Source organism: Anastrepha ludens, chromosome 3, assembly GCF_028408465.1.
Source record: "Anastrepha ludens isolate Willacy chromosome 3, idAnaLude1.1, whole genome shotgun sequence".
Classification (NCBI taxonomy): Eukaryota; Metazoa; Arthropoda; class Insecta; order Diptera; family Tephritidae; genus Anastrepha; species Anastrepha ludens.
Window position 1 is genome coordinate 24,930,027 of NC_071499.1, and position 288,358 is coordinate 25,218,384.

Genomic DNA, 288,358 nt, shown 5'->3' on the forward strand with positions numbered 1-288,358 from the left:
AAATGGGTTCCGCATAGACTTTCCGTTGCCAACCTTCAGCAGAGAGTGAATGTGTGTTCTCAGCTGCTGCAACGGCTTAAAAATGAAAGTTTTTTGAACCATATCGTTACTGGTGATGAAAAATGGGTCCTTTATAATAATCCTGTTTGCAAACGCCAATGGCTAGATTAAGATGAAACACCAGAACCGACCCCTAGAGATGGCCTTCACCCCAAGAAGATTCTCCTGTCTATTTGGTGGGATATGGCCGGTATTGTTTATTAAGAACTTCTGGAACCAAACCAGACGATAACTGCTGATTTGCTGATTATTATTCCCATCAGCTATCAAACCTGAATGAGGCACTTAAAAAAAATCAACCGTCTTTAGTGAATAGACGCAAAGTTTTGTTTAACCACGCAAGACCTCATTCCGCAAGGCAAACATTAGGAAAGCTGAACGAGCTCGGATGGAAGCTAATGCCGCATCCACCATACTCTCCAGATATTTCACCCTGTGATTATCACCTTTTCCGTGGACTTCAATCCCATATGAGTAACAAGAAGTACTCCTCAAAAGAAGCTATAAAAAGGGATATCGAAGCTTATTTTGGCTCCAAGAACAAACAATTTTTTGAGCAGGGAATTAAAAATTTGCCTAAACGTTGGGAAGACATAGTAAATAATGAAGGAAAATATATTATTGATTAATAAATACTTGAAACATCTTTCTTATTAATTTTAAAACCACCTTTAAAAAACGCGCGAACTTATGGACTGACCTGATATAAACTCATTAAATTGAATTCCAAACGCTAGATAAGCTCCACTCTGTTCTTATGTAATAATTATTTTCTGGGAGCGCGAAAAAACCAGCCAACTAATTTATAATTTTTTCTGCGCTTAGTAACAATCGCAGTTCATATTAAAGCGGCTCAAAGCGAAGCCCAAAACCTTGCAAAACGTTCATACTTGTACGTATATATGTATGTATGAGCTTTTAACAGAAAATAATTTATTTATCAGTACTAGAAAATTATTAAAAGCCATAAATTTCGTAAGCTAAAAACACACACACACACGCATACACACATACACGGTGTAAAATGAAGACTCTGTGAGGCGTTGATCAAGAGCTGCGGTGTCCGAGTGGTTAAGGAGATGGACTTGAAATCCATTGGGTTCTACCCGCACAGGTTCGAATCCTGTCCGCAGCGGAGTTTTTTTTATTCAAAATATATAAGCAAATTTTCAATACAGAAAGGTAAGCAGATTAATTCAGTAAAAAAAAAAACTTCAGTAGTGAAGTTTAAAGTTAAAGAATTATTTTAAAGAGAAATGCCTTCTAATTATAGAAGCAAGCGAACAATTCTAGTGCAGCTGAAGTAATTACGTTACTGTTTCGCCGTCGCTCTACTTTACTGTTGAATATCTGTGTGTATTTATATGTGCGTATGTATGTATGTGTGTATTTTACTAAATTTTGAGTGGCTCCTGTATTAGCTGGAGTTATCAATATAAAATTCATTATCTGTGTACCTACAATTATGCAAAAAAAAATTAAGAAGTAATATTATCAGTATAAATTAATAGAAGTAAGTGTTGCACCAGCTGCGCAATCAAATGTTAGTAACTTACCCACAATCCACATTCCGCTCTCAACATATAAAATGATCATTTATCGAGAATTTCACAGCATTGCTGATCGGAGGTGGCGAGTGGAAACTCTTGCGTTACGACCAGACCATCTGAAACAGACAGAAACCCTTATACGTCTTTCGAAACACGAACGAAGGCATATAATATCTCTTATCACCGGCTACTGCCTTTTGGGCACTCATGCACGTCGGCTCGGGCTTCCTCAAAACGACCTGTGCAGATACTGCGAGGAAGAAGATGTGGAAGTATCGAGCAGACATTTGCTGTGCAGTTGTCCCGGCCTAGCCAGAAGTCGACTCGCTCTTCTAGGCTCTCCAACAAATGACAATCTTTCAGTACTCTCGGACCTGAAAATCGAATCTCTCATAAAATTCTCGAAACGAATTAATATCTTTGACCAAAATCTATAATAAAAATCTCGGTTAGGTGGAGAAATCATATAAAATAATGAGCTCTAGGGCAACACAACGGACCCAACTTGCGGTCCATGTGGCACTCGGATGTGGGGTCACCCTTAAACCAACCAACCAAGTATTGCACCTGATTTTTCGGAATATTTTAAAAGTGAATTTCGGAATCCCGAATTCGATCCCGAAATAATTGTCTTAAAATTAGTAAAAATTGAAATACTATGTATAAGCACATTCATAATACGACGTGGGGTCCCGAGCTCGTTTCGGGATCGGAATCCCGGAATTGCTTACAGATACAACTGCCCTAAAATTAGTAAAAATTCAAACAATAGTGGGGATTTATAACTGGATACCTGGATACCGAACTTGTCTCGGGATCGAAATCCCGAAATCAATCACGAAACTCGAAATTACCCAGTAAAAATTCAAACAATATTGCATATTTAGGTATAATACGACGCCAGGGTCTCAAACACGTCTCGGGATCGGGACCTAAAATTTGTAAAAATTCAACCAATAATGCATATTAATAATATAATGCCTCGATCACCAACCTGTCCAGAGACATATAACTTTCTGAAATTCGGTAAAAATTCAAATTAACTCCTTGCCGTGCTTTAACGAGTCTTGCTCGTGATGAAAATTTTGGCCCAAACATGAATATGACGAGCCAAGCTCTTGAACGGGCCAAACGTAAATATCACGAGCCGAGGTCGTGTACAGATAGTCGGAGCAATCATAAACATCTCGACCATGGGTCGTGATTGAATGTTAGTTTCTATCTGTACGCTACCAGAGTTAGTCACGAGTAGTTTATAGTTTATATAGGGTTTTCCAATAACAGGTGTTACAGGTGAATGGATTGCGCTATCGAAAATCATTAACGATTTTTTATAGCCGGAATTGTATGGTATTAATCTGTACAACGTTTATTTTCAACAAGACGGCGCTACGTGCCACCCAAGCAACAAAACCATTGATCTTTTACGGGAAAAGTTTCCGGACCGTGTTATCTCTCGAAGAGGTGATCGCAATTGGCCAACGAGATCTTGTGATTTAACACCCTGTGACTCTTTTCTTTGGGGTTACGTGAAAGAGATGGTTTACCCCAACAGCCCAGGGTCGATTCACGACCCCAAAGATGGAATTCGTGAGGCTATCGAGAGAATAGGGCAGCCACTTTGCAATTCGGCTATGGAAAATTTCATGAAAAGAATATTGTCCTGTAAGCGGGGTCGTGGTGGTCACTTGCCTGATGTTATTTTTCACTATTACCGGCATACCTTCCCCTTTATAATGAAATAAACATCCGGTCATTTATATTAAAAAATATCATTTTTCGTTGAATAACAAAATAACCTCTCCATAAGTAATGCTTAGAAGTTGACCAACTTTTCGTTCTTCTTACTGATGACTTGCCAATTGTTATCCACTGTAGCAAACTGAAACTTCTTTACAGGGGAAATTTTTCTGGCAGTCTTCTTGTTGACCGTGGCATTATTTTCGATCATTTCCCATTGAGCCATGACCTCTCAGTCCAAACACATATCATGATGTTCTTTGGATCTGATCTTCTCGGCTTTGGCCTCCGAGTATCTCCTGGAACCATCCACTCCTTTCTTTGCTTCATATTGACGTACGAGTATAGGTACCATTTCACGTGAGTATTCGGTACAAAAAGCTCAGTCATAAGTATTGCTCCATGACCGGTGAGGTGCTGAGAAGCAATTTGAAGACGGCTTTCTTTACTTTTTTCGTTGAGTTCGTGAGGCAGCCCGGCTCCCAATTTTCCAGTAAATCCTATTGAATGAATTTGATTGAGAATTGTTTTATGAATCGCTAATTTTTTCGCCAATTCATGATTGGTTTAGGGACGCTCTTCATCGAATTCAGAAGGCCTTCCGCTGCGGGACGTATCATTGACGTCAAAGCTGCAATTTTTGAACTTTGCAAACCATTTGCGTGCTGTAGACTCGCCTGTGACACCTTCTTCATACACGTCGCAAATGTCACGGGCTGCTTCTGAAGATTTTTTGATCACGATGAAAAGCTCAAAAGATCAGGTGTCGAAAATATTGATTTTTGCCTTCTCGATATTCTAATATATTTCTAATCCTCAAAACTAATAATAAATTAAATCGCTCAAAAATACAATTGACATACATAGATTTCAAGAGGAGAAAGAGTTCTATCGAAGGAATTCTTACCCTTTGCAAAACAGCAAAAGAATCGTTGTAAAATTAAATAAAATACAAAAACGCTATGAACTTATTCCACAACCTAATATAAGAGATTTTTGAGTTATCTAAAATGCGGCATCCTGAAATTTTACTTTTTCGTAAAGAAGTGTGATCATTTATCTTTTTAGGTCATAGAAAACCATAAGGTAAAGGAGAGACAGGCCACCATTGTCACACTTTATTCTCACGTCACCAAGTAATCCTTACATAGCCGTAGAGCAGGTGTGCTTAAGTCTATGCTGGTGTAAACCCTGACTACAGTTCGGAAAATAAATCAATTGCCTGAGCAAATGATGCCCTGCCATTCACATACCTTTGAAAAGACTGGTAAAATGCATTAAATAAAACTTGCACTTTTTATTAAAAACTCTGTGTATGCATCGATATATCTATTCTACGCATATAAATATAAAGTTGCTTGCAGTGATGCCACCAATTCACCAACAATATTAATTCTCAACCTAACCAACCAACCGCCATTTCCTATTCAGCGAATGCCAACTTAGTTATTCGCAGAGTAAACACTCATACGCCCTGTCGTACGCCACTTAGCACACTTTTGCAGTAAGACAATTAATGCTGCTTGTGTAGGCACACATGTTTGCATATCTACGCATATGTATGCATGCGTGTGTGTAAATTAGGTCGTTAGTGACTGCATTAGAAATTGAATTTATAGCGTTGCTATGCGGAAAGCGTGAAAAAATTCCAAATGAAGTCCCTTACGCCAATCTATGCAATCGAATGGGCATAAATGCACTCACACATATGCATTTACATACATACATAGCTTTGCTAAATGTGTATACAAACACGCGTAGCGACTTTTGTTTTAACACTCACTTACCAATTGAACTGAAAGCGCCGACCGATGCCAGTAATTTGTCAATGGCGGGATAATTGATTTTGCGTAGCAATTGCGTGTCATGTAAATTTGCAAATGTGCATAACTGCTGTTACAAGTACAAAGTACGTAATGTGCGCGCTTATTACACACATTGTTGACTTTCATCCGTGCATGTGTGTTCCGGGTATATGTAGAAACATCAACTCAACTCCTATGGACCCAGCAGCAAAAGTTGCTAGTGATGGATTGCTCTACTATCAGTTTGCTTTGCAGCAGAGGCAGTGCGTTTTTAAAAACCTTTTTTCAATCTTGGTAATGTCCTACGAAATGTCTATTATCAGCCTATGTATCAGCATCATGCCATTTCATGAACTAGTCATTGTCTGCATCAGTCTTAGTCTATTACTGAAGTAGCTCTTAATGGGCAAAAAAAGATTGATGGCGTAAGGGCTCCAGTTCCAAACGCAATACATCTAACTTTTATACGGACGGCTCTAGAATGACTAGTGAAGTAAGCGCTCGGATAAACTGACCAGAATTCGACCTAAGGAAGTCGTATGCACTTCCTGATCACTGCGAGTATTCCAGCAAGAAAAGCTCTAATAATCTGCAAACGTCTAAAAACTTGTTACTTTAGCCCAAGAATCCAAAGATGGATGGTACATCATAATAATAAGTCCAATAATAACAGATGAAACAGTCGCTTGGGTATCGAGAGCCGCTCTCTCGACAGTGCGCACAGCGCTTAGCATGCGTGTGCATCACGGTAAGGTAATACTTGAGCTGACACCACTTCATATAGTTCTCCTCCAATCGGCCAAGCGTAGCCTGTTGAACATTACCACGGAAGGCTTTGGGAGAGAAAAAGTTATGCCATATACTAATATGCAATTGCTGAGATTGCAACTTCCACTCACCCAGCTACCCAGAGATGATATCATTCAAGTCATCAAATTCGAAAAGAAGTTCAGAGTTGAACTCGAGGATAAGTTAAACTGGAGTATCTCCGCATTTGAAAAGAAACTCCAAGAGTGTGTCCATCACTGGTACACAGATGGCTCGAAAACTCCAGAAGGCTTAGGCGCTGGAATGTATGGCTCCAAAAACAAGCGTTCTGTGCCGTGGGAAATTTACCAAGCATCTTCCAAGCGGAGATGTATTTGTTTTATTTGTTATTGTGGTGAGGGGATTTAAAATGCCTAATGCATCATCAAAGCAGTCGTCGCAGGAATGGTATGTCCAAATAGTACTAAACAAACTCTCCCTTGTTTGGTACTGTCGCCCGCTCTGGAATCACTTTCGCATTAGAGTGGTGTTCCATCTTCCTCATTACAAAGTCAATGCGTGTGCGCCTGCGTCCAGGTCCCATTTTTTCACATGGAGACTTTTCTGCGCAACTACTGGTAGTTTCTCACATTTTCTCGCTGTTTAACATCTTGTCGATTACATTTTCAGTGATTATGTATCCGACTGAGCTGTGTTCAGCGTCATCTTTGGCTGCATCATCGTATTTGCATGTGGGATGTTCGCATTTCCCTATTTTGAACAGGTATATCTGGAAATACTCGTGCTTCGAAAGCATTTTTTCTTCTCTTAATTGGCAGGTCAACCGCTTATAAGATTTTGGCTTAGTTTAACAAAGCGCGCCAGTCGTTTCTTTCTCGTGATAACTGGCGCCAGTTGGGCACACCAAATGAAGCTAAGTCCATCTCCACCTGATCTTTTCAAGGCAGAGAAGAGGCCTTCCTCTTCCTCTACTACCACCACCTGGTATATCATCGAATACTTTCAGAACCGGACCGTTTGTATCCACTCGGACGACATGACCCAGCCAACGTAGCCGCTGAATCTTTATTCGCTGCGCTATGTCTACGGCCAGCTCATCGTTTCATGCGATGTTCGCGATATTCGTCGTCGCCAATGTGCAAAGGTCCAAAAATCTTCCACAGAATCTTTCTCTCAAACACTCCGAAAGCATTTGGGTTGTATAAAAATTGTCTTCACCAAAGTTCCTGTTGTACCATGTAGCGATGTCTTTTATTAGCCTAGCTATCCATCTGCCGCGTGTTTTGTTTCTCCAGGGGCCTTGCCATTCCTTTACTGTTTTGTCATTTATTACGCGCGATGTAGGTTTGCTTTCTCCTTCTTCCATCCTCTCATTTTTTAATGCCCCCAACTTTTTCCTCTTAAAGGCTAGTAAATCTATCGGTATTTAACCGCTTATCATTTGCACAGCTTGCACTGATACTGTGGGATAGGCAGACGCAACTCTCAGAGCTGCCATTCGTTGTACTGCTGTTAAGAGCTTACACCGGTGAATTGCCTTTAGTGAATTTGCCCACAGCTCAGCTCCGTATAAGGGATCGGGGACCATGGAAACCAGCATTATTTCCTCTTTCTTTGGGCTAGTCCCCCTATGTTTGTCATCAGTCTGCCGAATACAAATACCATCTTGGCATCCGCTGCGAGCATTATTTGGGTCCAAAAAGTTAGTCTTGAGTCCAGTCTTATGCCTAGGTATCTTGGAACATTTTTCGTGGCTAGCGTATTTGAGTAATTCTGCATGTTAACTTTTAATGGGATGTGCTTCTTCTTTGCGCCCGTCTCATCACTTGTTTAAGTTTTCTAGGAGTTTCTTTAAGGTTTTGTGCTGTTATGACTGAAGCAATATCATCTGCGTATCCGTTTAGAAAGGCACTATTAGGCATTTCTTTATTAAATATCTCGACGTAGCTGATGTTCCACAAGTCTGGACTGAGCACTGATACGTTTGCCATTCCAGATGTTAGGTCTAGAGGTCATCGAGAAGCCTCTGAGGTTGGTTAGACGAGTTTGCGGTCGCGCACGTAGTTCCTCATTACGCGCTGTAGGTATGCCGAAGCTTTGAACCTTAGCTCTAAGACGGCTAATATGTCCAGCCATCTTACGCTGTTGAAAGCGTTCCTTACATCAAAGGTGGCAAGGAGGATTATGTTTCTGGCTTCAATACTTCCCTGTTGCGCTGCTCCTACGCTGTTTATGACTGTTTCGATTGCTCCTATTGTAGACTTTCCGCACCTATCTTTCTGAGAGTCTTTCGACCTTACTTACGACTGCGGCCAGTCGGCCCTTTATATTCATCTAATTCACTGATAATAATAATAATAATGTTTACCTAAGGTATCCTCAACATTTGGAGCATTCATATTTGCAGCAATAGAAGAATCGAAGATGGTGTCAACTAAACCCAGTTAGGAGTTCCAGGCAATGCCTTTTGATTAAGTTCAAAATATCCACAAATAAATAAAAGCAAGAATCCGATTTATTAAACCGGCCTAGAGCTCACAAAATTGTTGTTGCTGTTCAAATGGTTCAGTATTGCTATTGAAATAATCCTAATTAGCGACTAGCGCCGTTTCTACACCACTGTTCTCGCGCGATGTCTGGTTATTTGGCCCATTTCCTGAGATCCAAGTATGGCAGCAAGGTTTTCATATCTATGTCTGAGATTTAATTTATTTGCTCTAAGAAGGGCTTACCGAAAGAGCGAAGACCTGAACATTCGCATAAATAGTGGAAAGTACTTTCTTTCACCCCCTCCGCCTGGCATCTTCTGCTGATAGAAGATTCAAGAAAAGTTTAAGTCTGGCTGCACGTTCCCCCACCTGCCAATCACCTGTAAGGGTTGCAATGATACCTGAGTTGCGACACTATTTAACCTGCTTCTCAATTGGTACAATTCTGGTCCCTATCGGACTAGTAAGAATTCTACCATTTAAATGCCAGTTCAAGAACTAGAAAATTTGCTGAGTAGTTTGTTGTTTCTCTGCAGCGCAGATACGTAAACTCGGATGTAGTTACTCGTGCATAAGTATGTGTGTATGTAAGGGCAACATCATCATCAGGCACGCTTATTACCACTGTGAATTGTATTCCCATGAGCTTTGGAGCATCACATAAAGTCACCAACAACCATAACCATCGCCATTATCGTCATCAGCATTATTGCCAATGAAAATATCATCATCGAAGCCATTATCGCCAAGCGGCAGACATGAAGTGAATATGACAATACGTTGATTGTGGATTTTGCAATTAATCATTTTTAAATGAGGGCACGAGTTGCTGTGGTACATCGCAAATGGGAGCATTTTTTTCAACTTTATGAGCGGATGCGTTTGTGAGTTATGGCCAGTTATTAAGTTGATGATTGATTTTATTATTTCGAATTGACTAATTTGGCTAAAGAATTTGGTAATCCATCATAGTTTAATTGAAAAATTTTATAAATACGTAGGATATCAGATCTATGTCTATGAAAGCGGAATTATTTTAATGCGCCAGATAGTGCAGACTGGTGTAGCTATGGGTTTGATGTACTAGACACTAATTTTCTAAAAATGTTGTGAATTTCTCTCAAAGAAGGGAAAATTAGTTTGTTTTCGGTATTGAAGTTAAGGTCTGCATTTTTAGTTTTCCATTAGAGCGTCAGTAAGTTTTTCAGAGGTTATACCACAGCAGAATACTTGTATGGTGGCCATCTACTCTTTTTGGCGAGTTACGCTAAAATCATGAGTAAGGTCCAAATCTTTTATGCATCTCTGGTGCTTTAAGGACTACCCCAAACAAAGCGCTAGAAGTTCTAATCAATTTACCTGCACTGAATCTCGTAGGGAAAAACGTGGCCGTCGCCTCGGCGCTTAGACTCAAAAGTATGGCGCTATGGAAAGAACGGCGGTTTGGCCACGCCTGTATTTTGCACACTCTGAATAGTCACAAACAAGAAATAGACTACTTTATCCCTAGACACACCTTTTGAAAGGCTCTTTAGGACGAGTATACCGTCAAGAAGGGAGTGGCAGACACCAAAGCCATGAAGAAGGGGGAATTAAATTTGTATACAGATGGCTCCAAGCTAGACGATAAAGTTGGCTATGGAGTATTTTTGAAAGAATTAGGACTGGAACTATCCGTTCGACTACCAGACTACTGCAGCGTCTATCAGGCAGAGGTGGCTTACATACCTAAATATGCATGCCGTTACAAAAACGACTATAAATATATTCTCAGATAGCTAGGCGGCCATTAAATCAATGAATGCGGCTATACTAAGATCGAAGGTTGCACAGGAATGCCGGGCAGCCATAAAAGATATTAGCGTCGTATTCAAGGTCAGCCTTATTTGGGTTCCGGGACACAGAGATATTAAGGGAAACTGTAGAGCTGATGAGCTGACTAGAAAAGGTACTGCTCTTCAACTGTTCCGTGATAAAAGTACCATTGGAATACCCATGGCCACGACTAATTAATAATAAAAAACAACATTACCCAAGAGGCCAATAGGTCATGGGAAGATGAAGATACATGCGTAACAGCCAGGCTACTATGGCCGGAAATAAACAGGAAAAGGACAAAGGAATTGCTTAGCCTCTCAAGAGAAGATATCTCGAAGGTCGGGGCTTGTGTCACCGGCCCCCGGCCACCGGCTATTTGGCAGGCATACCTTGAGACTAGGATTATTCTCCCATGAATTATGTAGAAGCTGTAGAGATGAGGAGGAGGAAGAAACAGTAAAGCCCTTCCTTTGCAATTGTCCAGCCTTAGCTAAAATCAGAGCAGGTTGTCTAGGTAAACACTTTTTCATTTCTCTTACAGAACTATCTGGCGCGGGTATTAGACCAATACTGCGCTTCATAAGAGCCTCAAAATGGTTTCATGAAAGTAAATAAACAAGGTTCCCGTAAGGGAGTTGGCCATACGGACCGACTACCAAAATAACCTAACCTATACCACAGCAGTGGCGGAAAAAAATAATATTTCGGGAACTATTATCAGCGCGAGAAATAAAAAAAATCTGAAAAATGCCCTTTGTTGTATAAGTAAATTTACTTATTTTTTCTCCTGATTACTCCTTTAAGGAGCACAGGTCCTCTACAAGGCAAATAAGTCATGCAGGATGGATCTTTTACAGGTGTTCCTTGGCCGGCTACGCCTTCTACTTACCTGAGGATTCCAATATCGGCACATTCTTTTGATGCTGCGACACGGTTTTTTAAGAGCGCGGCCTATCCAACTGCATTTGCTGCGTTTTAGCTCTGGCGTAAGATTAGCTCCTCATTAATTTGCCTCCAGAGTTCTCCTTTACTCATTATGTGGACCCTGAATATTCTGCACATTATCCACAAGCATTTGTTGGTGAAGCATTGAAGTTTCTGCGTGATCGTTTTCGAAACAGGCCATTTTTCACTTCCATCTTCAGTGTCGACTTGACACATGTGTTGAATATCCTGACCTTTGTATTACTAGAAACTTGTGAGTTTGCCCAAATTTTCCATTACTTTGCTCAATCTGTTGTTGACAGCTTCCTCTGCCCCACCGTCCGCTTTTATAGTAGAGCCCAGGTAGCAGAAGCTATCAACGAACTCCACCTCTTTGTCATTTATCATTACTTGGCTATTGTTGTTGTGGTTGATTCCCAATGCCTTGGTTTTAGTGACGTTTACTTCGAGTCCGACTTTGCGTGTCAGCATTACTAGTTCGGCCGCCTTCGCTTGCATATCGGTCAATTTGTGCGACAGCAGTCAAATATCGTCAGAAAAGTCTAAAACCTCCAGTTGCCTGGTGAGAAACCATGTAATGTCTCTGAGGCGCGTAGAGAATTGACACATGACCTCATTCAGAACGATGGTGAAAAGGAGCGGTGAGAGCTGGTCGCCTTGTTTAACTTCAGCGCTGGTTAAGAACGCATCACTTATGGTACCATTGTGCAGGACTGCTAGTTCAGAACCCTCATACAACGCGTTGATCAAGCGAACTCTTTTCTATAGGACTCCTCGTCTACTCAATGCTACCCAAATTGCGCTGCGTGTAATGATGTCGAATGCCTTCGTGGAGTCAATGAACAGGAAGTATAGCGGCGAGCGGCATTCCACCGATGGCTCGACGCAGCTACGTTGGTAGCGGAGTCCGACTTGCTCATCTCTGAAAGAGCTTTCGATGTGCTTCAGCCTTTCTTGAAGAATTGTTACTAGTATTTTGTAGACGGTGTTGAGTAGGGTTATGCCTGTCCAGTTACCACAGTCAGAAGCTTGACGATAATCCCTTTGGTCCACGAAAGTAACAGCTGCTCGTTGATCCCCACTGCGAAAATATGCAGATGTAGTATTTCAGCTATTGTCTGCACGTCTCTCCGGTTGGATTTCATCTTCAGCCGGTGTTTTATTTGTTTTTAACTTGGCGACTACATCATTAATTTCTTCTATGCTTGAGGTTGTTGTTGGGATCTTCTTGCTCGTGTTGCTGCTGCTGGCTTCGCAGTCTCGCTTCCGTTGATCACATTGTCTGCTAGCTGGAAGTGCTTTCTCCATCCGCGGGCTGGCTTGGTCGGTAGAACTAGTGAGTAGATTGCAGCTCAGATCCGTGATTGGCTGGCTCCTATTGCCTTTATGGCTGGTTAAGTTGTTCACTATGCGGAATAGTTTACGCATGTTGTTAATTCCAGCGGACACTTCGGCATCGTTAGCAAGTTTTCCAGAGAAGCGTCTCTTGTCATTTCTGGCAGCTTTTTTCACCTTTTTGGCTCCGTCCCTGTATGCAGGTCGCAAGCTGCCATCGTTAATGAGTTTCATCTGCATCTGGTTTCGTTGCTGAATGATGCCCCAAATAGCATCCGAGATCCACGGATTACTAGTAACATCTTTCTTTATACCGACTTAAACCTGTTCAACTTGTCTTAAAGTAGAGGTTATCACATGCCACAAAGGAACTTCAGATTTTTCAAGCATTTTTTTTGCAAAATAGTTGCAAAGCTCTTTTGTGGCGCTGGTGTTGTTCAATACTTGGACCTTAAAGGGTTTGTATCTGATTCTTAATTATCCTTGACTCTTGGAGAAATTAAACTCGGGAAACCATAGGCAAAATCGACGATGGTTACTATCGTTTAAAGTCTACCAAATTTTAATTATGCAAGAAGGCTGATAAGGGCGACCACAAACGCAACACTCATGAATGGCAGCGAAATATGAAGAGATGCGCTAAACTGAAATACAAACAAGCGCAAAGCATTAGAGGCTACACAACGAACTCAGACTTGCTTCAGCCCACCGCACTGTGTCAGACGCAGCCGTTTTTGTGATCAGAGGTGAGATACCTATCGACCTTTTGACCCGGGAACGAGTAGATGCGTGGGATTCTAGGAAAAATTACGCCACCACAGACACCACGGAACGGAGATAGCAAGCCATGCAACGGTGGCAAAGCCGATGGGACACTGAATCAAGTCGTAGACGGACGGAGAAGCTGACTCTTCCTACAATATGCAAATGGGTTCAAAGGAACTGCGGATGTGTAAGATAAGTGACACTAGGGGCATATACTGCGAAGCCCCGAGCGATGACGTCGAACACTCGTTCTTTAATTGCGACAGATGGCTCGTGGAAAGAGATACTGTGAGGTAGCAGATTGGTGACATCGCGCCGACCAATGTGATCGGCAAAAAGCTTGAACGTAAGGATATCTGGAATGCGGTTAAGATATACGTTGAAGGCCTCTTACGGAGATTAAAGATGGACCTCGACGCAGTCCAGCTACACAGGCGCAGCGAAGCTACACAGGCGTAGTCATAAGAATTCGAGCCTATGCATGAAGCTGGCTATATTCATGGATGTCGTTCTGACAGTCCCGAAGTAATGCAGAAAGTAGTCCCAATAAGTGAGTCTCGCCCGAAGAGAATCAGGAATTGTTATACCACACGCAGTAGACGACGGTCCCTATAAGTGCGAAGGCATTTTGAACCCAACCTCACCCAACAAACAAGCAAAAAAACACAGCACGCTCCAACCGAAGATGAATGCAGGCATTCGTCGGCTCGCCATCGGATGTATTTACTTTCTTGAAGTCACACAAGAACTCCGTTAAGCCGTGAGGCTTATAAGGCCTTTAACTAACAATAGGGAACTGCATATGAAAAGTAGACATAAGGAAAATAGTTGGTTTTCCGACAAGTCACTATCACTTAAATTACCAGCTCTCAAAAATTCATATTGGCAATGAGACAGAGACTCAGGCTGGAGGTTCATGAAGCAACAGAGGATATCTTCTGCAACTCTACTGTCTTGGCAAAGACAAGACTATACATCTATCATCGATATCAAATGGATCCGAATGAAATCAAGAATGCTCTTGTTGCAGATATTCTGAAATCTTATATTTACTGAAAGAATTCGGTTTATGACCGATTCCCAACCTAAGGCAGGGAATGTCTACGTTAAATAGAACCTGATGTAAAATATTTAAGGTGGTAGATCCAACCAGTAAGAATAGTATTATTATTTTTTTTTTGTTTTTGTCGCGACAACTAGCAAATACAGCACAACATTAAGTCCATTGCACTGCACTGGGATTTTCTTTTATTTTTTTATTTCTACCCGACCTCCGAAGAAATCTGAGTAGATCTTATGGTGCTAATGACTCAAGGTGGTCGCTTCTTAACTCCTCAGTGCCAAAGACCTCAAGCCTGATTCGAGCGAAGGCGGGGCAGACCAACAGAAAGTGGTCCGCCGTCTTATCCTCGTCTTCATAAGCTGGGCAGAGTACACTGTCTGAGATGCCTACCTTTTCCATTACTTCGCCCACAGAAAGTGGCCCGTCATCAGTCCAACCAACTCCCGTCAGTCACTTTTGCTTAATGACAGAAGGATCTGCGACAGTCGGTCGGACATGGCAGATAACATCAATTTTGTCCATATCTGGCCTATCTCGGCCTGCCAAGCTCGCTTCTGGGTTAAAGTAACCCGTTTGCTAACCGTGGCTTTGATGGCTGCAGGAGAGAGTGGCAAAACGGACCCTGGGTCAAAGAATTTGGCATCAGAGCTCATCCTACCTATGGAGTCAGAGGTCTCATTACCCACGATATCCAAGTGTCCGGGGACCCATGCTAGCATCAGCCTATTATGTCTATCGACATAGTTCAGCCTGGATTTACAGGACTCGACTACCCTTGAAGTGGTTGGGGGGCTGTCTAAGGCCATGAGCGCAGCTTGGCTGTCGCTACAGATACATACAGATCTGCCTCTCCATGTGTTTTCCACAACAAAGTTCATCGCTCCTTCAACAGCATACACCTCCGCTTGAAACACAGATGCATGCATTCCAAGAGCAAAGTGCAATTTTGTGTCGCTGAATTCCACGTAGACAACAGAGCCGGAACTACGCTCGGTCCTAGAGCCATACGTGAAAATGCGAGAACAGTGTTTGCCGGGCTTATTTTCTGAGTTTGGCCACAGTTGAGCTTCTGGCAGCACCACACTGTATCTCTTGCCAAGCACGACTCTGGTTGGCATGGAGTCAAAGAGCATGGCGAGGATCATTGGATCGAAGTCCATGCCTTCTCTGTTTTTCGATGCCGGACAGGGGTCGTACGAGTTCCCATTGCGTTTCAGCCTGCAGATGACCTTCAAGGTCTCTCCTTGGATGAAAACATCAAGTGGTGGTAGACCAAACAGAGCATCTAATACCGGGCCTGAAGTAGTCAGGACTAGTATTAACTACTTCTAAAACATGTAGTAAGACACAAAAGATCTTTTAGGTCGAAATATCGGCCATTCGGCATACTCTCTCTCACTATCTCTCTTTGTTTTATCTCTAATTGGGGTCGGTTCTCCTTGTTGTCATGCGCCAGGTTCCTTTGTCCTGCGTCGTCACGTCATCAAGGTGCTATTCTCTTATGTCACTTAGCCAAGTCGAGGCCAGTGGTCTTCCTCTAGTTCTTATTAGCCCAGTTATGTTTATGACGAAGTTGACGATGTGGTCTTCGGCCACTTCCGCTTTCAATTCATTACAAACGTCATGTGGCCTAAAGTTGAGCTTGATGGGGCGCTACCCGCAGAAGACGGCTCCACTAACAACTAGCAACTTTACTACGCTACTCAGAGTCATTCATGAAAAGATTCACTGAATTCTACCCCAAAATATTGCATTCAATGCTTCAGAGGAGGCCGATAGAGAAAGTAGTCCAACTATTTAGAGTTCATGAAAAAAAAACCCCAACTATGCAGGTATCGCCACAAAAACTTTTAGCATGCGCGACTTCCTTCTTCGCTTGCAAGCACTTCCTTTTCCCTAAACGAAAAGTTGCAGTAAACTGAGCAATTCACAAACATTTTGCTTCTCGTTAACACCTCGCAAGTATCACATTTCCGCCATTTTTAGTACGTTACCGTTATGTGGTGTGAAAACATTTGCACTTTCGTGCACCTTTCCCTCATTCCTTTTATGGTTTCTAGGGTGTGCGAAATGGACGAAAAAGGAAATTTTCACCTGATCCAAATGAAATTGCGAAAAATACGTACAAACACACAAACACACACACACACACCCATGTAAACGTAGATAAATTTGCGCACAGTTTGTGTATCAAAGCTTTTATGCGAAAATGAATGCAAACACACAAGCAGCGGGAGTGTAATCCAATAGCAATAACAATTTCTTATGTCAATGTTTTACCAAGCATCGCAATGGAATTAAAGCCAAATGTGTGTATGTATTAAGGGTGAGAGACCTGCATTTGTATGTGCGTATGGCCTCACTCCCCGCAGAAAAGTGGAGTCGGTACTGCTTTTTCAACGGAATTAAAAAATTTTGTATATTTTAAAACTTGTGCCAGAGTATTTGAAAAAAATATTAAGACTTGCGTGGACCGATTGGAAAGTATTTACTTCCAAAAATCTCATTTTCTTGATTTGGTTAATAAAACTTTTTAAAACACTTTTATGCAAATCTTTTAAGTTTAAACTCTTCTATCATCTGAAGTAATTTAAAAAAAAAAAATACTTTTTAAAAACTATTTTTATTAAAAAAAAATATTTTTTTAAACTAATTTTCCTAAACAAAACTTTTTGTGATAAAAATTTCTAAATATTTTAAAATTAACTTTATTAAAAAAAAAAGATTTAAAAAAAATTCAAATATTTTCATGGAAAACATTTTCAGTTTAAACTCTTCTATCATCTGAAGTAATTTTTAGGAAAAAAAATTTCAAGTATTTTTATGAAAAACCTTTTAAGTTTGAACTCTTCCATCACCTGAAATGATTTTTGGAAAAAATATTTTTTAAAACTAATTTGAAAAAAAAATTTCGAAAAAATTTTTTTTAAAACTAAATTTTATAAAAAAAACACAAAACTTAAATTTTCAAAAATCTTTATGCAAACCTTCTAAGTTTATGCTCTTTATAATCTCAAGTAATTTTTAGAAACTATTTTTATTAGAAAAGAAAATTTTTGATAAAAATGTCTAATCATTGTAAAACTAGCTTTATTAAAAAAAAATAGATTTTTGAAACAAAAAAATTTCAAATATTTTTATGCAAACCTTTTAAGTTTAAACTCTTCTATCATCTGAAGTAATTTTTAGGAAAAATATTTTTTTAAACTGTTTTTATTAAAAAAAAATACTTTATTTAAACTAACTTTATTAAAAAAGTTTTTTTTTATTAAAATGGCGAAGCATTTTAAAATTAATTTTATTAAAAAAAACCATGGATTTTTGAAAAAAAATGTTGAACATTTTTATGTGAAACTTTTAAGTTTTAACTCTTCAATCATCTGAATTAATTATTTTTGGAAACAATTTTTTTTAACTATTTTTTTGAAAAAACCACATATTTTTTAAACTATTTTATTAAAAAAAAATATTTTTTTAAACTAATTTTATTAAAAAAAATTTTGTTGATAAAAAATGTCTAAACATTTTAAAATTAACTTTATTAAAAAAAATAGATTTTTGAAAAAAAATTTCAACATTTTTATGGAACACCTTTTAAGTTTAAACTCTTCAATCATATGAAATGATTTTCTGAAAAAATATTTTTTAAAACTAATTTGAAAAAAAAAAAATTTGGAAAAAATATTTTTTAAAACTATTTTATTAAAAAAACATATTTTTTTAAACTAATATAATTTTATTAAAAAAAAATTTTTTTGATGAAAGATGTCTAAACATTTTAAAATTAATTTTATTAAAAGAAAACCATGGATTTTTGAAAAAAAAATTTTAACATTTTTATGTGAAACTTTTAAGTTTAAACTCTTCAACCATCTGAAATGATTTTCGGAAAAAATATTTTTTTAAACTAATTTGAAAAAAAATAAAAATTTGGAAAAAATATTTTTTAAAACTAAATTTTATAAAAAACACAAAAGTAAAATTTTCAAACATATTTATGCAAACCTTTTAAGTTTAAACTCTTCTATAATCTGAAGTAACTTTTAGAAAAAAAATAATTTTTAAAAACTATTTTTATTAGAAAAGAAAATGTTTGATAAAAACGTCTAAACATTGTAAAATTAGCTTCATTAAAAAAATAAATTTTAAAAAAAAAATTTAAATATTTTTTTGGAAAACCTTTTTAGTTTAAACTCTTCTATCACTGAAGTAATTTTTGGATAATTTGGAAAAAATATTTTTTAAATCTAATTTTATCAAACTCACTATATTTACATTTTTAAACAATTTTATGTAAACCTTTTAAAATAAATATTTTTTAAAACTATATTTTATAAAAAAAACACAAAATTAACATTTTCAAACATTTTTATTCAAACCTTTTAAGTTTAAGTTATTCTATCATCAAAAATGATTTTTGGAAAAAATATTTTTAATAACTAATTTAAAAAAAAAATTGGAAACAATTTTTAAGCATATAATACTGTTTTAAAGATTCAACTCTTCAATCATCTGGCGTTTTGTTACGGTAAGAAAAACTGATAAATATTTTAATAAATACTCTAATAAGCAGTGGAACCGCCTTTGGAAGCAATAACTACTTGGAACCGGGCAGGTATAAACCAACGAGGTTTTCAATAAAATAAATAAAATACAGAAACTTACCGATTTAGTCTGATGAAATGGTGCGGTATCGTCCCGAAAGATGGCCTCAGAAGTATGCGCCTATTGTTCTTCTACGACGGTAACGATGCAAATGGCTACAACTTCCCCACACTTCTGGGCGTTCATCATTCCATCAAAAAAGAGTAAAGGACCCCGTATATGTATAGAAAGAAAAACATATCCATACCGTTTGGCTTTCAGGATGCGTAACCGTTCTCGTCACACAATTTTCCTTAAAGCGCTCTCCCGGAAATCGACGGGCATACGGTAAATAGTCGTTGCAGTGCGAATTAAATCTGCTATCATCCGACAATATTACCATTTCCCACTGCCCTAAGGACCAGTTTTTTCCTATTCCAAGCTAGCAAGTTTAATTTTTTAGTCAAAACAAGGTTTTTGCGCGAGTTTCCTTGCATTCAAGCCGTACTTCTATGGCCTCCTGCGTACAGTTCTTGAACTCGTGGCTACATTATGTTGTTCCTCCACGTCATTTTTAATTCCTATAGAGTTTTTAATGCGGTCCTTTAAACAAATCCTACGATTAACACCATCTATTCGGGGATATGTCTTTCTCCTTGTTCCAAATCTACTCTGACGCTCCAAACGACGCTCCTGGCTCTTTTTTTGAGTCAATTTATTGCTGTTGGTTTACTACATCAAAATTTTCCCGCTAAATATCCACTCGTTCTTTTTCTAAATTAAATTTCTTCAAACATTTTATTTTTAGGAGGATACACTTCTCCCAACACTCCGGCTATTTTTCTAAACCCTCCAAAAATAGGATTTGTCGAACTCTCTCTTCTCTGACTCGGCGATGAGTTCCTCGCTCGAACAAATTTTTCTCCGCAAGGCATCTCTTCATGTTAGGGAACAAAAAAAAAAGGCGCAGTTTGGCGGCAACAACTCCGTATGAAAGTGCTGGTACCTTATCGTGGTGAAACAGCATCGACTTTTTCGTCGAATATGGCCTTGTCTCCCTCAAATTTTTGTGAAAGTGGTCCAATAGCTCACCGTAGTATTGCCCAGTGATCCCTCTTCCTTTTTCTAAAAAATCCTTGAGGATGACGCCGATCGCATTTCAAAACTTTATCGCGCTTCATGACCTTCTCAGCCGATAGGACTGGCTTCGCGCTTTTTGGAGCAGATTCACCAGGAAAAGTCCATTGTTTTGATTGCTACTGTTGTTGCTTAGTCTCTGGTGTGTAATGATGAGTCCAGATTTCATCAACGGTGACAACTCGACGCAAAAATTCCTTCGGATCTCGCTTAAATTGCTCCAAATGCAGCTTCGAAGTTAACAGCCGCATCCGCTTGTTGTTGCTTGTGAGCAATCGTGGCTCGACACATCAGCTCAACAATTTTTTCATCGCCAACTTATCATGTGAGAAACTTATGAATTGCGTTCCAGTTGGCATACCTATAGCTTCTCTTACTTCGCGCACTTTCGTTCGTCGATCTGCGGGAATCACATCGTAGACTTTTTGAATGACTTCCTCGGTATAATCCAGCTCCAGTTACATGTCGACTCTTCAACGTAGTTCGTTCTCTTCTTTTCTACACGGTCGACTGTTCAACGATAAAGTCCCAATCAAATGGCAAAAGAACTGAAAATATCTCACCGTAGTTTCCGCCACATACTAAAAAATGATCTCAAAGTCAAGCCTTAGAAGATATCCAAAACGATAGGGTTTATTTGGTCGGATTTGACCAACCGTTCATACGAGAATTTGAGTCATCGATTGGCCACCAGGAGGCAGCACCAGCCACAAGTAATGGTTTGCGCCGCTGTAACCGCCGATGGACGCTCACCAATCGCTTTCATCGAACCTGGCGTCAAAGTAAATGGGAAATATTAAATCGGGAAAGGTTGCTTTGAAGCCGTGGGCAGGCAAATATTTCAGTGGCAGACGACTGACATTTCAATAGAACTCGGCACCGTCTCACAAAGCTCGAGTGAACCAAGAATGGCTAAAAAACAACGCTCCGAACTTCATAACGTCCACACTCTCTCAAATGGCTCTCAAACTCACCAGACGCGAAACCGATGGATTATTCTCTTTGGGCCATTTTGGAGAGTCAGGTCTGAACTAAAACATTCACCAGTCTCAAGACGCTGAAAAATGCCATTGTGCGTGAGTGGGCCAAAATACCTGCAAGTCACATTTGGGCGGCTTGCGATTCGATTCTGCAGCGTCGCAAGGCCATAGTCAAGGCAAAAGGTTGTCACATCGAGCAGAAGTAAGTTGGTTCTTAATTTTGTATTATTTTCACACATTTTTTACTTTGATTTGAATAAAAGTAATTTTGCAAACTAAATTGATGGTCTTTATAATTGGTCACACTTCGAGTGCGGGACTCTGTTTTATCCCTTGTCATGGCATTCTAATGTACAAAATGTTTTTGTTGGCCTAGTGCCCCCACCACGTTTAATGAACTCGCCTTGGAATATGATTTAATTATAAAATTTCGTTAAATTTAAAACAACTTTTCTCTTTCTATTCACTTTTCCCTAATCTTCCTTGTTTACATTAACCAAACTTAACTTTTCCTTTTAGAGTAGGTATCATATTTAGGTTTTATTGCTGGTTATTTGGACGCTCGCAAAGCTATACCACGACAAGGTTACGCTCCTTTTTCCACTTTGGATTGCGTAATTTCTTAGTTAAGGGTTGAGCCTGCTTTAGAGTCTTTAAAAAATCGTTTTTTTTTTTTTGATAAATGTCTTTCCAAGCTATCCCAGAATGTGTCCTCAAAATTTCAGAAGCAAATTCAAAATATTTTGAAAGAAATTGTGAGCAAGCGTCGGGCAGGTATACGAGCGGCCGAATCGCTCGAAGTGCGATTTCTCGGTTTTTTATTTTTACGATTTTTCCTAATTGGCGGGAAAAATAGGGGAAAAGTTAAACGCCCTATCGAAACGTGATAAAATGGATTGTATTCGGAATTAAATTATCTTCTAGTTTAACCTAAAAAACCTTAAGAAAGTTATGATTAACCCACTTTTTAAACAATCTAAAGTGAATTTGTTAATTAGCGAAAAATTGTTGAATTTCTCACTTTTTGTTTAATTTTCTTGGTTTAACTAGAAGCTATACTATACTTAAATAATTTTTTTTTTGGGTTTTTGGTATCAGATGAAAATTGCGACCTGCATCTTTCCCGCCGCACGACACATGCACACTCGAGGCGCCTCGGCAAAATGCTTGTACCAGGCATAATATGACATATATTTTAATGAAAAAAATTGAGAAGACTGTTGAAATATATAGCAATAAAACCTGAAAGTTTTGTTTCAATCGAATATTTATTTCCTTCCCAAAAAAATCCACGAAAAAATCGAAGCCTCTAAAGTAGGCTCCCCCTTAATCATTCCTTACTTACCTATAAAAATCTGCTGGCAAGCGTAGAATCCGCCGTGGGCAAATAAAACTCACAAATTTCATAGTTTACTGTAACTTTACTGATTTTTTTCCTTTATTCATTTTCACTTATTTAAGTATATATACATACGTATAGGTTTTTTTTTGTTTTTTTTGTAAGTATGTTTATAGTTTGTAGTGTTTCATAATATTGTTAGTTTTCGAGTGTTATTAGTTTACTGTTAGTTTTTAGTTGTTGTAGTAGACTGCATACAAATTATTGCTGCTTTAACAAGTTGCATAGTTCAAATGTTTATTTACGTATTTTTGTTTTTGCTTTTTATATTCTTCAATAAGATTCTCAATGGTAATTCAACAGCTTGAAGCTACTCGATTCCTGTAACATGATTTTGTGTCGATATTTCAATGCAAGTGGCTATGTGTGCGTATGTACGTATGTACGTATGTAGTAAAGTATGTTTGTGTGGGTATTCATATATGTGTGTGTGTAGTATTTCTTTAGTAAATTTCAACTATTTAGAAGTCAAGTGGCAAACGCCATTGCTATTTATTATGCATTTCTTTGTTTTTGTATTTGTTTAGGGAATTAAAAAGTTTTAGTTGCAGTTGAATGTGAATAAATATTTTATTTCGCTCCATTAGTTGCATATTTAGTTCATCTAATAGATTTGGTTTTTTGGTTGCAAAAACTTTTGCTTTAATTTTGTTATTTCATTATTTGCTTCTTTGCTTTTTGGATTTGGAAAATGCATGGCTGTTGCCGCAATTTCAGTATTTCCTCAGGAATGTCCAATTTACTTCTATTGTAATAAATTGAACAAAGCCACACAATTTGGGTGAACAATTTTTTTGATTTCTATTACTGTTTGTAATTTAGTTTGCTATTATTTTATTAAATATTTTGGCTAAAATTGGCATTGCGAAATTTGTTTCAAACAGAGCACCGAAATCAAGCAAAGGCAGGCTAACATCAAATTAGAGGAGATGCTCGAGCACTTCATTTTTAAACTTACCTTTAACTCAAACTAGAGATTTTTGGGGAAATCTAATATACATACAAAAGAGATATGCAAATCACAAACCATTGCTGATAGAGACTCGGCACAGGCAACACCCAAGGACGATAAATTACAAGGCTCGGCCAATACCCAATAAAATTATGAGGGGAACTTCGACTGCCCCGTTACGGTAGTGATACACCAGCTGAATTCTGCATGATAATTTCACACACACGTCTAATCAGTCATCGTTATCCGTCGGCAACGAAGTGTTATTTTTTCATATATCACTAACACCATCTCAATTTTTTCCTAAACATTCCGATTCGTTGCCCAGACTACGTGAGCCCATCCGCATTATTTGTATGTGTAATGTAAGAGTACTTCAATAGCAGCACGCGCTCGCTCAAATCCTAACTACTACTCGTATAAAAACCTCTCACAGGTATGTATATGTAACTAATTCGTATCAGCAGAGATCATTGTGGTGTGTGTCTATGCTTGAGAGCATACAGAAACTGGTGAATATATGGAGCTGTTATAGTAGTGAATTTGGTACAATCAATTGAGAGCTAAGGTGAGTAATTGCAGAGTTTTGTTTACATTTTTCGCTTGCTAACATAGAAATTGTCTTTCCTTTCTCTCTTCTGTTAACTTCCTTGTTTACCTTAAATTAGCAGGATAACTTTACATATTTGTTTAACATGCTGACTATATCGAGACTCTGCTGATCCTGTCAAATTCGCTGAGAGTCGGCTAACGGTGTGATATTGACAACACCATTAAACAACTTTTTTCCTTAGGGTAGACAGTTAGCAAGTGTGTTTGTGTTTGTGTAAAGAGAGACTCACGAAAAGAATTTCATATTCTTGGTTTGCCTATTTTCCAGTTAATTTTGAAATAATGGAAGCACTTTTTTAGCCTATTCCAGAATGTGATTCCAGAGCCCATTCCATTAGTGTTCAACTTGTTAAAAATAAAAATAAAAGCAAAAAACACAAAACTTAATTATTATACCTTCAGTTGTTTGTAAATCTACGGCTCCGTTTGCGCCTGAAAGCACATCTAAAGAAATGTAACATTTATATTACGATTAGCTGTTAACATATCACTGTTAAAATAACATTTTATGTTAATTTTACTACGCCACTCCACTGTGGGCCAGAAGACCAAAAAATTTGGCCAAAAGTCATTGAAAGATTTTTCAAAATGCAATATAGTATCATCATTTAGATAATTGAAAGTAGTTATTTTGTAAATGTTATAAGTTTTAATGAAATATTTAAGCTTGTATAATAAGTTAATATAAGTGTAAGGCTTAAATGATCACCATATAGCTATTGTTCTAAACTGTCACTGTTTTACTGAAATGTAGTATTTGTCATTAGTTATATTGCATTTTCTCATTAGTTGCAATCATGTACTACGTGAAAATAGTCAATAGCTGAAAAAATAAATCTAAAGAAATATTGAGAATAATTGTGAAAAATTTTGTTTTTTTTTACTACTTGTTAATACGCCGATTGAGCCTTGCGCAAAACTCCAGAAGCTATGAACAATTTCTTTACATTAACGTCTTCAGTAGTTCATGTGTAACAAGCTAAAGGTGCGGTTTGCTGCGGTTTTTCATTTTCTTTTAAAAAAAAATGAAGTTTTACTGATCTATGCGCGAGTTGACTGTATATGAATCATTTGCCAATAGGGTGTAAAAAGTTAACCAAGTATTAAGAGTCACACAATTTTAACTTATTTAATTCATAATGACTTCATTGAAGAAAAAAGAGGTTCTTCAAATTATGTTAGGTAATAATGGCATGAATATAACCGTTGATTCAATTTTAACTAAAATTGGTATCAATAAATCAGATGTAGGTTGTAAAGGATTGGAACGCTTGAAAAATGCTTTAAATAGTTTAAAGTCAAAAAGAAATGCAAAATATCAGCATTGCAGTAGGAAAATAGCTGTCTTTGAGTCACAAAATTCAGAGTGGTTAGATTCTGAATTTACTATTCCTGACTTAGACCTCACAGCTAAAATAAGTAAGACTGAAATACTTAAAAGAGGTCGTCCATCGCTCGATTTTGCAGAAAAATCTACTAGATCGAAAAGACGAGAAGTGTCTAAAATCAGTGAAGAACATGATAATGATCGTCAGAAACTATTAATGGCTACTAGTCATGCGGCACGAGTTTCAGGGGAAGCAGATTTGCGATCGGTACTTAACGAACTTTCAAAAAGCGAGGAACAGGCTAAGAAAATTAGAAAAGCCCAGAAAAGGCTTTAGCATTTCTTATGTAGGCTAACTGCAGGCGTGTCTTTTTATCTGACATATTGGATCCACCATTTTCAATTGTTTAAATCTAATTGCAGATTGCTCAACAGCGATACAAAAAAGCCCGAGTAACAAGTTTCAAATTAATCAGATAAAATAAAAAAAAAGGTCCGCATAAGGGATTCGACATTTTTAATTTCTAAAATCTGGCAGCAGATTCGTAATTAGCGCCCCCAAAAACCCCTAAATACTAAGTTTGGTAAAAAATAATTAATTTTAAAAAATTTATGTCCGCCATATTGGATCCGCCATTTTGAATTGTTGAAATCTGACTTCATATTCGTAATCAGAGACCATCAAAACCCCTAAATACCAAATTTGGTGAAAAAATCCAGTTTTTTAAATTTCATGTCCGCCATTTTGAATTGTTGAAATCTGACTTCATATTCGTAATCAGAGACCCCAAAACCTGTACATAGCGGTATTAAAAGTTATAAATTGTTGGTGTTTTGGGAATTATGAATTTTGGCCACTTATAAGGGTATCCTGGCCCACTGTGCACTCTTGAAAGTGAGTTAACACTCTTCGATACAACAAAAAATTCCAGCAGATTTGTTCATTTAACCGCTAAATGATTTTGAACGAACAGCGAACATTGAATATAGTAAGTATGTAAAAAGAACAAAGTTAATGTTAAATCAATACTCATATAATTGAAATATGTATGGTATGGAACTAAGTTAAACGGTTTAACTAACAGTAAATAAGTATTCTGCTTTAAAGTATTGTTGGGTAGCGGAACGCCAATGGAACTGTGCTGTTAGGTGGCGTGATATTCTCAAACAGTAAAAAAGCGAAAGTAATATTTTTACGTAATAATCGCTTAGTTTTTATATTCAGAGTTTAGTGCTTAAGTTGATAAAATTGCATAAAGACTTGGGTTGTATTAAACTACCCGCTGTTTTAATATATTTATTTAATTTAATCCGTAATGGTTTGGTGGGGAGAGTCTTGTTATCGCCTTACATCTCTTCATTTCTGCGACAAAAGTGTTAAGACCGAGGCAAAAGTGTACCAGGAGGATGTGTTAGAAGGTGTGGTGAAGAGTTATAGCCTCCACTGTATTCGAAATATAAACAAAAAAACTAAGAATATGAATAAACATACATACATAAGTATTTTTTCACACTTCCTTTATTTAAACTTTACTGCTTAATAAGCAATTGCAATAAAGCAATTAAATACTAAAAACACCAATGAACCATTTTTCTAAGAATTGTAAATTGAAATAATTAAATTAAATATTGTAATCAAATCAAGTAATCAAATATTTATTGTAAACAAAATAAATTATTGTAAGTATAAATAAGAAAGTTTAAAGAAATAAAGTTTAGTTATCAGTTATGAACTCAAGCAAACTAAAACCCAATTTTTTTTTTTTTATAAACAATAAGGTAAAAACCTGTTTTTGTGAAGCAAATGAGCAGTACTCTCTTCAATGGAGAGCATCGGTTCTTCCAGCAAGATTTCGAACCAGCCCATAAGGCAAAAACCACCCAGCAGTGGCTAAAAAACAATATTCCTGGATTCATAGCCGAAAAAGATTGGCCGTCTGGAAGTCCAGATCTGAATCCATTGGACTACAGTTTGAAGTCAGAATTGGCGGCCATGCCCTGTGAAGGACTCACACAAAAATTTGGAGAGCCTCAAACAATCTTCAGTTCGAGCAGAGACGTCAATATCCAAAGAAACCGTGCGTGTTGCAATAGCTGAATGGCCTAATCGTTTGAAGGCTTGTGTAAAAACAAATGGTAACCAACTGAATGAAAGTTATTTTTTTTTTTAATATTTACATGATCAAATAAACTCTCTTCATTATACAGGGGTGGGCCAAATAAGACCTACTAATATTAAGCACAAATAATTTTTTTTATTTTTTGACATATACATATATTTTTCTCTTTTTGTAGGTTATAATTGAATTGTTGGGAATTTATTATGGAACTCTACCGCAAGACCCCCACCAACAACGACTACAATACGCTATTCGTTTTACACAATTAGCCACACAAATTGATTTTTTAAATGTTAATGTTTTGATGGCGGATGAAGTGCATTTCCATTTAAATGGTTATGTCAACAAACGAAAGTGTAGATTTTGGGGTTCTCTGAAAATCCAAGGCGAACACACCAACACCAGTTGCACCCATCTAAATGTACTGTTTGGTGCGGTGTTATGGCCACTAGAGTTATCGGTCCATATTTCTTCGAAAATGAGGATGAAAACCGGAATCGATGTCAGGAGCTTCTTACAGAACATTGATTGAAAACTTTTTGCGGCCAATAGCGGAGCAGTATCCTAATTTGTGGTTTCAACAAGATGGAGCAACTGCTAGGCAGTAGTCTTTAGTCATTAGTAGGTCTTATTTGGTCCACGCTGTATAAATGAAAAGAAATATATTAAAAATATTTGTAATTGCAAATTTTCCAAGTCAACGCTATTACTTTGTATCTTTTTTGGTACTATTGACCAATATTTTTAATGTTACCATACAAATTCTAATTCGGCATAGCAGCCCCAATATCCTGACCAACTATTCACACCATCACACACTTGACTGCCTGTCAAACTCACACCTAGGTGCCTGTCAAAAAAAAAATAGGAAGATGTAGAGTGTTTTTATTTGCAATTTTGAACAATTCGTAAAGGTCAACTCCCATCTTCTCCTACTCAATATTTCCTTAGAGCTGCTAAAATATTATTTTGATTGAAGTTTTGCAGAATTTCATATGTTTAGGGTTACTTTTTTACTTGCTAAGTCAATTTTAGCCAAAATACTTATAACAGATATTTGTAATTTCAAAATGTACCGTTATAAGCCGGGTTAAGTCAGTTTCATTTATGTATGGATTTTTATATTTATTTAAAGCTAGCATTTATAGTCATTAGTGAGTCGTGAAGTAGTCACAGCTCAGAGCACTTACCCTCATTATAAACTCTTTCCAAAGTCTTGTTGCTTTTAACTTCTTGCAAGTGACCACCTCTATGAGCCTCAATCCATGTACCAAATTAATCTCAATATAAGTCACTTGCTCTAATTTACCTCAAATGCGACACTTCGTGGTGAGTTTCTCAAAATCGGTTTCATTCGAAAATTCCTGCAATTTAATAATGCTATGTTTACACTGGTCATCACTCATGCACATTTTGTATGTCAAAGCGGATTATATTTTTTGTCTTTAATGCCATTAAAGTTTTATTCATTAAAGTTTTAATGTAGCACACGTCCCACACTGTGCATCGCATTTGAATCTCCCGTTTTTTGGGAATTTCTTCATTTCTTGAGGCTCATGTTTCTCACTTGCGTAGAACTCGTTTTGGACTTATAAATGCGATGCGCTGCGAATACACATATTTGCTAGGTGTCGGCATTTTTTTTTTTTTGTTTGTGTGTCTATGTATTTGTGTTTATGTGTACAAATTTAACATCCATTCAGTTTTATTTGTGAAATTAGTATTATTTATAGTAAGTCACAATAATTGCATAGTAAATTCAAACGAATTATTAAAAACTACCAGTGTTAATGTACATTTGTAAATTTTTACATAAATTTGAATAAATTTATTACCATCAACTGTTACGTTTTTATTTTATATTATAGTTTATTTTATTTTTTTATTTTCTTTAAGTATCGAAAAATTTAGCAGCTAAAAGCTTGGCACATACTTATTGATATTCAACGACCCGCCCATTTTTTTAAGCGCACACACGTCTAAGTTACGTATGTGTGAACTGTTCTTTATGTTTTTTGGATTTTTTAAATGCTATTGAATGCCATGGCTATTTATTTTTTTCTTTAAATTAACTATTCAATTATTTTAATTACTTTTCAACATACAAAATATTGTTTTTGTTTTTTTTTTGTGTTCACAAGAAATATTGTATAAATACGTTTGGTAATTATTATTAATATTTTCTTCTTTTTGTTTTTGTTTTTTGAAATTAATGCTAGACATTTTCAAATATTTATGTAGTTTGTGCTTTCACATTAACATTGACCAAAACGCAACAATTATTTATATTTTATTACTATTTAACAACTTGCATTTAATTAATTAGTTACTTGAATTTGATTTCACATTTCACATAGAGGTTTCGTTTTGTATACAAACATACATACATAAATAGTACAATATAATAAAATTTATTGGTAAAAAATCGCTTACAAAAATTTTCAATCCATATCGTTTGCTTTGATAAAGAATTTCTTTTCAATAATGGTGAACCAACACATAGAAAAAAGAGTAAGTTTCAATAGACAATTTTGTATTGTACCTTACAAAATTTCCTAAATCGTTACACACTTTTCGCGCGTGCCCTAATACAGCTGGCACACCCTAATATGCAACCTTGCGCTACCTTGTTTCGGTTTCAAAATTTCACCTCAGCTGTGCATGCAGCCTGCGCTCAGCTTGCACTCAATCGTACAAAAATATGCTAAATATTTTTCTTTAATTTTGTTTTTTTTTTTTCACACCAATTTCTTAGTCTAACAAATGCTTATGCAAAGTACAAAAGTGATTTTCTCACGCATTACTTGTATGTGTACACTAATGTAAGAGTACTTCAATAGCAGCACGCGCTCGCTCAAATCCTAACTACTACTCGTATAAAAACCTCTCACAGGTATGTATATGTAACTAATTCGTATCAGCAGAGATCATTGTGGTGTGTGTCTATGCTTGAGAGCATACAGAAACTGATGAATATATGGAGCTGTTATAGTAGTGAATTTGATACAAGCAACTGATGAGCTAACGCGAGTAATTGCAGAGTTTTGTTTACCTAGAAAATTTCTTTCTATACTCTCTTCTGTTCACTTCCTTGTTTCACTTACATTAGCAAGGTAACTCATTCATATTTGTTTGCTATGCTGGCTATCTGAACACTCTGCACGTATGTAGTTCTCTCACGCTCACGTATTCCATACGCACGCTCACTTTTCTCTCTCTTCAATCTGCGTAATTTTGTATTCTAACATTCCTGCATCTTGTGTTATTGTATGTTGCCTTGTATTCTAACACCTTCCACTCACCAAAGTTCGCATCGAGTTCTGCATTTTCGCTCTATATCGCAAAGAGTAGTGCAAATCTGACACATTTTTATCCTCAACAAATTACTTCTCTTTGCGTTTTAAAGTGTTCACTGACTGGCCACAAAGGTATTCCACTGCAACTTTCTCACTTTATTAGAAGGACATACTTAAATATTTCTTCCTAAAATGGGAATTCGAATGCCCGGTTAACTATCAATTTTCTGTTTCTCAGTGGGGAGTTAACTTCTGGTTTACTACTCAATAACAGTGAGTTGACTTCTTGTTAAGCGAATATAAAGGGTGGTTAAATTTCAAGGCCGATGTTGAATGTGAACCACACCCAAACATCAAGTTCTTTTCTGCATTTCATTTGATATTTTTCAATTCTAGACTAACTCAATTTGAACCATGGAAAGATACACAATCGAGCAACGCATTAAAGTTATTCAGGCTTATTATAAAAACGGGCGTTCAAATCAAAATGCATATCAAAGAAAATCGTCTTCAGTGATGAGGCACATTTTCACCTCAGTGGATTCGCAATAAGCAGAATTGCCGCATTTGGACGAATGATAATCCAAGAGTGGTTGCCGAAAAACCAATGCACCCACGAAGAGTGACTGTTTGGTGCGGTTTATGCGCCGGCGGCATAATTGGGCCGTATTTTTTCCAAAATGAGGCCAATCAGACAGTTACTGTGAACAGTGTTCGCTATCGTGAGATGATAACGAACTTTTTATGGCCCGAATTGGAAGATATGGATGTGGACGATATGTGGTTTCAAGAGGACGGTGCCACTTGACACACAGCTAACGAAACAATGGCTCTTTTGCGCGAAAAATTTGATGGCCGAATAATCTCACGACGTGGCGATGTCAATTGGCCGCCAAGATCATGTGATTTGACCCCGTTGGACTGCTTTCTTTTTGGTTATTTGAAAGAAAAGGTGTACGCCGATAAGCCAGCAACAATTCAAGAGCTAAAGGATGAGATAATTCGGCGCATTAAGGGCATAGAACCTCAATTATGCCTCGGCGTCATCGAAAATTTGGGCCATCGGATGGAGGTGTGCCGCCGAGGCCGCGGAGGCCATTTGACCGATATTTTATTCCATGCGTAATTGAGCTATACCAATATTATCGTAATAATGAGAAATGACAATAATTTCCAAACAAAATTGTACTTTATTCAAAATCAACACCGGCCCTTCAAACTTAACCATCCTTTAGAAATCAGCTGATTTAGGATGCGAATTGAAATAAAAACACCAGCTTTTAAATCAAATTACTCGTTACGCTGATTTTGAATAAAGGCAAACGGAATAATTCAGATTTTGAAAAGTTTTTAGTATATGGGTAAAAAAGAACTGCCTAGGGTAGTTCATGGAATAATAAAATTTTACATTTCTAACTAAAGGAAAATTAGTGGCCTACTTTTTATAAATTTTGAATATTTTTTGATTATTTCGCTTTTTAATTACAATTTTTTAAGGGTGAGACAAAGATTTTTGTTTACAATTTTTAAAGGCTGGGAAGAAGATTTGACTTTTTATTAGAGCAGAAAACTCGGCTGATTAGTGTTTGACTAGAAGTTTAACTAATCATAGAGAAATCGAAACTTACTGAACAAAAGGTTGATCAAAAATTTTAAACGTTCCCCTTAGAGTTAACTGCTGGTTAACTTTTCATGTGAAAATAGGCCTAAAACTTCTTAGAAATCACTTTCCAAATGAGATACAGGGTTTGATTGAAAAGTAATGAGCCTTATTTTTTTTAAACAGTTTTATTAAACCTTTTGGCTTTTACAACTAATATTCTTCAAAATAGGACCCTTGACCGTCGGATGACCGGAGGGACGGAAGCACCGGAACCCCCATCTTGGCCAATGCAGAGGTGCAGAGGAAGGCGGTGTGCGCCGGCGCATTGTCGTGATGAAGGGTCCAATTGTTGACGAGGTCGGGCCGAACATTTTCGGCTGTTTGCGTCGTCGAAGGCCTTCCAGATCGCTGTTCGTCTTCGACGTCCTCCTGGCCTTCCTTGAACGACTTGTGCCACCGTTTTACCTGGGCACTGGACAGAGATTGATCCCCGTAAGCCTTCTTGAGTAGCCCAATGGTTTCGGTACTCGTTTTGTTTAGCTTTACGCAAAATTTGATCTGAGTAACGTTGCTCCAACGATCGCTGCATTTTCGCCACTGCAAAATCCTAACATATTTTTAAAACAGCTTTCACGCGCGGAGCGATGTTGACTGCACCGCTGTTGCCAGCGAACTGGAACCGGTTTCTAGTGGAAGGGGAAGGTCCAACGATCATTTTCCCCCACCAGCCGATTCGGTTGATCGCTTGGCAGACGCTCCGCGCGGGAAGGCTCATTACTTTTCAATTAAACCCTGTATGTTACAAAGTACCAAAATGTTCTTCATGTGAAGACGCGAATGCTAGCTTTCTAAAAGATGAGACGGTATTGGCTCATGAGTCGCTCCGTGCCATATTTTTAACGATAACTTTCTATAAAAAACTACAAAAACAAAAATGTAACTAATAAAGTACACTCAGCTTCGCTGGTTTTTCAAAAACCTAACTCTCAAAAATCACTTCCTAAAGGTACTGTAGTTACGTTTGAGCGCCCTTGAACTTCTCTCCTCAACGAAAAATTCCACAAAAAAAACCGGAGATTATCGAATGGACAAGCGGCACGAATCTATATTCAATACCCTACAATATCTCTCATCAAGCCTTTGCTTTTGCTTACCTCACCACTACAGCGACATAGAGATTCCGTAAGTATTTTCTCTCTCTCTTATGCTTTGCCGCTCCCGACTCAGCAAGTATTCACTGCTTAATGCGCTTAATAGATCACAATCAATGGTTAAGTGTTAAGTGAGAGTAAGAGAGAGAAGAGCGCTGCCTTCATAGCTGCCTAACTAAGTTATTTGCGCGCCTCACATCGCACAAGCCACCTTTCTTGCAAAATCTGACACAAATTTTTAAACTCTGTCTTCCAAAAAGGTTGGTCTCAAGTTATTTTGGAACCAACTCCGAACAGAAACTTACAGAGCCTGTTGCTCGAATGCTAGATATTTTTTCTTATTTGCTGCTCCACACGCACCACCAAATGGAGTTCAATTCGTCTCATAATCGGCTCAAACTTTTTTACGCTTTTCGTTAAAATGTGACCTACATCGTATGAAGGACTAAATATAATTCATTGCATCAGTCGAAAATGCCCCTTTCTATAGCTTTCGCATATAAAGTCCTAAATAATCGCTTCAAAACTAAACAGATCTCGGTTTCATAGCTGTCTCTAGATCTCTTTCCAAACTTGAGATTCAAGTAGTGCCCAAACATAAGAGTTTTCCCCATTTCAGGTATTTCTCCCTCCCAAGGCTGTTTTATCCAACAAATCCTATTTAAAAGTTACACTTACCTATCCTACTAAAACTGCTCGATCAGGACTTCCATTGTAGTTTACTCGTATATAAAAGGATTTCATCTGCCACTGTTCATACTAAAAAGCTAAAGCTTAATTCAAACCTTCGTTCGTTGCTCGTGTTACACTAATTAGACTGCTCGACCTTAGTGTCTAAACTATCCACCACTTCGCACACTCACCTCTTCACAGTTCGGCGAATATATTTTCCCTAAAGTCCAACTCTGGATGCGCCGAATGCGATGAACCGTGACTGTAGTCACGCGATTTCATTGAACTGCGTGCCGAAGAAGAGAAACTAGCCGTGCGACCACTACTACGCCGCATACGCCCTTCCACCACCGACATTTTGGATAACGGTTGTGTTGGATCGAGCTCGCCAAAAGCGCCCGCAATCAGATCGCTACCGTTAAGCGAATTAAAGCTGTCTCGCTTCGAGTTGCGATGCGAATTAGAGCTTTGGCTGTGATGTGACGATTTGCGGCTCAGTCGACGCGAGTACTGATACTGGTAGGCGGAAGTGGGCGTGATGGATGCTGCGCCGCCGCCGCCGCTGCTCGCATAAGGCACAGCATTGGCGGCACCCGGTGTATATTTGTCGAAGAAATCGGAGGGTACTTCCTCGTCCACATCGATGCCACTCTCACCCTCGTCGTCGCGTGGCAGCCGATGTGCTGCACTCTCTTCATTGAGCGTGGATGCGGCACTATAGCCATCATTCGTGCTACTAACACTGCCACCAGCACCGCTCGACTGCAGCGGGTCGCTACAGATCAACGAGTTTGGTGTGCTATCTTTGGCTGTTGCCGTTGATGGTGTCGGCGTCGCTTGTGCGGATACATCATAATTGTACGGATCGAGTTTGGGTTTCGGCGAACGCTGATAGATCTTATCAATGTCGGGCAATTTACGCCGCTCGCCCACCGTCATGCGCACTGTCTCGCCATGTTGCTCACGCTCGATCATCTCCTGTATGTCCATGCTGCGTTCGCGCTCCAACATGTCGATTATCTCCAGATCGCGCTCTAATGTGCTAGCCGTGTCCATATGTGAGAAACTACTGCAATCGCTAAATGATAAATCTTTGTTGGACAATAAGGGCTGGCCACTGAGACTCCACTTTTTGTGTTGCGTATAGTTCACCGCATTTTGACCGCCGCCCGACACAATCATGCCACTCACTATGGAGGAATCTTCACCATCGCCAAAGTTGCTTGCGCCACCGTCATCCTCCAGCAAACTACTGGCGCCATTGCAGTAGGTCGAGGAGGTCATGTTCGAGCAGGAATTATCCAATGAGCCAAGCGTCAATTTACGCTCACCAACATTGCCGACACCGCCACCGCCACCGGCCACACTCTCGCGTCGACTGCCGCTGCTCACACTGCCACTCTTTTGCGCTTGGCGCGCCTGCAGCTGACCAACATTGCCGACGCCTGCCAACGCTGACTTATTGCCTTTTCCACCATCCGATATTATCTTAATCTTCACATCATTCTTCTTCACACGCACATCCTTCGTCAATGTTTGCTTAACGTAGGCTTGTTGACCTGTCGCAACACCATTCGAAGTGTCTCTGCCAGCTAGCCGGCAGTTGTTGTGATGCTGCTGCTGCTGCTGTTGAAACTTGGCTGCCCTGTTGAGTTCGTGACGCGTCACCAGTGCTGTGCCGGTAATGCTGCCGCCGCCGTTCAAATACTCCTCGCCATTCACCAGTATCGAAGTGCCTTGGGTGGTATTTGTGTTGTCATCCTTCTCAATGGAACCCTCCCTGGAGCTGGGCGTGTTGGCACTGCCCGCTTGGCTGCCACAGCTGCGCGACTTGTGGAAACGTTTCGTTGTAAGACGAAAATAGCCGCGAATACGTTTCTGCTCATCTCTGTTGGATTCAAAAGCATAGAAAAGAAAGAGAAGAACGGAGATAAGTTAGTGTGTATGTGGGTATGAGGATAGCAATGCTGTATTTTTATAGCGAGACATGGCGCGCGCGAAGAAAATAGACGAACACAAATAGCAGAATTTAATTAAAATAAACATTCAACCAGGATCAGTGCAAATCGCCATGGCTCACTACTGATTACATAATTTCAGCCACGCAGGTCGTAGTTAGTGATTCAATGTCCTTGTTTGCTTAATTGTCATGCGAAGGGATGAAGTTTTGGAAGAAATAAACATTGAGAATTAAATCGCAGAGAGATTGAGGGTAGATAAATTGAGAGCAAAGTGAAATAAATGAAAAAACTTAAGTGGTCCCGGTGGTCTAGAATTAAAAAAAAATCGATTTTTTGTTTTGATATTTCGAAAGTATAAGTTTTTAAGAATATACTGTAAAATTTTTGGAAGGATACTCCCAGTATTTTCGATTCTACAGTCGTTTTAGCAGGTAGATTCAGATTCGTCACGCGGCCACTCTCAAAAATTTAAGCCCAAATATCTCCGCCCGGTATTGTCAAAAAAAAACCTATTACACCGAATCGTCTGAAATTTTAGTATTTTGTTCACAACATCAATGGCTATCGCCCGTATTGGAATCATATTATTATTTTTATTATTTCGTATTTTTTTATTAAAAAACTGAAAAAAACTCTAAAAGAGTCAAATTCAAAACCGCGCCATCTTGTAATTTTTTTTTATTCTAGTACGGGGCATAGCTACAGTCATGCTGATTAATAATTTTTTTGGTTTTTGTGTTTCAGTTAAAAAGAAGAACCACCACTTCTCACACACACCACCGTCCAGGCCCAATTTTTCTGGAGGGTCACTTAAGCGCCATTTTTAAAATTATTAAAATTAAAAACATTTTGTTTTTGCAGTTTTGTATGGAAAAGAGGTTAAATAAAAAGTCTAAAAGTCTAAACAGTCTTGGCTTAAAACCGTAAGTCCCTCCATATGTGGCACAAAATCAAGACGCACTCCACAAACATGGGGAGGAGCTCGGCCAAACACCTCAAAGAAGTGTACGCGCAAACCATTTATGATCAAACAAACCCTGTGATCATAAAGTACCAGGAATGTTTAAATAAAACAAAACAGTGTTAAATTTCAGGCCAATTTATTTTATCTCCTTCAAAATATGACCCGTCTGAAGCAATACATGTGCCGACGATTAATGATTTCAAGGTTGTAAGAGACTTGGTTTATCTCGGAACCAGCATCAAAACCGAAAACAATGTGAGTCAGGAAAAACAACGTAGAGTTTCTCTTGCGAACGAGTACTACTTTGGATCAAGTAAGCAATTGAGTAGTAAAGTCCTCTCTCGACGAACAAAAGTAACACTCAACAAGACCCTCATCAAGCCCGTCCGCATGGCGCAGAAGCGTGCACGATGACAACATCCGATGAGGCGTCACTTGGAGTGTTTGAGAGAAAGTTTCTGCACAGGAATTTTTGACCTTTGCACGTTGGTGATGGCGATTATCGCGAGCGCTGGAACCATGAGCTGTATAAGCCTTTCGGCAGCATAGACACAGCGCAGTGAATAAAAATCCAGCGGCTACGTTCGCCAGGTCATGTCGTCCGAGTGGAAACAAACGCTCTGGCTCTGAAAGTATTCGATGCGGTAACAGCTGGTAGTAGCAGAGGAAGAGAAAGCCCTTCTCTGCGTTGAAAAGATCAGGCGGAGATGGATTTGGATACTCGGGTGCTGCCGACTACCATGTTTCGGGCCCCAGCGAATTCGCTCAGCCTCTGTCAGTTAACGGATGTTTCGTTGTGCAGGCTGAATTTTCCGACTGTGGGACCAAAAATTCCCTCCTTGCCCACCCTAGTGTTGAAGTCGCCAAGCACGATTTTTATGTCTAGGCGGGGGCGCCGCTCACAGGAAAGTTCCAAGCGCTCATAGAAGGAATCTTTGGTCGCATCGTCCTTCTCTTCCGTCAGAGCGGCGCCAATTAGTGAGATATGAAAAAATCGCGCTTTAATAAGGATTATTGCGAGACGCTCGTTCACCGGAGTGAGCGACAGTACTTGGCGACGAAGTCTCTCTCCTACAACAAATCCGAGATCGAATTTGCGCTCCTTTATATGGCAGCTGTAGTAGACGTCGCAATGTCCTATGATTTTCTTGCCTTGCCCCGTCCATCGCATCTCTTGAATGGCAGTGATGTCAGCCTTTACTCTTTCGACGACATCAACCAGCCTGGCAAAGGCATGTTCCCCATTAATGGACCGGACAGGTGCATGCCCTCAAATCGTAGTCCTTAGTTCGTTTGCTGGGGTCGTCATCAGCATAGGGAGGTCTCATCCGAGGCTTTGTGTATGTTTTCATTGGGGGGGATTTTTATGTGGCGGGTTCCAAACTCAGCGCACAACCAGCTACCCTGGAATGTTTCGCCTTCTCACGTTAGCTCACTCCCGAACGGGTGTTCGGAAGTTACCCAGAGGATACGTGTGCTAATCCCGGGAGTTGTGAGCTGCTTGAACCATATGCAGAAGAATCGTCCTGGCCACTCCCAAGCTAATGGCGATCAGTAACTTTCCCCAACTGCGTGGACTTCTACATATGAAACCATCCTCCTGGTTCGATCAGGCACAATATTATTTTATCAATAAAACTAATTTATTTATTAATGTTACGTTTTTATTTCTGTAAAATAAAGCTAATGACTAGAAAAAAAAAATTATTGAAAATCATCACTTTTTCGGGCCTCTTACTACCCCTAACCCCTTAATAAAAGCACCTTTCAAATTTTGGTAAAAAAATTATCTTACATCACATTCATGCATCTCTTTTCGCTGTACACTATTTTAGTAGCTCCACTCATATTTTTCTAAGATCAAATATTATTTTTGGGTATTGTGTACTTTTATTAGTCAGGCATTTCGCTTTAAAACTGCTGTTTGCACCAGCTGTTTGCACCAGCTGTTTGCAAGTCAGTAGTCCGAAAATTTGCTATGATGCGTGGCGCTTCACATTTACTCGTTTTGTCGAAAGAGAAAATGTTTAGAAGTTAGGCAGCTGTTGAAAGTTCAGAAAAATTCTTGCTACATATCATTCACTGTCACCCAAAGTAGCAGCAATGATCATTACTCGGACCTGAGCTTTGGAATATAAGCTACGATGAAGTCCTTCGGATAGAGATGCCTGAGGATGTGCATTTAGTGGGTAACGCAGATGTCATTGCAGCTGTAATAATCGCCCTAAACACTGACGAAGCCAAAAGGAAGTTAAATCAGGTGATGATCCGAGTTCAAACATGGCTAAAGAACTATGTATTAAAGCTGGCCGCAGAGAAAACAGAGTTATTCCTTCTGACCAACAGACGTATCCCATTAGAAGTGGATATACAAGTACTCGATGCCGCTTTATTGACAAAAAGAGTGGTCAAATACCTAGGAGTGCAATTAGACACAAAGCTAACTTACTGGGCGCACATAAATCGAGCTGCCACAAGAGCTGCCAAAGTAAGCGGCATGTTAAGTAAGCTCATGGTAAGCCGTGGAGGTTCAACGCAGAACAAGCGAAAACTTTTAATGGACACGACGAACTCGATTCTTTTATACGGATACGAAATATGGGCAGATTCGCTAAGAGTGCTACGCCGGCGGAAAACTCTGCAATCTGTGGAACGCACCTGCGCACTCAAAGTGGCTTCTTCATACAGAACAGTATCTGAAGCAGCGGTTTTAGTTATTAGCAGAACCACCCCTACAGATCTTCTAACACAAGAGCACAAACGGAGATGGAGGGCGAAAATCTTAGGAATCCCAGTTCCACGCTTCTCCGATATTAGTGTTCAAACGCTCACACTTTGGCAGGCAAGATAGAACTCTGAACGGTACGGCAGATGGACAACCAGACTAATACTCGAGCTAAAAAAGTGGGTAGAAAGAAAGCACGGTGAAGTTAACTATTACCTCACATAGTTTTTGACCTGATATGCGTCCTTTTGCAAGTGTTTGTGGTGAATGGGAAAAGTGAGCCTAACAAACTGCATATATGGAGATACTGAGTTTGATGATGCGGAGCACACCTTCTTTAAATGCAAGGAGAGAATAGCTCTGCAACGAGCTATTAATTTATTTACAGCAAAAGAAATAATCGAGAAAATGATGATAAACGAAGAAAAATGGAATGCCGTCCCAAGTTTCGTGGAGGATATTATCCGAAAAAAGAAGCGTGAAATGGAAAGTTATGCTGAAGGGCATTGAGCGTAGGTTTCTCAAGACTGGACGCAAGGTGAGTAAGTAAGTGTCCTTCTTGGGACGCCGTCTTGGCCCTCTACCTCGAAGCAATGCGGAAGCAGTCCCGGGGTGGAGGGAAAAATCTAATAGAAGAGGAGGGATATTTTTAGTGGAATCACCACACACGACCACCACAAAAAAAAACAAAAACCAAAAAAAAAAAAATAGCAGCAAGTGATTAATAGGATTCCTAAGTAAAGAATTCTATCACTGCGCGATATTCGGCGCTTTCAACTGTAAAAAATATGCTGTCACGTCAGCTTTATATGGCTGGTAAACGAAAAATAATTTAAAAAGATATATAAAATCCCTTGCACGCCTCCAAATTTAGCGTTGTCATAACAGTGTCGGTGAATTGTTCACTAGACCAAAGCCTGATTACAAAAGTGGTAAGAGTGGTCACTTCACTGTATGTGAAGAAAAATGCTTCGGTCCCATCTCCTTTCGTATAACTTTCGTTAAAGTCCAGTTGAGCACTTAAATAATATTTGGCATATGAATTTGTGCGAAAGCCCTGGCCATATTGACTTCTGCATTATTAAATTAGCTAAAGTGGTATCGAATATTCAACAGGCTGTTGTTTGCCTCTTATTCGGTTTACGCTTCCAAGCTTTCCTTGAATTTTATTTTTGTAATATTTCATAGGGTGCGGAGTGGAATTTAGCTTTGGCTTTTGTTTGCTTTTACTTCGAAATATTTTATCTTGTTTTTTTTTTTTTTTGGTTTCGGTAAACACAGCACCGTTCCTAATAACAGCGGCGAATTCGCTCTAAAACGGAAGGAAGAGTAAATGAAATAAAGCCGAGCATTATGAAATTGTGTTAAAATGATGTGTAAAGTGTGAGGCAGCGAGAAGGGAAAGAATGAAGAAATTCAATAAATATTGAGAGCACAGCTTGCGGCTGCCAAAAAATGCCTATTTGAAAGAATATTTGGCGCTTTGATACAACAACAATCGCATGCGAACATCTGCGTTTATGGAGGTAATTTGAAAAATATTAAAAGCGAGACTTATGAACCAGCGAGACAATCGCGATTGAAACGCCATTTTAATATTTCATCCTTCATTTGAACACATAAATATTTTTTTTCTATGAGTCAATTTATTTTTGGTTTACAAACCAGTTGGCGTTGACATGACAGCGTGTTTTTCTATAGTTCAAGGAAGCGAATTTCGCGCAGTGATAAAATTCTTTATTTTGGAAGCATTATCAGCAAGAGAAATCCGCGAAGGAATGGTTAAGGTTAGGTCAGGTTCGGTTAGCCAGGTTAGTTGTTTAAGGGGTTATATACAGTTATTTAGAATTTTCAAAAAATCGATTTTTTTAAATTTTTTTTTCTTATTGTAAAGGGTTTTCTAATAAGAGGTGTTATTTTGATATTCAAAGAAAAATGCTATTTTTTTAATGTAAATGATCGGATGTTTATTTCATTACAAAGAGGAAGGTATGCCATTAATAGTGGAAAATAACAAGGCAAATGACCACCATGACCCCGTTTACAGGACAATATCCTTTGGGATGTTGGCGTAGATCTTCTCTCTCACGTGGCCCCAAAGAAAAAAGTCAACAGGTGTTTAACCACAAGATCTCGGTGGCCAGTTGTGATCACCTCTTCGAGAGATAGCATGGTCCGGAAACTTTTCCCGTAAAAGATCACTGGTTTCGTTGCTTTTGTGGCACGTAGCGCCGTCTTGTCCGGATCAATCCCATTATATAATTATTAATCATCTCTCGATAGAGCAACCATTCACCAATAACACCTGTTATTGGAAAACCCGTTATTTAAGAATACACACAGAAAATTTAGTATCGTTTCGGTGAATATCTTCAAAGTTACGCGCAAATTTGAAAAGGCGTTTCAGAGTGTTTGAGAGTACAAGGCCGGAGCGGCAGCGCTTACCTAGAACGCTGTCCCTTTTATGCACCTGCCTATTGTAAATGCTCCCTTGAAATGCTCCCAAAATTGTTCCGGCCGGTTCGAAAACTGTTGGAAATCGCTGCATACATAGCTGCCGGCATATATAATGAAGGAATTGTGTCACTATTGTATTATATGAAGGCAATAGGGACTACACTTGGGCCCAATGCGCATTCATATGCCGAAAAAGAAATTGAGCAGCGCGTGTGAGAGCACCCGAGATGGAAGAATGGCCCGCAGACAACATCAGCTCGAGTTATTAGAGTCTTGGGAGTCTTGGAATAGATGTAAGTTAAAAAACATTTGTTTCCTATGCAAAATGCTTTTCAAACTTTAAACGAGTTTTTCTCAAAATGGTGTTTTCAAAGACGGTGGCCAACATTACTCGAAATCGGCTAAGCCAATCAGTCTCAAATTTTGACGCGAGCTTCTTAAATATAGTTTTTAGTAATTAATCGAAGATTTTTTCTCACCGATAAATATTTTTTTTTTATAAACCATTTCCATTTCCACGCGATTGCATGCTTCGGGAATGATTCAAAAACAGGGTGATTGGGTTCCTTGTGTTGAACGTCGTTTTTTCATTACAGCAATCCAAAGAAAAGAAAGTCATGGGGACTGCCCGGTCATTCTTCTACGCCGTCGCCTTGGACGAATATTCACGCTGCGTATGTATTTGGATAGCCTCAAAAGGTGAACAGTTTTACGGCGACGGTATACGAGATCTACCAGAGAGATGGGAAAAGGTAGTAGCCAGCGATGGGCAATACTTTCAATGGTTCACTTGTAACCAGTTTTTCAGAATAAAGTTGTATTTTCAAAAAAACAAAACAGCGAGAACTTAGTTGCTCACGTAATATTTTTAAATCAATAAATTTAAAAGTTTTCTCAGAAAAAGTTCTGGAAAATTCGGTGTTTTTCGGGATTCTAACTGTATGTAACCCCTTAAGACAAGACACTTGGTGGCCCCATTGTGACGCCTGCATTTGATTTCCGTCCCGGAACTTAGTTGCTTAAACAACTTATATCTTTTTAAGGAGGTAACCAGTCCCTCCATTGAGAGATTTAGCAAATTTCCCAGGTATTCAATGAAATAATTGACAAGATATTTCACATGGCTTCTTTGATGTTCAGGACATACACAGAGCAGGTGAAGGTGTTGTACCGACTAAATTTCTTCTTCCTCTCCACACTTCTTGTAGAAATCATTGTGAGGTACACTCATTCTACTGCCAAGGGTGCCAATAGTGCAGTGACTTGTTATCACACCTGGACGCTGGTAGTTGATCTGTTGAATCCAAGCAGACATTTTGTTCTTTTAAGATTCAGTTTTGGCCAGAGCGCTTTGGAGGCCTTGTAGTTAGTATTCAAAGACCAGCTTCTGTTGGTTTCACTGATTACACTCCAGTAAATCGCAGTATACAGTTCGCTTAGAGGAATGTTTATGTGCTCTACTACGCTGTTTTGTTCTTGTTTAATATTCGAATTGTAACAATAAACTAACAACAACAAAAAAACGTAACGGGAAAATTTAAGGCATCAAGAACAAAGAGTCAAAATAAGCTTTAGGTTTCATCTCTTAGAGTTCGAGTTCATTACAATATAATTCTCTCCAAATTGATTTGAACTCTCCAACTTCAATTTGCACCTCAATCTCTCTCTTTTATTTATGCATAAGACCCAAGGTGTACTATCTAGCACACCGTTATTCGGCTCTGAGCGAATTTGACAGATATGCCGACCTCATTCGTTTTGTGTTTCACAAAATTTAGCTTTAACTTAGTGAAACACAAATCGAATGACATAGAATCTAACATTCCCCTCAAACATTTTTTTCACCATATCTAACCAGCAAACCTGGTACCTATCATTCTTGCATAAGACCCATACAGTAATTGAACAATCAGCTATCAAATCAAAGTTTTCCCACTGGACTTTCCCTCTTTGCAGCCATTTAACTAATTATTTTGGTCATTAGTCGAATGTTTGCACAACAAAAAGCCCTCAGTACACTTTGCGCACTTTCGCAAATGGCTTTAAAGTCTCCTCCCGTCCTGTTATTTAACACACCTTCCCCCACACTTCTCCTTACCTGGGCAATATCTGCGAGGCGTAAATGCATGGAAAAATTACGGTGGGTAGAAATGCAATCCACACAAACATCAAGTAGGTGAAGTCAAAGTGTTTCTGATTCTCGTAGGTTTCCACCATCGATAGACGCGCGAAGCGTAAAATCATCAAAGGACACAAGCACACCACTTGTGCTGCGGCCATGCTGCCAAAGTTACGTTGTTTTCGTTTCTCGCGATAGACATCCAACTCGGCGCTGTACAGGTCGTACGAGCGCGTCTTCGTGGCAGAGCAAGTGGCCGACAACACAGACGAGGTATGACCAACACCACTGCCGCTGCCACTGCCGCCATTGGTGTGAGTGGTGAGCGCCGAGCCGATGCCTGAGGTGGTAGTAATGGTAGCGCCGACGCTGCCACCCGCCGAAGAGGCCGATAAATTGCTGTGAATGAGAGTAGAAATGGAAAATAAGGAACATTTTTTATTTATTTTTATTATTACATAGCTGAATGCTTAGTACGTTGCTGTGTATGTATGTGTATATGTATGTATTTATGTGAGTATCAGCTGAAATGAAATATCACCTTATGTGGCATTTATCACCACCTGGCTTCATAAAAATGTTATTAAATTTATTTAGTGAGCAAAGTTTAAATAACAATAACATTATCAGATGAGGAAGGCGCTCTTGGCGTTTATTGTAGTGCAATTGTGTGGGTAAATAAAAGCCTCTGTTGATTGGAAGATGAATAGTCCAGCTGAGAGTAGCTAGCAAATTGTGCAAGCCTTGTGAGTGGATGATTTAAAGTGTTACTCGTAGAATGTGGGGGGAAGCTTCATAAAAGTAGAAGTCGTTTGCTGAGGCGTTAAATCTTTGGTGGTGTGCGTCAGGTAATGAAGTCAAGCGTATACATTTTTACGTAAATATAATTAGTAATTAATGTGGCAAAGTTAGATTGTGGGCGAGAAAATACTGAAGAAAATGTGTAAGAGAAAAGATGAGGGCGAAAATATTCGAGTTATAAATAAATTTAATTAATGATTCATTAAAAAGTGAATTACTGAATTAAGTTTTGTAAACCATTTAAAAGCTGGGAGATGATTTATTATATTTAGCAGGTGATTTTTTTCACAACCTTTTTTACTTTTATTTTATTTTTTTACTACGAAGTGATTTATTAAATTTAGCAGCTGTTTTGCTGAGGGTTTTTTTACTTTTAAATATTTATTTTGATACAATGAAGTGATTTATTATATTTAGCAGGTGCTCTCTTTCAAAATTTTTTTTGTTATTGTTTTTTTAATTAATGTTAGATATTTTTATGATAATTAAGAACGCACTTAATGTAGAAATTACAGCTTTCCAATTTTTTGTTCTCAACAAAAGTAATTAAAAATAAATTTGGGGAGCATTTCTTTAGAGTACTAAATGATTTCAAAAAATAACACCAAGAATAATGATTAAGTATAAGTATAAGTATAAGTATAAGTATAACACCAATAATAATGATTAAGTATAAGTATAAGTATAAGTATAAGTATAAGTATAAGTATAAGTATAAGTATAAGTATAAGTATAAGTATAAGTATAAGTATAAGTATAAGTATAAGTATAAGTATAAGTATAAGTATAAGTATAAGTATAAGTATAAGTATAAGTATAAGTATAACACCAATAATAATGATTAAGTATAAGTATAAGTATAAGTATAAGTATAAGTATAAGTATAAGTATAAGTATAAGTATAAGTATAAGTATAAGTATAAGTATAAGTATAAGTATAAGTATAAGTATAAGTATAAGTATAAGTATGAACCCGACTTAGACTTCGATTCTAGTTTGCCCTCTAACAGTTTTTCACCTCTCAATTTTGGGACCTTGTGCCTATCTGTTACCGATGTCGTCAAGGGTATTATGAAGCTCAAGTCTACAACGAAAACTGATTCGGATGGCCTTTCGGGCATTTTGCTGAAAAACTGCTTGTGTCTCGCTGAGCCTCTTACAATTATATTTAATAAATCGTTATCCTCCGGTATCTTTGTTGACGATTGGAAATTTACTTCCGTTACGCCTATATTTAAGAGTGGAAATAAAAACGATGTTAGCAATTACAGACCGATTTCGAAGCTTTCGTCTGTCTCAAAACTTTTTGAGATAACAGTAAATGATAAGTTATATTTTGCTGTCAAAGGCCTAATATCTACCAACCAGCATGGTTTCGTTGCAAGTCGCTCCACTGTCACTAATTTATCTATTTTCAATGGTTACTGCATTTCAGCCTTCCAGAACAGATCCCAAGTTGATACAATTTATACAGACTTCTCTAAAGCGTTTGACAAAGTATCGCACCGAATACTCTTGTCGAAGCTTGCATCATTGGGTATACACTCCACGTTTTTGTCGTGGATCAAATCATATTTGTCCAACAGGCACTGCGTTGTAGCCGTTGATAATACGACATCTCGTGCATTTATTGCGTCCTCTGGTGTCCCACAGGGAAGTATTCTAGGACCCCTTCTCTTCATACTTTTTATTAACGATATTGGTTCTTGCTTTTCGTTTGCAGAACACTTGTTGTATGCTGATGATCTAAAAATATTTGCGGTGATTAACAGTCTTAGTGACTCTGAAAAGTTGCAAGCTGACTTGCACAATGTTCGGAATTGGTGCTATTTAAACCGTTTGTCACTAAATATTAGCAAATGCTTTCACGTAAAATATGCTAAATCAAACAATACTTTGCATACTTCGTATAGTATTGCTGGCTTCCCTTTGCAATCCGTTGAGGAAATTAAAGACTTAGGCGTTATTTTCGACTCTAAGCTGATTTTCACCAGCCATGTTAACCACGTCATAAGACGATCATATGCGATGCTAGCATTCGTACGCCGAAATTGTTCTGCATTTACTAACCCATACACTCTCAAAACATTGTATTGTGCTTTTGTTAGATCAAGATTAGAGTATGCCGCTATTATTTGGAGACCGTACCAAATAGGTCTGTCTAATCGGATTGAGAGAGTTCAGAAAGTATTTCTTCGTTTTGCGCTCCGATCTTTAAACTTTTCTGAACCTGTACCATCGTACCGCTCTCGATGTTTATTGATTGACTTAAAACCTCTTGATAGCAGACGATCTATTCTATCGTGCTCATTTATTATTCGTATCATTTCTGGATCTATTGATTGTCCTTCTCTTTTAAGTAAAATTCAATTTAATATACCCAATATGAGGCTCCGACAGTACGAAACCTTTAAAATTGGCTTTCTCGAGAACCAACTATGGGGTGAATGCTCCGATTCCTAGGGCATGTGCAGATTTAAATATGTTTTTCAATTCTTCCGATGCTGATTTTACGTGGCCGTATGGGATCTTAGTCAATCATCTTAAATCGTTCTTTTCTTAGTAACTACTAAACTATTGTACATTAGCTTAATATAGTCTGTAAGAATGTATCCATTTAAAGACAATAAATAAATAAATAAATAAGTATAAGTATAAGTATAAGTATAAGTATAAGTATAAGTATAAGTATAAGTATAAGTATAAGTATAAGTATAAGTATAAGTATAAGTATAAGTATAAGTATAAGTATAAGTATAAGTATAAGTATAAGTATAAGTATAAGTATAAGTATAAGTATAAGTATAAGTATAAGTATAAGTATAAGTATAAGTATAAGTATAAGTATAAGTATAAGTATAAGTATAAGTATAAGTATAAGTATAAGTATAAGTATAAGTATAAGTATAAGTATAAGTATAAGTATAAGTATAAGTATAAGTATAAGTATAAGTATAAGTATAAGTATAAATGTAAGTATAAGTATAAGTATAAGTATAAGCAGAAAAAGTAAAATTTAAAGTTACAGCTAAAAAAGAAAATAAATGTGTCTTAACACTAAACAATAATGATAAATTAATCCTAAATAATAAAAAATAGTACATAAAATATTACATATTTATATTAAAGCTATTAAAATCTGATGTAGCATATTAAAAAAAAAAAACAACTACCGCTTAGCGTAACACTAATATTTCTTTTGAAAAACTTTGCCTTTCTCTCCTTTTGCGCCATTTAAAAAACTTTGTATTCAAGGCTGAAGCCAAGTAAAATCCTCATTCGCTTCACAATCTTCTTTACTATTTTTAGTTTGCAATTGGAAGATGCCAAAAGGAAGCAAATTGCAGCAAATAACCACAGAAGTCTTTATTTCACCATTTATCTTTCATTATCGTTAAATTTGTTGCGCATGAAATAAAAATAAATAAAAGCGCAATAAGCAGCCAGCAGCAACTGAAGCAAACCTTCAGTAAATCGTACACGAGCCTCTGCATTTGCCAAGATTATCCCTCGTTTGCTAAAACACTGCACATCATTAACCGTTATTACAGTTTTTCCTGCCTCTATTTTTATATTTACGTGCACAAGTAACGGTGCTCTTACACACACATCAACATGCGGCTGTTTTTGTATAGTGGAATGTGCCGTTTGGGAGCCGACAAGAAATATCCCTACAAGACAGCTGACTATCATATGAGCACTCATATTATCATCATCACTATCCTCATCCAACTACACATTTTTGTTCTAGCCATGGGAAAGTTCTGATAGTTTCCCCTTGTCGGTGTGACATTCTGTCTCTCTTTTCTTCTTCTTCTCTTCTTAATTGGCGCTATAACCGCTTACGCGATTTTGGCCGAGTTTAACAAAGCGCGCCAGTCGTTTCTTTCTCGTGCTAACCGGCGCCAGTTGGACACACCAAGTGAAGCCAAGTCCTTCTCCACCTGATCTTTCCAACGCAGAGGAGGCCGCCCCCTTCCTGTGCTACCACCAGCTGGTACCGCATCGAATACTTTCAAAGACGGAGCGTTTGTATCCATTCGGACGACATGACCCAGCCAACGTAGCCGCTGGATCTTTATTCGCTGCGCTATGTCTATGTCGTCGTAAAGCTCATACAGCTCATCGTTCCATCGTCTGCGATATTCGCCGTTGCCAACGTGCAAAGGTCCAAAAATCTTACGCAGAATCTTTCTCTCGAACACTCCAAGCGTCGCTTCATCGGATGTTGTCATCGTCCAAGCTTCTGCGCCATACGTTAGGACGGGCATGATGAGAGTCTTGTAGAGTGTTAGTTTTGTTCGTCGAGAGAGGACTTTACTGCTCAGTTGCCTACTTAGTCCAAAGTAGCACTTGTTGGCAAGAGAGATTCTACGTTGGATTTCAAGGCTGACATTGTTATCGGTGTTAATGCTGGTTCCTAAATAGACGAAGTCTTTTACAACCTCAAAATTATAACTGTCAACAGTGACGTGAGTGCCGATACGCGAGTGCGCCGACTGTTTGTTTGAAGACAGGAGGTACTTCGTTTTGTCCTCGTTCACCACCAGACCCATTCGCTTTGCCTCTTTATCCAGTTTGGAGAAGGCAGAACTAACAGCGCGGTTGTTAAGGCCGATGATGTCAATATCATCGGCATACGCCAGCAATTGTACGCTCTTATAAAAAATTGTGCCTGAGCGATTAAGTTCTGCGGCTCGCACGATGCTCTCCAACATCAGGTTAAAGAAGTCACACGACAGGGAGTCACCCTGTCTGAAACCTCGTTTGGTATCAAACGGCTCGGAGAGGTCCTTTCCAATTCTGACAGCGCTGTTGGTGTTGAGCAACGTCATCTTACATAGCCGTATTAGTTTTGCGGGGATACCAAATTCAGACATCGCGACATACAGGTAACTCCTTTCCGTACTGTCGAATGCAGCTTTGAAGTCGACGAAAAGATGGTGTGTGTCGATTCTCCTTTCATGGGTCTTTTCCAAGATTTGGCGTATTGAGAATATTTGGTCGATGGTAGACTTTCCAGGTCTGAAGCCACACTGATAAGGTCCAATCAGTTGGTTGACGGTGGGCTTCAGCCTTTCACACAATACGCTCGCTAGAACCTTATAGGCGATATTTAGAAGACTAATCCCGCGGTAATTGGCACAAATTGCAGGATCGCCCTTCTTATGGATTGGGCAGAGCACACTTAAATTCCAATCGGCAGGCATGCTTTCATCCGACCATATTTTGCATAGGAGCTGATGCATGCACCTTACCAGCTCCTCGCCGCCATGTTTGAATAGCTCAGCCGGCAGTCCGTCGGCGCCCGCGGCTTTGTTGCTCTTTAGCCGCGTTATCGCTATTCTCACCTCGTCATGATCGGGTAGCGGAACGACAATTCCGTCGTCAACGATTGGGGTATCGGGATCTTCACTTTCTCGGTGACATGCGCAGCTGTCACTGTTTAATAGGTTCGAGAAGTGTTCCCTCCATAATTTAAGATTGCTCTGTACGTCGGTCACCAGTTCGCCGTCTTTGTTCTTACAGGAAAACGCCCCTGTCTCTCTTTTACCAATATTAATTTTTTATTACTGAAAAATATGTTTACTATGCTCTAAAGGCAAGGCAACTTCTCATTTTCGTCATCAAAAAGTAATCAGCACAATCTCCTCAGTAACTCCTCACTTTCGTAAAAAGTAATCAGACTGAGGAGTTTCGTTAAAATGTGTTATTTAGAAATTATAAAATTTATATTTTACGGAGGTCCGAGCTCACGAATTTTCAACTTTTAGCTAAGCATCAACTCATTCGGCTATGGCAATCTTACAACAACAACAGGCAAATTTCACACTAGGACTTTTTTCAGAGCAGCCACATTATAAGCATACAAGAAAGTTGCCTTGGCGTTTTCACTTACATATATGAAATTGCTATTGATAAAAGAGAGCTAGAATTCACACCGAACAGGGGAAAAGAATATCAAATGAAATATTTGATTTCCCCATTAAAAAATGTTGTATATACTATTCTGATAATGCACATATGTATATTAAAGACTTATAAAATACTTGTAAATGTGTTGGAATTTTTGTTGAAAGTGCTCAGCACTGTCTTGTAGGAATATTGATAACTTTTGACGGTATCTGTTTTTTCCAATTTTTATTTTTTCATACACTAAAGCAGTATTTTGCGCTGATTTTTCACTGGTTCGCTGTACGAATTTGAATATGACTCGAAAATTACTATACAACTTTCAGAGATTACTGAAAATAGTCTCCGCTATTGATGAATAAAAATTAATATAAAAAAACTCTAACAAAATGTTTGTCCATTTTTGATAAACAAGCAAAACTATTTTCCAAAAATTTTGAAAAGAAGCTTAAAAAAACGTTTGCTAACACTTTTGATTAAAAAAATAATCAAATAATTTTCCGAAGAATTTTGAATTAAAAAATAAAAAAAGTTCTTTCCCCAAAAATTTTGAGTGAAAAAATTATTTTAAAACAAACGAGGTTGAGGCTTTTTATTTAAATTTTTCCGAAAATTTTACATTTTTTTTAAATATCATATTTTATTTTAAAATTTTTTATTTTAAATTTAAAAAAGAAACAGTTTTTAATATTAAAAAGAATCCAAGATATTTCAACAAAAAATTTTCCCAACAATTTTGAATTAAAAGATAAAAAGTTGTTTCCAACAATTTTTTTGAAATTTTTTTTTTATTAGCATCTTTCATTTTAAGATTTAAAAACGAAACATTTTTAAATATAAAACTTTCAGAGATTACTGAAAATAGTCTCATCTATTTATGAAAAAAAAAAAAATTAAAAAACTCTTTGTGAAAAATGACAAACGAAATTATTTTCCAAAAATTTTGAATAAAAACATGAGACATAAGACTTTTGCTAAAAATTTCGAATAAGGATATAATCAAACATTTTTTCGAAGAATTTTGGATTAAAAATAAAAAAATTCTTTCCCAAAAATATTGAACGAAACGAAGTCATCCAAAAAAATGTTTTTACTTAAATGTTTCCGAAAATTTTATATATTTATGAATATCATATTTTATTTCAAAAATTTTTATTTTGAATTTCAAAAGTAATCGAAAATATTTCAACAGAAATTTTAGCCCAAAAGGTTTTAAAAATTTTGCCAAAAAAACTTTTCAAAAAATTTTTACAAAATATTTTTCCCCAAACTTTGTTTTCTTAAAAATGTTATTCAAATTTTCTATCGCAACATTTTTTTTTTTTTTTCAAAAATTCATTTTTGATTTGAAATTTTCAAAACTTCATTTATCAAAAACTTTTTTCCCCAACAATTTGTTTCCAACAATTTTAACCAAAAAAGTTAAAAAAAAATTTTTTTTCAAAATAATTTTTTTTTTCAAAAATTTTTTCCCAACATTGTTTCTTGTTTTATTCAAAACTTAAAATTGAAACATTTCTGAAAAATAGCATATTTTATTTAAAATTTTTTATTTCGAATTTAAAAAATAGCCGAAGATATTTCCACAAAAATTTTAGCCCAAAAATCTTGCAGTAAAAATATAGAAAACTCTTACAAAATTTTTTCCCAAAAAATTCTTTTCTCCAAACAATTTTTTCCCTCAAAAATTTTTTCAAAAATTTGAGAAAAATAACTTTTCAAAAATAAAAGAAAATTTTGCAAAAAACTTTTTCCAACAAATTTTTCCAAAAAAAATTTTATAAAATTGTTTCCCCAAAATTGCTTTCCCAAAAGAAATTTTACCCCAACAATTTTTTCCCCCAAAAATTTTTTTTTCAAAAATTTGAGAAATATAACTTTTTTTTTTAAATAAAAAACAAATTTCTCATACAAATTTTTATAAATTTCTTTCCCAAAATTTCTCCAAACAATTATAAAATTGTTTTTTTCAAATTTTTATAAATTTTTGTTTTAATGTTTATACATTTTTTTTTTTTTTTATTTTTATAAAATTTTTTTTCAAAAATTTGCGAAAAATAACTGTTTTTTTAATAAAAAACAAAATGCTCCAAAAAAGTTTTTCCACAAAATTTTTATAAAATTTTTTTCCCAAAATTTCTCCAAATAATTTTTATAAAATTTTTTTCCGAAAATTTCTCCAAATAATTTTTATAAAATTTTTTTCCCCAAATTTTTTTTACCAAAAAAATTTTTTCCCAAAAACTCTTTTGAAAAATTTGAGAAAAATTAAGCCAAACTTAGAAATGAAACATTTCTGAATGTTAATAGAACCGAAGATATTTCACTTTGAAAAACATTCCCAAATTATTACATTTTTCGCAATTCTTTCAGATTACTTCTTATTACTTGAATCACTTGACATAGAATTGCTCTGATGAGCCCAATAAACTACTTAATTCGTCTGTGATAAATGAAAGTATAAACCCCATAAAATAAAATCTGTTACAGTCACATTTGTTTTTAAGGGAAAAGTACATACATATACACTTATACACAGTTATACACACACATATAAATATTCTGAGTTATACGTACCGCTGGCGGTTCCTTATATCCGCGCGATGCTCGAACATCATTACAGCTAATGGGCCGTCAGGTGGCCGCAACTCCTGCGAAGTTCTTATATAGAGATAAGCCAGTAGAACTGTGGGCGCACAATACCTGCAAAATTGTAATAAATTAGTAAAAAAGGACAGTCGTTAAAAAATAAAATAAAATCTAAAAAAACATAAGAAACAAAGACAAGACTTGCAGCTAAGGGAAAATAGAAGCAACGCAGTTAGAATAATTTATTCACACACAAAGTCCATGAAGACCTTGGCAAGTATTACAAATCAAAGCGCCTTTGACACAAGGCATTCAAATACACATAAATATACAGTTAGTAGCAAGGGGAGATTAAGCGATAGACAGTGACTACTGTTTTGCATTTTGAACACTTGTCCAAAGATTGGCGTCAGCAAGCCATGAGTTGCGTTGTGTTGCCAGTTTGCTTATGACTTGGCTTAGTGCGTGTGTAGTTGAGGATGTGGGAGCTTTCAAATGCGAGTCCATGCTATGCTAGCGCTCTTGCTTGGCATTTGAGTATTAAGTAAGAATTATGGTTATTTCTGGTGGCGACTCAATTTGAATTTTATTTACTTACGAGGCAAATTTCGATTGACTTAATGGTTTTGATTTGCTACTTGCAGGACATACTCGTATACAGATAATGGAATAGTGGAAGTAAATAAATTTCAAATTTATGACTACGGGTGTTTATAATGCCTCTAGAAATTATCGAAGAAATATGACAATTGTTTTTGGTTCTTGAACAACTAAGAGTTCAAAATTTTACTTTGAAATGGAAGAAGCAGCTGCTTGCCTTTGGTTTCATGCACAAGGCTATTTTTTGAGGCTGTACTTTTCCATTTTTTGTTTTCTATCAACTATTAAATTGACTCTTGACTGTTAAAATAAACCTAGTCAGGCGCATAGTCCTGGTCAAGTTAAGGCTCACTCTACATAAATAAGTTGCTGTAACTTTAATGAAAAATATATTTTATTCTTAGCTACAGTCGAGTTGAGTTGGTTTTTTTGCATAGCGCCAAAACTCCAATGTTAGAGTGACGAAAAGCTGCTAGTAACTAAATCCTTCATATTAAACGAAATTTTAATTTCTGTTAGTTTTCATTTAAGTTGTGATTTTGATTAGAAAAATATTGATTATGTCCTTTTTTGAAAAAATTGATAGGTATTTAAACATTATAAATGATTCATGATTATGCTAAAACTGTATGTACAACGATTCGATTCGTTCGATTGAGAGGACTAAGACTTTTATAACAGCTGTAGGTACTGGGTTTATGGAAGGAACATTTCTCTAAATTGTTGGCTGCCGATGAAGCTATGAATACCGTCGCTAGGGAAATGAACCCGGTACCACCAATTGAAGACGACGGGATGGATGTTGCTCCACCTACATAGTTATGATGAAATCACTGTCGCTATCCAGCGACTGAAGAGCAACAAGGCAGCTCGAGCAGATGGACTGACAGCAGAACTGTTCAAAGTCGGCGGCAATGAGCTGATTGTGTGCGTGCATCAGCGTATGAGTAAAGTATGCCAAGGCGAAAGCATGCCAGACGATTGTAAGCTCCTTTGCCCTGTATTGAAGAAAGGCGATCCTACTAAATGCGCCAACTACCGGGGTATCAGTCTTATCGTCATCTCATATAAGGTGCTGTCGAGCGAATTGTGTGAAAGACTAAAATCATGTGCCAGCTCACTGATTGGACCTTATCAGTTTGGTTTTTCACCTAGAAAGTCCACCATGGACCAGATCTTCATACTAGTCCAAATCCTGGAAAAATTCTATAAAAAAGATAAAGACTGATAACAAATGCTTTTGTTAGCAAGATATGGGATCGCGTATATGCCACAATGTTCAAGTTCGCCGTGAAGTACAAAACTTATTCGGCTTTGCAAAATGACATTAAGTAACACGGCAAGAAAGAACAATACCTCTCTGAACCTCTCCGGTGCTTTGTATGCAACATTTCAGCGGACCACTACTACACCTTTGAAATTGTCAAGGAATTCATATAATTTGGCACCGTTATCACAACAGCAAACGATGTCAGCATGGTGATAAGCCGACGAATCACTCATGCAAATAAGTGTTACTATGGTCACAGTAAGCAAATGTGTAGCATAGACCTCTCTCGCCCGACATAACTAACACTCTACAAGACGCTCATCTCACCCGTGCTACTCTATGGCGCTGGAGTATGGATTATGTCGCAGACTGATGCAACCGCTCTTGGGGTATTCGAGAGAAAAATACTTTGGAAAATCTTTGGTCCTTTTCATTTTGGCGGTAACTACCATCGCCGAATGAACCACGAGCTGTATGAGCTCTACCAAGATGTGAACATAATTAAGCGCAGCAATATTCAGCCAAGCCAGCTGGGGTCATATCGAGTGTATGGACGTAGAAACGCCAGCAAAGAAGATGTTCGGCTGGCAAGTCAGAGGACAAGAACGTAAGAAAAGACCATGCCACCGATAGATGGCATGTCGATGGAAGGACCAAGTCGACGGAACCACATCATTGCTTGATGTAATAAATTGGAGAAAAGCGCGCGCAAAGTAGAGACACCTGGCGAGACAGCAGTTGCAGTTTGCCTTAGTCCGGTAAGAGATTGTGATCCTTGATCAGGCTATATAAGAAAGAAGAAGAAGAATAGGCTAGATAAAGCCAGGCAACAAAAATAATTTAGTCTTGTTAAAAGCTAAGATGAAAAATTAAATTCAGCGAGTAACTTCGGCTGCCACGTCACCAGGTATGCGGCAGCAGAATTCTGCCCGCTCTTTTCATACGTATTCACACACTCGTCCAATCAGTCGATGTTCAGAAGGCAATGAAGCAACTTGAGAAGAGAGTTGTGTTGATTGTTTTTTTGCATATCAACACAACCTCAGTTTTTTCGTAAGCAAAGCGCTCTCGTTAGCTATGTTATCAGCTGATTATTTCAACGGCTCGCTGAGATCCTTTTAATGGTCTGATATTGGCCTCACTTTGGAATGGGATTTTTATTTGTACCTACAGTGAATTCCACATTTTTGTTAATAACAAAACCACCTACAGAGAAACCTTTTGCAGGCCTATGACCTTAGTCGGAATATCACTAATTCTGGCTTTGAGATGCCAGCATGGCGTCATTTGCTTCTAGTCTAATCGTAGTTACGTCACGCTCTTGATCCATCTGTTGATCTTCCAGATATTAGTAAGTTCGCCAAATACTGGTTCTCTTTGTCTTATACCAAACAACACATCTGATGAGGTTTTAGCTGAGGAGAGTTGTTAAGAGCGAACTCGACTGCACTTAGTTTTGGAACCCAATCATTATGTTGGGGAGTGGCTAACTTAATTCTATCAACATGGGGGTTACTACTCGATTTACTCTTTCACGCTGTACATTTGCTTGTGGGGACCCAATAGCAACTTTTTTATGACTTAATCAGCCTTCCTGGCAGTGCAAGAGTGTCTTTGGGAAAACGTGGGGCCTTTTTCCTAGCAAGGTCCTATGGATCTACACGGCTATGATAAGACCTATTATCACCTATGCATCAGTGGTCTATATGAGTAGACTCTGTCTAGTGGGAGTCAGGAGGACCTTATTGAGACTACAACGCACTGTGGCCATCTGTTGCGCCGGAGCTTTACCGACTACTTCAGGACCGGCACTAGATGCTCTAATTAGTCTACCACCACTTGATGTTTTTATCCAAGGAGAGGTCTTGAAGGTCATCTGCAGGCTGAAACACAATGGGAATTGGTGAAGCCCTTCTACGGCATTGGACAACAGAGTAGGCATGGACGTCGCTCTAACAATTCTCCCCATGCCCTTGACTCCAAGCCATCAAGAGTCGTACTTGAAAATAGATGGAGTGTGGTGCTGTCAGAGCCTCAACTGTGGTCAAACTCAGAAAATGAGCCCGGTAAACACTGTTTTCGCATTTTTACGGATGGCTCCAGGACAGCGCACAACTCCGGCTCTGGTGCCTATGTGGAATTAAGCGGGACAAAATTGCACTTTCCTCTTGGAATGCATCTGTGTTTCAAGCGGAGGTGTATGCTGTTCAAGAAGTGAAGAACTTTGTTGTGGAAAACAGATGGAGAGGCAGATCTATATGTGTCTGCAGCGACAGCCAAGCTGCGCTCATGGCCTTAGACAGCCCTTCGACCGCTTCAAGGGTAGTCGAGTCCTGTAAATCCAGGCTGAATTATGTCGGTAGACATAACAGCCTGATGCTAATATAGGTCCCAGAACTCGTGGGAAACGAGAACGAACGCCACATTATATCAATCCAATACTTTTTAAGCTAATCCAAAAGTGAGTGCACGATGTCTACTCCCCTATTAGAGGATATTTGGAACTCAGAAAAGATACCCAGTGAGCTAAAGGAAGGCGTTGTTACTCTGTTACCGAAAAAGGGCAATCTATCAGTGTACAAAAATTGGAAAGGCATTACATTCCTGAGTATGGCGAATAAAATCATAGGTCATAAATCAACAAAAGACTATCCGACTATGCGGGCACGCAAACCTTTCAGATAAACGGCACTAAACTCGAAGTAATAGATGAGTTCTGCTATCACAGAAGCGTAATCAACAAAAATGGTGGTTCAGCAGCCGACATTCAATGTCGAATATCAAAGAGTCGCGTTCTATTTGGTCTTATGGACAAAGTGTGAAGATCTTCACATATATCCAGGCGCACGAAATTGAGGATCTTTGAATGTAAAATATGTTTGTTCTTTATGGGTGTGAGACATGGAATACAACATTGCGTGATACACAAGCACACTATTCATCACTCGCTGTCTGTTTTCTGGCCTGATGCCATCATGAGCACCGACCGCTGGGCATTATTTAAACTGATACACGATCAGTGTAAAAAGATCGGTCATACACTGTGAAAACGACTTGGAGATATCACAAAAGCAGCCCTACACAGGAACCCGCAAGGCGGTTGGAGATGCTGTAGGCCATCTAACGCCGTAGAGTTGACTAATGGAAGTAGAAACGCTACAAGCAGGTCGCACTTGGCCCCAAATCAAATTCTTAGCTTTAAATAAATCTAATTTTAACCACTTTGTTCCACCTAGGAACTATGGGAAAATACTTACATTAGCAGAAAAAGGCCGCGCATGTATTCGTGCATATCATCCATTAAGTTGACAACGCATAGGCCAATTCCATCCAGTTTTGCCGCGTAATCCTGAAAGTAAATAAAAATCGTATATAGAAGAAGAAGATTAGCAAATGATTAGCAACAAATTGCTGGAAATATAAGAATGAAATAATGTCTAAAAGACTCATTAATCAAGCAGTGCGCACTTCTGCTCATTATCCGCACGGTTCTCAGAATTTTTAGCTCTGGAGGTTACTTAGCATAAGGAAATAATAATAAAATAACTACTTAGTAATAATTTCAGATACGTATCGAATCGCTAAAAATTTAATTACATCTTAATTTCTCTTCTATCTCATATCATTTGTTTTTTTTTTTTAGGAAATGTGCAAATTAAGTGAATGAATGAACGAATTAATGAAAATATGGATTGCACTTCGACTTAGTTTGGGAAGATGGACACATTAGGGCTCATACAATTTGTTCTCTAATCATTTTGGAAATAGAGCTCTTCTGTGCGTATGGTAATGGTTGAACGGATTAGGCTGCGGCCTTTATGCACTGCGACCAGATCGATCTATTCTGCGCCCCTAATTACTTAATCATAATTATTTAGTATACCGAGGAATCGAACCAGCTCCTTAGCAGGGAGCATTTGTAGGTCTTCCTCCTCTAGTAGGTATGAGTCCAGGATTCTGTGTCTCCTGTGGCCTCACAGTCGGCGATTAAGTGTTCCTCCTCTTCATCACAGCAGAACGTGCATGATCTTGTACTAGATAACTCTATTTTGTTCAAGTGCTTATTGCAGGCAAAGTGACCTGTAAGTGCTCCACAGACTAATCTGAGTAAGTTGTGTCATTCGCGTTTAATAAGAGTCCGGGGGATGACGATGACAGGGTAGGGGGTCTCTGAGGCCAATTCAGTGCCCTTCCGGGCAAGCTCATCAGCAATGTCGTTTCCCTCTATGTTCTTATGTCCTGGAACCCAGATCAGAGAAATGTTACCTGCACACCCGAGAGATATGAGCTCCTCTTTACAGGAGTTTACTAGTTTCGTTCTGCACCAGGGCGTCGCTAGAGCCTTAATCGCGGCTTGACTATCGGAGAAAATATTAATATCTTCCTCGGTCCCACATCCCCTAAGCATTTTACATGCCTGCAGGATCGCAAAGACTTCTGCCTGAAAAACACTAGCAGTATTCGGCAGTTTAAAGGAGATAGATAAATTGGCTGATTTGGAGAAAACCCCTGCTCCGACTCCCGATTCCATCTAGAAACCGTCAGTGAAGATAGAGGTACAAGCTGTGATTTTCCCCTCGATTTAATCCTGCCTATTTGGAAAGATTGCCCCAGCACCACCCTCAAACTCTAGTTTTCGGATGGAGAAATCTGAGAGACTGCCTCCTTTAACCTGATTGCACTTTCAGCTGCGATGGTTGTGAGTGCAAAATTTTTCATGAAACAGTGCGCCAAAGTTTTGCAAAATCACAATTAAACTTCACGAGTTGCTCTAAAGAAGCCTTTGCTCTCAGCACAATACGGCAACGGCAAATTTGGGTATACTTTCAGTAATGGTGTGGTGAAGCAAACCTCACAAGATGTTGAGTGATTCGTTGAAATTCATGGAATCGGAGTTGAATATCTCCAACAATCGAAACACCTTATTAATGGAATGGCGCCCGATTTGCCAGGACTATAATGTTCAAAAATCTATTAATTTAATGAGAACCAGAAGCTAAATCTGCCACTCAACGATGCTTGCCCGCAATTTAATGAACCGGGTACAAAAGCAACGCTGGAGCATCATCTCTGATTCTCTCGAAAACTAGACTATGCCAGCCGGGTGCACCCAGCTTTGATAGACTAGAATCTATTCCTGAGCTGGAGCTCGAGCGAACCGTACACGCATCTGGAGTGATACATATTTTCGCTAAATTATGACTCTGATATGGTATCGCTATGGACCAAAATTGTCTAGCCAATTGTCCAATCTAGCCTATGAGCAGTCTGCTTCTGGTGCCTACTCTGTCTCTGGTGCTTCTAGTAGTCTTCAAGGTGTTATACGAGTATGTATTAGGTGCGCAACTAAGTCATCTCTGTTTGTCAATAGATGCCGCGAGCAGTGTGTGCTAGTCGATTCTAACATAACCTAAACGTCATAAAACAAGCTTAGACATATGGTAAACAAACTGCTTCGACACATTAGTGATTTTGTCGTGGTATCATATACTTTTGGTTTTGTGAAAATGTCTGACTTTGTCCCGAAAAATCGTCATTTGCGGGAAGTGTTGATTTTACTCTTTCATTCGAAAAAACGGCGGCTGAAGCGCATTGAGAGCTACAAAAAGTTTATTGAGATGCTGCTTTGAGTAAAACAGCGTGCCGAGTTGGTTTCGTCGCATCAAAGACGGTGATTTTAATGTTGACGACCGTCCGCGTGAAAGAAAGCCACAAACCTTCGAATACGCTGAATTGGAGGCATTGCTCAATAAAGATCCGCGTCAAGCGCAAGAAGAGCTTGCTTCAGTATTAGGAGTTACCCGCCAATTCATTTCCAAACGCTTGCATGCTTTGTGAATGATTCAGAAAGATGGGACTTGAGTTCCTTATGAGTTAAAACCAAGGGATGTTGAACGTCGTTTTCTCGCCGGTGAACAACTGCTCCAGCAGCAAAAAAGGAAGGGGTTTCTTCAAACGCATTCTGGCGGGTAATGGAAAATGGAAAGAAGGTGCTGGGGACAGCCCGGTCATGCTTCTACGTCGTCGCCTCGGCCAAATATTAACGCTGCGAAGATTATGCTATGTATTATTATGTGTTTGGTGGGACCAAGTTGGTGTTATTTATTATGAACTGTTAAAACCAAGCGAAACCATCTCTGGGGATCGGCATTGACTTCAATTGATCCGATGGAGCCGAGCACTGCGCGAGAAGCGGCCGCAATACGCGGAGAGGCATGAAAAGGTGATTCTACAGCATGACAATGCTTGGCCTCACGTTGTCAAAGCCTACCTGGAATCACTGAAATGGGAAATCCTCCCCTACCCGCCATATTATCCAGATATGGCGCCGTCCGATTATCACCTGTTCCGCTCGTTGGCACCGGGTCTAGCTGACCAGCAGTTCCATTCATATGAAGACATCAAAAAATGGCTTGATCCGTGGATAGCCTAAAAAGATGAACTGTTTTACCGCGACGGTATGCGAGATCTACCAGAAAAATGGGGAAAAGTAGAAGCCAGCTTGTAACCAGTTTTTCAGAATAAAGTTGTATTTTCATCAAAAAAAAAAAAAACAACGAGAACTGAGTTGCGCACCTAATAGATGCGCGGGTAGTCATACAAAGTTCTGATTCACATTTCATTTTGTAAAATGACTTTCTTGATAGCCAAGCTTGAAGTATGAATATTATTTTCGCTTTTTATTTTTGTGTTATTTTTAAACGGAAGAACTATATTTCCTACAACTGGCTTTTCAGTTATCTTTGTTACTCAAATAGAACCAAAAATTGAAATGAAACCCTGAAAAAATACTTATTTTCATAAGCCTGCCCGAATTTCGCTAGATTAGTAGATGTCAAAACACTTCCTTGACAAACTGTATATATTTTAAACCGATAACTGGTATCCTTAATTATATGAACGTGCGCTCTGGATAAAGCGAATAAAGCGAAAAAGCGCAACAATTTTATCTCGCTTTAAAAAAACACGAAAAACATGCCATTAAGTGCACATGGGCACACACACACATATACCTACCTATGTAGTTCTGAAGTTCAGCCTGGGCGTATTAATCGACCATAGGCTGAACTTCAGAGATCACCTATCATACGCAAGCAGCAAAGCGGCAGAGGCAGTAACAGCACTGACGCGCATAATGATGAACACTAGAGGCCCTAGGCAAAACCGTAGGAGACTACTTAATACCGTGGTCTCATCGATTTTGCTGTATGCAGCTCCAGCATGGGCGGAAGCAACTAATTGCAGCTCATATGTGAGTTGTATGAAATCAGTGTATCGACTGAGTGCCCTCAGAGTGTGCTGCGCGTTTCGAACGGTATCAGAAGACACCATTATGGTTATTGCAGGACTACTCCCAATAAATTTAATGGCAAAAGAGTACGCTGAAGTTTACCAAAACAAAGCTACTTCAGAACGACAGACGATACGCAAGGAAGCAAGAGAGCGTAGCATGCGTTCATGGCAGGGAAGTTGGAGTTCGTCCCTGAACGGACGCTGGACGTACCGTCTGATTCCCTTAATAGCCAAATGGGTTAGCCGTAAGCATGGACAGTTAGACTATCATCTGACCCAAATACTGACGGGACATGGGTGTTTTAAATCCTATCTATATAGGTTTAAGCACGAAGACGACCCGTACTGTTCTCATTGTGTACCAGCTGTAGAAGACGCAGAACATGTTTTGTTTGTCTGTCCGCGATTTGCGTTAGAAAGGGAGGAACTAAGCACTAGGGTGGGGAAGCCAATTACGGCTGATAACCTAGTCGATATTATGTTAGAGTCCGAAGAATATTGGTCCGCTGTATGTAATATGGCAAAAATAATAATCTCCAAACTGCGTCGGGCTGAACAACAGCGCAGATCTTCATGAAGAGGCAATAGGCCGCTCCCCCTTCCGTGAAGTACTACTTAACGGTTGTCCCGCGGGAGGGAAACGGAGCTGGGGTGGGTTTTTAGTGGGTGAGCCGAAAGGCAAGTCTCACACTTTTCGGCTTTCAATGCTTTGTGCCACCTCCATAAAAAAAAAAAAAAAAAAAAAAAAAAAAAAAAAAAAAAAAAAAAAAAAAAAAAAAAAAACCTATGTAGGTATACGAGTATAAGTGAATGTGCTTTGCATGTAGAAAATTCCTTTTTCTAGAACATATGACTCGCGTACACATATATGTATGTATGTATGTATGTGTGTACACTATGTTTGTGTACCCGCTTAATGGCCTCGCAAAGTATCTAATCAAATATTTACTCCCGCTGTAATTTTGTTCCAATTTTCTTAACCGCGATATTAGAAGTTAAAGCGCAGACTTTGGGACTGAGGGCGTAAACAAGTGGAGTGTTGAAATAGAGTTGAGTTGAGCTGCTGACATCGAAAGTGACACGTATAGACAAGTTGTTGATGCGTTGGTATAGGCAAAATACCCATCGAGTGCAATGTTTGGTATGTATTCATCTGTGCCAATAGCTGGCAAATAGCGTCCAGTAGGAAAGCTTTTGAAAAAAAAACATCGAAAAAGTTAGAAACACAGCGAAGTGGTGCCAATTACCGAAATTAGGTGTATAGTTTCATATTATTCCCAGGCATAGTTTCATATTCTTTCCTCACTTTCTTTGCCTTTGCATGGGAGTGAAATGAAGTATCCGGTTCATTCTCTCCCGTACGCTTGGAAAGGCCTAACAAATATTTATGTTCAGTATTCATTTTAGGCTCAAAGCCCATAGTAGAGTGTTTCCAATTACTTTTATTTACAGTTACTAAAATTTACAAAATAAATATCGTAATGTTTTTATTTGTTCTTGTTTTGGTAAGGAGGTTGAAATGAAAATGTCAGAAATATTATCAATAGTGCCGTCATGTGACATGCTTCCACTGAATCCGATGCTGGGACTACACAAGAGGTTCCTGTGTCCTGGTTCTGCCCCTGTTACAAGTTCTTTTGCCTTACAGCTTCGCATTTCGTTTCTTTGATCAGGCGTCCAAGTAAGATTGGGTTTATTAGCTAATTGGCTCTTTTCTTCAGTGATCGGCATTGTTGAAAATATAAAATTTCGCACTCGTCGGCCCAGATTTCTTATTATCTATAATCCAGATATGACTAAAAATGAAGAGAACTTTTTTCTCGTTCTCACGCCGTCCGTTCTACGTAATCGAAGCGACCCTGATTTTTATCCGGCCATGGACTGTGACTTCAGCAACATCCCAGTCAAATTTAAAGGAAATAAGCAGCTGTTACAAAATTTTGTTCTCAACTTAAGAGAAGATCCGCTACAAAGAAACTTAACTACCGCTTAAGCAGTAAAAACTCAAAATTAAATGAAAAATTTATTGAATACCAAACTGAAATTGGCATAGAATATACTTTCTTCTTCTTCTTGATTGTCGCGATAACCGCTTAAGTGATTTTGTTCGAGTTTAACAAAGCGCGCCAGTCGTTTCTTTCTCGTGCTAACCGGCGCCAATTGGACTCACCAAGTGAAGCCAAGTCTTTCTCCACCTCATCTTTCCAACGCAGAGGAGGACGACATGAGCCAGCAAACGTAGCGGCTGGATCTTTATTCGCTGCGCAATGTCTTCATCTTGGCATTACAGTCCGGGGTGAACCATTGCCTCTTCTGCAATACGCCTCCATGCTTCTCGACAGCTCACATAGCTCAGTGTTCCATCGCCTGCGGTATTCGCCGTCGCCAACGTGCAAAGGTCCACAAATCTTACGCAGAATCTTTCTCTCAAACACTCCAAGCGACGCCTCATCGGATGTTGTCATAGTACAAGCTTCTGCGCCATTAGGACGGGCATGATGAGAACCTTGGGGAGTATTAGTTTTCTTCGTCGAGAGAGGGCTTTACTTCTCAATTGCCTACTTAGTCCAAAGTACACCAAAGTAGTAGTCCAAGATAGAACCCACCTTCCCAGTACGAATTCCGTAGATCAGAAACATTCAAAGTAGCTCATCTTTCTACAGGGTAGCTTAAAAATATATGTATTTACTTGTGTCGCATGTTTGCTTGTGTATGACAGACAGCTCCAAATGGCTATTGGAAGCAGTCGCAGTTTTGGTTTGGCTGCCACCTACGTTGACATGTGGGTGACTCTTGAATCGCGTAAATTATTTGAAATTGTTGTGCCAGAAAAGTTTGCCACTTATTCATTGAGCACAAGCGCTTTTCTTAGACTAACACATATGTACATATAAAAACATTAGGGCAGGTCAAATTCTTCTGAAGAGAATAATAAATTTCATTTCGTCGTAATAAATGGCTTGTTCAACTTAGAAATCATTACTTTATGATATTTTTTGATGTTAAGCAAAAACCGATTCATTACACCCCAGTTATAAGGCTTATTAAGTTATGGGTAGAAAACAACGGAGTCATTGAGACAACTAACTTTAGAGTAAATTTTAAAGTCATCGGTATAAAGAAGAAATCTCGTTGAAGAGAAACACGAGGAAATTTCGGAGCATAAAACATAATGGACCAATGACACTACCCTGTAGAACGCCAGAGAGGCAAAAAATGGTTACGTTGAAATACCATCATTACCAACGTTAGAGCTCCTGTACCCCAAATACGATTTAATCTGTTCTAAAAAGATAGAACGCAAGGCAAAATTTGCCATTTTTGAACTAAGATTTTGTTGGAAATCATATCAAGAGCTTTAGAGAAATCAGTGCAAATTATATCCATTTGAACACCACCCCGAAAACACGCAAACCAATCGAGCCACCACAAACCCGTGCTGATACTAATCAGTTGTTTTATAATAAAATAAAGATTATCTTTAACGCCGCATTCAAAGCGTTTAGAGACAAAGGGTAGTTGCGAAATTGGTCTGTAATTCGCCTCTTAAAATACAGGAGGGATATTGGTACACTTAAAACCATTAATGAACATACTTGTCGATAAAAACTTTTTACTATATATACTAATGTAAGTGGAGTCACCAAAGCCGCAGAAGCAAAATTACCGAAGGACTATCCGCATCAGTCAGAGAAGCGTTTTTAATTATTCTTAACTCCGCCATATAGTTATCGTCTGTAAGAATGAGGGGCTCAAAAACGAAGACTGATAATAAATTAATGATTTCCACAAATGTCAATCAATTCATCCTCTTCAGTCACAAAATTAGAAGGAAATCCGCATATGGTTTGGAAGCTTTACGCACAGAGGAGGCAGTACCGCCGCTATAAAAACACATTATTCGGAATACTGGACGTATTTTTTACAAATTGATTATAATGCCAAAGGTTTTTTGGATTCTCTTTGAGGTTTAGTTCACAGTTTCATATTTGTTATACAATTATACAATACAATTAATAAAAGTGATGGCTATTATATGACCCTGAATTTTTTGGATTCATGAGATTATTCACGGGCCATAGGAGCTGATACCATTCCTCTCTCCCTCTCCTCATAGTCTCTCCCTTTTTATAACTCCCGGTGTTTAATCGTAAGCTTAGAATCACTTCAGAACAGAATTAAATATCTTGGCTGTTCATTTATTCTAGAAGTCTTAACTATGAATTGTCCTAATGTTTTAAGGAACTTCTGAAGGATATTCTAAGGATACCTATCAATATTCCTACTGGGAGCTAACGTCACCCTGACTATTCTATTTGTACAAAGCTAACTCCTATTATTAGACAAGGCTGTCTAATCTCACCGCTACTTTTCGCCATCGTTCTGAATGAGGTCATGTGCCAACTCACCACGCGCCCCAGAAACATTACGTGGTTTCTCATCAGACAACTGGAGGATTGGGACTTTTCTGACGATATTTGTCTGCTGTCGCACAAGTTGCCCGATATGCAACAGAAGACGAATGAACTAGTAACAATGGCACGCAAAGTCGGGCTGGAAGTAAGCGTCGCAAAAACCAACACATTGAGAATCGCACCAACAATAGCCAAGTAGTGACGGATGGCAAAGAAGTGGAGTTCGTTGATAGCTTCTGCTACCTGGATCGACCTATAGCAGCGAATGAGGACCTGAACAAAAGATAGGCAAAGGCTGCATTCGGGCGCTTATGGAATATTTGAGCAAGCTCGCAAACTTCCGGAACCACCAAGCTTAGGATATTCAACGCATTTGTCAATTCGACGCTGCTATATGGAAGTGAAACGTGGCTTGCTTCGAAAACGATCACGTAGGAACTTGAATGCTTCACCAACAAATGCTTGAGGATAATATGCAAAATATTCTGGCCTAACATATGTAGTAACGGGAACACGCAAAGTCGCGCAGGAAGTAAACGTCGCAAAAACAATGTAATTTAGAATCAACCACACTAACAATAACCACGTAAGGATTGAAAAACAATTAAGGGGGGAGCCTGCTTAGAGGCTTCAAAAAATCGATGTTTTCGTGGATTTTTTTGGGAAGGAAAGAAATATTCGATTGAAACGAAACTTTCAGGTTTTATTGTTATATATTTCAACAGTCTTCTCAAATTTCTTCATTAAAATATATTATGCCTGGTACAAGCATTTTGCCGAGGCGCCACGAGTGTACATGTGTCGTGCGGCGGGAAAGATGCAGGTCGCAATTTTCATCTGAAACCAAAAACCCAAGAAAAATTTATTTTAGTATAGTAAAGCTTCTAGCTAAACCAAGAAAATCAAACAAAAGTGAGAAATTGAACCATTTTTCGCTAAGTAAAAAAAAAATAATTTTTTTTGGAAAAACAAATTCACTTTAGATTGTTTAAAAAGTGGGTTAATCATAACTTTCTTAAGATTTTTTAGGTTAAACTAGAAGATAATTTAATTCCGAATACAATCCATTTTATCACGTTTCGATAGGACGTTTAACATTTTCCCTATCTTTCCCGCCAATTAGGAAAAATCGTAAAAATAAAAAACCGAGAAATCGCGCTTCGAGCGATCCGGCCGCTCGTATACCTGCCCGACGCTTGCTCACAATTTCTTCTGTAATTGCGAAAATATTTTGAATTTGCTTCTGAAATTTTGAGGACACATTCTTGGATAGTTTGGGAAGACACTTATGCAAAAAAAAAAATCGATTTGTTGAAGCCTCTAAAGCAGGCTCCCCCTTAAAGTTTTGGCGAAAGTAGCATTAAAACATTTACTGATAATTAGAGAGATGCCAGAGCTACAGAACCAGCGAACGAGCGCATTAATTTCGGATTGCAACACAGGAATATCCTCAGTTTTTCTAATGCCCAAAAATATTTTCAAATCATCAGCATGCAAAAGAAAGTTGGCAAAGGAAAATCGGATAATAATAAATAGCATTAATAAATAGAACGAAGAGAAGAGGCCCTAAAATTCTGCCTTGAGGCACCCCTGAAGATGCAGTGAAAGGTTCCGAACATTCACCCTCAATCATTACCACCCATCGTCTATCGGATAAATCAGATTTCAACCATTGAAAGAAAATCAAGAAACCAAACGAAACTAATTTACGTAAAATCATTGTATGAGAAACTCTGGCAAATGCTTTAGAGAAGTCCAAATTGAAAACCTTCAGGAACAGTTCCAAAGCAGTATTCACCAAAAGCAGCCAGGTTTCTAAACTGTAGATCTACCCGTGACAAATCCATGCTGATGGAGCGAAATTAAGCTCTTAATTGTAAAGTACATCTTATCTTTTACAACGCATTCAAAAATTTTAGATATAATAGGAAGCTTCGATATCGGCCTGTAATTGCACGCATCACTCTTTTGGTCCACTTTTGAAAATTGTTGATATTTTCCAATCGTTGGAAGAACTTCAGATGATAAAGTTTTAGTAAAAATTAGTTCCAGAGGAAAAACAACATTCGGAGAGCTTTTAAGAAACTACGTAGAGCCCAACCTTATCAGTCTGCATAAAAGGTGTTAAGCCCAAAATCCCATTCTCAATGTCCAGAAAAACAAAGTTTAGGTAGCCAATTTGAAAGATGGAAGTGGATTAACATAACAAGAAGAAAACGAATCTGCATCATCTCGAGTGAAAGTAGATTTGAAAAAATCGGCAAATAAATTGGCTCCATCCGCAGGTAAAGTAGCAGATTTCACATTAAAACGAACCACAGAAGGGACTCCATCGTTTGACTTTTTAGACTTAAAAAAAATCGACAAAAAGCCTTGACATATGATTTATTATTTAAACAGTTGAATTCAGACATTGCTGGTAATTTATAAAGAAAGTTTCATTCTTAGATTCTAAAAATTATTTATGAAGTTTATTGCGCTTGTTTTTGGGGTTTTTAAGTTGATTAGCGTGCCATGAAATTTTAAAATGTTGCTATTTAATTTGTAGTGCATATTTAAACAAATTTCCGAGCAACTGAGCTTTAAAGGCAGAATAGCACTCAACCACCTTAGTTGGCTTTGCCTTTCCTTTGCTTCACATTCGATGGCTACGTGAAGTAAATTTGTGTATTAGTGGCACTAAATTTGGCTCACCCTAATCCACAAGAGTACAAACAAATGGAATTTTGTAAAGCAGTTATTTGTGTGCCCGTTTGATTGCCCCCCACAGGCAATTGACATAAAAATCATGAAATCGTAAATTGACTTGGAAATTGCATTTTTATAAGCTAATTGTGGCAATAAGTAGGTTAGGCAGCAAATCAAATAAAAATTACACAATTAAATTGTTAAGCACAATTCGTAAGGATACATGGAGAAGGAATGTGAGAGGCTTGCTCTCGTCCGTATCGGCCACAATTCCACTTCCTTTTTGATTGATTGGCATGTTGACGTTGCTTAATCAAAAGTCGAGTATTGCCGTAATTCAAGTTATTTGTTGGCACACAAATGTACGTATGCACTCACACAAACACACATAAGTATAGAGCAAGTGGATAAGGACATTTGGAGCAGTTCTATTGTTACTTAAAAATTGTCTGTCTGCTCCAAAAATGTCGAATTGCATGGCTCCACAGAGGTTTTGCTTTTGTGTGCAGGTAAGTGCGCATGTAAGAGGCCGCCGGTGTTGTCTGGCAAGTACAGACGTGGCGCCATTGGCTTCAATGTGACACATAAAGATATGTCATTGTACCAAACGACAGAGGCGTCAAATATCGGTGGTGCACAAGGTGCAAGAAGATGCCTCCTGTCAAAGGTGGTGAACAAGAACAACAGATCTCTATGCCGCTCCCATTAAGGCGAGAGCTAAAACAGCTAACGTACGACACGTAGCGCAGGTGTTACGACGGAATGATCAAACATGATTTGATTTGCATTATCGCCGGAAAACTCTGTATGGATATAAATGCCCGAGAAATAATAGATTTCTATGACAGGCGAGGAGCAAACCCATTAAAGGAGAAAAATGTTAGAGAATATAAGAAGACGAACCTATAGCATGAAGCTGACTACAAATAAAGTGGACCCAGACGTGGGTAAATAGAACTGGTCCACTTCACAGACGCCATTTTGAGCCCTCCCGAAGTAATGCAGGAAGTAGTTCCGTTTAGTAGTTCATTGTTTTAGTGGCAGTAGACGACGGTCACTGTAAGTGCGAAGGAATTTTGAACCCTAGGGTAAGCGAACTATAATGAGCCAGCCCACCTCAAAATTGACATGCTTTGTAGGCAGTGAGGCTGAAATCAAGGCCCTTGGGTGTGTACTAGGCCGGGTCGATTTGTGGGGAGGCAAAAAAATCGCCTACTGCTCTGTGAAAATCGTATTCTAGGGATCAAAATAAGAAACTTTGCCGAAGGAACCATACCTCTAAAACGAATTCTGATGTGCCCCAATTTGGGTCGAACTTTTTAGTTCTTTTCGTAGTCAAAGATCTTTACACAACCTTCGGAAGCACATCGCCCATTTGTATTGTGCCTCAAGTCATACTCTCGGCACTCGTCGTGTAACAAACTTCAGACCGCTCGCGTAGTTGATGTACGGGCATCAGCTGTCTTGTCTGCTAGTTGGCTAAATGACAGTTCAGAGTATTGTTTATAAGCGCGCGGAAGCCTTTTGCCGAAAAACGCGAAAAAACAAAATCAGTAATGGATTTCAAACGTAATTGAATGTGATTGCATTATATTTGGGTAGAAAATCACAAACAACGATTGTTCGTCAGCTTGGGTACCTTAAGTTTTTGTTTATCGCACCATTTCTCGTTACAATAATACTGGTAGCATCGCAAAACGTCATGGAGGTGGTCATCACGCCTCCAAAAGACGCATAATTTCACACCAAAGCAGCAACAAGTCAGACTTGAGAGATCGAAGGAGATGCTTCCCTTGGCCGAAAGCGATTAATTTCCGTAGCTTGTGTTTTCTGATGAGAAAAGTTTTCAAATTGAGCAATTCGTAAACTCCCAAAACGATATGGTTTGACCGACTGTTCATACGAGAATTTGAGTCATCGATTGGCCACCAGGAGGCAGCATCTGCCACAGGTAATGGTTTGGGCCGCTGTAACCTCAGAGGGGCGCAATCGTTTTCATCGAACCTGGCGTCAAGGTAAATGCGAAATATTATCGGGGAAGTGTTCCGGAGGTTGCTTTGAAACCGTGCACAGACAAACATTTCGGTGACAGACCATGGACGTTTCAACAGGACTCGGCACCGCTTCAACACGACAGCATGAGTGAACCAAGAATGGCTAAAAAACAACGTTCCGAACTTCATAACGCCTACACAATGGCTCGCAATTTCACCAGACGCGAGTCCGCTGGATTATTCTTTTTGGGCCACTTTGTAGGGCAAAGTGCGAACTAAAAGATTCAACAGTCGCGAGGCCATGAAATAGCCATTGTCCGCGCGTGGGTAGAAATACCTGCAAATCACATTCGGGCCCCTTGCGATTCGTTTCTACGCCGTCTCAAGACCATAGTCAAGGCAAAAGGTCGTCATAGCGAGCAAAAGTAAATTGATTCTTAATTTTGTATTATTTTCACATTTTTTTTACTTTAATGGGATAGAATAGGATCATGAATAAAATATGGAGCTGAGTGTAAACTATTCTCCTACAGAATATTATCAACCCAATCGCGCACGTTTTATTCCTTGATGATAAAATACTGACTTTTAGATGACAGGCAATGCGCTCAAATCTCTAATTAGTTGATGTTATTTATTTAAAAATAACCAATACCTCACGCAAACCACAATCGCTGAATAATAAATCAGACTGAGGAGGATTTCTCGTTCACATAGCACCTGCTCGCCCTATTGTTTTTGTTATTGTTACTTGATAGAGCAGTACTTAAATGGCATCCACTGATTTAATGATTTAGTGGCATTTGCTGTCGAGCAGCTAAGCAGTTAAGCAAACACGAAGACACAACTCGTTATGCCCCTGTCAAACTCAGCAGAATGTAATAAAAAATGCAATACTTCGCTTAATTTTTAAATAAAATAACACTAATCATTACTGCACACACAAACTCACGCACACATCTAAAGATATTTTACATTTCTACGCATCTACTACTTTTGCCCACAATCGCTGGTTTTTTCCTATTAATCGATAAGCTAAAGGGTAACAATCGCCTGCTACTCAAGCAACAGCTTTTTTTTGCGCTTTATTTATTATTATAAATTAGATATTGACCACTTCAACAGATATTGACCACTACTACATACACATATACTCGTACACACGTATTTATATACAAGACACAAATGGCCTAACTGCTGGAAAAGAAATTCCTGGAAACTTCTCGCACTAATGAATGTCAATAGATTTCAAAAAAAAGAGGGTGGTTAAATTTTAAAGGCCGATGTTGAATGTGAACCACACCTAACCGTCAAGTTTTTTTCTGCATTTCATTTGACATTTTTCAATTTCAGACTAACTCAATTTGAACCATGGAAAGATACACAATCGAGCAACGCGTTAAAGTTATTCAGGCTTATTATGAAAACGGGCATTCAAATCAAAATGCAGAAAAAAGAAAATCATCTTCAGTGATGAGGCACATTTTCACCTCAATGGATTCGTCAATGAGCAGAATGCCGCATTTGGGCGAATGATAATCCAAGAGTGATTGCTGAAAAACCAATGCACCCACAAAGAGTGACTGTTTGGTGCGGTTTATGGCCCGGCATTATTGGGCCGCATTTTTTCGAAAATGAGGCCAGTCAGGCAGTTACTGTGAATAGTGTTCCCTATCGTGAGATGATAACGATCTTTTTATAGCCCGAGTTGGAAGATATGGATGTGGACGATATGTGGTTTCAACAGGACGGTGCCATTTGTCACACAGCTGACGAAACGATGGCTCCTTTGCGCGAAAAATTTGATGGCCGAATAGTCTCACGTCGCGGCGATGTCAATTGGCCGCCAAGATCATGTGATTCGACACCGTTGGACTTCTTTCTTTTTGGTTATTTGAAAGAAAAAGTGCACATCGATAATCCAGCAACAATTCAAGAGCTAAAGGATGTGATAATTCGGCGCATTAAGGGCATAGAACCTCAATTATGCCTCAGCGTCATCGGAAATTTGGACCATCGGATGGAAGTGTGCCGCGGCGGCTATTTGGCCAATATTTTGTTCCATACGTAATTGAACTATACCAATATTATCATAATAAAGAGAAATGACAATAATTTCTTAAAGAAATTGCACTTTATTCAAAATCAACACCGGCCCTTGAAACTTAACCACTTGGTGGTTTTTGGAGGTGTACCGCCGAGGGCACAGCAGCTATGTGGCCGATGTTTTGCTTAATACGTAATTGAGCTATACCAATATTGTCATAATATAGATAAATGACAACAATTTTTTAAAAATATTGCATTTTATTCAAAATCAATATCGGCCCTTGAAACTTAACCACTATTCTATTTACTTTTCATCATCATCATTATTCCTTCGTCTCCATTGCGGAGCATAAGACCAAAGTAAAATTTTCCATTTTGTGCGATTCCCGGATATATTTTTCACTTGCTGCCAGGTCATTGTGTTTTGCTCACGGCTTTGATTTCCTATTCGATGCAGCGTCGCTAAGAGCCCCTAGGTCTGTCTCTTCTGCGCTGTCGTTGGGCTTTCCAGTCCAGCGCTTGTCTGCTGATTTCAGAGCCACCGTTCCGTAGGGTATGACCAAGCCATCTACATTTACGTTCTCTTTCTTCAGTTGCGATTGGCTTTTGATGGCAGCGTCGATGCAATTCGGTGTTAGAAATCCAGTTGTCTGACCACCAGATACGTAGAATGCGTCTCAAGCAAAGGTTCACGAACACTTGAAGCTTCTGTACAATTTCCGCAGTCAGACGCTATGTTTCACAGGCGTAGAACAGAACTGATTTAACATTGGAGTTGAAAATCCGTATTTTTGTTTGTTGTAACGCGCATTTTCTTGGACTGCCACACCGGGTGAAGATTTGGAAATACACCTCTTGTTTTTTGCAATCTTATAGGTATATCCGTTTTGCATCCACTTTTTTTTTGTTATTTCCTTTTACACTCTTGAAAATTATTAAATTTTTACAATAAAAAGCTGAATTACATCCTTTAAAATGCTTTATAAATTACATTTGTTTTCCCCCCTTAGGCCGAAAGGTGATTTTTTTATTACAAAAAAAAACATTTTTTGTTCAGTGTCCCACATAGCTCTGTCGCTCATTGTACACATCCACACACAGGAAGATGACCTAGGGCAAAAGCCAAATATGTATTGAAAATAAAAAAAGATACTTTTGTATATGGCGAGCTTGGCTCTGTAAATCTTCCATTCGCCTTATCGCCAACCCCCCACTCTTAACACCCATTTCCCATTCACAAGCTGCCACACGTTTACGCGAAGTTTATGCGTTGCGGTTACTCCAGTGGAAGTCAGCGAATTTTAATTTGTTATTTATGAATGTTTATCTCTTTTCCGGCTAAGAAGATGTACACGTGTAAATGTGTATATGGAAGGCGAGCTGCAAATGCGCAAGTATTCCAACGGCCATTTATCAAGCGACCGACCGACCTACTGCGGTGCCCAACTTTTTCAAAAGAAATTCAAGACTTTACGAATTTTTATTTTTCTGCTTTTGTTTTCACGCAACAAAGAAGGGTGTTGCAAAGTGAAAGTTGGCGAAATTATATGAGCCATTTAACAAGCACGACTTCGCAAGTTAGATGTGTAATTACTTCAATTATTTATTTCTTGCTCCACAAAGGGGGGTCAGTATCCTAGTTCTGTAGTTACTATTTTGGTATAGTGACTGGGCCTAAACTAGTGAAAAACGATTGGATTATTGGATTTGTCTGATTAATTGGTCCTACTGTGAAATCGGAAATCGAGTTAAATTGCAATGAAATTAGAAAAACATTTTCAAATGGAAGTCAGTTTAAAAAATGTTATATTTGTAGTTTGAAGTACATGCAGAAGATGACACAAAATTAGTCACCCTATAGAATTATATATAATTTTTGTAAATGGCGTCGTACCTGAAACAATGTTTTTGTATCTGTAATTTTTTTATCCAGCAAAATCTAGAGAACGAGGAATCCAAAAAGATATGCCAAGCAGCTAAAAACCAGGCAAAAGCTGAGGCAGCTAAGCCATAGAGAAAGCATTTCAAGATGTATACGAGACTTGTTACAGTCGGCCTTAATCCGGTAACGGCCATTGATCAGGTCATATAAGTAAGTAAAGAAAGTAATCAACAAAATGAGAAACAACAGAAGCTGTGGACCCGACCAGATACCGGCAGAAGTGTGGAAGTAATGTGGTATGGAAGGAGTAAAGCGGCTAAAGGTTCTGTTTACCAAAATATACGAGAAAAGCCATATTTCGAATGCATGGAAAAATAGCTACTAGAAACCAAAATATACAAACTTACAACTCATGGACCTTAAGATATGGGAAAGGGTTAAAAAACCCGCATTGAAAACATGGCAGAAATAACACCAAACCAATGCGGACTCGTAGCCGGAAAGTCGACAACAGATGCGATACAGGCAATTAGAGAACTTACGGAGAAATACCGCAGTGGGATAAAAAATCTGCATATGGCTTTTGTAGATCTAGAGAAGGCCTTCGATAGAGTATCTAGGCAATTACTACGGCTGTGCTTAAATTCAAAGGATTACCCGAACAATATGTACATCAACCTGATTCAAGGCATGTAATACCTAGTGGTTTGGCAAGTATGCACGCCTGGCGAATCAACGTAAAAGCTCTCAGTAATGGACGGTGTGCACCAAAGTTTAGCACTTAGCCCGTTGATTTTTATGGATTATCTAACAGCTAAAGTTAAAGTCGAACTGCCATGGAATATCCTTCACGCGGACAATATAGTCTTAATTAATGTGAACCTCGCTTGCCTGGAGAGAAAACTGAACACTTAGAATGAAATATTGACAAACAACGGAATGCGCATAAATGTAAAGAAACCCGAATAGCTGCACCCACCATTTGGCGAAGAGGAAACAGACCAACGAAGGATCCTTGTATCAATGGGCTGCCAATAACAGTAAGAAAAAGTTTCAAGTATCGTGGACTGATACTGAGCGAAAATGGAAACACAGACGAAGATGTGACACACAGGGTTAATTCGACGTGGTTAAAAGGGTGCGTTTAATGTGAGAGCAAAATGCCATTAACGTTTGAGGGAAAGGTCCACAAAACCTGCGTGAGACCAGCAGTGCTGTATGGATCGGAATGTTAGGCAACGCAAGCCAAGCACAACCAGAAGATGGGCGTGGCGGAAATGAAAATGCAGCGCTGGGCAACAGGAATAACGCGACAAAGTGAAAAACACCAAAGTACGAGAAGATATGAAAATTGCATCAATCTCGGAGAAAATGAGAGAAGGCAAGCTAAGAAGGTACGGACACGTAATGCGTAGAGAGGAAGGCCACATCGTCAAACTCGCCATGAACATAACTGAACCAACAAGAACTAGAGGAAGATCTCAATCGACCTGGCTAAATAGTATATAAAGGGGCATACAAGAGTAACACTTTAATGATGTGACCACTCAGGGCAGACGAACCTGGCGCATGAAGGCAAAAAGAGATAGAGAGAGAGAGAGAGAGAGAGAGAGATAAACAAGTTCTTCAAAAGCAAAATTGTATTAAGCAGTACACAAAAAAGTTATAATTTATAATTATACAATAAATAATTTTCGAATTCATTAAAATTAAAAAATAATTGGAATAAATGTTCCATTTACCAGGAAAAGGGTTTTAAATACAGCCACCCTGAATGGGAATAGACATACCCCTACAGGAAGAGGTTAAATATCTAGGAATTATCTTAGATAAAAAGTTCACTTGGGAGGCCCACCTCAATTCAGTAATAAAAAGGGCAACGAAACACCTTTGGACAACGAAACAACTCCTGCTTAAATCCTGGGGTATGAACCCTAAAACGACCTTTTGGATCTACACCCAAATGGCAAGACCTATTGTAAAGGGCCGTTAAATTTCAAGGGCCGATGTTGAATGTGAAGCACACCTAAACGTCAACGACACCGTTGGTCTCCTTTATTTGGGGCTTTGGCTTTCGATAAGCCAGCAACAATTCAAGAGCTAAAGGATGAGATAATTCGGCACATTAACAGCATAGAACCTCAATTATGCTTCAGCGTCATCGAAAATTTGGACCATCGGATGGAGGTGTGCCGCCCAGGCCGCGGTGTCCATTTGGCGGATATTTTGTTCTATACGTAATTGAACTATACCAGTATTATCATAATAAAGAGAAATGATAATAATTTCTTAAAAAAATTGAATTTTATTTAAAATCAATACCGGCCTTTGAAACTTAACCACCCTTTACATCTGTCTATCGCGCCTGCCTCGTATTTTGAAGAATTTAATTTTGAAGTACTTTTAAAAAATTTTAAATTTGATTTGACGTAATCCGATATCGACATCCTAACTAATGACGAATTTTTTAAATTTGTTTGTGTTAGATAACTACAAGGGTTGGAATCATGCCAAGCATGAGCACCGTTTTTTATGTAGCCCCCACGCCGCCGGCCTGTAATTTCACGATTTTTTTTATTTATTTTTTATTAATTCTTTTTTATATTGGGAGGTTGAATTAGTTTTAAAGGTTTTTTTCGAAGATTTGGGGCTTTATTGTGAAAAAACGGTACAAAATATTTTTTGCGTTTTGGGTTATCGTAGTGGATCCATTTTTCGTCGCCAGTCACCACCCGATGCAAAAAACCCTTCCGATTTTGTCGCTCGATCAGCAATTCGCACGTAAAAAATCGCCGTTCGACGTCGCGCAGCTTCAACTCGTACGGGACCCAATGTCATTGCTTTTGGATCATTCCCATCGCTTTTAGACGCTTGCAAACGGTTGATTTATCAACGCCCAATGATTCAGCAAGCTCTTCTTGGGTTTGGCACGAGTCCTCGTTTACCAATTCCCCCAATTCCGCGTCCTCGAACTTTTTGGGCTGGCCAAGACGCTTCTTGCCTTCGGTGTGAAAATCACCACTTTTGAATCGTCGAAACCAGTACTCACATGTTGAAGTATGGTCTGGGTAGGCCTCCTGCAGCAATTCACGGGCTTGGGCTGCATTTTTTTTTCAAATTGAAGCAGAAAAGCAAAGCTTCCCGCAAATTGCGTTTCGACGGCACGAAAGTTGACATACTCGGAGCACGAAAACACTGCGTTGTTTATACTTCAGCGAAATGACAGATACTGATAAACAAAGCCTAGGGATGAGGCTTTGTCATGAATATATATTCACTATTGCCAACGCGATAAAGTGATAAATAGCGCCATCTGTGTGTCACCTTTAAAATTAATTCAACCTCCCAATACTTTTCCGATATTAATAAAAACCATAACAAAAAATGGATAGTAAAAATGGTTTTCATATTTTTTTTCTCTTAGTTTTAAAAATACCTAAAAATAAAAGTGTCTAGACCAGAATACCCCCTAATTTGTTGTTTTCTGGTCGCACTATACAAATATGAAAATCGAAGTATTTTCAGACTGTCAAAACAGTTTATATAAATCATGTTTTTCATCATTTTTTTTTTCTGACTTCGCTCCATACCAACTTTTGGTAATACTAGAGACCCCCACTAGAGAGTAGAGACCAGCTCTGGGTTGCATGAGATCAGTGCCAAATTAACCAAAGCTAAAAAGCTTTTCATGGACTAGGTTATGTCGCCCGAATTGATACAAAGGCTCCGGCTCTGAGAGTATTCGATGCGGTACCAGCTGGTGATAGCAGAGGAAGAGTAAGTCCTCCTCTGCGTTGGAAATATCAGGTTTAGAAGGACGTGACTTCACTTGCTGTGTCCAACCGGTTAGCACGAGAAAAGAACGACTGGCGCGCTTAGGAGTTATCGCGCCAATCAAGAAGAAGAAGCACCTTTTAAAATCACAGTTCTAAGCGCATTGCGTGGAGCTGAAGTGGGAACTACTACCTTCTCTGTATGCGTTGCTTACCGTTCTGCGCTCTTTCTCAACCACTTCGTTTTCCTACGTGGTTTTTAATGTTCGCGGATGCCAAAGCGCGTACGCTATCCATGTATGTAACTTGGTAATTAAATGTAAAAGCTTTTCACTCCTCAAACAAGTTTTATTGCGGTAAGTCCTTGTGAATTTTATTGTAAAACATTTACTTTGTTTGTAAGCATTTAAGTACAGACACACACACAAGCGCACGCAAATACATGAGTATGTTTTTTTTGTGAATTCCAGTAAGCCTTAGGCTAATAGAGCTGTTTACTCTTAGATACCGAGGAACATTTTAATTTTTTTGTTTTAAACCACTTTCTTCATAAAGCGGTGTGCCCTTCAAAGCGGTTTGCCCAACCTTGCGCGGGTTAGAGAATTTAGAGAATTTTGGGTGCACGAAAGGATAACAAAGAGAGATAAGATACACCGTTAAATGGCCAAAAAGGGAAACAAGTGAGGAGCTGCTTATGGTCGGAATCGCGCTTCAAAAGTATTTACGAAAAAATGTAAGAAATTAGTCATACAATTTTGTTTTTGAAAAACTTTTTTGCTAAAGAAAAATAAGAAATTATTTTGTAAGATGGAAATCTTTATTTTGGTCTTTACGCGCTTCGTTGTTTGGCTGTTTGTGTATTTTCTTACTTCTGTCTGCACCTGAATGCCACCGCACAGGATTGTCTCAAGTCTCACTCTGCAAGTGGCAAAACTGCGTACAATCCATTTAAGGCCAATTAAAAGGTCAAAAAAATCAATTTTTTTTTTCCTGAAATCAATAGCTTAGATATTCAAGAACATGAGACACAAATTTTCAGAGTTAAATTCCAAGTATTTGCAGAGCTACAGAGCCGAGCGTAGTGCGGCGTCGAGCAACCGTGCGCTTATTGTTGTAGTGCTCCGCCCATTGACCATTGACTTTGAAGCGTGTTTTCTCGGCTTTTCATTTTCACGATTTTACCTAATTTATGTACACGATTGCAAAAAGCTAAACGAGCTATCCATTTCATTTAAAATGCGTTATCTTCAGTATTGTTTTCTCTTCTATGTGAACTAAAAAAAACATCCAAAAACTTTTTTTAAGCGACTTTTTTACCCAGTTGAAGAGTTTTTTTTCCTTGAAAAACCACTTTTTTTCTAATATACCTTCCCCAAAAATTCGAATTTTACGTGTTTCTCCCAATTTTCTTAGTTCACATCGAAGATAATTACATCAAAATTAATAATCTTTTTTTTTTTTTTGTTTTCAGATGAAAATTGCAAGTTGTATCTTGTACAGAAGTTGGATACTTCAGTGGCAAGGCGCTCTGGGAATCTATTGATAACTCGGCTTACAATATATTGTTGGAGATTGTACAAATTTTTTTTTTTAGTTCAAATATATATTAAACTATCCCCAGAACTTCATTTGGCTAATTGTTTTTTTTTCTCATCCTACGACGCTTCGCGAAAACTACTGAATTTAGGACATCTAATTGGCCCGCCGGCCTTAAGAGGCTGATGAGGCCTTCAGGTACTCTCTTACAGGCGAGTACAAATACATCAATTACATTTTTTTTACAAAATAAAATAATAAATCAATAAATCTGAAAGATAAACAAATAAATGCATTTAACTTCTTTTTTTACATTAACAAATACACAAATAAAAAACTAATATATTAGGTGCGCAACTAAGTTCCCGCTGTTTTTTTTTTGTTTTTTGACGAAAATACAACTTTATTCTGGAAAAATGATTACAAGGAAATCATTGAAAGTATTGCCCTTCGCTGGCGTCTACCTTTTCCCATCTTTCTGGTAGATCTCGCATACCGTCGCCGTAAAACTGTTCATCTTTTGAGGCTATCCACGGATCAAGCCGTTTTTTGATGTCTTCATATGAATGGAACTGCTGGTCAGCTAGACCATGTGCCATCGATCGGAACAGGTTATAACCGGACGGCGCAATATATATATAATTTCCCATTTCAGTGTCTCCAGGTAGGTTTTAACGGGTTTGGCAACGTGAGGCCGAGCGTTGTCACGCTGTAGAATCACTTTTTCATGCCTCTCCGTGTATTGCGGCCGCTTCTCGCACAGTGCTCGGCTCAATCGCATCAATTGAAGTCGATACCGATCCACAGTGATGGTTTCGCTTGGTTTTAACAGTTCATAATAAATAGCACCAACTTGGTCCCACCAAATACATGGCACAACCTTCGCAGCGTGAATATTCGGCCGAGGGAACGACGTAGAAGCATGACCGGGCAGTCCCCATGACTTTCTTTTCTCTGGATGGATGTAATGAATCCATTTTTCATCACCCGTCACAATGCGATGCGAGAAAACCCTTCCTTTTTTGCCGCTGGAGCAGTTGCTCACAGGTGAAACGTCGAAAAAACGACGTTCAACATCCCTTGGTTTTAACTCATAAGGAAGTCCGACGTCCCCAGTTTCTCAATCATTCCCAAAGCATGCAATCGCTTGGAAATGGATTGGTAGGTAGCTCCTAATATTAAAGTAAGCTCTGTTTGCATTTGACGTGGCTCCACGAGTCTCATCTAAAACGTGCTTTTTCTTAATTGCTAGCCTTTTTTATCGTTAATGAACCTCGAAAACAACAAAAAACCTTTGGAATACTGATAATACTTGAAAACACCAAAAACACTTTTGAAAAACATTTTTTTTTGCTTATAAAAGCGGAAAATCGTTTTTGGGAGGTAATTTTCGCGATATTCTATCAATAATATCAGTCCAAGCAGTTAGTTTCTACTATTTTTGGAGGTTCACATAGAATGGTACCTAAAAAGCTACAAAAAAAGCCATGAATCCCGTCGGTAGGTTGAATATTGCTTTTTTTGATCCTGCCCGCCAGTTTCAAAAACGTGGTTTTGAGATAAAGCTCCTTGAAGTTTTCGGAAGACGATAAGTTATGTAAGCTACTCCTGGACCATAAAGACATCCTTCCGCCTTCTCGAGAAGCTCATTCTATTGAGTTTTTTCTACCCTTCGAGCAATTCGAGCTTCGTTAGTGCAATCGCTGTAACGTTGCTCTGCGGCTTTCGTCCGTTTTGTCGGCAAAAATGTTGCACTGTTGTCCGATTTTCAAGTCTAGAAGTCTCATCAACGCCAAAACAGCCGTGTAACCTTCGTTAAAAATGCCTGCAGCAATAAACGCAGCAATTTGGCCAACTTTTGGGCCGGAATTCAAATGTTTTGGAGCTATACGCCACATCGTGGCGTTAAAAGATTCATTGGCATTTTGACTGTGTCCGCCCATACACCGCACCAGGAGATCGTCTTTCGAAAGATTGTCATAGACCGGAAGAATGTGCTTTTCCACATCTGGTCTTATAACACACGGCGGGTGGATGAAAGTTGCTACCTTTCGCATAGCTTTAGCTCTTTGCCATTCACACCAGCTTTCAGCGCCCGCAGGACAACGTCCATGTTTTGGATACTTGTCTGTCGAAGTGAAATGGTACAGAGTTGCCATAATTGCCCTTTTCAAATCTCTGACAGAGTTGGCATTCCTCCTAATGGCTAACCCGTAATATATTGTCAGTTTTTTGATGAGCACATCTGTGAGTCTTCCTTTACCGCCGAGTTTTTCTTTCTTCTTAATGTTGTTTAGGATACAATGTATGTAATGTAGGGCGGGTCGATTTAAAAATCGCTCATTGCTCTGTGAAAATCGAATTCTAGGGAGCAAAATAAGAAACTTTGCCGAAGGAACCATGCCTCTAAAACGAATTCTGATGTCCCCCAATTTGGGTCGAACGAAAAATCCCATTTTGACCCATTTAGAGTGCTCCAATCGAGTCCAAATGTATGACCGACTCCCACTAACTTTGGACGGCCGATCCGCCCATGCCAGTGGCACACCCCCTGGAACTCCCCTGGGGGGTTCCCCATACAATCATTTCAAAATATCACCATTTTTGGCCTTTACATGAGAAAAGAAACTAAAAAGTTCGACCCAAATTGGGGGACATCACCTCGTTTTAGAGGTATGGTTCCTTCGGCAAAGTTTCTTATTTTGATCCCTAGAATATGATTTTTACAGAGCAATGGGCGATTTTTTTGCCTCCCTACAAATCGACCCGGCCTAGGATACATGCTTCCGTACGAGGTATACTACAGCAATAAATGTCAAATTTTTATCAACCGACTTAATATGCTTGCTTCAAAAGCTTGAAAAATGAATCGCGAAACAACAACATTCGAAAAAGCATCGTAATGTTCTTTTCTTTTTTTTTCGAAAAAGTAACACGCCTATCCATTACACCTGCGGCAGAACTCGCTACCACTCAACTAGAGCGAATTCGAAACGCTATAAGTTCTACAATTTTGGAGCTACGTTGCTAAAATTTTGTACACATCTTCTACAATAGTTAACTGATTAAATAAAGTAATAAAAAAAAAATCGATTTTTTTATCGCTCCAGTTGGCCGACCGCCTTAAGGCGACATTTGCAAACAAGAAAATTTTTCAGTCATTACATCGGGAAGTGTCATCGCCAATGTATTTAGACTGCAAATGTCATCAGGCCTGAAATAAACTGGATGGTCTCACTGAGGCATTCAACATATCAGCCTTTATATCAGCTGTGGTAATGGTGGTGTGAGGCGGAGTGGAAGAAGATCCTCTTTTAGCTCTCCATATGGAATTAAAATCTCTTTGCTATAAACGCCATGCACCACATAGTCCTTTATATAGTGAATTAAGCGAAAGAATAATTGCTTTTAAGCCTCTAATTTTATTCTGCAATTTATATCTTTCAACAATAAATGGAATGATTAATGACTGCTTCCGCTGAGCGATACCTCAATTACTCATTTCTGAGAAATATTTGTACAAATATAATTCAAAATATTTTACTAAAATCACACGCACACACATACGCATACATTCGCTTGTATGTGTGCCCTCCATTACACTTGGCTGCTGGTTAATGCATGCCAGCACTTTCACGCATTTTTGAGTACGAAGCACTTCCACCAAAATATGTTGGCTTCAAAAAAGAGCTAAAAGAAACGCATAAATTACCATTTTGCTACATTCTTCATGGCCCATGCATAGCAGACGTCTAGGAGCAGCTGACAAAGCATACATGGAAAGATAAAATACATAGCGTCAACCCAGCTGAGAAAATGTAATCGTTTCAAGAAAAGCAATTCCCTGCAGGGAAATTCACTGACTCCTAATCAGTACTTCTTCCAAGCATATCCAGAATGTATTAAAAGAAATTATTTTTATTTCTTACATTTTCTAAGAGAATGAACTATGAAAAATATGCGCGCCAATTTTCAAGTTGATCCGGCCAATATTCAACGAAATATGCGACTTTGAAGAGAGGACTGAAATGGATCATACGGAATTTGCTCATTTCACAAAATGCCACCTCACAAATCGGTGACCACGATCACTCGAAATACGTCTTTTTGGAAGGAATCTTCTTGAGGCATTGTGATTTTTTTTTTAATTTTTTTTAACACAAAAAAACAAAAAATCCGTATTATTTACTGAAAATAGGAATTTTGATTTCGACTAGCCACCATTTTTGTAAATATTTTTGTAAGCCTTCAGTTAAAGACTACTTGTATTGTAGATTATGCTAAATCTGAAAAAACGAACCGGTTTTTTTCTTGTAACTTCAAGATATATTTCGATCTGCTTTTTGCTGTGTAATAGTCCCACTCAAGGGCTACCACCCCAGTGCTATCTCAGGTTAGCGTCGCCCGAAACTTTCCCGTAAACTCAACCAAACAAAAATGAGTGAGAAGTACTCGAAGTGTTTAGAGGCGGTATTTTTATGCGCGCATTCGAAAGGGCCGAAATTATCTTACGCCGCGGCTGCAAAAGTGATTAAAAAATCAAAAAAGTTTGTTGTGATGTGGAATCAGGGGTATAAGATGCACAAAAATGTTGATGACTTTTCCGAGCGCGGCTTGAAGCGACCTACAGCAAAAAAGCTAAAAAGGCAAAATTGATCGTCCAACTTTTTAAGCGAGACCCTTCTTTGTGACTACGCCAAGCACGATCAGTTCTTCCTAAAAAGGGAATAGTTGTGAGTATCAACACCATCGAACGACGACTGATGGAGGCGAACATATCCTACCGCTCCACATTATCAGAACCACTAATCTCAGAAAAACACTTTGAGAAACAACAAAACAAGAAAATGGCATTCCATTATTGGACTGGTCTTCTCAGTCCAAAGACGCCGACCCCATTGAAAATGTGTGGGGCACTATGAAAACGCAACTTGCCGGAAGGCCAGTCCATGATTTAAAGCAACTCGTGCGTCAAGTTCGCAAAATCTAGTCCTCTTTGTGACGAGCTATGCAGAAAAGCTGGTTTAAAGCATAAACAAGAAACCAGGCTTTACACGATAACGATGACATGAAGACAACACGGCTTATTGAGTAATTGCGACTCGTAGTTTTGTACATACTTTCACGTAAAAATTTTTTAAATATTGGGTAGTCGAAAAAGTCTTTTCGTATTTTGTCAATAGATGTCGTCCACGACAGTGGACCAGTGCTACCTATCACATTGTGTCATATCATATGGTGTTAGAAAAGTGACATTTTGAGCTTCATTTAGGCAAAAAAAAATTAAATTCGGAGAAGTTGAAAAAAAGTTATTGCTGTTCAAAAATGAGTGAAAACAATGAAGAAATTCGCTTCATTTTGAAATTTTTGTATAAAAAAGGGAAGAATGCCAGGCCATCCACCAATGAAATTTCCGATGATGGCAATATAGATCAACGAAGTGACAGTGATAGCGAAAATATTCCAAACATACGTACGAGAGGTTGAATGCGATTCCCTTCTAGTTCCGAAGAGAAAAGTGGAAGTATCGTACCAAATCAGCAAATGGAAATTGCATCAGATGAAACTATTTATTGACAAGAATGGAAGAAGGAGGTGTTGCTGGTATGTTAGTGTTGCAGAGTGCTTTGAAAAATGTACACTTATATCTTATCTTATACTTATACTTATACTTATACTTATACTCATACTTATACTTATACTTATACTTATACTTATACTTATACTTATACTTATACTTATACTTATACTTATACTTATACTTATACTTATACTTATACTTATACTTATACTTATACTTATACTTATACTTATACTTATACTTATACTTATACTTATACTTATACTCATACTTATACTTATACTCATACTTATACTTATACTTATACTTATACTTATACTTATACTTATACTTATACTTATACTTATACTTATACTTATACTTATACTTATACTTATACTTATACTTATACTTATACTTATACTTATACTTATACTTATACTTATACTTATACTTATACTTATACTTATACTTATACTTATACTTATACTTATACTTATACTTATACTTATACTTATACTTATACTTATACTTATACTTATACTTATACTTATACTTATACTTATACTTATACTTATACTTATACTTATACTTATACTTATACTTATACTTATACTTATACTTATACTTATACTTATACTTATACTTATACTTATACTTATACTTATACTTATACTTATACTTATACTTATACTTATACTTATACTTATACTTATACTTATACTTATACTTATACTTATACTTATACTTATACTTATACTTATACTTATACTTATACTTATACTTATACTTATACTTATACTTATACTTATACTTATACTTATACTTATACTTATACTTATACTTATACTTATACTTATACTTATACTTATACTTATACTTATACTTATACTTATACTTATACTTATACTTATACTTATACTTATACTTATACTTATACTTATACTTATACTTATACTTATACTTATACTTATACTTATACTTATACTTATACTTATACTTATACTTATACTCATACTCATACTTATACTTATACTTATACTTATACTCATACTTATATATATAAATACGAGTCATAAAAATGTTTAACAAGAAATAGGCGCCACTGCTTTAGAATTTCCTTACCAGGAATCCTTTTTTTCTACACAAGTAACTGAATTGACTTCAGTACTTTTCCACAAGTTTATGTAGTTGCGTTAGCTTTGTGACATCAGATGCCTGGAGAAGCCAGCTAAAACGTACACGTACACGCTTTAAAACGTGAAGTAATCATCGCACCAGTGCGCACAGTGTGAGATTTTGCTAATCTAAAGGGACTGAAAGTAAACATTCCAAGTTTAAATTTACATGCATGAAACTGAATAAGGAATCTTCAAGATTTATTGTGTCCCCTTCTCTTATTCAGACAATTTCACTGAGCCCAACTTCTTTATTTTTGGAAATTCGGCTAACTTTCCAAGTCTGAAAGCACTTAATTTTCTTCCTTCCTCGGTGTGGAGCGGTCTACCTCCTATCGGACGCGTTCGCAGGCGTCGTATCGGGATAGGCTCGGCATCATGCAGGGTAAGTGGGAAATAAAGTACCACTCGTGGACTAAAAACGACAAGCATCGTTTTTTTTTTTGTCATCATCAAAGCTGCCGTCACAGCAATGTTATGTCCGCGGAGACTAAAAAACTTCCCCTCGTTTGGAACCGTCGGTCACTCTGGAATCGCTTCCGCATTACTTCAGAGTGGCGTTTCATCGTCCTCATTTCAAAGTTCTATACCTATGTGCCTGCGTCCAGGTCCCGCTTTTTTATCCGGAAAATTTTTTCCGTGAAACTACTGCTTATCTCCCACGTTTCCTCGCTACTTAGCACCTTGTCGATTACGTTTTCAGCGGTTATGTGACTAACTGCATTCTCCAGGTTTCGACGTTCTTGTTCCCAACGCATGCATTGGAAGAATGTGCGTTCAGCGTTATCTTCGGCGGCATCTCCGCATATGCATGTAGAGTGGTCGCGTTTCCTATTTTGAACAAACACCTGCTTGGAGGTGCATATCGTTCAGATATCACCAAGCTAGGGTACGAAGACTAGCAAACGAATCGTCTGACACCCTATGCTCCAACAAGGAGTTAGAGGAGTCTTCATTCCCTTACATTATAAATTCTCGGTAGTGTGACAAATCAACTGAAACTCGCTGATATTTAAGTAGGTGCTTTCAAATTCCATAAACATCCTCCATTACTGATATGGAGACAAATGCGCTCGTTCTGAGCTAGTATTCAATGCGGTTACCTGCTGATGGTAGCAGAGGAAATCCTCCCTTTGTCTCATAAGCTATGACTGCAATTCTATTCAGTCCCAATAGATTGACAAATTTTTACACTGTTCCTTCTCGACATCCTTTGACTTTGGTGGATTGTTACATATAAATACATAAGACGTTATCTGACTCCGGAGGTTATGTTGCTCGTTTTTCCTGTGAGTTGGTAGCTGCTCGCCGTTCGGTAAATGATAATTTTTGCCACTTTGTCACTGGTTGTACAATCACACACACACACCCAAACACGCGACCAGAGGTGAGACTTATCAGCAGCCAGCAAAGATTGTCGGCAGCTTCGCGGAAATAAAGGGTGATTAATTTGGATATAGTAAAAAGCATGGATCACAGGTCGCTAATAAGTACACGAAAAACTCTATTGACTGAACGCTGAGTTTCCTGGTACAGCTGCAGAATTTGTGCAAAGATTCGCCAAATAATAATAAATAAAAATTACGTGACAATTTGACACGAGTCAGAGAAAATCTAATCTAAAAAAGATCCAAATAAATCACGCGTTACTAAGGAGATTTGTTTTTGTTTTTCTAACGAACGTGCGTAAGCGGACTCAAGTAGCAGACGGGGGATGTACGCACGTAAATAAACAGCAGCTAAAAGGAAGTGCATTAATTCCACTTCATAATGGCGTTTTAACATTTTAAAAGCGTTCGTTGTAAAAATATTCGAAGTAGTGGTGGGGTGAGTATGGCAACTCTGTACAAGGAGAGGCAGCTGCTGGCAGCTGAAAGGAGTAGCAAAATGTGGCTGTGTGCGATTATTAGATGCGCTGCTTAACACTACGAAAAGCAGCTTTTGATGAGCTTAAGGCTACAATAAGTGGAGAAAGAGTTTGCTTACAAATAAAGCCGGCCAGCACAACCACACGCACGTGGATACGAGTTTACAAGTATATAATGACTTTGCATGCAACACAGCGTGGAATTAAATTAAGCTGCTATTAAAATTTTCGTTTCACTTTGCCTTAGTAATACAAAGAAATTTACACCATAAAAAGAGAGAGCGAGAAGTTTTTAAATTATAGCGCAGGGACTTATTGACAAGTTGTGGCAATTTATTTGCTTTGTATTTAGCTATAAATTAATTATTTAAATTTTGGTTATGAAAGTGTAATTCCTTCCTCTGCATGAACCATCTATGAACATAAATTCAACTTTCAAACATTGTGTAGCGTACATTTTTTTTTTATTTTAAAATTTAAACATTTTTTTTATTTGTCCAAAAATTTTTTTTTTTAATTTTAAAATTTAAAATTAATTTTTTCAAAAAAATTTTTTTTTTAATTTGCAAAATGTTGAAATTTTGATAAAAACTAAACAAAAAAAATTAAACACAAATTAAAAAAAAAATTCTTTCTAATAATTTTAAAATATTTTTAATCTTTTCAAAAACTTTTTTTTTATTGATTAAAAAAAAAAATCTTTTTAATTTTACAATTTTAAATGATTTTTTAATTCTTTCGAAACCATTTTTCATCAAAATTCCAAATCTTTTTTCAGAATTCGTAAAAAAATTTCTGTTGTGCAGTTTGTAGCCCAATGACTTTTGGTATAATAAAGTCGGCTGAAGTGGCTGAAAACTACCGTTAAGATATTGCATAAAAAAATATATTATCAAAATTTAAAAATTTTTTTAATTTGTTCAAAAAATTGTTTTTTTATTTGCAAAATTTTTGAAATTTTAATGAAAACTAAACGAAAAAAAAATTAAAAACAAATTTGAAAAAATTCTTTTTAATTTTAAAATTTTAAAATATTTATTAATTTTTTCAAAAACTTTTTTTTATTGAATTAAAAAAAAATTATTTTTAATTTTAAAATATTTATTAATTCTTTCAAACATCTTTTTTTTTTTTGCTTAATTAAAAAAAAATCGTTTTTATTTAAAAACTTTAAAATATTTTTTAATTTAAAAAAAAAAACCTTTTTTTCATAATTTCAAATTTTGTTTTCAGAAAATTTTTGGTTATGCAGTTTGCAGCCCAATGACTTTTGGTATAATAAAGACGAGGCTTGAAGTGGCTTAAAAATACCGTTAATATTTCACATAATTTTTTTTTTACCGTTAATATTTGGCGTAAAAAAAATTTTTTAACTTTTTTTAACTCTTCCAAAAAAGAATTTTTTTCACTTTTCATTAAACAAACACAGTTAAACAGTAATTAAAAAATTCATTGAAATTTTTTTTTTATTAATTTCGAATTCGTAGAAAAATTTGGGTTATGCATTTTATACCCCAATGACTTTTGAGTCGAAGCTTGAAGTGGCTCAAAAATGCCTTTACTATATGACATACATTTTTTTTTAGTTTTAAAATTTTAAGTTTTTTAATTCTTTCAAGAAATTTTTTTTTTTATTTTCCATCAAAATTACAAACTTTTGTTTCCAGAATTCGTAGAACATTTTCGGATATGCAGTTTTTAGCCCAATGGCTTTTGGTATAATAAAGTGGTGGCTTGAAGTGACTCAAAAATACCGTTAATATTTGGCATAAAACGAACTTTTTTCTAATTTTAAAATTTTTTAATTCTTTCAAAAAGATTTTTTTTTTGTAATATAATTTTCATCAATATTTCAAACATTTTTTCAGAATTCGTTGGGATACAAATAAAATTTTTAATTTTTAGTTTTTTTAATTCTTTTAATTTTTTTTTTTACTTTCATTAAAATTTAAAATTTTTTTTCAGAATTCGTTGAGTATTTTGCGTTATGCCGTTTATAGCCCAATGACTTTTGCGACTTCGAAGCTCGAAGTGGCTCAAAAATACCGTTAATATTTGACATGAAAAAAAAAAAATTTAAATTTTTAATGTTTTAACTCTACCAAAAAAGATTTTTTTTTTCATTAAATAAAAAAGTCGAGGCTTGAATTTGCTCAAAAATGCCGTTAATATTTGATATACATTTTTTTCAATTTTAAAATTTTAACAGTTAAACAGTAATTAAAAAATTCATTGAAAAATTTTTTTTTATTAATTTCGAATTCGTAGAAAATTTTGGGTTATGCAGTTTATAGCCCAATGAATTTTGGGTCGAATCTTGAAGTGTTTCAAAAATCCCGTTACTATATGATATACATTTTTTTTAATTACAATATAAAATTTTAAAAGTTTTTAAATTCTTCAAGAGAATTTTTTTTTTTTTTAATTTCATCACAATTTTAAACTTTTTTTTCAGAATTCCTAGAAAATTTTCGGTTATGCCTTTTATAGCCCAATGAGTTTTTGCATAATAAAGTCGAAGCTTAAAGTGGCTCAAAAATTCCGTTAATATATGACATAAAAAATAGTATTATCAAAATATAAATTTTTTTTTAATTTTTTAAATATTTTTAATTAAAAAAATTTTAATTTAAAAAAAAATTTTAATTTTTAAAAAAATTGTTAAATACTTTTAATTTAAACAAAAAAATTTTTAAATTTTTTTTATTTAAAAAAAACACTCTTTTTAATTTTCATCAAAATTTCAAGCTTTTTTTCAGAAATCGTAAAAAAATTTTATTTCCAAGTTTCCGCTAACTTTCCAATTGATATGGCCTGGCTTTATAAATAGTGAAGGGTAATTGAGACATTCCATCGTTCACCTGTGCTGTGCTAAAGCCAAATTATTCGCGCATTGTATAACATTTTTGGGCAAGAACTCGGAGGGTTTTGCTATACCTGATTGCAAGAATTTTTTCCTGTTCTTGCAAGAACGAGTCATTTAAATTCCGCATAAAAAATTTGAATTTCGTATGGCTGCGTTACTATGGTGCCCTTGGACGGAGTGATAATTTGCGCCCATTCAGTTTTAATTACTTGTAAATGGTAAAAATGGTATTGATATTGAAGTAAAACCAAGAGACTATGGCAGTAATAAGGCTTTAAGATCTACTGGTATTTCATAAGACTTCGGCTTTTTAATATATTTTGTGCACCAAAAAGGCAGAGATATTAAAAAAAAAAATGGTGCTCCAAAATCTTTTCTTTTATTTAAATAAAATGAAATAATCCATCCATAAAATTAACGCGCAACAATATTACGACCAAAGTGCAACAAATAAAATAACCTTATGCTGGTGGTCAACCTATACAACAACACTACCGCAAATGATACTACCTGAAGCTGACATCCTCGCTGCCATTCAGCTACATAAAGGCCAATTATAAGCTTTACCACTGTAATTAAAAATGAAACCCATAAAAATACTCGTCCGTGCAGACACAAGTGGTTATGTGAATGTGTGTGTGTGTGTGTGTATGTGTATTTATATATTATATATATATACGGTTGCACAGCTCAAATGCATATAAAAACATCAGTCAAATATTGACTGTCGTGATAAAACTGAAACAGTTGTTCGGTTAATAACGGTTACATATACGACAGCCGACGTCAAGAGTATAATGAAGCAGTGCTCGTAGGTCGTATAAACTGTAATTAAAGACATAAATTAGTAGCAATAGCAACAAAATCACACTCTCAGTGTGCCTTAGTCTCTTCGCACACTCACTCTCACTCCCGACTCGAATCTGTTCACTTTCCTTTTTTTGACGAACTCTGACACTTGGCATCAATTATTTTTTGCTCTTACTTTGGGCTGAAACAAAGGTTTGGGATTTTCATTTTTTCATATTTTTCTTTTTCGTTTAATGTTTTTCGTTTCGTTTTTGCCCTTTTTTCTTTGCGGTTTCGTTTTTTGCGTTGTCTGTCTTTCATGTTGAATGGCGTTTTTGCTGCCTCTCTTTTGCTTTTGATTAATACAAAAACGCAAAGCTGGGAGTTTTTCAGCTTGGGATCTTTTCTTTTTGTTTTTGCTTCATTTCTTATCCATTTCCAGGTTTTCCTGTGAGAAACAATACAAGTGGTCGTTGGTAGCAACAGTAAAAACTATGCTAATAATAATGACAATGTGGAAACCCTCAAAGGCTGCAAAAACCACAACAAGCAGCCTGTGAAATGGTGGAGCTGCCGAAACGCAGAGGAAGTCGCAAAAAGGTTCGGTAAAGCGAATATCGCCATTTGCATTCATATAAGTACATACAGGGTGGTTCATATACAGAATAACTTGATATATCTTTGAAAACTTTAGTTTGCTGGCCCATTCGTATTAAGACTTTTCTTGCACCTTAACAATTTTGCATACTTTTTTTAAAACTTTGATATGCTTCGTTTTGAATAATTTATTTTGACACTAGCAGATATTCCGCTTTCCAAGTTTGGACAATAATTTAGTACCATACCTCAGATTTAAAAATACTTTCAAAATACTACAAACACCTGTGTGTACAATAATAACAGCGTGACACATAATGAAAAGAATTCAGAAAGAGCCCGTTAACCGGCTCTCAGCGAATTTTAAAGCATCTGCTGATTGGCTGACGCCGCAGGGGTAATAACAGCCGTTTATTTACAAAAAAACCGAGATTTTGTTGGTGATATACGCAAAAAATCAACACCACCCTCCTCTCAAGTTGCTTCATTGCCATCTGAACAACGACTGATTGGACGAGTGTGTGAATACGTGGAACCCCTTGCACAAAATTGCAGTGTACAGCCTTTACGTACAACATTCGAACACATTTAATAGCATGACATTGCACAGAATTGCGACGGGGACGGATTTCTTGACGCCGGTAACTAACTAACTAATATTTTCTCCAACGGGTTGAAGACTCAGTGTTGCTTTTCTGATGATGACTTGATGACAATTTGTTTGTTCGTAAGCAACAGCAGGCAAATAACAAGCAAATAATATTCGATTTGACAGAATAATTTAGAATTTAAAAGGTAGAATTTAGGAAGATGTTTTTTTTTTTTTTGACAATCAACTTAACTTTCAAGTTGCTTCACAAATATAGCAAGCGAGAAGAATTCACTACAAAATTATTTTTATTATAACCAAAATGTCGCTCTAAATACGTTGTTCCCTATCGAGCGACACGCATGAATGCTATATCGAAATGGAATAAATATCTTGGTCATTCGGTCATTCTGAACAGGAATACTGTTATCTCTTCCGACATAGACTATCATGTAAGTCTTCCATCACCACCCTTGCTATTCTCCTGCTCACACCCAACTAGGGAAGAATGGAAGGCAAATCTTACCGAAATCAATGGCCCTCTGAATATATATACAGATGGTTCAAAACAAGACGGCAAAGTGGGATTTGGAATCTCTTCCAATTCCCCTCACATCAATCTATCATTTAGATTACCCGAATACTGTAGTGTATTCCAAGCGGAACTATGCGCTATCTGGTATGCTGCGAAAACTATCTTAGAAAAGAGAATATCACTAGAGGAGATCCGCTTTTTCACTGACAGTCAAGCGGCCGTTCGAGCACTCAGCTCCTCTTATACCCACTCAGATGTGGTTTGATCCTGTCTCCTATCTCTTAACGAGATAAGTGTTCAGAATTCTGTCCAAGTTATCTGGATACCGGGTCACAGTGGATTCGAAGGTAACTGCAAAGCTGATGAGCTCGCGAGAGCTGGAGCTGCGCAATCAAATGTTAGTAACGTACACCCAATCCACATTCCGCTCTCAAGATGTAAAATGATCATTGAGCGAGAACTTCACAGCATTGCTGATCGGAGGTGGTGAGTGGAAACTATTTGCGTTACGACCAGACAATCTGAAACAGACAAAAACCCTTATAAGTCTATCGAAACACGAACGAAGGCATATAATATCTCTTGTCACCGGCCACTGCCTTTTGGGCACTCACGCACGTCGGCTCGGGGTTCCTCAAAACGACCTGTGCAGATACTGCGCGGACGAAGATGAGGAAGTATCGAGCAGGCATTTGCTGTGCAGTTGTCCCGGCCTAGCCAGAAGTCGACTCGCTCTTCTAGGCTCTCCAACAATTGACAATTTTTCAGTACTCTCGGACCTGAAAATCGAATCTCTCAGAAAATTCTCGAAACGAATTAATATCTTTGATCAAAATCTATAATAAAAATCTCGGTTAGGTTGGGAAATCATATAATATAATGAGCTCTAGGCCAACACAACAGACCCACAAATTTGTGAATTTATATACATATGCGCATATACATACATATATATGCTCACTCAAGTAGGAGAGAGCCAGATGTCGAACGTTGCCGAACGCGGGGGCCGATTGTACCTCTTTGTCGTTCGTTCCGCGCTCTCGCTTGCAGTTCAAGCAAGGTAACGACGCATGAGCAAGTCCTATTAGAAGGCTTGAATGGGTCTAGAAAGAATTTGTCCCTTATGCTTTATGTTCTTTGCATTTCATTGGTCCTATAAAAGTCGGTGCTTGCGCATTAGTCTAAAAACACTAGATATTAGAAGGACTATTCTCTTTCTCACTTTCGTTTTCGATTTGATAAGTGGTGCGAGTGACTCTCCATCGCTACTCGAGAAAATTAATTTCAATAATCCTCAGGAAAGCTTACAAAATCATGGCTTTTTCTGGTTAGCGAGGGTTAGAACTAATTATGCTTCTAATGATACGACTTCTAGAACTGTAAGAGAATTTTAAATGCTTTCAAATCATTGGCCTAGATTTTTCTTCGGAATTCTAGAACTCTGAGGGAATTCAATTTGTTTTCAAATCATATTGTCCTAGATTTTTATTCCACAAAGAACTACTTCAAAGTTTATTAAATTAATTGTTTTACTAGTTTCTAAGAAATTTTCCTTTAAATTTTTATTTCTCTGAAAATATTTCGTTGTAAACATTAAGAAATGTTACATTGCCTACATTGAAACGAATTATATTCTTAATAGAAGTTCAATTTATTCCTGATTCAATTATTTAGCATTACTTTGTTTTCCATAGTCCATAAGAAATACTGCATTTTTAGATTATTAAATAATTAAATAAATAAATAAATAATGCAAAAATATTTACTAATAAAATTCATTTTACTTTTCAAAATTAATTTGTAGCTGAAACACCCTTTTCATTGCATCCCTAAAGCCCCACCACAATCTGGCAACTTATGCCCATTTAAGATGCTTTCAAGTAAGCCGAACAACCTTTCCTCTAAAAAATGCATACCTTTTCATTGGTTCCTACACTTACATAAATACATACATACATACATACATACATACATACATACATACATACATACATACATACATACATACATACATACATACTTAGGTAGCACACAGTTTTTTCATCATTCCTATTTCCCCGATTTCAATTATTTCTTGTTTTAATTTTGTTTTTTTTTCTCTCTTTTTTTGCGGTTAAGTGCTTGAATAAATATTATTTTAGCATTATAGGCTCAGTTAGAGAGGAGGGGCAATGCTGTGTTGCCTCGGAAGAAACATGCAAGGTGCATATAAATACATTCATACTCATTTTTTAACATGCTTGGCTACATAACGCCAGATAATAGCAATAACACAACCGTATTTTGATATGAGAGGAGAAGAACAAATACTATCAAGAGCCTGTTTATTCTGCAAGTTGTGTCGTCTACGCGCTTGATTTCATATTTAGTTGTCTCCATTGCTCTACTTAAAATTGTTGTTGTTCTTCTTTGTTTTATTATGAGACATGAGACGGTGACTTTTGGATGAGCATCGAACTGAGTTTGCCAAAAATTGTAAATATTTATATTCGGGCACAATGATGGACAATTTTAGGCTAGTGATGTACCTTGCAGGCTCCAGTGAACGGTGGACAGCCGAAATTATCAAGTCTACAAACGAACTACCTCCCTAACCGACAAGAAGTTGCTGACAGAATTACTAATGCACTCACACTCATTAAAGCAGTACTGACTCTCATCATTATAAAGTCTACTGACTCTCATATTGTTAAGTCTATTGACTCTCATATCAGTAAAATAACAGTCATTGTGTTTGCCAAAAAGAGGCATTCATGATTAGTTGCCGAAAACTGGGCCATCACCACTTCTTATGAAAGAAAATTTTTATATGTGCAAGAAAGAGATAACCGAGAATGCCGCTGGAATTATTAGTGTGTTTTTAATGGAATACAACAAATTTGCATATTTTTGTTGAAACTGAATAGTAAACATACAATCCTGAAAGAGCATCAGGAGTAGACCATTTTTGTAGAACAAAGTTATAGTCCAGCGCGTATCAGTTTTTACTTTTGATTTGTGGATCAAATAGTCTGGGAGCCAGGGGTCGATTTTGGACTGTGTTTTTGTACCGCTAAATTCTTGACTATACTTGTGACTTAGCTTTCATGAATAACGAAAGTGAACGTCAGCAAGCGCACCCGCGGTGGGTGTGATTGTGGGAGGGTACGAAACGTGCCAAAAAAAATGTCTCATTTAATACCGGCTGAAATTTTTTTTGTGTATTGCTGACATTTACTAGAATAAAAAAAAAAGTCAGTTGCGACGTAGAGGGGGGAACACACGTCAGCTGAACAGGCGAACTTGTAAAATAAATTAAAAAGTAAAACTTCTTTATGCCAATTGAAATTTTTTTACATAATTTTGGACACATATGATGGTCAGCTGCGTTTATAGCGGTGGGAAGACCGTCAGCTGAAGCAAGAATGTGTCATTGCGTTCAGCTGACGTATTTTCCCCCCTCTACGGCGCAGCTAACTATTTTTTTTTATTCTACTAAATGTCAACATTACATGAAATACCGTTCACTTTCGATATTAATGAAAGCTAAATCACAAGTATAGGCAAAAATTTAATGGTATAAAAACGCAGTCCAAAATCGACCCCTGGCTCCCGGACTAATAGCGAAGACGAAAATTTGATCTGAAAACTGTCGGACTCCATGTCGGTTTCCATAAAACAAACAAATTAAGGAAAATTCGTTATAAGCGAGAATCGGGAGAAGGGGGAATTGTTACACGAGAGTTGGTTTGTTTATTATTTTTTATATGACTCTGACATACGAATTTATAATTAAAAAATCGAACAAGGCATCCATACTCGCACAAATGTTTTGAATTACGAGATGCACCTGTTTGCGAATTCTGAGAGTGAACGCGAATTATTATCAAAATTTTGGTGGCAAAAGTTGGCTAACGAAGGAAAACTTTTAGAAGTAATTTTAGAAGCTGTTGCATTTCACTTTTGAGAAGAAAGCGAAAATACACCCACAAACACCTGTTTACCTATTAGTATGCATATATAAAAATATATATATATTTAAAATACACTGCTGGAAAATATAATAGAAAGAAAAAATGTCATGTAATTTTTCACAATTTTTGGTTTTATTTTAGAAAACTCCGGTGCAAAATTCAAATATTTAATGCAAGTTAAGAAACGTTTTTTAAATCTTTTTCGTAATATTTTACATCATAATAAAATTTCATCGAGTTTAAGAAACTTTCGCTGGAAAAAAATAATAGAAATATTAAGGTTTACGACAAAAAAATTATTGCTAAAAAAATATTTGCTGACATATGGAGAATTAATGTAGCATTTCGTGACCACTACAGCATCTACGTAGTAACTTCTAACACGGCTAACACAGCCGTGGTAGACTGAGGCAAAATAGAAGATGAAATGTAATACAGAACAAAAAGCCGTTAACCATTGATCACATATTGTAAATAATTTTAACAAAAACAATTTGCATATGAGTGATACAGTTGATTGGAAAACTTTTCGTACACAGTTAGGTTAGCTTAAGTTTGGCAGCCTCATCATATAAATAGCACAATTAGACTTTGAAAGCAAAGAGTTGAATATGTTTCTAAATATTTATTTCTAATTGGAAAAAAGCAACATAAAAAATAAAAAAATTATTTACTTCCACTTTAAAACAAAAAAATGGTGAAAAAGAATTTCAGTTCTGATTTAATTTACGAGAACGTTGAAATATCCCGGACACATAAATAGCACATCTTAAAAAATTCCAAAACAAAAATAGCAAACAAATGAGATAGTTAAGTGATTACATTGTTTTACCAGATTCGTTTTTTGTACTATATCCACCGTTTTTGATTACTTCTTCAAGCCGTCGCTCCATGCTTTGTGACATCTTTCCTTTGGAATCGAGTACCAAGCCTCCTCAACTGCGGCCCACAAATCATCAACATTTTTAAAATTTTCGTTAGCGATTTTGACCTTAACGTCATTCCACAAATTTTCTATTATCCAGTACATAAATTTTTTCTCTTCTCAGCCATTGCTTTACTCTCTTTGCAGTATGCGTGGGATCATTGTCCTGCATAAATGTCCAATTTAATGGCATAAACTGAAACACAAATGGCTCCATTTTAATCTGGAGTATATTCAGATACTAAAATCTATCCATGATGCTTCCGCCGCCGTGTTTAATCGTTTTTTTGTGAACCTATGATTTAGCGCTTGATTTTTTGGACGACCTACAATAGTTTTTTCCATCTGGTCCCATCTTATTTATTTTGGTTTCGTCGGCCCAAAGTATGATTTTCCAAAACTGAAAAGATTTGTCTTTGTGGATTTTGCAAAGCCAAGTCGGTGTTTGATATGTCTTTGTGAGAGGAGTGGTTTTTTTCTGCTTATGCAGCCAAACAGCTGGGCTTCGTTAAGTCGCCTTCCTACAAGCTTTCTGGACACTTGTAGACCTGATTCTTGGTTTATTTCAAGTATTATTTGCCGTACGGACTTAAAAGGATCTGCTTTGCTCTTGCGTATTATAGCTCCATCCACATTAACATCAGTTTTTCGCGGGTTTCTTTCCGTTTTTTTGCATAGATAGGATGAATCTTTCTTAACTAAATTAAGAGCATTATAAGCCATTTTCCGAGAGATCATCATCATTTCAGCTATTTCTACATAATATAGCTTTTTCCGTCTTGACTCATACGGTTTATAAGAGCTCTTTTCTCCGGCGTGCAATGTTTTCCACGTTCTATTTTTAGTAATTCCTTTAAAATTTTATTTAAGAAACAAAAAATTGTACTAAAAATCGCTGAAACAATATTAAAGTTTTACTCTCCGCTGCACAAGTAAAAATGTGCCCTTATTGTGTCCACTTCAAAACAGTAAAAAAGCATAAATAAAATAGAACGCAAAAAATTCCATCGAAAAAAACCGTCAATTCCTCGCATAAATGTAAGCTTAATAACGGTAATAAATGTAAACAAACAAATTTATTTGATCACAGCAGAGTTCGTACTAAAAACTTAACTTAACATACCTGTATAAGGATCACATTTGTGCTATTTATCTGTCCATTGCTGTATTTATCTGTCTGCATCCCGCAGGGGTTGGGCTACATTTCCCTCTCCATATTAAACAATCCAGAGCTTTTGACAAAGCGTAAAAGGTTGTTGATACCTAAAGTGTATAGATTATCTATATTCATTGCGAAGCAGGATCTTAAATATCGGCTCCTGCTTCTGGCTAGAGCCAGACATGTGGGAAAAGGGTGTTGAATTGTTTCCAACTCCTCCTCATTCCTGCAGCTACGACAGAAATCATGCATGTAAATGCCTAATCTTCTTGCATGATTTCCTATGATACAATGTTCTGTGAGAGACCCTACTAAGGTCATAATTTCATCATATTCTTGGACGGACGTACATTTAGCCTTGGCATTATTTGCCTAGCAATTCCACAGGTATTGACGCTAATCCATCTTTGATTTACAGAACTGATTAGCTGTTTTTATTGCCTATCGAGGGACAGAGAGTTTTTAAAAGCGGTTCTAAGGGCCGTTCAAATATTACGTAAGCACTATGCGGGGGTGGGGGGTCTTTGTTTTGCTTATTTTGGATGACATGGGGGGTAGGGGAGTCTAGATGATGATTACGTCCGGTACCTTCTCTTGCACGTTGGCCAGTTGTTGTTGTTGTTGTAGCAGCATAAACATTCCCCATACTTACATACGGGGAATGCTGCTGAAGTGACAGTCCTTGACCGGATATAAATCTGGGTCGTTCCGGTAACGTAGAACCGGCTGTCGTGGAAACGGCAAGTTGGTCAGTCCTACAGTTCGCTAGTATATCTATGTGGCCTGGAACCCAGCATAAAATGATATGATATTTGGAATGCATCCAGGGCCCGTTTTTGAGGTCAATTTTAAGGCAAAAGACAAATCGTACTACAAAAGTGGTATTGAAATGTTAGAGCGGCGCTGGAATGATTGCGTTATTGTTGATGGAAATTACATACGTTGATAAGTAAAGCTTATTTTGAAAAACAAAAATCGCCTTTTCTTTGTTAGGCCGTGAGATATGGTTCGCCAAAGACGTGTAGCAGATAGCATTCAGAACTTTCTACGTCACTTAATATATATGGGTTTTGCAATAACACAAGAAACAAGCAGCCAGGGTTTGGCGAAGAAATATTTCTTGAAGAACAAAGTTTCGTTTAATCAAAAAATCTGTTCACTTAATTTCCGCTTGAAAAACACTACTGTGATCCGGGAGTTTAAAGGATTCACTGATAAAAAGCTCTTCGCAATATAATCCTGATCCTACACCGGTATTCATTTTAGATCCGTCCGTGTAGATCTTAACGGATGTGTTGGGTGTTGGATCTTCTTCAAGCCATACCAGTCCAGAATGGATTTTCATTAGGAAATTCCTTTCGAAGCAAAGAATGCGAGGGTGATAGTCACAATCACTGGGTATATCCGTGCAGGAGTCTGGCAATCCGTATTGGAGTCTAAGATGGTTTAATGCCCATGTGTGAAAGTCGTCCATTGTGAGCTCGCTCTGAGTCATAAAATGGAACAGGCCGCTGGGTATTTGCAGAAGAGATCTAGGCGTGGCAGATGTAATATGATATCCAAAGCCATGGATGTCGTGGTTGCCATGACGCCATATATTGCTAATTCCTAGTACACAGTTGCTAATATATTTTTCAACAGTGTAAAAAACTGCATGCGTTCGTTCATACAAAGGCACACACTTAATATATATTTATATTTGTATTTATATTTAAATATGTATTAAATGAAATAACTTAACTTGCGGAGTTTTTTTTTTCAAAAAATTGTCTTCATGCCTGCCTGGCTACGTACGCAGCTACGTGCGAGCATTTGTATCCGGCTTTTATAAGCACGAAAACTTCCCGCCAACTTTTTAATTCGTTTATTCATTAGTGAACAGATTTTTTGATTAAACGAAACTTTGTTCTTCAAGAAATATTTCTTCACCAAACCCTGGCTGCTTGTTTCTGGTGTTATTGCAAAATCCATACATTTGTATTAAGTGATGTAGAAAGTTGTGAATGCTTTTTGCTAGATGGCTTTGGTGAGCCATATCTCACGGCGTTCATAACACATGGACTGAAAAGTCCCGGACCTAACAAATAAAACACGTACTTTGCTGTTGTTTAAAATTAACTTTATTCATCAACGTAATTTCCATCAACAACAACACAATCATTCCACGCCGGTCTAACATTTCAATACCACTTTTGTAGTACGATTTGTCTTTTGCGTTAAAATTGGCCTCACTTTCAGTGATAACCTCTTCATTCGAGCGAAATTTCTTGCCGGCGAGCATTTCTTTCAGGTTTGCGAACAGCTGGGAGCCAAATCTGGCGAATACGGGAATCTGGTGGATATGGAAGCCATTCGAAGTTCAATTCATGTAGTTTCGCCATTGTTTTGATTAACTTTTGACACGCAGCGTTGACTTGATGAAACAACTTTTTTCTCTTTGCCATATGCGGACGCTTCTTTGCGATTTCGGCCTTCAAACGCTTCAATATCGCTACATAGGGTTATCCAATGAGAGGTGTTTTTTTTTTTATATTCAAAGAAAAATGATATTTTTTATTATAAATAATCGGATGCCTATTTCATTATAAAAAGGATGGTATACCGTTAATAGTGGAAAATAACATGAGGCAAATTACCACCACAACCACGCTTACAGGACAATATCCTTTTCATGAAATTTTCCATAACCGAATCGCAAAGTGGCTGCCCTATGTCCTCGATAGCCTTACGAATTTCATCTTTGAGGTCTTGAATCGACCCTGGGCTGTTGGCATGGATCTTCTCTTTCACGTGGCCCCAAAGAAAAAAGTCACAAGGTGTTAAATCACAAGATCTCGATGGCCAATTGTGATCACCTCTTCGAGAGATAACACGGTCCGGAAAGTTTTCCCGTAAAAGATCAATGGTTTCGCTGCTTCTGTCGCACGTAGAGCCGTCTTGTTGAAAATAAACGTTGTCCAAATCAATACCCTCCAACTCCGGCCATAAAAAATCGTTAATCATCTCTCGTTAGCGATAGATAACACCTGTTATTGGAAAACACTTTATAATATTGACTCTTGATGATATTCCCCTTCTAAAAATAGTCGAGGAATATTACACTACGCGCATCCCAAAATACCGATGCCATAACCTTTCCAGCCGATTGTTGTGCTTTCGGGCGCTTTGGACAAGATCCACCAGTTGCTTTCCACTCGGATGACGATCGTTTTGGTTTAGGAGTGAATTGATGGATGCACGTTTCATCTATTCTATCATATCGACGCAAAAATTCCTGTATATTATATTTCAACATAGCCAAACACTGCTCTGAATTATCAACACGTTATTGTTTTTGGTCAACAGTGAGCAAACGCGGCATCTACTTAGAACAGAGCTTTTTCAAAGTCAAAGTCAAATGCTCATGCAATGTAAAACCAATTCGTGCTTTTGATACCTTTACGATGTCAGCTAACTTATGCAACTTCACTTTCGATTATTCGATTATTTGTTTCGAAAACAAGAAAAGTAGCCTCACTTTTAGCAGAATAACTCACGAACGAATGAATAGAAAATCATGAAATTTCAACAGCTGTCTTTTTAAGGTTATTATTAACTGAGAAAGAGGAGAATGCAATAAAACTAGTGCCATCTACGTGGATGGGAGGATGGTTCCATGTGTAGAAGTCCACGCAAGTGGGGAAAGTTACTGATCGCCATTCACTTGGGAATGGCCAGGACGATTCTTCTGCATATGGTTCAAGCAGCTCACAACGGCCGGGATTAGCCCACGTATCCTCTGGGTAGCTTCCGAACACCCGTTCGGGAGTGAGCTAACGTGAGAAGGCGAAACATTCCAGGATAGCTGGTTGTGCGTTGGGTTTGGGACCCGCCACTTAAAAATCCCCCCCCAATGAAAAGTTTTAAAAAGCCTCGGATGAGACCTCCCTATGCTGATGACGACCCCTGCAAACGAAATAAGGAATATGATTTGAGGGCATGCACCTGGAATGTCCGGTCCCTTAATGGGGAAGGTGCCTCTGCCCGGCTGGTTGATGTCCTCGTGAGAGTAAAGGCTGACATCACTGCCATCCAAGAGATGCGATGGACGGGGCAAGGTAAGAAAACCATAGGACCTTGCGACGTCTACTACAGCTGCCATGTAAAGGAGCGCAAATTCGGTGTCGGATTTGTTGTGGGAGAGAGACTTCGTCGCCAAGTACTGTCGTTCACTCCGGTGGACGAGCGTCTCGCAACAATCCGCATCAAAGCCCGTTTTTTTAACATATCGCTAATTTGCGCCCACGCCCCGACGGAAGAGAAGGACGATGCGACCAAAGATTCTTTCTATGAGCGCCTGGAACGCTCCTATGAGCGCTGCCCCCGCCACGACATAAAAATCGTGCTTGGCGACTTCAACGCCAGGGTGGGCAAGGAGGGAATTTTTGGTCCCACAGTCGGAAAATTCAGCCTGCACAACGAAACATCCGGTAACGGACAGAGGCTGATCGACTTCGCAGGGGCCCGAAACATGGTAGTCTGCAGCATCAGATTCCAGCATAAAAAGATTCACCAAGCCACCTGGCTGTCTCCTGATCGAAAAACACGAAACCAGATCGATCATGTTGTGATAGATGGAAGACACGCTTCTAGTGTATTAGATGTACGTACGATCCGAGGACCCAACATCGACTCGGATCACTACCTTGTTGCAGCCAAACTGCGCACACGCCTCTGTGCAGCAAAAAACGTGCATCTACCTACGCAAAGAATGTTCGACATCGAAAAGCTGCAATCACAACAGACAGCCAGAAGATTCGCCACTCGACTCTCACTCCTGCTCTCAGAGAGTACTGCCCAACAAACCGGCATCCACGAACAATGGAGCAACATTTCTCGTTCTCTACGTACCGCCGCCGAAGAAGAAATCGGATTCCGGCGAGCCCGAAAAAACAATTGGTGCGACGAGGAATGTCTTGCTGCCGCAGAAAGAAAGGATGCCGCCTATAGAGCCACGCTGCGATCGGGCGCAACGCGAGCCATGTGGGATCGCTACAGAGAGCTGAAAAAGGAAGAGAGACGTATTATCCGAAAGAAGAAACGAGAGGCCGAAATACGTGAGTGCGAAGAGCTTGAGATGCTGGCCAACAGGAACAACGCCCGAAAATTCTACCAGAAAGTTCGGCGGCTTACAGAAGGTTTTAAGACCGGGGCGTTTTCCTGTAAGAACAAAGACGGCGAACTGGTGACTGACGTACAGAACAATCTTAAATTATGGAGGGAACACTTCTCGAACTTATTAAACAGTGACAGCTGCGCATGTCACCGAGAAAGTGAAGATCCCGATACCCCAATCGTTGACGACGGAATTGTCGTTCCGCTGCCCGATCATGACGAGGTGAGAATAGCGATAACGCGGCTAAAGAACAACAAAGCCGCGGGCGCCGACGGACTGCCGGCTGAGCTATTCAAACATGGCGGCGAGGAGCTGGTAAGGTGCATGCATCAGCTTCTATGCAAAATATGGTCGGATGAAAGCATGCCTGCCGATTGGAATTTAAGTGTACTCTGCCCAATCCATAAGAAGGGCGATCCTGCAATTTGTGCCAATTACCGCGGGATTAGTCTTCTAAATATCGCCTATAAGGTTCTAGCGAGCGTATTGTGTGAAAGGCTGAAGCCCACCGTCAACCAACTGATTGGACCTTATCAGTGTGGCTTCAGACCTGGAAGGTCTACCATCGACCAAATATTCTCAACACGCCAAATTTTGGAAAAGACCCATGAAAGGAGAATCGACACACACCATCTTTTCGTCGACTTCAAAGCTGCATTCGACAGTACGGAAAGGAGTTACCTGTATGCCGCGATGTCTGAATTTGGTATCCCCGCAAAACTAATACGGCTATGTAAGATGACGTTGCTCAACACCAGCAGCGCCGTCAGAATTGGGAAGGACCTCTCCGAGCCGTTTGATACCAAACGAGGTTTCAGACAGGGTGACTCGCTGTCGTGTGACTTCTTTAACCTGATGTTGGAGAGAATCGTACGAGCCGCAGAACTTAATCGCTCAGGCACAATTTTCTATAAGAGCGTACAATTGTTGGCGTATGCCGATGATATTGACATCATCGGCCTTAACAACCGCGCTGTTAGTTCTGCCTTCTCCAAACTGGATAAAGAGGCAAAGCGAATGGGGTTGGTGGTGAACGAGGACAAAACGAAGTACCTCCTGTCTTCAAACAAACAGTCGGCGCACTCGCGTATCGGCACCCACGTCACTGTAGACAGTTATAATTTCGAGGTTGTAAAAGACTTCGTCTATTTAGGAACCAGCATTAACACCGATAACAATGTCAGCCTTGAAATCCAACGTAGAATCTCTCTTGCCAACAAGTGCTACTTTGGACTAAGTAGGCAACTGAGCAGTAAAGTCCTCTCTCGACGAACAAAACTAACACTCTACAAGACTCTCATCATGCCCGTCCTAACGTATGGCGCAGAAGCGTGGACGATGACAACATCCGATGAAGCGACGCTTGGAGTGTTCGAGAGAAAGATTCTGCGCAAGATTTTTGGACCTTTGCACGTTGGCAATGGCGAATATCGCAGACGATGGAACGATGAGCTGTATGAGCTTTACGACGACATAGACATAGCGCAGCGAATAAAGATCCAGCGGCTACGTTGGCTGGGTCATGTCGTCCGAATGGATACAAACGCTCCGGCTTTGAAAGTATTCGATGCGGTACCAGCTGGTGGTAGCAGAGGAAGGGGGCGGCCTCCTCTGCGTTGGAAAGATCAGGTGGAGAAGGACTTGGCTTCACTTGGTGTGTCCAACTGGCGCCGGTTAGCACGAGAAAGAAACGACTGGCGCGCTTTGCTAAACTCGGCAAAAATCGCGTAAGCGGTTATAGCGCCAATTAAGAAGAAGATCTACGTGTTAGGCCCGGGACTTTTCAGCCCATATGTTATTCTATTCGCGCCTACGCTACGTTAATTTAAGGCTGGCATAACGCTTCAAAAAAAGTTCTGTGACAGCTTTGTGGTTGGTGAAGTTGGTTGCGTCTGGTAGCGCAAAACAATAGAAATTCCGATACATTCACCAGTGCCACCACAGTCAAGGTGAAAAGTTGGAACAGACGGCTAAAAAAAATGTTTACTTTTTATGGGCCCCATACAATTTCACATGTTGCAGCGTATTGGTGGTTCCAACGATTCCTTTCCGGTAGTATGGACGTGAACAACGAAGTTTGTCCTAAATCCTTAAAAGGTGACGTTATTTTATGTATTTTATAGGTAATCTTCGTCGTATCTGCTCTGCACTCTGCAATCATAATAAACCTTAACCAGAAAGAAAAGAGTGTCCAATGTGACAAGGGAAGGGAGAGAAGAATGTAAAAGGAGCAACAATTCGAAACGAATAAAATTGCCTTTTAAGGGTGTAGCTATTCAACACAAAGGTTTTCACAAAATTAATGAGCAACGTGAGGCCGAGCGTTTTGCTTGGTTTCAACAGTTCATAATAAATAACACCAACTTGGTGCCACCAAATACATAGCATAACCTTCGCAGTGTAAATATTCGGCCGAGGTGACGACGTAGAAGCATGATCGGGCAGTCCCCATGACTTTCTTTTCTTTGAATTGCTGTAATGAATCCATTTTTCATCACCGATCCCCATGCGATGAAGAAAACCTTTCCTTTTTACCGCTGAGCAATAGTTCACAGGCGAAAAAACACAGGCGACGTTCAACATCCCTTCGTTTTAATTCATAAAGAACCCAAGTCCCCTGTTTCTGAAGCATCCCTAAAGCAAGCAATCGCTTGGATATGGATTGACGGGTAACTCCTAATACTGAAGTAAGCTCTTCTTGCGCTTGACACGAATCCTCATTGAGCAATGCCTCCAGCCTCCAATTCAGCGCCTTCGAAGGTTTTTGGACTTCCTTCACGCGGACGATCATCAACATTAAAATTGCCGTCTTTGAAGTGACAGAAGAGCTTTACGACGACATAGACATAGCGCAGCGAATAAAGATCCAGCGGCTACGTTGGCTGGGTCATGTCGTCCGAATGGATACAAACGCTCCGGCTTTGAAAGTATTCGATGCGGTACCAGCTGGTGGTAGCAGAGGAAGGGGGCGGCCTCCTCTGCGTTGGAAAGATCAGGTGGAGAAGGACTTGGCTTCACTTGGTGTGTCCAACTGGCGCCGGTTAGCACGAGAAAGAAACGACTGGTGCGCTTTGCTACACTCGGCCAAAATCGCATAAGCGGTTATAGCGCCAATTAAGAAGAAGAAGAAGTGACAGAACCAATATCGGTACGTTGTTTCACTTAAAGCAGCATCTTGATAAACTTTTTTAGCTCTCGATGCGCCTCAGCCGCCGTTTTTTCCGAATGAAAGAGGAACATCAACACTTCCCGCAAATGACGATTCTTCGGCACAAAATCAGACATTTTCACAAAACCAAAAGTATTTGATACCAAAACAACATCACTGATGTGTCGAAGCAGCTTGTTTACCACATGTCTAAGCTTGGCTTGTGACGTTTATGTTATGTTAGAATCGACCAGCACACACAGCTGGCGGCATCTATTGACAAACAGCGGGAACTTAGTTGGGCACCTAATGATTTTCTCGATATCACAAATGCAGGAATTTTTTTTGTATGCAAAAATGCAGAAGATGCGTCAGAGAAAGAGATTATAAAAAATCAACAAAATTTTCTAATAACTTCACACTTGCGCTTTGCTAGAATTTAATAAGCAAAACTGCATACCGAAAATTTCTCAAGAAATTCTGATAAGCCGCGGAATTCAGATGAATGAAAGTTGTGGAATTTTTTTAGATTTTTTTTCATAAAATTTTAAAATTGGGTTTACACGTTTTTTGTCAGACAATGAACTTTGATACTTTTTTACAAAACTAATGAATATTAAAATTTAAAAAAAAATGTTTTAATTCTCCTTTCAGTCAAAATTTTAACATTTTGTTGTGAGGGGAATTAAGCAAAGCTTAACAAGTGGCCAGCGCATTGTTTGTTTTTATCGATTTTTGTGATATAATAAATTGGTTTTCCTAGTGAAAAAACTACTTAAGCGCATAACAAACGACTTTACAAAAGAATTGTGTATTCTAGTTCTTGGGTTTTTTGTTTGTTTTTTTTTTTTGTTTTTTTGTTTTTTGCTGTAAACGAAGCACTTTTGGCTGTTTGGCCTCTCAAAATTCCCACGCCTCATTACTGCACAGAGTGTCAGAGTGTTTTGAAGCAAAACCGGAATTGCACCTAAGTACGTACATTAGGGTGTCCCAAAAAAATTAAGGTGTTTTTTTTTAACGCATACCCTCTTATTTTGTTTGAATGGTCTCAAAACATCTAAAAATAAAGTTTCGTCTATTTAGAATCACGGTAACCCGTGCCGAGTTGCGCGGAAACCTAACGGTACTTGTATAGTACGGCGCGCACGAAGTGTCGGATTGATTGCGTATAATTACTTGTTTGTTTTATTAGTAATCGCGGGTTTTTCGTGTAGTCAACATGTCAGTGGAGTTACGAAGTTTCAAAAAGAAGATATTTTTAATAGGGGACGTAAAACATCAAATTACCGGTTCTAAACTTCCCTCTAACGGGCAAGTACTGGCAGTTTTGTTCTATAATATTCGTGAAGTGAACTTAAGTGTCAATGAAAGTGCAAATTTCACAATTCGTGAGTGTATTATTTATTGGGAAAAGGCACGTATACCGACCAGATCAATATCTAACTGTGTTAAGAAACTAGTTAACTTATACCAAGTTTGGAGAGAATTGCAAAAAACTGCGAAAACAACTCAAGAAGTTTGTTTCAAACTTAAACAATTTGTTTGACATCGCACATGCCAATGCTCTTCAATCGATTAAAATAAATGAAGGTAAGATCTTCTTGCAGCGCCAAAGAGAACCAGGTCGGCCCGGTCACTTAGCCGGAGTGGACAAAAAACTAACAAAAAAAGGGGAAAGGACACGCCTTAGAATCATCGAGGAGGAAAAGCGACGTGCTAAAAATGTTGCATCCTTAGCACCATCAACATCATCTTGCGAACCACAACTACAAAAGTCATCTTCTGATTCTGAAATAATTGAATTAGAAGAAAATAGGCCCAGCGCAAGAAAAGCCTCCTCTCAGCCCGATAAAACTTCTATGCGGAAAAATATAATAACTCCCAAGTTAGTTGCCGCATTAGACAGGTGTCAGTTAAGTGTGAGGGATTCTGTCTTTACAATTGAAGCTTCTATTGAGGCTCTTGGGCACAATACGGATGAATTCCCTATAAGCAAGTCCTCTATCCATAGAGTTCGTACGGAAATGCGAAAAGAACGGGCTGAAGCTATAAAAATTGATTTTCAAAACAAGGTCCCGGACACGGTAACTGTCCACTGGGACGGAAAACTGTTGCCAGCTGTAGATTCACGTAAAAGTAAAGAAGAACGCCTACCGGTAGTTATTACGTACGATAATAAAGAACAAATTATTGCTGTTCCTAAATAGGATAGCTCGACAGGAAGGGAACAGGCAGACGCAGTTTGGGATGCTATTACGAACTGGAACCTTGAAGACAAAGTGTAGATTCTCTGTCGTGATACTACTGCTTCTAACACAGGCCGCATAAATGGAGCATGTGTGCTTCTCGAACAAAAACTGGGTAGAGAAGTGCTTATTTTTGCTTGCCGTCATCACGTTTACGAATTAGTACTTAAAGGCGTGTTAGAGGCGAAAATCAGGCAAGTAACTACAAGCCCAGACATCCCATTATTCAAGAAATTCCGAGAAAACTGGAAAAATATCGATCCCGAGAAAAAACAAAGCTGTACAGAAAAGCTATCTTATTTTAATGTTTCGGAAATTGACAAGCTCCTAGAATTCTACAAAACTGAATTAACCAAAGAAATCGTTAGCGATGACTATCGCGAATTAATTGAGCTTTCAATTATATTTCTTGGCGGAGATTCAGAGAAGAAATATAAGATTCGGCCTCCAGGTGCTATGCACCAGGCTCGATGGATGGCGAGAGCCATTTATTCATTAAAAATATCGTTACTTAGCTCTCAATTCAGAATTTCAAACAAGGATAAGGCAGCTCTGTTGGACGTATGTCTGTTCATCGTGATATCCTACGTAAAACCCTGGCTCCAATGTATTTTAGCAGTAAAGGCGCCGTATCAGGATTTGTGTTTCCTGAAGGCCATAAAAATTACGAAACAATAGACAAAAGCATTTCAAAAGCAGCTTTGCAGAAGTTTTGCCAGCATTTGTGGTATTTGACAGATGAAGTATCTATTCTGGCTTTATGTTATGATGATGTCGATCTAGAAACTAAAGTAAAAATGATTGCTAACTTAACTAGAGAACACCCAACAGCCCACAATAAACGTTACATTGCATCCAAAGAAGAACTCTGTGGCCCACTTTTTGGTACGTTAATTAAGCTTGGATTTTGTTCTATGACTAAGTTTGCTAGTAGGTATAATTGATAACTGATCTATCTGTTTTAATTTCAGAGAGAAACATTGATGACTTCGTCTCTGTCAAAAGCAAGTTCCTGTTTAATCGACTCCAAATTGCCGACAGTTTTCTCAACAAGTGCCCCTCTTCGTGGTCAAATGATGATTCTTTTCTACAGGCTAAAAAGAAGCTGCTAGGACTGAAAGCAGTTAATGATACGGCAGAAAGAGCGGTTAAGTTAATGCAAGACTTCCATGGTTTGATCACTGTTCAAGAGGAGCAAAAACAATTTTTATTACGTTGCGTAGAAGAACACAGACAGGTATATCCCGACTGTAAAAAGCAAACTTTGAAAAGAAAATTCGATGATTGATGTCCCATTTATAATATTGTAAAAAGAAAATAAATACGAAATATGTGTTTTATTTTTATTTATTTAATTAATCTAAAAATTCAATTAAACTTTTCTCTATTGTGAGCCTATAGCTTTCATACTAACTTTTAAACTTAAAGTTTGACATCAAGTCGGCACGGGTTAATGACATCCGATCTCAATAATATTTTATATTTAAGTTTTTAGAGTCAAATGGAAAAAAATAAAGGGTATGCGTATTGAAATTCCGAAAAAACGTACATACACCAAAAACACATTCGATAAGGAAAAGCACTAATATTATGACAGTCATCTTGCGTGGGCTACAACATAACATAACAATCGCTCTAGGAAATCGCTCGTGTCAAATGAAGCAAGGAAACTTTGAAACACTTACAAAAGCGCATTTTTCTTCATGGATGATAGGTATTTTGAAAGGAAAAGAAAAGAAGAAGAAACAGAATTTGGAACTAATTATTCTTGCTTGACCAACGGACAAAGGGAATTCTAGTTCTGGCCGTCATGAGTTGCTTATTATTTTTGCTTACTCACAAAGCCATTCAGCCGGAAGTAAGCCTCATCAGTGGGCATTCATCATTGGGCAAACACTGATTTTTGGCTGAAATTTCTACAACATAAAATATTTGTAATTAATGTATGACGCATTATGACTTGTCAAAGCATACGGAATGATTTGGCCATAAAGTTACCTCATTAGTGAACTCTGCCATGAAAGGAACCAATTTTCAATTACTTCGAGAGAACAGAAGCCAGCATGGATCTCCCACATGCAGGTACTTTTGCATGGCGTGAAACAATCAATAATCGGATAATACAATGACTGGTGAATTCAGCGGCGGGTGACGTGGAACCAATTATGCGGTCAAGGCATATCGAATTATGTATTTATTTTATTTTGTAGTTAATTCAACAGTTCAATTCTTGCAGATTAAAGATAAATGATTAACTAGAAATTTTAAAAAAGATTTAGTTTGAATTTTGATTTAGTTTGAAATTATAATATAATTTAATAATACTATTAAAATTTATGGAAGAGGATTATTCTCTTACCCAACCGGATACATCCCGATATCGATTCATTAAAACCAAAATTTACAACTTGTGTAGATTCTTTAAGCAGTCGAATATTTCTCAAATAATGCGAAGGAATGTGAGCCTTAAAAAAGTCTGCTGTACTCTCGCAGTTTTTTTAAAGGTTTTTCAAATTATAAATTCGAACTATAAAGCATAATTCTGAATGCTGACTAAATAAGAAGGATCTCACACTAAATAGCTTTTCTCTAAGCTGCCTACTACCGCAGACAGAATATCTAGCAAAATGCCATCTACTAGGTTGTTCAATAAGTTTTGCATTTCGATATGAAAAACACAATTTTATGAGTTGAAATCAAGAATGATAGAAACAAGATTGCGCCCCTCAGAGAGTGCGTGACCTCACGTTTGCCAAGTCGTGCAGTGTTGCCAAGCATTTGCTCTTCACAATAAATTTAGTGCTTTTTTATACCCAAAATGCGAAAATTTTTAAGTTTCATGTTTGTTTCTTTTTTTTAATTTAAAGCTACCGAAACTTTAAGCTAAAAAACAAACTATATTATTAAACAAAAAAAGGTCACTCTGAGAAGATTTTAGGGTTAATGAAAATTTGTTGGTTCTTATAAAATTTGATATTTTGAAAGGGAAAATTTGATTTTTTGCTTCTTTTAAGTTAATGCAAGAATATTAAATGTTCTTCCCTCAACTCTTCTTAACACTGAAAACCTTGTTAAAAAAAAAAAAATAAATAATTGGCGCGTACACTTCTGTTAGGTGTTTGGCCGAGCTCCTCCTCCTATTTGTGGTGTGCGTCTTGATGTTGTTCCACAAATGGAGGGACCTACAGTTTCAAGCCGACTCCGAACGGCAGATATTTTTATGAGGAGCTTTTTCATGGCAGAAATACACTCGGAGGTTTGCCATTGCCTGCCGAGGGGCGACCGCTATTAGAAAAATGTTTTTATTAATTTTGCCTTCACCGAGATTCGAACTAACGACCTCTCGGTGAATTCCGAATGGTAATCACGCACCAACCCATTCGGCTACGGCGGCCGCCTTGTTACACATTTTAAAAGGCGTTTGAATTTACTGAATGCGAATTAAAACCATAGAGGTGTAATCGCTTCGTCCTATACTCAATCCTTAGTGGGGCATAGGGCATGAAGAGATGTATTCACAGTAAAGATAAGCAAAAAAAATATCAGAAAATACTGAAAAATGACACTTTTAAAGAAAGAGTACCTTTTCTAGCTACATAACCTCAAATTTTACTACTATCTCATCATAAAAAACTATCTAACCGACCGAAGCTTCTATATTAAATATGACAATCAATGTTCAGGTATTCAACAAATAACTGATGGAGTTCCGTAAGGAAGCGTTCTTGGCCCTCTACAATATGTTTTATTCACCACAGATATACCACCTCCTGACGAAACTAATTTTTCAATTGCTACGTTTGCAGACGATACAATACTATTAGCATCAGACAAAAGCTTAATTATCGCTACTGAAAAACTGCAGCGATACACAAACGCAGTTAAGGAATGGTTCGATAATTGGTGCCTAAAAATAAATGAAGACAAAACCATACAGGTTATACAGGGTGGCGCACGAATCGTGCTACAAAAACAAAACGTAATAACTTTTTTTCTGTGTGAGTAATCGGCTTTTTTTTTTTTATTTTGCAGATTAGTATTTAGATTTACAAAAAATGGAGGCTTGGGATACCGAAAAGAGGATTTGGATAGTGCAGCGGTACCATGCTTTGCAGTCCATCATTTCCGTCCAAAGGGAATTTAGGCGGGAGTTTGGCGGCACTCCCCCGAGCAGATGGACCATTATGAGGCTGGTGAACATGTTTGCTGAATCTGAAAGCATCGCACGCAGACCGTACCATCGAGATCCCCATGTTCGGGTCGAAGCCACAATCGCGGCTGTAGCATCGTCAATTCAGGCAAATCCAAGAGTTTCGACTCGTAACTTGTCGGCGCAAATTGGAGTTAGCAGACGGTCATTGCAGCGAACAGTTCATGATGACTTAAACTTGTTTCCGTACAAAGTTCAAATCACAAGCAAATTAAACCCTCTAGATTTGCCTATTCGCCTGGAATTTTGCCAAAAAATTATTGAAATGGCCGAAGAAGACAACAACTTCATAAATTGCTTGTTTATGTCTGATGAGGCCCATTTTGATCTAAACGGCAATGTAAACAAGCAAAATTGCCGTATATGGAGTCAATCAAATCCGCAAATACTCCATGAGATGGAACTGCACCCAGAACGAGTCACAGTGTGGTGCGCAGTTTCATCAAGGTGCATTTTCGGGCCATACTTCTTCGAAGAAAACGGTGTAACAGCGACTGTAAATGGGGATCGTTATTTAAACATGTTGAAGGAGTTTTTTTATCCAGAACTGCGGCGAAGACGTATCCCTTTTAACAGCATTTGGTTCCAGCAAGATGGAGCAACTGCACATATAGCCAGACCGGTTATGGAGGAGCTCCAACGAAAATTTAGAAATAAATTGATATCCAGAAATTCCACTTTCCGCTGGCCCCCAAGGTCACCTGACCTCACTGCACCAGATTTCTTTTTATGGGGTTATCTCAAACAAGAGGTGTGTAAAACAAAACCAAGTAATTTGACTGAATTGAAGCAGTCCATCACAACAATAATTGAGGCGATCCCGACTTCAACCCTTCAGTGCGCTATGAACAATTTTCTCATCAGGTGTCGCATATGCGTGAATGAGCATGGAGGTCATTTACGTTCTATTATTTTCAAAACTAATTAGTTACATAAAATAAAATTGAATTATCTATACAATAAAAAAACAAAAAATTATATACATTGATTAGAAAAAAAGTTATTACGTTTTGTTTTTGTAGCACGATTCGTGCGCCACCCTGTATTTACTAACAAAACAAAATTTACCGCAGTTCCAAATAAATGATAAAGCAATTAAAATATAATCAACTACTAAATATCTGGGAATTCACTTGGACTCCAAACTAAATTGGAATCACCCCATAAAGCAAAAGGTCAAACAAATAAAAGAAAAACTTCGACAACTTCATTGGTTAGTCTGCTCCAAATCCAGACTCACTATACAGAACAAGCTGTTAGTGTACAAAACTATGATTAAACCAATCTGGCTATATGGATTACAGGTGTGGGGAACGGCTAAAAAAACTCATATAGAAAAAATCCAACGACAGCAATCAAAGATTCTTCGAATTTTGACCATGTCTGACAGGTACACGAAAAATAATGACATCCACAGGACTTTTAATATAGCAAGAGTAGACGAAGAAATCAAAAAGATAACAACAAGGCACTTTGAAAAAATACATACACACAGTAATGCAGAAATCAACAAACTTCTTGAAAGGGAAAGAAACGGGAAAAGACGTTTAAAGAGAACCCGACCAAGCGACCTAGTATGATAAATGCTAAAAAACCATAAATATGTAAAAAATAATAATTAAAAATAGTTGTAAAATGTAATCATGTAAAGTGAAACTTGTATTGCATTATTGTATATTATTTAATTGCTATTACTTCGTTTATTTTAATTTTATCGCTTTTGACACTGGCCATTAAGCGATGTTATTAAATCCTGACCAAATTGTTCAAGAACATACTTAATGTCAAAGGACAGATGTATAAAATAAATGGGGGAAAAAAAAACCTCAAATATAGCAAATAAGTCGTTCCCTTAAGGGGGGAAGCTGGTCTAGAATTTTGAAAAAATCGAAAAAATTTTTTTTGTCTTATATTAAAAGGTGCTTTAGGGTCTTAGAAATAATATACCAAATGAGGGATGCCAGCAAAAATGTCTAAATGCCCAAATTTTTCATTCGACGGCAGTGCCTCGCAGGTATGCCCCGAACGCTACTTACAACTTTAAACGCGTTTTTCTCGAAATCACTTTTTTTAAACTGGCCGAAGACATAACTCGAACAAATCTTTACCGATTCTTACGAAATTTTGGCAATACATTCGAAATACCTTTCTCCGGAGACGTACGTAGGATTTTTTATTTATATTACATAGTTTTTTTTTTAATCAACAATTTTATGTCGTTCTTTATAGTGAAAATTGTAACTTTTTGTTCAAACGTGCACCATTTCGCGAAAAAACAAAATATCAAAAAAATCCTACGTAGGTCTCTTTCTGTTGTTATATAGAAACTAAAAAAATTTTATTTTTTGATCCAGGACAAAAATTAAGGAGTTTACGTCTTCGGCAATGGACCCACTAGAAAAAAAGGCGCCTTAGGAGTACTGCTGGACAGCGGCCATTTTGAAATTTATTCAGACGAAAAATTTTGTATTTGTACCATGAAAGCTATATTATTAAACCTATTTCACAGATTTTCGATTGATTCCTTTGTTGAGTCAAAATAAATTCATAAAATATGCCCATTTTTTACGCTCTAGACCAGCTTCCCCCCTTAACAAAAGAGTTTCTTTTAACAAAAAACTTATAAATTAAATTTTACATAACCATAACACATTTAGTTAAAAAAGCGTACATTTTAAAAACAATTTGTAACGCATACAAAGTTCTTTAAGTAATTCAACAAAAAAATTGGTATTTTATTTTCCTTAAATGGGCATTTTAGTGCGTTATTTTATCCAAAGCTAGGCAACGCTGCAGTTGCGAGAGAGAGAGATTTGAGTGCTGAAAGCAGAAGAACACCAACAACAACTGCAATCGCGGGCAATGCGACCAGATGTTAAAAAAGTAAAGCTTATTAAAACTGAGTGAATTATTAACCTAATTTTTAAAAATCTATATTTTACAAAATTATAAGCATTACTTTTAATTAGAAGAGGCTAGAAAAATGTCCTGAAGAAAGAACTAAAACTCCGAGACTAAATAACAAAAAAAAAATGCTAAATCAAGTTATGAAAATGGTAATCTAGCCATACTGATGCTAAAATGACGTCACTCATTGTCAAATTCGCTGAGAGCAAAGTAACGGTACCACGATAGGCGCCATCTCATTGTTCTTTCCATCATGAGTTGAAATGCACCTCATTATTCATTATAGTCTCCCTGAGCATCAATACACTTTTTCCAAAAAGATTCCATCCCTGAAGTGAGAATCTGGAAGAGCTGGAAAATACGCCTCCTCAGCTGTTTTGCCCTCAGAAATTGATGAAAAATACTTTCCATGCATGAATTTTTTTAGGTCTGGAAACGGGACGGAAGTCGCTAGAGGCCAAATCTGGTGAATGCGGTGGATGCTGCAACAATTCGAACTTTATTTCATCGATTTTGGTCTAGTCCTGATGAAAAATAATGTTTTTCTTTTGCAAACTTTGTCTCTTTTCACGAATTTTTTCCTTCAACTAGCTTAAAAGGTTACAATAATATTCAGAATTTATTGTTATCATTTTTTTGGGCAATAAATGAAATGAAATGAAATTGTTATCATTCAAGAACGATTAGCCAAAGTATCTAAGCCTACTCGCATGCCGCGCAGCGTAGCTATAAAGAAGATGTCTGACAGACTCTTTCAACTCCTCATTCTTGCAACTTCTGCATTGGCCGGAATGAGGTAGGAATACTTTCCTTTTTATTACTTGTTTTAGTTGTTATTGTAACAGTATAAAACATGTGTCATGAATTTGTGAAGATTTCTGCTGAAGTGGCAGTCCTTGGTTGGATGTTAGTCCGGGTTGTTGCGGAAACGTAGAATACTTCACTTTCCATTCGATGCAGTCGATTTTGAAGTTTTTAATAAATATTATTTTTATCTACGTAATTGAATGGATAGATATTACGTCTGTGTCAAAAGGAAGGTCATTGGTCAATGTAGAGCAAAACCTTTTGATTGATCTATCAGTTGGAGCATACAGAGTAAAGCCTCCATTAGCATTCGATGGCATTAAACCCATTTTCATTAATAAACATAAATATAAATAGTGAAGAAAAACGTCACTGCGAATTCTAATTTGTTGACAGGGAAGCCGAAATTTTCAAGTCACCCGTAAGACTATGCCACTTCAACCAAAAACTACTGCCCAATGCTAAGGATTTTCTATAAGTACGAAAGAATATATGAAATACGAATAAATATGACTCAAATTTACACATGTGGAAACAAAAAGTAACTTCATTTTATCACTAAAAAATGTGACCTCTTTACGAAGCTTGCGTAGAAATTTTATTCCGACTACTATTTATTATTCCCCCAACTAAAAGCATTAAAAATACATTTTTGGGCGTTTAAAGTTTTAAAAGCAGGTTTCACATGAATGATTGAATGTGCAAAAGCTTGCACTTCGACCTTTGGGTATTTCGAGCCCAACAGATTTCACCTACTCCGAAGTATGTTTTTATGAGCGATGCGTCTAACTTTGAGCATATTTTTCGGATTTAAATGAAGTTAAGTGCCTGGGTATGCAGGTATGTTAGGCCAGGTCGATTTATGGGGAGGCAAAAAAATCGCTCATTGCTCTGTGAAAATCATATTCTAGGGATACATAGTATGTGTAATTTATGGCTTAATAGTTTAATGTATTTTACAAAAATAAAAATTGAGAAAAAAACCAATTTACAACTCTAACTGTTTTTAAACTCTTAATAGCTTAATGGGGTATATTTTGGGTTTTACTACGTGTTTAAGGTTTTGGTTGAGTACTGGCTACTCGTTCCATCAGCATCACCTCATTTCCTTGCCAAAAGTTATTTATGTGTTACTCAATGTGCATATGTATGCGTGTCTGTCCATTTGTGTAGTGTAACAAACTCAAGGCGCCCATCATTGGAGGAGGAGCTTAGCAAACATCTAATAAAGGCTGTATGCGCCAATTATGTATGTTTGTATATATAAGTGTCTGTGTCGATTTAGGCATTTGCACTCAAATTAATGCCGTAGCAGGTCTGCATTTTGTACATTTGAGCTGTTTTCTCTAAAAGTGGTGTAAGTGTAGTTTAGTTTTTATGGAGATATTAAGGCCGGCGGGCCAATTAGATGTCCTAAATTCAGTAGTTTTCGCGAAGCGTTGTAGGATGAGAAAAAAAACAATTAGCCAAATGAAGTTTTGGGGATAGTTTAATATATATTTGAACTAAAAAAAAAAAATGTGTACAATCTCCAACAATATATTGTAAGCCGAGTTATCAATAGATTCCCAGAGCGCCTGTATCCAACTTCTGTACAAGATACAACTTGCAATTTTCATCTGAAAACAAAAAAAAAAAAAGATTATTAATTTTGATGTAATTATCTTCTATGTGAACTAAAAAAAACATCCAAAAACTTTTTTAAGCGACTTTTTTACCCAGTTGAAGATTTTTTTTTTTCCTTGAAAAACCACTTTTTTTTCTACCTTCCCCAAAAATTCGAATTTTACGTGTTTCAAATTTGATAATATAAATTTTGTCAGAAATATATAATCACAGTAATTTGTATTCTTTTTGAATCATCATTTTCAATGCCGCGACCAAGACGATCGAATCCTTCCCGACAAAGCCGTAATGCAAGAAGGATACGAAACATTGCGAATGCAACGACTGAAGAAGCACCAGGAATTGCCCGTGAAGAGCGCCGCGTTAGTATGGCTCCACTTCGTGCTTCTCAATCAGAAGAGCAAAGCGAGGCAGCCCGTGAAACGGCTCGGTTGGTAATGCGAAATCGTCGAGCGAATAACAGAGATCAACATGTAGATCATTTTCGACGCACAAGAAGAGAATTATCAAGTGCTGATTTGAATCGAGCAGCGTTTCGATATGATTGCAACACTGATTACTGCTTTCATCCTAGCGCTTGCATTGGGCCAATGAACGTTGTTTGCAAGTATTGTGGCGCATTGAAGTTTCCAGTAGAAACGCCCGGATTGTGCTGCCCTAGTGGACGAGTGAAATTGCCATTATTACACTTGGAATGCTTCATCGAAGAATTTTCAACGACGGAAGCAAGGTGATACGGTTCCTGGTTATCCGGATGTGCGTTCTATTGATGCTCTTGGTCGTAAGTATGCAGTTCATCCAAAGAATGATGAATACTTCTATTTGCGGTTGTTGCTGGTAAATGTGCGTGGGCCAACGTCATTTGAGCCACTACGGACTGTTAATGGTACAATATTCCCAACATATCGTGCCACATGTAAAGAACTCAATTTACTAGAAAACGATACCCATTGGGATACGACAATCGTTGAAGCCATTATCTCTGCATCTCCAAGTGAGATACGCACATTATTTGCTATCATCATTTCGACATGCTTTCCATCGAACCCATCTAACCTATGGCATAAATACAAGGATAATATGTCAGAAGATATTTTACATCAAATTCGTGTCAGTTCCAGAAATCCGGATCTTGAGATGAATGAGGAGATACATAATCAGGCTTTACTCTTGATCGAAGACATGTGTTACCTTATGTGCAATAGTTTATTAGTCAGGTTAGGAATGCCAGCGCTAAATCGTGAAATGAATGACGCATTTAATCGAGATTTGGAACGGGAACGTGAATATGATCACCAGGAATTACATTTAGTAGTTCAAACGAATGTACCACTGTTGAATCGCCAACAAAAAGAAGTTTATGATACATTAGTGAAGGCAATTGATGATGGAAATGGCGGTTTATATTCCCTTGATGCCCCTGGTGGAACTGGTAAGACATTCCTCATGTCAGTAATTTTAGCCACCGTTCGTGCGAGATCCAACATTGCGCTTGCAGTTGCTTCTTCTGGAATAGCAGCCACATTGTTAGAAGGATGCCGTACGGCTCATTCAGCATTAAAATTGCCGTTAAATCTTCAAAAAATTGAAGATCCAGCATGTAATATTTCAAAAAACTCCGCAATGGCCAAAGTTTTATCAGCATGGAAAATCATCATCTTCTTTTAGCAACCACAAAGCAAATAATGCGCTGAGTATGCGGCGTGAGGTAACTTTGGAAAAGTGCGAGGACCGTGCCTTACTTGGGACTTGAACCCACGACCTCTGGGATGGCAGGCTAGTTCACTTACGCTAGACTACCAAAGCCGCCTTCAAGGTCCAGACTCATAAGAGGGAAAATGTTGTGTGGTTCATCAAACCCCAAAGCCTAAAATGGCTCAAAAATGGTTAGGCCACCATGAGAATGGACCACTCGACAGTTCAACGGAAAATAATTGACGCTAAGGCATTTGCAACGAAGGCAAGAGGCAGAGCAACATCATGATGGATTGATGAACTAGACGATGACGTGGGGTAGCTCAAGGCCAACAACTGAAAGGAATCAACCAAGAATTGTGGCGAATGGAGACATTTTGCGCTGCCGATGCGATTTTACTTGTGAAAATCAGCGTGGTTGCAAAAAATGTGAAACTTTTTTTCGGTCAGTAAGTTTTTGCGCTTAAATTTTCTGCTCATTTATCTGTCATATTGTTCTCTTCCGTAGAATCTGATGCGTGGTTATCTGAAGAAGTATTGTCACCTGAATTTAAGGGGGGAGCCTCAAAATCGATTTTTTTAAACATATTTTTAAAGGTGATAAAATAATATAATTATATTATTTTGAAGCTTTAACACATCTTTACTTAACCTTTCGAGGGTATACAAAAATTTTTTTCATTTTTTTTTTCTAAATGGCGGCTCAGGATTATTTCTTGTCAGCTGCCTACGGCGCGAGGTCCCAAACTGCTCTGTATATAACTCTTAATCTATCAATCTTAAACAAAAAATTTAATTTATTTTTTTTATAACACATTAACGGAAAAGATGAACATATAAAATTAAAAAACACGCATAAATTAATTATAAAATAAGCCTTTGAAAAAAATGTCAGAATTTAGGGCTATTTTATTGACATTTTTAACCCCCAAAAAGTAATTTATCAACGCGAAAGGTCTGAAATTTTAGGTTTATCCTACCGATAGTAATGTTCAGAAAGGTTTCACCAAACTTCAAATAAATCGGTCGATAACTTTTTGAGTTACAATACGAGAAGTTTTCAAAAAAGTCGTTTTGAGATAAATGAGTTTAAAGTTTGAGGTACAGGAGCGCACGGACCGCTCTCTACCTAGTTAATGGGCTGTAGAAGCTATAATATTGGAAATTTTGGCATGAAGATTTCACAGTATGTTCTTAAGATACTATATTTTCAGATTATCGAAAAACAACCGATTTTTTGAGGCCACTACATGAGGCTCCTCCTTTAACATGTGTTGTATGATTCCTTATCTTTTAAATATTTATTTAAATAATAATTATTTTCATCAGAATTGCTTTCAGTATCTGATTTTAAGATTCATTCAATTCATCCGCTTCATTAACAAATTTTTTGTGAAAATGAACTTACGCCACTTTCAAAGAAAACGGCTCATATATCTACGCAGTACATAAATTTCTCATAAAATGTAGTTACTGCAATAATAGTGACCACATTTTGTATAGAGAGTTCCGAAGTTGGCTACACATATATAAAATTTAAATGAATAGGCATTTGCATATGTATTAGTGTGCATTTGTATGTGCACAGGTTGCAATTAGTACTTTGATGATGCCCAGCTACACTAGCAATCATATCTTCACACACATAGACTTCCATGTACAAACATATACTCACGTATACATACACACCAATAAGGCTTTAGTAGTTTCATATTATCTGCTGATTATACCGAACCGCCAGACAAATGAATTAAATAACTTGCATTGCGATGTGATGTGATTTGTTCCTACCAACAGAGAGTATTTAGGTTTTGTGACATTAATCACAGCAGCAGAATTTAGTAGTCAGTTTGTCGTATAAAATTCAGCACTGCCGTAAATTTTAGGAGGTCCCGCACCATGTAATAGAATATCTGCACCCTTACCTAGTATTTATGTGACGCTGCTTTAGAAGACTAAACCCGTTGCATTGAACACAATATTCACTTGTTTTTGGATAATTCTATGAAAGTGTAGCCAGAGTTTTCATAGAATTATCCAAAAACCAGTAAAGATTTGGTTCAACGCAACGGGTTTAGTCTTCTACACCAGCATCACATAAATATTAGGTGGCACAAAATTAATCACCCTAGCGGAATATTTATAATTTTTGCAGATGACGACATACGTTGATCATATTTCACACTTGTGAAATATACAGTTGAAATATACAAAGCGACCATCTTGAACGTGGCGTAATGGATAATTGAGAAAAAGTGGCGGGGTAGCAGTATTGGAATTTGTAGTGACAGTTAAGGTGCACTGAAATCCCTTGCTAACCCACGCTGCTCTTCGAAGATATTCGGTGAATGTAACATAAAGTTGAACAGTGTTGCAAAACACTGTGGTATTACAGGGAACGGGTTAGCTGATGAACTGGCTAATGAAGGCTCTGCAAGTACGCCACTAGGCCCTGAACCCTTTCTAGGTGTCAATTCGTTCATTGATTCAACTATGGATTGACGACTTCAGGAGGTCTACCCATAGAAGACGTTGGCCTGGGTTGAACTCGTGTAGCGTAGCCAAGTGCTTTGTGAAAGAAGCAAACAGGAAAACTTCCAGCGTGCCACAAATATAATCTAATCGAATCTAATACAAACCGACAATCAAAGGAACTCGTAAAAGGTAAAATAAAGATCAAAGATCATCAAAATCATTTTTTATTTTTTTTTTATTTAGTAAAAAGTTATTCAAACACAAAATGGGATGATCAATTTTGCGCCACCTCCTATTTTAGTCATCCGACATAATACATGAACATCAATCTAATCTGGGTACCTGACCAGAGGAAGAGATGGAAATGAGAAAAGTAATGAACTGGCAAGATGGGGACATCGAATAACGAGTCCGAAGCGGTAGCAATAGGCTGTCCCCAAGGCGTGCGCAGAAGGGAGATCTTCTCGCCATTCCAGAAGCAGGCCATTGACAGGTTAACTAACACGGAAACCTGCAAAATAACGAAATATAGGTACGAGGGGCCAATTTCAACAAATCCACAACTGATGAGTTGTAAAGAAATCCACGAGCGAGCATATTCAGAATTACGTCACAAAAAACCGGCCACTGGCCTTTAGGTGACCATGCCTGGAAGATGGGTTGGCTGTACAACGCTAGATGTAGAAGCTGAAGAAACAATCAAGAAGAATCGAAGAAAACAGTGTTTCACTATCTGTGTGGGTGCCGAAGTCTGGGTCCTCTACGACAAAGAATATTGAGGGAATTCGTGATGGTCAACTTGAAAGAAATTGCAGAAAAGAAAATAGACAACATAGCCAGATTAATAGTCAAATCAAGATATTACTTTTTATTTATGGTTCTACTTTGTGGTGTATCAAAATGGCATATTGTTGTTATTGTAGTAGCAGGGCAATGTAAATAAGCGGTCGTCTTTGCCTAGCTCATCTAACGGTAGGCCCAGGAAACTTGCTGTTTCGACAAGTTGGGTCCAGAGCAGGAGAGTGGTGTCAGATGAGTGGGTTTGATGGGGCATTTGAAAAGGTGGTTAGTATCGTGCGGGGTGTCTTCATGCTGGACATATAATGGGTATATCGGGGTCAATTCTGGATAGGTAGGAGTTTAACCTGTTACAATATCCAAAATGTAATTGTGCCAAGGTTACGTGGGTTCTCGGGGTAGCTGGAGCTTTTCATCTGCTGTGGGTGGTGTTTGGACTCCGATTATGGCAAGAGTCCACCGATGAATGTCATTTATTGTCTGCCTTATCCGGTCCAGTAGTTGCCGATTTGTTTTGTCCTGGATCTCGTCGAAGTAACTGAAGAGGTGCCTGCTGACGTGCCTAGGAGGCGGCTCTCGTTCAAGCAGGTGTCTACATGGATCAAACCATGCTGCAGCACCGTAGTGGAAACTATTTGCCGAGCAGTTTGTTGTCCGCCTTCTCAGGGAGCATCTGTGCCATATTATGTAGGTGTTGTAGAGGGGACATCAGGAGGCATCCCGTCGTGGTCCGAATAGCAGTGTTTTGGCATGTCTGAAGCTTTGTCCACTAATTCCAGATGACTAGACAGGCGCAGCCTAATTTACATCCGGCCGGCCAATTGCTTTGAATGTCGATAGCAACATTTGCAACGTAGGCAACTTTGCCTTTACCCCAAGTACTACCGACTAGCGATTTGAGTACCTTGTTGCGCTTTTGGACTTTAGTGGCAATTACGGTTGTGTGCGCAGAGAAGGAGAGCAAAATGTCGAATATGAGTCCTAAAATTTTGGGGTTGTTTACAGTCGGAAAAGGTGTGTGGACTTTGTGGGGGAAATTGGAGATTCCTCGCAATGGAAAAACGAGAAAGATTGGTGTCTAAAAATAAAGGTAAGATTATGGCGTGTATCGCTAGGGACCAAAAGGTCTATGCGTGGCTTACTGCCAACCAGGCTAACCTAACCTAACCTATGGCGTAAGAAAGCCTACGAAAGGCAATACAAAAATAACTGACCGCCAAACAAACCAAAGGTAACCACGAAAATTTGTTTAAATTCGACTCAAATAAAAGAAAAGCTGGGTCCTCCAGGAGAACCAGGTACATGGCACACATTCTACGCAACACGGATTATGTAAAATGGAAAAATGTGCTGTTGAAGTCTGCGTTGAAAATGCATCACAGACAAGCGCGTTTAGACTTCGCTCAAAAACGCATGCAGTGTGAAACTGAGTGGGACAATACTGTCCTCTTCGATGAAAACAGAATTCAACCTGGCCTTGGTACGATTTGCATAACAACCACGTACGTTTGTATGCCCAACTTTGGTGGTGGCATCGTTATGATGTTGGCGGAATTTTCATCAAGAGTAAAAGCAAATATTTGTTTTGTGGCGAACAAAATGAATTCTAAAACATTCATGGAATTGCTGGACGATGCTCTCACCTCATTTTTGGATAACGAAATGGATTAAGCCAGCATTTTCCAAGAAAATAACGCTGCCATTTACGTTTCCAAAGAATCATTGAAATGGCTTGAAGAGCACAACAAACTGCTTATGCAGTGGCCTGCGTGCAGTTGCGATTTGAATCCGGGGGAGAACATCTGGTGCTGGACAAAAGGAGGAAAGGCACCAGTAAAAGACTGTATTAGAGCTCAAATTGGCCATTGAGGAAGCTCGGGAAGATTTGGACCGTACGTTGTTTCATGATTTTGTAAAAACAAAGCCAAAACGTATTTTTGAAGATATTAATAAAAATGGAGGACCGATTAATTATTTTCCTAAAATAAAATGCGTATATTAGTTTGGAGAAAACGAAACCGCAACCTGAGTACTTTCTTTGATTTCATGTAGGCTGGGTTAGATGACCTGTCTCTTAGCGATTGCGCGACTGCGCTTAAATTGTACAAATTCCCGCAGAATTTATTGCCGAGGAATCTGCAGCTATACAAAAATCTTTTTGCGGTGCTTTGCCATAGGTTCAATGCCTCGTTAGTCTTTCAATAACAAATCGTATATTTGGCATTTCGAACCGCAGTAATTTCAATGTGTTTTGTTCACCTAGTGTTGGGTGACGGGAGCTCAGTAGTATGAAGACCTTAAGATTATTTAAAGCCAATCAATGTTTACCTTCTGGGCTTAACAATGGGCTTAATATTACTAGTTTTTAGGACTCCTACCGCTGACATTTTTCTCGGCCCTTTTACTAAACAAGCCCTTTGCTTATGAACGTCTGTAAAGGGCAGACGACTCTGGAGATGATTGGCAGTTGGTGTTGTACGAATGCGTTATCAGCAAACCCTAATATGATTATCTTCATCAGAAGGAGGAAGTTTGATGGACTCGTCCTGCCTAAGCTCAAAGGAGTCACAATCCAGCTATCCAATGAAATCAAAGCACTGACAGCCTTCTGGCAGTGCAAAGGTGTCTTGAAAGATACGCATCTGTGTTTCCTCCGGTGTAAGCTGTTCAGGAAGCGATGAACGTTGTTGTGGAAAACAGATGGAGAGACAGATATGTATGTGTTTGCAGCGACGGCAAAGCTGCGCTCATAGCCTTAGAGAACCGTCCCACCTCATGGCCTTAGATAGCCCTCAACAACCTCAAGGGTAGTTGGGTCCTGCAATTCCAGACTGAACTATGTTGGTAGACATAATACCCAGATATTAACATGGGACACGGGACACGTGGGTATCACGGACAACGAGACCTCTGACTCTTTAGCCAGGATGGGCTCTGAGGCTTTTGCTCTGAAGCTCATTATCCCGGAGCCCGTTTTGCCACTCCCTTCTGCAGCCATCAAAGTCGCGGTTAGAAAAAGGGTTACACCAACCCACAAAAGCTAGGCAGGCTGAGAAAGGTTTTTGTTTTTTTGTTTTTTAAGAGGGTTAAAATAAAAATGTCAGAAACATCATCAAAGGTGCCATCGCACCAGTGGTATGTGGGGCATGCTCCCACTAACACTATAACAACCCTACTTATCGGCTGAGTTCCACCCTGGGACCGTGGTAACATTTCGTCTCTGGATGAAGCCGCGTTTATGTCTATTGACACAACAGGTACCTGCGTCCAAGTTCCTCTTACATGCTCGTATGGAGGTTATACGCTATCGAAAATATCCATATCCACTTCATAAGTCGGAAAAGGTGTCGTAAGGATTACCGACATGCTGCAGTCTGACACCGTCTTGAGCACTAATCTCAGGCGTCTGTTATTTGTTGTCAGTTCGTAGGCAGTCTACCTACCAGTCAATAGCTGCTGTAAGAAAGGCTTCAGATAGACAAAACTGAAGTCACCTGACATGTTCGACCGACTGTCGCAGTCTGTCTGTAATTAAGCAAAAGGGAGTTTAGGCATCTGGATGGACTGATGACGGGTCTCTTTCTGTGGGCAAAGCACATGGAAAATGCAGACATCTCAGACAGTGCACTCTGCCCAGCATGTGGAGAGGAGGATGAGACGGCGGACCACTTTCTGTGCGTCTGCTCGGGCTTCACTCGAATCATCAGGTCTTTGGCACTGATGTGTTAAGAAGTGAAGGTGGCTCGTTGCACCACAAGATCTACTCAGATTTCTTCGGAGGTTGGGTAGATTTACAAAAAACTAAAAAGGGAACCCGAGTGCATTACAATGAACTAAATGCTGTCAGAGTGCTGTACTTTGTAGACTACCCCGACAAAAAAAGGAAAAAAACACGCAGTTGAATAACAGGTATACGACCATCATAGTTTGATCATTCTGCTTGACCTATAAGCAGCAAATCCCAGGTTACTTATCACTGCGAATATTTAAAACCAGAAAATATTTACCAATTCCGGCTGCAACGCGGCAAACAATGGAAAGCCTTCGAGTGCATTTCTGCCATGAATAGTCTTCACAGAAAAAATATCTGCCTTCCGTGGATGGCATAAAATTGTAGGCCCCTACTTTACTTATGAATTGAAACTTACTTTAAAATTAAAACATTTATTTTTACAGCAGATTGTCATTGGTAACTTGAGCAGCTGCTGAAACACAAAAACTTGAAAAACTTTCATTGCTATCTGGTTACCCTCTATAAGCTTATAAAAGCAAATTACTATTATTCATTCATTCATATAGCACCCCGCATTCATATTCATATATGTCTGTATGTATGTAAATTACTCGCAATTAGTTGCACGCTCAAGCACAAATACGTGAATAATTGCTGGTAGCACAAAAAACAAAGAAGAAAACAAATTTCTATATGCAGAGAAATATTCATTCCTCAAATGAAGGTTATGATTAAATTCTAACAATAATACTAAATTTTGAAAGTTTCATGAGAGTTTTTTAATGAATTTAATTGTACGCACTCAGTTATTTATATACCCAAAATAAATACGTACGCATGAATGACAAGAAAACACAAAGAACTGGAATATGAATTCACTAACTGCAATGAAGGTCACTTGAAAAAAATGAATTTTTCGAACGAAATTTGACTCGGAAATTTAGGTAAATACATTTGTTCATGCTTCTGTATAAATATGAAGCTTTATAAGCCAATTCATAGAATTTTCGGCGTAGCCAAACGTGCGCGCATTTATAAAATTTAATACAACCAACTAAAACACGCTGAATGCAGTAGCAATTGGGCTTACATATGAACGCATTTATAGATATAAACCTTTCTACACACATAGCTGCTTATTATGACGACAAGGCAGCGCAATTTCCAAAAACCACAGCAAGCCACCAGTACAATACAAATGCATCCATATGCTCGTAGTTGAATGTCAAGTGTGCACCGGAGCGTATGAGTGATGTGAATGCTTGAAATGTGCGATTGGGATTTTCGTAATCCTACATTGGTGTTAGTGCACACAAATCTAGACAATGTTCGGACACATTTCATTCTGACATTCATTAATTTTGTCTCTACAAATTTGGACTATGCGATTTTTGTGATTTCTTCATGCGTAAATGTGATTCTTATGACTTATGTAGTTAGTCAGATTTATTTGAAAAGTTTGATTGAAGAACATGAAGTAGGCTGTATTTTTATGGAAGTATACTCGTGTATTTATTTAGATATTTGTATATGTATATGAGTAGATTCCAAGCAAGTACTGGATAGTGTTGAACAGAGGAAATGTTAGTTAATAAAATGAAAGACATGGAAATAGAAAGTTTGCTGCCATACTTGGATCGCACGAAATGGATGTGACTGAAAAAAAAATACCAAAAAACAAGACATCACACGAGCATAGTGACAGTAAACCGGTGCTAGTCACTAATTACGATTTCAATAGAAATACTCAACAACAACAACATCTCCTCTGTCACTAGCACAAGGGAATGATACAAGGTGACCCACTTGCCTCAACTTTATGCGTGTTAGCTCGGAAGAAAAGTAAACGTATAGCTGGTATATGCCTGAATGGCACTACTCTAGCTTTCACTGGTCACATCGTTGTAATATAAAGGAGCACATCTGCTTATAGGTATAAACGATGAGTTAAAAAACGTTTCATGCCTTGAAAAGCTGCAGGAGAGTGCTTGGTAGACATGCAGTTTATTCGCCCGATGCTTTCATTGAATGATAAATAAATGTGTACCAAAAAGGTAAAGGATGTTTCCAGGCTAGCATGCGTTGAAAAAATTCAGGCTCTCTTAGTGATTATAAATTATGACATTCTACTGTTTTTTTTTTTTTAATATATTTTAACATATTTTAGATAAAACGCCTTTAACAATGGCGATATGAATGAAAATTCCAAACCTTGTATAAAATTATGAAAAAGGCATCTACATACTTTTCATCTTTTCCAATTTTTCAAATAAAAATGTTTATAAAACTTCGAAGTTTTCAGTTCTATAGCCTGTTTAATTTGTACAATAAAGTGAAGTCTTGATGTGCCTCAAAAATCGCGTTAATTTTTAGCAATTTTTTAATTGCTTATTGATGGTATTGTCCAATTTCTTCGATATCAAATACATTTTTTAGATGAAGAAAAAGTTTCAAAGCTTTCTAAAAGTTCTTAGCTTTATTTAAACTGGAAATGCTCACGGGGATTCTCGCAGGTCACTGCAGATTGCGTAGACACAGGGTTGGGATATGATTCACTAACTCCTGTCCTTTCTGCGATCAGTCTCCGGGGACTCCAACACAACTTCTTCTCGAATGTGATGCTATGCCGCAAAGAAGATTGAGACATTTCGCCTAGAGAAAGGCTTATACGCTCAGCCTAACCCAGCTCCACCTTCAATATATTACAGGACATGGGTTTGGATGGATTACTTATAGGCGTAGAGGGCACAGAACATCATGATTTCGAAGTGAAAACCTCATTTTCATTCTCTCATTCAAACAATTTAGGGACGCACTTTGTCCGTTATCGCTAACAGTTTTCGTCTGAAAAGATTCACTACTGAAATTTTTGGGGAATATTTTTATGGAACTCTTTAACCAGCCAAAACAAGGCAAAAGTTACAAACCTAAGAAATGTTAATTTAAAATGTGCCACAAAAATAAGGACATTAACTTTTATTGTAGACTCTTAAAGATAATATTAATAACAAATGTGGTAAGGTCAACTTGAGACCAATATGAAAAGGTTCAATACACTACAAAAAACATTGAGAGGATTAGTGACAAAATGACGGGTGGTCCAATATTCTAAAAAACTTTAGTCCTGTTTTTACATCCCATTTAGTCGCACCGTATAATGAGTCTGCTGTGTAGGTTCATAGAGTCAGTCTATCTCACAGTTTTCGTATTTGACAAGGACTTTTTTAGCAAGTGTTTTTTGGTCGACCGCGACCTCTACTCCCTTGTGGGTTCCAGTCCAGTGCCATTCTTGTGATGCTATCTGATGCATCTCAATGTGTGACCTATCTATCGCCACTTTCTGTGTTTGATATGCCTAAGGATGGGTTCCTCGTTCGTTAATCTCCACAGTGCTGCGTCGTTACTTATAGTGTTTGGCCAGAATGTTCTGCAGATGATGCGGAGGCTTTTGTTGATAAAGGATTGTAGCCACTGTGTGATGGTGTTAGAAACCAGCTATGTTTCGCTTTCGTACAACAGTACTGCCTTTACGAATACTGCAAGCTTGCGCCCGAATGCCGCCCTTGCTTTGTTTAGCCTACTGTTGACATCTTCATCTGCTCCACCATCTGCCGTGAGGATGCAGCCGGACATCCCTCAACCAATATCTGCCTTGCGTTATTGTGGTTAACTCTCATGGCCTTGAACTTGACGATTTTGACCTCCAGTGCAACAGTTCGTGCCAGCGCGACTAGTTTGACCGCCTTCGCTTGCATGTCAGAGAGTTTATGAGAGAGCAGGCAGATGTCATTGGCGAAGTTCCGGTCCTCAAGATGTCTGGTGAAGCTCCATACAATGCCCTTTTTGTGCAGGGTCAGTGAGCTCATGACGTCATCAAGGACGATGGCGAAAAGAGGGGGCGACAGGGGACAGTCTTGCCTTACGCCTGCGTTGATAGTGAATGGACCGCTGATACCGCCTTTGCGAAGCACTACCTGTTCGGAGTTCTCGTAGAGGACTTTGATGAGGCGGGTTATCTTGGTGCCTCTGCTCTCTTACGGGTTCCAATCCATTCCATTCTCACCCTTTATTTCTCTGAAATTGTGTCTTGCAAAAAATTCAAGAGTTGATGCCAAATCGAAAGAAAGACGCAACAAACTCTTCGTCCTTTGTGTGAATGTGTGTGGAAATTGGCAGCCAATGATAGCCCAAGTATATGGCAATAATCAAAAAAACACGTAAACATTCATATAAAAATATCCATTCACTTGCGTCATTCGTTTCGAATATAACCTGTCATAAAAATAAACATTAAAACGCAGAGTTCAACACGTCCGAGCTGAAGCTCAAGGAAAAGAGGATGGAAAAAAGGCGTCAAAACTGCTTAACTGGGACAACAGCAGCAAAATAACGGAAGTTGAAGGGGCAGAAATAACAAAAATAACTACATATTACAAGTATAAAAAAGCAACAGAAAAAACAAAAAAAAACAAAAACACGAACACAATTTTAGAAATTCCTTCAGCAACTTTGCTGCGCCACCAAGCAATCAAGCGAGAGTAAAAGCGTTGTTAACAAATAATGCCAATCGCTTTATGATTTAAAGTTGGGGATGCGGCGCTTGTTTTGTGACTATGAGTTATACACAAATACATACTCGTACATAAGTGTGTGGGTAAATGTCAGCATGCGACGGTTAATACGCAGCGGAAGCTGAAGTTCAACGGAAGTGCGTGTCTCCTTAACTCTGACTCTCGCACAAGGAAAGGGAAATTGAAAATTTTCAAAATAGAAAAAAATGCATGCAGCTTAAAAGAAACTGGTATGGTAAGAAAGTAAGTTGGAATTGATGTTCAAGTCCCTTTACCGTACGTGTCCTCTAGGAGCTGATGAGCAGACTCACTAGCAGATTTACTGACGGAGGTGGGAAAAGTATAAAGGCGCCTTTTTCGCTTTGATATACAAGAGACGCAAACCTAATCACCCAATTTTGTTGTTAAAGAACTTTTTTACAAAATATTTCTATTGCTTGAGTGATGGAAATCTGTATTTTGATCTTTACTCGCCCCATTTGCTTTTCTGTTTATATTTTTCGCCCAGATCTCTCCATCCGCAAACCAGGTTTTGAGGGTTGTGCAAGGGATACCTTTCCAAGCAGACTGGATTTGAAGAAGGGGAGATTCGGTACGGATATAGGTACCTCTGTTCTCACCGACGTAACCAAGATGGAATCTGGAGTTGAGGCGGAGCTTTTCTCCAAATAAACCAATATTTCAGTATCCTTTAAACTGCCGAAAACTAGTAGTATTTTTCAAACAGAGGGCTACGCGATCCGGCGGGAATGCAAAATGCTTAGGGATCGCTGTTGGGAGAGAGACATAAATATTCTTGCCGATAGTCAAGCTGCAGCAGTAAAGTCCTCTCTCAATGAACAAAACTAACACTCTACAAGGCTCTCATCATTTCCGTCCTAACGTATGGCGCAGAAGCTTTGACGATAACAACATCCGATGAAGCGACACTTGGAGTATTTGAGAGAAAGATTCTGCGCAAGGTTTTTGGACCTTTGCCCGTTGGCACCGCCGAATATCGCAGGCGATGGAACGATGAGCTGTATGAGCTTTACGATGACATAGACATTGCGCAGCAAATACAGATCCAGCTGCTACGTTGGCTGGGTCATGTCGTCCGAATGGATACAAACGCACCGGTTCTGAAAGTATTTGATGCGGTACCAGCTGGTGGTAGCAGAGGAAGAGGAAGGCCTCCTCTGCGTTGGAAAGATCAGGTGGTGAAGGACTTGGATTCACTTGGTGTGTCCAGCTGGCGCTGGTTAGCACGAGAAAGAAACGACTGGCACGCTTTTTTAAACTCGGCGAAAATCGCGTAAGTAGTTATAGCGCCAATTAAGAAGAAGAGAAGTCAAGCTGTGATTAAGGTTCAGTCGTCGCTGTTCTATTTAACTCCTGAAGGTGGAAATCAAACCTCTTTGAAGTGGAGGTAACATTTATATGGTTTATTTAAGTTTCTATCATTCCGCGAGGCAAAGGAATATTCCGGTGAGCTTGCCAGGAAGGGTCCACACAATCGGCTTCAGTTGTCGTCATCTCAGACATCGGTGTCAACTTGACCGTTGTTAAAGGGAAACTGCATAATTTCTTCTTAAAAAATCTGAAGACAGATGGACCTCTATTTAATCGTGTGCTGTCTCAAAAATAGTTTGATCTTAGTACGACAAAAGCAGGATGCCCAAAGTGCTGGGAACTCCCCGCCGTACAATTTTCACTATATTAGCAGTGTACACCGGTGTTCACTGGGTGATCCGAAGTCATGTAGAGAAGCTTGGGTATTTCAATCTTAGCCCGATGAGAATAAGTCAGCTGAGGAGAAGGTGCTGAGGTGATTCCACCTCCAACCACCAAATGCAAATAGTTCCTTATCTAAAGGGTGGTTAAGTTTTAAGGGCCGGTGTTGATTTCGAATAAAATACAAGTTTTTTATGAAATTATTGTCATTTATCTTTATTGTGATAATACTGGCATGGCTGAATTACGTATAGAACAAAATATCGGCCAAATGGCCGCCGCGGTCTCGGCTGCACACCTCCATGCGATGGTCGAATTTTTTGATGACGCTGAGGTATAATTGAGGTTCTATGCCGTTAATGTGCCGAATTATCACATCCTTTAGCTCTTGAATTGTTGCTGGCTTATCGACGTACACCTTTTCTTTCAAATAACCCCACAGAAAGAAGTCCAACGGTGCCGTTGACGTTTAGGTGTGGTTCACATTCAACATCGGCCCTTGAAATTTAACCACGCTTTAGAATTTATCAGACGGTTTTGGGTAAGCCCAAAGAGCGACCGCCGTAAGCGAATTGGTTGGTGCATGACTACCATTCGGAAGTGCACAGGTTCGAGACTCCAGAGAAGAAACACCAAATGACAGAAAAAGTTTTACTTTTTTCTAACAGCGCTCGCCCCTCGGCAAGCAAAGGCAAACCTCCGCGTACATTTCTGCCATGAAAAAACTACTCATAGAAAACCATCTGACGTTCGAAGGCGAAAAATTGATGGAATTCCATTCTTGGGCATCCCTATTTCTCTTTCATTCATAAATTCTAACCTCCCTAATTCCACTTTTCTCTCTTATTTTTGTCTGCCTTCAAACTCTAACTGGCATATGCTACTAATCAGCTCACCCCTTTTCATCTTTATTTATAAGCAATTCATTAATTCAATTTTATTGGTGCCATTCAAACTGTCAACTTTAGTTTTCATAATTCCCCTTCAATGAATTCGCTTAAATCAAATTCAAAGTGATAGGCTGTTTAACCATACATGTTTTGTGGATGTGTGTGTGTGTATGTATGCATGTATGCATGTATGGAATACACAGAAGTCGAGTGGCAGACGTGGCAAACGGACTGATAGGCCGGAAACTATGCAGGGACGAATGGAAAAACATGGCAGGCGAGCAGCTGTTGCGCATAAGAGCAAAACAAACAACAACAACAGCACTGAGTACACAACTTCTCAAGTGGGCAATGCACATAAATAAAAACAAAGAACGACGAAAACAAACTAAAACTAAACAAATAAATAAAAAAAACAAAAACAAAACGCAAAAATGAATCACAAAAACAAAAACAAAGCACAAAAACATTATCCACTTGTGGGTGTCACAAATAGAAGCCCCTGAGCCGCCGAGCTCAAATCGCAACACGTAGGCTTGACAACTTGCCAAAGATAAGTGGACGGAGGTGCACGTAGCGGGTGTGGGGGGTCCAGTCTTCTTTAATGAGCTCGATATAATTCATCTTGTCTTTCGGCTTTGTGCGGTTCAATGGCGTTCAATGGAAATGAATGAATTGAATGCAAAACAAAAGGAAAACGAATTCAAAGAAATCTCCTGGATGCTCACTTGACTGCCTGAATGGCTGTCTGTCAGACTGTGAACATGTAACTAAATATATTACTTTTTTTTTCTTTTTTTTATTTGTTTTTGTTTTTATATCCATGTGTGTGTGTACGTCTGGTTGTCGCAGAATTCGTATAATTCTGTCTTACAGATTTTTCTTATTTATAACAGCCACACATGCAGACAAATACCTTTGACGGTCTGGATACTACAAGTATGAAAAGAGGGTGGTCCAAATATAAGTATTTGTTTAAATATTTAACTAAGGGTACATACTTATGTGCCTCTAAATTTGAAAGTGGTTTTAGTCACAAAATTTCTTGTTACGAGATTCTTACTCCATTTAGGTAGGTAGGTGAAATGGTTGAAGTGCCAGTCTGGCACTCCTCAAGTAGCACTGAAGCGCCGTTTTGATACCATTATGAGATCTCTAACAGGCAGATATCTACAGCCAGCCGGAGCTCTTGATATAATGAAGAAGATGGATGGGATTTAAGCAGGCGCACTGCCCCAGGCTGTCGTATAATGAAGCACCCAGTGAACTCAGTCATCTAGCTGCCAAACCCGGACATTTACAGGGAAAGTGCTCAACCGAAAGATCTCCACAACTTCTACAAGGGGGGGTTAAATGCTAACTCTAGCTTTTCCGCGTGTATGCCAATTGTCTGTGACCGGTAAACACAGATAAGAGTTTGGAAATTGAATGACGAGAAGTCCAAATGACTTTCTGAGTCTGAGAGTACAATATACGAACTCGGGCCCAAGGGTTTTCGAAATAGCACATGAAGAAATCGATCTCCATCTGGTCTATACTTTCCTGAGAAATAAGTTGTGCAGTTCCCCTTTAACAACTATCACGGGGATGCCTATGCCCGGCTAGGAGGTCTGTGAGGCCAATTCAACCCCCTTCCTGGCAAGTTCACCAGCAATTTCATTTCCCTCGACGTTCCTATCTCCTCGAACCCGGATCATAGAAATGATACCTGCACACCCAAGCGATTTGATATCCTCTTTACAGGAGTTTACTAGTTTCGTACTGCACCATGGCGTAGTCAGAGCCTTAATCGCAGCTTGACTATCGGAGAAAATGTTAATATCTCCCTTGCTCCCGCATTCCCTAAGCATTTTACATGCCTGCAAGATCGCAAAGACTTCTGCTGAAAAACACTAGCAGTATTCGACAGTTTAAAGTAGATTGGTAAATTGTCTGATTTAGTGAAAACTCCTGCTCCGACTCCCGATTCCATCTTGGAGCCATCAGTGAAGACAGAAGTGCAAGCTTCAGTACAGATTTTCCCCTCGATCCAATCCTGCCTATTTGGAAAGATTGCCCTAGCACGACCCTGCAACTCTAGTTTGCGGAAGTTCGGAGAAATACGGTGTTAACTGCCCGAAAATGCTACCCTGTCACCTGAGGTTACTCCATTTGAGTAAATAAAAAATATTTTTCTATTGTGTTATACTGTGGCGCATAGCTTATTTCATGCAGTTTCCTTTTTAGAATTAGATTTTTATAACATGAAAAACTGTCGGAATTTAAAAAAAAAGTGCTAATATTTAGTCAAATGCCTTATATCAGAACAGAATTCATGGAAGGGGTTGGCTGAAATGACGTTTCCAACTGCATTTAGAAAAAATTATGATCTCAGGAATATTGCTTTTTAGCCACTGCTGGGTGAATTTTTTCTTATGGGCTTTTGTCTTTTGCCCCGCCCTTTCGCATAAATGACCGCGTGCCACCGAAGAAGCTGCTTGCATCTGGGAGAAAGCAACGACTGGTGCGCTTCGTTAAACTCGGCCAAAATCGCGTAAAAAAATGTATAAAAAATTATAAAAAACGGGCCAAACAGTCGATTCTTGAATGCTTCATTATTGAAAGCGTCGTGATATCGTTGATGAAGTTTGTTCAGCCACACTTTGCGTTACAGCAACAAGGTTAGGTTAAATGGCTGCCCTAGCTAAGGGCACACTTGGACAAATATTGAAAGTTCGTCCGTTGAGATGCCATAGATGGGAGAGGAGAAAGGAGAAGGGAAGGAAGAAGGAGCCTTGGGATTAGAGACGATGATGGCCATGCATTTTACGACGATGCCGACGGTGGCTGATTTGCGTTCGTAGTTAATCGCAACAAGCTACTGATGAACTTCACCAAATTTATGATATTTACACCGGCTATATCCGCAGGCGTAGCGAAAAAGTGAGAGCCCAGATGTCTAAGTCTTTGCCAGATGGGAGCAGGGCAGCTGAGAAGAAGGTGTTGAGATGATTCCACCTCGTCCTTCAGACAGTTTCTGCAGAACGGACTTGAGGCAATCCCAAGTCTCACGACATGAACAGCTAACGGACAATATCCGGTAAGGATACCCACCAAATTCGAGACCTGGGGCTTTGTTAGCCGTAGGAGTTCACTCAAGTGTCCCCGATCTACCCGTGGCCAGGAGGATCTCGCGACCTTGCACGTTTGCGCACTCGCCCAGCGCTCGCTGAGTTGATTCGAGGCCCATTTTTCCAGGAGCAGACCACAGGTTCTTAGGGGAGCCCCAATTCTCTCATTTCGCGGCAAAACCGTCTCCAAAGTTCCCTGTCTAGCCAGCTCATTAGCTCAGCAGTTTCCCTCTGTGTCGCTGTTACCGGGAACCCAAATGAGACTGATGATGAAGTATTCGGATGCAATCGAGAGAGAAGCCAGACATTCCCCAACCAATCTCGAACGCACAAACAGCGAGCCCAAGGCCCTAATTGCCGATTGGCTATCGGAGTAAATATTTACTCCCTTAACGGTAAATACCGAAGTAAGCAAACAGTCCACCACCTCCCTAATTTCGGATACCTCCGCTTGGAAAACACTACAGTGGTCCGGGAGCCTAAATTTAAGTTTGATGGGAGGCTCCTTACAGAGTACCCCCCACCAACCCTTCCGTCCAACTTCGAGCCAACCGTGAACATGTTTGCCATGCCTTGCCGCCAAATGTTGCACCCCGCCCACTCATCCCTTGAGGGAATGTGAGTAGAAAAAGGTCCGCTCGGACCTAGCGTGGGTGTCCAGTGATCCAGCAGTATGGAGATGAACTCAAAGTTTTTAAGAATGCTAGAGTGTCCGTAACTTAAGTCTAGCCTACAGCTAGTTCAGTCTAGCCGGCCTAGTTACAGCAACAAGAACGTCCAACTTTTGGTTGTCCGCTAGTCCTTTTTCTATGCTCGACAAAACCAGTTTCTTGAAATTCTTTCAACAATCTTTGAGTTTTAACTCATTTGGATGATTATTTCCACCAAAGAAATCACGAATTTTGCGATATATTTCCCTTAAAAATGGACAATTTTCATATCACACCCGTTGACCTCCGTTCGTAACTGAAAACACATTTTGAGGTAAAAGAAAACTGTCAGTACCACAATATAATAGTCACCAATATTTGGACCTCCCTGTGTTTATATGCGCATATGTATGTATTAAAATTGCTTTCTTATAATCTTCAACTCTTATTTTTCTTTACAAATCTCTTCAATGTGTTTGTTTTTTCGTGTGTGTTTGTGTGTGCGTCCATTGATGCTTGACATGGCATTAAGTCAGATTATTTACAGCTGATCGGGCAAGAAGCTGTTGTTCCTATTCATTGAAATTAATTTCATTTAGGACTAATTCATCGCGCTAAGAACATAAATAGATTCCTGTATATGCGGAAAATGTCTGCCTTTTTCTCCCCAACTAATGGCTGCTCTTTATTGTTGATGGGGATAATTGCACAGCAAAATATTTAATTAGCGACTTTTTCTGTGATTGTTTAATTGAATTAAGAGTCAAAGAAGTGACATCGCATGGAAAAATTCCACAGATTGTAATCCGAGTTTGCTCTTGTTTCCATTTCATTTAATGTTATTATTAAATATTAATCAGAAGCACGCTTTGCGCCGCCTCATAAATAAAGAGAATTTTCTGTTTTCTTTGATTTTTTTTTGTTTTTTGTCAGTGGCGGAAAGGCTTAGTGTAAATAAAATAAATTATATTAATATGCAATGGCTTTATTTTGACAATTTTAATGTTCGATCGTTAAATATTGTGGCGACTGGCAATAGACGTTAAATTTTCACGTCGACTGCTGGTTTCCAAGTGTTCAATAGCATCCTGCTTATCAGTGTTGGCACGCGTGCCCATATAAAATACTCCATTGGAGTACATAGAATCACACGAGCGAAATAGCCAGTGATTTCACCACCCTATAAAACACACCAAGCGGTGACCTTTTTCTGCATGTAATGGTGCTTCAGCAATACCATCTGAATGATCATAGCAGCTTTTACCATATTTTTTGCAAAATAAATTTTAATAGTGAAACGTTACTCCGCCGTGAATCTATTCAAGGTGCATTTCCAAGTCACACTTAGCTCGAAACAACCGAGAACTATCAAATCGGCACCCACAGAAAACAGTATTACCAATTTATAGCTTGCCGCTCAAAAAAAGACACATAAACCCCCTTTACTTGAAAGATTTGCGTTCATATCCTAATATGAGTATGGAAATTCCATATGGCGGAGTATGGAAACTGAAAAATTTTAGCCAGGGTCATCGAATTGAACCCTCTGAGACTTTTGAAATCGCTGTTCACCGCCATTTTGAATTTTGAAAATTTGGCATCGGATTATTCATTTTATTTAAGCTAAGACTATCGAGTAGCCTGTAGATACTATTTTACTCAGTAAAAGCCCTCGTAATAGGAGTAAAGATTTAGTAGTTCGATTTGACTGTTTTGACATTAAATGGATAGCAAAGGCGTAAAGTTTAAAGCCAATCTGTTCAAGAACTTCGAGAAAATCAACAGACCCACAAAAAATATCAGAGACAAGCTTCAAGGAATGAAGTATATGACTATTGGTAAGGGACCCAAGATTTATTACCATGCACCGGACACTGTAGGGTGGTAGTGCACCAGAGCGAGTCGAATAAAATTTCGTCGTACCCTTTCAGTTAGATGTTAAGGGACTGTAGAACTTTTGTTGGTGTACAAACAGGCACCGCCTAGTTGCAGCGCATGCATACGAGTACAAGCTAAATCTACCACATAAGGATTCTCGCAGGAAATGTTATGTAATGACATGTATCCCTGAGCTAGAGCTTGAGAGCGACTCCTGAAATTCGCGAACAGTACGCGCTCCTTGAGTGATGCATATTTACGCTAAGACAAAAAAAACAACAAGGACTCTGGTCTGGTATCGCAATGGACCAAAATGGTCTCTGCGGGGCTTCGGCGAGCCAGTACAACCTAACCTAACCTATAATATGATAAAACAAAATAAATTTTGTCGAAAGCATTTTTTTTCTAGTTTAAGATAAAATAAAAAAAAAAATCGAAACATTGTTTTTTTTGGTAATAAGAATGTTTTTTCTAATTTTTCAAATTTCGACAATTTTGATTTTTTTTAATGTGCTTATATGAAACTTTGGGCTTTTTCTTTAAAATTATGCCTAACTTTTAATGACAGACAAAATTTCACGACTGAATTTCGACCTTGAACACACTCTTCCACCCCGGTGCGGTGCAATCGACCAACTTATGTATAATTGTTTACAGATAGATGCCTGTAAAATTTCGAAAAAAAAAATTTTTTTCATAAAATGTTAATATAATTTTTTTCCCCCCAATTGTTTTGTAATTCATATAGAAATTATGACATTAATAAAAAAAAAATTATTGGTTTTTTGTATTCAGGTCAGTGACGCCGATGCTACAATGCCCGCCGATTGAGAAGCCCCGCTGCGACCTTCCTGGAAGAATTGAGTGTACATCCGCCATTTTAAATGATTAAAAAAAAAAAATTTTAATATATTATTTTAATGTAAAAATAAACAGTGTGCCAATTTTGAAAGAATATATTGACTTCTTCATTTTAAATAATTTTAATGAAAATCAGGGAAAATATTACCGTTTACAGGTATCTGTCCCCTTAATGAGATTCCAAATCCACAATGCATAGTCGAGCTTAGAACGAACTAGGGAGTTATTCAAAATTTGTCTAGTATAGGGGTTTTTAAAATCACTCGATAGCGCCTCAGAAATGCTAAATTAGCATAAGCTTTCGGCAATATCTGACTAGTATGATTTACGAATGTAAAACCATAGCCAAATACCACGCCGAGATCAGAAAATGCTTTGACTTAACAACGAACAAAATTTCATAAAGTATAAGAGGAATGAATAACATTCAGAGCTTTTGAAAAGGTGATTTGCAATCTAAAACCGCCGAGTAGTCAATCGTATGAGCTTGACTATTTTTTTTTTTACATTTAGCTATTATTTATATATTTTTGCGAGACAATTTCGGAAAAGACATTTTTTATGCCCGAACGCTGTGGTCGATTTTTCCACTTTTCGTCTGGTATATCGAAGTTTTTACCTCAAGCAGACAATTTTGTTTTTATATTCCAAAGTTGATTGACCTCGAGTAGCTGGGTACTAGTACTAAGCTGTCAGTTTCTACCACCCTCAGTTTCTTTATCCTAGTGGCAGTAAATTAAAGCTCGCCAAATATCATTAAATATTTGCTGAGAAATAATTTCAATTCGAAGACGATTTCCAAATTAAATTTGTTTAGGGAGAACATTTTTTTTATTCTTGTTCTTACCCACCATATCTCAGTTCGTAGCAGGAAAAACATCGGTATATGACATTTTAGGATCCGATTGCAAATACCGAAGATACGACAAAAAATGTAAAAATATGACCCCAACGTGCAGCCAAAAAAGCAGTGAAAATTACAATTGCTTTCCAAAAAGAATCCAAAACATTTGAATTCGGGCCCAAAAGTTGTCCAAATTGCTGCGTTTATTGCTGCAGGTATTTTTAACGAAGGTTACACGGCTGTTTTGACGTTGGTGAGACTACTTGACTTGAAAATCGGACAACAGTGCAAAATTTTTGCCGACAAAACGGACGAAAGCCGAATCGAACGCGCAGAGCAACGTCAGAGCGATTGCACTAAAGAAGCGCGAATTGCTCGAAGGGCAGAAAAAACTCAACAGAATGAGCTTCTCGAGAAGGCGGAAGGATGTCTTTATGGTCCAGGAGTAGCTGATTAGCCATTCATTGTTGTAAGTGGTCTGTACATAACTTATCGTCTTCCGAAAACTTCAACTTCAAGGAGCTTTATTTCAAAACCACGTTTTTGAAACTGGCGGGCAGGATTAAAAAAGCAATATTCAACCTATCGACGGCATTCATGGCTTTTTTTGTAGCTTTTTAGGTACCATTCTATGTGAACCTCCATAGTAGAAACTAACTGTTTGGACTGATATTATTGATAGAATATCGCGAAAATTACCTCCAAAAATCGATTTTCAGCTTTTACAAGCAAATAAACAAATATTTTTCAAAAGTTTTTTTGTTGTTTTCGAGGTTCATTGACGACAAAAAAGGCTAACAATTAAGAAAAAGCATGTTTAAGACGAGACTCGTGGACGCTATCATGCCCGCCAACTGGATACTCCCGTCAGAGCGCGCTACGTGGCACCCTCGATAACTTCGTCATTTAGCTAGTTTTTGAAGTAAAAAAATACGAAATACAGCTGAAATGTTTGTCCAAATATACGCAAAATATTAATGAGCTGAGTTGTTTTTCTTTCTTAAAAGAAAAATACCACAAAAAACACCTTTTTTTGGCGTTTCAGATGGCCTGACCCTCTTAAGTTATTCACTGACGTGAATCCATGAAACCAAAATATCCCAGAAAAGGCGACTTCGCCCTATGTTCCGATTACGAACGAGACTAAATTGTTTTAAATTTATTGTCAAAGAATTAAAAAAAAAAGTATACAAAAAAATTGGTTGTTTATTTAGCGCCACCCTGTAGCATGAAATATATTTATATAAGAAAAAAAAATTATTAAAATTTATAGGTGACTTACCGATTTATCACACACGATCGGACTTTCATATTTCTTTGATCCAAATAGTAAATAAATCAAGCAGCAACCCCACTTACCTACCATTTAGAAAAAATTTAGAACTCGCCCACCTACACACAAATGCGTCCATTCCTCTGTATAAATAGACATAGGCATGGATTCATTTGAGCTTTGCACTTCAACCTTTTGAACTTTTGTGCCTCCTACTCCTCACAGTACATCATTCAGACCCAGTTCCCTTATTAAACTCAAGTCCGTGTGCATTATTTTCTCCCCAGTTTTAGCGTTGGGGAGGGTTATGAGTTTTCTACACTTCTTCTTGTTGTACTCTCATCTGCGTTTCTTAAAAAAAGTTGCGAAATTATAGACCATAAAGCATTTGAAGCGTAAGTTTATGAGTGCAATTGCTTCAAACAATCTGTAAGCTATAAATATGAGATTTATATGGCTGTGAAATTTTACTTTTCCATTGATCTTTATAAAGGTCGGTTCTACCCAAGCTTTGGCACATCTTTACGGCTTTTAATATCTACCAATCCATTCATCTAATCAAGCACCGATCCTTAGCTATCGAATGACATTGAAATAAATGGCAAATGTCTACACTTCCCGTCACTAAAGCGCTGATATATGTATGTAAGTGTGTGCATACATGTGAGTCCATCTGTATGTGTGCTTAAGTAATTTACTCCAACTCTTGATGTTTTATTTTTACGATACCTCTAACACTCACATAAATTAACAGATAAAGTTGCTAACGCCGTTAAATACAAATACAAATACACTTACACCAGGGTACATATGAGTGGAAAAATACATGTATGTGTGTGCTTGCATACAAGTACCCCATTGTAAATAATAAAGACAGTCTCCTAAGGATCTAGTTCCATACTATATATATCTCTAAGTATATACTTTGCGACCGCATCCGAACTAGTGCAAAGTGGCTGCTGAGTAGTTTATTTTTAAAGGGTGATCAGATTGGAGGTATTTTTTTAATAGGGCTTTTCTAAAAGACCACCGGTGACTACTGTCAAACTAAATACATAACTTTTTTCAGTATTCAGAGATATTTCAATAATGGGTGTTTGGCCTCCTTCTCCTATTTGTGGTGTGCGTCTTGATGTTGTTCCGCAAATGGAGTGACTTACAGTTTCAAGACGACTCAGAATGGCAGATATTTTATATGAGGAGCTTTTTTCATGGCCGAAATACTCCCGGAGGTTCGCCATTGCCTGCCGAGGGGCGACCGTTATTAGAAAAAACTTTCTCTTGATGCTCTGTGAAAAGTGTTCAACGCGCGCTCCGGCCAACTTATGGTGTAAATAACCGACCGACCGAACGGACTATTCGGCAAACCATTGGCAAAATTGAGAATAATTTTACATTATTAGATGACATTCGACCGATCAGATCACATACAGCCCGAAGTGTAGAGAATATTGAGACTGTAAATGAGAGTTTTGCCGAAGACCTGGAAGTATCGATGCGACGTGCCGATCTCAACAACTTGGCCTATCTTATGACACTACTTGAGCAATTTTATGCTAATATCTTGGTTTGAAAGCATATGAAATACAGCTTGTCTAAGATTTGAAGCCGCTCGATCTTCCAAAGTGTCAAAATTTCAGTCATTGGGCTCTAGAAAAAATCGCCGATAATCCACATTTTGGGACCCAAATTCCATTCAACCATGAGGCCCATTTTTGACTTAATGGCTAAGTCAATAAGCAAAATTACCATATTTGGGCTGAATAGCAACCCAAAACCATTCATGAAAAGCCATTATACTCGTATCCATTGAAAAGAACCGTTCGGTGCGACCTATGGACCGGAGGAATGATCGGCCCATATTTCTTTAATGACGAGGCTGCCACCAATGTAACAGTGAATGGCGAACGTTATTGCGCCATGATAAACGAGGTTTTTGTTGCCGGAAATCGAAGTCCGTGATCTCCATAACATTTAGTTCCAACAAGACGGCGACACTTGCCATATAGCCCATGAAAGACTGGATTTATAATTTATCTCTCGTATCCCGATCGTGACTTTTTTTGTAGGAGTATGTAGACTTTCATTTGTGGGGGTATGTACTTATGGATAAAAAAGTTTCAATTGGAGGCATTGGAGCTCAACATTACTAAAGTTATTTGTGAGATACCGACCGAAGTCCGCCGGCGAGTCATTCAAAATTGATGTTTACGGATAGCCGAATTACGGCGCAGTTGCGAGTTGCGGCCAACATTTGAAAGGAATTATTTTTAAGCAATAAATGTCTTGAATGGTTCTACACAAAAATAATAAAAATTGCCCAATCAATTATAATTTTCGTTGTTTTATTTCAATTTATAATCCGATACCTCTAAATTCATAACCCTTTGCAAAATTTACCCAGACATACTCAACCTATGGCCGGTATGTGAAGGTTCCTTACTTGACACAAACCACCTATTCACTTGCCAACTTAAGCATAACACAATTGCCCCTCTGTTCCCACCCCGTCTAGGCAACCATTAGCTGAGAAAAACAACGACTAGCGATGTACTGAACCGAGTTTTGTGAGCTGCTACTGCAACAACAAGCTTGCTTGAGAAAAATATATAAAAATATATAAAATGTTAAAAATAATCAGCCTTTCTGAAGAATCAAGCTTAGAATCGGCCGAGTATCACTTCAATTTTCTACCCCATCGACGGCCATGACTGCTGCCACTGGCAAGCGCTAAGTTACAATTTAATTTTTTGTTCCTACAGAAATCTTTATAATAAATTAATTCCAAGTAAGTAAAATCACAAAGCAACCCTCGCTCTACTTGGTAGGTTATCACCTTGCCTACGCAGTTTGTCATAAGTATTGCAAAAAGTGTTGTGCGGGCGAAATCCGGCACCCTACCCCACTGCTTTGGTACTACGCTAGTTGCAAACTAATTTATTTTACTGCAGGGTATTTACACTTCATTTCTGCACCAGTATAGGCATGCGGATGAGCTGTTATGTATGCGTCGCGCTTGTTTATCTGTCAGATCACATCGGCATACAAGAAAATCGCACTAAATCAAACAAACTTCCAATGTTATTTATTTATTTTTATATTTGTGTATGTGTGTGTATTTTCGCACAAGCTCACAAGATTCAAAAATGCCGCATGTATCGGGCAGAGCCGGCATTGACAGCAATAAGTGTCAAATTTCAGACATGGAAAAGGAATACCAAACTAACCAACCAGGAGGAACAAGAAAAAGTGTAAACAGTTACGTTCATAGGAATCTATAGATATTTTAAACAGAAAGTAATAACAACAAAACTCGAAAATTCGAAAATTATATACAATAAATTACGATGCAATAATGAGATTTTGTACTTGAGAACACGGAAAGCTTTGCTTTTTATTCTTCGCCAACAGTCAGCTTAAGGCAATAGCAATTTGCTGTAGCACACTTTTGGGGGCAAATCGACATGAAGTGTATGAGTAGCAGTCCCTGTCGGGGAAAAAGCGAAACAAATTGGCAGTGAATCGATTTCGCCAATATATTTGTATGTAACTGTATATGTAAGTACGGTCATATTTGCTGAGTTTTCTAAAATTGTTTGGGGATATTCGTGCGTGCTGAAATGGGTATTAGTTTGGGTAATCACCTGAGCAAAAAATTGGGATTTACAAGTAAATCCACATACAAACTACTATCTGATGTAAACTGTTTACTGTGGCAATAATTCAGTTTCCCGTTTTGTTATTAAGCTTATCATATCCCCTGTGTTATTACGACATAGTTGTTATTATTTTGTATATAAATGTAATAGAAACTCGATTCTTGCACGTAATGAAAACAGGGATCGGTGCAAAGTTCGAGGCTGTCACAAGTTGGCAACCATGTAACCTAACCAGTCCATTTCCGTTCATCTGGTGGCGTTGGTGGTGGAGGTGTTTTATGAGTGACACAGCCCATCGCCAATTAGCACAAAAGATGCCATTTGCTGTGGTTTATGCAGTAGAGCCATAAATAAAAAGTAGTAGAATCATCTTGATTTGACTATTCATCTGGCTATGTTGTATATTTCCTTCACTGCAATTTCTTTCAAGTTAACCATCAAGAATTCCCTCAGCATCCCATATCGTAGAGCAGCCAGACTTGGGCACTCAAAAAGAAAGTAAAATACAGCCTTCTTAAACTCTTTTTGGTTGTTTCTTCAGCTTCTACATCTACCGTTGTACCGCCAACCCATCTTCTTGGCATGACCTCCCAAAGGCCAGTGGCCGCTTATTGTTGAATTAATTCTGAATATGACTGATCGTAGTTCACTCCAAGACGAATTTCGTGAAGGTCGTCCAAAATCAGTTGTTGTTCCGAAAACCATTGATGCTGTGATGCGAACTGATATTGTAAGATCGTCATGTGACCTATCGTGAGATTGAGACAATCTTAGGCATTAGTGGGACCAGAATACATTCAATATTGCATAAACATTTGACTGTCAAAAAAATTTGTTCGCGTTGGATCCCACACAATTTGTCAATCGCTCAAAAAAAGGCTCGTGTCTATGACATCGTGACAGGTGATGAATCATGGATTTACGCGTATGAGCCCGAAAGTAAACAGCAGTCGACTGTATGGGTGTTTCAAGATGAGCCAAATCCAACAAAAGTTGTTCGTGCACGAAGCACTTCCAAGCTTCAAATGGTCGCCTGTTTTTTTTCGGAAAAACTGGGCATGTCGCAACCGTGCCACTAGAACAACGCAGAACAGTAAATTCTGAGTGGTACACAATCATTTGTTTGCCAGTTGTCTTCCAAGAAATTAGGAAAACCAATTGCCAAAGACGGATCACTCTTCACCAGGACAATGCGAGCTCTCACACATCGGCTCAAACAACTGCATTTTTGAGCACCCAAAACATCAAATTAATGGGTTATCCGCCGTAGAGTCCTGACTTGGCACCGAATGACTTCTTTTTATTCCCGTACGTAAAAAACAAACTGAGAGGTCAACGTTTTTCGACACCTGAAGAAGCGGTTGCGGCATTCAGAATGCATGTTTTGGAGGTACCGCATTCAGAGTGGCAAAAGTGCTTCGATAATTGGTTCAAACGCATGCAAAAGTGTATAGATCTTCATGGAGAATATTTTGAAAAACAATAAAGTGATTTTCGATGATTAAAATTTGTTTTTGTTCTCTAATCCCGACATATAAAAAGCACCCCTCGTAGCGAGCAGATTTCCCTTTTGCACACGCCTTGGGGACATCCTATTTCTACCGCTTCGGATTCATTTTATGATGCCCCGTCTTGCCAGTTCCTCAGTTTTCCTTCGGTTTGTATTAGATAAGACTCAGTTAGATTTGTGGGGGGTTGGATAAGTCCAAGACCTCAGTCCGGAGACCACACCCGGAGAGAATTCAGTAGAAAGAATAAAGATAGGAAAGATAAAATCTGGGTGGTAAGACGAAAAGATTAGTTTGAGGTCACTCTTTCACAAATCTCTTGGATTCATTGATGAATCTTAAGAGATCCGGAAGAGGAAGAGTATGAACTTTAGCCATACTCAGTGTATCGCAACCCAATAAGTCTTAAGTCTGATTCTGGAAAACGCTGAACAGCTACAGAGCAAATGCTCTGCAGTGTCGTCATCCTCAAGACTGGATAGGCATATCGGGCTGTCGACAACCCCCATGGCAGCTATATGCTGACCACAGGCGTTGTGCCGCCAGTACTCTCATTTCCCTGTTAGGTTTTTTTACAAAGCACTTGGCTACTGTGCAAGAGTTCAACCCAGGCCAACATCCTCTATGGGTAGGCCTCATGAAGTCGTCAATCCATAGCTGAATCGATGCAGAATTGACACCTAGAAAGGGTTCAGGGCCTAGTGGCGTACATGCAGAGCCTTCATTAGCCAGTTCATCAGCTAACTCGTTCCCTGTAATACCACAGTGGCCAGGCACCCAAATAAGACTAACTTTGTTGTGTTTTCAGCTTTGTGTTACATTCACCGACTAACTTCGAAGAGCAGCGTGGGTTAGCAAGGGCTTTCAGTGCCACTTGACTGTCACTACAAATTCCAATACTGCTACCCCGCCACTTTTTCTTAATTATCCAGTATGCCACGTTCAAGATGGTCGGTTTGTACATATATTTCAACTGTCTATCGTGTGAGATGCTTCTTGAACGGCAGAAAAGAAAAGATTTTCTGCATGATCATATGATCACATCATGTGATCTCATCAAAAGATCACGTCATATGATCTCATTACGTGATCACGTCATGCGATCACATCATGTGATCTTTATATTCAGAATCAAACAGTCACATTTCTAAAATGAATTATGAATGCATTAAATCTCAATTGATTCAATCGTTGTTGTAATTGTTGTAGGTAAGTAGGCAGGTAGATAAATGGAAGTGGCGATCGGTCTTTAAAGCAACTCACTTAGACCGTTACCGATGCATTGTAATACCACTCTGATATATATAGTATACTTTTTTTTAATGATAGAGATGTGAATCAAGAGATTAAAGTATTATAACTCAGGGCGACACTAATTTTGAACCAGTATTCAACCCAATCCACATTTTCGACGGTTCTTGGCATGTTAAATCCACATTTTGACTCAGAATAGGCACCAAAATGTCGAATTTTTCAGATATTCTGGCTCAAAGTTGCCGAAATTAAGACTTTTGGCTGTATTTGAGGTTAGGTAGGTAGGTATAGTGGTTGTCGGTTGACATACCTAGGTCTGCTGTAGGCTCATTGTGATACCACCAGGGCTGTCCCTTCTCCACTCTATGGACGTTGTCCTCATTGAACCAACCTATGGCTTTAATATATCTAACAAGGCTTGTTATTTTTACATTAGCTACTTCTGCCAAGTTATTCAGGGAGCCTTTTCCTAAAATATTGAACCTTCTTCTAGCCAGAGCCATGCACCCGCATAGAAAGTGTTCTCTTCTTCTTCAATGTTGCTATAGCTTCTGCAGTAGACGCTATAGGGCGCTCCCAGTCTACTGGCATGCCTGCCAATCAGACAATGCCCTGTTAGGACCCCGAGAAGTTTTCTTATGTTTTTCCTATTTAGTTTCAACAGTCGGTTTGTACCGCTCATGTTCCATTCCGGCCACGTCATTCTACTAGTTGCAAAGGTCAGGGACTGAGAATATAGCTTCTATAAGTATCTTAAAATTATTTTGCATGTATAGAGTGCTGTGGCTGCTTTTTTTACTCTATCATTAATCGTTTGTTTCTACGAGAGCTTCCTATCTAATACTAGTCCGAGATAGCTCGCTTCTTCCCCAATTGACAGTGTGATTCCCTCAAGGGTAGGGAGGTTTAGAACAGGTATCCTGTATTTTCTGGTGAACATGATTAGTTCTGTTTCGTTGGGAGTGACCCCAAGATCACTCGATGCAGCCCACCGACTTACATCGTTCAAAGCATTTTGCATTATATTGCAGAGGGTATCTGGGAATTTCCCTCTTATTAATATTGCAACATCGTCTGCGTAGGCCACTACGTGTATCCTCCTTTCCTCTAGATTCTTCAACAATTGATTCATTGCCAGAATCCACAGCAGACGAGAAAGTACACTGCCCTCTTGACGGATCTGCGTAACGTCGAAATTACGAAGCTGCCTAGTAGGAACTATTACGGAAATTTCACAAGGCTCTCGGTGATACCCAAATCAGTCATTGCGCTTGGTGTGGCCTCCGGTAGGATGTTGTTGAAAGCGCCTTCTATGTCTAGGGAGGCTACCAGAGAATACTCTCTATTCTCTATTGGTTGCTCTATCTCTGAAACTAACTAGTGAATTTAATGCTGTCTCGGTGGATCTACCTTTAGAGTATGCATGTTGTGATCTTGCGAGTAGCGACGGTGTCAAGTTTTCCCTTATAAAGGCGTCTATTAATCGCTCTATCGCCTTTAATAGAAATGAGGAAAGGCTAATAGGTCGGAAGTCTTTAGGTTTCGTATGCGAGCCCTTACCAGCCTTTGGTATGAAAACGACCCTGACTTCCCTCCCCCTTAGGGGGACGTAATTTAGTTTAGTGTTGCTCTGAATATGGTTATCAGCCATTTCATAATGTTGCCCTATGTTTGTTGTAGTTGCGCAGGGATTATCCCATCTGGTCCCGGTGTTTTATATGGTTGGAAGTTTTCTACAGCCCAAGTTATTTTGGCTTCTGTGACAATGTTTAGGTTATGTAGCATCAAAAATATAATTTTCTTGTTTTTAGATCTGGTGTCAATACGTCAAACTTGTCACCTTTTGATTTTTAAAAAACTCGTATCTGCTTCTGATTTATTAAAAATTCAGCACTTAGGAACCTTTGGAACATTGTGCTCTACTTCTTGGTTCTGAATGTTAATTAAATTCTAACGGCCTGCCTAAACTTTCACACTTTCTTCTTTAAAATAAATCAAAATTTGTTTAAACGCTTTCGCGTGTGTTCCATAAGCTTTAAAAGCAACTGCAGCAAACGACTGATTGACGGAGTAGGCTTCATATTCTACATTTTACTTTGCCATAGTCGTTTTCCCTTTTTTCTTAATTTGTGTTTTTAGTACTACATAGAAGCACAAATACTTGCAAGAGAATAAAAATGTGCAAATTAATAAAATATTAAATTTTCACTTACGCCCAATTCCACATAAATCGTGTAGATGGGATATGGCAGCGCAATCACCATGCCAGTCAGCCAAGTCGCGCAGCAACAAACAAACGCCGGCAAACGGCCCTGCAAGGGATCACTCAGCCAGCGCATGCGGTCCCAAGCAATGAGAATATGCGATATCATGGCAACGTGCAGCGGGATGTCCTATGGAAGGAATAGAAAAATGAAATTGTGTTATTGATTGTATGCGCTGAAAAATAGGGAGCTAACACTGGACAAGGGAAAAAAATGGCAAAAAATTGACAAAATAATCAAGTTATGACAAAGGCTCGCGATAAAATGGGCTATTTAATAAAAAAAACTGTCACTCCGGTTTTTAAGCTCGCAGTTTAAAGTTTTTATGAGGAATCAGCGCGCGCTCTTTTTTAGGATGAAACGGCATACGAAATCGCAACATCCCCTCATCAGGTGGCGCAAAGTACATTTTGTTTTTCAATAATTTTTTTCCAAAGAAAAAAAATCAATCATAGAAAATCAAATAAATTTAAAAAAATTATTTTGAATTGTAGAAATTTTTATTTAACCTTTACGCGCTCCATTCCTTGTCTGTTGGTATACCTCAGCCATTCAGCGGTTCACAAGTGTCAAATATGATTGAGGTACGCGCCGTTTTCAAAAATTATAAACTTCAAATGGGGTGATTAATTTTGCGCCACATTGTATTAGTAGTAGTGAATGATAAAAATTATTGCATTGACTAAAATTTGTGTTAGCAAACACAAAGACTACAGGAAGAAGCAGGTACAGATGCATATCTTTGCTCTCCTCTCCAGATGACAAAATTTAATTTCCTTTTGTGCGTTAAAGTTTTATTTGTAATTGCAAATTGAAAATGTGTAGGCGGAGGGGAAGTAAGAAATTTGGGGCCAATTATGAAAGTTGTATATACGAGGTGTGTTCAAAAAGTATTGCGAATTTTGTGTTTTTTCAAAAATTATTTATTTATTCATTAATATCTATTTTGCTCCCTTCAAAGTAATCCCCATGAGATATTATGCACTTGTGCCAACGTTTTTTCCAATTTTCGAAGCACTTCAAAATATCCCTTTTTTTGCCTTGTTCAACTGCTCCTTCGATGCCGTCTTTATCTCGTCAATCGTAGCGTAGCGTCCCACATAGGAGTATTTGTATGGAAAAGCCGGTCATAAGTCAAAATATTTATCTAATCTCATCACAGAAACTATCTTCATGAAGGTAGATAATGGGTTTATCAAATAACAACAGATGCCAGAATTTTCACAACGTTTGGTGCCTAATCATTGTTCATTGGAACCTAGTCATTGTTTTAACCATACATCTTTGTTCTCGTCAATCTTATATTTCCATAATATGTAATGGTTAACTGCGCTTTTGTTTTGTGAAGTGAACGAAAATATCTTTTTTGGCATGGAAGGACAAGGTATGTACTTTATGATAGCAATATATGATTTTAGTTTCATGACAAGATTGCACTCCAAGTGAGGATTTTTAAGCCCTAGTAAAAAGTATTTCTTTTTTACTAAAATTTAGCAAACTATAGTGTTTTTAAATAGGTGTTAGACCTTCTCAAGTAAAGTTGTTAGTGTGATCATAATATTTGGACCCTTGTCAAATATAAACGGTAATAAAATTGTCCCCGGATGTCCACAATTTTTGTTTCTTAGTTCTAAAAGTATGTACTGCAAAAACAGGTTTCTCGGCGAAAATCACTTGTTCTCTCTTCTATGACAATTTTTTTTTATTTCGCCTATAAAGACAGAAAAAACGTCTTTGCCCAAGTTCCTTAAAGTGTCTTCACAGCCGACACATATGTTTTTGCAATGTGGATAAACATTTTTATTGATTTTTCAATTGTCTTGCTTTTACTTTGTTTTTTAACAGGGACCCCAAAAACTGTCTTGCGAATGACCCGACGTGAGTTATATAATATTCTGAAAGAATTTAAAGGTATAAAAATAGAAGAAAAATTTACTTTGATGGAAGAACGAGTCGTGCAATTGGCTTCCCAAAGAAGAAATGAGTGTCGTGAGGCGTTCATTAAAGTTTTTCAAGACCGAATTTAAATCTAAATGGATAGCTGCTCAATACATGGAAGAAAGGTTTTTGAAAAATAATGACGAATGGCTCAAAACTTTATTAGAATTACCTGCATGGTCAGATACACAAAAACCGGGGCGACCAGCTAAACAGTTTAACGAATTAAGCGACCGAAGCAAACGGAGAAGAACACAAGACTTACGAGATAAGATACCTGTTGAAGTATTAACTTACGCAGCACGTGTGAACGAAGGTACTTCTGGGAATGCAGACACGTCAAAAATGATAAAAGATTTGACTGCATCGCCTACTCGGCCCAAGAAATTAAGAAAAGTTATTGAGACTTCCAAAAAAGAAGTGCCTGTCAGGAAATACACGCCTATGGAAGCGCGTCAATTATTTGTTGAAGGCGATTTCACACGATGTCAATGGGAATTGATACAAGGGGATAACAAAGATATTTACCCTTGTTACTCACTTATACAAAAGGCAAAGAAGGAATGTTATCCCGATGAAAATTATATAACAGTGAGTGAAACCGGATATAAAGTTAAGGGGGGAGCCTGGTTTATGAGGTCTAAAAATTGCATCTCTTTGCGATTTTTTTTTTAAGGAAAAAATTAATTTAGCACTGCAAAGTTTTTTCTATCTTTTTGATGAACATTTAAAAAGTATAAAAAATTTTTGTACTGGTTCAAATAAGTTGAAAAAAATGTTTAACATAGAAATTAGTAGAGCGCTGCAACGCTGCCTTTCTATAAAAAAAAAATTCACTTCAACTTGGTATAAAAATCTTGAAAATTTTTTTTTATCAATTTTGTTAGTTCAAATAGAAGAGAATTTAATACTGAAGGGAACAAGCTATGATTCATTTCAAAAGGTTCATTCGTTTTTTTTCATTCCTGTACGCCAATTCAAAGAAATCATAAAAATTAAAAGTCGAGAAAAGAAGATAAAGTTTGTACTATAGCTGTCCGGCCACGACGTAACTACCTAACGCTCGCCTACCTTTGACTTTGTATCTACGGAAATATTGAGAATTAGGCTCTGTAACTTTGTGTGAATATTCTGAAATATATTAGGAATCGCTTAAAACGAAAAAAAAAAAAAATGATTTTTTTGACCTTATAAACCAGGCCCCCTCCCCCCTTAAACTTCAATGTTTGCTAGACCACACCGCATCGCGACTTTAGAAGTATTTAAAAGCAGTTATCGGTAGATTACCTGAATTGGAAAAGCAACATCTCCTTTTAATTTCAAAATGGGGTTGTGATGGGTCGAATCAGTAGTATAAAGAAAAATTTACAAACAGTGAAGACAGTGACGCCAATGGTTTTTTGTGTTCACTCGTACCTGTGAGATTGATTGTGTCAATTAATGGAAAATTCAATAAGATTGTTTGGCAAAATCTAAAACCAAGTTCAGTAAGATTTTGTCGACCTATCCGAGCAAGATTTATCCATAAAACAAAAGATGTGACAAAAGAAGAAATCATCTACATTGAAGAACAGTGCCAAGAACTCGAAGAAGCGATAGTAAAGTCTCCTAATGGAGCTACTAAAGCACACTTTATTGCTTACTATGGTAAACGGAATAGTCTGCAACGCAGCTACAAATACAACATCCACTATGAGGTGCTACATATGTAACCAAACTTCGAAAGATTTTAATAAGCTGAAGAAAACAACTCAGATAAATAACGAGGCACTCAAATTTGACCTCTCGGTCCTCCATGCTTGAATTCGTTTCATCGAGTCCCTATTGCATTTATCGTACAAGCTAAAAACGGCAAGAACGATCAAAAGAAGCGAAAAAAATATTGCAGGACACCAAAGAAAATATTCAAAAACCTTTCAGAGAAGAAATGGGTGTCCTTGTTGACATTCCGAAAGCCGGTTAGTGGTAACACTATCTTAGGCAATACGTCAAGAGGATTTTTTGAAGACCCAGAAACCTCTTCTCGGATCATTAGAATTAATCAAGAGCTTATAGAGCGATTAAGAGTTATTTTATAAGGTCTTTCAAGCAGCTCCGATGTAGATCCTATTAAGTTTGATAGATATGCACAAATTACAGCAAAACTTTACACAGACTTGTATGACTGGCACCCAATGTCTCCTACACTCGTTCACATCTTCTCGGCCCTTTGAGAACATTTTGTACCACCGATAAACGTTGCTTTGGTCCAAAGTAGCTTCTCCGTATGACACAGTCAACATTCGGAATGCATCCGCGCACTTAATTTCGTTTTTTCACACAAAATTTGATACAGGTTCTTTGATCCATCTTTTTGAATGCGTAAAAATCGAAAACGAGCCGAAACACGAAACACACACAAGCAAAGCAGCTGTCAACAATTAACTGAGCTTTCAAAATGGCCGAGCTCGTCGGCATAAGTTAGAGTCATAAGTACCAACAGATCGCCACAAAAAAATCGAAATTCCAATATACGTAACCTGCGAAAATTCACAACTCGCGATACTTTTTGAACACAATTCGTAAATCTGCTCTTGCTTTTATGCGCCCAGAGCGTAAGCTAAGACAATTGGCAGATAGATGAACTCAGAGAAGGAACACAATTTCAAGAATTAGCGTTAAGGGAACACTAACATAAAAGAGTGTAGCGCGTGCAATTTCGAAGAGCTTAAGCCGGGCTGCTGCACACCTGCTGCTATGCGTCTTCCATTTAACCAACAACTAGAGAGCCTCGCAGTCCTATTAAGTGTCATAATAGCTGAATATTTATCATGAAAAGTATTTTCGTGAGCAGTAACACAAATAAAAAAATAAAAAATTTTCTTTGATTGAAAATTTTACCATGATTTGGTATATTTTTGAAGTGAAACTTCTTTAGGCGCGTCGGGGGCCCCAAGGCAGATTGAAAATAGGCGAGTGAAACGGTAAGTTCGGAGCGTTACCGAAATCCGTCAAATGGGCGGGGCCAAGGAGCAGCTGCTCCTTCCCACTCTCGCCTATTCGCTCTCTCTGTCGCCCTCTCGCATCGCAAGCGCTGAACGATGTGAGGGAGCCACCGAGACACGCCGAAATGTATATAGCACACAAGTAAGCATTGAAGTAGACTGGCGACATGCAGGCAACCGACAATCGACAACCGACAACGGGTATTATAGATAGCCATAGCCCGTGCAAATGAGTGCTGCGTGTGAGTATCAGATAAAGCGCCGATTGAATGTGTGTAAGCGGTAAAGCAATAAGAAACTGCTGTAAAGTAAATAGATGGTAGGTATGGAGCAGACGAAGCGATACAATGAGTTCGTTTGCCAAACGAGTGACGATAGTTGAAGTAGAAGGTTGTAAAATGACATTTCAACCGTTTAGGTGATCAAAGCAAATTGATTAACGCGCCAAAAGTAGGCAAAAAATACCATTGGAAGTGCAAAGAAATGTCAGCGTCAAGTGCAACACTGCACCCAAGTGTCAAATTTGAAGCTAATAAGGACAAAAATAAATAATTAGTACAAATTTATGTGGAGTGATATAGAAAAAAACATATGAAAACCTGAATTTAACACGAGAGAGGGGGGAGAGATCTAAACCGGGGCTCCCATGCATGGAACAACCAACTTAGAAGTTTCACTTCTACCGTGCGTGAGCCTGACAGACCCTAGTTTTTTTTCTCCAAAAAGTTGGTGTTGAATCCACAACCTGCAAAGTAACAGCCAGTCGGCCACTTCAAAGCGCACTCGGCTATGACAACAACGACTGTAAGTAATTACGAATTCCAGTCAACACTTGAGTTAAGGAAATGAAAAGGCACCAAAAGCCATAACGAGGAGTGCGAAGCCAATGGCAACAAAACAAAACCAGATCAGGTCACTGAAGTACAAAGAGGATGCGTCAAAGGCGGCGCACAGCAACCAAGGACCATAACTTGAGTTGCTTATTATTATTATTATTATTGTATGTAGAGAATGGCAAGAATTTTCACTTCATTAAACTATTACAACAAAAACGGCAACAACATAGCTAGTGATTACATCTGCTATGTAATAAGCAACACAGGCAGGCAACAGCTGCCGCACGGCCGAATTTCATGGCCATAAGCGTCTAACTAAGTATTAAAGGCTCCAGCGCATCGCAATGCCATTGGATTAACTTAATTTGTGCTTTTCTTTGGCAACTTTACAAAACACTTTTGTTCACGAAAAGCGTAAAAATGCGAAGGCAATTATCGACAAAGGTAGTATATTTGCGCGTATCATAGCAACAACCACCGGAACTGTTCACCAGACTCGAGGTGTCGAGAAGCGAAAGTGAACGCTAATAAATGTATATATTTTGCTGTTTTTGCGCCTTTTCGCTTTTGTGCAGGGCAGCACGTGGGGTCGCAAAACGACAAGCTCTAACAATATGCCACATCACTCAACAGCAAAAACAAAGGAAAACAAGAGAAACAGAAGCAATTTTATGAGGCTGTGGATAGACGGCCAACCGGATGATGACGCAGCCACAGCGGGAGACACAAAGGAACGCCGCGTGATGCTGAAATTTTATTTCAACACCACGTTTCACTTCTCCGAATTCACTGTTATAACTCAATTCTATGCAGGCGCAAAAACGTCGGCTTTCGGCATCAGGTGTATGTATGTATATACAGGGTGCGCCATTTTAATCAGGTCAATGGAAGTATTAAATAGCTTTTTGATGAAGTTTATCATTTTACAATTTATTGCAACTAATTTTCGAATTAATTAACTCTATAGGTGAGGCAAAGCAATTTGGTTAAAGAATTTTCAAATGCATCCCCAGAAATTCTTCTAAAGCCACCACGTATTGACAAGTTATGACTATTTATTTAAAAAATTTTTAATTGATATATAATTTTTTTTTTTTTTTAACAGAAACAGCACAAATTAAAGTCTTATAAGGCGTTTTTCAATAGGTGCGCTTCAACTTTTTTCCGATAGGGAGGGCGAACGACGCAATATTTTTAATTTTTCGCTTGTCATTTGTAAACTTCATTAGTATACATTTCATCATGGAACGCTACACACTTGAGCAACGATTGCAAATCGTGCAAATTTTTTATGAGAATAATCGTTCTGTTGCTGCTTCTTTAAGAGCATTACGGCCATTTTACGGTCCATTTAACAAGCCGTCCCGTTTTGGGGTTAGGTGAAGTCATTGGTCTACAGTAACAAGCCGGCGACGATTTGTGAGCTCAGAGCCAATATTGAACGCGAAATTGCTGGAATTTCGGCCGATTTATGCAAAAGAGTGGTCGAAAATTGGGTTCAACGATTGGACTTCGTAAAACGTGCACGCGGTGGTCATGCAAAAGAAATCGAATTTCATACTTAAATGTATATGTTCAAACTCGATAATAAAAAAAAAAAATAGTTAGAAAAGTCAAACCGTTTGTGTTTTATTCAAAAAAAAAAAAAAGTTAAAGCGCTCTTACTGCAAACGCTTTACTTTGTATACAATTTATGAAAATTCGTCAAATTTTCATCAAAATCTCAAAATATTTAATTAGTATTTTTGGAAAAATATTGAGTAACATACGTATTTTTTACAGTCTATTTAACTCTAGTACCAAAAACTGGAAGTTTGAAGTGCTCCAATTTTTTTTCATTTTTTATAATTTTTTCTCCTGATGAATGCACAACGAAAGTATGTACGAGTCTTCTTCTTCTTAGCTTCACAATCCGTGGTGGACCATAGCTTCATCAACAATTTTTCTCCACTTTATTCTATCCATGGCTACATCTCTCCAATTGTGTACGTTCATTTGCTTAAGATCTGATTCGATGTCATCTAACCATCGCTTTCGTGGGCGTCCTCTTTTTCTTCCTTCAATGGGTGTTAAAATAAAAGCTTTCCTAGCATTTCGCTCTTTCGGCGAGGCGCAGTACGTGGCCAATCCATTTAATTCGTTGGGCTTTGATAAAACGTATTACATTTTGTCTTTGAACGATTTCTTCGATTTCATTGTTGTAGAGAATGCGGTAGCTGCCATCTATTGTTGCAACCGGACCATATATTTTCCTTATGATACGTCTTTCGAAGCACGTCAGCTGATGAATATCATTTCTTTTCAGCGTCCATATTTCCACGCCATATGTAAGGACGGGTCGTAGCAGTGCTTTGTACATTCTTATTTTCTGTGCTCTGGATAAATCTTTTGATTTAAATAGTTTTATGTTAACATAATAGGCGTTATTTGCAGCTTGGATTCTGTCGTTAATAGCTACCGCCGAATCTTTATCTGCTGATAGTTTAAAACCCAAGTATTTAAATTTAGTGATATTTTCGAAAACAAAGCTGTTTATACTTAGGTCATCGCGTGTCGTGTTGTTGGCTGACCGAATCATGTATTTGATTTTCTCGGTATTTAGATGTAGTCCCAAAGCTTTTGCATTTTTATCAATAAATTTAAAGACGCGTGTAAGAGTGTTTCTGTCTTTAGCCATAATAAAAATATCATAAGCGTAGGCACATATCTGAAAATCAATATTAAATAATATTCCATTCGTGTTTATTTCTTGAACAGTCGTGTGTAGCATTCAATTCTAAACATGACAATGCGTCTCCTTGTTTTACTCGGGATATGATTTCGAATGGGTCTGATAGGCTTCCTTGCACCAGTACTTTACTTGTTGTGTTCGACAATGTACTGAAAATCAAATTAATTCAATTCAAAGGTATTCCAATTTTCTGAAAGCAGTATTTTATTTGTTTTCTATTTATACTGTCAAATGCCAGTTTGAAGTCAACAAAGAGGCAAAATATATCAATTTCAATTCGTAAAACTTTTCGTATATCTGGTCGTTGAGCGGTTGTTTCTAAGACCACATTGGTAATCGTCTAGGATGTCTTCAGCATAAATATTCAGTTTTTCAAATAGAATGTTAGTAAATACTTTATAACCTGTATTAAGTAAAGATATGCCTCTGTAATTTTGGCATTCTGTTTTATGTCCTTTTTTGTGTATAGGTACTATTATGCTTGATGCCCATCCAGTGGGTACTTCATTTGAATGCCATATTTGGTTTACTAAGGTGAATATTTGTTTATGTAGTTCACGTCCATCATATTTCAGAAGTTCTGCGGGTATTCCATCTTCACCACAGCTTTTATGGCTTTTAAGTTTTCTTATAGCCAATAGTACTTCGTCAAATCTAGGTTCTTCAACATATTGTAGATTTCGACCGTATGTACTACTTGTTCCTCCTTACTTGTATTATCGTAGTTTTCTTTGTTAAGTAGTTCGTTGAAATATTCTTTCCATCTATCTATTACTTGTTGTTTTTCGCTGATTATGGAACCATCCTTTGCTTTGCATATATTTGTTCGACATTTTTGTTTCTAAAATCGCTTTGAATTTGTTCAATTTGCCGCTTCATGTATGTTTTTTTTTTTCTTTTTTCACATTATTTTCTTAGCTTCTTTTCTTTTATTTTCATAATATAATTTATTTGTATGTGTGTTTTATTTCCATATATTTAATTCTAGCTTCCTTTTTCGTATAATTAGCTGCTCGGCATTCCTCATCATACCACTCGTTCATTACTGATCTCTTCTCTCCAATAGTATTCTTTGCAGTTTTTATGATTGCAGCTTTCAGTTTATTCCATTGATCTTCAATATCTAATTCAGTTGAGTCATTATATGTGCTATTTTCATTGAACAAAATGTTTTCAATCGTATCTTTGTACTTTGCTTTCATATCTTCATTATTTATAAGTTCATCTGTATTCTACTAATGTACGAGTAAAGCACGAAATTTTTTGTATATGGTAAAACTGCGAAACACCTTCAAGGTAAAAAACCTATCAAAAAGTTTTTATAAATCTTAATAGAGTGCCAGTTTGCGGAAGGTTGTTTTTCAAGAGTTTGAAACTTAACTTCTTTTGGTATTTGTTGTGGAATGAATAATAATAAATAATCCAAATCTTTAGTAAAATGTAAGACATATGTATTTCGGTACCAACATTTGTTCAAAATTTACAAATTCTGGAACATTTAAGACGACTTTTAGATATGAAGTTTTTTTTTTCTTTTTTTTTTGTAATTTTTAAAAAATTAAATTCTGGGAGATTTAAGGCGACTTTAGGATTTGCATTTTTTTGTTTTTAGAATTTTAGAATTTTTTTTTTTTTTTTTTTTTTTTTAATTTTTAAAAATTTTCAAATTCTGGGAGATTTAAGACGACTGTAAGAGTTGAAATTTTTTTTTAGAATTTTAGAATTTTTTTTTTCTTTTTCAATTTTTGAAAATTTTCAATTTTTGGAAGATTAAGGACGATTTTCACATTTGAATGTTTTTACAAACTTTCAAATTCTGGAACATTTAAGACGACTATAAGATTTGATTTTTTTTTAATTTTTAAAAATTTTCACATTCTGGAAGATTTAAGACGTCTTTTGCATTTAAATTTTGTTTACAAAGTTTTCAAAGCTTTGAAATTCTACAACATTTAAGACGACTTAAAGATTTGAATTTTTTGGTTTTTAGAATTTTAGAATTTGTTTTTTGTTTTTTTTTTAATTTTAAAAATTTTCAAATTCTGGGAGATTTAAGACGACTTAAGAGTTGAATTTTTTTTTTAGAATTTTAGAATGTGTTTTTTTGTTTTTTTTTAAATCTACAACATTTAAGACGACTTAAAGATTTGAATTTTTTGGTTTTTAGAATTTTAGAATTTGTGTTTTTTTTTAATTTTTAAAAATTTTCAAATTCTGAGAGATTTAAGACGACTTTAAGGTTTGAATTTTTTGGTTTTTAGAATTTTAGAATTTGTTTTTTCTTAATTTTTACAAATTTTCAAATTCTGGCAGGTTTAAGACGACTTAAAGATTTGAATGTTTTGGGTTTTACAATTTTAGAATTTGTTTTTTTTTTTTTTTAATTTTTAAAAATTTTCAAATTCTGAGAGATTTAAGACAACTTTAAGATTTGAATTTTTTTCTTAGAATTTTCGAATTTGTTTTGTTTTTCGTTTTTTAACTTTGGAAAATTTTGAAATTCTGGGAGATTTAAGACGACTTTAAGGTTTGAATTTTTTGGTTTTTAGAATTTTAGAATTTGTTTTTTGTTTTTTCTTAATTTTTACAAATTTTCAAATTCTGGCAGGTTTAAGACGACTTAAAGATTTGAATTTTTTGGTTTTTAGAATTTTAGAATTTGTTTTTTGTTTTTTTTTTAATTTTTAAAAATTTTCAAATTCTGGGAGATTTAAGACGACTAAGAGTTGAATTTTTTTTTTAGAATTTTAGAATGTTTTTTTGTTTTTTTTTTTTAATTCTACAACATTTAAGACGACTTAAAGATTTGAATTTTTTGGTTTTTAGAATTTTAGAATTTGTTTTTTTTTTTTAATTTTTAAAAATTTTCAAATTCTGAGAGATTTAAGACGACTTTAAGGTTTGAATTTTTCGGTTTTTAGAATTTTAGAATTTGTTTTTTGTTTTTTCTTAATTTTTACAAATTTTCAAATTCTGACAGGTTTAAGACGACTTAAAGATTTTAATTTTTTTTGGTTTTACAATTTTAGAATTTGTTTTTTTTTTTTTTTTAATTTTTAAAAATTTTCAAATTCTGAGAGATTTAAGACCACTTTAAGAGTTGAATTTTTTTTTTAGAATTTTCGAATTTGTTTTGTTTTTCGTTTTTTAACTTTGAAAAATTTTCAAATTCTGGGAGAATTAAGACGACTTTAAGGTTTTAATTTTTTTTTTTTTAATTTTTACATTCCAGCAGATTTGAGACGTGTTTTACATTTGATTTTTTCAAATCATAATTCTGAGTGCACTAAATATTCTGTGCCTTCTAAAGTTTTAGGGCCTGTAGAACCGCAGAAAACAATAATAAACTATAATCCAATCGATCACCTCTGTAAATTAAAATTAAATTAAAAATAAAAACTAGAAGATGGAAGCTCCTGACCGAATTAAGTGGAAGAAGATCGTTGTGGAAGTTAAAGTTCACCCCGAGCTATAATTCTGGTGGATGATGGTGAATAATCTAATAGTAAGACCAAAGGGCATTGGGTGTTGTTTATTTTATTTCATTTTTAAAAGGATATTTGCTCTTGGATCACCTTGTAAACTCCTCAAAATGCCGCACAAATGTGTTTCTAAGGCGGTTTCTTCACAAGGAAACTACCGTTAGAACAAACGATGAATAACAAAGTGTAGCTGTTACATATAACTAAGGTTTGTGTATGTATTTGTGTTTTATGTGCCAAGCACATGCCACAGGGCGTATACTCAACATTTTAATGTTGTCTTCCAATTTCGCTCAGCCGGCCTGAACACATTTTTTTGCTGAGCAAATCTATGGTTAAATGCATGTCAATGGTTAAACGTGAATCGAAATATTTCTTTAATATCTATTTTCCCTAAATTTGATTTATTAGCATTTTAGAGAAAATCTAATCACCAGCAAAATCCCGTAACCATTAGCACAACCCAATTTTTCTACTTCTTTCTATTTAAATATGTTATAACACTGGCGTTTAAGCAAAAAATAATAATTTTGTGATAAAATATATGAATTAATAAAAACAATAGTGTCAGAGGTTCAGCAAACTATTTTTCCAAGGGCATGGGTAGACTAGGCTTAGTGATTGTAACAGAGTTGTGTTATGCCGACTACCCTTCAGTGGGTCCTATGACCATGAATCTTCAGGTTATTTAAAAAGTTTTTTCTAGTACGGCTCACCAGTTAGGTAAATGCAATCATCAGAGAACAACTTCCATCCACAACCGGTTTCAAATACTACAGCTCTCCATTTTTTAGAGATATTCAAGGCACAAAGCCTTGATTTGAGTAGGTGTTTGGCTATGCACCCAGCCTTTCTTGGTTAAATTACACTGTTCAACTGCATAGAACAGAAAAGCGACCATGTAGTTCTGAAAGTGCATCGTGTTTAGCTTACTTTTATAGAGTAAAGGTACTATATAATCCACTAGGTTTCAGTTTTATTTATAACAGTCGATCAAAATTTCGAAACTTTGGCCACGTATATTTTTATATTGCATGTAAAAAGTGTTATAAGTTGATTCCTGATAGAAATATCTTTGTCCACATTCGTGGAGATTATTCTTGTGGAACAATTTAACCCGCTAGCTTCTCTTTTAACGGCTAAATTTGATTCCTTTTTTAATAAGAGCCCAACATTTATTTTTAAATAGGAAATTTGGGGTTCGATAATGAAATCTACTCTGCTGGTTCTTAGATGAACTTTAGTGTGGAGGCTGGCTTCTATTTGGAGCCGCTCAACTTATCCAATTCAATTCGACTTCTTTATTATGCCAGAGTGTTCCAGGCAGAGCTATTAGCAATCAGAGAAACATGCAAATCACTAAAACACTACAAAGAAATGGCTGCAAAAGAAGCCATCTTTTCAGACAGTCAAGTAGCTATCAAGGCCCTTAATTTAAATTCCATTTCATTCAAGTTAGTTTTACAGTGCAGAGAGAAACTAGAATTGTTTGGTCATCGGTTTCAAATTACTCTGATATGGATTCCTGGTCGTAGACATACAAAGGGTAATGAAAAGCAAGAAAATATTTGGCACAACAGAGGCGGTGGCAGTTGCTACTCCATTCTAGGCAATAAAACCGTGCATTCCTTTACACTACTATGCTTTAGCCGAAGGAAGGTGGAAGGAATTAACTAAAACAATATTACAACAAAAAAAAGGCCGTCGTACAACATCCAGTGGATGAATTACCTGTTATGATATGTTCACTCAAACATGTCACGTACCACGGCAACGATTCCAGGTCATTGGAATGGAAGGTAAGGGGTCATACAGCCAGACTTAACCTTCCTTTCAATCCCATCTGCAGATATGTCAGGCGGAGGGAGTGAAATAAAGTATTTTCCACTATACAAGGTGAAGTCCAAAATAAACAAGACTGAGCTAAAATAGAAACGACAGTAGCTTTTTTCTGACAACTTCGAGTTTATTTATTCAAAATAGTCCCCTCTCATCTCGATACACTGTTTAGCGCGATCTAAAAGCGGTTCGAAAGAATGTTTAAGGTCATTGAGCGGAATGTCCTTCAGGATGTTAGTACAAGCCCTTTGGGTGGCCTCTACGGACGCAACACTTTTTCCCTTCATGGCCAAATGTAATTTTTCGAATTGGTAGATGTCACAGAGCGCCATATCAGGCAAATACGGTGAGTGATCTATGGTTCAAATACGATTTCTAGTCATCAGTCACAAGAGTGGATGGATGAGATGGTGCATTTTCATGCAATAAGCGCCAGCCTCCTCCTTCGCGGTATTCAGGGCAAATTCGACGAATGCGATGCAACAAACGCCTCAAAACGCCAAGATAGAAAATTTCATTGACCGTTCGGCCCATCGACATGAACTGCTTGTGGACAATTCCCTAGGAATCGTAAAAACAAATGAGCATCGACTTGATTTTTGACTTCTCCAAACGCGACTTTTTGAATGGTGGTTCGGTTGGGGCCTTACATTCGGCACTTTGACGCTTAGTTTCTGATTCATGTTGGAAACACGACGTTTCATCACCAGTTACAATGTTGTAAAGGAAGCTCTCGTCTTTTCTCGCCTCTTTAATGAGGTCTTTCGAATGTTGAATTCTGAGCAATTTTAGGTCCTCAGCTAATTTGTGCGGAATGAAACGTGCATAGACCTTCCGTAAGCCTAAATGATCAGTTAAAAAGCAACACGTGTAAACCCCTCATGAACTCTGGAACGAGGTAGACAATCAGCGCCATACACTTTTTTCGTCAATTAAAATGTTTCAGTAAACGTTTTACCAATTTTAAAACAAAATTTGATATTATCTCTTTGTTCGAAACTCATTTTTGTACCGATGGCACAAACATCCTGACACTTTAGATGCAATAACTTCGCTTCCACTGAACCGGGAACCGAATGTGAGTGTATCGAAGATGATGAACTTAGTGGCAGGCCTTTCACATCAAAAGCTCATGAGAACATCAGTAAAGTAGAGCAGTATTATTAACCCTAAATCAGAGAGCTGGCAGAGGACTTAAACATTGTTTATGGATTCATTCAGGACATTGCAGATAATGATTTGGATTTGCGGCGTGTTGCTGCAAATTTCTGGGACCGGAATGGAAAAAAGCGGCCGCGTTGATATTGAATATCGCGAAAGACATGATTTCCAAAGCTAAATACAATCCAACGTTCATTAAACGCATCATTAGTGGAGACGAGGCGGGAGATCATGAGTACGACACGCAATCCAGCAGTTAGGTCAGTAAATGGAAAGCTGCGAATGAACCAAGACCAAAAAAACCACGTTATTTCAGTCAAACAAGAAAGCGATGCTAATGATTTTTATGGATTACAACGATATTGTATACCACGAATATTCGAGAGAAGGTCAGACAGTTAATGAAAACTATTATTTGGCTGGTATGAAACGTTTACGTGAAGTAATTCGTCAAGAAAGAGAGGGTTTGTGGGAAAACAACTCGTGAATTTTGCTTCTTTATAACGCGCCGTCGCACAGTGTCATGAATATCCGTGAATGTTTGGCCAAGAACGAAATAAATACCATCCAACAATCCTCGAATAGCTACCTGATATGGATACTGGCGAATTTTTCAACCGGGGGACGCTTTCTAACAACCGAGAGGAAGTAATGGAAGTAATCGAAGGTCGCCTTGATCTCTGATGGCCATAGCGAAAATAGAGTTCCCGAAATGTTTCGAGAGCTCGATCAAACACTGGCAAAAGTGCGTTGCAGTTGATGGGGAGTATTGATGACTTCACTTTTGAGGAATAAATTTGTATTTTGAGTTTTTTGAATACATTTCGTTAACTTTTTCATTAAGGTGGTTTAGTAAGATTTTATAGTTCCAATGGAAAGGAAGTAAAATTTTTTTATTTTATTTTTTTTACGGAGCTTGATAGACCCCACTCCACATACTTATATATTCACAGAAATTTACACTATTAATTCAAATAAGAATTGTATGTCTATCAATCGAGTATACAAAATACGGCATTGGAGTAAATATTTGCTTATAATTTATAACTAAGTACGAAAAAAAAACATTTTTCACCACCAAAAAAAAAAACCATTTTTCCCTACTACGATGTTACTTCACCTTCATGCTTACATAAATACATAAATACCTAAATACATATAAACAACTCCTGCTGTACCCGCTCACACTCACCTGCAACATCGGCAGAAAGAAGCACAAAAATTGTCCGAAAATCCAATTCTGTATGAGCATCACCATCAGCGATATGGGCAACACAAGGGCGCACTGCACGAAATGACACAAAGCCAGATTAACGATGAACGCGTGCGTCACATCCTTGTAGAGGCGATGGTACATCGCATAAGCTATTATGGCCACATTCATCGCCACGCCGCTCAACGCCAACGCTGCATACTGGATGAGAAAAATCCAATAGACGGACTTAATGCTTGCCTTCAGAATGGGCCCGTTGACATGGTCCATTGCGTCGGTGTCATTGAAATCGCCAGCGAGGAAATGGGCAATTACCATCAAATACTTCTCCGGTATATCTTTCAGTTTGAGTTCAATTTCTTGTTGTTGCTGTTGCTGATGATTTGTACTCACAGCGGCCGCTAAGTGATAGTCGAGCGCTCCATTGTTGTCCTCCTCGTGGCTCACATCGTTGGCGTGGTGATAGGAGTAGGGTGAGGAACGCATTTTGTTTTCGTGTGCGTGGCTTATTTTTTTTACAGTTATTGTTTTTTAGTTGAATTGTTCAATTGTTACGTTCGCTATTCACTGAATAAGTGCGCGCATGTATTTCAAATTAATTTCAGTTTGGAGCCAATTGGACATTTTCACGGGGAGCTGAAATGATACGGAGAGAAAAATGCGTGTGAGATAAGTGGGATTGTGGAAATTTTCATGTAAATGTGTAAGTGTAAATCGTTAAAAATATGTGAATATAGGTACAGTGTTCCTCGGACATAAGCAACATCAAAACATTTCCGAGTTGTTTATGAACGAGAAATGAAAATTCCTCTTATAAACATTGACTAGGCGTGTTTTGAAATCCTCAGTTCTATGCTTTACCGATGAAAGAAACGAACCATTACTTTTATCAAATTAAATTTTGGTTCATTCATTGGGTTCCACATTTTTAACTATATAAAGGGTTTTCCAATAACAGGTGTTATTTTGAATAGCCCGCTATTTCGGTAGATGTCACTTTTGAAGTTGTCATTTTTCGATATTTGACAAGTAGAAACTACGCCATTAATAAAAAAGAAACGACTTGCGCTTAAACAACGCATTGAAATTATTAAAATTCACTGTAAAAATGGTGAAAATTTGGCAGAGACGGTTCGTAAACTCGAACATTTTTGGGTCCTCGTGAAACACCTTGTCGGACCGCAATACAGAAATTGGTGTTAAAATTCGAGCTGTTGGGACAAGTTAGTGATGTGAAGAATAAAACCCATGCAAGTCGCTCAAGAACAGCCGAAAATATTGCTGTTGTAGCCGAAAGTGTTGAAGAAAACCCAGGTTGTCCATTTGTTCATTCCTTTTCGTTCTTTGGAATTCGGCATTCCACAAACGTCATTACACCGCACATTGCATAAAGATTTGGGTCTTAAGCCTCATAAAGTCCAGTTAACATAAGAACTCAAGCCAGCCGATCATCAACAACGTCGTGCATTTACTGATTGGGTCGTTGAAATGCATGAAAATGATCCGGAATTCCATCATCGGAAAATCATCTTGGGTGATGAGGCCCATTTCCACATCGGTGGCTTCGTCAACAAGCAAAATTGTCGGATCTGGGGCTCAGAAAATCCAAGAGTTATTGTTGAAAAGCCTGGCAATAAAAGGCAAAATGTATTTTATCGCCTTCAAAAGAGGCTCCATTCGAAGATGTGCCAACGATTAGGCCAGTCATCAAAGCACCTTTTAAATGCATTTGAAGATATCTTCTTAAGCTCTTTCAGCGAATTATCATTAATGGCCTCTATGACTCAAAGCGGTGCCTGCGAAATGGCAATTTAAGTTTTGGAAGAAGGAAAAAGCCACAGGGAGCTAAATCCGTTGAATTCGATGGTTATTCGATGAGATTTGTAGAGTTTTTGGTCAAAAAAGTATTCTCAATATGAGCCTTGTGAGATGGTGCGTTATCCTGGAGCAAGATCCACGAGTTTTCTATCCATAAAGGCCGGCGGGCCAATTAGATGTCCTAAATTCAGTAGTTTTCGCGAAGCGTTGTAGGATGAGAAAAAAAACAATTAGCCAAATGAAGTTCTGGGGATAGTTTAATATATATTTGAACTAAAAAAAAAAAATTTGTACAATCTCCAACAATATATTGTAAGCCGAGTTATCAATAGATTCCCAGAGAGCCTTGCCACTGAAGTATCCAACTTCTGTACAAGATACAACTTGCAATTTTCATCTGAAAACAAAAAAAAAAGATTATTAATTTTGATGTAATTATCTTCGATGTGAACTAAGAAAATTGGGAGAAACACGTAAAATTCGAATTTTTGGGGAAGGTAGAAAAAAAAGTGGTTTTTCAAGGAAAAAAAAACTCTTCAACTGGGTAAAAAAGTCGCTTAAAAAAGTTTTTAGATGTTTTTTTAGTTCACATAAAAGAGAAAACAATACTGAAGATAACGCATTTTGAATGAAATGGATAGCTCGTTTAGGTTTTTTGCAATCGTGTACATAAATTAGGTAAAATCGAGAAAATGAAAACCCGAGAAAACACGCTTCAAAGTCAATGGTCAATGGGCGGAGCATTACAACAATAAGCGCACGGTTGCTCGACGCCGCACTACGCTCGGCTCTGTAGCTCTGCAAATACTTGGAATTTAACTCTGAAAATTTGTGTCTCATGTTCTTGAATATCTAAGCTATTGATTTCAGGAAAAAAAAAAATCGATTTTTTTGAACTTTTAATTGGCCCGCCGGCCTAAATTGGACTATTTCCTGCGCACTTCCTTCCTCCTCTCTCAAATGCTGCATAACTTCCAAATAATATACTTTATTTACCGTAGAACCATTTGGAATGAATTCCGAGTGCACAGTGCCATGATAATCAAAGAAAACGATTAGCATGACTTTCACTTTTGACCGACTTTGACGCGGCTTTAAGGTTTCGGCTCATGTGGATAGCGCCATTCAACCGCCTGTTGACTGGTTGACTGGCTTGCATGTCAAACTCATACACTCACGTCTTATCACCTGTTATGATGCGCTGGTTAAACATTGGGTCCGAATTCACTTGCTCAAGCATGTCCCCAGCCACTTTCTTCCGATGAATTTTTGAAAGAAATTCAATTCTCTTGGAACGAGTCGAACAGCCACGCGTCTTGGCGTCGCATGCCCCATTGATGGTGTAAAATGTTGCGAATTGATTCGTGAGATACGCTAAGGTCACGAATCAAACTTAAATGATGGTTTTCCACACCATTCCCTTGATTTTACCGACGTTTACATCCTTTGAAGACGTTGATGGGCCACCAGATCGGGGCAAATCTTCCACGACGTATCGGCCCTCTGCAAAAGCCTTATACCACTCGTAGATCCGTGTTTTTGGTGAAGCATACTCGCCATAGGCTTTCTGCAACATTTTTAATGATTCGGCACACGAAATGCCTTCAAAACACAAAATCTAAGACAAATTCTTTGTTCGATATTTTTATCCGTAGTGAAAATCGCAGAGCCCACCTGCGGTTGACTGATATAATTAAATGCCAAAAACAAGTTAATTGACAGGTCCCGCTCAAATTCTGCGACACTATGGGGGACAGTTGGATGAACATTCCAGCAGAAAAAAATTTAGAGATATTACACATACACGCTTCGGGATCGCTGTTGGGAGGGAGACATTAATATTTTTTCCGATAGTCAAGCTGCGATCAAGGACCGCCGTATTGCAGCTCTCTTCTCGTGAACTCCTGTAAGGGGGAACTCAAACGTCTCGAACGTGCGCGAAACAATTCCCTTATTTGGGTTCCTGGGCACAGGATGAGCTTGCCAGGAAAGGGTCGACAGAACTGGTTTCAGCTGTCCTCTTCTCAGACATCGGTGTCCCCTTGACCCTTGTTAAAGGGGAACTACACAATTACTATCTAAAAAAAGCGCAAGACAGATGGAGGTCTGCCTCATCGTGTGCTATTTCAAAAACACTATGGCCTCAATACGACAGAAACAGAGCGGGAATCCCTCGCCATTCAATTTCCAAACTCATGCGGAGAAGCTTGGAATTCCGTAGAACCCCTATTGCAGAAGCTATGGGGATCCTGCAGAGAAAGAGACTGTGGAACACTTTCTCTGCAAATGTCCGGCTCTGGTGGCTAAGCGCTTGACATTCCTTAGCGTGCCCTTCGGGGATGACTTGAAGAAACTCTCCAGCCTAGATCCCTTTTCTCTCCTCCGCTACATCAAAAGCATTGAATGGCTGTAGACGGTTTTTCTCTTCCCCAAATCTTTTCACAGGTAGTGGTTCACATTGTGGTATCAAAACGGCACGTCAGTGCTACTTGAAGTGTGCCTGGGGCATCCTTGCCATATTACCTACCTACCTACACATACACGCGAGTTTTTTAAATGTACAATTCCCGATTTTTGTTTTCTTTTTGACAGAATGTATACATATGTACAGGGTTGCCCTTATTCGACGGTCCCGACGGATTTCGATGACTCTTTGGACCCATTCCAATCGACGAGGTTTGTTCGCAGGCAACAATCTTTGCGTCAATTGAATTTTTTACGGGAATAAATGCAAATCAATTCGGATAATTCGTTGTAAAGTGGTCTGAGCAATGCCCAACTGCTGACAACGGCGATTTTGGGATGTCCTTGGCGACGCCTTGGTCGGTTTTGATTTGGTCTCTTTGGATTAGAAGGAGCATCACCAGTCGAAAGCCTTTCGTACAAACGATTAATGGTGTTCTTAGAAGGCGCACTTTTCACATTATTTAATTTTTTATACGCACGTTGAGTTTTCACAATTGACTTCTTTTGTTGAATGTAAATTTCAACAATTTGGGAGCACTCGCGTGGAGTGTACTGTTCCATGGTAAAAATCTGCTTGGACTGATGCTTCCAACGCGGTGTGTTATTAAGCGATCTGACGTCTCTGTCAAAAGATACAGGTTTGCCAGATGGGTCCGTCGAATATTGTATCAACTTGAGACCTACTCCTGAACTCAGAGGATTAAGCCTGAGACATAAAACACAGCTAACTTTGTTTTTGACGAAAGTATATCGAATTTTTTCCATATAATTCTTGCGCAGAGTTTTAAACTTATTTTTATTATAATATTTTTTCCCCTTGAATGTTGTTGTCGATTTCTTGAGAGCAAATCACAAGTTTATGGCCGTTGATTTTAAGCAGAAACCAGCATCTGAAGCTAAAAACAAGTCATTAAACGCAATATTACGTCATGCAGCGAATTTTTACACATTGAATTTCTTATTTCGAATAATCGCCCACTCGCTTATTACTCAGATCCCACCTTTCACCCAAGTAAATAGAAAATAAATTTAATCAGAACCAACAACAGCGACACAAGAGCCACCAACCACCTAACGACCTGGGATTTACTGAAAGCCAACTTAAAAAACCAATTTTATTCTTAGAAAAAAAGTACGACTATGCACACCACTCAAGGTGCACTCTGCTAAGCACGGAAATATTTATGTAGAGCAGCTAAAGTACGAACCTGTGCTCAGCTGCAGGCGCTTAAACTAATGCCGAGGTGAAGCGAGCAAACAGCGCGTGAATTATAGAGAATGGCGCTTTTCCATGCATACTCCAGTCAATTTATGGCCAATTTAGGTACAAAACCGTAAGAACGAGCAAACACAGCAGAAAAATACTTTTCCCAGAATTTCAATTCCAATTCTCAAGTGGCTCGTAGGAAAAACCCTTGCGCGCGGCGGCTATGCTGGAGTCAGCACCAACTACCAACTGCAAGCGCCAATCAGTATAGCCAACAACAGCAACAACTACAACAGCAAAGGTAAAGCATTTCCGTTTCCTTTACGTTATACATTTAGTTTTATAGTTTCCTCATCCGTTTTACTTTTGTATGTGCAAATTGCAGACGGAATAAAGCATTTTCTAGGCGAACCGCAAAAAGTTGCCAACACTTCGCGCTTAAAAGCATAAACTAAAAAAAGGCAAAACAAAAAATGCTACAAAAAAACAACAAGGAATTGGTTAAAACCCTAAAATATGCGGTGGCACCAAATAATGCAAATGTTGAAATGCTTAGTTGTGGCCAGAATTGTTGAGTCAACACGGGAATATTTACAATCGTGCGAACAAGCGGCGGAAAACAGAGGCACGTGCGACTCTCTAAACGCCTTTCGCAAATTTTTTTCGCCACCCCAAAAACAGAAATAACCGCAAACTGTGCAATACAAATAAAAAGCAATTTTTTATTGATTCTTCAACACTTTATTCTCTGTGAGGAGCTTGCGGCTGTTCAACCAAAGAATGGCCAAAGGTATGTTTTTATCCCTACCCGGCAACTATTCACTAACTGTACATGAGTGAGTGTGTGTGTTTTTTCTCCTTCTTCTTCTTCTTTAGCTTTGCTGCTTTTCTGCGAAAAGCGGCAACTTCCGTTCAATTTATTGCTCTTAATTTGTTGCTGTCTATTTGAGTGCCTACACCGCACAACCACTTTGGCTTTTCAGTTCCCCACATGTCCATGCATGCGTGTGTCTGTGTGTTGGTTCGCTTTCGTGTTCTTTGTCAGCCTGCAGCATGTTGCATGCAGCGGCCCATGTGAGTCCATATGTATGTATGCGTGTATGTTGGCCGGGTGACCCGTCGGCGCAGGCGAGTGCAACGACCTCTCAGCGCATTGTTGCCGCAAAACCGCCAACGTGCCCGTTACCAACGACAGCACCAGCAAAGACCCGGGAAATCCCATCGAAAAAAATCGACTTAAAGCAGAAAAAATGGGTCTGCCAAGTTTTCTTCACTGCTTTGCTTTGCCACTTTGTACTGCGTTTTGTGGGCAGTGGAGTGGTGGAGTGGTGGGCAAAGAGCTTGGCGCTGCCTGCCAACATGCAAGTCACCACAAATTTGGTCGGGCACGTGACGTGCCTCTTGGCAGTCGCTGTGCTGAAACAACTGAAACACATTACAGTCAGATAAGTACAGGGTTATAATATAGGTATGTTCGTATGTAGGTCGATGAATGAAAACTTTTTCCATAATTTTGAAGTTTACGACAAGTAAAAGGGTGAGATCAAAAAGTTCGCGACATGAAGTGAAGGTGGGGCATAAAATGAAACATATCAAATAAAATGAAACATGCCAAATAATTTTTTTTTTTTTTTCTTGCTTTGGATGCAACCTTTTTAAAGCCGAGTGCAAACGCTTCTGGGATCTTTCACAGAATTAATTTGAGCCATAAAATTTGTTCCTGGATTTTCAAAATAAGTAAATATAACCAACTTTACTTCACTAACATCAGTAAATTATTCCTCGAAGTTCTTTCTTTTTTAATTTAAAAAAATAGGAAAAATTAAATTAAATAAAATGGAAGCGCTTAATTTCAGCTTGACTCAGGTTGCTGGAAGCTACAGCAAATTCGCAAGGCGATATTGTTGACGTGTTGCTGAGGTTAGAGATAAGAGAAATAGAGGAAGAATCAGAATACAACCTTCTTTCCGCAAATGTCGGCAAAAGCTTTCACAAGCGTCCGTGTCCGAACAGACGTGAAGAGACACAAACTGAGATATGGTGGCAAGTACTAGAACGGCATAGGAAACTTCAGAGAGTTGTGGGTTGTGACAAGAGACAGAGAAGGTTTTTACCAAAATCATAATATATAACTTTTGAATTGTAATGAAACTTGAATTGTGCGATCGCTTACATTCGAAAACGAGCACGCTTTAAAGAAGAAGAAGGAGGGTTTTCCAATAAGAGGCATTATTTTGATGTTCAAAGAAAAATGCTATTTTTCAATAGAAATGATCGGCTGTTTATTCCATTATAAAGAGGAAGGTATGCCGTTAATAGTGGAAAATAACATCAAGCAAATGACCACCACAACCACGCTTACAGGGCAATATCCTTTTCATGAAATTTTCCATAACCGAATTGAAAAGTGGCTGGCCTATGTCCTCGATAGCCTCAAGAATTTCATCTTTGAGGTCTTGAATCGACCCTGAGCTATTGGCGTAAACTTTCTCTTTCACGTAGACCCAAAGAAAAAAGTCACAAGGTGTTAAATCGTAAGATCTCGGTGGCCAATTTTGATCATCTCTTCGAGTGATAACACGGTCCGGAAACTTTCCCCGTAAAAGATGAATGATTTCATTGGTTGTGTGGCCCGTAGCGCCGTCTTGTTGAAAATAAACGACATATATATGGCATACGATAACGGTATATGTGTAGCCAGAACACCAGAACAGAAGTAAATAATAGCTAAGACTTGTGCAACGACTCAGTAACTTCAGCTACTCACATAGGTTCAAAAGAGAAAACACCTTACTCGCATTCCGAGGGAAACGTCTAGACATCGGCCTCGGTAGCCTGGCGTAAGTGCACTAGCCTGCCATCTCAGAGGTCGCGGGTTCGAATCCCCAGTAAACACGGTCCTCGCACTTTTCCAAATTTACCTCCCGCACAATAGTCAGCGATCAGTCATTTGCATCGTGGCTACTTAGGACTGGTAGTGGCAAGCTAATCACCTACCCTGCCAGAAAGCAAAATGGATTAACGAAACCAACGCAAGACTAATTCTTGTCGGGGCCCTATGCTCCCGAGAGGAGTGAACAAGAAAAAAAACGAAAAATACAAGTAATTAACATTTGCTTACAGTTTCAACTGCACATCCTGAAAATATTGTTCCTTCTAGAGCAGATAGCGCACCTTGCTCTCAATGGCTTTATCGCTGTGCTTGCCGCAGTGCGGGATAGGTTTGTCATGTCAAACGGACTTTTACAGCTTCTTGCCAGGTGGCCAGAATCAAAGCATTTAAAGGATTTTATCGGCGAGTGTTCATCCGTATTCGACCAATTACTTATTCTACTCTGACTTTACCTGCCGCTAGTACTTTTTTAACAGCATCTCTACTGTTACCAGTCCCTGTAGGTAACAGTAGAGTTGCTGTTTTAATTCCGCTATAAGCATCCCTAAGAGTCTTTATGCTTCTTCGAAAATTTCATCCCATTGAGCTATTTTTCCAGGGCATTACAAAGCTCTTGCTTAGGTGTTATCTTATCAATCTCGAGATCACTTCTTCCCTCCTTTCTCATTTACCCTGTATGCTTTTTTACTATTTGTCCAAGTGAACCCTAAGCAAGGGCAGCCATTTAACCTAAGCTAACCTAAAGAAAAGTGTCACGAGTGATCATTGGAGGCCCAATTCCTAGTCAAGCAAACTCTTTCAGATTGTTGCAGATAAGAACAGTCGTTTCAGATTGTGGAGCTTCACTGGAAAGTTAAGTTTCTGGTCCATGACATTAATGTATGCGTGGCGAAGCTTGAAAGCCTTCACTGCACCGACTAAGTTTTTTTCATTTTTTCTCCCCTTGCCAGTTTAGAGATATTCTTCTGTGAAATGACGTTCTTCACTTTCTCTCGCTGTGAGTGGGTCCCATTGCCATTCCGTTGCCTTCTTTGCTATTTTACGGTCTTCTTTGCGTAAAGTGTGACCAATCCACTCTATTTCTCTCTTCTAATTCAAATGTATAGCTGCTCCATATTTGCTTTTTCGAGCAATTCCTTCTTTGACATTATTTTTGGGCAGAAAATGCGTAATATAATTCTTAGACAGCGGTTGACAAAAACAGCACATTGGACTACCTACTATAGAGCAGGTCACTTGTATGTCAAATTCGCTAGAGAAGCCCTCGAAAAAAGGAATACCGTACTGCAGTATTTTCAGATACTACGCAACCTTTTGATAAGCCCTGATATACAAGTTTAAAATGAGTCTACCTCATAATTACTATATGGTTCTAAAATCGCACCTGAATGGTAGACATTTTCTTGCAAAATAAACGATGAAACTACCAACCTCCACGAAATGGAAGCAGGTCTACCGCAAGAAAGTGTGCTTGGACCGGTTTTGTATACTTTGTCCACAGCCGACTTACGTTTAACGAAGAGCACAGCCACTTATGCCGCTGTTACGGTTTAATACCCAAAAGTGGGAATGTCCAATTGCTCCTTACTACTTATAAGAAAACCTCAACAGTGTTATTTCTTGGTTGCAAACCTGGCGCAACCTGGCGCAACCTGCAGTATCTCTAAACGACGCTCTAATACCTCAGACAGATAATGTCGGTTAGGTAAGTAGATGAAATGGTAGTTGAAGTACCACTCTGGCACTCCTTCAAGGGGCAGATATCTACAGCCAGCCAGAGCTGTTGATGTAACGTAGAAGATTGATAGGATTTAGTTCGGAGCGCTACGCCAGGCTGTCGAAGAAAGAAGCACCCAGTGACCTCAGTCATCTAGCTGCCAAACACGGAATGTACAGGGAAAGTTCTTCTCTGAAAGATCTCCACAGCTTCTACAATGGGGGTTAAATGGGAAGCCCAGCTTTTCTGCGTATGTGCCGATCGTCCAATGACCGGCTATAAGTTGAGAAATTTAATGTTGTGGAGTACCCAACACTTTCTGAGTTCTCCTTCTATTGTACTGCGCCAAATGGTTTTCGAAATTGCACATGAAGAAATGGCCCGAAAAATATTTTTTTTTTTTTGCTAGTCAATTGCTTTATTTTACAATATAAAAATAAAAACATAGCATAATTTCAGCTTCACTTTAGCAAAATTTCTCACAAAAAAATTAATAATTGAAAAAGTTATCGCTGTTTTTGTGGAGCCCTCCAGAAGTCCTTACGATGATCATCACAAGTCCTTGGAGAGATTCTTCTAAAATCAATCGGACACAAGAGAAATTAATTTTTTTAATAGATAATAGAAGATTTTTTTCAAAATCATCAATATGGCAACCTCAGGAAATATTTTTCAGATTTTCGAGAAAAAAACAGACAATTAATTGTTGAAAAAAAATCGAAACTTTTGAAAAAAAAGTCCTTCGATCAGGCACAAGATTTTTATGTCTTTCAAAAGCAGTATAAATTTTATTCAAATCTACCAAGCGGTTTTTATGTGACAGTAATCCCAGTTCAAAAACATAGTTTTGAGAACAACGCATTTACCATAAAGTTTTGCTATCGATTTATGTAGAGCCCGAATGCCCTTTGTTAATTGTTGAATAACTCGAAAAGTATTGATCCGATTCACTTCACATTTCACATCAAAATATTATACAATTCCAAGAAAATCTAGTTTTATGAGAATTCTGACTACCCCTAAGTCCTTAAAGCGAAAACAACTTGGGCTGAAACTCCGTTCACTCTACTGGTTACTTGGCCACAAATCAGCATTGCCACTAGACAATAAAGTCCTCATATACCAAACAATTCTTAAGCCAATATGGGCGTACGGGACTCGACCTCAAAATCTAACCTGGAAATGTTGCCGAGATTCCAGTAAAAAAAAGTGTAACCCAATTACCAGAAAAAAGTTATATTTTGTTGCACAGTGTAATGTAATAAAAAATGCCATGCTCTCAAAGTAGTTTTGCCTCACCCGAGTGAATAACCCATTACGTGTTTACTGTCATTTACTTGCTAACAATGTTCTACAACTTTTTAGGTTCACTTATTTATTTTCGCTATTTCTCTATTTTTCTTGTAGTTCTTTTTCCCCCTATTATTTGCAATACTTTGTGTGGCAGAATTTCTGTATAGCGTCAACGTCTGTCACGTCACTCTGACACATATATGTCTGGCTTGTTCGCTCATTTAGACCACACATTCGCACAAACAGTCATACCATCGACCATATGGTATGTATGTGTGTGTGGATGCGTGTATGTGTTGACATAATATAAATTGGCTAAAGCATGCATTTGTGTGTGTGTCAAAATTCATATACGAAAGGAAGTCGAGTAGCTTGTTAGTCAATTCTCTTCATGTTGTTTTTTTTTGTGGTTTTTTTTTGTTTTGCAGCAAAGCTGTTGCAGCGCCTGCCTGAGTGCTCAGAACTCAGAACTCGGAACTTAATAACTCACATTCGAGGCGTAGAGCAGCTTTTTGACATATGTATGTTCTTGTATCCATGTGCGCCTGCATACAAACACATGTCTATGAGGTTATATGTATAGAAGTGCATAAAACATATGCAACACTTTGCTATCACTCCAGTTTATTATGCTGGAAATGATTTATTTGCTGCAATTTTTATGTCACGAATGCCAGTTGCAAGGCTGCAAGCACAGTTGGCATACGATAACGGTAAATGTGCAGCGACAACAGCAGCGCAGAAGTTAGTAACTCCAGCTACTTACATACGAGGTACGTTCAAAAAGTAAGGTGACTTTTCGCAGTTCGAGGGCGATTTTTGTTTTTTTTTTATTTTGGATTTTGTTGATTTATTAATTTTTTAACTTAATATTTTAAATATTTGTAGCTAATATTATAACAAAGGCCGTAACTTTGTACAAGATATATAAAATTAGGCAAATTTTCATAAAAATTTCAAAATTTTTAATAAAATTTGTTTAATAAATTTTTTTTAATAAAAATTTGTATTAAATTTTATTTTAATAAAACTTTTTTAATAAATTTTATTTTAATAAAAATTTGTATTAAATTGTATTCTAATAAAATATTTTTAGTACATGCCTTTTTTTAATAAATTTTATTTTAATAAAATTTTTTTAGTGCATGCCCTTTTAATTATTGTAATTTTATTTTAATACAATTTTTTTAATAAATTTTATTTTAATAAAATTTTTTTAATAAATTTTAGTTTAATAAAAATTTTTTATTAAACTTTATTGTAAAAAATTTTTTTAAATAAATTTTATTTTGATAAAATTTTTTAATAAATAGTATTTTAATAAACATTTTTCAGTACACGTCTTTTTAATAAATTTTTTTAATCAAATTTTTTTAATAAATTTTATTTTATCAAAACTCTTTAAATAAATAAATTTTCTGTAAAATTTTTTTTAATACATTTTATTTAAATAAAATATTTTTAGTACAGCCTTTTTAATAAGTTTTATTTATGGTAAATCACATTTTTTTAATAATAAATTTTTCAATAAAATGTTTGTAATAAATTGCATTCTATTAAAATTTTTTTAATAAATTTTATTCTATTAAATTTTTTTTTAATAAATTTTATTTTAATAAATTTTTTTAGTGCATGCCTTTTTAATTAATTTTATTTTAATCAAATTTCTTTAATACATTTTATTTTAATAAAACTTGTTTAATAAATTTTATTTTAATAAAATTATTTAATAAATTTTATTTTAATAAAATTTGTTTAATAAATTTTATTTTAATAAAATTTGTTTAATAAATTTTATTTTAATAAAATTTTTTATATAATTTTTATTGTAACAAAATTTTTTTAATAAATTTTATTTTAATGAAATTTTTTTAATAAATTTTATTTTAATAAAATTTTTTTAATAAATTTTATTTTAATAAAATTTTTTGAATAATTTTTTTTAATTTTTTATTGCAACAAAATTTTTTTAATAAATTTTAGTTTAATGCATTTTTTTAATACATTTTATTTTAATAAAATTTTTTTAATAAACTTTGGTTGGTTGGTTGGTTTAAGGGTGACCCCGCATCGGAGTGCCACATAGACCGCAAGTTGGGTCCGTTGTGTTGCCCTAGAGCTCATTATGTTACATGATTTCCCCACCTAACCGAGATTTTTATTGTGGATTTTGGTCAAAGATATTAATTCGTTTCGAGAATTTGATGAGAGATTCGATTTTCAGGTTCGAGAGTACTGAAAGATTGTCAATTGTTGGAGAGCCAAGAAGAGCGAGGCGACTTCTGGCTAGACCGGGACAACTGCACAGCAAATGTCTACTCGATACTTCCTCATCTTCGTCCTCGCAGTATCTGCACAGGTCGTTTTGAGGAACCCCAAGCCGACGTGCGTGAGTGCCCAACAGGCAGTGGCCGGTGATAAGAGATATAATATGCCTTAGTTCGTGTTTCGAAAGACTTATAAGGGTTTTTGTCTGTTTCAGATTGTAGGATGGCCAGATTTGTCTGGTCGTAACGCAAGTAGTTTCCACTCGCCACCTCCGATCAGCAATGCTGTGAAATTCTCGATCAATGAGTAATTTACATGTTGAGAGCGGAATGTGGATTGTGGGTAAGTTACTAACATTTGATTGCGCAGCTCCAGCTCTTGCGAGCTCATCAGCTTTGCAGTTACCTTCGAATCCACTGTGACCCGGTATCCAGATAACTTGGACAGAATTCTGAACACTTATCTCGTTAAGAGATAAGAGACAGGATCGAACCACATCTGAGTGGGTATAAGAGGAGCTGAGTGCTCGAACGGCCGCTTGACTGTCGGTGAAAAAGCGGATATCCTCTAGTGATATTCTATTTTCTAAGAGAGTTTTCGCAGCATACCAGATAGCGCATACTTCCGCTTGGAATACGCTACAGTAGTCGGGTAATCTAAATGATAGATTGATGTGAGGGGAATTGGAAAAGATTCCAAATCCCACTTTACAGTCTTGTTTTGAACCATCTGTATATATAGTCAAAGGGTCATTGATTTCTTAGATTTGTCTTCCATTCTTCCCTAGTTGGGAGTGAACAGGAGAATAGCAAGGGTGGTGATGGAAGACTTACATGATAGTCTATGTCAGAAGAGATAACAGTGTTCCTGTTCAGTATGGCCGAATGGCCAAGATACTTATTCCATTTCGATATAGCATTCATGCGTGTCGCTGCAATCGCTTTGCCAGCCAGATCGATAGGGAACAAGTGAAGCAACGTATTTAGAGCCTTAGTAGGTGTTGTACTTAAGCATCCTGTTATCAGGAGGCAGGCTGTTCTTTGAACTCGATCAATTGTGGCTACTCTACACCGTTTTCATAATAAACTTTAGTTTAATAAAATTTTTTTAATAAATTTTATTGTAACAAAATTTTTTTTAGTTTTTCCCCAAACGATAAAAAATTCGTGTATACATTATGATATATAGGTTTATGATCAGAACGGCGCTTTACTGCTACTTGAAATGTGTCACAGTGGTTTGACAGCCATTTCATTTCGCGTTATAATACGCTGAATTTACTCAGAGCGTAAAAAAATGTTCATAAATGGTACAAGCCCTTTCAAGATGACCGAAAAGATACCAATGATGTATCTCTTTCTGAACGCTGCAACACATCGGAAAAGATGAAATCGTTGAAGCAGTGAAGAAAACGGTATCATTACTTTCGAAAATCTTCGCATTACTATGATAGAAGTTTCTCAGGATACTGGCATATTGGCTGGCTCGTGTCGTACAATTTTTTTGGCTGTTTTTGCCAATAAACGTGCACCAGCGAGATTGATTCCGAAACTGCTTAATTTTGACCAGAAACGCCGTCTCTTAAGCATCACTCAAGAACTGTTGAATGAAGTCAATGGTGATCCTGGTTTATTCAAATAAGGTTACGTTTAGCCATTTGCGACTTTCTCCTCTTCACAAAACTAAAGAGGCCCATAAAGGAACAGAGAATTGCAATAGTAGAGGAGGTAAAAACTGCATCACTAGAATAACCAAAGCCTCAACTCAACTCAACTCTCAAAATTGCTTCCACAATTTGTGCCTGAAGAGTACTTCTATGAGGTGGACAAAAAAGGTATCTAATTATCGACAAACAGTTTTCGAGAAAAGTAAAAAGCCACCTTACTTTTTGAGCACTCCTCGTACATCTTCCTATCTATTTATATGTGCGTGCGTGCACGTGTCTGTGCATTCCCATCAAACTCAACTGTGTACTGCTGCAGCGGCAACATTGTTTGGCATATGGAACGTCACGCTTGAATGACATTCAATAGTTTTGAATTTATTTTCCATTATTTTCTTTAGCACTGCTTATGGCTTTTAAGTTTGAAATGCTTTTCCAACGCCAAACTAACATAAATAAATGTGGCATACACTCAAATAAGTTTGAGTGTGGATGTATGACGACAAGTATCTGTGCATATGTGCTGATGCTTCCCAACAAGCCGTTTTCTTTGATATCAATTCGAGATGTATTTGAAATGAAAGAGGTTTCTCTAATTTCCAACATTAAGTGTGAATAGCATCATATAACCATAGTCTGGGATGTCGAGAAGCTGGCTCCGTCATGGACAATGGGTACTATTGGTAGACTTCCAAAACAGACGACGTAAACAACTGTGACAACTAGAGAGGACCAACTTTGACAACTGAAGAGAAATAATCCTGCTAAACGTAAACTATAAACGTCTCAAAAGCGGATCTCCCATCTTTGCTTAGATTCGCCAAAAGCGCTGACATCCTACATGATGTCTACTTTCAGTATTCATAGGTGTCGGTCTCCATCTGGTATCGCTAGGAACCAAAAGGTCTATACGTGGCTTATTGCCAACCAGGCTAACCTAACCTAACCTAAACTATAAATTACTAGCCACAACAATTGAAGCAAGCCTGCAGACTGTTGAAAATTCTCTGAGAGACGAGCAAACGGGTTTCCGCCCCCACCGAAGCTGTATTGAAGAAGAAGACACTCTTCGCTTCGTAGTCGAACAATCGTTTGAGTGGCGCTCCTCGTTTTACATGCTTTTTGTGAACTTCAAGAAAGTCTTCGATTCTAGAAAACAATGCGCAATTTGGCTAGCAGTAGAATAGGAGTCGCCCTGAAAATTATGCGCCTCATCAGAGCGATGTTTAAAATTTCCGAGCTGGTAGTATTAAATAACGATACTATAACCGAACTCTTCTCCATCAACATAGAAGTAATGCAGGGATGTCCTCTGTCATCGCTTCTCTTTGCAGTTGCTTCATAAGGAAAACATAATGAGGAAACTCACAACTCAGATTCGTCACAAAGCACAGAGTTAACAAACTGCCGCAGCTGTACGTCGTGCTGATATCCTACTGAACATGAAACAGGAATGGGCTCATGTGGACAATGTTTGGTTGAGAGCAGTCAAGACCATTACTAAGGAAATAACTTTGCTACTGAAGGAGTATTTGTCATCAGGTGACATATAAAAGGCACATCGCTGTCTACGCGCACTCGAAGTACCACATTTCCATCATGAATTGTTGTATTAAGCCATAGTCATGACACTTGAATCCTTCAGCCATACAACTGTCGGAGCCATTTATGAGCTACTCAAGTCATTGGATCAGGCATGATTGGTACTACCAGTCGGCATGGAAGAGATGTGTAATTGAATTGTGGAAATTTAAGCGAATCCATGTCTTAAAAATGGGGAGTGTGATGCGTGATTCCGTTGTTTTCTTGTAAAAATAAAAAACGATTCAAAAAGAATTTGTATTTAAAGTTAAGAATAAGATCGCCTTTGACTCCTGCATCACTTTCAACCATTTGAAAATAATAATTTTTTTATACCTATTTTTATTAAACAAAAATTTAAATTTAATTTAAAACAAAATTTTTTAAACAATTCTGATATTTTCCTATGCCAAAACGTATAAAAAAGATGAGATTTTACATAATTTTCGGAAACAAAAAATTTTTTTTTAAAAATATGAGGAACGCATTTAAACAAAAAAAGGTTTCACACATCTCGAGGACTTGGACTTCACAGATGACATCTGCCCTCTTTCATATAAGGTTTCTGACATGCCAGCAAAAGCGGAGGACTCAGTCACACTGACACGCACTATCGGACTGAAGATCAACATTACAAAGACCAAGGCCATGAGAGTCAACCAAACCAGCTCACGCCATATAATGATTGGCCCTTGCGTAGTTGACTTTGTCGATAGCTTCTGTGACCTTAGTTGTACAATAACAATAGCCGTCAGATGGCGAAGAAGGCGTCAACTGCTAGCTGAGTAAAGCAAGGACGGTGTTAGGAACAGCTCGCACAGGCGACAGGCGAACGAAGCTTCGAATATTCAACTCTTGTGCAAAGTCGGCATTGCTGTACGGAAGTGAAACATGGCTGGTATCAAACAACATCACACATAGGCTCCAGGCCTTTATAAAGCACAGAAGAATCTTGCTGATGAAGAGCCCATCCCGCGGCAGATAAAACGCAGAAAATGGCGATGGAAAAGCCATACCCTCAGAAGACCACCAGATCACTTAACTCGAATTGCGCTGGACTGAAATCCTCAAGAAGGTTAAAGTGCGTGGACGACCTAATATCAGCTGAAGAAGATCGATCTTCCTTGAATTAGCCACAGTCAACATCGCGTAGGGTAAGCAAAACAATAGCAACAAATCGTATGAGATGGCGAAACCTTGTTGAGGCCCAACGCCTCCAAGTTGAGTGACTAAATCATGATAAAATGTATTCTAGTAGATTATAGTGTTCTATACTTCAAAGGCCGTTTTTTATATGGAGATTTTTGAGGCGGAAAGTTTTGAAATTAACCCCAAAGGGCTTTAGCAATTGGCATTGAATGAAATAATCCTTTTTTAATTTATAATTTTAATTAGTCTCTTATTTTATATTTTACTTTCAATAAATTATTTATAGTAAAAAGTAAAGGCATAACCTTTTTTAAGCAAAAGTTCTGCTTATAAAATTTGTATTGGAATTGCATTGAAAATTGGTGGAAGAAAGAGAGAAGCTTTAAACTACTATTTTTTTACATTTTTTTTTTTTTTAATTTTTCATTGCAAAGTTTAATTCCTCCAATATTCCTCAACTTCAGCCCAGGGTTGGAATAAGGCTTGGCCCAGGGGAATAAGGTTTGAAAAAATGCCTAATATCAAATGCTAAGGAATGCCGAAACTCAGCTAGAAAAATAAGAGTTTATCAAATGTTGTTACGTTCGCTGGGTCTAATGCTTAGTCAGCCAATTCAATCTAAGTTAGTCAAAGTTTTCCTCAATTCAATCTCAGCTAGTCAAAGTTTTCCTCAATTCAATCTCAGTTTTCCCCGTTTGCATACAAAAATAGACTCCTCAAGCAGATGCCAATGTTCGCTCACATGTGGAGCTCTTCTCCCCACAGATACATACACACATTATCATGCACTTACGCACACCAAGGCAGCTAAATATTTGTGCGTCATGTGAAGTTTTCAAAGAAATTAATTGATTTTCACTCAACTACTTTGCCAAAACTATTAAGATTAAAATCGCCCCTGATTCAGAGTACTTTAAATGGCACTGTAGTTGTATATAGCTGCATTCCGGAAGAGGCAGTTGCTGTTGTATTATACAATGGAAGCTCCCATAAACGGGCAGTGATGGTCGGCTGCTTTTTGTCCACTTATAAGAAATGTCGGCTTATGGAAAAGCCATGCGAAATAATATTAAAATTCAAATTAATAAAAATCTTTACATAAATGCACGTTTATATTTTTACAATCACCCATCAGACGCCGTAAATGTATCGTTTCCTAGCTGCTTAGCGATTTCTAGTTCTTAGTTATATCCAGGCCAACCCAAATTAAGCATTTTCTGAATAATGCTGATGCTGCATATTTTCGCCTTATTCTTTAATGCTGTTTATTTTATAAATTTGTGTTATTTTATGATATTTTTTTACTATTTATGCTGTTTAATTTAATAACTTTATTCTTGCTTGCACATGCAAATTTTTCGTGAAGTTAGTCGAGCAGAGGAGTGGCGGATAGAAGAGGCCTTAGTTTTCATTCATAATTTTCTCAATAGCAATTCTGTGATCTCAACATGCCGTTTGATACTATTGCTGTCCTTTTCCCACCTCAACTAAGTTCTCTTAAGCCAATCGCAAGGCAAATTTAAGACGGTGTTTTTTCATCAGCTGATTCGTGTCTGATTATCAAAGTTTTTTATTCCGCCATAGTGATTGAGTCAAAAAGTGAAAGTATTAAATTTACTTTCCTCTTGTTGCAGTAGGGGCTGGGATATGCGGTCGAGAGTTTGACTTACGGAAGTCGTATAAGCTTCCAGAACACTGGAGTGTATTCCAGGCTGAGGTTTTTGCAGTTGGAAATGCAGCAGACCTAGCTTGTAACACTAAGGGTGACTTGTGACTTTTTTCTTTGGGGCCACGTAAAAGAGAAGATCTATGGAATTCGTGAGGCTATCGAAGACATAGGGCAGCCACTTTGCAATTCGGTTATGGAAAGTTTCATGAAAAGGATATTGTCCTGTAAGCGTGGTCGTGGTGGTCATTTGCCTGATGTTATTTTCCACTATTAACGGCATTCCTTCCTCTTTATAACGAAACTAGCAAACCCGGCCCCCTTCGCTGGGCACACTAAAATAGAATAGATATGGTTTAGAACAGAAAATATATGATTTTCATATTATTTATTTCTTTATTCTTTATTCAAGCGCTTTGGCATAAACAATATTTTTTGTTTTTCTATTTGTTTTTGAGTAAATATAAAATATAAATTGAAAATCAGGAAAAAAGAAGATTGTTTCTAAATTTCAAATCAACGCATATGAATAAACAATCGCCTTTTTTCCTGATCATCCATGAATTTTTCGTTTCAATTTATATGTTTTATTAAGCATTGGAGCTTTTTTAACCATTATCCATTTATATTTTTCAAAAAAAAAAAACGAAAAAAAAATTTTTTTCACGAACACATAATTTCATTCGGATTTCACATTAAATTCTCAAATTTCGTAAGAAATTATTCACTGTTCCAAAATCCACTCCAAAAAAATTCACAAACAATTTTTACATGTTGCACTTACGTTTTTTCCTTATGGCATCCAAATCAGAAAGAAATATAGATCCATTGTAACTCACACTGTCAATTTGACAGCTCAGTTCCGCCCCAAGCGTTAAAAAAGTAAGCGACATTATGGCTGGTTCAAAAGAACGCTGTACCCGTTGCCAGTGCTCCGAATTACAACCAAACTTTACGAAACCCATTTTCAATACTTACTTAACAATGTGCATAAGTTTGGTTTAATTCGGTGCAAAGACACGGCGGGTCCACGTTTTGGCATATATTTCGAGACCCTAGTCATCAATAGGTATGAAAATTACCCCGTATTAAAGCACTTATCAACAGCTTTCATTTGATATCCATATTGTACAAACACATTCTAGGGCCCACGTTTTGGTCTCTATCTCGAGACCCTAGTCACGGAAGGGATGGAAATACTCTGAACTAAAGCATTCACCAACAGCTTCCATTTGATACCCATATTGTACATACACATCCGAAGGTTACCCGGGTCCACGTTTTGACCTATATCTCGAGACCCTATCTACCAATAGGTATCCAAACTATACGGAAACCATCTTCAATACCTCCTTAACAATGTGTGTAAGTTTGGTTTAATTCGGTGCAAAGACACGGCGGGTCCACGTTTTGGCATATATTTCCAGACCCTAGTCATCAATAGGTATGAAAATTACCCCGTATTAAAGCACTTATCAACAGCTTTCATTTGATACCCATATTGTACACACACAACCAAAGGTTACCCGGGTCCACGTTTTGACCTATATCTCGAGACCCCAGTCACGGAGCGGCATGAAAAATACTCTGAACTAAAGCATTCACCAACAGCTTCAATTTGATACCCATATTGTACATACACATCCGAAGGGTACCCGGGTCCACGTTTTGACCTATATCTCGAGCCCTATCCACCAATAGGTATCCAAACTATACGGAAACCATCTTCAATACCTTCTTAACAATGTGTGTAAGTTTGGTTTCATTCGGTGCAGACACGGCCGGTTAGCGAACACACACAAAAAGTTGACTTTATTTTATATATAAGATTTTTTTCAGTTTGGGTCCGAAAAATCCAAATATCTTACGGAACCCTATTTTTTTCCAAAATAAAATGTAATCCATGTTACTCTTGGATAATGTAGTTTTCTAATGGTGAAAGAATTTTTAAAGTCGGTCCAGTCGTTTTTGAGCCTATTCGTTACAAACAAACAAACAAACAAACAAACAAACAAAGTTTTCCTCTTTATAATATTAATGGACTATGAATAAGTTCGTGCGGTTTTACAACAGATGGCGTAACTTGATTATTATTCCATCGATCCACATTTCCAAACATTCATTGGAGAGCTACTGTCGTAAGGCACAAACGTCAGTATAAGTTTTTTATTTGAAGCGTAAACAACAATATTTTTACCACACTTGAAAATGTCGAATTTCGTGCCAAATAATGTGTTTTTGCGGGGAATTCTTCTTCATTATTTTAATATGAAGAAAAAAGCAGCCGAAAGTCATCGTATCTTGGTGGAAGTTTATGGTGAGCATGCTCTATCTGAGCGAACGTGCCAGAAGTGGTTTGCACGCTTTAAAAGTGGTGATTTTGGCTTGGAAGACGAAGAACGCGAGGGTGCGCCGCCAAAGTTCATGGATACCGAATTGGAGGAATTGCTCGATCAAGATCCGGCTCAAACGCAAGAAGAGGTTGCAAAAACTTTGGGAGTTGATCAATCAACCATTTCCAAACGTTTAAAAGCCATGGGAATGATCCGAAAGGTAGGCCATTGGGTGCCGTATGAATTGAAGCCAAGAGACGTTGAACGCCGTTTTATGGCATGCGAACAACTGCTTCAACGGCACAAAAGAAAGGGTTTTTTGCATCGAATTGTGACTGGCGATGAAAAGTGGGTCCATTACGACAATCCAAAACGTCGGGCAACGTATGGATACCCCGGCCATGCTTCAACACCGACGTCGGCGCAGAATATTCATGGCCTGAAGGTTATGCTGTGTATCTGGTGGGACCAGCTGGGTGTTGTGTATTATGAGCTACTGAAACCGAATGAAACGATTACGGGGGATGTCTACCGACGACAATTGATGCGTTTGAGCCGAGCACTGCGAGAAAAACGGCCGCAATACGCCGATAGACACGACAAAGTTATTTTGCAACATGACAATGCTCGGCCACATGTTGCACAAGTGGTCAAAACATACTTAGAAACGCTCAAATGGGATGTCCTACCGCACCCGCCGTATAGTCCAGACCTTGCGCCATCCGATTACTATCTCTTCCGATCGATGCAACATGGCCTGGCTGACCAGCACTTCCGTAATTACGATGAAGTCAAAAAATGGATCGATTCGTGGATTGCGGCAAAACCGACCGAATTTTTCACAAAGGGAATCCGTGAATTGCCAGAAAGATGGGAAAAAGTAGTAGTAAGCGATGGACAATATTTTGAATATTAAATTTGTAACCATTTTACGTCAATAAAGTTTCAAATTTCGCAAAAACCGCACGAACTTATTCATAGTCCTATTAGTATAGATAAACATCCGATCATTTATATTACTGCACAGCTAAAAATTGTCTATAAAGGAGGGATCTCGCGGGCTTTGGCAATTCATTGGTGTATCAGCATCACAAGTAGCGCAATTTTTGTAAGAAGAAAACTTGGTAAAAGTAAAACTAAGGTAAATTAAGCCAAGTTAAGTTAAGTTAAGTTAAGTTAAGTTAAGTTAAGCTAAGTTAAGTTAAGTTAAGTTAAGTTTAGATAGGTTAAGTTAAGTTCAGTTCAGTTAAGCTAAGTTAAGTTAAGAAAATCTAAGTCAAGTTAAGGAAATTTAAGATATATTAAAAAATAGCATTTTTCTTTGAATATCAAAATAACACCTCTTATTGGAAAACCCTTTATAAGGACCAACTCCAAAGTTAACTTTTACATAAATAGTCAGACAGCCAATAAATTAATTATATCATTTAGTATAACGTCCAAGATCGATCTTCAAAGCAGGGAGGCAATAGAAAGGTTGGCAGAAAAATGTAAGTGTAAACGATATTTTTTTGCTTGTTCACACCTCTCGGGAGCATAGGGCCTCAACAAGACTGTTGTCTTATATTGGTTTCCTTAATCTATTTGATTTCTGACAGGGTAGGTGATTAGCCTGCCGTTACGATATAGGAAGAAACAATGAGATACACAAAAATATGCTTAGAAAATTCGGGATAAGTTGGATATTGCAGGAATGGCAAGAAAAATTATGAACATGACGTTCGCAGTCGTACTCGATATATTCCTTCACTAACACCAGGAGATTGTAGAACTGTGATAGGCGTGCTGACGGGACATAGCCAGATAGCAGCATAGGCTTATAAGAAAGGAATCTCGTGCCGCGAGGAATGACGGAAACGCAGGAAGCAGAGCTCACTGTAGAGCATCTCCTTTGCGAGTGTCCTTTGTTATTCAAAACACGCTTAAAACATCTGGCAGTACCACAGTTTGATGTATTGGCAGATATCTCAACAGTGGGTTAGAAATGTCTCCTTGAATTCGTAATAGAAACAGGCACCATGCGGGTGGACTACTTGAAAACACAAAAACATAACTAATGAGCCCCATCTGGTATCGCTATGAATCGAACCGGTCTATGCGTGACTGCAAGTCAACCAGTTCAACCTAACCTAACCTTTCGCTCTTCTTCCTAAAGAAAGTTAAAAAGGGAACCCGATTGCAGTACAATGGATTTAACGTTGACTGAGTTGTCCTGAAAAAACAAAAAATTGTTTGAATTATTTTATAATACTTAATTTGGAAATAAAATTGAATCAAAACTGCAATACCATATATAGGCTCATATGCGGTAAAGGCTTAAGGCAAACTTGGATTCAAATTATCTTGACATTAGAGCGGGAGCTTAACAGTAACTGAACGCCTAAATATTTTGCAATCTGCGTGTGAAGCAATAGGGAGGTTGGATCATCAAAATTGCTATAATAAAATTTACCAGTATTACAATGAAATAATGGCTATTCACATCTTCTCGAAACTGGTGAAATAATCCATTAAAATGATACCTTTTTTGTTCAAAATTAGCTTCATGAATTTTTTGCTTGGAAGTCTGTTTCCAAGTTAGCTTTATTCATTTCCATCAATTTTTATAGAATGACTTCTCTTTTGCCTCAAAATAGACCTCATTTTTTGGGATAACCTTTTCGTTCGAGCGAAATTTCTTACTGACGCGCATTTTTTAAGGTCTGCGAACAGCCAGTAGTCAGTCGCTCGAAGCCAAAACTGGCAAATACGAAGTTCATTCCTTCGTTTGAAAGACATTTTTCCCCGTCAAGAGAGTAAAATTAAAAGACGAAATTTTTTTTGAAAAAAATTGTTTACAACTAACAAAAGTGGGGTCACTCTTAGCGCAATTACTCACGTACTAATGAATAATAATGTTGAAAAATTTTAACAGCTGTCTTTTTAAGGTTAGTACTAACAAATTTCAGCATCTAGTTTTGTTTTTGAATAACTTTTTTACTAAATGAAAAAATTATGGAAATCTTTATTATGAATTTTTGCTTCTCTGTTTGCATACTACAGCGTACGACGGCATTTGCAAAAATTATAAATATTCCATAGGGTGCTTAACTTTGCGCCACCTAGTAGTTTTCTAAAATATATTTAGTTAAGGGATATGGAAAAGATATGCTTTTGAGGAGAAACCTTGCTTGACAGATATTATGTTGTTGTTGAAGTGGTTGAGTATTTCCACTGAAATAATCCTAATTAGTGACCAGCACCGTTTTACTACCACCGTCCTCGTATACTGATGTTCTTTTTTTCTTTGTTGTTGTTGTTCTAAGTCCAATCCATTTAGTGAGGTCCAAGTATTCTTTCCAAGCAAATTCTTTATCTCGATGTCTGAGATCTCATTAATTTGCTGCAAGAAAGGCTTACTAAATGAGCGGAGTCATGCCCTAGCTTGCCCTGGACATTCACATAAGTAGTGGAAAAGAGTTCCTTCGTCCCTTCCGCTTGAGAGCTTCTGCAGATGGGATTGAATAGTAGGTTGAGTCTAGCTGCATGATCCCCTACTTTCTAATGACCTGTAAGGGTTGCAGTGATGCGTGAGATGTTTGGCCGAGAGCATCCTAACAGATCATTCGTCCTTTGGATTTTGTATGACGACTATGTATGTGTTTTTTGTTGTAATACATGTAGTTAGTTGCTTTCATCTTCTTTCGGCTAAAGCATTATATTGTGAAGTAATGGATCTTTTTAATGTGTTGAGTGGGGTGGAGACTGTCACCGCCTCTGCTATGTCTAGTGTCGAACCTTTTCTTGCTAGCTCATCCGCTATCTCATTACCCCGTATGTTCCTGTGACCGGGAACCCATATCAGAGTGATTTTAAGCCAATGACTAAGCATTTCCAGCGCCTCTCTACACTATAAGACTAGTTTGGATGAAATGGAGTTGGAGCCTTGACAGATATACTAACTGACCAAAATTCTTGCCAAAAGAAAAACCCTCATAACTTTCAACGAACATAGAATTAATTACTGAAGCTAATAAAACAAAAAGGAAAGTTTCACTATTTACATATCTCAGCTTATTAATTACCTACCTGTCATTATGACTTTCGAACATTTCATCAAAATTTCACATACACATACATATTTGATACATACACACACATATGCATACACATAATTGAGCAAAAAACACATTAGATATTTAAAATTGCTAATTAAGGCAATTTCTCGTAGGCCGAATATATCAGGCAATTCGCGGAATTTACAAAAGCTTTTCATAATTTGTAAATAAGCATAAAAATAGAATTCAATTACTGTCAATGGTACTCAAACAAAGTTTTTAGATGAATATGCGCGCAAATTTGTGTGTTCATTCAAACGAAAGCACTTGAAAAGCAAATAAATGCAAATGTATATGTATGTAAATGCATGTATGTGTGTGTGTGTGTAAGTGATTTTGGTTTCTTATGTTCACTACTTGTAAACACTGCTCTGCTGTTGATGGTATTCCGAACAGAAATACTCAGCAAATACTTCTTTCCACAATTCCTTGCGCCTAAAATAACAGCCGTTATATCAACACTCCTGCGTAAAGCACTCAACTGGCGCATGCATTTATGTATTTGCTCCATAAGAGCCGTTTCTGTGCGCCATAACTCCACATAAGCTTTATTTGCTTAATTTATTCATTAACAACAAGATTCTATTGCCGAGTTGTTGTTGATACAATGTGTGAGTGTATATTCCAATATTCCTGTATGTGTGTGGATGCATATTTGCTATTGTAAATTTTGTGCTGAATGTGCATATGCAATTTTTTTTAAAAGAGTTTTGAAATTGCTAAATATAATCGCTTGCTGTTAAGCACCTCAAGCCCGTTAAGTGGATTTGTTGAATTTTTTACTTTTACTTTTAACTGCTTGCATTCACCCACATACATACCTACATACATACATACACACATGCATACATACCTACATACATACGAGCGCAATTAAACCCAATAAAAGTCCACGCCTTGTTGATGCCTGTGGCTATTATTAAGCAGCGCAAATTTTTCCTTATGACTTCAAAGGCATTATATGAACTGAAAAAACTCTGGAAATTGAGAACTTCAGATGCCTTCTTGAGTGAAATATACTCGTATTACAACAGTTCTATTAGTAAAAGAAGCCAACATTGGCTGCTCAGGACGTAGCCATTGAACAAGTTCTAGTGTTACAGTTATGTGTCTAAAAGTAATATACGTTGACATATTATTTAATTTATAATTAGCAATAAATCCACAAAAATTAATCTACCCGTCCACGCATGGCAGATTAGCTGCAAAGTTGAGAATCAGCTGTCAAGACTGTTTTGAAAGGTTTTTTTTCCATAGAAATTGGTTTTATGGAATATTTTAGTGTTTCTCGTTCGTTATTATTACCGATAAGGAGAGAAGGCAAGGAGAAGTCAAAACGCAATTCGCGGCTACTAATAGACGTAATAGGAAGAAATCCCTAAACGACGTCTGTTGAGGTTGCAAATGAAAATGATGGCAGCACAAAGAAAACGACTTGTACTGATGATCACTTAACTGTGGCTCTCGCCAAGAGACCATATTTGTATGTATCATACCCGCTACCTCAGTATGGCTTCAAGAAACACAATTTAATATGAGAGCTGATGTTACTTTATAGGAGATACATATACAAGGTAGTCTAACAGCACAGCTAAAAATGATCTATAAAGGAGGGCTTTGGCAATTCAGTGGTGTATCAACATCACAAATAGCGCCATTTTTGTAAGAAGAAAACTTAGTAAAAGCCAAGTTAAATTAAGTTAAGCTAAGTTAAGTTAAGTTAAGTTAAGTTAAGTTAAGTTAAGTTATGTTAAGTTAAGTTAAGTTAAGTTAAGTTAAGTTAAGTTTAGTTAAGGGAGGCAAGGGTAAGCTATGTTCAGTTCAGTTGAGTTATTTTATGTAAATAAAATCTAAGTCAAATTAAGGAAATTTAAGATACATTAGTTAATTTATAATAAGTTATAAGTTATTTGGACTAAGTTAAATCAAAATAAGCGGCGTTAAATTACAATAAGTTAAGTTAAGTTTACTTAAGTAAATTTAAGTCAACTTAAGTTAGGTAAAACTAAATAAGTTAAGTTAAGATTAACTGGAATTTCAATATTTCAAAACCGAAGGCTTTGTAACATTTCACAGAGTAGTCATTAGCGTTCTCCTTCATTAGAAAATGTGGTTGAGACAAAAGCTCACTTAATTGTCATCACTATGCCTCTGTGGTTTGATAGCGACGGTCCATGAGTAAGTCCACTCGTCAGAAACTATACAGACTGTCAATCTGTGCATTTACGTCCTACGGGTACCATGAGAATAGCCTTCGGCGATACCCTTTCTCCACTTGGATCTGTGCAGACCCCATAAATATGGTTTCTGGTAGGAAGACAGAACTTCGGGACATAGAGAAATCTCTAAGATGCTATCTCAGCCGTATCCACTGGTTTTGGAGCCTAAGAAGGATCTTATGCCCATAGCTGCATTGGACGGATATTTCATTTCAAATTTTCATTGCGTGAACAATTGCTTCTTGGACCCATCCCTTGCTCCCATCCAAAAAAGGTTCTGGAGCCGGATGGGACTTAAACGTGAATAATAAGTATCATTACGCTATGTGATGAATGGCAACTGTTTTCTAAATGGAAAGTAGCAGAATATTAAATTCAGAAGAGATGAAGTGTGAAACAAATTAGAGTCTTTAGTGGCAGTCAGGTAGCATTGAAGGCCCTGGAGAACTCAAAGCAAGCCTCAAAGATTGTTCAAGAATGTAAGAAGCAGCTTAATTATGTTGCAATACGAAATAAGCTTGCACTTGTATGGGTCCCAGAACCCCGCAGCGTTAAAAAAAATGAAATTGCCAATGAATTAGGCAACTGCGGATGAGTGGCTATTCCACAGGGACCAGAGCCAATAATCGGAATCAGTTCTAATGGGCTCATAATTGAATCAGTGATTATATATGCAATTCACAGAAAGAACGATGGTCAAGTCATAAATGCTGCAGAGCTTTAAAGGGCTTTGTGACAAGACCGAACAGAAAAGTGACGATTTTTCTTCTAAAACTTGATAAAAAAGACGTTCGGTTGATGGTCGGTATTATTAGATGACGCAACTGATGGATTCAGCATATGACCACATTGGAATCATTGAGAACGCGATTTTCCTATCTTCCTTATAGAAGGATAGCACGGAGTATTTTCTCTGAAGGATATTTTCAGATTTGCTAAAGAATTTGCAAAACTCCGACAGGACTAGTTTGCTCTATCTCTGTCTCTGTCTCTATCTGTCTCTGTCTCTGTCTTTGTCTCTGTCTCTGTCTCTATCTCTGTCTCTGTCTCTGTCTCTGTCTCTGCCTCTGCCTCTGCCTCTGCCTCTGCCTCTGCCTCTGCCTCTGCCTCTGCCTCTGCCTCTGGCTCTGGCTCTGGCTCTGTCTCTGCCTCTGCCTCTGCCTTTATTCTATCCCATCTCTTTCTCTCTGAAACTTCTTTCGTTTTCTCCCTGACTATCAACCCTTTTCAGTATGGCTCAGTATATTACAACACTGTCGCATTCGATATGATTTAAATGCATAAACAAGGCCTCTCTAATCTTCTTTTAGCATAATTTGACTAAATATCTGGGTTGGGTCGCAATAATATTTGAATCGAGTAGTATTACCGTATATGAACTTTTATTCTTAGTTGTTAAAAACCCTACCTAAATACTATGTGTGGAGCGGTTGTGAAATGGCTATCACTTTATATTCTCCTACAACTCAAATGGATTTAGTTTCTATTCGCCGCTTTTTTCCATTTATTCGATTTTACTTTTCCTTTAGTTCACTTTATTTTATTTAAGTAATATCTCTTTCTTAAATTTTATTGCCTTTGCATGGGATTTATATACACGACAGATGCCTCTCTGAATAAATGTAAATGGATTTGTATTTTCATTGTAGTCGTAAACAAAATGGCGCGAATAAACAAATCCTTATTGATGACACCATTAGCGGTACTTTTCAGTTTGTCACTTACTTGCCAGTGCTGGCAATTGGATGTGGGTTTTTTCGTATATTATTTATTATATTTATTCGTATGGAGTGATGCACCTCGAATTTCCATAGGCGAATACTTGAATGGCATTGAATGAAAGACAATTCAAAGATGTAGGAAGTAAACCACAGAGATTGCAATTTGTGCTTTAAAGAAGGTGCTGCTGGAAAATCGATATTTCGTGGAGAATTACAAGTACAGTTAAGGGGTCCCGGTAGTCTAGAGCTCGAAAATTTGGGTATTTTTAGGAATTTTTTTTGTACAATAAAAAAAATTAAAAAAAGATATTTAAAATTTTTTGGCTTTTTATTTAACTTCTTCTACATACAAAAATTGAAAAAAATTAAATTAATTAAAAACAAATTTTTATTAAAAAAAAATTTTATTAAAAAAAAACTTTGTTTGTTAAAAAACTTTCTTTTTTTAATTTTAATAATTTAAAAAATGGCGCTGAACTTGACCCTCCCGAAAAATTGGACTTGGACGGTGTTGTTCATTTTACCTCTTCTATTTATCTGAAACACAAAAACCAAAAAATTATTAATCAGTATGACTGCAGCTATGTCCCGCTACTAGCATAAAAAAAAATTGACAAAATGGCGCAGCTTTGACACTCTAAAAATCGGTTTTTTCAGGTTTTTAATAAAAAAAAACAACATAGTTGAAATAATTGAAATAATAATATGATTTAAGTAAGGATGATAGCCTTTGATGTTGGGAACCGCATATTAAAATATCAGACGATTCGGTGGAAGAGTTTTTTTTGAGAACACCAGGCCGAAAAAAGTCGTTTCGAGATAATTGAGTTTAAAGTTTTGACCATTTAAATGCGACCATTGATGCCGCCGCGTGACGTATCTGACTCTACCTGCTAAACCTACTGTAGAATCGAAAATACTGTACATATCCTTCCAAAAATTGTCCAGTACATTCATAAAAGCCTGTACTCTCGAAATAACAAAAACAAAAAATCGATTTTTTTTTTAATTCTAGACCACCGCGACCCCTTTAGTCTTAACACAAATTTGATCTCAGCCATTCGGAAGGTAGAACTGGAAAGCGTCAAAATTCGGCATACGAAAATGTGGGAAATATATATTATATCATCCGAATACAACTGAATCAATTTGAAGAAATTTGCCGACTCTTTCATTCCTTGAAATTTCGGCCTTTTCCGATGTAAGCTTTAAATCCTTTTTTAAATTTTGTAACAAGTCACCGTCGATGATTTTCAAGTTATTCACTGTTAAATTTATCAAAAAAAATCATTATTCAAATCTCACTTCGAGCAAATACGTTTGTACCTCGTAAAATATTCTCAATATTTAGGTTAAATTGGGTACCCAAAACAGAATTGCAAAAGAGTAACAGGGTTGCAGTACTGCAATTGAATTAATATAGAATATCATGAACAGGATCGGGATGTTGCATCTGTAGGAGAAGCAGTCGCAGCTCTTGAAAAGAACTACCATATTGATATTTGAATGGTAATTGAGAGAGCGATTATGGCCTTGAAAACAAACAAGATTGTCTATCCTACATATATACATATATTGGCGCGTACACGCTTTGGGGGTGTTTGGCCGAACTCCTCCTCCTATTTGTGGTGTGCGTTTTGATGTTGTTCCACAAATGGATGTACCTACAGTTTCAAGCCGACTCCGAACGGCTGATATTTTTTATGAGGAACTTTTTCATGTCAGAAATACACTCGGAGGTTTTCCATTATTTGCCGAGAGGCAACCGCTAATAGAAAACATTTTTTCTTCATTTTGGTGTTTCACCGAGACTCGAGCCCACGTTCTCTCTGAACTCCGAATGATTGTCCCGTACCAAACCATTCGGCTACGGCGGTGGTCTATCTGGCGTTTTGGAATTAGAACTATCGATTTTTTTTTACTTTGACAGTAAAAATAACATCCGTGATATGGATGAAATTTAGTTCATGATTGGTAATTTATAAAATTATCGAAAATATTTATTTCTTTTGCACTTTTTAGAAACTACTATTAATTCTTTTCTGCATTTAAAAAAGAAGATTGTAAGACTTTGAGAAAAAATAGTTTATAAAAGGTCTGTCAAAAGTGACAAAAGTAAAAATAAATAGTTCCTAGTACGGTACCGTTTTTTATGTCATCTCAATGCAAAAGTGGGTGAAAATTGCGGGGTTAAACTCCGGGGCTTCAAAGTCATCCGCCGACAGTCATTTGAATGAAATCGTGTTACAAAAATAATGGGAGTGCCTATCTACTCTGCATAAAAAAATAAAACAGAAGATATTAAAAAAATAAAATAAAAAATACCAAAAAAATAAAAAAAAGATACTAAAAAAATAAAATAAAAATATTAAAAAAATAAAAAAAGATTAAAAAAAAAAATACTAAGAAAATTGAAAATATATATAAAAAAAATTAAAAAAAGAGATTAAAAAATGTTCTTTTTGTTCCTAATAAAATAATTGTATTGGGACTAAAGCAAGCCGGGCTGTTTTCTATTATCTCATTCTCGTAGGGCAAACGACTGCAGTTCTTGGCAGGATGAAATAATGTGCGCTTACATTATTTAAAAAGAAATCTGTTTAGCAAACCGAAATTCTGTTTAACTTTCCACGCGCTTCTAATGCAATTGACCCTTGTTTCCAAAGCTAAAAACCACCCTTTTGGGGATTACATATTTAAACCGGGTACCAACTATGGATACCTATTTTGGTCCCTAAATAATGACCGAGCATATAAAAAGGTACAACTTCTGTACCAACTAATTCAAATATATAATCCAGAGTATAATCCAGAATGAGATAGCTTAATGGACCAATGTATAAGTAGATTCAAAGACTACTGCAGTCTTCACTGGAGGTGTAAAAGTAACGAAAAAAAGCAAACCCGTATATGTTCGTTACTTTAACGATAAGTACTCTTTACTGTCGTATCGTTACGTTACTCGTTACTTTTGATACCTTATCCATGACGCAACGAATCGAATATGTTGTATCGTATGGTACGCGTACAGTATGACGTTGCGACGTCACAAGAAAGTGTAGAACTGCAAATGAAGTATTGCAATTATAATGAAAAAGCAAAGACTCTTCACCAATAACTCACAGCGAAGTAATAAGGCCGATTGTGACGCAGAAGCCTATCTGCCAATCTTGCTCCGTCTTCAAGCCGGTAGAATCAAACAAATTTTTTTAAGTTGAAATATTTAAAAAATGTATCTTGAATCTCGAGTGCTTACACGAGTAGTTTTGTGACATTTGAAATGAAAAAAAATTGCTAGGGAATTAACAACCACTAAGAGACCATGTCTGCCGCGTGTTTTGTTACTTCAGCGGTCTTAGCCTTAGCATTTATTGCCTTATTTCGCTTACTGTAGATTTGCTAAGTCTTTTCTCCGTTCTTTCTTTCTTTAGAGCCCACAACTTTTTCCTCTCAAAAGCTAGTAATTCTATCGCCAAGTATATTAAGGTATACCAACTTTAAACTATAAACTAGTAAAGTTGTTCCTTCCGCACAAACTGGATATAGTCTACCTGCAAATAACTGGTAAACAAGTTGGTAACGAGGATGTGGCAACAAAATGGTGCTGAAGCGCTAGTTGGATTATGGATGAGTCACCACCAACCAATCAACAAACTAACTTAAAATATATATATGTATACCACATCGACCTTTTTGTGTTGTTAGATTATATCGAAAAAATTTAAAATAAATATTACATCTGCATTAAAAGGAAATGATAATTTTTGTGCTATTTCGCTTTAACATAGGTTGAATAACCAATAGGCTTAATTTTTCTTTTAATTTTTATTACAGTACTAATTAGCCAGTTTATGTACTTTTTCACTACCTTTCACACATTTTTCTCTTTTGCCATCCTTCGTAAATGCAACCTTTTATAAGAGAGTGTCAAAATTCCCTTGTCATTATTTACCTAACCTTTTATAATTAAATCATGCCACGAGACAATCTGAGCTGTTTTTTTTCTTTTTGAATTTTGAACTTTGCCAAGAGTCAAAAAATGGACTCAAATTCATTTTCATATTTATTATTTTGCGCTGGCAGTGCTAGTGAAATTGCAGTGAGATATTTCTTCACAACCAGTGAGCTAGGAATGGACTGCAAGCCATGGTTTTTTTCAGGCACTATGAATTTATTTATATACAGCCTTGGCCAAAAGTATGAGGCACCACATTAATTACTGATTTTTTCATTTTAAAAGTGAAGTAATGATAAATCAGTACAAAAAAAGGAATTGGTGAAAAAAATATTAACATTTAGTAGGTCCATCCTTTGCTTTGATAACAGCAGCAATCCTCTGGGGCATTCTGCGTACAAGCTTTGCACATTCGGCTGTGCTTACGGCGCTCCACTCGGGAATCAAAGCATCGGGACTGTTTGTGATGTTATGCTGTATTCCTTTATCTTGCATTTTAAAATAGCCCACATTTATCCTATGGCGCTTATATCTGGAGAGTGTGCTGGGCAATCTAATAAAAGAATGTTATTATCTCTCAACAAACGCGTCGGAGTCGCTGATTTTTGACAAGCAGCATTAACTGGAATTGAACTCTATCTAAATTAGTGTTGCGGAAAATGCGCCTTAACGAAGGCAGAAATACAGTTTCTAATATATTTATTTACTTTTGACTCTTCATGCACTCCACTCGCATACGGGTGCGCAGCCTGGGTGCTGAAATCCCATGAAACCGATCAGTTAAATTGTTTTGAAAGGCAGATTCTGTACGACTTGAAGAAGGTATCTACCGCATTCGGTACAACGACGTGTTAGACACATTTATCAGGAAGCAATGTTTAATCCCGAACTGTGATGATATAATGATGATGATGAAGATAACTAGCCATGCGACCGTCACAAGCTTTATGGTATTCGTCGGCAATCCGTCGCTTTACGAACGTTACACCAGGTGGTCCAAATACCTGTAGCAAAGGCAGAAAAGCAAACGTTTTATAAAATTTGTGTTAGTCCCTCGATATCGGACTAGGGTAAGAAGCTATGGTTATTGATATTTAAGAGCCTTTTAAGCCTTCTTTAAGCCTCCCTCGAAGTGCGATTCATCATTCGCCAAATCTTCCTCTTCTGACGTAACAAAGTTCACTTTTCTTACGCATTTCGACAAAAAGAAATTATTTAGATCGGCTTGATAATTTTGCACTAAAGATTTTTCACATATTGGCTACCAAATTTAAATGCCAAATTTGCTTTTCCCATAATACAAATTGTTGTTGTAATCAAAGGTTAAACACACTAGCGACACATTAAAAAAAAAATCAAAACAACGGTCACTTTGGTAGCCAAATTTGAAAGTACTCGTTTTTTAGTGGGGTGCCTAATACTTTTAGCCAAAATTGTTTAAGGCCCTCGCCTCATTTGAAATGGTGTTTTTTGGGTGTTCCTTTAAAAGCGTGTAAAACCGAAACGAGAAAAGATTTTTTATTTTTGCTTTCAGTATTTTTTTTTTTTTGATCTACTGTTAAACGGATTTCGGGATGCACAGGTGTCTGAGAGAGAATCACTCTTGCTAATAGGTGTTACTATGGGCTAAGTAAGCAATTGAGTAGTCGAGCCCTCTCTCGCATGACCAAACTGACACTTTACAAGACGCTCATCATACCCGTGTTGCTTTATGACGCAGAGGTATGGATAATGTCACAAAGCCATGCAGCCGCTCTTGGGGTGTTCGAGAGAAAAGTTCTTCGTAAGATCTTCGGTCCTGTGCGCGTTGGCGAAGACTACCGTTCAAGAATGAACCACGAGCTGTATGAGCTCTACGCCGACATTGACGTAGTTCGCCGTTATCGTGTGAACTATGATCTTTAAAAAAAATTTGACCAAATGGCGGGCACTCAAAGATGGAAAACTGGTTTTTAACCCTTTTTCTTTTGATTTTAAAGGACCGAAAAAATGCTAAACAACTTTTTCCCGAATTATCGTAATTCTCACGATAACGACATCAATTTTACGTCATTTAAATTTGATTTCATCAAAATCGGTTCAGTATATCCGGCTATATCTATGTCCATTGTCCATGTGAAGACCATTTTGAAAGCTGACAACTTTTTGAAAACATTTGCCAAAAAATTTTATTTTTGACAATGGATAAAAAAATTAAATAGTGAAAGCAAAAATAAAAACTCTTTTATCGTTTCGATTTTACACGCTTTTAAAGAAACACCATTTCAAATGAGGCGAGGGCCCTAAATATTTACTTATAATTGAATTGTTCTTATGGGATCATTGCTCTGCTCTTCTTCGAAAAAGACGTTGCCGAGACCGTCACCGTCAACGGCGAGCGCTGCATATCAATGTTAACTAATTTATTTTGCACGGTACGGTTCAGTTAGGTTAGAATGGATACCCAAGGAATGGACACACTTGCACAAAAATAAACAACGGATCCGTCCTTTGTGATACCATTGTAAAGAAGGTAAGGTGAAAGGAGCGTCTCCCGCCCTCGGTGAGTGGGATGGTGAGGAGGATGGATTTAGAGTGTGTGGATTATGAACGATGACTTTGCTGCGTTTGCGTCAACCGCTTTGTGCTACTGATGAAATTCATCACATTTTTAATGTCAATGGCAGCTATATTAGCAGGCGCAGCAAAGAAGTAAGAGCCAAGATGGGTGGATCTTAACCCCGCCATAGCAGGGCAGGTAAGGAAGAGGTGCTGATATGATTCCGCCTCATCCTCCATACATCCAGCGCAAAGAGGATTCGAGGTAATTCCAAGTCTCACAGCATGCATTCCTCGCGCATAGTGTCCTATGAGAAAACCCACGAGATTCGAACTTCAGAAGTTCGCCCACTCGCCCGCGATCCACATGTGGCCAGAAGTATTTCGCGACCATACAAGTTTGTGTATTTGCCCAGCGCTCGCTGAGTTGGCGCGAAGCCCATCTTTCCAGGAGCAGACCGCAGGTAGTCAGGGGATCCCAATTCTCTACCTTCGCGGGAAATTCACCTCACATGTTCCTTGTCTGGCCAACCCATCCGCCTCACCGTTTCCTGCAATGTCGCTGTGACCAGGAACCCAGATGAGGCGTATGTCAATGAATTCGGACGCCTTCGAAAGTGAGGCCAGGTATTCCCTGACCAGTTTCGAACGTACCGTCACTGACCCGAGGGCCATTATTGCCGTTTGGCTGTCGGAGTAAATATTTACTTTCATTACTGTTATTACGCAGCTGCTTCTTTGATTGTGGCTACCTCTGCTTAGAACACAGTGCTGTGGTTTTCCCTTGATGGAATGTGAGTGGAGAAAGTTCCGGTTGGACTAAGCGATACGGATCATTGCACGATACGGATATAGATGCATTTTCAATTATATTTTCAACTTATTTCTTTATTTTCTTAGAACAAATATGCTCCAGCAGAACTTTGCTGCAGTACCAAACAACGAACGCCATAATGGAAACTCCGTATGAACAATTTGAGGATTGGTGAACTTTCGCGGAGGTGCCATGAATCGACTACAAAAATAGTGCGATTTGACACCACTACACTTTTTCTTGTCGGATTCTTCAAAGTCGCAGGCCTGCGCAAATAAACAGCCATCGAAATATGTCAACATAGCCCAAACCGTTGCTCACATTCAGCCCACTCTATGCAGCAGAATAAATTGTAAGTCATTGAAAATTGAAACTTTCGGATATGAAGCACCGAGAGACGCATACATTAGCATTGGGCTTTCATAAAAAGTACTCAAAAAAGTATGTATTCCTCTTGCATTGCCCATTTCATTATATTTCAACTTTAGCACGAACTTAGTGCAAAACCCTTTACAAATAAATAAATGTATTTGTAAATAAACAAAAGAAATAAATGACGAATAAGGAAATATGTTACGCCCCTCAACTGCATGTAAAAATAAACGCCAGGAAAGCGTATAAATTTAAATTAATGGCAATACTCATTAATAAAAAACGATGAGTTTACCACTTTATGCTATTACCTCTGCTTTCCTCCTCTGCTCTCTACTTTATATTATCTCTTCTGCTCTCTCCCTCTTCTTTCTACTATATATTATCCCCTCTGCATTTTTTATATACATACATACAAACATACATAAAAATTATATTAACGGTTACCCCATAGCTTCTTATTACACTCTGGCAATAAATGAGCCAACATTTCTCTTAATTTTTTCGCTCTCTCTCTTTTTTTATTGTCGCCTGTACACACTTCTTTACAATCTTATTTTATTTATATATACCTTTTTATGGGCCGCGAATGATCTGAGCAAATACAAAAATAAGACAGATGCAAACGAAAATTGCCTATTTTTTTGCACGTTGCTTATTGAGTATTAAAATATAAAAAATGAATTCAGGAAATGAAAAAGTTCTCGCTGTCTTACGGCAAATAACTCAATATCGCAAGTAAATGCAAAGCTTAAGCTTGGAGTATTGAAAGGAGGTAGCCCAAAAGGTGCATCAGAACTATTTCAGAAGGCATTCGTTTCATCACCTGCCATAATCAATGCCAACGTCTTAACTACAGGTTTGGATGTTGCAGCTGAATGATGCTTCGCTATACCCAAAACAGTTTCAAGTTAAAGAATCTGAAGTTTTGCCCTATGAAGCTTTATATTTTAGAGTAGAGAGGAGAGGCTTTTGTCCTTGCATTTTATAACCGGCAGTGACGAACAATTTCAGGTAGCCCTTATTTTAAAACCAAAGTTCCGCACTTTGTATGAAATTCAGAAAAATTCATTTAATTCTGATAAATATTTAAAGTGTTTTATTCAGAAAACTAAACTAGAATTTTTTTAAGTATATCCCTTTTAATTTTTTTTTTTAATTATTTCTATCATTTTGACGTTTTTGTTGCAAAGCACGGTAGTTATGGCAATAATCGCTTGGGCTTGTGATTGACTACCATTTTTAGAGCCCTCTGTTCGATGCCCACTGGGACTGAAGGAACACTTTTTAACAGACCACGCCTCTCGGCATGCAATGGTAAAGTTTTTGTCTTGTTTTATTGGTGGTAATGTGCATTTTCTTCCATATTAGGCACTTCAGGTATATGGAAGAAATGTTCAATACCGAAAACAACAATACAAAAAAACATTGCTATATATTTCTTTAAAGCCATAGAACACAAATTTTCTATCAACCAAAAACTACAAATTACCTTAAAAATAACCAAATTATAATTTGCTAAAAACAAGCTGAGTTTTGTGGCACCATCCCCACATAAAAGTATTCAATTGAAGGTAAGCTGAATAGTCGAAATTAATATAACCTCCGAGTGTAATTCTACCCTGAAAAAGGTCCTCGTAAAAGACCATTGGCGACCGCCGTAGCCGAATGGGTTAGTGCGTGACTACCATTCGGAATTCACAGAGAAAACGTAGGTTCGAATCTCGGTGAAACACCAAAATTAAGAAAAACATTTTTCGAATAGCGGTCGCCCCTCGGCAGGCAATGGCAAGCCTCCGAGTGTATTTCTGCCATAAAAAAGCTAATCATAAAAAACAATTTGCTCTTCGGAGTCGACTTAAAACTGTAGGCCTTTCCATTTGTGGAATAACCTCAATACGCACACTACAAAAAGGAAGAGAAACTCGTCCAGAAACCTAACAAAAGTGTACGCGCGAATTACTTATTTATTTATCATATTTTCATTAGTGATACGTGGCGATCACCCCAGCAGAAAACTTTTTCCTGATAATATTTTTTCTTCAGTTTTGACATTTTTCATTTTGCTTTTTTCCAATGTTTTTTTTTCTAATTTAGTCTTGGTTTTTCTAATGTAGTTTCTTTCTAACTTCCTTTCTTTGTAAAACTATTTTTTTTAATTTTCGTTTTTATTTAATTTAAAATTTTTTTCTTTTATTTCTTACTATAATATTTTTTTGGTTTTCGAATAAATGGCATCATAAAGTTCATGAGAACAAGACGTCGAGCTTAGAACGACCATGTGACAAGGGCAAGAAGTAATAGGATTCTTAGAGCAGCGAGAGATTTTATGCCATCTGCAACACGCAAGCCGGGTTGTCTACGAAGCGAAAAGAAAATCGCAAAGGCTGTGTTTTAACATCAACCGAAGTGCAATAATAAAAATGTTTTGTAATGTTCATAATGTTTTTTATGTATATATATTGTATATGTAAATTATTTATCGGCAATTTGTGTGAAAGAAAGCAAGCCTATAAGAAAACTTAGAAGAATTTTTTTTTCTATTTTTCCAATTTTCTTTTTAAACTTTCTTTTTATACTGTTTTTTATAAAAAAATCAAATCAAGTTTTTTTAAATTTGTTTTTTTTATTCTAATTTTTCTTTTTTTCTAAATTTGCTTTCTTCTAACTTTCTTTTTATTATTTTATTATTTTTTAATTTAATTTTTCGTTATTATTTTTACTATTTTCAAATTTCTTTTTTTTCTATTCTTTATTTCTAATTTTATGTTCTGTTTCCTTCTTAACTTAATCTTATAATCATTAATGGATCAATAATTTTGAAATTAATGATTTCAAAAAAATTAAAAATTCATTAAATTTTAGCATCACGCAACAAAATAATTAATATTAAAAAAATAAAATCAATCTAAAAAATTTAGTTAATATTAGATATAGGGGCTTCTCGTCTTATGTTTTTGGCTCATTTATTTCTTATTCTACTTGAATTTTTCTTTTTTATATTTCTTTTCTAATTTTTTTAATATTTTTATCAAATTTACTTCTTTTCTAATTTTTTTTTAATATTTATTTCTAATTTACTTGTATTCTTTCCTTAATTTTTGTTCCAATCTTCTTTTTCTAATTTTTTTTCCTTAAATTTCTTTTTTTCAATTTTTTTTGTAATTTTTTTATTAATATACTATTTACTCTAATTTTTTTCTAATTTTCTTTTCCTTAGAATTTTTTTAAATATTTTTTTTTTAGTTTCCGTTTTCCTAATTTTTTTCTTTCTTTTTATTCTTTTGAATTTTTTTCAAAATTTCTTTTTTTCAATTATTTTCGTAACATTTTTTTCTAGTTCCCTTTTTTTCTAAGTTACCTATTTCTATCTTTTTTTGTAAATTTGTTTTCTTAATTTTTTTCTTAATACTTTTGTAATTTTTTTTTTCTAATTTGCTTTTCTTTCTCAAGAAAAAGAAAAGTTGAAAAAGAGAAATTTTCTTTTTATTTTTCTATTTCCTGTCATTTATTAAATATAAATTTCCTTTTTTCTCATTTTCTTTGTTCTTTTTATTCTTTGTAAATTTTTTTAATATTTTTTTCTAATTTTTTTAATAATTGTTTCTAATTAACTTTTATTCCAATTTTTTCCTTAATATTTTTTCTAATTTTCGTTTTCTTAAAATTTTTATTTTTATTTTTATCAAAATTTCTTTGCTTTTAATTATTTTTGAAATATTTTTTTGTTTTTTTTTTCTAGTTTCCTTTTTTTCTAATTTTTCTTTTGAGTTTGTTTTCTAATTTGCTTTTTTTCTCAACAAAAAAAAAGTTGAGAGGGAGAAATTTTCTTTTGCTTTTATTTTTCTAATTTCCTGATATTTTTATTTTTTTATTTATATCTTTTCTAATTTTCTTGTTCTTAACTTTTTGTAGCACTCAAAACGCAACATAAATTGGAGCCTCGTCCAAATGCCTAGCAAAGAGTATGTACCAGGGGGGGCCAAGCTCCTTAAGTCCGAGCCATTTTTCAAATTTTGAAAATTTTCTCGAGCCGCAATTTAAAAGGTATGCAAAAAAGATATAAAAAGAAATTTACAGAAATTATATTTATTGAAAGCATATAAGTAAAAGTACACACATTGAATTGAATTTAAATATTAAAAATTAAACACATTTATTCTACTTGTGGAGCATTGGGCCACAACGAGTTTTTGCCATTCGGATCTGTTTTGCGCTAATCTCTTAACTTCATTCCAGCTTAGCTGTATGGCGCGGATTTTTGACTTCGTCGTCTAGTCGTAGGTATTCGGTGGTCTTGCACGTCTGCGGCTTTTTCGGGGGCTCCATTCAATGGTGGCCCTTGTTGTTAAGTCACCATTTCCTCTGCGTATCATAGAACATGGACAATCCAGCCCATTTTCTCTTTCGAATCACTAATAGTATTGGCTTCCACTGGGTTTTGGCCCATAAGTCAACATTCGAGATAACTTCTCTTGATAATTCTTTAAAATTTGGTGGAAAATTGTTGACTGCACTTCTCAGTAACTCAGTAACTCTTCGAGATGCTGCTTTATTAACATTGATCGGTTGTTGGATTTCACGAATTTTAAAGTGGAATAAAATTATTCACATACGTAAGTTGTTCCGAATATTTTAAGAATTTGACAAGCAGCCTATTTTATTTCGATTTAGGTACAAATTTCCAAAACTCAGTAATCAATGTCGACTACTTACTGGTATATACCTATGAAATGAGACTTTTGACAGATGACAGACGAAAAAAACAAGACATTTGGGAAGGTTAAAAAATACTCCTAGCGACATCTATGGACTAATAGCTAAACGTCTCATTTCATAGGTATATATCGCATATTTTAATTGGAGAGCTTGATCTTCTTGCATCTTTTTTGGGTCATAATTATATTATAAATCGAAAACTCAGCTTCAGTAATACTACTTTCATATGGACTCAGAAACAAATCAAGAGAAAATGAAAAGGGAACTCGGGTACATTTATCGAGAGCCACAAATAATCCCTCTAAGAGCCGCAGGTTGGTCCCCTGGTATATGTGCTGTATATGTATCTTCGGTGGCGAATGGAGGAGAAATAATGCATTTAAAGTGAGTTGAATTCCCAGCGCGGAAATGTATATTTATAGTATTGACAAATGGCATAAATACTCATATATCACTCATACGCCCTGTATCACCCGCCCAGCTACTGTGAACTCATTTCACTTCACCTGTTTCAGCTGTCGCGATAAAACAATAATTTTTCTTCATTTCATTGCATTTGCATGCAATTGAAGCATTAATGTGTATTCCGGTCGCGATAATTACCACTACTCATTTTCACTCATATTTACAAATACAAAAACAAAAAGGCTGTATGTAGCTATTACTTTAATGTGTCGAGTACTGCGCGTAAGTGTTTGTGAATACGCTCTTATGTGCGGACACTTCATTATCAACAATAACAAACACCGTTAATTGTCAAGTAGTGTATTTAAATAGTTAACTACAATACAATTACAGTTCTATAATAAAAAAAGCCATAACTGCATTTACTTCAGGAAATAGTAATCAAATAAACGCACGTATGCCGTGAACTATTTAATATTTAACGCGAACGAAGGCCACGTGCGCAGAAAGCAAAAAAAACAACACATTTTCGCTGCATCGAAAGTGAATATTAATCGAGTGAATGCAAGTTGTCAGGCAACGTGGGCAGGAAAGTGGAACTCAGCGCGCATTGCAAAGGAGTGAATATTTTTATTGCATTTAGGTTATAAACTAAAGTGCCTCAGACATTCGCTCAATAAAAGAAATGCAACGCAATAAAGGATTGATGGCGCTGAATATGAATTGGAGAAGGAAATATGTAGATAAAGCATAAAGACCGTAATATTACTTGTATTTATTAGGGGACTTAACTAAAGCCACACATATTCACTAAAGCGTTTTTCAATTTGGATATCAAAAGCTGACTTCCTTAACAAAAATAGCATAAAAGTGTGGCACAAAGCTCGCTTACAAATCTAAAAGAAAATGTTTGTTATTTTTTTACAGTTATAAGCTACTTACGATTCTTTATGTGATAATCTTATGGCTACGGAGTTACTCGTATATCAATCAGAGTCTTTGCCGAACTGCAAGACTAGAGACTTCTTCTTCTTAATTGGCGCGATAACCGCTTACGCGATTTTGGCCGAGTTTAACAAAGCGCGCCAGTCGTTTCTTTCTTGTGCTAACCGGCGCCAATTGGACACACCAAGTGAAGCCAAGTCCTTCTCCACCTGATCTTTCCAACGCAGAGGAGGCCTTCCCTTTCCTCTGCTACCACCAGCTGGTACCGCAGCGAATACTTTCAAAGCCGGAGCGTTTGTATCCATTCGGACGACATGACCCAGCCAACGAAGCCGCTGGATCTTTATTCGCTGCGCTATGTCTATGTCGTCGTAAAGCTCATACAGCTCATCGTTCCATCGTCTGCGATATTCGCCGTTGCCAACGTGCAAAGGTCCAAAAATCTTACGCAGAATCTTTCTCTCGAACACTCCAAGCGTCGCTTCATCGGATGTTGTCATCGTCCAAGCTTCTGCGCCATACGTTAGGACGGGCATGATGAGAGTCTTGTAGAGTGTTAGTTTTGTTCGTCGAGAGAGGACTTTACTACTCAATTGCCTACTTAGTCCAAAGTAGCACTTGTTGGCAAGAGAGATTCTACGTTGGATTTCAAGGCTGACATTGTTATCGGTGTTAATGCTGGTTCCTAAATAGACGAAGTCTTTTACAACCTCAAAATTATAACTGTCTACAGTGACGTGGGTTCCGATACGCGAGTGCGCCGACTGTTTGTTTGAAGACAGGAGGTACTTCGTTTTGTCCTCGTTCACCACCAGACCCATTCGCTTTGCCTCTTTATCCAGTTTGGAGAAGGCAGAACTAACAGCGCGGTTGTTAAGGCCAATGATGTCAATATCATCGGCATACGCCAGCAATTGTACGCTCTTATAAAAAATTGTGCCTCAGCGATTAAGTTCTGCGGCTCGTACGATGCTCTCCAACATCAGGTTAAAGAAGTCACACGACAGCGAGTCACCCTGTCTGAAACCTCGTTTGGTATCAAACGGCTCGGAGAGGTCCTTCCCAATTCTGACGGCGCTGCTGGTGTTGAGCAACGTCATCTTACATAGCCGTATTAGTTTTGCGGGGATACCGAATTCAGACATCGCGGCATACAGGTAACTCCTTTCCGTACTGTCGAATGCAGCTTTGAAGTCGACGAAAAGATGGTGTGTGTCGATTCTCCTTTCATGTTTCATGGGTCTTTTCCAAGATTTGGCGTATTGAGAATATTTGGTCGATGGTGGACTTTCCAGGTCTGAAGCCACACTGATAAGGTCCAATCAGTTGGTTGACGGTGGGCTTCAGCCTTTCACACAATACGCTCGCTAGAACCTTATAGGCGATATTTAGAAGACTAATCCCGCGGTAATTGGCACAAATTGCAGGATCGCCCTTCTTATGGATTGGGCAGAGCACACTTAAATTCCAATCGGCAGGCATGCTTTCATCCGACCATATTTTGCATAGGAGCTGATGCATGCACCTTACCAGCTCCTCGCCGCCATGTTTGAATAGCTCAGCCGGCAGTCCGTCGGCGCCCGCGGCTTTGTTGTTCTTTAGCCGTGATATTGCTATTCTCACCTCGTCATGGTCGGGTAACGGAACTACAATTCCGTCGTCATCGATTGGGGTATCGGGATCTTCACATTCTCTATGACATGCGCAGCTGTCACTGTTTAACAGGTTCGAGAAGTGTTCCCTCCATAATTTAAGATTGCTCTGTACGTCAGTCACCAGATCGCGATCTTTGTTCTTACAGGAAAACGCCCCGGTCTTAAAACCTTCTGTAAGCCGCCGAGCTTTCTGGTAGAATTTTCGGGCGTTGTTCCTATTGGCCAGCATCTCAAGCTCCTCGCACTCACGTATTTCGGCCTCTCGTTTCTTCTGTCGGATAATACGTCTCTCTTCCTTCTTCAGCTCTCTGTAGGGATCCCACATGGCTCGCGTTGCGCCCGATCGCAGCGTGACTCTATAGGCGGCATCTTTTCTTTCTACGGCAGCATGACATTCCTCGTCGTACCAATTGTTTTTTCGGGCTCGCCGGAATCCGATTTCTTCTTCGGCGGCGGTACGTAGGGAACGAGAAATGTTGCTCCATTGCTCGCGCATGCCGGTTTGTTGGGCAGGGCTTTCGGAGAGCAGGAGTGAGAGTCGAGTGGCGAATCTTCTGGCTGTCTGTTGTGATTGCAGCTTTTCGATGTCGAACATTCTTTGCGTAGGTAGATGTACGTTTTTTGCTGCACAGAGGCGGGTGCGCAGTTTGGCTGCAACAAGGTAATGATCCGAGTCGATGTTGGCTCCTCGGATCGTACGTACATCTAATACACTAGAAGCGTGTCTTCCATCTATCACAACATGATCGATCTGGTTTCGCGTTTTTCGATCAGGAGACAGCCAGGTAGCTTGGTGTATCTTTTTATGCTGGAATCTGGTGCTGCAGACAACCATGTTTCGTGCCCCGGCGAAGTCGATCAGCCTCTGTCCGTTACCGGATGTTTCGTTGTGCAGGCTGAATTTTCCGACTGTGAGACCAAAAATTCCCTCCTTGCCCACCCTTGCGTTGAAGTCGCCAAGCACGATTTTTATGTCGTGGCGGGGGCAGCGCTCATAGGAACGTTCCAAGCGCTCATAGAAGGAATCTTTGGTCGTATCGTCCTTCTCTTCCGTCGGGGCGTGGGCGCAAATTAGCGAAATGTTAAAAAATCGCGCTTTGATGCGGATTATTGCGAGACGCTCGTCCACCGGAGTGAACGACAGTACTTGGCGACGAAGTCTCTCTCCCACAACAAATCCGACACCGAATTTGCGCTCCTTTACATGGCAGCTGTAGTAGACGTCGCAAGGTCCTATGTTTTTCTTACCTTGCCCCGTCCATCGCATCTCTTGGATGGCAGTGATGTCAGCCTTTACTCTCACGAGGACATCAACCAGCCGGGCAGAGGCACCTTCCCCATTAAGGGACCGGACATTCCAGGTGCATGCCCTCAAATCATATTCCTTATTTCGTTTGCAGGGGTCGTCATCAGTAAAGGCAGTTCTCATCCGAGGCTTTGTACTTCTTTTCATTGGGGGGGATTTTTAAGTGGCGGGTCCCAAACCCAGCGCACAACCAGCTATCCTGGATTGCTTCGCCTTCTCACGTTAGCTCACTCCCGAACGGGTGTTCGGAAGCTAACCAGAGGATACGTGGGCTAATCCCGGACGTTGTGAGCTGCTTGAACCATATGTAGAAGAATCGTCCTGGCCACTCCCAAGTGAATGGCGATCAGTAACTTTCCCCACTTGCGTGGACTTCTACACATGGAACCATCCTCCAAGACTAGAGACTGCCATGATAAAAAAGCTGCCCTAAATGCCCGACAAAGTGCTGATATCCCATGACAGAAATATCGATGAATGTTAAATTAAGACTAAATTCCTTTGCGAAAAGGCAAAAAAAGCTTCAACTAATGCAGATGTCAGTACACTGTGTTCAGCAGGCGGTTCAAATTTGCAGAGGCTGGACAAGTAGAGTAAAGTCGGGTATTGTGGGCACCATTTTACTTTGATATTAATTTCTGCCAAAATAATCGTCTTTTTTTCTAACAGATATGGAACTATCTTTACACTCTATTGCAAAATATACCCTAATATAATCGTTTTCGTCTGATAATATAGAAAACCTGAAACCACCTTAAAAGTTGATGAACAGAAAAATGGTGGATTAAGTGGGCCATTAGATAAAACCACCAAAAACAATTGCAAGAGTTAGGGTTTTGTGAAACCCATTGCACTATTAAAAGACGTTGCTGGTGGAGAGCGAAAACTAAGCTCATTTTTGTGCCATTTTTTCGTGTCCTGTGAGGCCGCAAAGTCTTGATTCCAGTTCTAACGTATATTTTACAAGGTATTTTTCTGTGGCTTCGTCCAGTATTGGCTTACGTCCAAGCGGGGTTATCAAAAGGAGGCTAGGGGATGCATTACTCCTTGCCATTCTTTGCAATGTAAAATGCGGCACATCAAGAGTCTTTGATGGAAAAAGTGTGCGCATCTCCTCATTCCTAACAGCTACGATGGCTTTTCCCATCATACCGGGGTCCCATTTACTTATTTCTCCTTTTTTGGCATGTCTAAATATGTATGATTGGGAAATGCAAAAAAAGGAAAATTAACGAGAATTAGGAAAATACTAAGGAAGTAATGTGGGCTACTAGTATACAATACCCGACGCTGACTAGTCTACATTAGCTACTGTACCACTTACAAGAAAAAACTATTGTATTACAAAATTGTGTTTAAATAAATTAAAAAGAGTTTCTTACCACATTAAGAAATGCAGATATTTCCCACTCTAAAAATAATAGTTTGCTAAAAAATACCATTAATATTACACGCCACTGAAAAACAAATCGACTGCACTTCACAAACTATTTGATCAACTGCTCATCAGTAAAGAGTCCAATTCAAAAGGCGAGTAGCGTAAAACATCCGTTATATGAATTTTGAAGTTCATAAGCAATCTTTCTAGTGCATGCGCGTTATTATGAAAAATACAGCCGTTGACCACATTACCCGAATAGCCCATAATACCCGATCTTACTCTAACCTAGACAAATTTTCCCGGCTTAGTAAAGAATCAAGAAAGTTGCAAGCAAGAGTAAGCCTAATCAAGTAGTAAAATGCTCTGCCTTCCAAGTTCCTCTCCTCTTCTTTTAAGTGCTTGGAATTATCTTGACTAATTTTTCCACACGAATGCCAGAAAGATGTGAATTCGATAACATTAAAGAGCTCAACTCAGGATCAACGGATATCTTCACTTACAGCTCAAGACTAAATAATAAAGTCGGCAGCAACATCCAGAAGTAACAGAAGTGTTGCAAATGAGTTTAAATCTACGGCTACCTGACTACAGCGGCATCATTCAAGCTGAGTTAATAGCTATAAAGATAGCTGTGTTATGGCTCAAGAACTGGCCTGTTGCAGTGCTATAATATTTATTACAAAGTAGCAATTGAATATAAATCTATTCTGAATGCGTTCGATCAGCGGTGCACCACGAATGTTGTTTGGGTTCCCAAACATCGAGAGATCGCTGGAAATTGCATTGCTGATGAGCGAACTAGAAGATTTTCAATCAAACAATTCTGCCCTCATGTGGACAGCCTTGTAGAAAAATACAAACAAGTTTCATACCAAATATGGACATTTTAAAATTTTACGTTTTTTGTTAATAGTTAAGCGTTCATGAAGAAGTACTCAAAAACGGAAAGTTTCAGTCTTACAAACCATTCTTAAACCATTAGGCCACTTTAGAATTTTCAAAATTATTATTTTATTTTTGTTTTTTTCTTTTGTTTTCTTAATAGTTGCCCTTATTTCTTTAAAATGATATTTCTACCTTCATATTTGATGAGAAAAAATGCGTAAATTTTTCTGTTTTGAATTTTAACGATATCGGATTAATTTTTCGTCACTTGATATAATCGAATAAAATCATCTCTTTACCGTAAATTAAAAATTGCAGGTGTAGTTGGTCCGACAGCGTACAAGGGGAGCTTTTCGACAAATTTTGTTCATAAATCGTAGAGAAGGCAATTTTTAACCGATCTTAATATTGTTTTTCTTTAAATGCTCGTTAATGATTTTGGAACAGATTGTTTTGACCTGAATTCAAGTTTTTTATTTTTTATTATAAAGGGTGGTTAAGTATCAAGGGCCGGTAATGATTTTGAATAAAATACAATTTTTTTGGGAAATTATTACCATTTCTCTTCATTATGATAATACTGGTTTAGTTCAATTACGAATGAAACAAAATATTGGCCAAATGGCCGCCGCGGCCTCGGCGACACACCTCCATCCGATGGTCCAAATGTTCGATGACGCTGAGGCCGAATTATCTCATCCTTTAGCTCTTGAATTGTTGCTGACTTATCGACGTATACCTTTTCTTTCAAATAACCCTAAAGAAAGAAATCCAACGGTATCATCGATGTTTAAGTGTGGTTCACATTCAACATCGCCCCTTGAAATTTAACCACCTATTATAAAAACACACTCTTGAATAAGGGTATTTTTACCAAAAATTCAGAAAAACTTTAAGAATGAAAAGTTTGTCCTAGTGTAGGCGTGTTTTCTCCAATTTCAGGGCTATTAATTACTTTGGAATAGAGCTAAATGGATACAGAGTTAGGTATACCTCAAAAAGACAGTTCTGATTCAGCAACCTCAAAAACACTTTAATATATTTTTTTGAAGTGAAACTTCTTAGGCGGCAATGGACGAGCGAGAAGGGAGAGTAAAATTTCAAGGCCATGCAACGTTTTGGGCATTTTCGTTCCGCGAGAGAGAAAAAAGATATGCCGTAGAGGAAAAGGAGAGAGAGAGAGCGCTATACCTTATATATATCTTAGATACACTTTAGGCTAATTTTCCTGAGTTTTTCCATGTGGTTGCTAATTTCTAGTGAGAACTAACACCGCCTACTTTTTGGCGCTTGTTTGTTGGTACAAACTTGGAGGAAATATATTTTTGGTGCTTACTTTTTGGCATCATATTTCCTTGGTGCCTACTTTTTGGGGAGCTTTTTGGCCCCAATTTTTTGGCGTTTTTTTGGCGCCTACTTTTTGGCGCTAATTTCCGTTTCCTGGCTAGTGCTTGTGCGTACTAAAAGTGCTATCCATTCCGGCGTCGGATTTATTGGTATTGCCTTGCGGTAATTTGTGTCGTTGCTACGGTACTGGAATCACTGCGTTTATGCGGGTGATAAACGCTCGCAGTAGTGCGCGCTGTTGCCATGGTTTGTGTCCGGCGTTTACCTACACCGGTTGACCCTTCTCTGTTTTTTGTAACTTTTGCCTATTCTCTGCAAATGTTGTAAATTTATTTAGATATATATTCTTTCTCTCTCTCTCTCTAATTCTCTTTCGGGTCTCTCCCTCTTTCTTTGTCTGCCTTGAAAGTTTGACTTTTGCTATGTATACTACGCTACACGATGAATATTCTAAGTTTGACTTTGAACTGACCTTCAATTTGATCCTGTAGGGACAAACGGATAACAAAATCGGACTCAGCAGCCACAAAAACGTATATGTAAATTTTCTTGAAATTGTTTCCAGTGAATGTTTTGGGTTTGTCCTTCAAAAAAATTATTTTTTAAGGTTTTAGGTAGTTAGGGGATGATTCCAAATCTGAAGGGGGTTGGAAATTTGCGTACTTGTCGAAATGCATTACCGTTGATTAGAAGTACAAGAACAAAATCAAATTTGAATTCATTTTTTTTTCTTGTTCACTCCACTCGGGAGCATAGGGCCCCGACCTGCCTCAGTCTTGCGTTGGTTTCGTTAATCTATTTTGCTTTCTGGCAGGGTAGGTGATTAGCCTGCCGCTACCAGTCCTGAGTAGTGGGAATGCCCACCTGTAGTTGCTTCAGAACAACGGATTCTAACTATTTAGAGCGCCATCTGTGTTTCACATTTTTCTGTCAGAAGGATAGCAGAGATTGTTGAAGACTTCGCTAAATTTGGTGTCAGCGCTATTACCGCGATTGCCCGCTTTTTCTTGCTGACGCCACTGATACAATGTGTAACTGTGTCTTTTTCTTTAATTTTTTGCTTGTTTTAGCAGCCACAAAGCAAGTAATGCGCTGTCTTTTTGTACGGGAGTAAGGATTGGAAGGATAAGGTTGGGGTTGTGGAAATAATAATTTTTTTTTTGTTTTTTTTTATATTACAAACCAAGAAAGTAGTAAAGTTTGGAAAAGTGCGAGGACCGTGCTTTACGTGGGATTCGAACCCACAACCTGTGGGATGGCAGATTAGTGCACTAACGCTAGACTACCGAGGCCGGTTGTATGTATACATACAATTTTTTATTTTTAAATTTTTTCATAAAAATTCCCTATTCAAGGGTGTGTTTTAATTTAATAAAACAATGAAATTCAGGCCTAGACAATTTCTTCTAAAAACATTTACGAGCATTAAAAAAAGTTGTAAATAGGTACAATATTGGATCCTGTTGCCATTTTTGAACAAAATATGCCCACTGTGCAGCGTTCACTTTGCCAAAACAAATTTCGCTTGCTTGAAGAGAAGCTGTGCTGCTGGCATTTTATTTTATATCACTTTGAAAAAATAATAAATTATGCCATGTACGACAAAGGACATCCTACAGAGTCTTATTTACTTTATTCAATACACAAATTGTCAAAATATGCTAATTTGTGTTTACCTCGAAGGAAATTAAAATTATTCCTCAGCCCAAACTAAGACGTCCTAAAGAGTTTTTGTTTGCTTTTATCCTTTCCCACATCATAAATCATCACGATTCTGCTAATATTAATCAAATAAATTAAACAAAAGCTTTTGACCTACCAGCCACCTGTTGACCCTTGTCAATAATTAATTCGGAATGACATAAGCAGACATTAATTTGCATACAATTAAGTTGCGGTGATAAGATTAATCTTGGCCTCAGTGACTGTCATCAAAACTATTTCCAACTAACGAGTGACCTTCACTTCCATATTTGTGCTATTAACCTTGAATATTAGTGCAAAACCACACACACATCCACATACACATACATGCACACACACATCATTTATCATTTCCAATTTCCAAGTAATTTCTTAAATAAGTCCTATGTAAACGGAATTTTACGATGCGTTGAGGTGATTAATTAATTTCAACTCACCCAACATAAACTCATAGAATTTGCTGTATCCCTCGTAACGGAACATAAACATATTTATTACCTTGTCAAGTTTTAGACTGAACCTCTCTTCCTCAAATCAGAAGAGTCCTAAAGAAACATGATTTTTGCTATGTACGAAGACGAGTTATTTAATATATTTCCCTCAGCAACCACCCACACATGCATGCGCCTGTCGATGTGTAAGTCAATAACCAAATATATGTATGTATGTGCACACACACACCTGCAAATATTATATTGAAAAAGTGGTTCATATGCGTCACAGGCAAGTTGTAAGCTTGTCAACAGAGTTTATTTATTTGCCTATGTGTGAGTATGCGCTCTCAGGCAGTCACACACATTCGACATGCATGTGTGTGTGTGCTTGTGCACTGAATACTTAGTATAGTGGCTGAAGAATATATTTATGTTGATATTTAATTATTCGCTACATTTTCCCATCTTTTATAACTGAACTAATTAACTAATTTGCCCACACCTTTACAACACACGGAGGCAAACCGACCCGAGCGCTCACATGAACTTGAGCTACATATGCACAGTAATGTGCAAAACATGAGCATTTTTGTGTGCTGAGTTATAGGTGTCCATTTTTTCTCAAATCTTTATTTTTTATAATAAAACTTTAAGGATGGAATGCTGGTGTATTTATTTATTTATTTAATTATTCTGATAAATGAGTTTGTACTTGTAAGACTCCGCCTTTTATAGTACATCATTGAAAACTTGTCCCGATCTCAATACTCTCGCGAAGGATAGGCTAGCTTAGGTTATAATGGTGGCCCAAAAAATGCGGCCAATCGGACACAGAATTCAAGCTCATCCTTTGTAACACCATTACAGGGGAAAAGAGGACAAGGAAACCGATAGGACGAAAAGAGAGAGAGAGAGAAGGATAAGGGGAAGGAGGAGGGGGTTGAGTACTTGTGGATTATGAACGGTGACTGATTTTCGATTATGTTAGCCGGATAAGAACCATGACATGAACCATAAATCTAAGTCCCGTGAAAGCAGGGCAGCAAAGGAGAAGGTGCTAAAATGACTCCACTTCGTCCTTCACACAGCTGACGCAAAAAAAGACTCGAAGTAATTCCAAGTCTCATTTCATACATAGCTCACGAATAGTGCTCCGTGGAACACCCACGAAGTATGAGCGCTGAGGTTTTGTTATCCTCAGAATATCCTTCGAATGCTTTCAATTCATACGTGGCCAAAAGTTTGTGTACTTGCCGAGCGCTTATTGAATTGACGCGTAGCCCATCGTTCCAGTAGTGCAGCGCAGGTTGTCAAAGGATCCCAATCCTCTCCTTTCATGGAGAAAGTACCTCATAGGTGCCTTGTCTGGTTAGCTCGTTCGGTTCGCAGTTTCCCACAATGTCGCTTTGACCAGACACCCAGATTAGCCTGATGTCAAAGACATTGGATGCAACCGAAAGTGAAACCAGGCATTCCCTGACCAGTTTCGAATGTACTGCAATCGAGCTCAGAGCCCTAATTGCCGCTTGGCTATCGAGGTAAATATTTACTTTCTTAACAGTTATTGAGCAAGTGTGTAATCAATCAACTGCTTCTTTGATTGTGCTTGGAACACAGTGCAGTAATCCGGGAGCCCCAATTTGAGTCTGAAGGGAAGCTCTTCGCAGAATACTTCTCCGCTAACCATTCTGTACAACTTCGAGCCATCCGAGAACAAGTTCGCCAAGCCCTGTCCCGAAGTCTTGCACCCAGCCCACTCCTGCCTTGATGAAATGAGGGTGGAGAAAGCTCCGCTTGGACTAAGTGAGGGTATACACTGATTCGTTGTCAGGATAAACCGAAAGTAATCTGACGAAGAGATGTACGACTAAGGCTCATGCCGTGGAAATATGCGAGACTGAAAGTAGTCTCAGATGCGAATATGCCACGTCACATAAATATTCTGGGTAACTTTCCTAAACTGAATGGCTCTACTTACGAAGACAGTCTCGCTTTAGTGCAAGAATAGAATGGTGGACTGAGAACGATGGACTGCAGAGTCTTCAATAGAAAAATTCAATAGAAGACTCTGACTAGAAGACTTGGCGCTTAAGCCCTTTTTGGGTGTTTGGCCGAGCTCCATTTCCTATTTGAGGCGTGTGTCTTGATATTGTTCCATAAATGGAGGAACCTACAGTTGCCTGCCAAGGGGCGGCCGCTTTTAGAAAAAACTTTGCATAATTTTAGTATTTTATGCACGGAGATTCAAACCGTTGTACTCCCAAATGGAGCCTGCAGATAAACGGTTATGGAAATAGCCATTGTCTAAATGACCATCCATCGTCTACCTATGTAATCCAGCAACGAGGCCACCTGCGATTTTAGCAAGTTTAAACTAAGGTGCCATAATAAATGAAAAAAGGGCAAAGAAGCAGCCCATTTGTTCAAAGACGAAGAAGGAATCACCCTGATAGTTGCTGGAACACACCAATCGCTAGAACCAAATAATTTGCGGCTTGTTTAGATCTCATAGAAAAATTCTCTGAAGCCTTCTGTACGACACAGGTGCTGGAACAAAAGTATCGGAATATTCCGCCCGTTGCTTCTCCGCGTAAAAAAGTTCGACTTGTGAGACTCCTTAAATGCTTCCAGGCAAGAGTGGTCACATACCTAGGAGAGTAATTAGATTCAAAATAAATCTACTGGGCACACATAAGCCATGCTGCCACAAGAGCAGCATGTTAAGTAAGCTCATGGCAAACCTTGCAGGTCCAACTCAGAGCAAGCGAGAACTTTTAGTGGACACGACGAACTCGATTCTTCTATATGGATACGAAATATATCCAGATTCACTAATGATGAAATTCCGGAGAAAAGCTTTACAATCTATGCTCTTAGAGTGGTTTCTGCTTACAGAACAGTATCAGAAGTAGTGGTTTTAGTTCTCAGCGGAACCATCCCCATAGATCTTCTAGCACAAGAGCGCAAACGGAGATGGGAGGCAAAAATCTCAGGAATTCCAGGGTCACGCCTCTCCGACATTAGAATTCAAACTCCCCCACTTTGGCAAACTGTTTGGAACTCTGAACAGTGCAGCAGATGGATAGCGTGACTAAAGTGACACCCATTTAAAAAAGGGGCTAGAAAGAAAGCTCGGTGAAGCTAACTATTACCACACACAGTTTCTATCCAGACGCAGGTCCTTTCGCAAGTATTTGTGGGAAATGGGAGCGGCGAACCTCGCAGAATGCATTCATGGAGATACTGAATATGATGATGCAGAGCACAACTTCTTCAAATGCGAGAAGTGAAACACAGAGTGAACAGTTGGGCAACGAGTCATTTTTGTATGGGCACCTGAAGAAATAACCGAGGAAATGATGATAGGCGAGAAAAATAGAATATCGTCGCAAATTTCGTTGAGGATATTATCCGAAAAGAGAGGCATGAAATGGAAATTTATGATTAAGAACATTAAGCATATATTCTCCAAACAGGTAACCCTGGGCGCAGGGTGAGTAAGTAAATATGTCCTTCTTAGGGCGCCGTCTTGGATCTCTACCTTGGAACAATGCGAAAGCTGTCCCGTGGTTGAAAGGAAAACCCCAAGTGAAGAGGAAGGATCCTATGTGGGGCGAAGGCATTTTTAGGCAAAAGTCTCCAACCCAAGAACTGGAATCCCTTGAAAGCGAAGAAAGCGAAGAATTTCTGCTGAGGATTTTTGGGCCTTTGCACATTGGCAACGGCGAATATCACAGGCGATGGAACAATGAGCCGTATGAGCTTTACGACGGTATAGACATAGCGCAGCGAATAAGGATCCATCGCCTACGGTGGCTGGCTCATGTCGTCCGAATGGACGGCTTTGAAAGTATTCGATGCGATACCAGCTGGAGGTAGCAGAGGAAGAGGAAGACCTCCTATGAGTTGGAAAGATCAGGTGGAGAAAGACTTGGCTTCATTTGGTGTGTCCAACTGGCGCCGGTTAGCACGAGAAAGAAACGGCTGACGGGGGTTGTTAAACTCGGCCAAAAGCACGTAAGTGGCTATCGCGTCAATTTAGAATAAGAAGAGCTGGAGTCATGGAGTCATGGGCTATTAAGACAGTTAATAATAAAGTTGTATCTTTCGGTAAATAAAAAAAATTGCTCACATTAAACACGGCACTGTACTTACACTACTTATAATGCGTTTGTGTATGTGCAGTTGGTATGCCAAGGTAAAGCCTTGTTAGCTTATTCTTCAAACATAAATATATGTGCATGTGTGTATGTATAGGGAAACAAATACAGCCAGAAAGAAGATATATAAATGTAAGTTAAAAAATGGCCACCCTATTCTCATATGGCTGTATTACTTTCTATAAGTAAGTAAAGGAAGCACTGGTAGCATTAAAAACATAGTCACAGCCGACTCTACTTGGCATAACTGTTACTAAAGCAGAATTATATAAACACAACAGCTTTTGCTAGCGGGCTGAATATTTTCCATATTTTCATTTAACATTTTGTATTTTAACTTTCTGTCGCAAAAATCGGTTCTCATTCAAGGGCGACATAAAAGTCCAGAGCCCTATGCTAAATAATAATAATAATGAAGTAGGGCTTGTCGGCTAGTTTATTTTTTAATCACATACTTTTTTAACAGGGGCACCCAATTCGAGCTAAAAATAGAGGCAGCAGCTGAATATAAGGAACCCGCAATACGAAATGGATCGTTTTCTGCTTGAACCACATTTCGAAATATTGTCGAAATTCAAAACTCAACAAAAGTAGGCGGAACAAATGTACCAACAGAGCCTTGCATACTGAAATTTTGTAGCAAAAGTGCAAGAAATTGGCATACTAATTGTTACCACCTGCTCTCTTCTTAATTGGCGCGATAACCGCTTACGCGATTTTGGCCAAGTTTAACAAAGGGCACACCAAGTGAAGCCAAGTCCTTCTCCACCTAATCTTCCCAACGCAGAGGAGGCCTTTCTCTTACTCTACTACCACCAGCTGGTACCGCATCGAATACTTCCAGAGCCGGAGCGTGTATATACATTCGGACGACATGACCCAGCCAACTTAACCGCTGCGCTATGTCTATGTCGTCGTAAAGCTCATACAGCTCATCGTTTTATCGCCTGCGATATTCGCCTTTGCCAACGTGCAAAAATCTTACGCAGAATCTTTCTCTCAAACACTCCAAGCGTCGCTTCATCGGATGTTGTCATCGTCCACGCCTCTGCGCCATACGTTAGGAGGGGCATGATAAGAGTTAGTTTTGTTCGTCGAGAGAGGACTTTTCTACTCAATTGAAATCAAAATAGAGCAGAATTCAACACAAAGGCCTCAGTTTATTCACTTATGAGGTTCTGCCAGCAAAGAAGTCAAGTGACCGCCTCTTATGATATCAGTTCCATGTGTCAGAGAAGGCAGCCATTTAAGTGAATTATATACAGTCTGCGTCAGAAGAAAATAACCGGCATTTTTCTTGTAACTTCAAGATATATTACTTTCTGCTTTTTGCTCCACAATAGGCCCACTCAAGCGTTACGACGCCAGTGCTAAATCAGATTAATGTCGTTCGAAACCTTCCCGTAAACGCAACCAATTAAAAATGGGTGAGAAATACGCTAAGCGTTTCGAGGCAATATTTTTATGCACGCATTCGAGAGGGTCGAAATTATCTTACGCCGCGGCTGCAAAAGTAATTAAAAAATCAAAAAAAGTTTGCTGTGATGTGAAGACAGCAGTATAGGGTGTACAAAAATCATAAAGTAATCGTCCAACTTTTTAAGCGGGATTCTTCATTGCGACTACGCGAAGAATGCACAATTCTTGCTAAAAAGGGAATACATACATGTGAGTATCAACTCCATGGAATGAAGACTGAAGGAGCCGAACATATCCAACCGTCCCACATCATCAAAACCACTGCTCTCAGAAAAACACATTGAGAAACAACAAAACAAGAATATGGCGTCACAGTATTGCACTGGCCTCTTCCCAGTCCGCAGACGCTAACCCTTTAAAATGTGTGGGGAACTATGAAAACGCATCTTGCCGGAAGGCCAGTCCATGCTTTAAAGCAACTCGTGCGTGCAGTTCGCAAAATCTGGTCCTCTTTGCCGACGAGCTACGCAGAAAAGCTGGTTCAAGGGATGAAGAAGATGCCAGGCTATACTCGGCAACCATGAAGTGTAGTCTTATTGAGTAATTGCGACTCGTAGTTTTGTACATACTTCATGAATAATCGCGGTTCTTTTTTCTGACAACAACTTGTTTTAGTGGCATAAGTTATCTGAAAAAAACGATAAAAATACTTCAAATCCAGATGATACCATAGAAATTGGACTTCGGTTGAAAATAATGCAAATCGATGCCATCGACAGACTGCACCTTGTCAGATTGGCTTGATACTTGGAAAATCTACAATCGACCAGATATGCACAATATGTCAAATTTTGGAAAAGAACACCCCGTGAAAGGAGAATCGACAGGCACCATTTGAGAGCTATCAGTTGGATAAACCATTAATGCAATTCTTTGAGTGCTCAAAAACTCTCTGGCGTTAGCCTATACATAAGAGCTCGCATTATCTTGGTGAAGGATTATTCGACTAAGATCTATATGGGCCTATCATATTTGTAGGAAGCAGAGCTCCAATTTTTAATTAAAAAAAGTGGTAAAAGTTACCCAAACACATGACAAAAATCCATAAAACCTGGCGAAATTTACATAAAAATAAAAAAATACAATACTTAAAAATAAAAGCACCGAAATTATTCGTTTTTCTTTAGCCATTAAATCTACAACAATCTCAAACAAAGCATAGCAGTAAATAAAGAAGCGCATTTTCAAACAATAAAAAATTAAAATAACATCGCCGGAAACATAAATCATTAGGTGCTCAATCAGAGCTTTAAGTCAGATGGCCAACTAATTTGATCTTTTGAGTACTCTAAAGCTCTCTTGTGTTACCCGAAATGTAAGAGCTCGCTTTCTTTTGGTGAAGGATGATTCGTCTTCAAAACTTGGTTTTCCTTAGGTCTCCGACAACGTCTGGCAAACAAATGTTTGCGAACTACTCAGAATTGACTGTTTTATGTTTCCTTTGTGGTACAGTTGCAGCATAACCAAATTTTCCGAACAAAACAGGTGAGAATTTGCTTTAAGGTGCTGCTTCTACGAACAACTTTTGTTGGATTAAGATCGTCCTAAAACACTGAAACTGTCGTTGTTGTTGTTTTGTTTCCGCGACTGAATTTCTTCAACATTTCTTGGCACCAGACGACACGCGGCCTTTTTAATACGGCAAATTGTCAATATTGAAACTATGCTGGTCTGACAAATGGCCAAGTGTGAACGAAAAGGATAGGTAGCAACAATAAAACCAAATCTGTAGTTCTTTGCAAACTTGAGATAACACAAAAAATATATTGGGTTGGGGAATAAGTAGATGGCGTTTTTATATTTTCTTTTTTTACAACGATTTGTTTGCTGTTTGCCAAAGGGATAAAACTTTTCGATAGAACTCTTTCTGCTCTACAAAACTATGTTAATTGTATTTTTGAGTTATTTATTTTTTTATTAGTTTTGAGACTTAGAAAAGGAATACCCAAGATGCAATCATTAACATTTTCGACACCTGCCCTTTTTTGCTTTTCATCGAGGTCAGAAAGCTGCCGAAACAGACCGGGGCATTTGTGACGTGTATGGAGAAAGTCTCATAGGCGAGTTAACAGCACGAAAATGGTTTGCAAAGTTCAGAAATGGCGAGTTTGATGTCGATGACACGTCCCGCAATGGAAGACCTGCTTAATTCCATGAAGAAAGTCACATGTCAGGTCATGTCAAGGAGAACGGAAAAAATGCACTGCTATAATAGAACAATTCTCAATCACCTTCATTCAATGGGATTTATCGAAAAATTGGGAGTCTGGGAGCCTTGGAGCCTTGGAGCCTGGTTGCCTCACGAGCTCAACGAAAAAAACGACGAAAGTCGTCTTCAAATTGCTTCTCAGCAACTCGCCCACCATAGAGCAAGATGCGGTCATAAACAGGGCTTTTTGTACTGAATCGTTACGGGAGATGAGAAATGTGGTAGTGCCTAAACATCTATATGAAGCAAAGAAAGGAGTGGATGGCTCCAGGAGATACGCCAACGCCGAGACTCAAGCCGGATCTTCATCTAAAGAAAGTCATGGTGTGTCTTTGGAGGGACTAGGAGGGCATGACTCACTGGGAAATGCTCGAAAAGAATGCCACGGTCAACAAGGAGCTCTACATTGCTCAGCTACACCGTGTAAATGAAGCTATTCGACTGAAAAGACTTGATCGACATGGAAGAAGTATGGCTTCACAACAACGCCAGGCCCCATGTTGCACAAGTCCTCAAAATCGCATCCGCCGTATTCACCGGACCTTGCACCGGCCGATTACCATCTTTTCTGCCTCCTGTCACACCATATGAAGGGCGTTATCTTCGATAACAAAAGGGTCCTTAAAAACTGGCTCAACGTCTTCTTTGACACCAGATCAGGCGATTTTTGGCGGAACGGCATCGAGAGGTAAGCAGAGGTTGTAAACAGCAAAGGCGAATATATAATTGATTAACTTATTGATATAATTATTGTTTTATTGAATTTGTTTAACTAAAAGTCTTCTGTAAAAGCGTTACGAATTTATTCTCCACAATATTGAGGTACTTTGCAGACATTGGCGGTAACTTTTCTTGTATGATAAGTAGGAGATTTAAAACGGTATCTACAGAATATCATTGGATAAAAGTAAGGGTTCGTTTTTACTTTATATTTTGGCCATTGGCTTAATGGCGCTCTGCCAGCAAGCCGACGAAATCATTTGAAAAAGTATCAATACAATTATGTGCGTTTGAGATAAGCACAACATACGTCCTGATATAGTAGAAAAAATGCCTCAAAATTGCATTCATCGGATTCGTTCGTGCAATAGTAGCCATGGAAGTCATTTGAGTGAAGTTATATTCAAAACTTAACCCTTTGGGGACGAGTGTCGGCATATAGCCGCCCAAGCCGTTTTACCGTTCTGGACGCGTGTCGGCGTTTTGGCCGCCAAATTAGTTCGTAGCTGCAAGGCTCGCTACATCAGTCATTCTGAGCGATAAGTTTCGCACAGGTATAGTAAAAGAGTCAAGCATTCATTTAAGAACGATAAAGTCTTATCTTCCTTATAAAGTAAACTTACGATGCGAGACGGTGATAGGGTCAGAATGAATTTCAGTTTTTTCAGTTTGTTTGTTTATTTGTTAATTAGTTTTTGATTTTATGAAAAATATTTCCTGTGTTAAATAAAGCCTTAGTTTTTATAACGTGCAAAAATATTTTAATTTCCTGCAAAATGAGTACGTTTTATTTTTAAAAATTTCTAAAAAATCAATAAAATCCCCTTTATATGTGGAAATATGTATTCTCTATTAAAAAAATGCCTGGATATCAATAGAGCTGTTATCGGTAATTGATTATTTAGGTATAGACTCCAACAATCAACAAATTTAGGAAAAAATATAAACAAGTATATACCTATGAAATGAGACTTTTTTCAATTTCAAACGTTTATTAACAAAAAATGGTTACAAATTTAATTGTCAAAATAATAGCCATCGCTAGCGACACATTTTTCCCATCTCTCCGGCAATTTCTGGATGCCGCGCCAAAAAAATTGGCGTCTTTGGCCACAAACCAATCATCAAGCCATTTTTTGGCTTCTTCCTGATTGAAGCGCTGCTCGGAAATTGCGTTGCCCATCAATGCATACAAATGATAATCGGAAGGCGCCAAGTCTGGTGAGTAAGTCGCATGCACCAGCGGTTCCCAATCGTACGTCTCCACCAATTCCCGGGTCGCTCTTGTTCGATGTGGCGGTGCATTGTTATCAAGAAAAATTACTTTGTGACACCGATCGCCATATTCTGTTTCACCTGGTTTGAATAGCTCGTACCAAATCATACCACGCTGATCCCTGAAAACACACGGCACTGCCTTGCGGCCGAAGCGATTTGGTTTGGCCGTTGTTTTTGGCTTGTGGGGGGGGGGTGGACTACACGATCGTGGGATTGGAGAAATACATCCATTTTTCCTCACCCGTAACGATTCGAGGCAAAAAAGACTTCCTTTTAAACTGGGAGTGCAGCATTTCACAAGTGGTTTTTCGGTTATCTTGCTGCCTTTCAGACAGTTCATGCGGCACCCATCTTCCGACCTTTAAAATCATGGTCATGTCTTTCAAACGTTGGGAAATGGTTTTTTGGGTCACTGCTCTGCCATCATTTCTTGCGTTTGACCATCATCTTCGACCAACAATGCTTGCAATTCGGCGCCCTAAAACTTTTTCGGTGGCCGGCCACGGTCCTCGTTCTCCACGCTAAAATCACCACTTCGGAATTTGTCAAACCACCTGAACCACTGTGATCTGAATATTGATGACAGATGACAGACGAAAAAAACAAGACATTTCGGAAGATTTAAAAAAAAAAATAGCTGAAAGTCTCATTTCATAGGTATATACCGGTATCTATCACACTATTACCCCATTAGTTTTATAACACTTAAAAACAAACATATGAAATTGTATGCCATGCCTAATTTCTCCATAAAATAGTAGAAATACAACAGTTTTTGCTTTGGAATTCTTTAATACAAATCCGCTTATCTGGAAATTTTTAATCGTTTATTGCACAACAAATTGCCTGTGATTAAAAAATTGCATATAATAATAAGCACATAATAAATCATGAGTCTTATTTAAATATTTATTTATACGCAAGTCGCGCTCATGCCCACCAAATGGAGGCGCTCAAATGTAACTAATATGGAAAAGCCTATTAGGAGAAAGATGCGCGTGCTACTCGCGTTTTTTTAACAATCCCTTGAAAGTGTTTGTCACAAAAAATAGCGCTAAAATTTGAGCTCATAAAACACAACCACTTGCTGATCTAGCATGAAATTGGTAATAGCTCTTCCGCACATACATCAAAGTGTGATTGAAAGCACGTGTTGCCGCGTGTTCTATGAATAGATACATTTACATACATGCACCGCTTATGCTGGCAAATATATACGCATACTTTATCATGCCTTTCTGTAGGCTACTTTGTCGCTCAATCACAAATAGCGAGCTGTTAGTTGGGCCTGAGAAACCCGAAGCAGCGGCAATATTGAACATCTGCGTATCTTATTTACATACCTACACCAATTTCTGGTGAGCTAAAATATTCATCAGATTAATCAGAATTATTGTTATTTTTATCTACTGATTTGTTGTGCCTATTTGTTGTGCGACAAAAAATGTGTGCACAAAATCACCGTCATGCCAATCCATACTTTATTTACATATATATACTCCGCCAATGTGTGTATGTGTGTGTGTGGGTGTGCACGCGAGTACGTGTTCTAGTTACCAAATTATGAACACCAAGCAACTCTTCACTTTCCTGTCCATACTCCATAGCATGCGCAATTTTTTCAACACGTTATGCTAATGTATTCAACGCAAGCTAGGAAAATTGCGGACGTAGCGGACGGTGCGTATGAGTAATATTTTGTATAAAGGCACTCGCTGCATGCGTCCGCTGAATTATCATATTTAAATATTCAGGTGTGTGTGCTCAGGTATATATGTGCAAGCTGACAAGCATTAGAAAATACAGGCTCTGTCAGAAAAGGCGAGCATTTTTTTCTAAAAAATGTCTTTGCAGCAACACAAAATGAGATCAAAAAGTTCGCCGAAGGGCGAGGCAGTTGACGAATGAAGGGTTGGGGGCATTTACACCACGTGGCAAGCCAATACAACTATAAATACTGTAAAGTGAAGTATATATAGTAAAGTGTGAAGTAAAAATAGCGTATGCTTCGGCGCACGAATAATGCAGTAATGAGACATGTTTCAAGAATTTTTTTTTGGTGATGCTGATAGTATTAATTTTGTCAGTTAACGATGGAGGCAACATTTAAACGATATTTTGGTAAATTTTCATTGCACAATACTAAGAAGTGAGTGGCAGTGAATGTTGTTGTTATTGTTTTTGTAGCAGCAGAAACATTCTCCATATATACAGGGTTGCCAATATTCGACGGATCCATCTGGCAACCCTGTATCTTTTTACAGAGACGTCAGATCGCTTAATAACACACCGCGTTGGAAGCGTCAGTTCAAGCAGATCTTTACCATGGAACAGTACACGCCACGCGAGTGCTCCCAAATTGTTGAAATTTACATTCAACAAAAGAAGTCAATTGTGAAAACTCAACGTGCGTATAAAAAATTAAATAATGTGAAAAGTGCGCCTTCTAAGAACACCATTAAACGTTTGTACTAAAGGTTTTCGACTGGTGATGCTCCTTCTAATCCAAAGAGGCCAAATCAAAACCGACCAAGGCGTCGCCAAGGACATTCCAAAATCGCCGTTCTCAGCAGTTGGGCATTGCTCGGACCACTTTAAAACGAATTATCCGCATTGATTTGCATTTATTCCCGTATAAGATTCAATTCACGCAAAGATTGTTGCCTGCGGACAAGCCTTGTCGATTGGAATGGGCCCAAAGAGTCATCCAAATATGTCGGGTCCGTCGAATATGGGTAACCCTGTATATGGGGGAAAGCAGCTGGAGGAACAGTATTTGCCCGGATAGAAATCCAGGTTTTTTCGCTAACGTAGAACCGACTGTTGTGGAAACGAGTGGCAGTGAATCTCCGCAGACGCTCCCAACAACAAACAAAAGATTTTTCTGTGTACATCATAACTCGCAAAAAATATCATCTGAAATAAAGAAATCAAATCATGCATTTGTTGCCTCCCGAAATATCGTTGGTGCATTTTTTCCAATTTCTCGTTTTTTTCTTTTAGCAGCTGAGAGTCAAAAATTAAAATTTCACTAAAATTTCGATTTAGCTAATTTCAATGATTATTAAAAAAATTAATAATTATTAAAAAAAAGAGCTAAAATGGATACCTTGTCAATTATGTGAGGAAGTACAGAGCAACTTTTCAAAACGATTGCTCTAGTAAAATAGGAATTTTCAGAAAAACGCTTTAAAATCGAGTAGTTATGGAAACCCATCCAGGAGAAAAAGGCGCTCGGGTGCTCATAACTTCACCAATTTTACTCCGATCGGCTTCAAATTTCGACAAAATATTCTTGACATATTATTTTTTTTATTTAAAAGAAATTTCATAGAAGTGTTTAAATTTGTATGCATTTTCAAACATATTTGCCAGCATTGAGTCGGGTCTCGCCATGAATTATATTCAATTTACAAAAAAAAATTTAAAAATTTCAATATCTACTTTTTAATTTTTAAAATATTTTGAAAAATACAAAAATTAAATTTCATGTGTAGGTTAGGTTAGGTTTGGCAGCCGCATCGCACATAGAGACAACGATGCCACTTAGACCACGTAATGGGTCTGTTGTGAGCCGCGGGGGTTGGGCTACATTTTCCTCTCCATATTAAACCATCCTGAGCTTAAAAGGTTGTTGATACCTAAAGTGTATAGAAAATGTCTATATTCGTTAAGAAGTAGGATTTAAAAAATCGGTTCCTGCTTCTGGCTAGAGCCGGGCATGTGCAAAAACGGTGTTTAATTGTTTCCAACATCTCCTCATTTCTGCAGCTACGACAGAAATCATGCGTGTAAGCACCTAATCTCTTTGCATGATTTCCTATGAGACAATGTCCTGTGAGGGCCCCTACTAAGGTCCTGATTTGCAGTCTATTCAATTTTATAATACTCTTGGACAGGCGTAGATTTAGCATTGGCCATGTTTGCCTAGCAATTTCGCAGGTGTTAGCGTTAACCCATCTCTGATTTGCAGAATTGATTAGTGCGTCCTTAATGAGAAGCTTACAAGTTGCGAGAGGTATCTCCATAAAATTAATTATGTGTGGCATGCAGGTTCCTTCTGTTGCAAGTTGGTCTGCCCTACAGTTCCCTGATATATCTCTGTGGCCTGGAACCCAGCATACGATTACACGATATTGCTTGGCCATCTCATTTAGTGATTGGCGACAATGTAAGAATCTCCATGATGTTATTTGGAATGCATCCAGGGCTCGTAGGGCAGCTTGGCTGCCTGATAGAATGCAGATATCTGTTGCTGATATTCTGTTTATCTTTAACCATTTTAAGGCTTCATAAATAGCGTTATTTCCGCTTGAAAAACACTACAGTGATCCGGTAGTTTAAAAGATTCACTGTTAGAAAACTCTTGGCAAAATAACACTGATCCTACACCGGTGTCCATTTTAGATCCATCAGTGTAGATCTTAACGGGTGTGTTGGGTGTTGGATCATCTTCAATCCATTCCAGTCTACATAGAAGGGATTTTCATTAGAGAATTCCTTTCGAAGCATGGAATGGGAGGGTGATAATCACAGTCACTAGGTATATCCGTGTAGGAGTCTAAGATGGTTGAATGTCCATGTGTGACAGTGATTGTGTGTCCATTGTGAGCTCACTTTGAGCCTTAAAGCGCAGCAGGCCGCTGAGTATTTGAAGGAAAGATCTTAGGGTGGCAGATGTAGTATGATGTCCAAAGCCATGGATGGCGTGGTTTTCATGACGACACATATTGCTAATTCCGCTGATCTCTGCACCTTATTCAATAAATTAGAATATTTTTTTCCCGCATAGCACACCACCAGATAACATTTCCATATAGGGGAAGGGGGCTGACGACAGCAGTGTAAATCCAATGAGCAACCTTAGGTTTAATTCTTATCTAAAGCTTTCTTACAGGCATAAAAAACTAGGTTCGCTTTCCTGACTCTTTCTAAGATGTTTGACTTCCAAGTCAGTTTCCTATCTATGTTTAGTCCCAAGTACTTGGTTTCTTCCGAAATCACAAGACCTTCCCCCTTGAGCATAATTGGACTTGTATGTAAATAAGAAAAATTTAATTAAAAAAAAAAATTATAAAATTAAAATTTTAATTTTTTTAATTCCTATGCATTTTCAAACGCATTTGTCGGCAATGAATTCGTTTTTCGCAAAGAATTATATTTAATTTAAAAACTAAAAAATGTTTAAATTCGTATATATTTTCGAAAGTCGAGTGAGTCGGTTCTCGCCATGAATTATAATAATAGGTCTATTTATAAGTTCGTGCGGTTTTACAACAGATGGCGTAACTTGATTATTATTCCATCGATCCACATTTCCAAACATTCATTGGAGAGCTACTGTCGTAAGGCACAAACGTCAGTATAAGTTTTTTATTTGAAGCGTAAACAACAATATTTTTACCACACTTGAAAATGTCGAATTTCGTGCCAAATAATGTGTTTTTGCGGGGAATTCTTCTTCATTATTTTAATATGAAGAAAAAAGCAGCCGAAAGTCATCGTATCTTGGTGGAAGTTTATGGTGAGCATGCTCTATCTGAGCGAACGTGCCAGAAGTGGTTTGCACGCTTTAAAAGTGGTGATTTTGGCTTGGAAGACGAAGAACGCGAGGGTGCGCCGCCAAAGTTCATGGATACCGAATTGGAGGAATTGCTCGATCAAGATCCGGCTCAAACGCAAGAAGAGGTTGCAAAAACTTTGGGAGTTGATCAATCAACCATTTCCAAACGTTTAAAAGCCATGGGAATGATCCGAAAGGTAGGCCATTGGGTGCCGTATGAATTGAAGCCAAGAGACGTTGAACGCCGTTTTATGGCATGCGAACAACTGCTTCAACGGCACAAAAGAAAGGGTTTTTTGCATCGAATTGTGACTGGCGATGAAAAGTGGGTCCATTACGACAATCCAAAACGTCGGGCAACGTATGGATACCCTGGCCATGCTTCAACATCGACGTCGGCGCAGAATATTCATGGCCTGAAGGTTATGCTGTGTATCTGGTGGGACCAGCTGGGTGTTGTGTATTATGAGCTATTGAAACCGAATGAAACGATTACGGGGGATGTCTACCGACGACAATTGATGCGTTTGAGCCGAGCACTGCGAGAAAAACGGCCGCAATACGCCGATAGACACGACAAAGTTATTTTGCAACATGACAATGCTCGGCCACATGTTGCACAAGTGGTCAAAACATACTTAGAAACGCTCAAATGGGATGTCCTACCCCACCCGCCGTATAGTCCAGACCTTGCGCCATCCGATTACTATCTCTTCCGATCGATGCAACATGGCCTGGCTGACCAGCACTTCCGTAATTACGATGAAGTCAAAAAATGGATCGATTCGTGGATTGCGGCAAAACCGACCGAATTTTTCACAAAGGGAATCCGTGAATTGCCAGAAAGATGGGAAAAAGTAGTAGTAAGCGATGGACAATATTTTGAATATTAAATTTGTAACCATTTTACGTCAATAAAGTTTCAAATTTCGAAAAAAAACCGCACGAACTTATTCATAGTCCTATATATTTTATTAAAAAAAAAAATTTTTAAATTGAAGTATTTATTTTTTAATTTTTAAAATATTTGAAAAACTTTAAAATTAAAATTTCGTACTTAAATAAATGAAATTAAATATTAAAAAATATTGTGAAATTTATAAACTTAATTATTTAAATTATAATAAAAAAAATTGTAAAATTTAGAAATTTTCAATTTAAATTAAAAAAAAATGTAAAACTTATAAATTTTAAATTTTTTTACTTCCTTTGCTTTTTCAAACGCATTTGCCGGCTTTGCGTTCGGTTCTCACCATGAATTGTACCTATTTTATATCTTCCATCTACTTAAAACGGTTGGCTAGAAGTCCAAATTTTAGTTGCGAACAGAAAATAAGTCAGCCGCTGCCATGCTTAGGTAAGTAGGTAGGTGAAATAGTTGAAGTTGCAGTCTGGCTTTCCCCAAGTAGCACTAAAGCGCCGTTTTGATACCATTTTGAGACCTCCAACAGGCAGATACGCACAGCCAACCAGAGAAGTTAATGTACACTGGAGAAGATTTATGGGATTTAAGCTGGTGCACGGCCCCAGACTGTCGAAAAAAGGAGCACACAATGGCCTGCCATTATTACTCAACGAATAATTTAGAGTTCCTGGCCAGAAATACATTCACAACGATAACTTTCCTGCATAAAGATTTTTTTTCTCCCCTAACCTGATGTGTTTGGAATTTCAATATTCCCTTGGAAAAACTTCTGAATTAAAATTTCCTGCACTCTTTTGACAGAATGTATCTCTACGCTAGCCCAAACTAGATTCTAAGCATCTTCGTAACACAAAAACCCCATATCGTTAGATGGCAATTCAAGCCTTCTATGATCACGCATACGCCACGTCAGCCCCAATGTGATTCATGCTAAGCACCTACATACGCCATGGAATTAATTTAACAGCAAATTAAGGATGATGGAAATTTCACAGTATTCTAAGAACTTATATAAATTCACTGATAACTAAATCAATTAATTGATACAGAAACAAAAATTCAAATGAAATAACATAAAATTTTCAAAAATTTATATCTACATCAGTGCTCTTATATATATTAAACCCACAGATTTTAACTTTTACCACAACTAATGATGTGGCCTTCAACGGTCATTAGCGCGACCATGGAGATTACAAAAAATATTGAAAATAATAATAAAGCGGAATTAAAATGATATATGGCCGGAAATTATACATAAGTCTTGTAGATATCAGTTCGAACACATCTAAATTGATGCATTTTTTATTCAATTAAATAAAGTGGTCACAGTAAATTATTAGGTTAACTGTTACTAAATAATTAGTTGCTGAATAATAAGCAATTCCGAGTAATTTCATTCAATTTAATAAAATTTGGCGTAGACTTGGCTTTTTTCAACCGATCATTTCGCTGAATTTAAATACACTGAGGCTTTAAACGCAACTGTCGAGCACTTAGGAATGCGCGCGTATTGAAAAGCATTTATGTGTACTTACAAATGCATGTCAGTGCTTGCGTAGATTCGAGTAGCCACAGGTGCAAACAGAAAAATGTGGTAACCCACAGCGTAATTGAGCATTTTTTTGTTGGATAAAAATCTGGAAAAATAATTCGTTTTGGACTTCAAATGCTGGCTAATTAGATAATTGAATTATCAATTCCACGTCAATGGGAATGCTGAATTAAAAGAATTTCCTTTAATGGGTCAGGGGTAGTCAGAATTAACAAAAAAAAACTGGATTTTTTCTTTTTGCATTTTCTTAAAGTAGAATATCTTAAAAATATTGTGTGAAAGTGTGAAGTGAATCCGCTAAATAATTTTCGAGTTATTCAACAATTCCACAAAACTTTAAATGCGTTTTTCTCAAAACTGTGTTTTTTGAACTGGTGATCACTGTAACTTAAAAACACTTGGTAGATTTCAATAAAATTTAGACTACTCTTGAAAAACATAAAAAACTCGTGCCTGAACGAGGGATTTCTTTTAAAAAATTTAAATTTTCTTAAACAATTAATTGTTGGTTTTTTTCTCGAAAATCTGAAAAATATTTCCTGAGGCTGCCAAAAAAGTTAATTTTGAAAAAAAGCTTCGATCAGGCACAAGATTATCTATTAATGAATTGATTTTAGATGCATCTCCAAGGATTTGTGATGATCACCGCAAGTGACTTCTGGGGAAACGGGCTCCACACAAGCAGCGATAACTTTTACAATTATTAATTTTTTTTTTTTTTTTAAATTGCTAAATTCAAGTCAAAACATGATGTATTTTTTTATTTTTGTAAATAAGCAAAAAAATATACAATATTATAATCATAATTTTTTCGAGCCTTTGACTACCCCTAACCTCTTAATTATTCTCCAGCGAAGGCGAGTATACTCGACATAAACAGAGTTAAATTTTTCTGCCTGTAAAAGTAGGGAATTATGACTAAAAATTAAACGTTGCGTGCTAGTTTGATAATGGTTAATGGTTAATGGTTGTAAAGGGTTAAGGTATGTCCCTTTAGCACTGCGACCATATTGATCTATTGTGCACCCTATGCTGTCTATTGACTGTTAAGTATGCTTATGAATTGTACCAGCTCCTTCTGAGGGAGTGATTGAAGGTCTTCATCTGTAAGCATGAACTTGTTTAAAAACCTTTTCCTTCTATGCGTCAACCCCGGACATTCGATAATGAGATGTTCTATAGACTCCTCATCTTCGCAGCAAAATCAGCAGGTGCTGGTGTTAGTTATGCCTAATTTATGTAAGTGTTTGTTGCAGGTGAAGTGACCCGTGAGGGCGCCTGTGAGAGTGCGAATGCTCTCGTTTGTTTAACGTGAGGGCCATCTTAGCTCTTTTGGCATTGAAACTTAAGAACTGTTTGGAGTGTCTAAGACCCTCTACATTGTTCCAATGCTGATTTAATAGAGTTTTGGCCCAGTATTTTATTTTTTGTTTCAGGTTGTTTTTGTTGAATCCGAACATAGGACTAGGTCTGATGAAGTTTACATCTGCCCTTTTTTTGGCTTGAAAGTCTGCCTTTTCGTTGCCGTCATATCCCGGTACCCAAATTAATGAAACATTGTTTTTGACTGCCAGGTTATTGAGTGCCTTGTGGCATTGTAAGAGGGTTTTTGAGTTGTAGGTATAGCTATCTAAAGCTTTTAGAACTGATTGGCTGTCCGAGAGTATTTTGATCTTTACTCTCTTGTGGTTTCTACGTTGCATGATGTTTGCTGCTTCCATTATTACGCATAATTCCGCTTGGAAGATGATAGTGTCCCTGGTGAGAGTGTATGATTTGTGGATTCTGAGCCCCACTACTCCTGCTCCTACACCATAAGGTATTTTTGATCCATCAGTGTACCATTTGTGTGAATCATCATTCCTCCATTTTGGGTTTGTTTTCCACTCGTTCCTCTAAGGAAAGATAACTTTGTATCCTTTTGTGAAACAGACGGTTGGGTCAATGTGGTCTGAAACTTGAGCCATGCTTATGGTGTTTTTGATTTTATTTAGGATATTTAGGTGACCGGTGAGGTTGCCCAATTTGAAAGTTTCTTTCATGTGTATCATGAGTGCTTGCGTAGCTGCTTCCTCTTGGATTGCTATATGAAGTGGTGGGAGATTAAGGAGTGCTTCCATGCCAGCTGTTGGGGTAGTTCTCATAGCCCCTGTGATGCATAGGCAAGCAAGCCTTTGTACTTTTCCCAGTTTGGTTATCGCTGTTTTTTGAATAGATTTGCTCCACCATACTAGTGTCCCATACAGTGTGATTGGTCTAACCATTTGGGTGTATATCCAGAGGTCCATACTAGGGCTGAGGCCCCAGGATCTCCCTAGGAGTTGTTTGGTTGTCGACAAGGATTTCGTGGCTTTTTTTGTTATATTATTTATATGTGATTCCCAAGTGAGTTTTTTATCTAAGGATAAACCTAGATATTTGACCTCTTCCTTTAGTTCTATCACTGTTTCATTTATTTTCAATGCAGGAAACTCTAGCTTTCTTTTTCTTGTGAAGGGGATTATTGTGGTTTTGTTAGGGTTGATCGATAGCCCCTCCTTTTTACACCATTCCCATCTTGCGTTCAAGGCATTTTGCATTAAGTTTGTTAGTATCCTTTCATGGTTGCATTTTATTATAACAGATATGTCATCTGCATAGCCAATGGTTATAAATCCCTTATGGTTTAGGTGCTGCACCAAGTCATCAACTAGTAGGGACCATAGCAGTGGAGAAAGAACTCCTCCTTGCGAACATCCCTTTACTGTTGTGACATTAAGTTCAGCTTGGCCTAACGAGGCTTTAATAATCCTCTGATTAAGCATTTGGCTTATCCAATGTGTTAATATTGGGTTTGCACCTCTTTTCTCGAGTGCTGTTTCCATGGATTTGTAATTTGCGTTGTCGAAGGCTCCCTCTATGTCCATAAAGGAACATAGGGCTATTTCTTTTTGATTTAGAGCCTTTTCTATATTAACAACGAGTGTGTGCAGTGCTGTGACTGTGGATTTCCCTTTTTGGTAAGCAAATTGCAGCTTATGGAAGATTACTTCTTCTCTTAGATGGTATTCAAGTAGTTTTTACATTGTCTTTAACATAAACGACGATAGACTGATTGGTCTGTAAGATTTTGGAGAATCAGGGGGTTTGTTACCTCCCTTAGGAATAAATATTACCTTCACTTTCCTCCATATCTTTGGAATGTATTCCAATATTAGGCTAGCTCTGAAGATTTTCACCATGACTCGGATCAGTTCCACAGTGCCTTTGGATAGAAGTGCTGGTAAGTGCTAGTTTGTTACAAAATATATATTTATTTATCGTTCAATCAACTGAGAAATGTACACGAAATGTTTTTTTATTAGAGAAGAATTTGTTATTTCAGCTTAAGCTCTAAAAGGTATTAAATTACTTAAGGTTGCTAGACTAACGAATATTCTAAAATGAAAATCTTTATTTACCCATTTTCAGGGAGAAAAAAATTACTGTTGGTTTGCTAAATAATAATAGGAATTCTATTTTTTATCTTGAAGACGAGTATACTCGACATTATACGGAATATTTTCGTCTCGTTCTGTTGAGTATACTCGACATTAACAATCAAAGGGTTAGATATTTAAACACATATTCCATAAGAGAAATATTCTGTTTAAAATTGATTAATTTAATTGTACAAATTAAGCGAATTCGTATCACTATTGAATTCAGTTGCCAAAATTCAATTCGAAATGGTTTCTAAGATGAAGAAATAAATTTAAATCCGCTTCTTCTTCTTCTTTATTGGCGCAATTCACTAGAATGCAAAAATCACACACTTTGCTTCAGGATTCCCCATCATACATTTTCACGTATCTCACTGGGAGTACAAACTTCATAGAACCAAAACTTTCTACTTGTCACTTTCGCTCATTTTCTCAAAACTCGACTTGCATATATGGTACACATACATACAAGCATTACATTACATACATATACATAGGTATATACATCTCTCTATATACATATTTATGCTAAATAGTGGCGTATTCGCTGAGCTTTTTACCTAATAGAGACACCTTAACCCTTTCAATGAAAGTTTACTACCTGTCCGCAACTGTATAGGGGCAGCCAAGCACGTACAGTCCTGAACATGAAAATAGCAGTACGATTGAAAAATGATTTTAAAGTCATTTATTGGGTATGGGAATAACTTTCCGCCCTCGAAAAAGAGGTTTTCATGATACTATTTTTAAGTTTCCTCTGGTAATTTGAAGGTGTTCATGTGAGGTCTCGATCGCAGTAGTTCAAATTCGATTTAAGCGTAAAAATCCTTTTCCACCCAACGTCAAAAATGTCTATGTTCGTCCCGAAAAACAGCATTTGCGGGAAGTCATGCTTCATTATTACCTTTTAAAGAAAAGTGCAGCTGAAACGAGTCGTACATCGCTGCATCAAACACAACTTGTAAGGAGTGGTTTCGACGCTTCCAACGTGCAATTTCGATGTGGGTGATAAAAATCGCGAAGGGCAAGAAAATATTCAAAGATGCTCAACTACAACTATTATTGAATGAAGACGCATGTCGAACCTTTGATGATATGTCTAAAGAGTTGGATGTTGACAGATCAACCATCGGCGAACGTTTGCCTGCGATGGCAATGGTACAGAAAGCAGGTAACTGAATGCCACATCAATTGAAGTATAGGAATATCGAGAGACGTTTGGTGACGTGTGAGATGTTTCTTAAACGGCAGAAAATAAAAGGTTTTCTGCATTGCATTGTCAGTGGCAATGAAAAATGGATCTATAATGATAAACCTAAGCGGCGAAAATGTTGGACCCTGCCAGGTGCACCAGGCCCACCGCCAGCGAAAAAAAAATATTCATGCTTCAAAGTTTATGTTATGCATCTGGTGGGATCAGAAGGGTGTCATCTATTATGAACTCTTTAAACTATCTGAAACCATCACTGGTGATCATTACCGACTGCTACTAATGCGATTGAATCGAGCTCTCAAAGAAAAGTGGGCGGAATGGCCCCAAGCCACACGTTGCTAAATCAGTCCAGAAATATTTAGAGAGACTGAATTGGGAAATCTTGCCCCACCCGCCGTATTTCCCAGAGGGTGCACCTTCGGGCTACCATCTGTTCGGATCAATGCAGTTAGCCCTTGTCAGTTCACTTCTTACGAAAGCATCGCAAGCTGACTTAATGAATGGATGAAGTCAAAAGAACTCGAATTTTTCGTCAGAGGAATTCGTATGCTGCCTGAAAGATGGAGTACAGTTGTAGCTTCGAATGGTATATTTTATACGACCGACAAAAAGTACTTTCCTATAAAATAAAGCAAAAATATAGCAAAAAAACTCACTGTCCTTGATGGAGCAGTGAGCTCTTAAAGTAAGAAGAACTTATATGAATTTTTAATCTCAGCCACTCAACAGGAAACTGGTAAAGAGAAGTCGGAGGCAGTACAAGAAGGCAGTTAGGGCCGCCAAGAAAGAGAGCTGGAGAGAGTTTTGATCGTCTTTCGAATCTACCAGAGATTCTGCCAAGCTAGCCGTATACTCTCCAAAGATCATTCAATGGTTTCATGGGTCAAGAACCCAAATTGTACTTGGGCTGCTACGACGAAAGAATCGCTAGAACTTCTGTTAAATATGTGTTCAGTTAAAGAATATAACAATATTTTAAAAATAAAAATAGATAAAATAAAAATCATAGATTAAAAATTGTTTTGAAAAAACTAATACTTCTATGGTACTGCTATTTTCGTGCTCCCAACTGTGGTTAGTTCTGCGAACACGTTTTCACCTACTTACGCACGTCAAGCCCACGTACGAGTACAAGGGGAAAAACGCAGCGACATGCGTGAAAGTGACACACTACGCCTTTGGCGTGCGTTGAACGGCGCTCTGAGCAACTCAACTCTATGGAAATAAGTATGTGGTTACACGCATAGTTACAGACTGAGTGGGTATGTACGAGTATGTAGGTGTGCTTGCATATTCGCATAAAGCTACTCGGCTAATATACGCTGGCACACATGCCAACGCACACACACATACATACATACAAACGAGTGTAACTAAATGCCTGAGCGCTGCGAGTGCTACACTGGATACATTTCGTGAATAGTTGGTTGACTGCGGCTATGAAAAGTGCCACGGAAATTCAGGTCGGGGACATTTATAAATGCTAATGAGAGCACAATAAAGCATTCCGCCCCATAAGCTTGCATATGTGTACATATATGCCACCCCTCATAATTCTTTTTTTTATCATTATTATCATAGGTACAATAGTTTATTTATTTCACTGCTATTGCAGTCCTTCGCGCCCTTTTTCATCAACCCTACACATGTATACATATCCGTGTGTATGTGTGCCCTGTTATTTAACTGGAATGGGCAATCAATCGCTTAAAAATTACAATTCCCCTTGCATATATCGCCGCTGTTTGTTGTACTTTAAATTACAAGAATTATGGAAAATTGGTGCAATGGACTTTTGCTTGTCCACCATTCGATTGATCCTAAATTCAAAGCCAACTGTGGGCCTCAAATAGAAAAAATATTTTCTAATAACAACTGATTTTCGGTAGGCAATGGCGAGCCATCGAGGGAATTTCGGTTATGAAAAATATACTCATATCACAACAACAACGAGAGGTGCGCAATAAATTGAAGAAGAAGCTATATTTATATATTATATATACATATATACAATAGGCCGAGTCGATTTGTGAGGAGGCAAAAAAATCGCCCATTGCTCTGTGAAAATCATATTCTAGGGATCAAAATAAGAAACTTTGCCGAAGGAACCGTACCTCTAAAATAAATTCTGATGTCCCCCAATTTGGGTCGAACTTTTTAGTTTCTTTTCTCATGTAAAGGCCAAAAATGGTGATATTTTGAAATGATTGTATGGGGAACCCCAAGGGGAGTTCCAGGGGGTGTACCACTAGCATGGGTGGATCGGCCGTCCAAAGTTAGTGGGGGTCGGTCATACATTTGGACTCCATTGGAGCACTCTAAATGGGTCAAAGTGGGATTTTTCGTTCGACCCAAATTGGGGGACATCAGAATTCGTTTTAGAGGCATGGTTCCTTCGGCAAAGTTTCTTAATTTGATCCCTAGAATACGATTTTCACAGAGCATTGAGCGATTTTTAAATCGACCCGCCCTAATATACAATATATAAAAATGGCGCGAACATCCTTTTTGGGTGTTTGGCCGAGCTCCTCTTCCTATTTGTGGTGTGCGTCTTGATGTTGTTCCACAAATGGAGGGACCTACAGTTTCAAGCCGACTCCGAACGGCAAATACTTTTATGAGGAGCTTTTCCATAGCAGAAATATTCTCGGAGGTTTGCCATTGCCTGCCGAGGGGCGAGCGCTATTAGAAAAATGTTTTTCTTAATTTTGGCGTTTCACCGAGATTCGAACCTACGTTCTGTCTGTGAATTGCGAATGGTAGTCACGCACCAACCCATTCGGCTACGGCGGCCGTCGCTATATTTTTAGGATGCATATAATACAGGTTCTTCCATGGTTAGGTTAAGTGAAGTAGCTGTCCGTCGACGCACCTGGTTCAGTTAAAGGCTCCTTGTGATACCGCTGGAAGTATCCTATTCTTACTTTACTTGGTCCTGTCTAAGCCATTGGGTGACCTTTAAAAACCTTGCTATTATAGCTAGTTTAGGAATCGCAACATCCGCAATGTTGTCGAGAAAAGCGAGATCGAGCCATCTCAACCACAGAGCCATGAACTCGCATAGATGATATTCTAATGTCTATTCCTCTTCCATATCCTGACAGTTTCGGAGTATACACCACCCCACACTTGATCATTGAGCTTTGAGTTTTAAGCCACCCGCTTCGGGGGCAGGAGCATGGGTTCTGGAGGCCCCAACCATTACTCAAGTCTCTAAGCTCTATTAGCGAGAGCGAATTCTGCAGGAGACGGGGGTTGCTAACGCAATCTTATCATCTTCAGAGACTGAAGAACGTTTCCCAGTTTCGGAGGATCTTATGGAAGGCCTGAGTTGTAGGTCACTTCGGTGGCGGCACGACCTCCCAAAGAAGCCAGGAGATCGAAGAGCGTGGCAAGGAGAGAAAGAAGAAAACGGCGGACAAGGTCATGCGGGAGAAATCCTCATGTGGCCCTACCGGCGCTTCTGCATCCGTGTCTTCCAAATGACCTCGGTCGGTGGAAGTGACACCCACGGAAGCTACCGAGTCCCCGGTGGGCACAGGCACTGCCAAACTATCTCGCTCTCGAGGTAAGCGTAGAAAGACGGTGACTGAAAGCAGTACACCTCCCTTCCCTGCAGCTGCCGCTAATGGCCAAGCCACGACCCGCCAAGGTATGAGCGCGGTCCTAGCGCCGGTCAATGTGGCGCAAAAAGGTTCTGCTGAGCCAACTTCAAACTTCCTTGGCTCGGAGCCCAATCTGCCATACCCTTCTGCAGTCATCAAAGTCACTATTAGCACACGGGTTACTCTAACCCACAAGCGAGCTTGGCAGTCTAAGAGAGGCTGCAGAAAACAAAACTGATCTTACCTGACATGTCCGACCGACTGTCGCAGATCCTCCTATCATTAAGCAGTAGGGACTGTAGACAACTGGTTGGACTGACGACGGACCACTTTTTAAGGGCGAAGCGCATTGAAAAGGTAGGCATCTCAGACTACGCACTCTGCCCAGCATGTGGAGAAGAGGATGAGGTACGGCGATCAACTTCCTATGCGTCTGCCCAGCCCTCGCTCGAATCAGGCTTAAGGTATTTGGCACTGATGTGTTCAGAAGCGACCACCTTGGCTCCTTGGCACCACAAGATCTACTCAGATTTCTTCGGAGGTCTGGTATATTTAAAGCAAATTAAAAAGGGAGTCCGAGTGCAGTACAATGGACTTAATTGTGTCTGAGTGATGCACTTGATAGTTTGTGCCGACAAAAAAAAATATATATCAAGGGTGGTTAAATTTCAAGGGCCGATGTTGAATGTGAACCACACCTAAACGTCAACGACACCGTTGGACTTCTTTCTTTGGGGTTATTTGAAAGAAAAGGTGTACGTCGATAAGCCAGCAATAATTCAAGAGCTAAAGGATGAGATAATTCGGCACATTAACGCCATAGAACCTCAATGATGCCTCAGCGTCATCGAAAGTTTGGACCATCGGATGGAGTTGTGCCGCCGAGGCCGTGGCGGCCATTTGGCCAATATTTTGTTTTAGACGTAATTGAGCTATACCAATATTATCATAATAAAGATAAATGGTAATAGTTTCATAAAAAAATTGTATTTTATTTAAAATCAACACCGGCCCTTAAAACTTACCCACCCTTTATTTTTACATTTTTTTTCGTTCCCACGACAGTCGGTTCTATGCAATCGGAACGACCCGGTTTCCAGCCAAGAACTGTTACTTCAGCACAATAACAAAACCAATATTTTCTTAGTTGTGATTCAAATAAGGATTTCATTCCCACTAAATCCCCAATTTTTTAATGTTTTAACTATCCATTTAATCCATGAATTATTAAGTGCACACTGATATTTTAACAATTTTTTTTTCTTCTTAATGGAATGGATTTTAACAATATGTAGCTTTCATCAATTTTTCCGAAAACAAATTCGCTGTGAAAATTATTTCACTATATTCTACATCTGTTTGGCCACCAATGTCGCCCGATTCAACGCCTTTGAACTACTTTTTGTGGGGTTCATCTAAGAGATAGAGTTAATCAGATAGCCAAGCGGCTTCAAAAGCCCTTCTATCAACAACCATCACCTCTAAATTGGTAAACGATTGCCTAAACCTCCTAAGCACGTTAGGAAACCTCAACACAGTAACACTATGTTGGATTCCGGGACATGAAGGACATGAGGGAAATGAAATGGCTGACGACCTTGCAAAACAAGGAGCAAATATGCAACTTACTGGTCCTGAGCCTTTCTGTGGACTGACAAAAGGCCACATTAATGAATTCCTTAGGAAATGGGAGGAAAGAAAACTTGCCGCACACTGGCTAAACTGTGCCGGTCAGCGTCAAGCCAAACCATTCCTGAGTCCCAACAAAGGAATATCTGACAAATTTCTCTCACTAAAGAGAGTAGATCTGCGTCTTTTTACCGGATACCTTACAGGTCACTGCAGCCTGAGGTACCATCTAAACAATATTGGTCTATCCGAGACCAATGTCTGCCGCTTTTGCGAAATGGACATAGAAAGCTCAGAACATGTGCTTTGTCAATGTCCTGCGTTGGGCAGACAAAGACTTCACCACCTTGGTGGTATCGTAGTATCTCCATGCAATCTTTGGAACAACAAACCCAAAACTGTGCTAAAATTTCTAAAAAGCCTAAAACTCTAGGGTTACAAAATAGGCCTTTCACAATAGATCAGCTCTGGTCGCAGTGCGTAATGGCCTAATAATGGTAATAATAATAATAACGTGGATAAAACAGAAACAATTCAAGCTTTGACATATAACATTTGTTGCGAAATGCGAACCAAAATGTCACCTTAAGAAGCACCAACTGTAGGCAGGAGCGCTGCGTGCATTGAGCAAATATCATTTTCTTCGAAAATCATGTGCCTATTGCTACAATACATATAAGTACATATACCAATAAACACAGATGGCGACTTCACATTCAAAATATGTCTTTACTTATATTTAAAAAAAAATAAACTCGCGCCTTAAGCTCCCTGTGCGTATGCATAGCAATTACGTGCTAATAAATATTTCCGTTCAAAAGATATGTAAATGGAAATTGAAATAGAATGTGATGGCGTGACAAAAGGCGCAATGAACAGAAATAAAAATAAAAAAATACAAAAAATTGCATGCATTTGTTATACGGAGAAAATACGCACGGTAGGGTTGTAGGGGAAAAAATTATCAAAAATCAATGAGGTAGCATAATAATTAATTAATAATTGGCGTGTACACCCTTTTTCGGGTGATTGGCCGAGCTCATCCTCCTATTTGTGGTATGCGTCTTGATGTTGTTCCACAGTTTTAAACCGACTCAGAAGGCAAGTAGTTTTTCGGAGATTTGCCATTGCCTGCCGAGGAGCGACCGCTATTGAAGACATTTTTTTCTATAATTTCATGTTCATGCATCGAAATTCGAGCCTACGCATTCCCGAATGGTAGTCACGCACCAAAGCAATTCGGCTATGGTGGCCGCTGTATATAAAGTATGTCTATAAGTATACAAGAATGTAAGTATATTAATATATCAGTATATATGTAAGTATGGAGAAGGCGAAACATTCCAGGATAGCTGGTTGTGCGTTGGGTTTGGGACCCGCCACTTAAAAATCCCCTCAATAAAAGTTGGGATGAGACCTCCCTATACTGATGACGACCCCTGCAAACGAAATAAGGATTACGATTTGAGGGCATGCACCTGGAATATCCGGTCCCTCAATGGGGAAGGTGCCTCTGCCCGGCTGGTTGATGTCCTCGTGAGAGTAAAGGCTGACATCACTGCCATCCAAGAGATGCGATGGACGGGGCAAGGTAAGAAAACCATAGGACCTTGCGATGTCTACTACAGCTGCCGGTGTCGGATTTGTTGTGGGAGAGAGACTTCGTCGCCAAGTACTGTCGTTCACTCCGGTGGACGAGCGTCTCGCAACAATCCGCATCAAAGCCCGTTTTTTCAACATTTCGCTAATTTGCGCCCACGCCTCGACGGAAGAGAAGGACGATGCGACCAGACATTCTTTCTATGAGCGCTTAGAACGTTCCTATGAGCGCTGCCCCCGCCACGACATAAAAATCGTGCTTGGCGACTTCAACGCCAGGGTGGGCAAGGAAGAAATGTTTGGTCCCACACTCGGAAAATTCAGCCTGCACAGCGAAACATCCGGTAACGGACAGAGGCTGATCGACTTCGCAGGGGCCCGAAACATGGTAGTCTGCAGCACCAGATTTCAACATAAGAAGATTCACCAAGCCACCTGGCTGTCTCCTGATCGAAAAACGCGAAACCAGATCGATCATGTTGCGGTAGATGGAAGACACGTTTCTAGTGTATTAGATGTACGTACGATCCGAGGACTCTACATCGACTCGGATCACTACCTTGTTGCTGCCAAACTGCGCACACGCCTCTGTGCAGCAAAAAACGTGCATCTACCTACGCAAAGAATGTTCGACATCGAAAAGCTGCAATCACAACAGACAGATTCGCCACTCGACTCTCACTCCTGCTCTCAGAGACCGAAATACGTGAGTGCGAGGAGCTTGAGATGCTGGCCAATAGGAACAACGCCCGAAAATTCTACCAGAAAGTTCGGCGGCTTACAGAAGGTCTTAAGACCGGGGCGTTTTCCTGTAAAAACAAAGACGGAGAACTGGTGACTGACGTACAGAACAATCTAAAATTATGGGGGGAACACTTCTCGAACCTGTTAAACAGTGACAGCTGCGCATGTCACAGAGAATGTGAAGATCCCGATACCCCAATTTACGAGGTGAGAATAGCGATAACGCGGCTAAAGAACAACAAAGCCGCGGGCGCCGACGGACTGCCGGCTGAGCTATTCAAACATGGCGGCGAGGAGCTGGTAAGGTGCATGCATCAGCTCCTATGCAAAATACGGTCGGATGAAAGCATGCCCAGCGATTGGAATTTAAGTGTGCTCTGCCCAATCCATAAGAAGGGCGATCCTGCAATCTCTGCAAATTACAGAAGGATTAGTCTTCTAAATATCACCTATAAGGTTCTAGCGCGCGTGTTGTGTGAAAGGCTGAAGCCTACCGTCAACCAACTGATTGGACCTTATCAGTGTGGCTTTAGACCTGGAAAGTCTACCATCGACCAAATATTTACAATACGCCAAATCTTGGAAAAGACCCATGAAAGGAGAATCGACACACACCATCTTTTCGTCGACTTCAAAGCTGCATTCGACAGTACGGAAAGGAGTTACCTGTATGCCGCTATGTCTGAATTTGGAATCTCCGCAAAACTAATACGGCTATGCAAGAGGGCATTGCTCAATACGAGCAGCGCCGTTAGATATCGATATCATCGGCCTTAACAACCGCGCTGTTAGTTCTGCCCTCTCCAAACTGGTTAAAGGGGCAAAGCGAATGGGGCTGGTGGTGAACGAGGACAAAACGAAGTACCTCCTGTCTTCAAACAAACAGTCGGCGCACTCACGTATCGGCACCCACGTCAGTGTGGACAGTTATAATTTCGAGGTTGTAAAAGACATCGTTTATTTAGGAACCAGCATTAACACAGATAACAATGACAGCCTTGAAATCCAACGCAGAATCTCTTTTGCCAACAAGTGCTACTTTGGACTAAGTAGTCAAAACTAACACTCTACAAGGCTCTCATCATGCCCGCCCTAACGTATGGCGCAGAAGCTTGGACGATGGCAACATACGATGAAGCGACGCTTGGAGTGTTTGAGAGAAAGATTCTGAGCAAGATTTTTGGAACTTTGCACGTTGGCAGCGGCGAATATCGTAGACGATGGAACGATGAGCTGAATGAACTTTACGACGACATAGACATAGCGCAGCAAATAATGATCCAGCGACTACGCTGGCTGGGTCATGTTGTCCGAATGGATACAAACGCTCCGGCTCTGAAAGTATTAGATGCGGTACCAGCTGGTGGTAGCAGAGGAAGAGGAAGGCCTCCTCTGCGTTGGGAAGATCAGGTGGAGAAGGACTTGGCTTCACTTGGTGTGTCCAATTGGCGCCGTTTGGCACGAGAAAAAAACGACTGGCGCGCTTTGTTAAGCTCGGCCAAAATCGCGTAAGCGGTTATAGCGCCAATTAAGAAGAAGATATATGTAAGTATATAAGTATATAAATATATAAGTATATAAGTGAATACGTATATAAGTACGTAAGTACATATATAAGTATATAAGTATATAAGTACACCACCACATAGTCCTCTTTGATTCAAACATTTAAAGTCCTTTATCAAATTAGAAATAATGAGAAACTGAGAAATTGATATGCAGTATTACTATAAGTATGATATATAAAATCTATAGTTTCACGTACATAAGAAATTTTTCCTAGGGTTTTCAAGGGAGTAGGCGCTAATTATATGTACGAAACTACTAAGATTTAGTTTGGACCTCAAATTTATAATAAATTTTAAAATCTTATCACTTAATACAAATTTTTCTCACGTTGCGCCATTGCTCAATCATCCACCAAAATTAACCAAAAAGGTTTTTAATTTTCCCATTTTTTAATATTTAGGTACAAACACAGCCCGGCTTAATTAGCGTTTGACCTGCGGCTGGCATGTCAAATAACAATGGACAAAATTAATTTTAATTTATCTCCCGTTTCCAGTTACTAGCACCACAACATTGTGTACCCATAGCCGAGGGTTAAATTGTTTGCGACTAAGCGCACGCACAGGGTCAACCAACAGGCACCAACCGCCAACCACTAAACTTTCGTTCATTCAGCTGTGCGCTAAGCATTGAATAGCTTCATTAATGAAGCTCCGAGCCTGTGACAACAAGCAACCGCCAACCTTGTCTAATCGTAAATTTACATATGTATGTGTGTGTATGTACAGAATAATGGTGATTTGGATGAGAGCGGAGGTAACGCAGGCCGCGTCTATTAATCACTCGGTACAAAAATTTGCCGGCTCTCATCCTAATTTGTTCCTTATGATGGAAAAGTGAACATTTAATGAGTAATTAATTTGATACAGAGCGCGGATATAAAACCTGTGTATCTGTCGAAAAAAACGGTACTTTATACAAATGGAAACAGCCAATGTATATTAGTTAGTTAGGATAAATGACTTAGCTCGCGAGGGGCCCACTTGGGCATATATTCAAAATTCGCCCATTGCGATATTTTAAAGGGGGAAAGGAGAAGGAAAGGAACCATAGGAGAAAGAAGGAAGAAGTGCCTTGGAGGATGGCTACCAACAGTGGCTAATTTACGTTCGTATTAGCCGCTTCAAGCTACTGATGAATTTCGTCAGTGAGAGCGAGAGAGATGTGAGAGCCCAGATATCTAAGTCTTTGCTGACAAAAAGGTACTGAGATGATTCCACCTCGTTCTTCACACAACTACTGCAGAAAGGACTTAAAGCAATCTCAAGCTTCACCGCATGGACACCTCACGGACAATGTTAGGTAAGGATACATATTAAATTCGAGTTATGCGGCTTTTTTAGCCTTCACAGTTCCCTCAAGCGCCCCCGATCTACCCGTAGACAGAAGAATCTCGCACTGATGTAGCCTTTACACCTCGCAGTAGCTCTCTTAAGAAATCAAAGATGGTCCTCCGCTAGTCTAAGCGTACGTGCTTCTCTCCAGACCATATCAGGCCAATATGTTTACTTCTTCTTTTCGTTATGCGAACGAATTCGAGCAGCAAGTATGACGGTGTCGCGGAGGACGAGTTTCACAATCTACAAGACCTATCTCGAGTCTGTGTAGATGGTTCCGTAGGTTGCAGTGGTCATTGAACATTCGGGTTTTGTTTGTGAGTTATTAAGAACTTCTAGAAATACACTCATACTCGAAAGACTTTGCTTGGCGTAGTTATACGGCGTAGTGACAGCTCAAGTTACGTAGAACTCATCTCTACTGAGCTCCATACACCATATCTTCCTTCCGTCCGCAAAGTGTCAGTTTCTGTTCGGCTTGAAACCGCAGTCTGTCTGACTAACCAGCCGGCATCTAACTTGCCCCCGTCTAGGCCATTATAGCTTTCGCGCCTTAAAATCTATAGTGCATAATCACAAAAACGTTCCTAATCTTTGAACTGAATGCGATTGCGCACATCTATTTAGTACAGTATCTCTATGCACCCCCAGAATTATTGGGCAATTAACCACAAACAATAAAAAAAAAACATTTAGTACAGCTCCTGGGTTGCCTAGAAACGCAATGCAGAAATTTATCAACGCACACAGTCTTAAAAGATGGTCGGAAAACTGCCCATCAGCATCAACAGCTTTGTTTTGGGTCCGAATATACCAGCACTGTTATTACTTCCAGTGACTTGGAGCCATTTGTGTACCAGTTAAAGGCAGAGCTGTTCCAGCTCCCTTTGTTGCTCGATTCAATTTTGAACCTTTTTGGAAAAACTTATTGATCGAACGATATCATCCCTAGGGAGTCGATCCCCTAAAAGCTGGAAAGTCAGTGCTTGCATATCTCTAAATGATATCACTCTGCCCTTTCCAAAACCTTTCTAGCTGTGCTTAATAAGGTTCGTTTTATTGACTGTAGCGGCGTTAGCTTGAGTATTTTCCCCACCACAGCTGAAGAGTTTGTTCGCTTCGCTCTTGTTATTCACACACATGCCAGGTGTTAGAGCTTAGCCAAAGCTATCCACAATGTCGATTGGAAGGTCCTCGAGAAGCACATAACCGTCCCAATAGATTATCTTATCAATAGCAGGAAAATAATTGAGGCGGCAAGTCTTACAGTAGGTGACCACGCACTGAAGTCTAAGCTGTACATCAAATATCTGGGGGTAATTATTGACCTCAGATTGAGCTTTAAGCAGCACCTAACATACGCCAGCGATGTTGTAACTACATTAACCCGGACTATGATGAATACGAGAGGTCCTAAGCAGGCTTCAGGGAAGCTACTTAGCAGTATGGTATCTTCTATATGCTGTACCGGCCTGGGTCGGATCAGATCTTCACAGAGGGGCAATAGGCCGCTCCCCCTCCCGTGAAGTAATATTTAAAGGTTGTCCCGCGGGAGGGAAACGAGGCTGGGGTGGATTTTTAGTGGATGATTTCAGCCTCCTACAAAAAAATGTATCTTTGGATGGATAATTTTCGGACTCCAGCCTAGCGGTTTCCTGCCAGATTTTTGCACACCATGAGCACCTTGGTTACTTAAGGCGTGGAAGCGTCCTCATATTTTGAAAATTCGTACTGAGATTGTGGTCCAAAGGTACCAAATCCGGCGAATAAGGCAACGAAATAATTTTTATTTTTGTCAAAAACTCACTCAAAGCCCTTTACCGATGAGATGATGCGTTATCGGGCAGAAGCGATCAGCTGCCAAGTTCTCGATAGAAGCCCATGAATGCTCGTGTCAACAATCGTTTCAAGATGTCCAAATGAAAGTATCCAGTTACTGTTTTGCTATGTGCTTAGGGGAACAAATTCTTTATAGACAAATTTCTTGAAATCAAAAACAAAAATCTTTGCTTTCTTGGAAGGGCATTGCTCTGGTGGCCTGTATTCAAGTGTTTAATTTCAAAAAAAAAAACTTTCCATTAAATCCGGAAATCTTTCTAAGTTTTGTGGAAATAATTCGGGGACCTGGAACCATTTGTGTCTCACTTCGCTCTATGCTAACACTGGACTAGAATAACAAATGCGGAAGCTTTCGAAAACTGGCCTCATAAACTCTTTTTATTTATAAAAAGTTCGGGTTTTTTTGGTATAGAGGCTATCCAAACTGTAATGCGAAATTAAATTGTTTGCATGTGAGAACGAACGGCAGTTTTATTAATTGCTACTTCTTGGGCAATGATTTGTATTTCGCGTATTGGCCTTTTTCAGTCTTTTATTTTCTATTTTTGTACGTAGACGGGTAATTTGTGTGATGTTTAATTAGATGACTCTTGGTTTAATGACTTATGGTCTTAAAGCTTAGCATTTTTGTGTTTTTTGTTTTCTGCATTTCTTACTGGTTTAATCCCAATTTTTCATGGCATACCAATTCTGTGCGGAAATAAAATAAAAAAGAGTAAAAAAATTATAAACGTTTTCGCTTTGATAGCAAATTTCATGACACTTGGTATTTGTATTGTAAATATTGTGGGGCACTTGACACTCTCTACTGTGTGTTTTTAAATTATCTGGTCTATCTGATTTTGTACTACTTTTTCCAGCATGGGCTGCCGTATCTCACAAAATATCGGCTTTCAGGCCATCAATTGTAACTGGTTTGCATTAGCAGATCAGTGACTTAATGCAGCGCTACTAGTCCGTAAGCCAGCGACAGATTTTCACGACCAAGTTCCTCTCAGTCGATATCTCGTAAACTACCTCAGATAGTTGCATTATGAAGGGTTGTGAACGTCAGCTGCGGCTCCGAGGGTGGGTTGAGCAGTTATAGCCACCCTCGCACGTAAAAAAAAAAAATATTTTTAGTCATTTCCTCCCGATTAAAACATTGATCAAATTAAAGTTAGACTAATATTTTGAAGAAATAAAATCGTCAGCTGATTATAAAGTGGTGGATTATACGTCAGCTGGTCACACAAATATGGAAAAAAAAAATATTTTTTCAGTGATTTCCTCCCAAACGAAAATTTATCAGATGATAGTTTATGTATTGTTTTTAATAAATAAATAAGTCAGCTGGCTATATGTCGGTGGAATGTGCGTCAGCTGATGCCCTGAAGGTGTAACGTAGGAGCTAGTCGGAAACATTTATAGCCTAAGTAAATGTATCAGCTGACGAGTTTTCCCCCAACATACTGCCAGCTGATTTGTTTTATTACTTACAGGATCATTTCAACAATCCGCACAAACATTTCTTTTCGGGAGGAAATGACGTACTTGAAGTTATTCAACATTACATTTAATGTGCAAACTGAAATGTATAATTTTATGGCAATGTTTCGATTAAATCAAATTTTTTATGGGAACTTTCCGATTCTTAAGAATAGAAATAAATAAATATTTTGTTAAGCAAATCAACTAATTTATAGATTTTCAGTACTTAAATGAATAATGTTTAAGATTTAATACAAAAAGTTATTTAATTATGTTTGGTAATTTAATCATTTTCATTTTCGCTTCTGCTCATCTCACTTTCTTCTCTTTATGACTCACTGTCAGAGTCGCTGTCAGAGCTGTTTTCCACCATGTCTTCATTATTGTCATCTGTTTAAAAATACAAAAAATAATTTAGGACACAGGTTTAAAAAAAATAAAATTTAAAAAAAATTCTTACCTTCTTCTGATTGAGTTATTTGATCAATGGATGTTGGTAACTGAGTACCAGAAAACCACATGAATTCATATCTGTTATTTATTTCTACCCAGCCATAGTCAGAAGGCTCATTGACAGTTGGTACTTACAGGTGTGCTTGAGACCAAATTTCCGAAATATAACACGTCCTTAGAAAATTATTATATAATTCCGTTTTGCATGGCGGAAGAGATGAGCCATCAATACCTTTCTTAGGTAATCGAAACGAATTGTCATTATCAAGAAATTTGTATGTCTTTTGAAACAATGCTACTCCCGCCTCATTTATAAACTTTAATCGTTTCAAACCATATACATTACATACAAACTCTTATATTTTGTCAAAAAAGTCAAGTCTCTTCTCAGATGGTTGTGACAATTGGATAAAACATTCAGTGAATTCTTCAGATTTTGAAATTATTGAAAATGGCCGGTTTTTGCCCTTCTTAAAAAAGGCCGGGTTGTAAACGCATCCTGTGAATGCGTGAAATGCAGGAAGCGCTGCACTTAAATTTACTCCTAATGCTTTATGTAATTCTGTTATGATGATAAATCTTTTCCATACAAATTTGAATATCTTCTGCAATATTACCCATATTGGCTAACATAATTATTAATACGTCAGTATCCGAGCAACGAATCGATACATTTGCATTAAAATTTAACTGGCAAACGTGGAAAATTATTTTTGTGTCGGCTTCTTCGTGAGCTGGACATGAAAATGTTTTTTCTACCGTTTTTACCACTTTAGAATCTGTAACTACGTACTTAAAACAATCGTCAGCATTGACATAAATTATTTTATTATTAATATATGGTGCCATATAATTTTCTTCCCAATTTTCAATAAAAAACTGTACAAGTGATTCTTTAAAGCTGGTATTTTTTAACTCAATTGAAAAATCTTTTTTTCGCACTTGATCTGGACCATCGATACGGAAGTTAACTTGTTCCATACCTCGGAGTTTATGCTCAGTGTCTTTAATCGATGGGAAAATGTATCTATCAAAGGCAATGATAATGACTTTTGCTCTGTTTGCACAAATTGCAAAATCATTCATGATTCATCATTTGCAATACTTTTTTTGAAATATTTCCAATTTTTAATGCAAATGTATCGATTCGTTGCTCGGATACTGACGTATTAATAATTATGTTGGCCAATATGGGTAATATTGCAGAAGATATTCAAATTTGTATGGAAAAGATTTATCATCATAACAGAATTACATAAAGCATTAGGAGTAAATTTAAGTGCAGCGCTTCCTGCATTTCACGCATTCACAGGATGCGTTTACAACCCGGCCTTTTTTAAGAAGGGCAAAAACCGGCCATTTTCAATAATTTCAAAATCTGAAGAATTCACTGAATGTTTTATCCAATTGTCACAACCATCTGAGAAGAGACTTGACTTTTTTGACAAAATATAAGAGTTTGTATGTAATGTATATGGTTTGAAACGATTAAAGTTTATAAATGAGGCGGGAGTAGCATTGTTTCAAAAGACATACAAATTTCTTGATAATGACAATTCGTTTCGATTACCTAAGAAAGGTATTGATGGCTCATCTCTTCCGCCATGCAAAACGGAATTATATAATCATTTTCTAGGGACGTGTTATATTTCGGAAATTTGGTCTCAAGCACACCTGTAAGTACCAACTGTCAATGAGCCTTCTGACTATGGCTGGGTAGAAATAAATAACAGATATGAATTCATGTGGTTTTCTGGTACTCAGTTACCAACATCCATTGATCAAATAACTCAATCAGAAGAAGGTAAGAATTTTTTTTAAATTTTATTTTTTTTAAACCTGTGTCCTAAATTATTTTTTGTATTTTTAAACAGATGACAATAATGAAGACATGGTGGAAAACAGCTCTGACAGCGACTCTGACAGTGAGTCATAAAGAGAAGAAAGTGAGATGAGCAGAAGCGAAAATGAAAATGATTAAATTACCAAACATAATTAAATAACTTTTTGTATTAAATCTTAAACATTATTCATTTAAGTATTGAAAATCTATAAATTAGTTGATTTGCTTAACAAAATATTTATTTATTTCTATTCTTAAGAATCGGAAAGTTCCCATAAAAAATTTGATTTAATCGAAACATTGCCATAAAATTATACATTTCAGTTTGCACATTAAATGTAATGTTGAATAACTTCAAGTACGTCATTTCCTCCCGAAAAGAAATGTTTGTGCGGATTGTTGAAATGATCCTGTAAGTAATAAAACAAATCAGCTGGCAGTATGTTGGGGGAAAACTCGTCAGCTGATACATTTACTTAGGCTATAAATGTTTCCGACTAGCTCCTACGTTACACCTTCAGGGCATCAGCTGACGCACATTCCACCGACATATAGCCAGCTGACTTATTTATTTATTAAAAACAATACATAAACTATCATCTGATAAATTTTCGTTTGGGAGGAAATCACTGAAAAAATATTTTTTTTTTCCATATTTGTGTGACCAGCTGACGTATAATCCACCACTTTATAATCAGCTGACGATTTTATTTCTTCAAAATATTAGTCTAACTTTAATTTGATCAATGTTTTAATCGGGAGGAAATGACTAAAAATATTTTTTTTTTTTACGTGCGAGGGTGGCTATAACTGCTCAACCCACCCTCGGAGCCGCAGCTGACGTTCACAACCCTTCATAATGCAACTATCTGAGGTAGTTTACGAGATATCGACTGAGAGGAAATGACTGACAAAAATTAGCACCTGGCTCACGGACTATACGCAGAGTAGTTGGTATGTCAGAGTCGAATTATCTGACTTTGGCTGCCAATTGGCAGGCACATTTCTTGAATTGACCCTCTCAACAAAGATCGTCTCACCAATGAGTTAAGATTACGTGCCAAAAAGTATGTCCTACACAATCCATGTCAAATGACTCAGTGACTCTAGTTCATGACTTGGAGGTACGCTAGTTCGAAAGTAACCAGTATTATACCAGTTACAAAATCAACGATTAGAGTAGTGCCCAAAAGAAATATTCTTATATTATGTTTGTTGTTCTTTTTTTGTTGTTGCTATTTAAATAATATAATATTGAATCAAATTTATTTGAGACTGTTTTCATTTAGTTGCAGATTAAAAAAAAATATGTATGAGGTGTACAAATCAATTTCCGTCATTTTCCAGCTACAAAAACCAAATACAATTTATTATAAAGAATCATAAGTTAACTGTTGCTCAAAATATGTATATATTGTATATTAATTAGCCACTGCTTTTCCTCAACTCTCTGGTAAACTTAAAAAAATAAAAATTAAAAATGTGAAAAAACTAAAAATTTATTACAAAAGGATGAAGCCTAAGAGCGTCGGAATTGGACAGAAAGCGTAAAATTACATTGAAGTGGAATATTTGCCAATATTGAAATAAATAGTGAAATTAAATTTTAAAAAGATTAATTTTTCTATATTCGAAAATCTAAAACTTGGACTTCATTATTTATTAAAAATTTAATGGCACTTGAAATATAATATTGAAAATATTCATAATATATTATTTAAACTGAATTTCAAAAAATTTGATTTTTTTATGTTCGAAAATCCGAAACTTCTAAAAAAAATTAACTAAAATAAGTCGTGGAGGCCATTCTTTGTTGTATTTGTAGTGAAGATTGATTATATCCTAATATTTTAATAAGATCAGAAACAAAAATTCAAAAAATGTTTAATTTTTTTATGTTCGAAAATCCAAAACATCTGAAAAAAATTATCTAAAATAAGTCATTGAGTTTATCCTTTATTGTAAACTTAGTAGAACTTGAATATTTCTTAATATTGAAATGAAATGTGAAACTAAATTTCAAAAAGTTTAACTTTTTTATATTCGAAAATCCAAAACTTCTGAAAAAATTAATTGAAATAAGTCATGGAGTTCATTCTGTATTGTATTTGTAGTGGAACTTGATTATTTTTCAATATTGAAACAAATTCTAAAACTAAATTTCCAAAAGTTTGATTTTTTTATGTTCGAAAATCCAAAACTTCTGAAAAAAATTAACAGAAATAAGTCATGTAATATTAGCTCCTTCTTTATTGTATTTGTAGTGAAACTTGAATATTTTGAAATAAATAGTCAAACTAAATTTCATAGAGTTTGATTTTTTCATGTTCGAAAACCCAAAACTTCTGAAAAAAATTAACAAAAATAAGTCATGGAGTTTATCCTTTATTATAAACTTAGTAGAACTTGAATATTTCTTAATATTGAAAAGAAATGTGAAACAAAATTTCAAAAAGTTTATTTTTTTGTATTTGAAAGTACAAAACTTCTGAAAAAATTAACTAAAATAAATTATGGAGTTCCTTTTTTATTAAATTTGCAGTGAAACTTGAATGTTTTCTGATATTGAAATAAATTCTAGAACTAAATTTCAAAAAGTTTGATTCTTTATGTTCGAAAATCCCAAAATTTCTCAAAAAATTACTAAAATAACTCATAGAGTTCACTCTTTACTGTATTTATAGTGAAACTTGAACATTTTCTAATAGTGAAATAAATAGCGAAACTTAATTTCAAAAAGTTTGATATTTTTTATGTTCAAAAATCTAAAACTTCTGAAAAAAATTAACTAAAATAAGTCGTGGAGTTCATTCTTTATTGTTTTTGTAGTGACGCGTAAATATTTTCTAATATTGAAATAAATTGTGAAACTAAATCTCAAAAAGTTCCATTTGTTTATGTTCGAAAACCCAAAACTTCTGAAAAAAAATTAACTAAAATAAGTTATGGAGTTCATTCTTTATTGTATTTGTAGTGGAACTTGAATATTTCCTCATATTGAAAAAAATTGTGAAACCAAATTTCAAAAAAATTTTCATTTTTTTATATTCGAAAATATAAAACTTCTGAGGAATATAATTTGAATCCAATTATATATTTCATTCATGATTATATATGAAATGGTGCTTGCATATTTCCTAATATTTAAATAAATTGTAAATTTAAATTTCAAAAAGTTTCATTTTTTTATGTTCGAAAATCCAAAACTCCTGAAAAAACTAACTCATGGAGCTCGTGATTATATATGTAACGGCCCTTGAATATTTCCTTAAATTCAAATAAATTATGAAACCAAGTTTTAAAAAGTTTCTTTTATTGCACTTTTTATTTTTACACTCAAATATCTAAGACTTCTTTGTTTCTGCGAAACCCCACAAGCAAATATATTAACAAACGTAGAAAAGCATATTTTATTTGTCATAATATATTTCTCGTAAAAAGAGAAAAAAAACCACAAGTTTTCAAATATTTTCATTAAAGTAAAACCTTCTTTTGTGCTCTACCAACAAAAATTCTCAACAATGTTACCCCTTAATGACAACCTTTACAAGGAGACCTTCACCAGAGCACGGCACACGTACTACTTATACATACACACACGCATACAAGTCTTCACCACAAAGCCCGCAAATGCGTTTGAATAAATAACAGTAAACAAAACGCAACAAAGCTTAACGAAAACTAAGTAAATACCTAAGTAAGTACCGAAATAATAGAAAAAGTTGAACTACTTGGCATAGTTTTAGGAAGAGCTTCGTAACGCGTGTATAACACCAAAGCACACGCATGCACGCACACATGAGCACGGTAATACACCAATACACGTGCATCAACACAAATAAGCAAACGCGCGCTAATTTACCCACCCAAGACCGGCTGAATAAATATAAATAAACACAAGCACATAAATTATAAATTTTTATATGCATGTGCGTAAGTGTGTGTGTGTGAGTATGCAAGTATCATCTAAGCAACGCACTGAATACTACTACACTTACAAGCACTTTGGTGGTGGCGACCTGCGCTGTGCCGAGAGTTCAAAAAAGTTCAAGGATTCAATGTGAATTAAAACTGACAAACTATGCCTGCAGGCCGAACAATGCAATCAAGGCAACAAGTTCAACAACATACCACTTACATGCATGCATATGTATGAGTGCGCCATGCCACATATGAAGCACCCGTTAATTGGGTGTAGGTAACGAATATTGTCATTAGACAACAAACACTTTGCCGGCTGACAACAGATGTTGATAGCATTGCTTTTTGGTTTATCGCCTTGTGATACAGCCAGTTTGCAGCAGCCACTCACACACACTCTTGCATATATTTAAGTGCGTATGTGTATGAGTAAATACAATCTCCGATTGCAGCTATTCCTAGGCGAGTTAGGGCAATCAAATTGTCTTTTTTGTGTGAACGCACACAGCCATGGAACTACTTGAAGTGGCCAGCAGTATTTGGGTGCTTGTAATTTCAAAATGCTGAGTCTTCCAAGCGGAGAGGCGGAATATGTTTTGTTTGCAATTTTCGGTTATCCGCTTCGAATACGTCCATTAGCCTTTGCTTGAAATGGGCACAAAACTTGCACTTTGATCTTCTGCTTGATAGAGTAGGAGCCGGTGGACAATACTGCGACTACTTGAGGATGGCTAGCTAACCAAAAAGGTAGATTATTTTTGTTCTTACTCTAATGAGTATACGGATTTTCAAGAGAGCCTTGCCAGGAAAAAAAAGTCTCAGTTTTGAGGTGAACAATTTCTGTCAACTTGTGCTTGTGTTCGTGTCACAGTGATGCCAGATGGCCTAATATTAATCACCCTACCGGAAGCATGCAACATTTGCCTCAATGCTGCCCTTAATATCATTTTACATTTTCCTCCCATCAACTTTTACGTGGATGGAATTTCCATCGCAGCTCAAAGTGCATTCAGGAGGTAAAAGAGGAGGTATAAAGAGGTGTAAAGGAATTTGGCATCTAGTGGCAATGTCTAACGAGAAATGGTAGCATTTTGGGGCAGTTAACAAACTTAACACAGATCTCTTCATCCGCAAACTGGGGTTTGAGAGTCGTGCTAGGGAATCTTTCCTAATAGACAGGATTGGATCGAGGGAAAAATCTGCACCGAAGCTCCACCTCTGTCTTCACTGATGGCTCCAAGATGGAATTGGGAGTCGAAGCAAGGGTTTGGCCTAAATCAGCCAAGTTTTCAGCCGCCTTTTAACTGCTGAAATAGAAGTCTTTGCAATCCTGCAGGCATTCAAAATGCTTAGGCAACGTGGGAGCTAGGCAGATATTAACATTTTCTCCGATAGTTAAGCCGCAATCAAGGCTCTGACGACGCCATGGTGCAGAACCAAACTAGTAAACTCCTGTAAGGAGGAGATCAAATTTCGTGGGTGTGCAGGTAACATTTCTCTGATCTGGGTTCCGGAACATAGGAGCATAAAGAGATATGAAATTGCTGATGAGATTGGCAGGAAGGGAACTGAATTGGCCTCAGGAACCTCCTACCCGGTCATCGGCATCCTCCTGACTGTTGCTAAAGGGGAACTGCACAACTTATTTCTCAGGAAAGCATAGACCAGATGGAGCTCGATTTCTTCGAGTGGTATTTCGAAAATCCTATAGCCCCACTACATATAGACTACAATAGACGTAGGACTCAGAAAGTCTTGGGGGCCTCACACCATTCAATTTCCCAACTCGTAGCTGTGTTTACCAGCCATTGATCGGTCGGCACACACGCGGAAAAGCTAGGTTTACCATTTAACCCCCATTGCAGAAGCTGTGGAGACCTTTCAGTGGAAGAGACTCTTGAGCACTTTCTCTCTAAATGTCCGGGCTTGGCAGCTAGACTACTAAGGTCACTGGGCGCTCCTTTCTTCGACAGCCTGGGGCAGTGCGCCAACCTAAATTCCTTCAATCTTCTCCATTATATCAAGAGCTCTGGCTGGGTGTAGATATTTGCCTGTTGGAGGTCTCATAATGGTATCAAAACGGCGCCTTGGTGCTACTTGGAGAGTGCCAGAGTGGTACTTCAAACATTTCACTTATAGTACCTACCTACCGGAAGGTATTGTTTCAAGAGCAGAATACTTCTGAACGGCGAGCTCTCAGACAGCACTGCAACCGGCGCAGGTGTTCGACAAGGATGTTTACTTTCGCCGAACCTCTTTCTTAGTGGTATTGATGACACTCTACACAATTCCGTAGATGATAAAAGAAGAGGCATCTGCTGAGAGTAGTGCGGAAAAGGATATCCTGGCCAGACTAAATAAAGCAATTGGCGCATATGCTCGGCTGCCCCAAATCTGGAACTCATCTCAAATATCCTTCCAAAAAAAAATTAGACAATTTAAATCAAATGTCATTTCAGTATTGCTCTGGATAGATGCGAGATCTGGCTGGTAATCGATCAACTAACTGGAAAAATTCAAAGTTTTGTAAACAGATGTCTACGGCGTATTCTCGAGGTGTGGTGACCAAATGTCGTCAGCAACGATGAGTTATATAAAGAGTGGAATTTGTAGCCAATGGCCAACCATATAATACTACAAATGTGGAGGTGAATAGGTCACACACTGCGAAAAGATGCAACGGAAGTCTGCGGACAAGCTCTTGATTGGAGCCCCCAAGAAAGCCGGCCCGAGTTAAGTCTACATGGAAAAAATCATTGCAAAAAGAAGTCGCTGACTGTGAGAAATCATGGAGCGCACTAAAAATGCTAGCCGAAAATAGGACAAGTTGAAAATGCTTTATAGGCTGGAGATGACGTCGAAAGCCGAAAGTAATACAATAAGAAACTCAGATAACTTTTTTTAAAAGGAATAATTAAAAATAATATTCAAATAAAATAGAAGATGAAGTCGAAAGCCGTAAAGTATTGAGTAACGAATTTCCTGCTGCATTGCTAACGGAATTTCTACTGAGATTGCATCAATTATTTTGAGTTTTCTCGTCTCCATTCCAATCGATTTTTCTAAAATCTTAAATCAAACATCGCAAGACTATAAAAAAACTAAAGACATTTTAAAAATTTTCATAAAAATAAAAAATACCATCGACTTGCCGAATTTTCATTAGTCCCTCTATACTTTAAATAGAGGGGTGCCTGGCATAGCGTTGAAGCTATTTAAATCCACTTTTTTTTTAATTATTAAGTAAATAGAAAAATGAAGTCGTCTTTTAAATATAAATTTATTTTTAATTATTTTAATTTTGATTTAAATATTATTTTCAATTATTCCTTTAAAAAAAGTTATCTGAGTTTCTTATTGCCATGAAATTCACAACAGAATCTGCTCTTGAATTACAAGTGGGCGCACACAAATATCGGCACATGTAATTACATCTTTGGTATGCCAGTTACTTCCCGCCTTTATTGCTGAAATGCATTTAACTTCACTTTGCCCAGAAGCATTAAAGCACTTTGAGTCGGTGATAATGCCTGCTTAACGGTGTAGTGCCTCTTCCACCAATATCAAGTGCCTCTCCTACAACATTTTTGCAGACTTCAAAATACACACATTACAACAAACACAAGTGCTTGGGTATGCAAGTACTATACGAGTACGAGGGTATGTGTATGTGTGCGTGTGCATACCGTTATATTGGGGGAAAAAATGTACTACAAATACTTTGTTTTTCCACGCGCGCGCAACAAAAATCGATACAAGTCACATTTTTTATATCGATTTTTAATTTTTTGTTTTGTTTTTGTAATTTTCTCCACTTTACAAAACAAAAAGACATTTAACTTACAAAAGCGACTGACTTGTTAAAGTTACAGCAGGAAATCAAGCACTCTTCCCTCAGTTGCTGAGTGGAATGCGAGCCGACTAACTTTCGGCAAATGTAGGAGAAAAGAGGAAAAAGTTAAAACAAGAACAACAAGAACAACTAAATAGAGGGAACACTAGCAAGTGATGGCATGAATAAGTGATTGGATAAGTAGAGAAGTCGTTGGAGAATTTGAGGGCGACTACGCTGCAAATGCGGGAGGAGTCGAGTTGCCACACAGCAGCTAAGAAGTGATGAGACGTGGAGTCTTTGCATAGACGAGTCAGTGGAAGTTTGCAAGTAGTACAGCGTCGTTCAAGTTTGGGTTTCTTCTTTGTTACAATGCTTTGCTTTGACAGGTGTCAGAGTTCGACGGCGTCTCGTCATTTGGCAAATGTTAAGAGGAATATCCAAAATTTGAAAGGTGGATTTTTGAAGACTACATTCCGCAAAATGGTGAATTATGAATATAACTCAGCCAAATGAAAAAGAAACTGAGAACGCAGCTGAAGGTCAATCAGAAAGAAAAGGCCAGCCCAAGGCGTTATTATTGACAACCCAGATGGCGAAGGGGATGCTGTAATAAACGAGAAGCGCATTGTGGAATCAGAGGAAATAGTTGAGGAAATACCACCAGCCGAAGACTGCATTGTACAGGCTGAACGATATGAAGTGTTACCAACTTCACACTGCTTGTATATGTAAAACAGCTCATGACATCAACGTCAAAATTGTTCTAATGGCAGTTCAACATATTGTTTATAAGCCATCAAAAGCATTTGCGTCTCAGTTTTGTTGAATTTTTTTTTTTTTTTTTGTGATGGAATTATAACGTAATAGTGTGATTGCGTTATATTAATCACAACCAGCCATTCTTCGTGAGCTCAGTCACCTCAAAGTGAATAAAATGTTTGTGTATCGCACTATAAAACGTTACAATGATACTGGTAGCATTGCAAAACGCCATGGAGGTGGACCAAAAAAAACCGCAACAGCTCCAGAAATGGTTCGGAAAGTGAAGGCTTGACTTGAACGAAATCCACGTCGAAGTGGACGAAAAAATGCCAAAGAACTGAAAATATCGCAAGTCAGCATTCGACGCATATTGAAAAATGAGCTCAAGGTCAAGGCTTACAAGTTCCAAAAAGCACACGATCTTTCACCCCAGCAAAAAAAAAGTTCGGTGCGAAAGAGCAAAGGAGTTGTTGCGCTTGCACGAACGTGGCGAATTTCCTAATGTTGTGTTTTATGATGAAAAACATTTCCCAATTGAGCAGTTCATAAACACTCAAAACGATCGTGTTTACTTGACCGAACGCTCATACGAGAATTTGAGCCTACGTATGACCACTCGAAGCAATTTCCCATCACAAGTAATGGTTTGGCCGCAGTGACCGCTGATGGACGCTCTCCAATTGTTTTTATCGAACCTGGAGTCAAAGTGAATGCGACTTATTAACGGGAAAATGTTTTAGAAGCTGCTTTAGAGCCGTGGACACGCAAACATTTCGGTCGTAGACCATGGACGTTCCAACAGGACTCGGCACCGTCTCATAAAGCTCGTGTGAACCAAGAATGGTTAAAAAATCATGTTTCACACTTCATTTCGTCCACACAATGGCTTTCGAATTCGCCAGACGCAAATCCGATGGACTAGTCCATCTGGTCCATTTTGGAGACGAAGGTGAGGACTAAAAAATATGCCAGTATGGATGCACTGAAAAAAGCGATTATACAAGAACGGGGCCAAAATACCTCAAGATCACATTCGTGCAGCATGCAGCTCATTTTTTGACCGTTTGAAGGCTATAGTCAACGCAAAAGGTGGTCATATCGAGCTAAAGTGAATATATGTATGTTAGAATTGTAATCGTTTTTGAACAATTTTGTCTTTGAAATCAATAAAAACTAATTTCATACAAAAAAGTTATGGTGTTTTGAATAGGTCAATCGACCGAAGAAGATATTGAAATGTTCACCACACAGGAAGAAGAGCAAGTTAACACGGAAGTGCCGCTTGTATCAGAAACAAGAACCGGCGAAAAAAATTCCTCTTTTCCTTTCGGATCAACGGGTAGACACTCCGAGACTTCAAAAGATGTGCAAAACAAAGAGCGTTCGAATGAGACCAGAGCAGTGCAAAAAGTTTTTTACCTGCTTTCTTAGTCGATGACAATGCCAATAGTTTACCATCTGTCGGAGGAGGCGAGGAAAATAATGTTAAGAAGGATCAATTTGAAGGAAGAGTCCCGCCTGAAATAATAACTAGGGAATAATGAAATCCGACCATCCACTATCTAAACCGGCAATTGTAGAAGGCATTGGAATTTGTGCGATTCTAACTATTGTAAACACTGGCTTAGTTTTGGAAGATGAGTTGCCTTTCCCTACATCACCTGAAATAAGTTATGAGGAAGAGGTATATAACGACGAGCTTCCAGCACCTAAGAGCGTCGAATTGCCTGTAGATACCGAAGAAATATCTATTTGAGGATGAGTTGCTAACTGCAACCGATCAACCAGAAAAGAAGTCAACGCCTGCATCACCAAAAACTCCCATTAAGAGTAATCCTAGATAATGACTAAGGAATCTATTGGTCAGAAACGCAATTTCAGTATTACAATATGGATGGGCTTGTCCAATCCAGACTTAAGCGAAGGGCAGTATAGCGAACCGAGGAACTCCGCGAACCGAGAACCTTTGCACGTTGGTGAGGGCGAGTATCGCAGGCAGTGGAACCATGAACTGTATGAGCTTTACGACGACATAGACATAGCGCAGCGAATAAAAATTTAGCGGCTAAATTGGCTGCATCATGTCGTCCGAATGGATACAAACGCTCCGGCTCTGAAAGTAATCGATGCAGTACCAGCTGGTGGTAGTAGAGGAAGAGGAAGGCCTCCTCTGCGTTGGAAAGATCAGGTGGAGAAGGACTTGGTTTCACTTGGTGTGTCCAACTGGCGTCGGTTAGCACTAGAAAGAAACGGCGCGCCTTGTTAAACTCGGCCAAAATCCCGTAAGGGGTTATCGGGCCAATCAAAAAGAAGAAAAAGAAGATATAAGCATAGGGTATACGGTTTGGTGCTTTCATCTTCCTGCCCACATAACCTGCAAGTTCCATTGTAGGGTTGACAATTCAATATGCAAATACTCAGTTAGAATTCCAGGAATGATTCTAAACTTATTCTTATTTAATTCCATACGCCCTTGAACTCGGTTTAGGATAAAACTACCTATCATTGATTTTAATTGCGATAAATCCGGGAGTTTGTGCCAGTATGATCTTCTTTGTCATTCTTCTGCCCAAGATGACCTTGAGCCTATAAATGGAGGGCGCACCCCTCTCTCCTGGTTAATTTGTCTTCTATTTTGTGGCCCTCTGTTTTTACAAGATGACGCAAAATGAACCATTAAATTTTGTTTTTGAATAACTTTGTTACTAAATAAAAAAAAAAAGGATTTTAAAATTACGGTGAACTTTACTTTGACCTTTTCTCTTAATATTGAGAAATGGAGGGTGCATGATTACCATTCGGAAGTTCGTAGTTTCTAATCTCCGTGCATGAAGCATCAAAATGATAGAAACAGTTTTTTCTATTAACAGTCGCCCCTCCGATTGTATTTCTGCCATGGAAAAGCATCTCATAAAAAATATCTCTTTTTAGGAGTCGGTTTAAAACTGTAGATACGTCCATTTGTAGAACAAAATGAAGACGCATTCCACCCATAGGTCGAGGATCTTTTATATGCATTTATGTAATATAGAAAAATGCTACTTTTTTCCATGCAGATAGTAATTGTGAATGAGGAGTTAAAATTTCAAGTCAAGCAGCAAAGAATTTTCAAGTTATAAATCCAGCCGACTTAAAAAATGTAGTTGCGAGAAAGCCGCATATACATTTTTCGGTACAGTAAGCATCGGCAGCCACCGGAGCCGAATGGGTTGGTGCGAGACTATCACTGAAAAGTGCACAGGGCATCTATCTTTCAAGCCCAAAAAAAAATTGAGTTGTTTGCGCTCCACCTTGAAAGCGAATCTCGAGCTTAAAAGGCCCTGTATTAGCGCGCGTGATATGCGCCATAAATCCATGTTTTTGTTGTTGTTCTTATTGTTGTTGTCTACTCATAGCGACGCTGATGGATGAGTGCTTAACGTGACGAAGCCTAATAACGGATACAGACAACATTGTGGTTCGATCGGAAATATTTTATGAATGAAAACAGCGGGGGAAGAGGGGCGAAATGTGGAGAACAGTAAATGTGCAACATCAATTACATTGCTCCAACTACCGGTAGGGGGATGAAAAGTGCTTTAAAAGAGGAAAGACAATACCAGAAATATTGAGGTAGGAAATCATGCAAATTCCGTGAACAAAAGCACGCACACACGCACGCAATGGGAGAGAAAAATTGTGAGCTGAAAAGTTTAGCAAGTTTACTTGTTTATTCGAGGCAAAGAAAATATTTGTATACTAGCGCATAAGAATGCCTAGAAAACGGAAGTCCAACAAGGAAGGAAAGTGTTTGCGTAAAAATATTACTGCAGGATCTACACAGCCTACGCAGCCCACACAATTTTCATGGAATTCCAAAATCATTGGCACTAAAACCCCGTTTACCACACCTTCGGTGCTCATTTATTTCATTGTTGGCGTATAATTGGGTCACATGTGTTGACTTAAAGATGATTTATTTTTTATTGTGCCAAACAAAGCGAGTAAACAAAGTGCGCTTGTTTTATTTGTTTTTGGAGCAACCGGCCAAATTCATAGAATGGGTTTAAAAATATTGGTCCGTGAGAGATAAAGGGTGTTTTTTTAGAGGTTAGGTTTTCAAGATGAAATAAAACGTATATAATTTAATGTTATGGCCAAGAATTTAGCTTTATTATAAAGATAAGGGTTTGCCATTATGTTTTAAAAATGATTTCGGGCAAGTGGCCGCCACGGCTGACTCGAATAAATTCCAGCCGAGAGGCCCAATTTTCGACCACTTCTTGCAGCAATTGGGGCCGTATGTCAGCAATAACGCGCCGAATATTCTCTTTCAAGACGTCAATCGTCTCGGGCTTATCTGCGTAGACAAGCGACTTCACATAGCCCCACAAGAAATAGTCCAGCGGTGTTATATCGCACGATCTTGGAGGCCACGCCACAGGTCCACGGCGCGAGATAATGCGCTCACCAAAAGTTTCCTTCAATAAAACGATTGTTGCGTTGGCTGTATGGCATGTAGCACCGTCCTGTTGGAACCGAAGGTCGTCCACATCAACATCGTCCAATTCAGGCACGAAAAGTCATTAATCATGGCTCTATAGCGCTCTCCATTGACTGTAACATTATGGCCGGCTTCATTTTTAAAGAAATATGGACCAATGATTCCCTCTGCCCATAGAGCACACCAAACAGTGACTTTTTGAGGATGTAACGGCGTCTCAGCAATGGCTTGTGGATTATGTTCACTCCAAATGCGACAATTTTGCTTATTGACATACCCATTCAACCAAAAGTGAGCTTCATCGCTGAACAAAATTTTTTTGTGAAAATCGGGATCGGTGGCCATCTCGTTTTGGGCCCATTCACCGAACGTGCGACGCGCTTGATGGTCGTTCGGCTTCAATTCTTGCACGAGTTGGATTTTGTAAGCCCGCAAACCAAGATCCTTCCGCAAAATCTTCCATAAAGTGGATGGGCACATCTCCAATTGCTGCGCGCGATGGCGGATGGACTCATTAGGGTCTTCTTCGATACTCTGCTCCACAGCAGCAATAGCGTCTTCGGTGCGCACTGTACGACGTCTCTGAGGATGCGTATTATCCACTAGAGCAAACGTGGTGCGAGACCGATCCATGGTTAATCGAATTAGTGACTCTGATGGACGATTATGTCGACCGAATATTGGACGCAGCGCGCGATGCGTCGCGCGAACCGAACCATTATTTTCGTAATAAATTTGCACGATTTGCAAACGTTGTTCAGGTGTAAGTCTATTCATTATGAAATGGCAAACCAAACTGAGCATAAATCAAGTGACAGCTGTCAAAAAGACCATCTACGAAAAAAGTAGTGCCAACTTGAAAACCTAACCTCTAAAACAAACACCCTTTAGTTTGATGGTTAGCGAGAAAATTCAATAAAAAAGACCCTAAGCTGCATGAAACGAATTTTACTTTTTATAAAACTGGTCAACTGGTCATCGTTTGAAAACGCGCTTAAAGAAAATTAAACTCGACAGATGCAAGCAGTTTCTTTAGTGGCACGCGGTAAACGGCCATGAAAATATTATTTTCAGAGATGAGAAAATTTCCACTGTTGAAGAAGTATTTAATAAGCAAAACGAAAAGGGTTCAACGTGGGCACCAACCAGCTTCCGTTGTGGTTTGGTGGGTAATGTCTTGTAAAGGCGTTACATCTCTTCATTTCTGTGGAAAAAGAGTTAAGACCGCGGTAAAAGTGTACCAGGAGGATGTCGTAGAAGGCGTGGTAAAGCAATTCACCAGTACTCTCTTCAATGGAGAGTATCGGATTTTCGAACAAGATTCCGCTCCAGCCCATAAGACAAAAAACACCCAGTAGGGGCAAAAAAAAAACAATATTCCTGTGTTCATGCCGCAGAAGATTGACCGCCTGGAAGTGCAGATCTGAATTCATTGGTCAGAATGTGGGAACATGGCCTGCCGAAGATCTCACAGAAATCTGAAGAGTCTCAAACAATGTTTGGTTCAAGCAGCATCGTAAACAGCCATGGAAACCGCGCGTGCGGCAATAGCGGAATGGCCTTATCGTTTGAAGGCTTTGGTAAAACCAAATGGTGACCATATCGCATGAAAAGTAAATTTTTTTTTTAGTTTTTACATTACTGAATAAAATTAACTTCATTTAAAAAAAGGTATTACAATTTCAAATCTCTAACGGACTTAACGTGTAATAGATTATAGCACCAGGAAGTATAGACATATTGTGTCAACCTATGATAACACAAAATAAATGTTTCCTATAGGAGTTTAATAAACTTCCTTTAGTAGTTTAATAAAATTAAAAAAAAAGAACAGTTTTCTTTTTTTGTAAATTTTTTTATTTATAAAAATTAAAAAATTTTTTTTTTTTGGTAAAAGAGTGTTTTTTGTTTTTTGGTAAAAACATATTTTTTGTTTTAGTTTTTTCTTTCAAATTGCGATATTTCCCGATTTTTGTTTTTAATTTTTTCAATTTTCGACATTTTTGATAAGGCGAAATAAAACTTTGGGATTTTCCTTCAAAATTATGTCTATTCCGGCACGGCGCAGTGCACTCGATCAATTAACTACCGACTAATAAAAAATATAATACAGTCGAACTTCCATATAGTGAATTCGCACGGAACCTGAAAATCACTTCACTATATAGAAACTTCATTATAAAGAAACACTGATTTTTTATGTAATTTTATTTAAAATAATCAGTGAGTTTGGTTTGAATTACAGTCTTCCATTTTTAATTTTCAATAAAAGCTTCCAAATCATGTAGAGAGTTGAAAACATTAATCGACACGTCACTCCTCATTTCCACAAAGGTTCTAATTACGCCAATGGATGAAGCAGCTTGTATCAACGTAGGTAATGCCTCCTCAGTTTCTGCCAATTCTTCAACGGTCAAATCGTGTTCATCGTTATCTGAAATAATATTTACATATTCAATTTTTGTTTGACTATAAAAAGATAAATGCTTACCAGATTCAGCTGGAACTCCGCGACTTTCAAAAATGCTGTTGAGAATATCTTCTTCGGATGGGTTGTCCCAAGTCTGCACACCATTATTAACTTACGTAGTCATCAAACGATGCTTCGATATTTGCTACTTTTTTAAATGAAGACTGTAAAGCAGCCAAATCCGATATTGAAAGAAGGCCCTCTTCATCCCAATGCTCAAATGGAATCTGCATAGCATCTTTTGAAAATCCAGCCTTTTTAAAACAGTTGGCAATTGTTTCTGGTTTAACATAGACATTCCATACATTGCTAAGATTTCGAACTGCTTGCAGCAAGTCTATGGCCATAACAGAATTTCCCTCATCCACTTGAGTCAATATATTCGTTAAAATTCGTTTTCTGTAATGTTGTTTCATGTTGTAGATAATGCCTTGGTCCATTGGTTGCAGTAACGAAGTCATGTTGGGAGGAAAATAAGCGAGATGAATGTTTCTCAACTTGTCTCTTACATATTTAGGGGGGGCAGTGCAGTTATCAACAAAAAACAACACCTTTCTGTTTTGATCACAAAATTTTTTGTCGAGTTTTACAATCCATTTCGTAAAAATCTCACTGGTCATCCATGCTTTTTTGTTAAACTCATAATCGACACCTAAAGATTTTATTCCCTTGAAGCACCTCGGATTTTTGGCCTTTCCGGACAGTTATTCTCTCCTTGCTTTGCTTCCCACCAAAGCATTTTTCATTTTTGAAAGCCCGTGTTTTAGTTGGCAAGCATTTGAAAAACAAAGCAGTCTCGTCGGCATTAAAAATGTTGTAAATGTTGTAATTTTCAATTAATTTCGGTAAGACGTTCGTTACCCATTCATCACGGTTTTCTATGTTGGCGTCAGCACTTTCCCCACATAATGTCTTTTGAATAACGCCATGCCGACTTTTGAACTTGTCTAACCAACCTGTACTTGCCTCAAATTCGTGGTGTTCTAGTGCTTCCGCAAAATCTTTGGCCTTTTGCTTCAATAATGGTCCGCATTCATTGACAATATCTTTTTTTTTTCTTTCCTTCATTAACTTTGTTAATCATTAATAACTTTTTTTCAAGCGAAATGCTGCTTCGATGCGTCATTTTAACTTCAATCACTGAATAAAACTGTAATAGCTCAGCTCTTTCTGTTTTAATTTTGGGATTCCCCTCATTACAGTTTGTCCACATCTAACTGTAATTTTTTGCAACAGAAAACTTTTGAAAAAATTCACTATATGGAGACAAAAACTTAGGAGGCTTGAATTTCCAGCTGTAAAATTTGTTCATTATATAGAAAACTTCACTATATAGAAATTCATTACAAGGAGACAAAAATACACCGAAAGTAGAACGAAAAAGCAGTGTCTTCGAAACCAGTTCATTATAAGGAGAGCTTCATTATATGGAAGTTCACTGTAGAGAAGTTCGACTGTAATTAAAAAAAAATAATATATTATTTATTTTTAAATTTATTTAATTATTTAAAAGGTTCAATCGTTCATTTAATTTATTCATTTAAAAAATTTTTTTTTTTTTTATTTATTTTCAACTGTTTAATGGAAAGCACGAAAGAATATATAAAAAATAACACAAAAAAGTAATTTATATTCTCCGGAAGGGTTAGGTTAGGAGTAAGCGGTTGTCCACTGTAGGACACACTCAGGCTCATGGCCCATTGTGATGCCACTTGCTAGTTCCCGCCCTTATCCCTCCTGAAACCAATGTGTACTTTTCAAAAATTTCGTAAGATCCTTAATTTCAACAGAGCCGATATCTTCTAATTCATTAAAGAACTGTCCACCCAAAATGGCGAGTCTACGTCTGGTTAGAGCAGGACAGTGACACAGAAGGTGCGGGATCGTCTCTTCCTCATCTAGACAACTTCTGCAGAAGCCATGTGTTTGCACACCCATTCTCTGGGCTTGGCTACCTATTAGGCAGTGCCCCGTTATAAATGAAACCAGCATGCTAAGACTGTGCTTATCTCTCCTTAGTAGAAGTTCCGTGCGTTTAGCATTGAGAGTCGGCTACAGCTGTCGGGCAATTACGCAGATGGTTCATTACGCCATCTTTCTTTCGCTACTCTTACAATTTCCACGCGGACACGTAGTTTACATGTTTGCAAGGGTATGCCCCATTGTCTATGTACTCACCAGTCAATTTGGTATCGATTTTCGTTAGTTCATAGGCTCTGCAGTTGCCCTCAATGTCCCAATGGCCAGGAACCCATGTTATCCTTAAGCGAAATGGCTCAGCCATCTCGTTAAGATATGCGCTGCATTTCATGGCTACCTTGGAGGTTGTCGACTGTTTTGTGAGGAATTTTGTCGCCGTCTGGCTTCCAGTGAAAATGTAGATATCATCTCCAGGTATCGCATCACACTGTACCAGTGTTGCAGCTTTCATTATTGCCATCAGTTCCGCCAGAAAGATACTACAGTAGTCGGAAAGCCGAAAACTGAATGAAAACTGGATGAACTCGCCCTGTCTTACCACGTCCCGTTCTTAATCTTCCCTCGAGGGTTGGAGGGTCACGACCATTGTAGGGGCAAGTATAGGCGGGACTGCATAGTCGAAGGCTCCAACGTGCCATCCAGGATTTTACGGTAACCATAGTCTGTGTTTGACCACTTATTTAAAGTGCTCAACCTTAAAAAGTGCTTCCTCTAAAATTGTGCCTATTCACCCATAATGAATTTTTAGCAAAATTATGCTAAACTACAAAATGTATGTATGTACGCTTCACCGTAACAACGAATTGGGTTCATTATGAGGCATTTAAATACTGTCAAATAGTACTTATGGTAATACACAGTTACTTAGTAACATAATTGCAGTATCCAGCTCAATATTCGTCACGAAATTACATTATTTTTAAGCCGCTTCGGTAAAACTCCCACTGAACCGCAATATTCGATATAAACAGCCATACCCATTATTCCATTCCATGATTCTTAAAAATAAAATTTTTGAGGCCAGTAAAATAAGAAACAAAAAAATTAAATAGTTTTTCTTTATATTTTGATCTCCTTTTACTGTCAATCGCCTTAGAAAACTTTATCACAGCTGCTGAAGTAAAATATGAAACAGTAAAACTTTAAATATCAATTCGCTAAAACGCAAAAGGCAGTTGGAACATTTTTTTCTTTATATGTATAGACACTAAATAATATGCGCATGAATGTGACGTCAACTATAACAAATGTATATTCACGCATATGTATGTAAGTAGCATAAAAAATGTATTTGCAAACAAACGCGCAGTAATTATGCAAATGAATAGCCGAAATTCCAGTGGCAGTGAGCAGAAAACCACAAATATGAACTCTGAGTACCGTAACCGCTAAACAGCAGTGTGACAACATTCAGAATTACCGCTTTGGTAATTATTCTCCAAAATTAGGGTAGACAAATTTTTGTTTAATAGAGAGATGGACTTTTCGCGATGTCATTAGGTGTTTGAATACGGTAAGGAGAGTAGAGAAGTTTGCGCTTACTTACCGCAGTACCGCTACTCGGCTCTCAGTGAACTCAACTTGAACTACTTGTTGAGCGAACCTAATTTTGGAGTGTTGCTGCGATTTGTTGTTTTTTTTCTTTTTTGTTATTATAATTTTTTTTTTTTATATATTCTTATTTAGTTAACCCAACTTTTCATATTTGTTTGTAAAATGAACATTTTGGCACTTTCTTCTTAATTTTGTCACTTGCACAACGCCAAAGTTACGCTCGGTTTTCTTCTTCAACCTGAGTAATCTTTTATTCCTGGATTATTTGTATTGGTTTTTGATTGGTTACTTATTTCATTGAAAGCTGAGATCAGCATTCTTCGCCATAAGTTGACTTGACTGTTGTGCTGTGAAGCAACAAAATGGCAGTATTTCCTTCAGTTACGACTAAACGCTTAGGTTGATTACTTTCGCGGCTTCAGTAACTCCACTCCTACTGAAATTTTTCGACAAATATTTCCATAGAATAGTTTAATTCTCAAATTTTCTATTTCAAAGGCCTTTTTGGACTCTTCTTAAAAACGTGTTCTAATTGACTGGTTGAAAGCGATGCTAGGGGTTCAAATATTCCACAAAAATAGTCTTCATAAAATTCTGTATGTAAAAATGTATCCAAAAAACTGGCAAAGTAGGGGAAAGTGAGAGAGCAAAATGACATTTCATTTTGAGGGGAAGGCGCAAGTTTGTACTGAATAAATTTTTACTTGTAAGAATTTGGAAGTGAGAAAAACAGCTGTTCGCAAAGCAAAAATAAACACGAATTAAAATTTGCGAATTGAGTCAAAGTTCTAAATTGAAATAAAAATGGTGATTAAAATGGAGAAATTAAGTAAATATGTTTTAGATAAAATTTAGTTTGTTTAGATAAAATAAAAGTTTATTTGAAGTCATACATTAAGGGGTGAAACCGGTTTAGGAGGCCAAAATTTTGGTGTTTTTCGAGAATTTTTTAAACAAAGAAGGAATAATCAGAAATTTTTTAAGTTTAGAAGATATTTTATTTATATTTTTAAATTTTTTTTAAGCTATTTCCGCGGGAGATAATGGCGTTAGAGCGTGCTGCCCATGGACGATCGCCATCCGAGTGTCTTGCTGGTAGGAATTCCTGAAGTTGCAATTTTTCTCTGAAATCAAAAGCTATTTTTTTTTTATTAACAACATATTTCCCAAGAATATGAACCTAATTGTGGTAAAAAAATATTGAAAATTGCATGCTTTTGAGGCGCTTGAACACAAAGTAGTTTTTTTATACCCTGTTTTTCATCTATTTTGCTTAAAAAGCCATATTTTAAATAATAATATAATCCCAGAATTAGGTTCATATAAATTAGAATTGAATAAAAAAAAATTCCGAAAAATTTTAGAACGATTGGTCGATAACTTTTTAAGCTAGAATGTTCACCAGCTGAAAAAAAGTATTTTCGAGAAAAACGTCGTTCTAACTAACGCGCGCTACGGTGCGGAACCGACGGGCAGTCACTTAAGTGCTCATAGAATCGGGAATAATGCGAATTTCGCTTTAACATTTTTACCACATATTCTTGAGTAGTTATACTATCGATTTATGCAATAAAAAAGTCGATTTTTTGATCAATCTAAACCGGTTTCCCCCCGTAAATAGGAATCGGCCAATGATATCGAGGTATGTACTTCTGAGCCACAGCCTCCATTTGCCACCATTGCTGCTGTTTCCGAAATATATACAAATCGAAAGCTTTGAACCCTTTGTGCTTTATGCTTCCAGTTCTTCGTTATGAACTAATTTGGAAGCAAAAAATATATGAAGAAAGCTGTGATTGACGCAACAATACAATTGTCAATGCAATGAATGATGAAATGGAACAAATTATTGTGGGCAAAATAAAATAATGTGATGCTAAGCGCGTTATTTTGCTTTATTTTTATTTATTTATTTTTTTTAATACGAGGTAGCTCAACTGAATTTTTTTAATTTTTTTTGATTTTCGCCGCCAACAATTTAAACAGCTGTTCACAAAACTTGGTATTGCGTTCATGTACCTTTTTGGATACTCTTCTCATTAAGAGCGAATTCTTGGAAATTAAGTTACTGGTTAACTTTTACATGCACAGACCTAATGGGGAAACTTTGGATGAGTTATAACTTTCTTAGCTTTGATATAAAAAAATCTAAAATTTTCGTACTACTTAGTTGATATAAAGAAATTAAAACCAAATTATTTCCATCATTACAAATACATGAAAATCATTTTCGTTTGCCTTCAACACACCTTCTACACAGTTTCAAATTACCCGCACAGCCGATATATGTTAGGCTCATCCAGGCTGACCAGGTACCCAGGTCATAGCGACATTGCAGAAAGCTGCGAGGTGGACAGCGCACCTGTGAGGTAGTTTCCCCGCAAATGAGAGTATTGAGACTCCGTTGACTACCTGTTAAATCTGCTTCTGGAGAGTTGAGCTTTGCGTAAACTTAGCGAGCTCTGGGCAAATACACAAACTTTTAAGATTGCGAAATCTTTTTGGCCACTAGTGGATCTTAGGCGTTCGAGGGATCTTCTGAGGTTAATAAAATCTCATCGCTCAAATATCGTGGGAGCACTTACAGGACACTGGCCACGAGATACGTCATTACTTCGACTCCTTTGTGCGTCAGTCGTATGAAGGATGAGGTAGATTTATTGGAGATTTGCACTCGTCCTTATGGCCTTTTGTGCCCTTAAAATAGGATGAGATAGAATCAACTCAGCCCTGCTCCTTAGCTGCCCTGCTTTCGCGGTGCTAACATATAAGTATCTTCGCGCTCATCTCTTTGTCACACCTGCTGATATAGCATTGGCATTAAAAACCTACTAAACTTCATCAGCAGTGCGAAGCAGTTAACACCACCGGAACTCAGACATCATTCGGTTGTCATCAAGAAATAGACATCTACTCGCCCGCTCCCTTCTTTTCTCCTTCCTTTAATCCTCCTCTTCTTATCTCCTTTACAATGGTATTACAAAGGACCAATTTTTGATTTTCATCCAAGTGTGTCCTCTCTATGGGCAACCATTTCAAGCTAACCTAACCACGGCTAACTGGAGGTATATTTTTTTGCTGATTTCTTCAATTTAATGTAGGAAATTACTTTTCTTCAATGCCATCCCGGTCATAGTTGGTCATATGGAATACCCGTAACTACTTGCTCTTATCTTTATTGCATAGCTTACCACATACACGCACACATACACAGCTATTTATATAAAAAAAAATATGGGTGCGCTATTCTAATTAATGTCTACACACTCCTGCTTTTCAAGCACATACACACACAAACATATGCATGCGATGATAAAAACATTTTTCGGGGTTTGGCGAAATGAGTTTCTGCCTACACGCATACATACATGTACAAGCATCTAACACATTAGTAATAGCTGTGTTGGAATTTGCCTCTACTTGTGGACTATCCAAATGTATACAACTAAAGTAATAAACTGTCCATTGTCATTTAAGGAACAGAATAGCGACCCTATAATTCTGAGAGTGATTGTTGAGTAGATAATTTTTGTAGGTAGAACTCATATTTCAGCGCACTTCACAGCCGAAGGGAAATTTGGTAAGTAATGCCAGTTCTTTTATAGCAAATCTTGCTCCAATACATAACCGGGATGGATTTGTGTAAATTTACGTTCTTCTTTATTTGACGTCTGACAACAGAATAATCTGATTAATAAATTAAATATATGATTAAGCTAAGACACTTATGATTTAATGGAAATGGCCCCTACTATTTCACCTTTTACAAGGTTAAGGTCACTTATCATGGGATTTTCTGAATAGCAGTTAAAAATGCAATGTGCGAAAATAGTCCGACCGAATTATGCTTATGTTGTTAGTTATTGGGCAGCAACATCGCATAAAAGAAAATGCGAAGGTAGCGGAGCTAAGCAAGCGAGAGCTCCAACGAAGATAATAGCGACGTTAGCGACGACAACAACAACTGCAGTGATGAGAGAGCTTAAATGCGAATTCTATAATTGTAACGAGAGTTGGAAGTACAGGTAAAATGCTTACTTATCGGATTTGAGGAAATATTGGGAAATGCTGTCATATTAATTTTTATTGATTTGCTGTTGTCTGACCTATTTGACTGATGAAATCTGCAAACTTATCATTTTCTTTTGCCTGCCTATGTGTATATGAACTCGGACGGCCACTAAGAAGGATGATGTGAAAGAACCTACGAAGAAGCCAGGCAATAAGCCGAGACGTATGGAGCGCAATAGTAATGGAGGCACTGGCTCACCCCGAGCTGTAAATGCGATGTGGATGATGATGATGGTTATTAAATCAAAATTGAGTGGGATAAAAAACTGCGTACAGAGATTTTTGCTTAAGCCTCCATTAATTTTTTTCAAATTTAATGACTTTTTTTTAATTTTGTACAAAATTAGAAATTTCTAGTTATATGGCTTTTGTTGTAGGACACATTTTCAATCCACATTTTCATAAAAATATACAAAAATTAAAAAGAAAAATAAGTAATTAGTCAAAACTTTCCAATATGTCGCGCCACTATTATTATGAACACAGGTAGATGTACAAGGTGGCACAAAATTAATCACCCAATTTGGTTTTTAAATAATTTTTCTACTAAAGTCTTTATTTTGACCTTATTTTTATACCGCAGCAGTCAAGTTCACAAGTGTCAAATATGACAGACGCAAAAATTATAAATCTTCTGACAAGGTGATTAATTTTGCGCCACCTTCTAGTTTTACTTGTATATATGTATTTAGAATACTTTAAGCATATAAAAAAGTTGTATAAATAAATCTATATAAGAAGGCTTTTTTCGTGCACCAAGCAAAGTTTTCTATTAAGCGGAGTTTTAATTCAAAAAAGATACGCATTAAAGAAATGCTCTCCTTTTCCAACTATCGAGTCGTCTTTGCATGGACTAAATATCACTCATTGGGCTTGATTTAGAAAAGTAAAGATTTATTTTAATACCAAGATTCCATTGCAACTTAGGGAGTTAATTTTTGTAGAAATTTTATTTCTTAAGTACCCAACTCAACTCCCGTGAATCGGGCACAAGTAAGAGTCTTAGTTCAGTTCCATCTAAAGGGTTAATATTTTTTTATATACATATATTTGCCCCCATATAAATGATACGCATTTTAAATATGAGCCAAATCGGACCATAAATTATACTTTTTTAAACTGATGATTCCAAGACCATCCACCGGAACTTAGCAAAAGATATTAAGTGGTGTTTAGGGATGTGAATGAAAGGCGTTAAAGATATTCATGGACACCAACTTTCAAGGAGATTTTTGGTTTTGCCATAGAATAACTACGAAAAAAAATCATTCCTTCATTTGATACGAATTTTCTCTCTCACTCTTAGCTTCACAGTCTGTGGTGGGCCATAGTTTCATTAACAATCCTCCTCCTACCACGAAGATCAAGTAACATTCTATACATGATATAGATGAAACCTTGGTGGAAGTGATAGGAACGAATGATATAAGGTGAAAGGAGGCTGGCCTAGGTTGACACCCTAATGTCAGTTTAAAAAAACCCCTTCCCGACACATCAACAGCCTTGGATAAGGAACGAACTTAGATGCCGACCATTGCAACGTTTGAAGGATTATGATTTGAAAATATGTACTTGGAATGTTTTGACTATGATACAGCCAGGGAAGATGGCGGAAATTGCAGACGAATTTTCTGTACTTTATGAATTTTTGAAGTGAAACTTCTTTAGGCGCGTCGGGGGCCCCAAGGCAGATTGAAAATAGGCGAGTGAAACGGTAAGTTCGGAGCGTTACCGAAATCCGTCAAATGGGCGGGGCCAAGGAGCAGCTGCTCCTTCCCACTCTCGCCTATTCGCTCTCTCTGTCGCTCTCTCGCATCGCAAGCGCTGAACGATGTGAGGGAGCCACCGAGACACGCCGTCTCTCCCCTTCTCTCTCGAATGCCTTTCTTTCTCTCTCGTTTGCTCTATAGCAAACTAACCACGCCGTGCATCAGCCGTTCAGTAAGTGTGAGGCGAGGTTAGGATATTGCGTTGACCTGTGATTCGCACTGAACGAAGCGAAATAATATGAACTGAAATGTATATAGCACACAAGTAAGCATTGAAGTAGACTGGCGACATGCAGGCAACCGACAATCGACAACCGACAACGGGTATTATAGATAGCCATAGCCCGTGCAAATGAGTGCTGTGTGTGAGTATCAGATAAAGCGCCGATTGAATGTGTGTAAGCGGGAAAGCAATAAGAAACTGCTGTGAAGCAAATAGATGGTAGGTATGGAGGAGGCGAAGCGATACAATGAGTGCGTTTGCCAAACGAGTGACGATAGTTGAAGTAGAAGGTTGTAAAATGACATTTCAACCGTTTCGGTGATCAAAGCAAATTAATTAACAGGCCAAAAGTAGGCAAAAAATACTATTGGAAGTGCAAAGAAATGTCAGCGTCAAGTGCAACACTGCACCCAAGTGTCAAATTTGAAGCTAATAAGGACAAAAATGAATAGTACAAATTTATGTGGAGTGATATAGAAAAAAAAATATGAAAACCTGAATTTAACACGAGAGAGGGGGGAGAGATCTAAACCGGGGCTCCCATGCATGGAACAACTAACTTAAAAGTTTCACTTCTACCGTGCGTGAGTCTGACAGACCCTAGTTTTTTTTTTTTTTTTTTTTTTTTGTGAAACCTCTATTCCTTTGAAAGCTTTTAGGAACGGAGGAACTGACAAAGTTTGAGATCTTTTACATACTTAGATGAGCGTCTATCGGCAGAGCGGGTCTTACAAAAACACGGTTTATCAGATGAGAGCAAAAAATCTACATATGTTTGAAGCACAAAATAAATATTAAACAAAATTTTTAGCACTGTTTGCACTTTCCACTTTCATTTAATACGCATATTTCCATATCTCGTACATTTTTTTTTTTTTACCACTAAACTTTTTGTAGCTATAAGGCCCATTTAAAAAAAAATCAGGCACCTCTTAATCTGCTTCTTAGTGGCACAGGGTTGGGACAGCTACTAATATGATGAACAATCGAATTTAGGTAGCAATCCGAGTAGCCGATGGCAAAGGGGGACAAGTATTTCTGCCAGAAGCCTGCTATTTCCTACAAATTTCGATTTTCATCATAAAAGGCACCAAAAGTTTCGCTGTGTTGATGAACAAATCTTTGAAGGTTGACTATCCTTTTCAGTAGATGGAAGGACCCCCTTTACCCATGTATATTCACAAGTAAGAAGCCCGCACAGCCTTTATGTTCATGCACCACGCGATAAGATTACGAATGTAATTTATAAGTATTCAATTAAATAAAATAAAAACCCATCTCAGCTTTAAGTAATTTACGCCTCATTAATTTCGACTAAGCAGGAGATTTTTATTTATAGCCTTTATTTATCACCACAAACGATGTATCTGGCATTGCTAGTTGTAAGTATAAAAATCAACTTTTTTAATGT

General features: G+C 38.0%; 1 protein-coding gene and 1 non-coding gene across 2 annotated transcripts; one reads left to right on the forward strand and one right to left on the reverse strand.

Annotated features, from left to right (window-relative positions):
- The first annotated feature begins 1,113 nt into the window (after positions 1-1,113).
- On the forward strand, positions 1,114-1,195 carry Trnas-uga (transfer RNA serine (anticodon UGA)). The gene has a single exon. It is a non-coding gene; the product is annotated as a tRNA-Ser (tRNA).
- Positions 1,196-29,103: 27,908 nt separating this feature from the next.
- LOC128857194 (uncharacterized) lies at positions 29,104-171,307 on the reverse strand. The gene is made up of 6 exons (XM_054092833.1): positions 170,657-171,307; positions 154,443-154,622; positions 58,828-58,919; positions 53,689-53,814; positions 44,377-44,796; positions 29,104-36,059 (listed from the first exon to the last, which is right to left on the reverse strand). The coding sequence occupies exons 1-6, from the start codon at positions 171,161-171,163 to the stop codon at positions 34,367-34,369; spliced, it is 3,018 nt and encodes a 1,005-aa protein (XP_053948808.1). The 5' UTR covers positions 171,164-171,307; the 3' UTR covers positions 29,104-34,366.
- Positions 171,308-288,358: the final 117,051 nt, after the last annotated feature.

Bases quoted from the DNA above. Each gene is read 5' to 3' on its own strand.
- LOC128857194 (XM_054092833.1), bottom strand. From the start codon at position 171,163: ATGCGTTCCTCACCCTACTCCTATCACCACGCCAACGATGTGAGCCAC. The intron at 154,623-170,656 runs GTGAGTGTGAGC...TTCCTTCCATAG, and splicing joins TCTTTCTGCCGATGTTGCAG to GACATCCCGCTGCACGTTGC. The intron at 36,060-44,376 runs GTAAGGAGAAGT...TGAATCCAACAG, and splicing joins GCCTCGCAGATATTGCCCAG to AGATGAGCAGAAACGTATTC.